This window comes from Lutra lutra, chromosome 5, assembly GCF_902655055.1.
Source record: "Lutra lutra chromosome 5, mLutLut1.2, whole genome shotgun sequence".
In the NCBI taxonomy this organism is placed as follows: Eukaryota; Metazoa; Chordata; class Mammalia; order Carnivora; family Mustelidae; genus Lutra; species Lutra lutra.
Window position 1 is genome coordinate 150,729,094 of NC_062282.1, and position 288,358 is coordinate 151,017,451.

Consider the following 288,358-nt stretch of genomic DNA (forward strand, 5'->3'; position numbering starts at 1 on the left):
AACTTATGGATGAAATTAGAAAATATTTGGAGTGAATGAAAATGGAAATACAATGTGTCAGCTATTTTATGGAATGCAGCTAAAATAGCACATGAGGGCAAATATATAGCTGTAAAAGCCTATATTAGAAAACAAGAAGGATCTCAAGTCAATAACCTAAGCTTTCATGTTGAGACACAGGAGGGGGGATCACTGCTTTGGGTTACTGGATGACCTTGAGCTCTTAGGAGTAAGGTGGTGTTTCTCTGGGGTCTGCGTGTCTTCTGTGATGCCCACAGAGGCAGAGCTCTGTTCTATCTAAACCCAGTGGTCAGACCTGCTCATGTCTCAGCATCTCTCCAGGACTGACTGACCCCAGGATGGTGTGGAGTGCAGCACATTCACCTATCACACAGTCATCATCCTGGATCCAAGGACTTATCTTCCCTTTGGACTGGTGATGGGGTTGTCAGTATTTGCTCTTGAGCCTGCTTCTGAATCCTTGGACTATGATGGACAGCTCCCCAGATGCAGTCCTCAATCTCTGCAGTCACTGCGGCTTTGGACAAGTGGTGACCATGTGCATGGGGACACATTGTAGAAAATTAAAGAAATGAAGAAGTTATATTGTGCAACCACTAACTAAAAACTGACATAACTCACTAACATGAGGGGTGGGGGGAGTTTCAAGACAGAAATGAATGGTGGAAATACATCTCTAAATTCCTAAAGATGAGGGAAAATGTTACCAAGAAGAAATACAATTAAAAATTTGTATGCTCCCATTAATGTGGCCTCAAAATAGTAAAATGGCTTTTTCTTTTTTAAAAAAGGAGGGTAAAATCAATAAAGAAAAATCCGCAATTGGTGAGAGGTATTAAAATAAATTTCTATCACATTAATAGAACAAGAAAACAAAAAAATCAAGATATAAAATATTTGAATAACAAATTTGACACAATGGACATTTATAGAATACTGTATCCAACAACTTCCTGTTACAAATTCTTCTCCAGTACAGGTGCAATGCTTAGAAAAACCACATCCTAGGCATAAAGCCAACTTCAACAAATTTCAGAGGGTTGAAATCTTCTAGAAAACATTTTCTGACCACAAAAAAATAGCTGGAAATCTATAAAAATTCAAAACTAGAGTATCCCCTAAGTAGCATGTTTTAAAATAACTCTTAGGTCAGATAAGTCACAATGGAAGTTAGAAAATATTTGGAATGGAATGATAATAAATGTGTGAAATATCAAAACTTGTAGGGTATAGCTAATGCTGTGCTTAGAGGGAAATTGATAGCCATAAAATGCATAGAATTAAAAAGAAAAAGGTTGAAAGTCAGTGATCTAAGTGTTCACTTAAAGAACCTTAGTTGAACCAAGGCAGTGGTCCCTCCGATGCACTGAGGCAGGGTCTTTGTGTATCTTCTATGTCTATTTGAGGCTAGTCCCTTGGGGGAGCCCTCACAGAGAACATTGTGGAAATCTCATTCTGAAAGGCAAAGACTTGCTGGTCCCTGTCTGTCATCTTCACTTGCCATGAGTGGATGTTGAAAGCTTCTGTGTAGGAGAGTGGAGAGTATAAGATAAGACCCTTTAGGACGTCTGCATGACTTGGGGTAGGCATAGAAATATTTGGATATAAAATCATGGGAATATGGCTTAGGAGCATCTACACTCAAGACAGTGAAGAAACAGTGTGGGGTCATGAAGTGCAGGGCGACTGACCACATGGCCTCTTGATGGGAGTGTATTGTGTTCCCCTGGGCTAAGGATGCATAGTAGGGCATAAGCCATCGACTAAGGCCATGCATGGCTGCTCAGTGCCTGGGAGTCAAGGGCTGACATGGTGTGTGGAGAAGGGAGTGGTGGCCAATGTAATGTGATCATTTTCTCCTCCTAACCCATTAACCAGCATCCTTCAGAAAGCACAGATGGTCTGCCATTCCTTCTATACCTTTGCAAGTTCAGTCAGTTCTGCTCACACAACTGCACCATTCCCCCCTCCACACACTCCTAATACACACACTCACATCCATCCCAAGTTCCTCTCCTTCACTATAAAGGACTAACTGCACTATAACAATGGAGTCAACACAAGTTACAGTGAAAAACAGGATGAGAAATTCTACACATTCCAAAGCCACCTCCAACCTCAGGACAAATTCATAAGATTCCTCCCTGTCCCCAGTGCTGTGCACACATGGTCTGTCTGCCTCCTTTGAGGCTGGGGGCATTAGGAGAAATCTCCTTTTTCAACCTCCCTCCCCTCCGCCCTCCCCCCTAACACCTGCAAACATCAAAGAGGGCCAGAGAGAATGGGCTTGTCTTTAAAAGTGGAATACTGATCGGGGGTTGCGGTTTACCACATTTAGCAAATAAACACATAGGACTCTCAGTTAAATTTGAATTCCAAAGAAACAATAATTTTTTAGTATAAGTGTGTCCCCAGTATTTTTTAAGAGATACAGTGAGAGTGAGTGGTAGAGAGGAACAAAGGGAGAGGAAGAGAACCTCAAGCAGGCTCCACATCCAGCATAGAGCCCCATACAGGGCTCGATCCCACAACCTTGAGATCATGACTTGAGTTGAAATCAAGAGTTGGATGCTCAACCAGCAGAGGTGCCCCAAGTGTGTCCTAATTTTATACTAAAACGTTATTTGTTGTTTCTCTGAAATTCAAATTTAACTCAGCATCTAGCAATTTTTCTGGGAACTCTAATTCTAGGAGAGAAGAGCTTATAATCAGGGGTCGTATAGGAGAGAAGTCAGAGTCAGGGGATTCTTCATCTTCTCCCACAACTAAAGGTTTACTTGGAAGCTATGGACTTAGTGGTACCTCCTGGACAGGGGAGCTGGGGGAGGGACCTGTCCTTCTGGGCACCCCTGGCCTTTCCCAGGATCCTGACTTGAGCAGCCATGTCTCGGTGCCCCCTGATGCCACCCATGCCTACCCCTTGGCCTTGTGAAGGCAGCACATCCTTCTATCTGGCCCAGTTCAGGCTGTGGACAGGGGGTAGCGTACTCAATGTAGCACACAAACACAGGCATGATGTGCAAAAACACAGACATTTTGACTTTAATAAGTTATAAAATCAAGAAGCCAATTTTTTCTATACAGAAAACAAATGAGTCGATGGCTGTGATCAGTGAGATAAAATGCTGTGATTTGAGTTCAGCACCATGATGATTCCTGTGGCGGCTGCCTGGCATTTGGCGGAACAGAGTCCTCAGGCTTCATCTCATAGGAGTGTTACTGAGCACCATTTATAGACGCCAAACAAACAACCTTAAAATACAAACAGAAGGCTTATACGGGAAATTCCATGGGTTTTCCAAAAGGAGCAGATCAGAGAGCCAGGTCCCCAATCCCAGCAGAAGTCTCCCCACAGATGCAATTTTCTGGAGCCACAGACAGAGCTCTGAGTCTCTAAATGGTGCTCCAGAACATCAGCTAGAAAACTGCCTTGGCCTACAGTCTGTAGGGGCCTCCAGTCACGGACACCAGCTCTGGAAGTTGAGGACTGTTGCTAAGCTGACTCTCCCACCAGTTCCGAGCTCAGTGGGGATTAGGAATCTCTCAGAGTCTGGTAAACCCTGTGTTCCTTGGATAGAGAGACCTCAGAGGACTGTCCGGTTCTGGAGAACTGTGTGTGTATATGGTCCCAGGCACTAAGTATGACCTATGGGACAGTGGGCATGCTGGACTACAGCGCCCAGAGGGAATCTCTTTCCTTCCAGAAGAAGACAGGTAACCCTGGGTCCCAGCTGGGGCCTCTCCCTGAAGCCTTCCAGTCCCCAAGGCATGCAGCCCTGCTTCGCCGGAATCTGGGAATGGAGTGTTCCCATCCTGAGGCCACCAGGCTGGGTAAACTAAGTAATGCTCTCTGGGTAGGGTCAGCCACCCTGAGCTTTCTGCGTCCCAAGACAGACCCACGCAAGAACTGCCCAGTCCTTCAGCCCATGAATAGCACCAGCAGCCATAGCTTCAACCAGTCAGGGAAAGGCGAGGCATCCATTTCCCGATCAGAGAGAGACAGGATTGCAAAAGTGCTGTAGATCACATCTGTTACAGAAGTGATACTATGAGAGATAGACGAAAAATGTTTTCTCCAGTTCGCTACTTAGGAGCCAGCAAGCTCCCTTGAGACACCAGGACATGAGTGAGTGGGACACGGTGGCAGAGGGGAGGGAGGCCGCTGGGCCAGGCAGGGGTGACAGGCATCTAGTTATCACCCAGTGGGGAGGTTAAACATCATCCCAGATAGCGTTCTCACTGTTCTTACACCCTCACTTTGTCCCCCAGATCACACACAGACACACACCCACACGCACGCATGGATCAGACAAACATACTGAGCACCTCAGACTCAGTATAAAGTAGCCATCATGGTATTATCCTGAACCTCAGTGTTCCCATTCATAGAATGGGAACTAAACACAAAGAGTTCTCTAAAAACCTATGACTGGTGAGAATACAAAGGCTCTAGAACTTTCCTAGACATAGAAAACTTAAGAATCACATGTGAGGCCAGGCCCAGCTAAGCAGCTGAAGTGCCCCTGGGTCTTATAATTTGGGGAAGTTGAGGCTACATGTTCACAAAATATCCATGCAGGGAGGGGTGAAAATAGACCACCATCTTCCTGTCCACCCCCTCTCCCTTCCCATTTCTCTCTCATTCACATCTTGCTCACAAAACACCTTTCTGCCAAAAACAGAAGTTGTAAAAGTTTGGGAATGGCCGAAGATAAAGCAGGTTCTCCCCACCTCCCACCCTGCGCTTCTCATCAGAGGTCAGATTTCCACAGGGCCCTGCTGGGACTTCCAAGGCACAGAAGGGGGTTCCACGGGGCTAGACGGGGCAAGGCCACCCCCACAAGCAAAGCTGGTCTTCAGAAGCCAACCTGAGCCCATAGAGTCCCATCTCAGAACCCCGAGCATGGCCACCATGGTGGCAGCACCCCCTCCCCCCGACTGGGAGAGTCTTGGGCCTTGCACGTGGGCCAGGATTCACGGAGACAAGAGAGGCGTGGGAGTGCCTGGAGTGCACCCTGCTGTCTTCTCCTCGTGGAGGAAACGTGGCCCACTGTTTAGATCTATCAAGTCCCAATACCCTCCCGGGAAGGAGCGGACAGCTTCACAGCTCAGTGTGGGCTGAGTCGAACACCGGGCAAGAGCACCAAATGGGCCAGTTGGCTTTTCTGAAGTTCTTTCTCCGAGCGGCTGTATCCGGCCAGGCCCAGAGACCAGAGGCTTGCAGTCTGGGGGCTCTAGACACTAACAGACCTTCCAGATCCCCCTGACATATTCTGAGTTGGAGTGTAAGGATTGAGGATTTCGCAGGCAAAGCTAGACTACTACTGAATGCACATGAACTGGCATTGGGGGCCGGCTCCCCCAGAGGCAGCAAAGGCTGGAGCCCACAAGCAGCTCTAGCAGGGTATACTTCTCAGGTTGGTCGCAGTCCCCAGTGGGCCACCATGCTCATCCCCACCTCCTGCCTGGCCCTTGGACTCACTGGCATTCAAGTTCACGGCCTCCTCCCATTGTGCTCATCTTAATGATGGGTTGATCAGCAGATAAATCACTGTTCCTCCTAGGAGTACCCGTGGGGCTCGTGCCTCCGTCTGGGGATGGATAGGAAATGTCCCGCAGCTCCAGAAGTGTTGGTTACCGCCAAGGAAAGAAGATGCCCTATCACTGCTCAGGAACTCGGGGACACGTGTCTCCTCTCTCTGACTTAGCCTCTTGCCCCCACCCCCACTGATGGCGATCGTAGAACTGCTATATTCCTCTCCCTCCCACACCTGGTCCCAGCGCGGGACTTAGAACATGCCGGAGCTGGGGACACACACGTGCGAAGCTGGCTGCCACATGCTCACGACCATAGGCATAGATGTTTATGTCATTCTCCCTCTCTGTTTTCTCAAAACCCTTTTGGAATCAGAAATTTTGCCTTCAACTCCACGATTTGCCATCCCATGGAATATATCTATAAGCAAGGGGAAAAAATGCTATGGATGCTATCTTTCCATTTATTAGAACTTCCCGAGCATCTCTTTCTTCCTCATCTCATCAATGAGCTCTTGGATTCTCTGGTTTCTGGTCTTCTCGTACGGGCTCGGTCGTCGTGGGATCAGGTTGGGTGGCTGGACCTCCTCGTCCAGGCCGCTGATTTTGTAGGGCACGTCGACAGCATTGGTGTCTGGGTGGTCCTCGGTGCTGTTGGTGCTGGAGACATTGAGGGGTGCCCGTGGGGGTGTGCCTGGCACAGGGTGCGCCTCCATGACAAGGGTAGGCACCAGGAGGGTGGGCATGAGCTCTTCAATGTCGTTGAGCTTCCTGGGCGGTGGCTCGGCCCCGTTGTCCACCTCGGTGAGGTTGTCGTGCAGGTTACAAGACTGGCAGCACAGCTTTTGGTAGCCTGGGATGGAGCAATAGCGAGACAAGACTTCCATCCTACAGAACATTGACTTGTCACCTTGGCAGCGGCCCTCTGAAAGAGAAAAGTGGCACAAATAACCAAAGGACAGGGTAAGCGGGGGGACCTGGTTCCCCCCCAGGAAGCAGGAAGAGGCGTGTGGAAGAGCCCAGAGATGGCACAGCGGCAAAGCGAGCTCACGCAGAAAGTTTGTGTGGTTCTGACATCAGAGCAGCCCCGGAGCACAGTGCTGCCACACAAGCTGTGAGCAAGGCTCCCCACCTCAGGCAGGCCCCCGGGGTTTTCTGTCTCTCTCAAAGTCTGAGACATGAGGTGTGTCTGTTCTTACGGAGTGTTTCCAACTTGTCTTAAAGAATGGGACTTTGTCCGATTCCTATTTGATGTCCCAGTGGTAACCCCCATGAAATCCTGTGACGCAGTTCGGCCCTATAATAACCTATAAGCAGTATCGATAACAAAACAATCTGAGGGAACTGATTTCAAGAACCTGATAGAACACATCCCAGAGCTTTGGTGGTGGCCTCACCACGTTCCGCCATAGCATCTTCCCATCCTCACCCGAAATTCTCTGGGCTTGTTTCCCCTTGCCTCGACCTCTCACACGGGCTTGCCACACTGAACTCCTGGCCAGCCCCCCACAAACTGCTCCCCAACCTGCTGCCCTCCAGCAGGCTCCTCTCCCTCCCCTCTCCTTCTGGTCCAAGAGGCTGGACCCTTGCTGTATAGCCTGCATGGCTCCCTGGAGATGCTGGTGTCTGGCCGCACAGCTGCCTTCCTCCGGACCCAGCTCGAGCTCTGTTTGCGGCTGTATCAAAGCAGACCTTTGAACTCCAAGGGGTCGGGGGGGTACCAACCTCCTGCACAGTTGATCATATCTAACTTTTGACTCCTCCCAAACTTAACTACCAATAGTCTCCTTGGCCAGGAAGCCTTACCAATCGCATAAACCGTCAGTGAATGCAGATTTTGTATGGTATATGTATTATCCACTGTATTCTTATAATAAAGTGAGCTAGAGAAGAGAAAACGCTATTAAGAAGATTGTAAGGGAGTACCGCGCTGTATTTATTGAAAGAATCCCATGTGTATATGGGCCGGTGTAGTTCAGACCTGTGTGGTTCAAGGTCAACTACAGTCCCGCCCACCCAACCCCCTCTTGTTCTTACTCTCCTTCACTGTCCTCTTCTTGAGCTTGCTACCCTCCTCCCTGCACCCCCCACCTCATCCCACACACAACACAAAAACAGAGGACTTACAAGAATTCACTTGACAGGAGAGAATAAGTCACGAGCTAGCACAACAGGGGATGTCGGATCCCTGGTAAGTTCCCGATGGCCAGCATCACTGGGCATCCCCTGCCTACTGTGTCTCCGCTCAGCCACCTTCTGCTGTCCCAGCGAGGACCTCAAACCTTTCCCTCCCTCTCCCTCTGCGACCTCCACTCCTCCTGAAAGGAAGGATTAAGGTGGGAAGGAAGTGGCAGCCAGGGGTGGAAGCCACCTCTGATGCAGTTATGCTGTGCGTCAATGTGGGGTGTGGTCCACAGACTCGCCTGCAGCTCTGCGCACCCACAGAACTTCTCTCAGCAACAAGCAGTTCTCCTCCCATTCAGGAGGTTCTGATGGCGCCCACTGCCTTGCCCACCGCTTCAGGCTGCAATCTGCCTTCCCAGGCTGGTGGCCCCCTTGGTTAGACACTGACCCCAACCCCTGGAGCTTCAGCCTCTCGGAGACAGCTGCCTACTAGACAGACTCCTGAGCCCTGTGGCCCCCAATGTGCCTGAGACTCCACTTGTCTGGTGTAAGCCCAGGGTCTCTGTTGGACCACTTGTCTCAGAGAATGGGCTCTCCAGCACACAAGCAAATCCCAGGCACCCTCCAACCCCGTTTATTCACCCCTAAGTCCATCAGTATCTTCTGCTAGACACTCTTGGTATGTCTGTGTTTCCCTCTCTTGCCCTCCGTGGGGTCAAACTGCTTTGCTTCTTGTCTGCACCGTGCTAAGAGCCTCCTTTCCACCTGCCTTTCTCAATTCTTTCTCTTTCTTGTCCACTATCCTGCTCCAGTCAGAATGCTGTTTTTCAACTGAAGATATGACCATGTCACTGTCTTGACTGAAGTCCCTGTGTTGTATCTCGTTTTCTGGGTGAGGACCTATCCCCTTCAACTCCCTAGGTTCACTCAGGCCTTAGACCCCCCCCCACCTTATACTGTGTTCCCTCTAACCTCAGGACCTTTGCACATACCACACCTACTTCCTCTTTCTTTAGTTGCTCTCATCTCCTTCTCTAGGCTCACTGAACCCTGTCTTTAGGCAAGCATTGCCTACCCTCCTATGGGAGGCCCTCCCATTCCCAGCACTCTGTCCCAGCTGGCAAGTTCACACTTAATTGCCAGATAAGATTGCCTGACCTACAAACCAGGTGGAGTGGTCCTGTTTGAAGCTCGGGGGTGCTCAGAGCCCCACCTGCTCCCTTCCCCAGTTCCTGGCCCTTCTCCCCTTCTTGGAAGCCACCAGGTGAGCTGTGTGAAAACCACGGAGGCCTAGGTCTCAACAATACAAGTATGGAGCCTGGGCTGGCAGTGCTGCAGGGAATGGGACCACCCCTGCTACAACAGCGGCCTCCGATCACCTGTGCCTTCTCCTTCAGACAAACACCAAGACTGTTGGTAAACTTCTCTCCCCCAGGCCGGGACCCTGGGAACCAGGCAGCCTGTCAGCAGAGGGCAGGGGTTGGCTGATAGGGCAAGTCTGCACCTCCACCTGGTTTTGTAAAGAAGGTTTAACTGTTACCATCTGGCACTTTACAGAAAGCTTGCAGACCTGTGGTCAGGTGCCCGGTGGTATCCCAGTGCCCAGGCCAGAGACTGACACAGAGAGCACTTGACAAATGTCCCTGAATACATGGGCGAGTCAGGGCAAAGAGTCCACCTTCCTGCCACAGGTAGGTGACAGCTGGGGGTCCAGGCCCAGGTTCCTTTGATCAGTGGCTACATTGCTTTACATTCTTAAAAGTGAGAATGAATAAATGAATGAATGAATGAGTAATTAAGAAAGCTACGGGCCAAGAGCTTGGCTAAGCTATTATTGGTCTAGACCAATTTCAAAATCATTATTCCCAACCATTCTTAAGGACACCAACGGCTGGGTATTTTTAAGTCTTATCGCTGAGCAGAGAACTCTCAGAGCGGACAGGAATTCCACCACCAAGGGGCCCATGACATATCTGGAGGCAGCAGCTGGTGGAGGGTCCCTACACCCAGAGAAAAATCCCATTTTCCTGGTACCTGATCTTCAGCTGTTCCCAGTAGCAATGACATAGCAAGACCTACTGCCTTCCAGCAAACAAGCCACTGAGACCAAACCCATTCTCATAAATTGAAGCCATTCCTGAGCCCTTCCCACCATCTCGGCTCCAGCCAAATATCGCCCGTGTTCTGTTTTGCCCACTAACTTCCTCCTTTAAATGAATTCCTTTTTTCTTTTTAAGCTTAAAGTTTATTTTAGAAGAAAACTTTCCACTACCACAGTTCACGGGAAGGAAGCGGCGGTCAATGAAGACAACCCTAACCGGGAACGCAAAGACAAGTTTTAAGTCGCCATTTAATCCCTCCAACTCCAGGAAGACAGCCCTGCCTGCAAGGCTCTAAGCTGCAGAGAAGCAAGCTAGCATGAGGGAGATCACTGCATCCCTACCCCGGTGGGGCCTCCTCTCTAGGTGCTATGAAGGGGACAGGGAACTGGGGAACGGGGGGCTGCTCAGGGGAGCTCAGGTCATGTTTATTGCACCGCCTAAAACCACCCTGTGTCCCCCGCTTTGGGGAAGGCTGGGATGGGGAGAACCTGGTTCTCTGTTTCCTCAATCGAGCCTCACGCAGGATTTCACCACCCAAAGGCTGGGCGACAGGATAAGGAAGCGTGGGACCCCCACTGGCCGTGGCCTGGTGCACCCCAGCTGTCCCTGGGGTGTCAGGAGCCACTTCTGCAGGGGTTCCTTCTGATCCATCTGGGCAGGGACACTGCATGGGTGCAGATCTGTCAGGGGAAGCTGTTTGGGTCTCCTGCGTCTCCTTCCAATAACCAGAGTTCTGGACTGGGTTCTGTGACCCCATACTTCCAGGCTGGCAACTAGGGTCTGTCCCTGTGCCCTGAAGCCTGTCTCTGTGATGCTCCTCCCTGGCACAGGACCCCCTTCATAGGAAAGGCAGGAGGGAGAAGCCCACTGGCGGGAGGGCCCTGTTGGCCCCTGGCCCGCTGCCTGGTCCTGGTCAGTGAGGTGAGCAAACACACCAGGCTCCATGGCTTCTGAGATGAGGCCTCAGGAGACACAGGCAGGCACCACTGAGCACACGCTAATGCAAATGCATATGCCAGGTGCCCACAGCCACTGCTGCCGTGCCTTCGTCCTGACCTGGACCCTGGACCTGGACCAGGTGGGCACCTCTCCCCTCCAGAACAGATCATCTCAGGTTGACAGCTGTGCCAGCAGCCAGGGTGGTGGCCCGATGGTGGCTCACAGTGCAGTGACCTGGACCAGCACCGTCAGGCCTCTGACCCCACATTCCCACTCCACTGATCTCAGAGAGGGGGAGAGACTCACCCCTCAGGGCCTCTCCCTGATGGTGAAACCTCCATTTGTGAGAAGAGAACCCAGACGGTCCTGCGAGGGGCTCGTTCAGCAGGAACGATTCAGAAGTCAAAGTCACAGTGGAGTGTCTCCACAGGCTGCTGTCACGTTTTGAAAAATGCCCAGAGTGGGTGAGGGGCCTAGATATCCACGTTGGGCAGGGGTGGGGGGTGGCAGTCATTTGAAGCAGAAGCCCAGCCCCTAATGTGACAGAAGGGTCCCCGCAGCAGCTCGGCAGCGCTACCAGCCGCGAGGTGAAGAGAAGGAGCCAGCCCGGGCCAAACCCGAGCACCCAGTTTCACGGAACTTTTATTGACTTTATTTGTGGGATGCATGACAGGAAGTCTTTCCATCATTAGTGAGGAGAAAAGGTCATTTCCACAGTCACTTTGGCACACACTAATGTTGTCTCATAAAAAAACCAGAAAAGCGACAATGGAACCTAGGTATTACATCATTGGATACATACAAAACACTAATAAAATATCCCTGATAAACCAAAGTGCATATAGACAGACAGCACGATGCCCAGGACCGTACCGCACCTTCCCAGAGGCAGAGTCACTCCCGTGGCCTAGTCAAAGTTGGAAGTTAACAGTCGTGAGAATTAGTACGCGTTACACACCAAGTATGTACATAACAGTAGTCAGAGCCGGAGAGGAGGCGGCGGGGTGCGGTTAGCAGGTGGTGGGGCAGGGTGGGGATCGGGGTGCGACGCAGGGGCCCGGGGCACGCCGGGGGGGGGGGGGGGCGGTGCGCTGCCCTTTGTGTAAGGCAGCACCCGGGAGGGGGCTCAGCAAACAGTCAGCGCCAACTGGCTGCACGGCCTCAGAGGGGGTCTCCACTCAACAGGGCAGAGCCAGCTGGAGCCAGCACGCCCAGGGCTCCCCCTGCACAGGCCCCCAGCTGTGAGAAACCTTGGATGAGCTGGGCGGCCTCCACCTGGGCTGGTGCTGCCTGCCTCCTACCGGGATCACGACCCCGCTCTGAAGCTGGAGTTAGCAGCCAACTCTGTTACCTTTCAACTTTAAGGCATTTTCTACATAGTTTTATCTAAGCAAAAAAATCAATAAAAATTGAGGTAATTCTGTAGTTGTTCACACTGGTAGGTGGCCGCATCCACATCAGACAGTCTCTCTCTCTCTCTCTCAATCTCTCACTCTCTCACCTCCATGGATGGGGTCATGTGCACACGATGAGAAAAGGCCATTGGAGCTAATGGACAGAGAGTGAAGTGGCGGTGTGTCCCCATGTCCCACTGGAGGGACATGTCCTCTGCCACCTCCATGTGACCCAAACCCCCCGAGGGGACGGGGCACGGGGGCCAAGGGCTGTGGAAGTTGGATGCAAAGGCCACAGGAAGCAGGCCACAGTTGCACGAGTCAGGAGGACACACTGAGCACAGGGTCAGCAGCAGCAGCAACAGCAGGGACCGCCGGGGAGCCCCGACGTACCCATGGAATCTCGGGGCTGGGCCACCCGGCGTGGTGGCACAACACTGTGCGCCCCAGACCCCCTCTGGCCTCACGCCTCGCTGGTGGGCAGTGTCTGAAAGGGGACCGGTGGGTTTCCCCCTTGACTTCCAACCTGCAGCTCCAGCTTGGAGGGGTGTGGCCCCAAGAGGTGGTCACCAAGCGGTCACATGTGCACTCTGGCCTCCAGCCCCTCCAGCACCAAGACAGATCTTTGCCCCTTTACACGCCATCACCAACCAGGTCCCCGCCCCCTACAGGAGGCCAGTGCCCTGGGGCCATGCCTCTGCGAGGCGAGCCCTCCCAGCCAGGCAGCCAGGGTGGCTCCAAAGGAGATGGCCTAGCACAGAGGCCCAGGAGAAATCAGATTGAACCGAGAGAGCGCTCAGGAAGAGTCAGGGAAGTTTTCCATAGAAGGAGAGGAGGGGAGCCCACGGCAAGCTCCACAGGGCGCAGGGCATGCACTGGAGGGCAGAGGCAGAGTTATAAACGGGCCGGTTACTTGACGAGGTCTTCTGGACTGGTGAGTCGGGGTCTGGGCGAGACAGCCACTGAACCACGTAGCTCTTCTTGGAAGGATCGGAGATGTTTCCTAGAGGGGAAAGGAGGGGCTGTGGCTCCTGAGGCCCCACACTGGGCCGGCACCCACCACCCCAGGCATGCAGGATCAGCAGGAGGGCTTTGACTCCCCCGTGTGGCGTTTGAGGACCCTTGGGAGAGAGATGCCCTGGTGGTCCAGGCCAAGCCCAACTCCTGCCTCTCTCCCACCTCCCACCAGGTCTCCTGGGGCTCAGCTGTTCACTACCCAGCACCCCACCCTGCCTGCTTCCCAGCAACATGGGGAGAAAGTGAATCCCGGCTCTAGCCCCTGCCTGGCTGGGTGGGCACATCTGACCTCCCTGAATTCCCTCCTTTGTAGATGGGATTCACAGTGGGGTCCACATCTTGAGCTTTTTCCAGGACCAAAAGTGTCTGCATGCAGACGGTGCTCTGGTTGCTCTTCTCAGAGGGCACTAGGCACCCCCTCCTTGCATGGGTACCCCCAACTCACACAAGCACCCCCTTCTTGCATGGACCTGGGTGCCCCATCTGGCCGAGCCCTACTGGGTCAGGAGGTGGTGGTCACGTGGTCACCATGAATCTGCTTCTGTCTCTCAAACCACTGAGGAGTGGCCAGGAAGGCAGTCAGGGCTGAGTTCTTCCCATTTCTGACTAGTGCCTCCCTCCAGGTCACAGATGCTGAGTCCAGACCAGTCCTTCTCACCCAGGCCCACTGCACACTGAGGTCTGGGACTGGGGGCAGCAGGAGGCTTACGGGGACAGGGGCCCAGCCTGCAGATTCTGGCTGTCTCAGGCCGCTCCTCCCGGCAGATCCCGAAGCTGTCATCTGCAGTTCGGCATAGCACGGGCCGCTCCTGGGTGCCATTGCCACAGGTCACTGAGCACTGCAGGTAGAGAGTCACAAGTCATGGCCTGCCTCCCTGGTCAGCCGGGCCCAAAAGGGCTCCCCACACATGTGACCTGATAACACATGGAAGGTGGTGGGGGGCAGAAGGTAGAGTATGAGCTAGAGGCCAGTGTTGCCTTGCCCAGCCTTGAGTGGCTGCCCCAACCTCCTAAGTCTCTGAAGTCGGGGACACATGGGCCTATCTCTGTGAGTTACTATGAGTTAGAGCAAATGTACAGAGCCTGACACTTCCAGGTTCTCAACAGGCATCTCCCTTCTCTGGCTGAAGGAAGCCCACCCAGGACACGAAGAGCCTGTTGTGCACTAGGGGCTACTGGGAATGCTCTGATGGAGACCAGGAGATTGTGGCAGAGGACCCCTGGACACAAGGGCCTGTGCCACCAGCCCCCTCATTGGCCCCTCCAGCCTGGCACCCCCTCCACCTCACTGCATGGGTACAGGCCCAAAGCCATCACACCCATGCTCTTGGCTCGGGTCCCGGCTCAGACCAGGCCCACTGGGAGAATGCCCCAGTCCTCACCTTACATGGTGCAGGAAATGGTGGACTCAGCAGTCCCAGGCTTCTCAAACTTTACAGAGCCCCAAAGAAGGCCTGCTTTCAGGACCAGGATTTGGGAAGCTCCTGGGGACCACGCTCGTAGGATGTTCTGTTTGGGGAGAGTGTTTCTGCATACCAAGGCCCCGAGTCACATCGCACCAGTCTGTCCAGTTAGTTTGTACCAACAGTGTGTTTGACGGTGAGCACTTGCTCCCTGACCCGGGGGGCCTAGAGCTTGGATAACCAGAGTCAGGCACACACGGAAGCCCCTGGACACCTAGGCTCATGGGGCTCCCTGGCTGGCAGCATTTCATGCACGCCATCCCACGCTGCTGCTGAGAGAACCGAGTGTGCCCTGGGAGCCCACCTGAAGGGGACACCTGGAAGCTTGTGCCTGGCTTCCTCCAGGCTTGGCCACGCACCTTCCCCTCTTGCTGATTCTACCCCGCGCTTTCGCTGGAATGCACTATAACTATGGGTATGATGACGTCTGAGTCCTGTGAGTCCTTCCGGTGAATCACTGAGCCCAAGGCTAGTCTTGAGGACCCTGACCCACCAGGCCTATGAGCTGGGTGTCAGTACTCATGTCAGCTTAGCCCTGGCCCTGGACTGCTGCTCCAGCCCCTGAGACCAGCCTCACTATCCTTTCCAGCCCCAGTCCAAGTCCTCCCTGCCCCATGTTCCCTCCTACCAGCTTGGCTGGTCTTCCAGACCACCCCTCTGCGCCCGTTCTCCCAGGACTCTGGGCTCCTGTAGCACATGGCAGCCTCTGCCCTACAGTGCAAAGACCCATTCCAGTCAGTTTCTCAACAGAGCATGGACTGTGTGGCCTCCACCATGCCCTGTGACCCACAGGATGTGGTCTGGGCCAAGAACTGCATCCAGACCCAGGTGGAGCGCTCTGACCCCCTTGGTCCTGCCCAAGCTGGGTTTGGGGGCTGAGGATGCGAGGCCAGGGGGCCCTCTCACCTGGGACCAGGGTCCAGCCCGCCATCGCCCGGGGCAGAGCTCACGGTTGCAGGCCCGACGGCCCTCGGGCCGGGCGTCGTTGCAATGTTTGGTGTGCACGGAGCGGGTGGTGTTGTTGTGCAGGGGCTGTACGCAGCGCACAGAGCGAGCCTGCGTGCCCATCCGCCCGCAGCTCTGACTGCAAGGCTCCCATTCACCTGTGACCCACCTGTGGGGGCAGAGCAATAGGTCAGTCCCCTTGGAAAGCTGGCTGGGCTGTGGCCAGGGGTGCAGAGAGAAGGCAGCCTGCCTCCCCGGGGCATCTTCCCCTTTCTCAGGAAGACAGCCTAGAGCCTGACGGGGGCTCTGACTGCGATCTAGCAGGTGACACTGCTGTGGGCCTTGCTGGGGCCAGGTGGGGGCATGGAGAGCCCTGGTTATCTGTCCCTTCTCAGGCTCCTGGCTCTGCCTTCTGCCCTCTGTGGTTGCTGACATCACAGACCCTTCAGGGCAGCAGGGTGGACTCCCATAGCACCTATCCCCACTCAGCCCCCATAGGCCTAAGTACCAACCACCCTCTCCCCTCAGGGCCCTGCGAAAGGAACCTGGGCCCGGAAATGCAGCCCTGCCAAAGCCCTGGGCTAGAGGATCAAGGCTGCGGCTGCCTCAATGAGCAGCTTGGGTAATATCTACCATAGGACCTGAAGCAGGCCAGTCCCCACTGAGCCTCAGTTTCCCCATCTGGGCATTAGCACATGTCATCATCTCTAAGACACACATGACTGTCTCCAGTGCAGCATGTGCAAAGCAGGGGTACACCGCACAGCCTGAGGGTCTTAGACCCAATGACACGTGCTGAGGGAGAAAGAACCCACCAACGTGGCAGGGGATGTGATGGCCAGCACCGCTCAGGGCCTAGAGCCCGCACCTGCCTCCCCAGGAGCCCTGGGGGTCTGCCTTCTCCAATCTCATGGGACCCCAGGCTGGGGTCTCTGAAGAAGGGATGCACAGGCCTGTCTCTCTGAGTTACTGGGGCTGGAGGAGCCAGGCGGCCCCGGGCACTCACACTGGCTGGGAGCACTCCTGTGGGTTGCAAGCCCGGCGGATGGCTTTGGGCTTCGTGAGGGCGTCGCAGAAGCCTCGGTGTACCATCTTGTGGTCCAGCCTCCGGCGGCAGCCATACTTGGTGAACTGGGAGCCTGAAGACAAGAGCTTGAGGGGGCTCATGGGGCAGTGTGGCCCCTCCAGGGGGCATAGAGAAGCAGCTCCATGAGCAGCTTCAGCCCCTTTTTCCCCAGCCCTCTAATGGGGTGGGAGGGGGGAATGTGCCAGGGCTGGGCCTTGGAGATGTCCAGCCTCATGTCCACCCAGCACCCCAGGCTCAGCGAGTGGGAGGCCAGGGGAGAATGGCCACCTTGTTCCCTGGTCTCTAAACTGGCTTCCTGGGGCAGGAGGGAGGGCTCTATTTCCTCTCCATTGCTCAGCCACGTATTCCACCTTGAATTAACTCACGTGGAGGCCCTGCGATGAGCCTGGAGATGGCTTAACACAGAAACATGGCCTGCAAGACTCCTCTCACCACAGTCTAGGAAAGCTCTTCTCAATGGGGCGATTTTGATATCGGGCAGTATCTGGGACACTTAGGTGTCACAACTTGGGGTTGGGGGGTGTCACTTGCAATCTAGCACATAGAAGCCGGGGATGCTGCTCAACATCCTACAATGCATGGGACAGACCCCACAAGAATTATAAAGCCCAGTGTGTCAATAACTCCAAGGTCTCTACACCCCAGGCTACCAGGTGAGACGCAAGACAATGTGGCTGGACAGCTGGATCTAAGCTGGGTATCTGGAGAGGTCCTAGAAAGCAGAGAATGGAGGGATGCTGGTTTAGTGGTAAGGCAGCAGAGTGGCTTCCAGGGAAGAGACAGCCTGTGCAAAGGCCCTGAGGCAGGAACATGGCATGTCCAGGAAAAGCAGCTAGGGCCAGTGTGGCCAGGGCCTGGTGGGCAAGGGGTAGGGGTACTGATACAGTGGAAGACGTCAGCAAGCTGCCCAGACCCACAGGCCATGAGGAAAATCTCATCTTTATCTGAAGAGTGGAGGGAGCTGCTAAAACTATGGCACTAGGAAGGGACGCCAAGAAGGGACCCATAAGAGGTCACACTAGGGGTGACAGTAGACACACAAGGGCCAATTGGGGAGCAAGGATGGTGCCAGCACTGGGCAGATGGAACAGCAGATAGGTCCATGAGATACAGAGGAGGGAGAGTCAGCAGGACATGCTCAAGGGAGGGTTGGGGGTGCCATCTGCACAGGTGGGAGCCCTGCAGAAGGAGCTGTCCACCTGCCTGGGCCATGGGAGCAGTCTCCTCTTCTTTGGCAAAATTCTCTCAGTCCTCTAGGTGTGGGACCCTGACAGAGCCTGTCCTGGCCACCTGCTCTTGCCTCTTAGCTCGTCCAGCCCCTCAGGAGCAGTGAGCACGTGTGGGAGACCAGAAATCTCCTGTACGTCCCACCCAGCTGTGGACTGTTTGAGGTCCAGGGCAGGTGGGACACCTCTGCAGGAAGCCCTGCCCCTCCCAGGACAGTTGGGAGGCCCTTCTGAATGAGCATGGGGAGTGACCTCCACAGAGGGGGCCCCTTTCCTGGTCTCCAGCACGACCTGAGTCCTTCCTGGGCCTGCCTCATGAGGCATAATCCACCCACGCCACCCTCACACCAGCCTCACACCAGCCTCCTGCCAGGCCAGCCCCTCTCTTCTCGATGCAGCTCCATGCTGTAACACCGTCGCCCCACACGCCCTTCTGGCTGTCTTCGGCCCGCTGCCCCGAGCACCCCCTGCCTGCCCACCCTCTGCCCCCCCACCAAGTGGGTTGTTGCCTTGGCCTCCTGCCCCTGGGGCCAGTCATCTCATGTTGAGCACATCCCTCAGGCCAGGCAGTCAGCAGGGCACCGTGGGCTCAGGAACCCCTTTTCCCAGGAGCCTCCCCACCACCAGCTCTGAGAAGACCCTTCACCTCCACCACAGGGCTTGGAGCAGGGAGTCCACTTCTTGAGAGCCCACTCATAGCCCACGGAGTCGTCCTCCAGGACGTTGTTGCCGTCCACGTTGAGTGAGTCCTCGTGGATCATGTACTTGTATGTCAGCGAGATCCGGGCATCTCCCTGTGGGATGACCTGCGCCCGGAGATGGCCATGAATGCGTCCGCTGTGCTATCCACCTGCCCTCGCTGGCCAGTTTAGAAACACACGCCCCGGCCCATGTATGGCTGGTTCTCTTTATGGGCCATGGTTATCTTCTAGAAAGTGTCTGAAAGCTCGGATACACTGATCCTGCACCATAGCTTGGGGGGGGGGGAGGAGCATGGGGCCAGGGTCCTGCCAGCCTCCAGTCAGGGTACTTTCACCCACTGTCATTACATAACCAAATTTTATGTGTGTTTCTGTTCGAGTTCACCTTAATTTATGCGGCTGACTTGTTCACACCACAGGCAGGTTGCTGAAAGCACTTCCGGGGGTGAAGTCCCCACAAGTGAGGTGAGCTGAGCAGAGGGGCACACACGTGGACACACACGGATCCTGGGCTCAGTTGCCCAAACCCAACCACGGGGCACTCACCCTCACAGAGGAGCTAAAGGCCCGTGAGCCTTATCCAGAGTCTTACATTTTTCCCAAATAAAACATCTTATTTCTGTGATGGAAATTAACTTCCAAAAAGCGATTAGAAAATCAAGTCCCCAGGGTGCTGGCTGGCTTCATTAGCGGGATGGGTGTCTCTTGATCTTGGGGCTATGAGTTTAAGCCCCACATTGGGTATAGAGATTACTTAAAAATAAAATCTTGGGGGAAAAAAAAGAAAAGAAAAGAAAAGAAAATCAAGCCCCCTCTGGATTCTCATCACCAGAAGTGGGTCTTGGACACAGAAGAGTTGGGGCTTAGCCCTGCTTAGGGACAAAGGCTGATATGAGCCGGGTTTGGGAGGCTAACCTCCTGAACCCCGTCAGTCACTCCTGGGGCATTGCAAGGTTTGGATGGGATGGCAGACATGAGCAGACATGATAAAAGGTGGCCAGAAATGTCATTTGGAGGAGGAAACTGAAGCCCTTCAAGGGGAGGGTTGGATTGCTATACCCCAGGGCCCAATGCAGAGCCCAGAGTCTCATATCTCAGGGCTCCAAGTCTGACAGATGGAGACCCTTGGTCCAAAGGGCAGGCCAGGGGTGATTTCCAAGAGGGGTCCAAAGGATGCAGGGAGGTCCAGGGTCCCCAGGAAGCCCCTCCATCTCCATCCCAGGCGGGCCTGGCCCCTGCCTCTACTTACCAGCACGGTGATGGTGCCGTGAAGGGGACCCATGGTTTGCAGCGTCTCCCGGCCGTCCTCATCCCGGTACTCCCACTCCACGCCCATAGCAATGAAGGATTTGGAATTGGGATCCACGTCATTTTCTTCATTTAAAATGAACTTGCCCGTCTCCAGGTTCTTGACGGCTGAGAATGGCAGAAGACAGCCCCCACCCCCAGCCATGATCACTCAGGGGCAGAAGCTGGGCACACTGGAGAGAGAGGCCAGCAGGGTCCACAGATCTGGACTGGTGAGGGGAATGATGGGGAGCAGATCCTTGTTTGCCCCAGCTGTCCTCTGCTAGGGGCCTGTGCCAGTGGAAGCCCAGATAGCCATGGGAGCCAGCCTCGGCCTCGAAGCTATCCTGCCCAGGGCCCTTTCCTGGATCTGCCCCACAGTCCCTGGGGGTGTGGGGGTTTCATGCAACCACTGTAGGATCACCTCCTTCCAGTCGACTCAGAGCTACTGTCCCCCGCACCCTGCACCCGCCTCCTGGGTACAGCGCATCTGCTGGACACTGGGGCACAGGGCTGGGTGAAGCTTCCTGCCATGGGGTGAGCATAGGTCCAGCTGAAAGGCAGAGTCTCCTCACCCCAACCCGGTGCCTCATGAGGTCCCCATACATCCTCAGAGACCTGGCTTGACCAGGGGGTGGCACGGGACACATGGAATACCTCAGGATCAGCAGGTGTCTGGGAGCCAATAACTGGCTGGTCAGGAAGCCCCATGCATCCCACAGAGTGGAAGGCAGCTACTGGGGGCCCCAGACAGGGATCCGAGAAGGAGGAAATCATTCCCTGCACCAGTGTCCTGTAGTTCTCTGTGCACCCCACAAAGACACCCTCAGCAGGGGCCTACAGACACTCAACTGGCCACCAACCCTGGCTCCTCTCATGCAGAGATCAGGCCTCAGACCTGGAGCCTGCAGCAGGAATGTGTTTAGATAAAAGTGTCTGTCTCTCCCTTCAGGAACCAACTTTTAGATTTTTCCTTCCACTTAAGGCAAGTGGTTTTGCATTTTGGGTAGCAATATAAAGTTTCCTCTTAAAACAGGGAAGAAAGAACAATGTGCATTAAACAGAGTGGGGTGTTCGCTGTGTTGGTGGGGGTGCCAGACAGTGGCACTTGGGGAGCCCCTGACCCGGTCCGGTCTCCAGGGCACAAGGAGGAAGGTGGGGCCCAAACTGGGAGAATGGACTTGTCTGGATTTCCCCCGTGACTTCCAGAATCACTTGGGACTTCAGCCCATGACCACCCAAGAGGGAGGGCCCAGGTGCCTTCAGCGGGTGGGGGTGAGGACGGGTGAAGGCCTGTGAGGGATCCCAGCAGTCTCGGAGGGCACGGTCCCGCAGGCAGGCAGGTCACTCAGAATAGTACGAGCAACCACATTTGTAAGAAATGCCAGAAAGCCCTATTCCAGGTAGCATCTCTTGAGTTTAAAATTAAACTAATTGGAAATACGCAAATACAGGTCATAACCCCATCTGCAGGCCAGCCCGGATGCTTTCTTGTTGGTGTGGGGCCTGCTGCCCAGACACTGCTTGCAGACTCTGCCTGCCTTCCAGTGGGTAGGGGGAGCCTCCCCGCTTCGCCTTAAGATGGAAGAGGAGGTAGGCAGTCACCACTCTGTGGGCTAGGAGTACGGCATGCTTTAGACACATGTCCCTCCCTAGCTGTTGCTAGGAGCCCTTGGATCCCAGCCCCCGGCCTCTCCACCTGGAGAAGACCCCAGGAAAGATCCCCCAGGTGGGCTGAGCCAGGAACAGGGGAGGTGGAGCTGCGGCTGGGCCTCCCAGCCTGACCTCTGCCCCGGGGCTCTCTAGCCACGCCCAGAACTGCCAGGCTTCAGAGACTCACACAGGTGGTGGCTGGTGCTGTCTGCCTCCTGGATAAGCAGGTGTCTGGCTCCTGCAGGGATTTCAAACATCTTGATGTAACCTTTGTTGGGATGTGGGAAGACAAAGCCAAGTGAGTCAGAAGAGGCCACCGGAATGCGGACAATGCACAGAGGGGTCTCACCCTCAAAGGCCATTCCAGATGGCCCCATGGTTCATGGGCTTGACCACCTGCCTGGACAAGGGCTGATGGGACAGGTACTGTGTCCCAGCTGGCCAAAGCCCTTTTGCTCCTCAGGTGCTCCCTGGGCCTTTTCCACGGGGCACTTCGAGGGAATCCTCAGGGTGAGCCCGGAGCCACACCTGGGCTTGAAGCTAAGATGCCATATCTGGGAGGTAGACCCTCAGCAAACCGCTTGGCCTCCTAGACCTCAGCCATTTAATCTGCAAACTGAAGACCCCTGGGCTCTCATGGGACCATGGAAAATCACTCTGCACTCTGGTGCCGGCTCTGAGTCAAGGCCATGGCCTTTTTCTAAGAGGCAAACCGAAGTGGCTTCTCCCCATTTTGGACAGTGGTATAGTGATTGCAAGCCCACCCACAGGGCTGTTCTCCCAGAGCTCAGGAGAATGGACTAGTCTGGGACCCCCAGTTCCCCAGCCCCATTGTGTGGCTCTGCGGCCTGCCCAGGGCAGTCCTGCTGACAGCCAGCTGGAGGCAGGAGGCAGGAGGCAGGGAGCAAAGGACCCAGAGTCCAGCTGGGCAGCTTTGGAAGGCAGGGGGGGGGTGCCCTATGCAGGCCCCAGCCCTCAAATAAAGACTGAGATCTGCCCTGTGCACTTGTATGTTGGCATTCTCTGCCCTGACCCCCGAGACCCAGGTTCCTGTTCCCCAACCAGCCTGGAGCCTGGCTCAGGCTGTACCTGACTTAGGCTCTTCCCGTCCCCTCTCGTGCCCCCCTCCCCCTGCCATCCTGCCAGGTACAGCAGAAAATCAGGCACCAGGGGGTGGAGGGAGGGGCTCACTCACCAAGCTTTTTGGGGGAGCGTGTGAATGTGCCCTTGACCACTTTGCAGTGGGTGTTGTCCCCTCCACACACGCCGCACTTGTCTTCCTGCTTGCTGGAGCCGATCACTCCGTCGCAGCCCACCTTCTGCAGGAGGATGGTGTGCGGTGTGTACTCAACAGCCTTGCCTATTTGAGCCCCCAACCTGATCTGTGCCCCCAGGACCCTGCCATCTGTTCCCCTTGCAGCTCAGGCCTGTATGCCCCTTAGAGGTTTCTGATGCAGAGGAAGGAGACTGGGCTTTGGAGCAAGACAGACCCTGTGTGCCTACCCACAGGCCACCAATGCTGCTTCCTGCCCCTCCTCTGCTCATCTGGACAGTGTGACCTCAGAGGGCTCTGCACAGCTTGACTGGGGCCACCTGCCGAGCCTGGCCTGGCCTGGTGAGCTAGCCTCTGCATGGATGTCTCTGTCCCAGTGGCTGTGAATCAGACCTAGCCTCTGCCCTTCTCCCAGGGGCCACACAGTGCAGCCCGGCTGGGGCTCCCACCCAAAGCTTGGGCCTGCAGGACCCAAGAACGCAATGCCCCCTTGAGTCTGTCTCTGGGGTGTCTGTGCGGGAGTTGACGAGAATTGGTGAGAACAACTGGCCCTCCATTCATTCAAGAAATCCTCTCAATATCACCTACTCCAGTGTCAGAATTATTCCACACTAAGCAGGGTTGTTCCCTTGACCTGGGCCACCCAGCCAAGGTAGTAACAAGTTTAGGTTCTACTCTCCACAGCTATGGCAGCATACCATTCCCAGGGCCAGGGAAACTCCACAGAAGGAGCTCCTGCAGGATGGGCCTGAGCATGTTGCCTGAGGCCACTCTCTCCTAGCTCAGCCAAGGAAGACAGCCCATCCTCTGAGCTGGTCAGCTCCCTCTGCCTGTCCTAGAGTGCATCAGAGCGTGACAGGTTTTCCTTTTTGCCAAGGCTGCCAGGAAGCTCAGAGCTAATTTTCCCTTCAAGGTCATCCCTGCTACCTTCCTCTGGAAAAACCCACTTCTCCCTCTGCTCTTTGATTTCTGACTTTTGTCTCATGAGGGTCTTGCAGGGCAGGGGCTCTGCACCATGAAAAGGCTACAGAGGAGTGGTTTGTGAATCATGTTTGAAGGTATGGACAGATGTTGATGGTGTTTGGTCTTACCCATTCTGGTGTAATCATAAGCCCTTTGAATCATTTTTGAAAGTGAGCGGGGTGAAAAACAATCACTGAAATGAACACGCTCATGTTTATTTTAATGATTCCTGAGGGGGGGGGGAATTAGCCAAGGAAGACAACGTGATCTACCAGGGAAAAAAGAAGACCAAATGAAAACATTGGTCTTTAAAGGTGCAGAAGCCTGAGCCGAATGTGCCCACTTGCCATTTCTAGATGGAGATCTCAGGGGGCACGCTGCTCTCACTCCGAGTTGGTTTCCATGTTCATGACACGGTGTCAGAGCAGCCCAGCCTGCGGGGGCTCTTGCTAGGGGGGAGGAGATGGAAACAGTCACAGGCTCCCTTCCTCAGGGAAGGCTGGAGTTGGTGTGGGGGGCGGGGAGAACCCGCTTTTAGGCCAGGACAGTTACACTCCCTGCGAGAAGGGTTGCTTCAGTCTCTCACCGGAGGGGGACTCATGCTCTCTTTCAGACAGATTAAACCAGAAGCAAAAAGCCTCTGAGTTGTAGAGGCAGGTGGGAGGTGGTGCCAGGGAGCAAAGCAGCATCCGGAAGGTGCTCTCCCAGACTCCGGACTCCGAAGCCCATGTCATTTCGTGAACCTTACCAGAGGACCAACTCTGTTCTAGAAGCTCTTCACTGGTTCATGTGCTCTTTCTAAAAAGACTTGCAGCCCATGTACAACCCAAAACACTAGTTAGAAATTCAGCTGGCTGGAACAGAAGGAGGGCATCTGGACAGAGGGAAAACAAAGCAACAGGCTACATTTTAAGACACTTGTTCCAATGGAGACTTTTCCCCAAGAATCACAAGAGGTGAGCAAAAGGGAAAGCAGAATAAATAAAGTACTTGATCTGTCAGAACTCCAGAGATATTAACATGGCCTGTCACCCTTTTTCCTTACTTCTCAGGCATTTTTTTAATCACCTTTTGTTTTTTCTGGAATCAAGGTATGTCTAATAATCACAGCAGACAGGAGCTGGCCTGCCCTAGAGAGGAGCGGTTTTGTCTGAGCAGCTGCTGGTCAGCTCATCAGGAGGCCTGACCCCCTAGAGCAAGCAAGCACTGTCCCCGGCGGGGGGGAGACTGCATCCCTGGCAAGTGTCTACAGACCTTCAGGAGATGCCATTCTAACATTCAGCGCCTGAATAAGGGGGAACATGCGGTAAGACATTAACTGAGTAGAAGAGGCTAATGAAAACCAGGGTCACTGTGTGGGTCTGAAATCTCACTTGTGGTCCTACTGGGGTTGACACCTCAGGTTGGGGAGGGCCCGTGTCCCCAAGAGGCTTTGCGTTGATGCTGCCCATTGAGGCAATGGCCAGAGAGGGCTGGCAGCTGGACTCTGCTGCAGTCCAAGCCGGGCTGGAAGACACTGGCAGAGATGGCGGGCTCCCTGTCCCACGGGGAAGGGCCCACAGCTCATGAGGTGCTGCTTCCCTCCCCTCCCATCTGTTACGAAATCCTGCAGGTGAGTCCTCAGATCTTTCAATCTCTGCCTTTCTCAATGCCATTTTCTGATGATATATTTGATAACTCACTATTACTTTCTCAGGGCAGTGGACTGTGCCCTTTATTCTGTTGGCCTCATTTAATTCTTGATACTCTTTTCATTCCTTTCTCTGTGTGAACATGTGTACGCGCACATGGATCTCTGTTCTCCCGAAGTATCTTCTGCTGTCATTTCACTCTTAACCTTCTTGAGTCGTGTTTTGATATTCCCTAATTGACAGCGTCCACTCGGGCATGATTTTTGACCCAGCACGAGATACTTTCACAAGAAGGGCTGCACGTCCCCAGGCATTGTGAGGACTCGGTACCTCATCTTAACTACTGCTCACATCTTCAGTGTGGTCCCAACCCGTCTCCTTTGCTTTAGAACTTCTGCTATATGATCACATTAAACATAAATATTTCTGTTTTCCAATGATGCAAGAAATTGCTCATCCTGCTGTCGTTCCTTCAAAATCACTGTTAATGAAATGCTTCATCTCCTCTTCTTTGACTGTCAACGATGCAGTGAAGCTCTAGCTCCTGAGACGGTGAATGGGTGCTCTGGCTTCTCCATTATGTTTGCGGCCATATCGCAGTTGCTGCTTAAAGCCACTTCTATTACTAAATGTAATACAGCTGGTGTTGGTCATGGTTCTAAATTTTTTCTGTGTCTTACGATGTTCTTCTTTTTTTTTTTTTTTTAAGACTTTATTTTATTTTAGACAGACACGGAAAGAGCATGCACGCACGAGCAAGGGGAAGGGAAGAAGGAGAGAGAGAATCCCAAGCTGACTCCTGGCAGAATGAGAGCCTGACACGGGGCGCAATCCCACCATCCTGAGACAATGACCTGACCTGAAACCAAGTGAGGCGCTCAACCGACGACTCCACCCAGCTCTACCCACTCCATGTCTTATAATGTTTTGAGATCTTGAACTTGCTGGCTAGGGACAGGCTGCCCCTCCCTCATGCCTGCTTTTATGGGTAGCAAAGGGCTGATCTGGGAGCATGTTTCGTATGTAAAACAACAATCCCCCATAACCACCTTGATCTGCCTCTCACGCACAAGCTGATACTTCCCCTGCCAGGAATCATCCCCAGGCCAGGTGACAGGAAGCCGGGGCCTCCCCTCCAGCCCAGATCCTGCCCATCCTCAACTGTTTCCTGGGTCCGGCCTGCCTTTCCTGAGGAGACCCCCATAAAACTCTGCCCCCCAACCCCTTTCTTACCTCCCCACCCCCGACCAAACCTGGTGCTTCCCCACGGGGCCCTGCATAGTGAGGTGAGCCCTTCTCTCAGGAAACCTAAGTAACTCGTTCTTCCTTCAATGGCACTGGCCTCTCTGGGTTGTCACTAGGTCACCTCCATAAATTAAAACCCTGCAGGAACAAAGGCGATGCTGCTGTCTCTGTTCCTCCATATGTGGTCTCCCCACCTGAGCGGACTGTGCAGCGTGGCCTCCATGCCGGACTCAAGCAGGGTGGCTCCCCTCCGGTCCCTGGCCACTGTGTCTGGAGGAGCCTCCTTTGCTGCAGGCTACCATCCTCCATGAGCGGACAGAAGTTCTGAGCACAAGTCTGGCCGCCCCACACCCTACCTCCTCACTCTCCTGGCCTCGCCCTCTTTCTCTGGGGTGCCTCCGGCAATCTGCCAGGCTTTCTGCCTGAGGCCTCCTGAAGATCCTCTCAGGAAAATGAGACAGAAGTCAGCTTCTATGATCCTACAATTGGCCCTGCCTCATCAGACTCCAGGGAGGCCTCCAGCTATTTCTAGGGAGCCTGGCAGAGGGCAGGCCTCTGCTCACGCCATGATGGTAATGCAAGGTTATTGCACTGTTGTTTCTTGTGACAGCCGGAGATTGAAGCCAAAGACGCAATAATGGAAAACCCAGCAGGGCATTTCTACAAAGGGCCGAACCAGCAAGTCCCATGATGGGCCGCCCTGAGCTGTCTGGGCCCAGCAGAGTGCAAGAAGGTGGCAGCACTCTGCAACGGGTCGCCTGTGAACCACATGCAGCAGAACCACCAGGGAAGCATGTAAAATTCATGCACCTAGGCCTGGCCTTGAGCTACAGAGTCAGAACCTCTGAGGTGGGGGCCTCAAGCTCCCCGGGAGCCCACAGACACACTCAAGTCTGAGGGCCCTTGGCACAGGGAAGAGATCATGCCTTCCCTATTCCAGGCACTGGTTCTGACACTTTGCATTAGCCTCCATGAGGCTGCCCCATAACCCCAGGAAGCCGACATCCTGAGCTGTGGCCCCCACACCCCTACACCCCCATCCCCACGGCACTTACCCTGCACTCCCCACGCACACACAGGCTGAAGGCATCCTTGTAAGAGCAGCGTGTCCCGTCATGCACCATGCGCTTCATGGACACCACCTCCCCAGTCTCCCTGGACTCGCAGTACAGGTGGCATCTCTCCTTGGCTGGAAGGGAAGTGGCAGGGTGCTGGCGAGGAGGCCCAGCTGCACAGCTGCTAGCTCCCCAAGTTTGCTCAAGAGAAGCACCATACAAGGGAGAAGCTCTCCCGAGACTTTTCTTGGGAAATACCTGGCCTTCACAGGCCTGCCCTGGGCCTGGGACAGAAAGTGAACAGGGACAGGTGACTACAACCCCCTTGGTGAGTCTGCCTTGGGGCCTTTGGCCCCAGGCTATTGGATTTAGGAAGAGCTTTTCCCAACAGAGCCAGGCTGATGTTGGCACTGATCCCTGAGGCTCTGACGGCCTTTCCCTCCAGACTGTAGCTCCTCTCCAGGATGGGGACCCTGTCTGCCCTGGCACCCACTCCCACGGTATGTTTAAAAATTCTAGGACTGGGCCCCCGTGGGCTCTGCTGATAGCCGCAGCCTGTCCACAACCTGGGGCACCACTGCCGAGCACCTGCTCTACTCTGTCCCTGGGGGCTCACCGTCCCGGTGCTCGTGGGGCAGCCAGTGGTGCTGGGCATCGCCGTGCTCGAAGTACAGGTCCCACTGCCGGCACTGCTCCTCACGGAAGTCAGCCAGGGCATCAGGGCAGTCCTGGGAGTTGCAGAGCTGGAAATCGTAGGCAAGGCCTGAACAGGTGCGGCCCCCGTTGGCTGGGCTGGAGGAGAAAGTGGAAGGCCTTGTAGCTCCGGGCCACCAGGAAGAGGCCAGCACAAGGCGTGCCACTTGTCCTGAATTTCAGGTGTGGGAGGCAGCTGTGCAGAGTGAAGGGACCCAGCCCTGCCCTGTCCTAGCTGCAGGCCCTTATCCATGAAGCATAAAGGGACTGGTAATCCCTCCCTCTGGGACCCCCACAGGAAGGCAGCATCAGCTGGGCCCCCTTGCACCCCCACCCCCAGCTCCCGTCTCTGTGACTGAACCAACAGTGGGCTGTGGCTGGCTGTTACGGCTCTGCCTTTCCTGGGACATGAATCCCAAGATGGAGGAGGTGAGGGAGTCTCCTCCACATCTGGGCTTAGGACTGTGCCTGACCCATGGTGGGAACTCAAAGAACAATTCCAAACCAGCAGAATACTGCTGCATAAGTTCCCGACAAGGGTCGGGAATGCAGCAGACACTGTTCTCTGGCTTCCCCCCACCTCAGAGACCCAGGGCTGCGTTTCCCTAATCCCCTCACTTCTCTGAGAACAGCACTCACCCACAAAGCACTAGCCCCATGGCAAAGGCCAGAAAAGGTGCCGGCCGTGGGATGCACCCCAGGAGGAGCTGGGGACTTCAGCGCCGTCATCTGCCAGGCATGGCAGTGCAGAGCAGGACCTGAGGCCCCACCGGAGACTTGGGGAAGGGTTACACCCTGCCTACATAACAGGGTGGTCAGTGCGGCTGTGCATGGCACAGCAGAGTGGACAAGGAATGAGGCTGGCGTCCTCAAGGCCCCTCCCCAGGGCCACGTTCTTGAGGGAAGGTGGTGGGGAAAAGTGATATAAGACATCTGTGGAGAAAGCAGCAGGAGACACCCAAGATGGGGTGGATGAAAAGAAGGAGCAGCTCTGAGATTTACATCACGGCCACTACCCATGGGGTCACCGACAAGGGCATCCCCTCGATAGGTGTAGGAAGCAGCAGGAAGGAGGTGTATTGGTTCCAATGGAGAGCCATGCAAACTCCAAACTAGAAAGTGAGCTGGAGAATTCAGGGAAGATGGGCGAGGAAGACCAAGTGCAGAGCCGGGGACTAGACCACCTGTGGTTCTGCGGTCACAGAGTGGGGAGCATGAAGGACACACGGGGAGCCCGGGCCAGCAAGCAGGGGCAGCTGGGAACTGTGCAGCGCTGCCACGCTGGCTTCTGTGCTGCAGGGAAGGCTGCAGACAGACAAGCACGGAGCCGCAGCTATAGTTGGGACAGTGTGCAGTCTCATGGTCACCCCCGTCACCCCCAGGGAGGATGCACGAAAAGGGAGGCAAGTGGGGCCTGCCTGGGCTGCTGACACAGAGGCTTCGTGGAGCCCAGGAGCTCTGAAATGCTCTGGGCCCTGCAGCTGCCTGATGATGGTGGGAACAGTTGTCACTGCGCCCTGACAGTGCTGTCTGACAGTCACTATTGTGGAGGGAGCACTGGCACTAGGCCTGACGGCTGACACAAACAGACAGCTCCTGTCACAGCTGTGCTGGTCTCTTGCTGCCACCAAGGAGGCTGGGGCAGCTGGAGGAGTAGAAACTCCCTAGAGAACATAGGTTCAGAAGGACAGAAGAACATGGAGCCCACCTCCCTAACCTCAAGACTGGTCTGGTGATGAGTCTTCTGGAGCCAAAGCACCCAGAGTCAGGCACCAGTCTTCAGGGCCTGGATGCTGGGGCACTGGGCCAGATCTGCCCTCTCAGCTGTGCAGCCTGGACCTGAGTCACTCCATCAGCACATTGAAGGGGCAGGAGAGACCCATCGCAGGTCCTGAGCCTTGCTGCATGCCAGGCACTGTGCTGTGGGTTGGGAACCCTGGTGGTCCTCACCCAGCACCCCAGAGCCTCCGGGGTCCTAACATCCTGTCTTATCAATTTCCTTTGTCATCCCGAGGCAGGCATAATAGCCCCAGGACTGCTTGAAAGGAGGAAGGTGGGGTACTTTGCACCTTACCAGGATGGGGCCTAGAGCCCTCGGGTAGGAATTGGTCAGAAGCAGGCAGAGAGTTCTCCAGGCACGAGCTGGTGCCCCTGGGGTTTGGGCTTTCCCACTGCTGGACCCCAGGGCACATCCCTTCCAGACCAATGTGGACTCGACCTCTCTGCCCAGAGCCGAGAGTGCTGAGCCCCTCTGGCTCCCTGGGGGCTGGTTTGGGGCCTGGCCAAGCAGGGTGTGGGAACTGCTGCAGAGGCTGGAACCAAGCCTATCTGGAAGGGCCTGAGGGCCTGTGTACCTGAGGGCTTAAATTTTGGGGTCACGGGCTCCTTTGAGAAGTTGATATGAAACGAGAGCCCTGCTTTCCGAGAAAAACACACACGAACATAAAGTCATACCCAATCCTGCAAGGCTGTGGTAGGATCCAAGGCAGGGTGATGAACCTAGTACTCAGGCTTAGGGCTTAGGACCCCAACCCAAATATCGAGGGGCTCCAGGTGGATGGAGGAGGTGAATGAAGATGGCTGGGTCGGGCTGCCCCATGAAGGGGCTGGTCTGAGTCGTTCATCGCCCATCAGCCTGTATTTGGGCCTGGTGTTGCAGGGATGCTCAATCTGGAAGCTGGAAATAAGATTCTCTCTCTTTTTTTTGTCATGTGAAATTCCAGATATTTTTGTATTTTCCTGTAAACCAGGATCTCTAAAACACCAAACAAGCCAAAGAAAGACAAAGCCACATGTCTTCTGGCAGCTGTGGGGCCTCCCTAGAGTAGGTGGAAGACCAGAGTGAGTGGTCATCTGTGGGGGGTCCCGTTTACATGACTGTACGTGCACCCACAATCAATCCATGAAGTAGGCTGCCTGAGGCCCGTGGGGCTCACTGAGGCATCCTGCATCACAAAGCGCTGCAGGGGCCCAGGAGACACACACAGACCTGTGTGCCCTCCTTGTGCACTCTCCCTTTCCCCGGGCAGTGCACTGGGAGAGGCACGGTGCAGGACTGGCGGGGCCCAGACCTGAGAGATATTCACAGAGTGTGCTGCCATGGAGGGACATTAAAGGAACCTAAGGGAGGACAATAGAGCACAGAATTTGGGTTTTGCATAGGAGGCAGGAGGAGGAGCACAGCTGGGGGTGGGAGTCTGGCAGGCATGGGGGCACCCTTCCTAGGCAAACCCTATCACACATGCCCAGGATGGCATGTTGCTGACCCTTCTTCTTGCCTGGCATCTGGGAGCCCAAGAGAGCCCTCTGCCTTATCCCCATTGCTGCTACAACTTCTGTCTTCCATGTCCTTGACTAAGAAGGGCTGAGTAAGTCAGTATCTAGAGCAGGGTGTGGCCAGGTTGGGGGGAATGGCCCCAGGCTAGCGGCCTAGGAGACAAGGTTGCAGGCATCCAGGGCTGGCTCTGCCCCAGCAGGCTGTGTGATCTGAGGCAAGATCCTCCCCTCTCTGAGTCTCTGCTTGCTCCCAGGGATGGTGATGAGAAGCCTGAGCTGCCTGCCTTCACACCTTCTCCAGAAGTCGTGGACAGGCATGGTGGCCTTGCAGGATAGGGCCGGCTGGCAAGGGGCCTCAGGGACCTCAGCTACCACACAGGAGGATAGGAAACAGTGGGGCGGACTCACTGTGGGTTGTCACACTGGCGGGTCCTGAACTTCACGCCTGTGCCGCAGGTGCGCGAGCAGGATCCAAATGGACTCCAGGCGCCCCAGTTGCCATCCCGTTTGAGGATGTCAGGGGTCAGCCAGATGCAGTGTCCTTTAAAGCAGTGCTGCAAGACAGAAGGTCATTCCTATGACCCACTGTTTCAGGGCCACTTGGATGCCCCATACTCTTCAGTCTGCTATCCCCTTGATGTCTGCTTGGCCCTGGAGGCACTGGAAGAGCGAACCCCACACCCTCTAGAAGTTCAGAGCCCTGTCAGGAGTCCTGGCAAGATGCTGGCCTGCCCTGCTCCCCTCCCCCAACTGCCACCCCGGCCGCCCACAGTCCTCCATGTCTTGTCGAGCCCACTCTGTCCTCTCAGCCCGAGCCTGTCCCACACCCCACACCGTGTCTCTGGGTGAAGCCAAAGGCATGCCCACAGAGGGCAATTCACAAAGAAACAACCAGCAGATCAGGCCAGTGACTCCAGAGACGTAAAGAACTTACCTGCTTACGTTTAAAGGACGTACAATGGAAATGAAGGTCAGGTGACAAGCTGACACAGTAAACATTCATGAATGCAGTGAGCAGAACACCGGCACTCAGGGAACACAGACCTACAGCTCGAATATGGTCACACTGCTCCCCGGCCTCCGACAGGGAGGACACTTACACAACTTGGGGCCACTTTAGGAAGATGATTACAACATGTAAAAATACTGCATCAGATCTAAAATGGAATACTGATATAGAACAAGAAAAGATATCACAGAAAGTTAAAAATTTAACAATGGACCAATACGACACACAACCAAAAGCAGATAACAAGGATGTTTTTCAAATGAGCCGACTGCCACAACTTCTCCTGCAGTTCCAACGGTATACTACTTGTCCATCCCTTCTTCATCTGACCCCCGAGCCACGGGTATGAGCGCAGGAGGCGGATGGACTCCAGGTGCCCTGGCTGCTGTCTGGTTTCAGGATTTCATTTTGCAGGTCTGTCTTCCACACAGAAAATAGAAAAATAATGCCGCCATTTCTCGGCAAAATATCTCTGTAAGGACTGGTGGCTATTTTGGCTATGTGATCTCAGTTGTAACTCTCAGCTCTGCCCCCGGGGCATGAACTCAGCTATGGACAACACATCAGTGAATGGACAGGACTGTGTCCCAATAAAACCTGATTTATGGGGGCACCTGAGTGGCTCAGTGGGTTAAAGCCTCTGACTTCTGCTCAGGTCATGATCCCAGGGTCCTGGGATTGAGTCCCGCATCAGGCTCTTTGCTCAGCAGGGAGCCTGCTTCCTCCTTTCTCTCTGCCTGCCTCTCTGCCTACTTGCGATCTCTGTCTGTCAAATAAATAAATAAAAAATTTTAAAAAATAAAAACAACCTGATTTATAAAAACAGGCAGCAAGTGGAAACGTCTACAGGGGACCTATAAGGAGGTCAATGAACTCCCTCCTCAGTAAGATAATTGTTTAACTGGTGAGCATTATTTTTTTTTTAAGATTTTATTTATTTATTTGACAGAGAGAAATCACAAGTAAGCAGAGAGGCAGGCAGAGAGAGAGGAGGAAGCAGGCTCCCTGCTGAGCAGAAAGCCCGATGCGGGGCTCGAACCCAGGACCTGGGATCATGACCTGAACTGAAGGCAGCGGCTTAACCCACTGAGCCACCCAGGCGCCCCTGGTGAGCATTATTTTTAAAAATAACAACCACTTAAAGTATCTGGAAGTTGTCCTGAAGTCCATACAACAAAGGGAGAAACATGTATTCAAGAACATCTATGAAATCTTGGTAAGAACAGTGGAAGTCTGTGGCATTTGGCCACAACTGCTGCCCATACCTTCCCCAGCTAATGGGTCCAGAAGCTTTACGGCCCAGACGATGGAACTATCTATCCTTCCTGCTGCCAGTCTGGGGCTATAGTTTGACCCTGGGAAAGGCATGCCAACTGGCACCTCCCAATACATAATTCTGTGTTGCAGAAAGTCAACTCCAGGAAGTAGAGGTCAAGAGGACTGGGGCTCCCACTGCTGGCTGAAGACTCTACCCCAGAGATGTCAGGCCAAGAATACTGGACCCTGACAACCCCTTTCCCAGCTTGCTTCTAGGGCAGAGGCCTCATTCTAAAAAGAAAAAGCCAAGATGAGTAGGGGCTGCCATCCACATCCAGTGATGCACTCATAAGCCAAGCTGTCACTCTGGGAGAAGTGGGCCACTTTGCCCATCATTCAAGTGCAGTGGTCTTCTCAGAGGGAGAGGCAGAATGGCCAGTTCCACAGTTCTCCCTAAAAGGACCGAACTTATTTGGAGCAGAGCATGTGCAAGCTCATACCTACAGCCATTGTCTAAAACAACAGAAATCTTAGTAGTGAGTTGAGCAACTAAGAGGAGGCCAGAAGTCCCAAGATGCTAGCAGCAGTCAGTAAAATGGTAAAACAACCAAAAGCGTAATAGAAAGAACCAAGGAAAGAGAGCTAAGGGGGTCTGAGCAAGGCTCAAAGACTGGCAACATCCTGCTTCTGTGAAAGGCTCAGAATTTCACTGGGTCATACTGTGGACAAGTTGTACTGGAGAGCATGCTCAAAACCACATGGAAACCAGTTGGCTGCTAGTGAAAGCTAACTGGGTGACACCCGTAGAGACGGAACAGCCAGAGGCTTACCAGGAAAATCAGAGAAGGTGACAGAGAGAACCTGGCGAAAACCACTGTCCTGTGGTGGGAGTGGGGGGCTGTCTGGTCAGGGAGACGACGCATAGGCTCAAGGCTGTGGCCACTGGGTTGGGGGCAGTATCAGTGGCTGCACACTTCAGGGCAAACAAAGTTTATGGAAACAGTACAGCCGAGTCGCTAGACAAATAAACAAGCAAACAACAGCACGACAAGGTCCTAGGCATCATCAACATCCAGAGTCTCTTCAATATATTATCTACAATGTCCAGTTCCACCAAAATTTCTGAGACATGAAAAGAAACAGGAGAGTGTGAGCCACACATGGGAAAGTAAGCAGGTGACAGAAACTACCTTTGAGGAGGTCCAGATGTTGGACTTGGCAGGCAGATTTCAAAACAGCTCCAAGAACAAAAGGGAACCATGTCTAAAAAACTGAAGGTGAGGAAGGGACGATGTCTCACCAAAGAGAGAACATCAGGAAAGAGGCAGAAACTACTACAAAAAATGTAAACAGAAATTCTGGAGTTGAAAGGTCAAAAACTGAAGTGGTAAATACACCAAGGGCTCAGAAGTAGATCTGAGCTGAGAGAAGACAGAGCCCATGAACTTGAATACAGATCAGTAGCAATTCTGCAGTCTGAAGAGTGGGGAGAAAAAGGAACAAATAAAAATAAACAGACCTCTGAGAAATATGGTTGGGGGGGGGTCACTGAGGTGTTAGAAGGAAAGGAGACAAAAAGGAGCAGAAAATATTCAGAGACATGATGGCTGAAAATTTCTAAAATTTGATGGGGTAAAAAAATTAACCCATACACCCAAGAAATTTAACAAACTCCAAGTAGAATAAATGCAAAAAGAGCTATACCCCAACACATGATATTCAAGTTGGTGAAAGACAAAGAAAATGCCAAAAGCAGCAAGAGGAAAATGGCTCATCATATATAAGGAAAGCCCAATAAAATCAAGAGCTGACATTTACTCAGAAATAATGGAGGTCAGGGCGGTGACGTTAACCAAGGATAACCAATAAAACTATCACTCAACAATGAAGGTGAAATAAAAATATTCCCACACAAACAAAAACAGGAGAATTCATGGCTAGTAGACTGCCCTGTAGGAAAATACTAAAGGAAATTATTAGGCTGAAAGCAAGTGATGCCAAAAAATAATTCAAATTCACATGAAAAAAACAGAGTGCTGGAAATGGACAATTTTCTAGAAAAACACGGACTACCAAAACTGATTTAATAAGATACAGAAAACTGGAATAGACATATAATAAGAGATTAAATGAGTGATTTAAAACTTCCCCCAAATAATAGCCCAATCCTAGATGGCTTTGATGGTGAATTCTACCAAATGTTTAAAGAAAAATTAACACCACTCCTTCATGAACTCTTCCAAGATACAGAAGAAAAAAGAAATTCCCCAGTTCATTCTATGATGCTAGCATTACTCTGACACAAAAACCAGACAAAGGCACCACAAAAAAACCCTGTAGATCAATATCTTTTATGAAAACAGACACAAAAATCCTCAACAAAATCCTATCAAACCAAATCTAACAGCATATTAAAAGTTTATACACCACAACCAAGTGAAGTTTATCCAGGGTTTAATATCTGAAAATCAATCAACATAATAAGCCATATTAACAGAATAAGGAACACACTGTATGACTGCCTCAAGACTCAAAAAAAGATATCGGGCAATAGCCAACATACTTTCCTGAAAACACACACACACACCCCCCTCAGACAAGGAACAGAAGAGAATTTCCTCAATCTAATAAAGAACATCGAGGAACTATCCATAGTTCACATCATGCTTAATGAAGAAGGAATGAACGATTTCCCCCCTGTGATCAGGACCAAGACTTCTAGTTAGCATTGTACTGGAAATTCTAGCCAGGACAAGCAGCCCAAGAAAAAGAAATAAAAGGCATCCAGATTAGCAAAGAAGTAAAACTATCTCTATTTGTAAATGACATAATCTCACATATAGAAACTTCTAAGAATCCACTAAAAAACTATTAGATCTAATAAAGATATTCAGTGAGATTGCAGGGCACAAGATCAGTATAGAAAAATCAATTGTATGTCTATGAACAGTTAATCTCTGTGAATGAACTGGAAGTTGAAAATCTATCTACAATAGCATCAAAAGAAAAAGAAAAAGCCTTAGTAATAAATTGAACAAAAGAAGTATAAAACGTGCACAATGAAAGCTACAAAACACTGTTAAAATAAAGATACAAATAGACAGAAAGACATCCCATGTTTATGGATCAGACTGTTAATATATCAGTACTCTAGAATCAATGCAATCCTATCAAAATTCTTGCTGCAGTTTTGCAGAAATTGAAAAACTCCTCCTAAAATTGATATGGACATCCTCACCAATACTTGTTATTTCTTGTCTTTTGGGTTCTAGCCATTCTGACAGGTCAAAGGACAGGAAACACGCAAAATAATCTTGCAAAAGAATAAAGTGGGACAACTTGCATTTCCCTACTTCAAAGTTTAATACAAAACTATAGTAATCAAGAGAGTGTGCCTCTGCCATTAGGATAGACAAACCTACCGAGGGAACAGAATGCAGAGTCCGGAAATGAACACTTAAAAGTGGTCAGTTGGTTTCCAACAAGGGTAACAAGATGATTCAACAGAAAGGGAACAGTCTCTTCACCAATGATGCTGAGATGACTGGATCTCCACATGCAGAAGGATGAAGCTGGACCCCTACCTCACACCTTGCACGAAAGTCAACTGAAAATGGATCACAAACCTAAAGGTAAGGGCTATCCTCAGAATGCAACACAGGAATAGATCTTCCTGACCTAATGGTTTCTTAGATATAACAGCAAAAGCACAGGCAACAAAAGAAAAAAAAGATAGATAAATTGGATCTCACCAAAATTAAAACATTTTGTGCATCAAATGATAGTGTCATGAAATTGACAAGACTACTCACAAAACAGGGGGAGGGGGAAGTATATGTAAACCATATATCTGATAACCCCGATAAGTGACTTGTATTCAGTATATATAAAGAACTCCCATAACTCAAAAATAAAAAATAGATAAGTCAATTAAAAAATTAACAGAGGATATAAATAGACATTGACTTCCCAAGACATATCTATATGAGTCACCACTAAGCACATGGTGAAGAGATGCTCAGCACCATAGGTCACTAGGGAAATGCACATCAAAACCACGATGAGATGATACTTCACATCCCCAGAGATGGTTACAATAAAAACACAGATGATCACAAGTTTGGGCGAGGATGTGGAAAAATCAGAACTGTCACACAGTGCTAGTTGGAATGTAAAAAAGGTGCAGCTGCTTTGGGAACCAGTCTGGCAGTTTCTCAAAATGTGCAACAGAGCTACCATAAGATTTAGCAATGCCACTCCTAGGTACATATCCAAGGAAAGTGACACATTCCGCCCATAACTTGCATGGGAATGTTCACAGCAGCATTTCAAATAATAGCTTTAAAGTAGGAACAATTCAGATGTCTATCAACTGATAAATGGATGAACAAAACAGCACATATCAATACGATGGATGAAAATTCAGCCACTAAAAGAAATGGAGTACTGACCCATGCTACAACACAGATGAATCTTGAAAACATTATGCTAATTAAGTAAAGCCAGACACAAAGGACACATGTTATTCGATTCCATTGATAAAAATGTCCAGAAGAGGAAAATCTACAGAGACAGAAACAGATTATTGATTGCTCAGGACTGGGGTGGGGCTGAGGGGAGAGGATGAACCACAGAGACTGCTAATGGGGATGGCACTTCTTTTTGGAGTGACAACAATGTTCTAAAATTTGATAGTTGTGATAGTTGCACAACTCTGTGCATATCCATTTATTTATTTATTTATTTATTTATTTATTTAATTTGAGATAGAGCATGCACAAGAGGGGGTAGAATCAAAGGGAGAAGCAGACTCCCCAACTGAGCAGACCCCAAGAGACTCTGCCGAGGGCAGTCACTTAACCAAATGAGGCACCCAGGTGCCCCCCTGTGCATATTCTGAAAGCTACCAAATTTTACACTTCAAAATGGGCAATTTCATTTTATTTTTTTAGAAGTGATTTATTTATTTGAGAGAGAGAAAGAGAGAGAGAGAGAGAACAAGCAAAGGGAGCGGCTGGCAGAGGGAGAAGCAGGATCCCCACCAAGTGAGGACCCCAACTCGGGACTCAATCCCAGGACCCTGAGATCATGACCTGAGATGAAGTCAAATGCTTACCTGACTGAGCCACCCAGGCACCCGTACATGGGCAATTTTGAATGTGAATTGCATCTTAATAAAACTGGTGTGTGGGGGGAGGACCAGGTGGCAGATGGCATCGGTCTATGTGTGACAGCTTGCCAACTCTGGCTCTAGCATGTTGAGGGACATACTCTCTTTTTAAAATTATTGATAATTTAGAGAAGTTATTGGTGGTGTCATGGGAACATTTAGAGGAAGGAATCTAGAGACTCTGCGCTCCAGTTTGTTTCTGGATGTGGCTTTCAGGGCATTTGGAGTTTTCTGGGTCAGAGCCTGATTTTAAAGGTAGCACTCAGTAACTGTTGCTGTTGACCTTGTTACTCTCAACATTGTCAACATTTCGTGTCAAGTCAGAAAGAAGTTTAAATGCTTCTCCCATGTGTTCATCATATTTACTCCCCTTCATTAACTGGATTGTCAAATGTTTCAAGAACCTGTCGGTTACTTCCCTATGGTATTTATCTCTTCCGCCTAATGACCGGCTGCTTTGGGTTTGATCTGAAACCTTTTCTTGTAACAATTAAATTTCTGACATCGGAGTTACCTCTCCTGATTTCTTTACTCTCTTTCCCCTTTTGTTTTCTATTAATTTTTATCTGAATTTTTAAAATACATAAATTTGAAAATGACAAAAGAAAGTACTTTTATCCACCTATCCAAATCAGAAGGCTGGCACTTCTCCCTTATTTTATTGGAGCGTTCCAGAACAACTTTTCAAAACTGCAGGGCAACTGGCATATTCAGGCTTCATCAACATTTCGAATAAACTTTTTGCATCCCATTTGCACTCAGATTTCTTTCCTGGTCTTTGAGATTTTATTTTAGCACCCCTTACACTTTGTAATACATATGTTTGTGAGGCGTGGACAGCTTTTCCACAAGCAGACCATCTGGTTACACTTAGCCTTTTTAAAGACACATCCAAGTTGGATCTGTGTTTCAGGGCGCCCATCTGCAAGACAGACCCCAAGCAAACATAAACTCTTGTCAATATGGAAGCCACCGTGACCTCAAGCCCAGCTGAGGCTCCTTCTGTCCAGTGATCTGAGGAGGATGAGTCACACACACCGCACATGTTCCACAGGGACCCTGAGTAAGTTGGCAACGTGGTGGGAGGAGTGTCTCTGGATGTTATCCTGCACCTCAACAGCTGCAGTAACTTAACTGTACGAGAAAGATTCTGAGGCCACGTAAATGAGCCAATAACCAGACCTCAAATGCAATTTCTCCTTAGCCAAAGCCACAAAACACCCATTGCCACTTTAAAGCCAGGGACAGAAACATAACTGGAAGGAAATGGGGAGGGAAAAGAAAAGTGAACTTAATCGATTATGGTTAAAATATCTTACTTTTGCAAAATTTATGAAAACACATGACCATGTGAACACATGGTGAGGCCCCTCCTGGGGCCTAAGGGAGCCAGTGAAAGTGAGAGGCCCCGGAGCTTAGGCATCCTAAGTTTCACAGTAAATTCACCTCTGCTCCTTTCTCAAAACGTTCCCAGGCTACAGGATACAGACCAGCTCTTCAGCCTGGCATCAAAGGCCCTGCATGACTGGCTCCTACTCACCCCTCCTCCTTTATATCCTGCCACCATGCTAGGTACCTGGAGCTGACTGCTCTCTGAGAAGACCACACTGTCTCTCCTTCAAGCCTCTGGGAATGCCTCTGCTCAGGAGGCCCATCACCACTCCAATTCCTTCGCCCACATCCCATGCAGCAGACGCCAGAAGAGATAACCTCTTCCAGGCTCATGCTCACACTTGAGTCCCTCTTCAGGAAATGCCCACAGCCAACGTGTGCTGCCTCACCCAGAGTCATGCCTCTTTCCTGGGGCCAGCCACAGCCAACCCCTGGTTAAGCCAACTCTGAAGTTGTGCCAACCCAGAGCTTTGGGTGGGGTCTACTGAGCGCCATACTGTGGCAGTATTGCTGTTTGATGCCTCATTCTCCCCAGAGATGGTGATCCTGCCAGTGCTCCCCAGAAAGATGGCTGCGGCTGTCATCTCCATGCCCAAGTCACTGCCAGGCATCCCTCCTGGATCTCATCTCTCAGACGGGCCTTTCTCTGCCTCCACTACCTCTGTGCACATCTCTGTTTGGGAGGCTACCTCATCCCTTCTTTCCTTCCTCCCTTCCTCCCTCCCTCCCTCCCTCCCTCCCTCCCTCCCTTCCTGACACAGGCCTCTCACCCTCCCTAACCCACCGAAAGGAGTCCCAAACCTGCCTTCACATTGGTGTGAGCCCTTGTGAAGTGTGACAGACACTGTTGCCCTCTGGATTCCCCTTCCTGGGTTCTGGGCAAGTGGTCAATGGCTCCACCGTTATAAAGCTGGCATAGGGTTGGACAGCCTGGGTCAGGCAGGCCTGGCTGCAGGCCACTGCTGATGCTGGTCATGTCCTTCTGGGCCATAGTTACCCCATCTCTCACCCCAAAGTGCCCCTCACTCAACCATGGAAGGGAAGGGAAGAGCACACAGAAATGCTGGCTGGTGCACCCTAGCTGGTGGTGCAAGTTGTGGGAGGGTGGTTGGCAGACAAGGAAGAGGGCCCAGGTAAGGAGATGCTGTGGAATGAATGTTTGTGTCCTCCATATCCATATGTGAATTCCTATGTGAGATTCATATGCATATGTGAAAGCCTAAGGCACAATGTGATGATATTAGAAGGTGGCCGCCTTTGGGAGGTGACTAGGTCACAAGAGTAAAGCCCCTTCTAAGACTGGTGCCTTTATAAGAAGACATGAGAAAGAAGATTCTGCAACCTTCACTAGAACCCAACCATGCTGGCACCCTGACCTTGAACTCCAACCTCCAGAACTGTGAGAAATATGTACTGCTGTTTAAGCCCCCAGTCTATGGCATTTTTGTGACAGCAGCCCGAGCGGACTAGGACACAGAGGGAGTGAGTTCTGGCATCCCTGAAGGGTGGGACTGGGACCCAACCTCTAAGCCACTGATGGTGGAGGGAACCAAGGACCTGGAGGATGGAGGAAGCCAGAGAGTGGCCTCCTTGTCCCTGTTGGACAAATCGGTCCCAAGTCTGGAAATAGGGAGCTGGGCCCAGGACAACTCAGAACATCCCACAGGCCCGCAGTGTGAGGGACAACCTCCTCCACAGACTCAGCTGCAAACGCACGGAGGCAATACTCATGCCTTGTAGAAAATATGAAGCAAGACAGAAAGGGAAAATCACCCTTCATTCCACAGCTCGGAAGCCATCCTTCCAATATTTTGGTTTATTTCCTCCTGGATGACTGTGAGCATTTAACATTACCCAAACGAACAATTTCGTACTCTGATACCTCAGCACTATTATTTTAAACAAACACCTTTAACATTCTTAAAACGCTCTATAAACATATGTTTAAATGCCTACAAATATTTCATGGAATGGAATGAGAGGCTTAAACATTTAAAAGCACAAAATTGCTTGTCCTGAGTGAATTCTGAGCCCAGGACAAGCTGACGGGGCTGCCTCTTGGGCTAAGTACCATGGAGAGCGCTTGGAAGGGGCCGAGAATTCTACTGGGTTGCTCCCAAAGCCTGCCTGGCAGGACTGCTCAGTTTCAAGGAAGTGCCTGTTTAAACAGTGTGTCCCAAGCAGGGACCACAGGCCAGAAGCCTGAGCTGTGAGGGCCAGTGAGCTGGACGCTTAGGTGACTTGCTGGAGGCAGAAAAGATGGCTCAAGGTCCCACCTGAGGAAGGAGACCCAGGGCTCCAACTTCTAGGCCGAGATCCTGGGCTATCCCTGTCACTATGCCTGCCTGCCCCTTCTCAATTCTGCAGGGAAACTGGAAGCTTGACACAGGAGCATCTCAGGGCCTTTCCACTGGGCCTGTGTCTCTGAAACAGAATGTCACTTCCCCAAGATGCCACATGCTAATGTGAGAGCACATGGAGGACTCTTTCCTGCCCACAGACACACTGAGGCAGGAGCCATCTTTGACCCCCCCCTCCTTGGGCCAGCATGTCACCCTCTGCCCTGACCCTGGCTCATGCAGGGAGGGCAAGGTGAGCCCACCAGCCTGGCCTGCAGGGCAGAGGCACCTGGAAGCACCATCTGTGCTGGGCCTGACCCTGCTCTAACCTCTCCAGGGCATGCCTGTTGCTAGCACCCTGAACAGGTGGGACAGGAGCGGACTATCACCAGGGCCTCTAGGGAGCCATGTGGAGTCACCGTGTTTTTTGTTTTCTGGATTTGGACCCTAAAGGGACTGCCCCTCCCAGGATTAGCCAATTTCTAGAGACAGTAAACAACTCATGCAATTGTGTGACTTTTAAATGCAAACCAACCAACCCAGGGGTTACAATCCAAACACATCCTCTCGTCACCCCAAGGGCAGGTACCAGATGACTAAGGGCTCGAGCCCAGAAACCACTGACATCATTCACACTGGCCAAACCGAAGCCTGCTTACCCGGCCTCACCCCTCCCTTTCTACAGAAACCAGTTACTCCCCCATCCTTTGCCTCCTGACCCACCCCAGTGCTCCCATGCACGGCTCCCTGCAGTCTGTCCTTCTGGGATCTGTGAGATACAAACTCTTCCACTGGTAATCATCTTCCAGTCTATTGGCCTCACCCCGCCATTTATTAGTATTTTAAAACACCACCCTTCCCCATGTCATCTGCCCTCCCGGGCCTTCCTCACCAGGTTCCCTCTCTGTATGACCTTCCACCTGGACTGCTTGGCTCATTTTCCCCTACTGCTGGCCTTCAGTGGCAGTCGGTGACAGGGAAGCCTCTCTGAGCTTCCTGACGGGCCGCTCCTGGGCCCTGTTCTCACTACCTGTCACAGCCACCTCTTCCAGCTCATGGCCGACTCCCATGGATGGTGAGGTCTGAAGGAGGCAGAGGGGGCTGACACATGCAATGGATGTGAATGAATGAATGAATGTGGACCTGAGGTGACCAGGCAGCCAGATGCGCAGGCCCAATACCCGTTTCTTTGCCCAAGGGCAACATGCTCACCTCTCCCCTCTCGGCCAAGCCCACCTCTTGACTCTGTGGGAGAGCTGTGCACCACTGGCTCTTGCTCCTTACCACCCTAATCCCCTCTGCTTCATCTCTCTGAGGCTGGGGTCCCTGAATCCCAAGAGTGCTGCCGACACCCCCCGCCACCTACCTGGCCCCCACAGTGTCCAAACCCAGGGCAGACTGTGAATGAGCTGTGAAACCAAAAGTTGGAAGGTGGGTGGCTCTTTGTTACGCTCTCTCCAAGTCATCCCTATGTGTGGAATATAGATCCAGATTGTTCTATCTCTGGGAAACAGCGGGTATGGCAACCTGAGTAAGCAGGGGCACAGTCTGGCCGTGGAGGCCAAGGGGGAACAATGTGCTTGGGAGGAGCTGCTGGACAGTGTGCACAGTGATGATCACGGGCAGCCACACTGCGTCCCGAGCCTGAGGTCTGGCACCCCCTGCCCGGGGCTGGAGCCCCCTGAGGGACTGCTGAACTCTTCATCGCCCTCAACCCTGAGATGTCCTGCTATTTCTCCAACCAGCCAACCTCCCCCTGCTCCCTCCTCACTCCCTTCTCTTCTTGCCCCCGTAGCTTTTCTCGCAGGGAAGGGAAAGGTAAGGGAGGGCTGCCTTCCAAACAGCATGTAGTAAACTGCATGTAGTAATGAGTAACATATTGAAAAATACAAACACACACAGGCAGAGGAGCCTGACAGGCCCCCCAGGAGGCAACCGTGCCTCTCCCTCTGCGCCTCCACCTACAGCCTCACACATCAAGAATTCCTGATCTGGGTCAGTTTGCGCCCAGTGCTCTGGTGAACCGAGGCAGGCTGAGCCCAGCCCCAGCTCTGCCCCCAACACACCCAGCACAGCTCTTTTTTTTTAAACAAATAAAATGTAATTGTCTGTACTGGGCTAAATGAACAAAGGATCCCACCCCTAAAATGAATGAAGGGCAATGGCCAGGTCAGTGGTTTCTGTGAGGAGAAGCACTTTGGCCACCTCTGTGCATCTTCTTCACCAAACCCTCCCCTTGCCCCACAAGAGAAGGGGAGCCAAACGGCCAGACGCGCAAGCATTCCGTGGCCCAGCTTCTCCCAGCGGCTGGGCCTCCTGTGGGGAAAAGCCAGCCCTGCAAACCTGGGTGGGTATGCCTGTGTAGGGCCAGCACCCACTCCATCCTCGTTCTCTCTGTGCAGGGTGGGATGGAAGAAAGTGAGGATGAGGGAGGGGTGGGAAGCCCTGCTGAGCTGGACTCAGCCCCCAGCCCAGTGTTTACTGAGCTCATCACGGGGGTTGTGGCAAATGCGTCCAGGCCCCCACTCCCTCCACGGAGCTCCTGTGGGGAGGAGGGCTACATGGTCAGTTCTGGCTTCGTGAGGTCCCTGGCATATTGTTAAAACAACGTCCCACCTCCAACTTCTAACAGTTCATGGCGGGGTGGGGGGGCACAGCTCAATCACCTGGGCGCACCCTTACAAATACCTGTTCCCAGATCTTCAAACATTAGTCCGTACACCAGTGTGCACAGCAGCACTATTCACAATACTCAAAGGGGGAAATGATCCAAATGTCCGACAGATGAGTGGGTAAACAAAGTATGGTCTAGTCCTGGAGCGGAGAGCTACGGTACGGATGAACCTTAAAAGCAGCCAGGTGTACATGTATGATTCTGCTTCTATGGGATTCCAGAATGGGCAAATCCACAGGGATGGAAGGCCGACCAGCAGTTGCCCGGGGCTGGAGACAGGAGGGAAATGGGGAGTGACGGCTTAATGGGGTCTCCTTTTGGGGTGATGAAGAAGTTCTGCAACTATAGAGTAACAGCTGCAGGGCACCGCAAATGTACTAAAAAGCCACTTACTTGTATACCGTGGTTAAAATGGCATTTTGCCATAATTTATAAAAAAAAAAAAAAAAACAAAAAAAAAACCAGCACAATCCCCGATCCTTACCTCAAACCAAAACCTGCAGAGGTGAGTCTGGGTATCTGTATCTTTAAGAAGGTGTACCAGGAACTAAAATTACCCAGAATTTAAGACCTACATAGAAGCAGCTCAGGCTCAGGTGACTGGGGGCCTTTGCAGGCCTGATGTTGGGGCCTGTGAGCTGGAGCAAACACCCCATTTCTCACCCTGCCAGGTGCACGGGGCTGCCCATGACCCAGCTTAGGCTCATCGGCATAAGCCAGTCCACAGTGGGTGATTAGCTAATGAACAGGCACGTGCTCTCATCTGAGCCTATGAGAATCAAGCCCAGAGTTTTGGCCAAAGGACACCATGAGAAAAGCCCATCTCTTCTCAAATCGCTGGACAGTGGGAAGTGGGCCTGGGGGGCTGGCAGGTGCTGGGAGCAGCCACAGAGCTGCCTCTAGGGGGCACACATGGAGGCCCCAAGAATGGACAGGCTAAGCCTGATGCTGAGCCTCGGAACCCAGTGGCCAACAGCCCCCAGTGCTGGCCTTAAAGTAAGGTGACCCAGACACTCACAGTGTCCACTGGGGGACGGAAGGCTGCTCCTCAGAGGAGGGGATTCCCAAGTTGCAGGGGGAGGGCAGTGCTTGAAGCATGGAGACATCAGGTCTTTGGAACATCAGGTTTGGTCCAATAGAGAACTAGTGCATTGGAAGTAGAGGGCACAGAAACTCTGGAATGTTGCGTGAGGAGAGTTACTAGAAAGGAGGCAGGGGTCCCCTGAGAAGGCCTCAGACTCCTCCCCACCCATGCAGCACTGCCCATCCCATGATCTGTGCATATCACACTGCCTGCCCTCTGCTCTGACTCACCTTGCCAGGTGCACACATGGTCCCATCCAGGGGGGGTCCCTTCTTGGTCTTGCAAAAGTAGGGGTTGTCAGGGTGGCTACACCACAGCTGCTTGCAGGGGTCGAAGGTCCGGAACTGGAAGAGAGCACTGCAGCTCGCCCAGTTGCCTCCCACTGCAGGGGCCCCCCCGGGACCCACCCTTGTCCCCCAGGGTCCTCTTGGACACAGGCACAGCTTGACTGCCCCCACACAGGCTTGTGTGGTGCCCTGATCCCCATGTGACTCTGAGGCCGTGAGGATCTCCAGAACGCAGTGGCTGTTCTCCCCACCTCAGCCTCCAGGCTTTGGCCTGCCTGGAGAGATAGCAGGAAGGCTGGGTGGGCATCCCTCTGGGCCAGGTAGGAGTGGCTGGGAGGGGCTGTCACTGCAGGGCCCCACGGGCACCTACTGTACCCCTGCTGAGGACTTTACCTCCTGAAGCCCTCCCCTCTGCTCTTCTTTTGCTTCAGCCTTGGCCTCTGCTCCCTGTACCCCACAGTCACCTCTACTCTGGCCTTTCTGCCTGCTGTCCCCATACCCTTTCCTCCAGGAAGTCCCTGGGGGATCCAGCTGAAACTCAGACCTGGCCATGCCATTCCCCACTTGAAACATTTCTAGAGCTCCCTGTTGCAATGAGAATCAAGCCCACCAAGCTCTTTAGGTAGCCATGCAGGAGCTTAGACCACCTGCATTAGTGGTTGCTTGCTCTGTGGTCTTAGGCATGTTACTGAAGTGTTCAGTCCCCTCATCTCTAAAATGGGAATACTTCGCTTCCTTCCTTCCTATGGCTGAGAGGAGCATTAGGTCAGATGCTAACAGACACGAATGCTCTTGCCACACTGCATTGGACAGGGTGGGCCCCATCAGCAGATACAGTCCATTCTGATGAGTGGGGTTCCTGCTGCTGGTTCTGCCCTGGCGCCAGACCCCAGTAACAACCGGTTGCTCCTCTGTCTGCTATGTGCCCACACCTCTAGGCCTCTGCACATGATTCCTGCCTTCTGGAATGTCCTCTCCTCCCACATAGCCTTTACACCTCACTTCTTTCTCAGGGAAGCCCTCTGAACACTGCAGGCAACACAGGGCCAGCTTCCCTACCCCCATCCCTTGCAGATCCCCTGGCCAGTCACCAGGACCATGTCTGGCCTGGCCGGGTAGGCACTGGGTGCCGAGCAGGTGAGGGCCTGTGTGTGCAGAGGGAGAGGCTGCCGTTCTGGAAGCTAGCTCTGCCCTGCCCTCAGGAGCCACCCCAACACCAGTCACCTCCCAAGAAGCCAGCCCAGATGGGGCAGGAGCACCCGGGGGTGCTCGGACACTCACCGCCGTGCACATCATGTAGCCCAGGCCGAAGTCGAAGCGGCACTGTTCATTCATGGAGTAGTGCAGCCCTGGAAGCTGAGGCAGCGCCGGCCAATCATGGGCAAAGGGGTCATCCCGCAGGCAATCATAGGAGCTGTGAGGGGACACGTGGCCGCCACAAGCAGCCTTCAGCAGGGAGTGGCCAACTGCGAGGCAGCTGCAGCCCCTTCTGAAGCCATGGTGGGGGGCCTGTCTGCACCTCCAGCCCTCAGCTGAGCTGCCTCAGTGTCCCCGCTGTATCTCTTCCCCTTGATGTAAGTTCCCTGGGCATCCCATTAAAGGTACAGCTGGTGTGCCCACCTTCCATTCAAGGCTGCGGCCCCAGACAGTAGGACCTCCTCCACCATGCACACACTGACCTGCGCTGCTCTCCCTTCCCTCCCCTGCACCTCGGGCTGCAGGACTGAAGTCTGAGGCCTAGGCCTGGGCCCAGGCCCATGGCGGGGCTTGGGGCATCCATCCTCCTAGAGCTGAGCCCAGGGCTTCGGGTCGTGCTGCTGGCACTGAGGGGTGGGGGGTAGGGGTACTCACTGCAGGTAGCGGCTCAGCTCCTGCTGGCTGCAGCGGGACCAGTGGAAGCGGTGGAAGGCGGCCTGCACCAGGGGCGCCATGATGCTGCCCAGCCGCACCTCGTCGCCGCAGCGGTTGCCCTGCCCGTCGTGCTCCATGCCCAGCCTGTGCAGGGAGGCAAGGCCACCTCACTGGACCCTCCCTGGGCTGCACTGACCGGACAGCTGGGGGTGGGGTGCCCCAGACCTTCCCAGCGGCTTCCCAGGGCTTTTGGTTGCCTGCCCCCAAGCCAGGTTTTCCACCAGCTGGATTCTTAAAGCCAGAGGCACCTGGGAAACTGGGTCCAGAGGCCGCCCCTCGGCACCCTGCCCGCCAGGGGTTGCTGTTTCACGAGCAGGCAGCAGAGGCGGGGGCATCCGCAGCTGGAACCTCCACACACTCAAGCAGTGTGGGCTGACATCTCTGCATGGACCCCGCGGCCCTGCCCTGCGAAGTTTCCCCAAATTCAGAGGGTGCCTGGGGGCTGCACACCTGGGTGGAGTCGTGGCTTCCCCGCCTCTGGCTCTAATTCTGGGCAGGGCTCCCTCAGAACCCCAGTCATTGGTGTGTAAAATGGGGTAAAGAGGCACCCTGCCCAGGGGCTTGCATGGCATGATGCCTGGAAGGCCCTCAGCACCCGCTTGGCCCTTTGATTTGTTCCCTCAGCAGAACATGGGCCTCAGGCCTGGCCTGTGCCGTGCTGGGGTCGGGACTTTACTCCCCAGGTGCTTTGCACACAGGGCATCCCCTGCCTCCACCCCAGGGCACAGAGGGTCCCGATTTTCCCCACATAACAAGGACAGCGAAGCCACTTACACGTGGCCGGTCTCGTGGGCCACCACGAATGCGGAGGAGAAGCCATCCTCGTGGTTCAGAGTGCAGCTGCGGACGGGGTGGCACATCCCAGTGACAGGAGCATAGCCTGGGAGGAGACAAAGGGCGGCTCTAGCTCCGGGCCTGAATCAGAGGGGCTCTGGCCCCAATGCCCCCCACCATCCCCAGAGCAAATGAGCCAAACCAATTGCACCCCGCTGACACAGTTCAGGTGACATTCACCCCAGGCAGCCGGCCTCAGCCCTGCCCGTCCATGTCCACACTGCAGCCGGGGTCAGTTTCCCGGGTACGGGTCTCAGGTGCTAGAACTCCCTGCCACCTTGGCAGCTTCTTGCTTGCTGCTCTCTTTCCTGCCCTCTCCCATCTTCCAACCTTGCTGAGTGACCTTCTGGCCCCCCAGAAACATATGCCTTCCATACACCCTCCCACTGCTGTAGGAACACTGCTCTCTGAGCCCACTACCCCTCTAGAGGGTCGTCCCTGGGCTCCCTGTGGCTTCCCCGGATCCTGTGAGACCACAGCTAGACCCATTTCCATAGCACACACAGGGAGCAGTGAGGGCAAACCCCTGAAGCTGCTCAAGGGCAGAGACCGGGGCCGAGAGCCAGCAGGTCACCCTGCCCTGCTGTCATGCAGCCAGGACCAGCCGAGAGGACAGAGGAGTAGACCAGCTGCAGACAAGGCCCTCCGAGCTCTCAGTCAGAGAACCTGCACTCTGGCTGAGGAAAGTATGAGCCATATTCCTTCTGAAGGGTTCCCCTCTTCCAGGGGTCTGTGGGGAAGGAGCCAGATGCAGCAAGGTGCCCCCAGAGGTGGAGGGTGGGGAGCAGGACTGGGGAGGGCTGGCTGAGGTAGGCCACATCCCCCGACACAGATGCCCAAGGACCCCCCCCCCCTCAGCCAGGCCAGCCTCATCCCCATTCATGTGGCTTAGAAAGAGCCACTGAATTCATAGGTAATAGTGAGGGGACCAAGGAGAGGACTGAGGATTGAGCTAGAACAGCCCAAGCAGTGGGGGAGAAGGCCTGGAGGTGGTCGGCCTATGGAACAGGTGAATCCCCTGGGTGAGCTGAATCTGATCTGAGGGTGGGTTGTTCTTCAGATATCTCCAGGGAAGCCTTAGAGGACAGCATTCCCATGGATGATGAGGGGGAGGGTGCAGGGGGGCATGATCCTCAGACCGCACCTACCACTGGGGAAAACCACGGAATAGGGGCCTAGCCACTTGCCCCTGAACAAGACAGAGAAGTGCGTACAGAGATGTGTATGCACAGTGCATGCTGAGACACGACCTTGAGGCCCACCAAGCAAGGAGCCTCCGCCCTTGGAACTCTGACCTAGCCTCACTTCTCACAGACCCCTTGGGGAGATCCCAAGGCAATTTGTTAAAGAGTCGAGAAGAAAGGAAGGAGGGCCTGGTGACCCGGGGTGTGCTGCTGGCATTATACTTGTCTGTAAAAGCACCGTAATGGAACCACTGTCCTTTCTCCTTGTCATAAACAGGAAAATCTGTATCTTAAAATATTTTTTGCTCTGCAGATTTTAAGATGATTACTCTGGAATCAGTGTCCCAGAGCCAAACTTTGAGATCTTCTCTTTGTTATGTGCAAAGCCTGCATGTGCTTATTCACACTACCGAGCATATTACACGGGTCTTTACAATCTGAAGGTTTGCAAAAGTGTCTCTATGTTTTTCTTCATACCTTTCCTGCTTATTTTATTTTGCTATTGCTCTTTTTTTTCTGGAAATCTTACTAGATAGATATTGTACCTCTTGGTTTGAGCCTCTTTGTCTTCGTTCTATTTTAATCTTTTTGGATGCCCTTGACTTTTTTTTTTAAAGATTATTTATTTATTTATTTATTTAGAGAGCATGCACAAGCCAGGGAGGAGCAAAAGGAGAGGGAGAGAGAGAGTCTCAAGCAGACTCCATGCTGAACGCAGTGCTTGATCTCACAACCCTGAGATCAGGACTTGAGCCGAAATCAAGAGTTGGACGCTTAACCAACTGAGCCACCCAGGCGCCCCTGCCCTTGACTTTTTATTTCAGCTTCTGAATTTTCAACTTTACCCACTATATCTTTAGTTTCATAAAAATTATTTGCTGCTCTCTAATTCTTCCTAGCAACCTGTGCTGGGTTTATGGAATGTATATTCTCAACTATTCTGGGAACTATTACTTTTTCAAAAAAAATTCTTCCTCAGATTCCAAATCATCTCTCTCTCCTCCAGAGTCAGTTCTCCAATTCTGTTTCACATCTTGGTCGACTTTTTCATGGTGTAAGTTTAAATTAAAAAAAAAAAAAAAAAAAAAAAAAGGTCTGGCCATCCTTAGGTGTGCTTTCACATTTTGAAACAGAGGAGGAGCTCACCTGCTATAGAGGTTATGATGGTTTCTCTCCCCGTGGAACAGTTCTGCTCCCCTTAGAGCTCTCACCTGGACAAAAGTGCTGACAGAGTGCACTATTTGTCACTGGGCTTCCTTCTGTGACAGGGAACTAGCAGCCCCTCCGAAGGAAGAGGCATCAATACCAACAAGGAGCCTCACTCTGAGCTCGGTGGGATCTGGAGTCCCACTCCATGTTCCCACCTGAATGCTATTCTGGCACCAATGTGTGTGGCAAAAGGGGCAGCTATAGTGCCAGAGAGATGTGTTGTTAACAAACTCATCTGGGCTCTGGTCAGGGTCACTTGGAAGTCTCCCTATTTATGCAGATATGAGCAAGAGGGCAGCAGAAGGAAGCTAAAGGCCAAAAGAGTGGAAAAAGATGCAGTGCAGGAAGTATCGGAATTCATGGAAGGAAGTGGTGGATGTAATGAGCATGTACATTATATAAGTATACTTATTTTTATAAAAAGGATCACCAGAATGATGAACCAGAGACTAATAAATATGGCTATCTATAGAAAATGGGAATGGGGTAAAACGAGTCCACTCTTCTGAATGTATATTTTATATGGCTTTTCAGAGTTCTTTCTTTTGAAGCGTGATATACATCCATAAAAATGCACAAGTCCTAGGATACAATAAATGAACCATCACAAAAGGATCACACCTGTGCGACTGTATCGGCACTGCAGAAGCCCCTTGTTGTCTCCAACCATGACATCCTCTCTCAAAATAGGCGAAAATATTTGCAAACTGTCTATCTGATAAGAGGTTAATATCCAAAATATATAAGGAACTCCAACAACTCAATACCAAAAACAACCAGCCCAAAATAAAAATGGGTAGAAGACCTAAATAGACATTCTTTCAAAGAAGACATCCAGATGGCCAAGAGATAGAGGAAAAGATGTTCAACATCACTCACCATCAGGGAAATGCAAGTCAAAAACACAATGAGGTATCACTTCACACATGTTAGAATGGCTAGTATCAAAAAGACTAAGAGATCACAAGTGTTAGTGCAGATGTGGAAGAAATGGAACCCTTGCACATTGTTGGTGGAAAACAGTATGGAGCTTCCTTGAAAAATTTAAAAATAGAACTATCTACGATCCAGCAATTTTCCTTCAGGTTATTTATCTGAAGAAAACACCAACACTAACTCGAAAAGCTATCTACAGCCCCCACGTTCACTGCAGCACTATTTACAATAGCCAAGACATGGAAACAACATAAGCGTCCATCAGTGGATGACTGGATAAAGAAGATGTGGAGTATACACACACTGGAATATCATTCAGCCATAAAAAGGAAATTCTGCCATTCACAGCAACATGGATGGACCCTGAGGGCATTATGCTAATTGAAATAAGTCAGGCAGAGAACGACAAACACACTGTGATCTCACTTATATGTGGAATCCAAAATATAAATCAATCAATCAATAAAAGCCAAACTCATAGATACAGAGGCAGTGGGTAGGAGGTGAAGGGGGTCAAAAGGTACAAACCTCTGGTTATAAGATTTGAGGATGTAATATACAGTATGGAAACAAGAGCTCATAATACTGTATTGTGTGTTTGAAAGTTGCTAGGAGAGTAGGTCTTAAAAGTTCTCATCACAAGAAAGAATCTTATAACAATGTGTGGTGATGGATATTAACTAGGACTATTGTGATCATTTCACAATATATACATTTATCTGATCATTATGTTTACATCCTAAACTAATATAATGACATGTCAATTATATCTCAATAAAAAAATTAAATTAAAAAAAGAAGGGGTGTCAAGCTTCACTTCTTCCCCCCAGTTTGGATATTTGCTGGGACCTGACACCATTTGTTGAAAAGACCATCTTTCCCCTCCACCTCACAATAAATCAAGTATCCATCCACAGGTGAGTTCAAGTCTGGACTCTGAGTTCTGTCCTCATGATTCATTTGTCAACCCTTGCATCAAAATATAAGCAACGAATACTATAGAAAATGGGAATGGGGTAAAATGGGAGCAATGAATACTTTGCTCATCTTCTCCAGTCGTTCGTGACTGCTCTTGGCCCACTGCATTTCTGGAAGAACATTAGAATCAACTTGTCAATATCTCCAACTATTCTGCTGGGTCTGAACTTGCTCTGGAGTGCACTTGCATTCTCTTACAGGTCGGTTTGGAGAAAATCGATTTCTTTACAATAGCGAGTCTCCCTATCCATTAGCATGGCACACCCCTTCCTTGATGTCATCTTTTACAACGTCTGTACGTGTATTTTACAGCTTTGGGGTCTAGATCTTGGACATCTTTTGTTAAATTTATTCTAGGTGTTTGTATTTTTTATTCTTTTATTATTCTAAGTGGTGGTCGTTTTCAAATTTTAATTTTTTGCTGTTAGAATACAGAAATTCAATTGATTTTTATATATTGACGTTATATCCAGGAAATTGCTCAATAATGCTACTGACTTATTGGTAGATTCTTTTGAGTTTTCTACGTACATTTTCTATGTACGTTTTCTATATACACAGCATATTATTTTCAAATAAGAGTTTGATTTCTTCCTTTCTGACCCTTATATTTTTATTTTTATTTTTTTGCCTATTTCACCGGCTGGGACCTCTGCTACAATGTCGAATCCAAGGGGTGATAGCAAGTATTCTTGACCCATTCTCAGGTCTAGAGGAAATCCTTCAACATTTCACCATTACATATGATGTTTGCTAGAGCTTTTTTTTTTTTTTTCTGCTACGTATCCTTTATTACATTTAGAACATTTTCTTCTATTCCTAGTTTAATAAAATATTTGATCATAAAAGGCTTTTGATTTTTGTCAAATAATTTTCCTTCATCAATTGAGATGATTTCATAAGCTTTTATCCTTTGTTCTATTAATTTGGTGAATTACAATGATTGATTTTCATATGTTAAACCTTGCATTCCTAGGATAAGCCCAAATTCATTGTCACATGGTGCTTTTTACATGTAGCACTGGATGTGATTTCCTATTTTGTTTGGGATTTTGTATATATACTCATGGGAGAGATTGGCCTATAACTTGTTTTTTTCAAGTCAATCTCAGATTTTGGTATTAATGTTAGCAGGTCTCATAAAATCAGTTGGAAAAATGTTCCTCTCTTTTCTTTCTGTGAGAAATTGTGTATGATTGGTATTATTCTTTGTTAAAAATTAGGAAAAATTCTCTGGTGAAACCATCAAGTCCTGGAGCTTACTTTGAAGGGAGGCTTTTAATCATAAAGTCAATATCTTTAGTTGATATGAGCCTATTTGGATTTTCCTTTTTTTCTCAGATTTTATGTTTGTCAAAGAATTTATACCTTTCATCTAAATTAACAAATTTATCAGCATAATGATGTTCAAAATATCTTCTCATTATCTTATTACCTTTTTTAAAGTCAGATTTGTAATCAGATCCCTTTTATATTCCTAATCTTAGTAAATCTGTATTTTCTTCCTTTCTTTTTTAAACTAGCATGGCTGGGGGCATTCCGGTTCTAACTGATATCTTTCAAAGAACCAAATTTTGATTTTATTGATTTTCTTTATAACCGTTTCCCATTTCAACAATCCTGCTCTTACATTTATAATCTCCTCCCTTCCACTCTTGTTGAGTTTAGTTAGCTGTTCTTTTTTGAATCTCTTGAGATAGATGTTTCTATGACTAACTCTTTAGCCGGTTTGGTTGATTGACTGATTTGGTTTAGCCATTTTCGTTGAGCGGTAAACTGTTAAGTTTATAAATACAATTTAATCATTATGTTAGCTACATCCACAATTTTTGATATGCCGTACTGAAGTGACAAAGTTACTTCTTTGACCTACAGATTACTGATGAGCATACTGTTTAATTTTCAAGCATTCATAATTTTTCGAGTTATCTTTCTTTTCCAGTGTGTGATTTCGATCTTCTGTCTTTTGTTGAAGTTTCCCTATGGCACCTTGTAGTCTGCTTTGGTATGGTTTCATGCTGCAGTCATCAAGAGTGTGTATCCCTCAGCTGTCTGGTGTAGTATTCTATAATTCATTAGGTCGTTTCTTCATTCAAGTCTTCTGTATCCTTACCAACATTCTTATCTGTTGTTCTATCAGTTACTAAGAATATGTTAAAATCTTCAATTATAATTGTAGGCCTTGTCAATTTCTCCTTTTAGATCTGTCAGTTTTATATAGCTTGAATTTTTAAGTGAAATCCTTTAACTTCTAAAGATGGAAAACTTATTCAAATTTGTTTTTTAAAAATGGGGGGAAGCAAACAACTCTGCCTTGGATCCTATCTGGTCTTTGGGCTGCCAGCCCCAGGCTTGAGCCATTTCACCACCTTTGACCATTGCTGTGCCCCTGAGGGATGCAGTTTCCTGGGAGAAATGGCAGAGGCCACAGTGGTTTTCGATGAGCCAAGAGGTCACGAAAGCTTACACAGCCCTCACTGGTTAAGGTGGCCACAGCCTCTCTCTGCCCTAACACCCTTCCCAGCCTGGACCAACGCTGCCAGGGACCCTCGCAAGGGCCAGTGGTTCATGCCCAGCCTCCCTCCTTTCTGGGTCCCTGCAGAGCTGAGGCTTACCTTGCATGCCCGAAGGTCCGAAGTCCTGCCGCGTGAGGAAGATGGCGTGATCGTGGTACTCATCGTGACCTGTGTCCGGCTTCTGCTGGAGGTAAGCCCAACGGCAGACGTTCTCCAGGCTCTGGGAGGGGTTCCCAATCTCAATGAGGCTCATGGACTGCAGGGGTGGGCAGGAGAGATGGAAGCGAGGGGTTAACGTGTTGGGTAGACGGGATGGGAGCTGAGCAGGCAGTAGTGCTCACGGACCCCCCTCTGCTGGGGCCCTTGGCCATGTGGAGCTGAGTCCGGTCACCCTCGGGATCCACCTCCCACTTGGCTCCACTCTTCTGAGTGGAGGAAAGGCTCTGCAGTCACACATGCCTGCGTGAGTTTCCACATGAAACCACAGCCCACTTCTCAAGTGAGACATGGAAGCCAAGTTCTGAGGCCATCTGAGGCCTCACACAGTCCATCCCGCCTCACCCACTTCCAGGGGCCTCTGTGGCAGTCTATCAGGCTCCTGTTCTGTGCAGGTCCTGAGCAGGAGGCCAGTGCAACATGGACCTCATGTTGAAGAGCTCACAGTTCTGGCAGGGTCCCAGGCAGGGTAGATGGAACTCCCAACATGGTATGGAAGCCCAGAGAAGGGGACGGGATGCCCTATGTTGCCCCCTTGTTTGAATGTCTTACAGAAAACAGCATAAACACCGTAGAGGAGAGAAACTGCAGCAGATCTAGCAAAGGAGCCACATACAGAACAGGAGCATAGTGATAATTCCCTCAGGAACGACGGACAGGAAGCCCCACATCCCACTGGTATCATGACCCAGGGTGGGCTGCGGGACAGGCAGCACGGCAGCCACTCTGCACTATGGCATTGGCATTCTCTCTCTTATTCAGTCCTCACAACTACCCTGAGAGGCAGGAAAGTGAGGCTTAGAGAAGTCAAGTAACTTGCCATTAGCCACACAGCTGGGAAGCCTAAAACCCATGTCTAGATTCAACGCCCTGCCCTAAACTCCCTCACCAAACAAAACATACACCATATTGTCCCCAAAGCAAGGCTCCCCTGTGTGGCATGCTTCCCTTTGCTCTCTGCTGTCCTCATGCCAGGCAGCATGTCTGCTCCTCTTACTATGAACTCCCACCACCGAATAGTTCCCTCCAGGCAAAGAGTCCTGATGAACAGGATCCATCTGTCCATAAAGCAGAGCTATGCATTCCCTAGTAGACATGTCTGCAGGTGTTTTGTTTCTTCCCTGGCATAAATACATCCATCAAGCATAGCCAGATGCTCCTTTTCATGTACAGAAGGAGCGAAGAGTAGATATAGGTACTGCTGGGAACCCAGGCTGTTCTAGAAGAAGGAAGAATGATTCAAGGCCGGGGAGGACTGCTCACTGCCAGAGTTCTCTTGTATCATCTGAGTCAGTGACTTACAAGATGGCGCACCAGTTCCCAACTCCCAAACACAGAACACCTGGGAGGTAAGAGTGCTTGTTATAACGAGACCTAGTGAGTCCCAGTGAAGGAAGTCACAGACTGGAATCTGAGCTGTGGTGACCAGGACCCACTGGACACAGGCACAGAGATGGACAGCCCAGAGGAAGCTGCAGTAGGGAAAGGGACATATGGGACTGCCCCAATCATGACCGGAAAGAGAGTGTGATTACCTCTGGCCAGTGAGCTGTGAGCAGAAGTGACCTGTACCTCTGCCCACAGGAGACCCTGCAGCGATCTCTCCTCACTGGCTTGTCAACCATCGGTATTGAGATGGTGCCTGCTCTGTCACCCAGACCCCAAGTGACAGAGTCATGGAACACGTAACAGGAGCAGGAAATAAGTATCTGTTGTCATAAGGCCGTAGCACAAACTTGCCCACACTGACTGACACAGGAGGGGCGGAGGGAGTGTGGCATCTGTGTCCCATCTAAGTCAGACGCCTGCAGGTCAGCCCGAGTCCCCGCCAGGTGGTAGCTGCCTCCAGAAAACCTTACGAGGTCGCAGCTCTGAAGAAGGAATCAGGTGGGAGGATCTCCTTTCTAAGGAATGAGCTCTGGGTGGAAGAATAAGGAAAAGACTGTTGTGGGTGGATGTGAGTTGGTGCTAGAAATCGGGGCCTGTGCTTGTCCCCAGTGAGCTGAAGATTGCCAGCCTGAGTCCAGATCTGAGGGATATCACCAGGCTGCCAATGAGAACTCGATCTAGGATGGCCACAGAGCCCCCACTGGTGTGTGACCTCCCCACTCACGAAGCCCACAGAGCAGCTGAGCAGCCTTGCTGGGCCACCTCCCATGAAGCAGCTCTGGTTCCTCCAGGGCCATGTCTGCCAGCCCACATATCAGGAGGTTATTGCCCATGATGGGCTGGCTGGCCCTTAGGGTCCTTAGGGTTCCACTGTTGAGCTAATTCTAGTCTGGTTCCCTCCAAAGCCCTGGTGGGCTGCAGTTACTCGTGCCTAGACTTGTCTGACAACAGCAGCCCAGGCCCCCTTCAGTAAAACTTCCCCTCTGTTCATCTGGGTGTGACCCCAGGCTCAATGGCGGGAGGGTTCAAGGCCTGGCTAATCCCAGCACCACATCTTCCTGGCACCATGCTGGCTTGGAGTGAGCACATAACCAAAGTGGGCCAAGGAGATGGAAAGGTGTGAGACCATGAGTCAGGAGCTGCTGGTGCCCCTGTCCCCACGGGAGGAGACCCCACTTGAGGAAAAAGCCAACAGAGAGAGAGCTGGGCCTGGGCTGGAGAAGAGTCAACTCCTGGTGTTCTCACATGACTACCTGGCTCACCCAGGCCTGAGGCCACCCTGCTGGATCTCTTAGGTCACTATGTACCAGGTGATTCCAAAAATGTATGGCCTGAAAACCTCCAAACATTTATCATCTATTTCTGCAGGGCAGGAATCCAAAAGCAACTTAGCTGGATACTTTGGCTCAGGGTCTCTCCTGAGACTGCTGGCAAGCAGAGGTGGGGACTGTGGTCTCATCTGAAGGCTCCACAGGGGGAGGACCAGCTCCCATGCTTGCTCGCTTGACTGCTGGCAGGACTCAGCTCTTCGTGGGCTACTGGACCAAGGTTTCCAGCCACACCCCAGAACAATAACCTACCACAGCCTGCTTCCTCTAGCTTGAGCGACCTGAGAGACAGCAACACAGTGCACACACACCCAAGACAGGAACCACAGGCTACTTAGAAGGGAATCTTGGTCCCACCCACACTCAAGGGGAGGGGACTATTCCAGGGTGTGAATACCAAGAGGTGGAGTCACAGGGGCCCTCCTAGAGGCTGCCTGTCGCAGAGATGCGTCTCATTCATGTGTCCGGTAACCTCTCCCTTGAAAGTCAGTGTGAGTTGTGTTATCGTCACTTGCTATGAGAGTCTTGAGCAATGTACTTTTTCATTGGGGGAACCATGGAAACTCCAGTCAAGGGCAGTGGCTGGTCTCCAGGGTACAGCTGGTGCGCCCCACACCAGTGGGAGAAGAGCTCTGGCCACATCTTTGAGGAGGAGTCCAAAGTCCAGCCAGAAAGATACACCCGTTTCAGGGCCAGAGAGCAGGAAAAGGACCACATGGTCGGGGACAGAACCAAGGGCAGGAACCAGGCTGAAAGAGCCTCATAGCAGGTTGGGGGTAAGGGGAGAGGCCAGAGTGCTCAGGAGGTAGACTTGTGGGAAGTGCTGGGAGGGTGTTGAACTCCCAAATGCCAACAGGGCTGAGACAGGTGATGTCACTCAGTGAGGCAGGTGGGTTGTATGAAAAACAAAACTATCTTTTGTGTTGCCCACTGAGAAGGGCTAAGAGTACACAGAAATATTTCCTCGGCATGATAAAGAAGGTGAGGGTCGATCAGTACTAAGTGAGGACAGTAGCAAAGCCAGGGTGAGAGCACTCAGCGCCCCACTACTGTGGGTATGCAGAAATGCGGGGACCCCGAGCTGCCAGACTGGATTTTTCAGGCCAATGTTTGAATCTGGATCTTCCAAAGTAAGCCGACCTCCTAGTAAATGTTGGCTCCACTTAAAGTCGGTTACGTGGACAAAACAAAACACATCCCCCGGGTCACCAGGTTGACAACCGCAGAATAAAGGTCCTCAGGCAAACAGCCCCCATAAACAGTCCCCTCTTCTCCACTGGCCCCAACAGTGGCAAGCGCCTCCTTCCTCGCAGATATTCCTATGGTCCAGCCCAGCCGCCCAGCCCCTCTGGCAGCCGGCATGATTCTGCCACTGCGGCAGGATAATTTATTGAAATATTGATTTGCGTTTTGTTCTCGCCTTGTCTTTGCCCATTTGGCGAATACGTACTGCCGCGTGCGTTCTCAGGTCCCAGGGGGGCCTGGGCTGCAGGGTCCAGAGCAGAGGTTGTCTGGGACCCCCTCCCAGCTTTTGGGTTCTGAGGGCACTCCCGGAGGGAGCGGGGAGAGGGGCAGAGAGAGGGGCTGGGAAAAGGCTGCACCAGGAGGGAGTGGTCCTAGAGAAGCAGATCTCAGAAAACGTGGGCTATGTGCTGGGCTCTGGGAGTGAGCAGCCCAGATGGGACTCTGAGAGATGGAGGAGGAAGGTGATGTCAGCTTTTAGGCACCCAAGAGGCAGAGCTGCTTGTATGTCCTATCGCTCTGCCCATGTCCCAACTTTCTGAGGGCTCTGGCCCATCTAAGATGTGCACGAAAGAACCGAGGACGGGGATCCTCATCCTTGCTGGGTCTGGAGCATTCAGGAGGGTGTAGGTATGCGGGGGCCAGACCGAGTCCTGACAGTGACCTGTGCCCTGCAGCAGGTACCCGGCCTCTGGATCACGGAGAAGGCAGGGGATGTAGGAGGGGGACAGTGTGGAATGGGAGCGTTGCTGGTGCCCTACCAGCAGAATCAAGATCACGGCATGGCAGGAGATGAGCAGGAAAGGTGTGTGGGCTGGCAAGCGGGGGAGGAGGAGGCCTCTGGCTTTGGTGGAAGGTGGCAAGGGGGCCAACACAGGATGCAAGAGGAGAGGACCTCGAGCTTACAGGGGGCATGTGAGGTCCACAGCGTCTGGGGACACCATCAAGGGATTGTCTTCTCCTGACCAGCTTGCTTGCTTGGTAAGAGCTGACAGTTTTGCTTTGGGGTACTCTCCCGTTTATCTGGGTGCAGCCCCTGAGAGATCAGTCCAGGTGCTCTGTCCACCTCTGAGCACGGCTGGGCCCAAGACCAGAGTTAGGACAGAGGAGTAGAGGCTCAAAAGGAGTGAACAGGTTGAAGCAGGTTTTTCCTGGAAAATCCCCCCAAGAACACGTCTCCAGCACCCCAGATTTAGCTTTTCCTCCCCCTCTCTTCCCACGTCCTGAGAGCTACCTGGCCTTCCCACAGGTTCCTGGAGCTTCGGAGGACTCCTGGCAGACAGAGATATCCAAGCAGAGGAGAGGGGAGACCCCAGGAGAGTGGTCTGAGCTAGCCCGTGTGGCTCACTTGGATTCTGATGGTTCCTCTTGCCGCAACCTGGCTGCCTTCTCCGCCATCCAGCCACATCCACACAGCCCTCTGATGGGCCCCACTCTCTGGGCCCCCACGGACCCTGCCCTGTCTTTGCCATGGACCACAGCTGGTGACCTGACTCTCCTCCCAGCGAGGAGAGGAAACATCTATTTCTCCCAACCAGATCTTCTTCCAAAGTGCCAAAGAGAGTTACCTGTTTCAGTTAAGAAAGACAGATTCTCACACTGGGCTGGCTTAGAGCACCTGTGTTCCTCCCAGCCCTCAAGGCACCTGTATCTTGGCTGCCTGCTTGCCTCTGCATGGGTTTCTCTAGGAGAACCTGTTTGTACAGCTTGCCATTCCCACCTGTGCAGGGATGGGGACCATGTGTGAGCCCAGCAAGTGGGTGGCCGCAGCACTGGTCAAGGACCTCGCAGATGGGAGCTCCTCCCCCGGGAGAAGTTGTGGGTGCACAGAGCGAACTGCAGTGGAGTGGTGGTCATGCCGTGCTCCCCGTGGAAGGGGCATTTCTGCATCCTGCAGGGGGCTGGGTGGTTGGTCCAGATTTATAGGTGGCACCTAAGTTAAGCTGTAAAATTGCCCTAAGATACAGGTGCTATTATTAACTGCAGGAGGAACTGCATCAAGGCCAACTGAAGTAAACAGCCCAAGTCTCCCTGCTACACCGAGGTGGAGGTGGGTCTGGAAGCCACGCTGCAATCCGAAATGTTCTATTTCCCAGGCGGAGGAAACCAGAGGGTCAGGAAAGGAAGGGCGGGGCCCCAAGGTGGACACCAGGTGGCGCTGCTGCCACAGGAACGGTAGAGCCGGGTGACTGGCTGCTGGCATGCCAGGCTGCACCTCTGAATGCAGGCAGGCAAAGGGGACTTTGAAGGCCAGAGACAACGTCTGGGGTCCCACCCTACATACGCCAATTAAGACCTGGTCAGAAGTTCTGTTCCAATCATTGCTCTCTGACATTTCAGTTTGCCCTTGAACGAACTGAATGATTTATGTTCTTCCCTCCTTCCGTCAAGGACCGGCAGCCTGGAGGCCGGTCCAGCAGCCTGGAATAGAACCCAGCCATGGGGTGGCTATCCTGGTGCAGCCACATCTCAGGAGTCCCCACAGACCCCAAAGCTGTCCAGCAGCTCGCCAGGGCACATGCAGGTGACAGGTGGGGCTCACCTAGGCGGTGAGAGTCCTGGGGTTGGAGACCTGCTCATCTCTCTTCTACGTGTGTTCTCAGACAAGTTACCTCACTGTGCTGAGCTCCCTATCTGCAGAATGGGTACAACCACAGGGCAGAGCCAAAAGCACAGGGGCTCTGTCAGTGATGGTCAGCACCGATAAATGTTCCTTGTCCCTGTCGCTGTGGTGGCAATGACGATAAAGATGCAGGCTTGATGCCAGTCCCCTGGAGAGCCAGCCCACCTTTAGGGGATGCCTGTAGCTCATGTTCCAGGGGATCGGGCTTCAACCCACCAAAGCCTTCTCATCTGCCCCAGACAGTGGGCCCAGAGCCCAGACCTGCAAAAGGGCAGGGTCCACTGGGCTCAGGTGAGCAGAGCATGCTTCTTGACCTTGGCATTGTGAACACTGGGGGTCAGGTACTTCTGTTGTGGAGGCTGTCATGTGCACTGCAGGATGTTCAGCAGCATCCCAATCTGTACTGTTCGATGCCACTGGCATCCCATGGCAGGAATGGCAAAATCACCCTCTGTGGGGAAGCACCTGAGGGGAGCAAGGGGCAAGGAGCCTGAGGCTTGTACACCCCAGCCAGTGGAATAAGAGCACTGCAGCTCCCCACAGTGTAACGTCTGTAGGCCACCCGGCCCCTGGAGCCAGCAACCCCACTGTCAGGTGGGGGTGGCCATGCGCCTGACCCGTGGATGCTCTGTGTGGGTGAAGTGAGCTCAGAGCTCACCAGGACGGGCATCTCGGACAGGCAACAGGCCAGACAGGCAAGCCCCTTCTTTCTGTGCCTGGGACTCCCATACCATGAAGGCCTGCTATTTCCAGAGAAAAGCCAAGCTGCCTGCATGGGATTCTCAGCATGAACCTTCCCAAGCTTAGCCATGGAAGGCCTCTGAGGGACAGGGCCCAACCCCTGCGAATCCTCGTGCTTCTCTGGAGCCTGGGATGACTGGCTCGGGAGGTAGACCGGGACGATAGGGGCCAACCACCATTAGGTTGGGGCATGGGACCCAGACTCTGGGGAGACTGGGGACTGTCCCTGAAGTGCTCCAAACCCCCTCATACCAACAGGGCAACCAAGGTCAAGCACGGGTAAGCAATGGCCAAGGACACACAGTAAGAAGGACAGTGGCACTAGGCCCTGGGACACAGACCCCTTGGCCCCAGCACTCTCTTCTCTCGTCTCCCACTAAGGGATCCACAGCCTGAATTTCTTTCCCTCCAACGCTGAAAAATCCCCGCAAGCGCTCTGTACTTGGTCTTCACTTGGGTCTTTCATGACCAGATACCTTATGTTCTTCTCTGATTATCCCCAAGTCTCTGATTTCCCTTTGCTTTGATTTCCATCATCCTAGGAAATATTTAAAATGAGAATAGTTCGGTAGCTTTGGTGCCTTCTCAAAAAAATCAATTGAAAAGCCAGTTGCTATGCAACCCTCAAGTGTTGCTGATGGTCTGCTCCCTAGCTGATGGCATGTTGTATAAAATAAGATAATCTCTTTTCTTCTGTCTCTCTCTCTTTTTTTTTTTTTTTTTTAAGAAATGGAGAAGAATGTTGTTTTAGGAAAAACTTGAGATAACTCGGAGGCTTCTCATAAGCTGGAAGACAAACAACATGTCACTCATGTAAATGCTACCGATTTTATGCCCTCTGGAGTCTTGTGGGGTCTGGGGACAGGCTTGGGGGAGCTGGTCTATACCCATCATAATTTAGAATGAATAATGGGATCTGAATACAGGGGCCGCTTTCTGCACCGAGTCTGCCTTAGCCCATAGCCCTGGCTGAGAACCCCCAGTTCCTGGGGGGCACTGCTCCATCCCCTCTCCTCACAGGGGTCCTGGCTACAGTCATCGTGGCTTGCCTGATGCTTAAACCCACCCAGGGATGGGGTTCTCCCTCCTTGCCAGGAACAGGAGTTCCCTGAGGAGCAGCTCACCAAAACACACCTGCAGATGAGCCAAACCCCATCTCTAGACCCCCAGTCTAGAAGCCCTGCCTGGTTTCTCCCTGAACGAGGAGAACCCATTCCCCCCGACACAAATGCTGGGCCTCTTGTTCCTCAGACCCCTGCTGGGAGGTCGTGGGCCCGGCCACTCCATCCAGGGCCACCCACTGTTCGACTTCCCTCAAGACTCTGAAACGATACTCTCTTGTTGGTGACTTCACGAGGAGCTCACGCTACACTCCTGGAGAGCACGCGGGGCCCAGATCGACCTACTCCTTCAGCTCCCATGACGCCCCACAGAGACCTCTGAACAGGGACTCGTCCCTGGGTGGCTGTGCAGAACAGGGCCTGCGACCGGTGGACACACCCTGTTAACGGTCACCAACAAGATAAGTGCTGAAACAAGAACTCTTGTAACAATCTCATGGTGTGATTTTATGTGAACGGAATTTAATAATAAAAAGTCTGGGCTGGGTCTTTTTGTAAATCTTGGTTTTGTCACATTTTGCTTTTCTAATAATTCCTTTGAAATATACTTTCCAGGAGTATTGGTCAGTGATGGACCTTCGGGGCTGGGGTGTTCTGTGTCTAGCTCAGCAACCTCGGCCCTGGATGGTCACTTTTTTTTTTCCTGAGTTGGCCGATGGCTCCAGGTCAGTGAGATGGGCCCTGTTTTCCTGGCCACTGCTATGAGTCCTGTGGCCCACGACTGTGCTCACTTCAATAGACCAGAGCCAGTAGCCAGGCACGTTGCACGGTCCCTAGGTTCCTAATACTCTGTGTCCGGGTCGAACATCCTGTTCCAGCAACACTGGACCAGAAGGTGGGGCCTCCCCCGAGTTCCCTCACATCAGGGTACCTGTGCAGCGCCAGCCCCCCATCCTTGGCCAGCTGTGTCCTCCTAACTCTATCTCCCTGCCTGCCCTGCTGCAGGGTGTCCTCCCTCGGGAAACCAAGAGCCACATTATGGAAGCTGAAGGAGGACTGAGCATCAGTCAGGTCCCGTAACTTTCTGGAATCCCCCAGGATACACAATGGGCACCAGCCTCTCCCAGAGACCTCCACCACAGCCTCATGGGCCTGACCTGGGCCCAAGGGCTTTCGGGGGACAGGCAGGGTAGGGCAGGACAAGGTAAGCAGAGCGTGGGATGAGCTTGGCTTATAGGAGACTGGTCAGCCCAGCTGGATCCCCAGGGGCCTGGAGAGGGCCCGGCTGAGAAGACTGCGGATGGTTCTGCTACGTTCTCTATCCTGACTCCTCCAATATCATAGGCAAGGGTCTGAGGCCAGTTTGTTGAGCCTGTGGCTGGGGCACAGTGGGCTCTCTGGATATTGCTCTGAAAGTATGCATCCCACTCCAGATTCTCCCTTCTAATTCCTAAACTCCTTCCCACATGAAGTCGGGGGGCTGGGAGGGACACTGGTCCCTCTGTGCCCCTCTTGGTTTCCACTGTACTAGTCCTGGTCTCACTGAGGCTGCCCTATTGCCCAGGTGAGGTCCAGTCACCCCTCTTGCCAGCTGCGGCCTGCCCACCTCCCCATATGTCCCTGGGAAGAGCAGGCTGCAGCCTGACACTGGGGTCCGTGCCCACTCCCCTTACTCCCCACTCTGCCTATGGAAGACTTGGCTGGGGGCGGGAGGTACACACATGGCCCTGGCAAGGAAGAACCCCTTCCCGTGAGGCAGCATGTAAGGGGCAGGGCCAGACTGGCCTTGGCCATAAGGTGATTTGGCCTCACCTGCAGGTAAGGCCGCGCACCTGCGGCAGCCTGCATTCCAGCCCAGATGGCTTGCTCAGAGGTCCCCTAAGCATGCAGGTGGCAGAGTCCCTGGGCCCAACCACGGGAAAGGGAAGATAGTGACCCTGAGGGCAGAAGGACACAGACCCCTCCCCACCTGTCCCCAAGCCACCATAGAGAGGAGGTGCCAAGTGAAAGCAGAAGTCCCTTCTATGTTCTCCTTCAAATCAGGAGTAAAATGTTGGACATGTCAGAGCCCTGAGGCATACCACTAGAGACCCTAACTAATCAGGTGCATTCAGTTCAACGGGATTACTTGGACTCTACCAGTTTTAAATGCTTTAAAAAAAAAATGTAAACCATCTTTTCATAATTAAAAGTGCACTATTTTAAAAGAAACATGCTTATCATGATATATCAAGAAAATTCAGTAAAGTGCAAAGGGGAAAAGAAAAATCCATGGCCAACCACCCAGAGAGAAGTAATAGTTACATTTGATATACTCCTTCCAGTCCCTTCTGTATAGATTCTTGTACACAAAACTAAGACCTTACTCTAAGTTACAGGCTCCTTTTTTTTCAAAGCAAACAATGTTAACTTTAGGCTGTAACCACTTCCCAGGGCTCTTTAGGAGGCTTTGGAAATGGGATTTCCTGGCGGCCCCATATTCTGCCGCAGAGACATATTAGCGTGCATTTCATCAGGCCCCTAGGAGTGGATAGTTCAGATTTCCTCCTATGGTTTATGCCCAGAACTAAGGCCATGGCCTTTGTCTTCTTCCTAAACATTTGTCCACAGCTCTGACAACTGCTCTGGGATAGAGTCATAGAAAGGAATGAATGGGGGCAGACACGAAGAACTTTCTAAGGGCAGTGGTGAGTACTGTCACATTTCCTTCTAGAAATATGTACACATTTATACTCACATCAGAAAAGTGTATTGCTTCATCCACCCAAACCAGCATTTAAATCCCTCTTTCTAATCTTCACACATTGATGCTTTAAAATTGGTAAACAGATTTATTTAATTCATAGCACAATTAAACATTTTCTCCCTTAATTTTTGGCCATTTGTATTTTTCTTCTGCGTACTGTGATACCCACTGCCAACTCTGTTTCTCCTATGATCTGCAGGAGCTCTTCACGTACTAGAATATCTTTGCCATATTGCAAGTGTTTTTCATGCCTGGGCTTTGTCTTTTAATTGTTTCTTGACAGAAGCTTTATGTTTTCAGTATTCAAATGTATCTGTCTTCCCCTTTATAGTTCCTTCTCTTACACTTATGCTTAGGGAGCCCTTGGCAACCAATGTTTGCTTCTTGATCTTTGCGGTTTAAGTCGTGGAATGTGTTATTGGCCTATATTTATCACATATTTAATTTACTATAGATGAAATGTGTATCAGTCCTACACTGATTTAGGACACTTAATAACCACTTCGCTTACATTTATCCCATGGTGTCTACAGGAAGTGTGTTTTCAGACCTAAGGAGCTCATTTGATTGATCTGCTCGTGCTTATGCAGATACAGTATGATTTTAATTTTTTTTCACCTCACAAGATGTCTGGAGTAAATCTCCCTCTGTTTGCTTAGCTTTCAAGGTTTTCCCAGCCAGTCTTGACCGGCTTCTTGCTTCCAGATGAATCTTGGAATCATTTTATCCAAGTTCCAATTATTAATTTGGGAAAAATCGATACCTCTACTGTCCCCAGTCTCCTTTCAGGGAGCCCTCATTTCCATTTTTTTCCTTCCAGTAACAATGTGCAATTTTCTTCCAATAGGTCCTATATGGATCTTGTTAGGACCAAGCCAGGTATTTTATATTTTTGGTTACTTTTGTCAAGGGAATTTTTCTTTCCCTATTATACCTACTATTTGGAGCCTTGTGGGTTCATGCAAAAATTAGTGATTTTTATAGAATTATGTTTTATTTGACCAATTCACTAAGCTTCTTTATTACCTCTAAGAGCTTCACAGCGGATCCTTCTGGGTTTTCTAGGTACACAATCATCAGCAAACAATCTTTATGGTTTTATCTGTTCTTTTCCCATGTTGGCTCCATGTCATAAAGACACTCCCAGGAAGAACCCCTGGAAATTCTAGAATTTCCAGAACCACAGTAACAAAGTCACCTTCTTGTTGCCGACATTACTGTGACTGCCTCAGGACGGGTGGCATTTCCCAAAGTGGGTTCCTCAGAACACTGACTGAAAAAGAGGTTTGAGAAACTGTGTCTTGATGCATCTCTTGAGATTCACTGGGCATGCTTCTGTCCTAAAGCCTCTGAGAAATTCTGCTGTCAAGAATACTTGTTCTACGTTCTTTTATCTTCTTTTTAAATTGCTATTATTATTTTTTAAGATTTTATTTATTCGTTTGACAGGCAGAGGCAGAGGGAGAAGCAGGCTCCCCACTGAGCAGGGAGCCCTACAGGGGGCTCTATCCCAGGATCCTGGGATCATGACCTGAGCCAAAGGCAGAAGCTTAACCGAATGAGCCACCCAGACGCCCATTTTATGTTCTTTTAGAAGCCTTTCCGAGACTCTATCTTCCTATGTGAACATCTATGAACATCTGAAGAATTAGCCAGGCAGAGTGCTTTTGGGGACATGTGCTTCTTTCTCCACCTTTAAATAAAATGTTGGTTGTCATGTCACCATCTGTTTGCACAGATTTCTGAATACCAGGAGATCCTCTCCCAGCTCCTATGCAGATCACGCCCCTTGCCCCAGCAATGCCTCAGTGTCAGGGGCTCCTGGGGCTCTTTCCTAGCTGCCCCCCGACTCAGCATACGTCCTTGTACCCCCCGCCCCACTGGTGCCTTTGTGAGCCATGCTCAGCTCTTCTCTCGAAGCTCCAGACCCCTACACCAGCCTCTCCCTGGCTGTCTCCACTGGGATGGCAAGAGGCACCTCAAACTCAACACATCTCAACTGAACTCATTGCCTTTCTCCCCACCACCCTCTTCTCCTGTGTTCTCCATCTCAGGGCTTGACATCATGATGCACCTGGCTGCCCAAGACCTGGGCCCAGTGTCTCTGCACCTTCATCCAACCACTCAGCACCCATGCCCTCCAGACTTGGCCTCCTACCAAAGTTCTCTTTCTTTTCTTTTCTATTTTATTTTGTTTTAAAGATTTTATTTATCTGACAGAGAGACAGCACAGGTAGGCAGAACAGCAGGCAGAGTGGGGGAGAGAAGCAGGCTCCCCGCTGAGCAGGGAACCCTATGCAGGACTTGATCCCAGGACCCTGCAATCATGACTTGAACAGAAAGCAGATGCTTAACCGACTGAGTCACCCAGACACCCCCGAAAGTTCTCTTTCGTCTGTCTTCCTTACTCCAGCTAATGGTTATGGTCTCAGTACAATCCACAGTTGACCTACCTTCAATGGTGCCTCACCTTCCCCAGCCAGGCTCCTGCCCCGCATTCTGCACATAGGAGTCCAGGGTTTTCTTGGAAATGCACATCGGGTCCTGGAAACATCCCTGCGCTGGTTCTTCTCCCTTTTACTCCCTTCCAGTAGCTTGGCCTGACCCCATGAGGCCTGCCTGCCCCACCTTTCCCCCCAGGAGTCTCTGACCCCCTGTTATAATCATTTCCCTGTCTACACCTCTGCTCTAGAAGCAGGCCTGGAGGTCGGAGACCACCTCAGTAGCCCAGCACAGAACTTGGCACACAGAAACCCTTTGTGAAGTATGTGGTAGGTGAGGAAATTTTGTCATGTGGCAAACTGATGTGATGAATTATATGAACAGACTTCCTGATAAGTCAACGATTGTCTTATTCCCAGGATAAGCCCTATTTTATCATGGTGGGAGTTTCGTTTTATGCGTTATTGAATTAAGCTCTTAAAGCCTTGGGATTTTTTTACATCTATTTTCAGAAGGAAGACAGGTCTGTACATTGTCTTGGACATGCTACCTTTGGCAGCTTTGAGTATAGGAATCACACTGGCTATAAAAGCAAATTGGGTGGATGTCAGAGTATATCTATGTATGTGCTCTGAGAGGATTTCTATGGAGTTCTATTAGCCTTGCTTAATAATTCCTAAAAGTGAATAAGAACGCACTGGCAAAAATAGACAATCTGACTCTTGATTTAGAGGTAATTTTCGGGAACTCGGAAAATGCTGGAGAACTTGAGCTCCCACTATGGTTATGGGACTTATCATGGTTTATACATATTTTGGAGGGCTTTGAAATATTCTCATTTCCCAAGAAATCCACGACTTGCCAGCATCTCTGTCTACCTTCAAGTTCTGACTCTTCTGCAAATGGTGGACTGGGGTCATGAATATCTACTGCCCCACAGCAGTGAAGAGGAGAAGAAGAACCACAAGAAAAAACGGTTTTGGGTGCAGACAGTTTAGCACAGAGCCCGACAGGGTGTAGTTAAAATAAACCAGGGTTTGCTTCCTTGGGAAATCAACACCTTTTAGGCTAAATGAGACCCGAGGCTTTGCCAGCACGAGCAAGCAATTAACTGTGCACGATTTCCAAATCTTTCTTTTGAACCAATATGGGGGCAACCGGGGGCAGAGGCATGTAAGCTGCCACCTGGTGCCCAGATAATCAGTGCAGTCCTCTTTTTACCTCCAGGGCCAACCTGAAGTTTCCCATTTCCCCCCTCCAGCAGTAAAGGGAAAGAGTGGGGGATATAATTGCACCCACACCTCCCCAAACCCTCCTATAGCTGGTGGAGGGTGTGCATGTGGCCTCCTCCACTGATGGGAATGGGCCCGAGTGGAGGTCTAGCAGCTGCCTAGTGTGGCAACTTCCACATATGCCACAATGGCAACTTGCTCTTCTGCCCAGGTAAGCACCCTGGTGTAGGTTCTATTAGCAGACCCTTTCTAATCTTTTAGTTTGTGCTCTCCCCCACCTTTTCTAGATTCATATGCCAGAGGTTTGCTTTGGCCAAAGCTCTGTTGATTATTATGATTATTTCTATGTCCTAATTTCTTCATTTCTGTCTTTCTGAAACTTATTTCCTTATTTTTGTTCTCCCTAGGTTTTTTTTTTTTTTTTTTTTTTTTTTTTTTTTTTTTTTGTGGTTCTTGTTGACATTTGTGTAAACCTTACTGAGTCAATGCAGTAGGTTAGTGTGTATTCATTCTCTGTTGTGCAATCTGGGAAACACTTGCAAGTTTGCCTCTGAATACAGCTTTGGCCACACCTCATAGGTTCTGATCTCTAGTACTATCATTTTCATTAGTGTTCCAAGTAACTGCAGCTTTCATAGTCTCCCTCCAGGCTGGTCATTTTTCAAATGTTTAAAGACATTGGATTTGGGGTGCCTGGGTGGCTCAATTGGTTAAGGGTCTGCCCTCAGCTCAGGTCATATCTGAGGGTCTTGGAATCAAGCCCAGAATTTGGCGGGGGGTGGGGGGGGTTGCTTCTGTTCAGCAGGGAGTCTGCTTTTCCCTCTCTCTCTGCCTCTCCCCCCTGCTCATGCTCTCTCAGTCTCAAATAAACAAAATCTTTAAAAAAAAAAAAAAAAAGACTGGCGGGGCGCCTGGGTGGCTCAGTGGGTTAAAGCCTCTGCCTTCGGCTCAGGTTATGATCCCAGGGTCCTGGGATCAAGCCTCACACTGGGCTCTCTGCTCAGCGGAGGGCCTGCTTCCTTCCCTCTCTCTCTCTCTGCCTACTTGTGATCTCTGTCTGTCAAATAAGTAAATAAAAGCTTAAAAAAAAAAAAAGAAAAAGAAAGACTGGATTTTTTTCCCAGTTAATATATCCTTTCCCTCCACCCTATTTTTAGGGTACTGAGTTAGAGAATACAGCCCAAACAGTTTTAACTGTATAAAACTCACTGCAATTTTCTTTACAACCTAAAGCACTTTTGTAATTTTCAAGTGTTCTATGATTCCTCAAAAAGAAGGCACATACTTCGATAGGGCAAAGAAAAAAATGATAAAACTGCTAATTTAACTTCATACATTATTATTATTTGAAACTTCTATGCCTTTCAAAATATAATCTGTTAAAGGTCTTAAAAAGAGTATAAAAGATTCCTGCAGTTAGGTTTTCATCAATTTCTCCCTAGTCCTCACAGTCTGCTTTGATATATTTTATGTTCTCTGTGGGGAGCACAAAGGACCATGACTGGTGCCCTAACTGTGGCTGCTTCTACTCTGGAATGATAGGCTTTCTGGGTAAAGACAGTGGGCTCAAGGTCCACTATTCCTGGAATTCACCCAGTTGTATGGGCCCTTCATTGTCATTTTTTTCTGCCATGGGCCTTGTAAGTTGTGGGCAGTTGGATTTTATTTTTGGAGACTGAGACCCTCTGTCTTTGAGCAGAGGAGTTTAACCCTGCACCTGATTACCATCTCTGATGACTGATTTTTGTACATATTGAGTGAAGTCAGACCATGGATTCTGGAATTTGGCTGTGAGCGTGAGAAGCCCAACTCCCAAGGAGCCAAATGACACTCTCCACTCACCCAGAATACCAGCAAGCCACTTTAAGCCTCAGTGTTCTTATCTGTGAAATAGGGATCATCCTAGCTCCAGCTCCCCATCTGCCCTTGGACTCAGTGAGTTAACATGGGTAAGATCCTTCTGAGCTGCCCGGCACGGAGCTCCTTCCTTCCTCCCCAACTCTCATTTCTCTGTACACCCTTACCTTTCCGTGTCAGGTCATGTCTCTAGGGTCTTTCTCCCCGTGCTGCACAGACCCCACATGCTGCTAGGAAAGACGGTTCCAAGTTTGACAGCAAGTGGGGTTAGGAAGGGCAAGAGAGTCTAGTTATGGCAGATGCTATGCAGAGGAGGACAGAGAAGCTAGGAAGGGGAGAAGGACACGGGGAGAAGAGGTGGGCGGGAGGTGAGGGGTCAAGTATCCTCATGTTTCTGATGCTTTGAAGTCTGGGGCCATGCTGACCCTGGAGGGACTGACCCTCCTGGGGTCAGCCAATTCCTACAGATACTAAGCAACTGGCTCTGGAGAACGCTTTCCAAATGCAAACCAACGAATTCAGAGTCCGCACCCCCAGTCACCTCCCTCAAGGGACTCTCACACTCCCATCACCCCCAGGGATGTACTATAGTTGTTACATAGTTGTTACATACCTACATAGTTGGCTAAACTATGGCACAGAGCCCACTGGAATTATTCATACCGGCCAGTCCTATGCCCACTCACCCTGTCATCCTGCCCATATAGCCCTGTGTAGGTGACAAACCATCTTTTCCATGGCAGTCATCTCTCGATAGGTTGGCCTCCCCACAGCCGAATAATAACAAAATCTACATTTTAAAACAAGGAATTCAAAGGGGTCAGGAATATGGGGGTGGCACACATGTTTCTTGTTTCTTTCAGGAGTACAGGGCAGCTGGGGACAGGACCTGGGGTTTGGGACTCCAGAGGAGGCCCGTGCCTCCTGGAGGGCCCCCTCATCCCACACTGAACAGGGGCTCTGCAGTATCAGGAAGACACCAGGGAAGGTGGCTCAGTGGGTTAAAGCCTCTGCCTTCAGCTCAGGTCATGATCCCAGGGCCCAGGGATTGAGCCCCACATTGGGCTGTCTGCTCCGCAGGGAGCCTGCTTCCTCTTCTCTCTCTCTCTGTCTGCCTCTCTGCCTACTTGTGATCTGTCTGTCAAATAAATAAATAAAATCTTAAAAAAAAAAAAAAAAAAGGAAGACACCAGGGGCTCACTCACCTTCCCATAGCTCAGCAGGATTATCCGCACCAGGACAACATTGATGTGGGCCCCCAAAGACTCATCATGATAGATTTCGTTGACCTGAAAGACAACGGGGAGATGTCAGCAGGAACCACAGGCCCAAGGACCACCTGCCACTGACAGGGGAGGGCCCAGGGGAGGTCCTGCCGACTCATCCACACTGTGCCGTGCCCTCCATGAAACAGGCTTAACAGTCCCTGTCTTACAAAGCTTTGAGCACTGAATTTCCCTTGTGTGCAAAGGAATGGTGCTGGTGAAAACAGAAAGACACCATACTTGTCACCACGCTAAATCATAGCCATCTATGAAGTCACGGGAAGTGGCCAGGGTGCATACCCCTACACACAGACACCCTTGCCCAGCTTTGAGGGTCAAACTTGATTTTTTTTGTCCACAATAAGACAACAACCCTGAAACCCAGTTTTTCTTAAGAGAAAGGGTTTCTCTGTCAAATAAATTTTTTAAAAAATCTTTTTAAAAAGTGGGGGGCACCCGGTAGCTCAGTCAGTTAAGCATCTGCCTTCAGCTCAGGTTATGATCTCAGGCTCTCCTGGGATCGAGAGCCCAGTGTGTGACTCCCCGCTCAGCAGGGAGCCTGCTTCTCCCTCTCCCTCCGCTGCTCCTCTTGCTCGTGCTCTCTCTCAAATAAATAAAATCTTTTAAAAAGAGAGAAAGGGGGGTTTTTTTTATTCTCCCAAGTGTTGCTTTATCTCTCACGGGCAAGCCCAGCCAGTTTGGCTTATGGCTTTTGACCAAAAGTCATGGTGTAAAAGCAAAGAAGGCAGTGACACTGGGAGGTCCTGCTGCAGCTGGAGGGGGCAGAAGGGAGGAGGGGGCAGAGAAAGGCTGGGCAGAATGACTAGGTTTCACTGTACTCCTTCCAGCCCTGACCCCCAGCCTATGTTTAGAGTTAGGGGGACAGGGCAGGGAGGGTAAAAACAGCACCGATATTTGGGAAGAAGCCAAAAGTAGAGAGAGCTTGGTTCTGCTATCTGGGACCCGGGAGGGGATGGGTTCATATCTAGAAGGGGCGGTTTTGGAGGGCCCAAATGGAATGTAACTCCCAGATACATTTAGGGGATCCAGGGACAGTGGACAGGATAGTTGGGGGCTGGCTCATAGGTTGGTCTGGGGCTGGGGTGGAGGCAGCGCTGGCCTGGAGGAGAGGAGGGCAGATGTTGCTTGGCTACAGAAAAGAGAATACACCTGGACTGACCCTAACTGCAGGCCCTCAGCCTGGAGGGTCACAGCCCAGGGCCAAGCATGCTGGGACAGACGTGTGCAGATGCAGGGTGGCTACCCCAGGGTAGGAGGGACAGGAGATAAACAGCCCTGCCATGGACTGAATCGTGTCCTCCCCGCCCCAACTCATCACTCCCAGTGCAATTCAGAGGTGGGGCATTTGAGAGGCAAATAGGGTTACATGATGTCAAGAAGGTGGAGGTCCCCATGATGAGATCAGTACTCCTAGAGGAAGAGATACCAGAGAGCTCCCTTGTGCACTCTCTCACTACCATGTGAGGACACAGCAAGGAGGAGGATGTCTGCAAGCCAGGAAGAGAGTCCTCACTAGGAACCAAACTGTCTGACACCTTGATCATGGACTTCCAGCCTCCAGAACTGGGAGACATTAATGTGTGCTGCTTAAGCGACCCAGCCTGCGGTATTTTGTTAGAGCAGCCTGAGCTCTAAGACAAGCCTGGAGTCAGGGCTTACCCTCTGACCTGACTATTCCCCCTAAAGACTTCTGAATGGGAAAAGCCTGAGCCACATCTCATGGGCTGGGCCACATTTTCCCTTCTATCCTGGAGCAAGGGTGGCATCAAATATAAGAACAAAAGAAAGCTGCCTTTTCCCCCACGTTTGAGCTCTGGTGCGATGTCCACCCTGCCAGCAATAAGGCCCTTACAGATTCACAATAGGACTTCTCCAACTGAGCCACCCTGGCCTTTCACAGAGCCTACCACCCCCTGGGGGCCAGAATCGCCTGGCCTGGCCTCTCCTTCTCTACAGACTTTGGCAGGTACCCAGCAGACCCAGGAGAAAGCTATTGGCCCCACAGCATGTCCAGCAACTATGCTAGCATTTGGGATTTGGCAGTGAACCAGCCCAGAGCTGGCCCTCTGTCAGGAGGTAGAGACTTCAGAAGTCACAAAAACAGCTTCAAGATCATGACGATGCTGAAGAGGACCCTTGGTGAGGATTGGTGAGCCCCCAAAGGATGTGGCATTTCATCTCAGAGATAAGAAATGAGAAGGAGTTAGCTCAGCAAAGCCAGGATAGTGCTCCTGGCAAAGAAAGTAGCATGTGCAAACATCCTGGGGTCAGAGGCAGTGGCGTGTGTTTCAAGGTCTGAGCAGGGGGAGAGGGCCCCTGAGGCCAGACCACATAGCTATTCAGTAGTAATAAGAAGGATTCCAGTTCTAATCAAAGAGCAGTGGAGGATATGGAGTCATGATTGAAAGATAATGACACTGCATTTTACAAAGATGACTCGGGCTCCTTTATGGAAAGCAGAGCCTACTATAGCAGTCACAGTGTCAAGGGTGGGGCTAAGATTTGGGGGTAAGTGGAGACAAGTGAGCAGTGATAGGAACTGGAATGGGGGAGCACCTCCTACACAGCTCTGGGACACTCTGGGCTGGCTCAGCTCCATCCCCTTGTTGGCAGAGGGAAGCAGTACAACTTTGCTCTGCACAGGGTAGGGGAAAGAAAAATGTCTCGGGGTCATCCCTCAGAGCCTCTCCAGAAAAGAGGGGCTCAAGGCTCTCTTAATACCCTGACCATGCCTCTCCAGGGCCCACACTCTAACGGCACTTCTCAGAGCTGGTCTGGGGTGCACCCTGAGGGGACCTACCCCCATGCAGGCCCGGTGAGGCTCTAAGTCCACAGTGTGACAAGGTTTAGGAAGACAGGTAACCTGCCTTGATATTTGGAAGGGATTTAGGACTGAGTTCAGAGAATTAGCTCATTTTATGCTACCAACAGCCCTTGGAGGTCAGAATGACTGACCACCTGAGCAATGGGGAAGCTGAGGCTCTGAGTGAGGGGGTGCTTGCTGGTCCCCTCAGGGAGGAAGAAGATGCAGGACTGGTCCCCTTCCCACTTCCTGGCCCAGACCTTGCCCACCAGGGCCTAGGATCCTCCTGTTCCCTGAACCCTGCTACTGTGCCCATAGTCACTTTCATCTCAAGTAAGGGGTCCTGGGTCCTTGGATACTGAGCAGCTCTGACCCTGATTCCTGATTTGGGACTGGTGATGACCAGAACCCCAGGAACCCCACCACTCAGTGCTAAGCTCTATGAGGTAGAGGCCATCTAGGATGTCAGGCCACTGAGTGGAGAGGCCAGGAGGGGAGGCCCTGCCTTCAGAGTTGCCCGTCAGCTGCCAGCTCACATGTGCTGGGCTGGGCTGCAGAGGAGCATGCCCAGCGGAGGGCCAGCAAGGAGGCCGGGCTGTGGGTCAGGCTGGCAGCCAGGCCTACTCCAGAGACTCCCCGAGCCCTACCTCCCTGGTCACTTCCAACTGTGGTGGGCCTTTCATGGCTCTGTCCCCAAGGAAGCTTCTGTCCCTTCCAGAGGGGCCATGGCTCCCCACAGCCACTCCTCTCAGGGCATCGGCGGGTTGTGCCCTGGCCTCCCTCTGTGACGCCTTTCTGCGAATGTAGGGCAGTGCTGACAATAGGGGCCCCTACTGCCCTTTGCCTCTGCCAGCCTTAGGAGGGGGCCGTGCCCTGCCCCCAAGGGAATATGAGCCTTTCAGGGACCTGTATGACTGCCACCACCATTAAGCCCACGGGATGCTGCTCAAATACCACTCGGCTGCTAGAAGCCAGCGGGGCCTACCTGGCACAGAGACCACTGGGAACGATGAGTACAATTTCCAGTGAAACACTTGCATCCTTAATAGGAACACAGCTATAATGCTTCTGCCGAGCAGAGAGCCAACAGACGTAGCAGAGTCACTGAAGATGGGAGGCAGCCTCCAAACATCTCCCTCATGTCTCCCCTGTCCTCCCTTGACCCTGACCCCATCTCCCAGACAAGCAGGCAGGGGCGGGGGCTCCTCAGTACCTTTCTGACTCTCGTCCTGCCCACACTGCCGCCTTCTTCACCACAGTCACCACTCAGCAGATTCTTCCTCTGCCTGTAGCCCTCAGTGCCCCCCATTCCCCTGCCTCATGACTTCAGGAGCAGCTCCTGCCCCTCAGGATGGCAGTCGGGGCCTTCTCGAAGCTGGTCCTGGCTGGCTTCCCTGTGCTCTGCTTAGCTTCTGCTACTTTGTACTGGAAGGCCACCCCCCCTCCCTCCCCGTCTCGACAGCTCCACCTTCTGCAAAGCCTGGCTGCCCTCTCCAGCTGCTTGTGCAGTGGCTCATCCCTGGAATTCCCTCTCCTCCCTCCAGCCCCAGAATTCTTGAAATGTCTGAAGAGCATCTGTAAGAACAAAGCCATGGTAATAAACATGTTTCAAAGAGGGGGGGCAGTTACACTTCAGCTTAATTCCCATCCATTCCAAGGCATTCCCACTGTGACTAGAATAAAATCCAAGTCCTGCTGCCTCTTTTCAGGCTGCCCTGGCCTTGCTCACTGTGGTCCATCCAGCCGCTGGCCTCCGTGCACCTTGTAGTGAGAATCCATCCCAACCTCAGGGCCTTTGCACTGGCTGTGCCCTCTTGTCTTCCCATGCTTTCCCCCAAACATGACCGTCCCTGCTCACCCCAAAAGTACTCCCTAAGTAGTTGCTCCCAAACTGGACCATACACTTGCTATGAGAAGCACCCTTCCTCCTTGATCACTACTGTGTCCCTAGCAGTGTCTAGCACCTAGTAAAGGCATAGTAAAGAGTTTTGAACGAATGAATGAATGAGTAACTTTGGAGAATGTGAAATGATAGGAAATGGGTACACTGTGTGTGTGACAGCGGTGGTGTCAGTACCCTGCAACGACAGAGACCCCAGCTAAGTGCCCAAGTGTGTTCCCCACCCCAACCCCACCTCCCCCAAGACCAGTGTGCTGGGGAGAAGCTACTCTCCTCTGCTCTAGACTACAGGAGGAGGGGAAGCCAGGACAACGTCCTTGAACCCTGTCTTGAGAAATTGATCCTGGAATCTTTAAACCTTGGGGGAAAATGTTCAAAGCCGCAGCCCTTCTCCGTGCAGAGAGAGGCCAAGGTCTCTCTTGTTTGGGGAAATACATTGTAATGCACCTTTTGCTTATGCAAAGATGCGGCCAAGTTTCTGTTCTGGAATTGACAATAAGGAAGGACACAGGCTCTGCATGATAATGTAAAAGTTCGCCTTTTTTGTGGCAGAGCTCCACCCGGGGCCACCAGTGAGCCCTGGCAGGTGGCCGAAGGCTGCTGGGCAGAGGTGACTTTCTTCTCTGCCGGGAGGATCGGGGCATGGGTGGCTGAAGGGAGGACTGGGCCAGGGCCAGGGCTCCCCACGTGGGCAGGCAGTGGCAGAGCTGCCAGCTGGGTTCCCACCCTTTATTCCCAACCTTCAGGAAACTTACCACCTCTTCCCCAGATCTGAACTTCAGCAACTAAGAGGCAGTGCAAGCTGCACTCGCCACCACACCAGGGAACAGGCCAGGACCGGAAAAGTCTGCCGTGAGGCCTCAGGAAGCCAGGCTCATAAGGTGCTCTGTGGCTTCTCTGGGAACCCCTGAAATAACTGGGAAGAAGTCCAGTCTCTCTGAGGACCCTCAGGAGAAGGCATGGAGTGTCACGGAGAAAGTGCTGTGGGCAGCCGGGGAGGAAGATGTTCATCAGGGCATGTCTCTGACCCACGACGGGGAAGCAGAAGCTTGGTCTTAGTGCGAGAACAAACGTGCATTTTGCAAATCTTCCCTCAGCCGATGCTTCACAGGCAACACAGGTACAAACACAGCCTGAGCCTCTCTGCTCAAAATACCAAACGGCCACGAAATGCAAATGGGCAGGACTGGTTGTCCCATACAACAAACATGGGGGGGCGGGGCAGAGCCCTCCTTCAACCTCCAAGCACAGGGCCCCAAGACCCCAACCATTTCTGTCCCTCATGCCATACCAGGCCACGCTCTGCTGGGACTGAGGACATCTCTGCAAGTCCCCAGGGTGGAGACAGGGCTCCTCCACCTCCAGGCCAGCAGCTCGATGCCCAGAACCCAGTAGAAGCTCGACAAATGTTAACCAGGCAAACAAAAAGCAAAGCTGCTTTAGGAAACAGTTCCTGTAGGTAATGATTACTGCTGGAGCTGCCCCTTCCCTGTCTCTCTGTCAGGGCACACAGTTTCCAGGCTGGGCTCAGCCACCCTCCCACCCCTGTGACCTGGGCCTGACACGTGGCCTGCTTGCGGCTCAGTGTCCTGGCCTATGAAATGGTGGTGATGCTGGACCTCACCCCTCAGGCTGGCACCAGGACCAGCCTCAATACTGTATTTAAAGCATCTAGCAAAACCCCAGGCATATAGTACACTCCCAGGCTTCACTCCCAGGTCCACCAGGGGCTCTCCTCGGGACCACCCAGAAGAGCCCTGTCAGAGAACAGCCTATGCTGTTGCCCACCAGGTGTGTGTGTGTGTGTGTGTGTGTGTGTGTGACCCGCACTGGGGGTTGTGGGTAATGAAGAGCCACCCCACCACGTGGGACTGGATGTTCCCACTCACTGACCAACAACTCATCTGAAAGGGGGTCATGCTACAGAACAGGGAAGGACAGACTCTGCTGAGGCTGCAGGCCAGGGCCTAGTGTCTCCCTGAGGCCACTGGCAGGGAAGGAACAGAGGGAAGGCAAGGATCTTGATTCTTTCTGGCAGCAACCCCAGCCCCAGAGAGCCCAGGGGCATCGTCTCTCTGTCTGATGTTCCCCGGAGCTCCTTGGCACTATCTGACCACAGAGTCCCTGGGGACCCAACATGGCGTCTCCTCCAGAAGCAGCTTTTGGGGGAGGAGACCCTTGTGGCAACACCTTGTGGCATCCTCACCTCCCCCCAACCACCTCCCCACAACCCCCAGATGAACATGACCTTCATCTGTGCTGTGATCTCTGTCACCTGTGTTCAACTGGGCACTATTGTTGTCCTTTGAAAACAATGCTTTTTCCTTCCTTCTATGATTCATGTTTTTTGCTGCCCTATCACCATTCTGAGCCAAAGAAAGAAAGAGGGAAGATGCCATCATGAAGAGTTGAGTCCATCGTACCCAGGAAATCCCTGGGGACAGCAACAGGGGAGGACAAAGTGTCCTGGTTGATGAAGGAGGTCAGGGGAGGGTCCTGAGGAGAAGTACGATGTCAGACCCAGGGTCAGGGGGCCCCATCCCTGCCACTGCCCCTAACACACTGCCAGGGTCAAACAGATAGATTCCAAGGGCCATGGACCCTGCTTCCTGCCTGGACTCTGAGGGGAGAGTCTGCTCCCAATGCGACACTAAGTGCCAGGTGAGAATGGGGGCGGCTGGTGTGAGTGATCCAGTTTGAGCAGCAGCCTGGCTCCCCGCAGCCCCAGAGGGGTGTGCGTGGGGTCCAGATGCTCCTGTCTTATGCTGGCTGTGGACTGGGAGAGGATGCAGAGGGGATAAGGCATCACAGCACCTGATCTGGACAGGTGGGGCCCAGCACACCTGGGCAGTCCAGGTAAAGGGTCCCGGAGCCAGACCTGACCCCCCGTCACTGCAAAAGTGGCCAGGGCTCAGGCCAGCATCCCCACTGCTGCCGGGGCCCCCAGAGGTCTCCACATGATAACGGGAAAGGGAGGGACCCTGCCAAACAGGCGTTGACCCAGAAAAGCCTGAGAAAACCAGGACACTTTAGACTGTCATCTGTGTCCCCAGCACAGGCAGGGCTCACGAAGAATTCAGAGCTCCCAGCAAAATTCAGAAGCTTTGCTCCAAGCCTCCTCCTCGCATTCGACTCCCTGCCAGGCTCCTGTGCCGCGAACACAGTTCTCCCTCAGTGACTCCCTAGCCTTTAGTGCCCTTCCTAACATCCAGGGCATAAGGAACCTCCCTGAATGCAGTAGGAAGCAGTTTTGTCCTTGCGTGCGACACATGACCCTTCCCACCCCCAGAGTCTGAGTCACAGAGCTCCCCCATCAGCCCTCCCTTAACTCACCTAGGGTTAGACCAAATTCCCCAGAGTGTGCAGCAAGGGAACCACCTGTCAGAGAAGGCAAAGTTTGCCCTCTGCCACACAGAGAACCCGGGTGTCCCAGGGGGACACTTCTTGGAGGCACAAGTTTTCGTTGCTAGACTCAGGCAGGGAGGGGGTGCGTGCACCACCCTGCCCCCACACCAAGCTATCTCCTGCTCCCCGGGCCTGCTCTGCTAACTTGGATGCTATTTTCCCTGCCACCATCACCATCTCAAATACTCTCACGAGTCTATTAGATTGTTAGCCCTCTCCCTCCACTGGACCTGTGCCCCAAGAACCAGGGGGCTCTGGAACCTGCATCTCTCAAAGCTTTAAGATGACCTTCATCTGGCCAGCTCCATGCCCCTGAGGCCTCCTGGCCTGAACCCTCAAGCCTGCCGCACCCCACCAGTCCCACTCCTGGGACGTGCCAAGGATGTGGCTCCCTCTCCAGGGAATGGAACCAACTCCAGGCTCCCCTCCACTGGGACCTTCTCCCCAGCCAGGCAGAGGGTGCTAGCTGGGCCCCTGCCCACCTTACTGACCTAAAGCAGGTGAGTGTCCCTACGAGAGCCAGGCTTCTTGAGGACCTGAGCTGGGCTGGTTTGGCAGATGTCACAGGCAAAGGAACGACCATGGCACCTCATTGGTAAGCTGTGACCTTCTAAGACCTGTACCGCATGGTCCTCGTGTCATCACTTAATCTCCTACACCTTGCACAGTGGGCTATACTACTCCTGTTTTACCAGTGGGAAAGCTCAGAGACACTGAGAAACTCACCCACTGAAACACAAGTGGGAACTGAGGCAAAGGCTTTCGAGAGCGCAATTTGGCAAATCTGAAATTAAAGCCACTCGTCCCTATGAGGTGATGATTCAAGCTTCTAGCATCTGTGGTGGAGAAAAAGCTTTGGCCATAAGGACATAAGGGACAAGGACACTTAGCCTACTGGGACATCTCTTCCATGGACAGTAAGAGTCTATTTTTTTTAATGGGGATCTGTGGGTCCATAGTCACTTTATGAGAATTCTCTCACTTGCTTGTTTATTCAAAAGGTGTTTACTCGGGGCACCTGAGTGGCTCAGTGGGTTAAGCCTCTGCTTTCAGCTCAGGTCATGATCTCAGGGTTCTGGGATCGAGCCCCGAATCGGGCTTTCTGCTCAGCAGGGAGCCTGCTTCCTCCTCTCTCTCTGCCTGCCTCTCTGCCTACTCGTGATCTCTGTCTGTCAAATAAATAAAATCTTAAAAAAAAAAAAAAAGGTGTTTACTCGACACCTACTATGTGCTGGGGCCTTTACTAGGTGCTAAACATGCAAATCAGGTAAGCAGACCCCTGAATTTGACTTTAAACGTGTGACACACCTTTCTATGAACTCCTAATCCTCCCAAGACCCATCACCAAGCGTCCCTCCAGCAGGGAAGCCAGACCCCCCCCGGGATCACTCCATGGGAACCTGGCACTGAGGGAGCAGGCTGGCAGCGACAGCCCAGGCTGGCCTGGACCAGGAGCCCAGTGTGGTGCCCCACCCTCTGCTTTTCCAGCTCAGCTGTCACCTCTTTGCTGGAGTCTGCAGAGACAAGGTCCGAAGCTGCCTCTAGCTGTCACTGAGGAGTGACGCTGCCTGGCCCTCCTTGTCCATGGGGACTCTAACTCCCGCGTTGACAAACACCAGCTCCCCCAGGGAGGCCAAGGGCAAGCTGCTCCCAGATTTCCACATCAGCTGTCAGGCAGCCTCCTGAAGAGGGGCGGGAGACGGGGGTGGGGGGGAGAACCCTGGGGGTGGGGGTGGGGTGCCACATGCTTCAGGGAAAAAGAGGTACCATGGTACACTCCCCCACTAGAACTTTCTCCACCTATGTCATCATCATTGCAAGGGGATGGGGTGGGATGAAGGAGGTGTCTACTGTCCTACTGTCCACCCCGCTCCCACCCTGGAATGTGAGCTCAGTGCAGACAGCCCCCCGCTCCCCAGGGCTTCCTCAGTGGCACATTCCAGCACTACTGCATCTGGCATAGGCAGGTGCTCTGTAAACACGCACTGGATAGGTGGATGAGTGAGTGTGCAAATCTTAGAAAGAACAGGAAGGCACAATAAATGGGAAAGCCAGGGGAAAAACCAGGAAAGTCATAGAAGTTGATGGAAAACAGTCTGGAGCAGGGGCAAGTGATGTCTAACACTGTTGGCTGATCTAGAGATCCAAGGCGAGAATGTACCGAGGCTCTTCCTTGAAGATTCAGGAGCACTCGCTCTTCAGGCCACAACAGCAGGGAGGGGACAGGCGCCTGGGCCAGGTTCCCAGGGAGGGCCCGTCTTCCCCAATGCACGTAAATGCCACCTGTCATGCCCTGGCTGTGCCACCCAAACTCTCTGAGACTCTGAGCGGGAACTCGTGGGGCCACTGGGACGATGTGGAGACATCAGCGCCTCCTCATACGTGGCTGCCAGGCATAAAGCCTCCGTCTTCTCAGGCTGCAGAGGGAGGCGCTTCTGAAAACAGAAGGCATAAGCCCCATGCTCTCAAAGAGAGAAGTTTCTCTTTTTAGACCCCAAACCAGCCTCATCACTCCCCTGTCACAGTATAGCTGGGGATCCCAGGCATCAACCCCCTTTGGTGCCCCTCAGCCTGATACAAAAGGCTTTGCCAACCTCATGTCCTGCCTCACTCCAGCACCCTAAACCCCAGCGAGGCCCAACCTCATACTGTGATGTGGTGATGCCACTGGGCCTTTGCAGATGCTGCTCTAGCGCCTGCAGCAACACCTGCACGCATCAGACTCCTCCCTGCATTAACCCCTGCCTCTGCTCTGGGGCAACTCAAGTGGCTCTCATCTGAGGCGCTCTTCCCTGTGACCCCAGAATACCCTCTATTTGCACAATCAGCACTTGCATTAACCAGGCTGTTGTTATTCTTCCTGTCCTTGCTGCCCACCCCTCCCATGTTCCAAACTCTCTGAGCACAGGGTCATGACAGCTCACTTCTGTACCCCAGTGCCCAGAACGGGGCCCAACTTAGGCCAGGGATTCAGAGAGTGCCCAATGCACAAACACATAGCCAGGAGTGGCTCAAGTCTGCGGGATGCTCTCAGCAGGCCCGCCCGGCACGCTGAGAAGCACTTTTCTGGTGTTTAACTGGAGTCACGCTCACGCCAGCCCTGGGAGGTGGCATTAATTATCCCTGATCATAGGACACAGCAGGGCAGGCAGTCACCTCCTTTCTTCTAGGCCAGAAGGAACCATCCACCAGCTGACCAGCCAGACTTGTCCTGCGGTCGTGTTCTGATTCACTTGTGCAATGTGAGGTCTTAATTTCAATTTGTTGCTGACATTGAAAAATAATTAGATTTCCCAAAAAGTGGATTTCCAGCTTCTCATGAAAAAAAAAAAAAAAAAAAAAAAAAGAGCTGGCAACACTGGGTCCGCTTTTTCCTCCATGGTCACAAGTAAGCGGGACCCAGGAGGGGATCTCTGAGGTTGAGGCCTCTCCACGCCCCAGTCCCCACCGCTCCCTACTGCCCACAGCCTCCTTCACCTGGGCCTACCCCTCCCACCTGGCTCCCGTCAGCATAGGAGAGTGGGGCCCTGTCTCAAGCATTCTATCAGCCTCACACACACCCTACCGGCCCAGATGGCTGTATCTCCTGGCAGCGCACATGGCCGTGTTCTCAGACCAGTGGGATGCCCCACTACAGCCCATGGTGCCAGCATGGCCCGGGGTCTGGGGGAGCTGCTATGCCATTGGGGACTTCTGCTCTCCGTTCTCCTACCCTGTGCTCCGGCCAATCCCAAACATGCCCCCCGCTCCCTGCCTTGCCAGAGAGCCCTGCTCACTTCCCTTCAACTGATGGGAAGCCAGTTTCAGCATCCGGTTCCAGAGACAGTTTTCTCTTTCCCAGGAACCAGAGCCAGAGACACGTGAACGGGGACTGGGGGCACCGCCTTTGCCCTGGTGAGTCTGCAATTCCAGGGCCAGTTCACAAGATGATACTGCCCCCCTCCCCCTGTGCCCTGGGGGACCAACAGAAAACATTCCTGTCCTGCCACTGCCTTCCCCACCATCATCATGTGGCCCCAACATTCTTGGAAGTTGGTGAGAAATGAGCCTGTATGCCTCTGATTATTTGCAAACCCTGGCAGGGCTTTGGTAAACCCAGGCCAATTTCTGGATTAAATTAGAAAAGAAAAGAGGAAAAATATTGGAATCCTGGCAGAGAGAGAAATCATTCATTCAACAAAACTTGTTTAAGAACATACTGTACAGAGGCCTGTCCCCATGCTGGAGGAGAGGGGAGGTCAAAGGGTATGGTCTCTACTCGGAAAGCACAGAAGCCTCCGCAGAGCACAATTCTCTGTAGGCCTAAGGAGTATGTCTGCCCTCCACAGAAGAGATGATCTGGGGGTTCAGGGGTGCTTCCGGAACACAGGCAGTTAACACAGCTGGGAGAGACAGCCCTGTCTGCCCGGAAATCTGCTCTTCCTTCTCTGCTGTTTTAAAATGATTATTAGGGGGTGCCTGGGTGGCTCAGTGGGTTAAAGCCTCTGCCTTCGGCTCAGGTCATGATCCCAGGGTCCTGGGATCGAGCCCCGCATCGGGCTCTCTCCTCAGCGGGAAGCCTGCTTCTCCCTCTCTCTCTCTGCCTGCCTCTCTGCCTACTTGTGATTTCTGTCTGTCAAATAAATAAATAAAATCTTTAAAAAAAAAATGATTATTAGGATCAGCTCATTTAATTGCTTTTGAAAGAATCCCCAAAGTGGCCTCACAGGTCCACTGAGTTGGCAAGGCTATGGTAGGGGTGGCGATGGATGGAGGTCTGAGCTGGGAGAGGGTGGAGCTCAGCTCGAGGGTGAGGTTCCTGACAGCGGCCTGCAGGAAAGGGCTGCTCCAGCTGCAGAGGACTGGTGGTCTGTAAAGGGTGATGGGCACCTCATCTCCTGGGGACTGTGCAAGTGTTTATGGGTTCTCGGAGTGTGTGGGAAGTGTAAAGATGAAGAAACTTTGCCGGACAGATAAAAGTCAGGATTAGGATGTAGCCACTTCTGACTCCAAAGTTGGTCCCCTCCAAAGCTGGCTGTATGGAGAGTCAGTGCACTGATGCAGTGGGATGGGAATGCAAACTCTAAAGCACTGGGGCCACAACTCAAGGTGAACTCAAAGCATGGGGAGATTTCTTTAGAGCCGGATAACAAATATTTCGTGAGCACCAGGGAGTGACTATGTTCAGCGCTGTGGACTGCATATCTCTGTCCCAGCCACTCTGTGTGATAACACAAAATCAGCCACAGACAATTCACAAATGAGTGGGTATGGCTGTGTCCCAAAGCTTTATTTAAAAAAAAAAAAAAAAGGATGATGGGTCAGATTTGGCCCTTGGGCTGTAGTTTTGGCAACCTTGCTTGAGAATCTGTTTATCTTTCAAAGTTCAGTGCATTTTGCTTTAACTCAGTAATATGCTCAAGGCTGGTTTCATATCAAATTGATGTTTTAAAATGTTTGGCATCCACAAAGAGTGGCACTTCTGGGGCAGACTGTGGTGGCCTCAGTGGTCTCTATGGCCTCTGGTGGATGTTCCCAGAGGCAAAGAGAGAATTGTAGGTCACATTCCAGGGCAGGACATCACCCACTGTGATAGTCTGCCTCACACCTACAAGAAGGGCAAAGGGACCAAGGCAGTTCTAGTCCTTGTGGATGCTGAGATCCCAAACAACACACCAAGGCCTCTGGTTTCTCAGGGAAGAGCAGGATTAGCCTTTCAGCTAAAGGCTATAAGCCACATAAGCAGCACTGGTTTTAGGCCCAGGTTGTAGATTGCTTGAAGTCTTGGCACACACTGTACTTTTCAAAATGCACGTGTGAACATGTTCCATTAATCAGGGCTCTAATCCTCCCCTAAGATATCCATCACCTGAGCCAGGAGAATAGCCGCCATCTGTGCCTGCAAGGGAACTGGAGGGGTCATAAACACAGAGGTGGCATCCTACCATGGCTCCTGGGGCCGCCGAGCACACATAGCCACAGCAACAAGTTTGGAAGCAGAGACTAGTTCAGGGGCTATCAGAGCAGGTCTGTGAAAATGTGGTGATGCCCCAATATACCCAGCAGGTGTGTTCAGGCATGTTGACTGCAGCACAGCCTGGGAGCACCAGACAGAGCAGGGAGCCCATTTTAAGGAGAAAGGGTCAAATGGAACAGCAGGTCTCAGTGCACTGAGACAGCCCGTGGAACAGAGGAGTCCGAGCAGAGGGAGGCCCCTCACTCCTAGGGCTGGGTCCAGTGGAGCCCACAGCATGAGTCGGGGTTGAAGGCAGGGAGAAGCAGGAGCAGGAATAGGATGGCCGCAGAGGGAGGCCAGCTGTGGAGAGCCACAGCGAAGCAGGGAGCCCAGGTGGGGCCCAGCAGCGGTGCGGGAATGGGGCCTAGAGGAGCCAGCGTGGCTAGATAGGCCACACAGCTCCGCCCTCACAGCCTTCCCAGGACTGGGAGGGAGATCCTTCTTCCCTCCAGCAGTGGATAGAGGCTCTCAGATGTGCTTCCCAGACTCTCTGACTAGGTTAAGGACCGGTGGGGCAAGGGGACAGGGCCTCAACCTGGGTTTGCCAGCAACCTTTGAGATTCTGGTGTTTGAGAGCTAAAAAAACAGTGTGAGGGCCCCAGAGGATGAGGCCAGTGCCCACAGCCTGGTCCCAGTGCTCAGAAGACCCCAGCACCCTCTTAGACACAGTCATTTGCTCCATGGAATGTGAATAGATGAAACCTAACAGAGAACGTTCTGGCATAGAAAGCTCTAGAAGGCACATACCTGTTGACCAGGCACTGCATTTTTAGGGACACACTTTAAGGAACAGTAGTAAAGGATGAGTGATAGATTGAGCTGTAAGGATGTTCAATACAGCTTAGTGGCTGATCTGACCTCTGATAGAGAAATTAATTTTGCTATATGAATATGTCATATCAATAATCAGTTACATAAAAAGTACTCTATGTGATTTGATACGATGCCACCATTAAAATGAGGTAGTAGGAGTAAATATTCACATACCTACAGGAATATATTCTAATTTTCCATCATAAATAGTATATTGTCTGTGTTAGATATAGTATATTTTACTAAACGAAGAATGTTATTTTCTAGATTTAGGGAGGAAAAGAAGGAAATGGGACCTGACAGGAGGTGTTGGAATAGATTGATGCGGGTGGGGAATCTGAATGCCGTGAGACTTTTTCTGCACCCAGGTGGCTCTTATGATGCTCAGCAAACATTTCCAACTATTCTCGCCTTCCAAAGAGTCCGAGATGGAAAGAGGGACAGACTGATTAACTCCCATTTTCCTGTGAAAAAAAAAAAAGGGAATAACATGCCTTGCCCATTAATGCAGGAAGGAAATGGCACCTCTAGCGATTTCCCACTGTCCTTAAGGTCACATCAAGTCCCTCTCCACATCCAGTGACTGGCCCCGCTCACCTGCAACTTCCATTCCTACCTGGGCCCATTGTTCCCCACAGGAGCGCTTTCTCACTTTCAAATGTGCTGACCTCATTCCTGAGGACCTTTGCACCACCTGTTTCCTCCGAACATTCTCTTCTGACCCTTGCACAGTCATCCACTATCAGTCAAGTCTTAGCTCCAGTGTTACTTTCTGTGCATGTCCTTGCTGACCACCTGTATAAAGTGACCCACCTTTCCCAGCCCTTCTCCACCTATTTTATTATTTCTTTCATTGTCTTTATCTGCAATGATCTCTTTTAATTTTCACTTGAATATTGTCTGTGTCCCCCACCAGAATGAAAGCTACAGCTATGTCCTGTCTTGCTTATGGCTATACCCCTTGCCTTACATATAGAAGATGCCCAATGAACATTTGTTGACTGAATGGTCAGGGTCCAGGTGTACTAGTCAGTCCAGGATGAGCTACAATGCATAACAAAGTCTCCACCCCATCAGGAGCTCAACACAATAGAGCTGGTATGTGTTTCCTTATACACATCATATCCAGTACAGGCTGAATGGTCCTGCCCCATTTGGCACCTGCGCCTACTGGGACGTACGGCTCCAAAGATCACCATGTTAGGGAAACAAAGGAGGGAGGGGACACACTGGGTCTTAATTGCCTTGGCTAAGAGGTGACACACATTACTTCCTTACACAGAGGCCATTAGATAAAACTAGCCACACAGCCCCAGATTAGGTGCAAGGGAAGGGAGCACATGGATAACCGAGGAACCTGAAATGTCTATGTAATACCAGGACCCACATATCCCAGCCCAGACTCTGTCACAGAGACCCTGAAGGGAGCCCTATGGGCAGAATCACCCTGAACGATGAGGGGAAACCAGCCCAGCTGTGAGCTGCTAGGGTCCAACCACACCTGCCTCCCACCCACCTTGGCCTCTGCTCCTCCTCAGAGGCCGCATTCCCTCGGTTCCTGCCATCAGAACCCCCACCAGACCCTCCTCCCACAGCCTTTATGGTCTTTCTCAGGGGATAGGCTGTGTCCATCCCAGGATTGATCTCCAAGCCTCAGATGCTAGAAGTGTTTCCACCCTATCCCTGGATGACCTCACAGCTGACAAAATGCCTCACTTGGAGCACAGTCCGGGCCAGCTGCCTCCACATCTGTCCTCCACGTTGATGGCTTGGCTCTGGGCTGGGAAGCCCCATAACCAGCTGTGTACTTCCAGAGGCCAAGGCCAGGCCTTCCAGGGCCACTCAGGGCTCTGGCTGCAACTCCAAGTGAACCAGCACTCTAAGGTCTCAAGGCCACAAGAAGGGAGCCATTGGCCACAATGGTGATCTAAATCCAAATGTGAATTAATTACAAAGAAATGTAATCACCCATTGAATGGCTACCATCCAAAACAACAAGTGTTGGTGAGGATGTGGAGAAGCTGGAACCTTGGGCCCCATTGGGAGGGAATGAAAAATGCTGCAGCTGCTGTGGAAAACAGTATGGAGGTTCCTCAAAAAATAAAAAATAGAACTACCCTATAATCCTGAAGTTCCACTCCTGGGGATATTCCCAAAAGAACTGAGGGCAGGGGCATGAAGAGATATTTATACACCCATGTGCACAGCCACATCATTCCATAATAACCAAGAAGTGGGAGCAACTCCAGTGGCTCTTGACAGGGGAATGAAGAAATACAACATGGTAGAGACACACAATGGGCTATTATTCAGCTCTAAAAAGATGGACATTCTGACACATGTCACAACAGGGATGAACCTTAAGGACATTCTGCTAAGTGAAATAAGCCGGTCACAAAAGGACAAGTAGTCCTCTTACATGGGGTACCTAGAGTAGTCAATATCACAGAGACAGAAAGTAGAATGGTGCTTGCCGGGCACTGGAGGAGGGGACAGTGGGGGTTAGTGTTTAATGGGAACAGTTTCCACTCTGCAAGGTGAAAGACTTCGGGGATGGATGGTGGTGATGGTTGCATGGCTGTGGGAACATGTTCACACCACTGAACTGTATGCTTGAAAATGGGGAAGGTGGTCAATTTTACATGTATTTTACCACAGTCAAAAAATTGTTTAAAATTTTAAAATTGTATTGAGACTAAAATGACATAAAAATTCAGTTCTCCTACCACCTCACACCAGTCAGAATGGTTAAAATTAGCGAGTCAGGAAATGACAGGTGTTGGTGAGGATGCGGAGAAAGGGGAACCCTCCTACACTGTTGGTGGGAATGCAAGCTGAAGCAGCCACTTTGGAAAATAGCATGGAGGCTCCTCAAAAAGTTGAAAATAGAGCTACCCCATGACCCAGAAATTGCACTACTGGATATTTACCCTAAAGATACAAATGTAGTGATCCAAAGGGGCATGTGCACCCAAATGTTTATAGCAGCAATGTCCACAACAGCCAAACTATGGAAAGAACATAGATATCCATCAACAGACGAATGGATAAAGAAGACGTGGTATAGATATACAATGGAATACTATGCAGCCATCAAAAAGGAAATCTTGCCATTTGCAACAATGTGGATGGAACTAGACAGTATTAAGCTGAGCGAAATAAGTCAATCAGAGAAAGACAATTATCATATGATCTTACTGATATGAGGAATTTGAGAAAAAAGACAGAGGATCATAGGAGAAGAGAGGGGAAAATGAAACAAGATGAAACCAGAGAGGGAGACAAACCATAAGAGATTCTTAATCTCAGGAAACAAACTGAGGGGAAGGGGTAGGGATAGGGTGGCTGGGTGATGGACACTGGGGAGGGTATGTGCTATGGTGAGTGCTGGGAATTGTGTAAGACTGATGATTCACAGACCTGTACCCCTGGGGAAAATAAAAACTCTATGTTAATAAAAAATTACTAAAAAAAAAAAGGAATATATACATGAGTATCTGTCTACCTATTTATCCATCTCTAAATATGTACTTACAAAACTGGGGTTAAACACATACTGTGTATTTACAAAAACCAATTAAGACCAATTTTGTTGAATAAAGCTCTTCCATCTTTCCAACTCAAGAAAAAAAAATCAGTTCTCCCATCACATCAGCCACATTTGAAGTGCTTGAGGGCTGGCTGGTGGCTGCTGCATTGGAAAGGGCAGAATTTTGAGCATTTCCAGTCCTGAAGAAGGTTCTGTTGGATATCCTTTCTTACAAACTCATGATTCCTCAATCTCCCTCCTCCCCAAGACCACCAACAGGGATGTGACTTCCATCAGCCCCCGGGGACTCGCTCCCATGAGTACACAGCCCTGAATGAGGACACAGAGCCTCACAGGGTATTAGCTGTCAGGAGGATGCACATTGAGGCAGGGCGCCTCATCTCCCCCACCACACTGCGAGGCAGAGCTCAGGTTAGAGTGGCAGACATCCCCCTTCCCTTCTCCCTGAGCCCCTGGCTGGCTGCCTTGCCCTGGGACAAGCACACGTCCAATAAATGCTTGCTGGATGCCACAGGGAAAAGAGAATTGACCCAACTTCTTTTCCTCAGTTCCTCCAATTTATCTCCTAAAATCTTTTTTTTTTTTTTTGCTTTGATAAAATATGTTTCAATTTAAGAATGTTTGCATTTCTCAGGTTTTTCAAGAAACTAACCAAACTAATCAAAACATCCTATTATCCAAAGTTGGGGTATAGTTGGAGCCTGAGGGTATACATGAAAAAACTGAAGTTGACTGGCAAAAACCAAGAGAAAATTCGAGACTTCGACCTTCTGGCTCATGCAGCACGAGGCATGTGCGACAGAGGGACCCTCCATGCCAGGTAATGGTGGGACCAGGAGTCAAGCCATGTGTGATTTAATAATACATACTGGTCTCTGCCCCTCAAACCCCCCATTCCTGACACAGATCTCCTAAACCCTGTAATGTCCGAGGGACAGGGGTGACAGGAGCAGCCCTTTCAACTGTACCTGAGTTCATGCTGATGAGGACTCTTGCTGGGCTCTAGATAGCTTCAGGATGGTCATCCAAGGAGCCAACCATCCCAGAGGGGATCAGAAGGCTGGAACTTCTAGCACTTCCCCCTCCCCCCACCCTGGGGTCTCTAGGGAGAAAGAGGAGCTGGGGATTGCATTCAATCACCCACGGCCAATCAAACCTCCAGAAAACCCTTAAACCATGGAGTTCTGCAAGCTTCCAGCTAGGGAGCACACCTAGGTGCTGGGCGTCTGGGGCGTCCGGAGAGGGCACAGAAGCTCTCAGCCCCTTCCCACCTGCCTTGACCTAGGCATCTCTGACATTTGACTATTCCAGAGATGCATCCTTTAGAATATACCAGTGGTAGTAAGGAGGGTTTTCCTGAGTTCTGTGAACTGTGCTGGCAAATATGTGAACCTGAGGGGAGCATGGGAACCCTTGATTTATGGCTGGTTGGGTGTTCCGATCAGGTCATATGGGTGACAATGCAGGACTTGTGAGGCATGTCAGAAGTGGGGCCAATCTGGCAGGACTAAGCCCTTGGCCCATGGAGTCCGTGCCAACCCTGGGTAGTTAATGTTGGAAGTACTTGGTGTGGAAAACCCACACATAGTCACTAATAGTCACTAATGACAGCAGGCACTGTGGCTGTTTCATTATTATAACATTAAAGGTACTTTTCAAAAAATGAGATGAGATTAAGTGTAACAACACTCTCCAAAATAGAACATGGTCTGCAAACCTATCGGACTACGGCCCCACTCTATGGATGAGAGCGCAGAGTTCTAGAAGGTCGACGACTCACCTAAGGCTGGTGGAGAGGAAGGTGGGCAGGCAGGGAGGGGTCTTTCGGCCCAGCCACTGGATCATTCGCATCCTCTTGCCCCTGCCCTACCTCTCCAGTGGGGCCCTGGGCAGCAGAGGGGTTCTTGCCCATGGATTTGGTTACCTTTCCGTCAGTCCCACTGCTCCAGCCCCACCACCAGCCCCCACTTACAATGTTCATGAGTGTGAGCAGGTACTTCTGCACGTGCTCCTTCCCATGGAACTGGACCACAGAATCGTCCACGCCCAGCAGGACCTCGATGTTGTAGTCACCATCGGTGGCATGCCTTCGCGCCCTGTGCCTCGAGCCATTGACACGCTCCTCCAGGACACCCAGGGCGCGGCTGAGGTTATCCAGGCTGCCTGGCGGAGCTCCTGGAAGGACAGAGGACACAGTCTGCAGTAGCCCAGGCTCACCAGGGACATCTGAATGAGGCAAAACCCCATGTGGGTACAACTCGGAACCAGCCTGGCCATCACCTTGGTGAAAACTCACACAGTACCCAAACAATCCCCATTTTACAGAATGAACTGAGGTTCTGGGGGAACAGAGTACATGCTAACTGGGCTCAGTACCAAGTCCATGGCCATCACAGAGCCCAGGTCTGGCACCCAGAGATGAATGGAGAGGCTGTGAAAGCACCGCTGGGAGTGGGCCTGGCCAGTGCGAGCTCTTTTCACCCATTCACACATTCAAATGCCTGAGAACAGATGCCCAGGTGCCAAAGGGCTGGTCTTCCCAATGTGGCCACCACATTATAACCAGGAAGACCAAGGCCCAGCCCTGGTGGTGGGTGTTCCATTGTGTCTCCCTAGGCAGCTCTTCTTCTGGAACTTTTCCTCCACTGAAGCAAGGCCCCTCATCTGTTGGCCAGGCCCACCTGCCCCCCTCCAGGGTCAAGACCTCGCATGGGGACATCTCCCCAGGTGAACTGTGCCTACCCCTATCCACAAGCCAGAGAGATGGGTGGTTACTTGACTGAATTGTGCAGAGGACCAGGGTCCTCTACTGACAGCTTCCTCATAGTCTGCCTGGGTGGGGGAAGGGGCCCAAGGGGCCTCAGTGAAGGGTCCCAGAAGGTCATCTCGCTGTCTGCCTCAGCTCTCTTCTTGCCCTCCACGCACCAGGCCTGGAGCCTACCCTGGACCAGAGCTCAGGCTCCCAGCCCTTCCCTGCCCCCACCTCTCAGGGTGGCAGCTGAACTGACCAGGCTGACCTTTGTCACTGCTGACAGTCCCAGACCACACCGCCTGCTAAGTCCCAGGGCGAAAGCCTTCTGGAAGCCCCCCACGTCCCTGTATTGGACTCCATGTCTGTACTGGGGCCCTGACCCCAGGGTCCTGCTTTTCCTTGGTATTCCCAGACACCTGCCCTGGGGAAGGGCCTAGGACCTCAGTTCTTCATGCCATCACCCACCCAGGGTGTGGTATCTGGTCCCTGTGGCCCCTGCATCTGGAGGTGGGGTTAATGCCCCCTGCAGCACCACTTCTCTACAAAGAGTCTTCCAGAATAATTCTCACTTGTCCTAGAAGCCTCTCATCTGCTGCCTCCTCCAGATGGGAGCAGGAACTCTCTCTGCATCCCAGTGGCACACGGCAGATGCTGGAGGCAGAACAGGGCCTCTGAAGGCAGCGTGGCAGCTCAAAGTCAGGCGAGGCAGCCTGCCCTCTGATCCTGCCCCACCACTCAGCCCTGTGCATGGGTCTCCGCAGCCAGGCCTGACAAACGGGCCTCTGTGGTGTGCACAACTGTGCCCACTTTACGGACAGAAAGACTAATGGCACTCCAGCCCAGCTGACTCAGCCAGGAGCTCTTGCCTCTGCACCTGCTGTCTGTTAGGTTTGAGGCCCAGAGCTGCCACCTGGCCACAGGACAGGCACCAAGGAGGGAAAGTGGGGGTGAAGGTTAAGGAGATGAAACAGAAGCAGAGGGGGAGGGCTCTGACAGAACTAAGCTGGGCCAGGGCTGAGTGGCTGCTTGCATCCCGGTACTTCCTGGGGGGTCCTCATGCACCCAGCCCCAGGCCTGCCGCCTCCTGGGGCCCGCTGACGTGCAAATGCCAGGGAGCCCTGCAGGGGCGGGGATGGGGGCTGGGATGGCAGGCGGGCAGGCAGCGCCCGTGCAGAGCTGCTCATTCTGCCGGCTGCCTGGCGATGATTCAGGACCGTCCATGCTGCTCCCAGAGGAGACACCAGCTACTTAAACCTGACAGGGGGTTTGAGGAATTGCTACTCTATTTTTACACATTTATTTCTTTGCATTTCCAACAAGCGGGACAGCTCACCTTCAGAACCACCTTGGGAGGCAGAAAAATGGTAATTTCTATTAATAAAAAACAAACTCTTCCCTTAGGGAGAGGCTAGATGTTCCCCTCTGCCCCTGTCAAGCTAGGGGTCACTGATGGGTGGTCCCCAGGACAAAATCAGACCACAGAGGCATGTATTAGGACCATGCAGTATCTTAAAAATACCTTATTTGGTTGACAGTATTTCAAAATCGGGAGAGTTCATGTTGAACAAAATCTGGAATAGCCATCTTCTGTTAAGGACATGGGGTCATGGGGTTGAGAGGAAGTGATGGGCAGGTAGCACTGGGCTGTGGATTGGCACGACACACGGGGCCCGTGTCCCCAGGCCACCTGGCCTGCTGCCCTCCTGGCCCCCGAAGGTGTCAGAGTGTGCCCCAGACCCTAACCCTGGGAGCTGCCATGTGGTGCCCCCCATTCCACTGTTCCATGTGCGGGGGTGGTGGGGGGCAGGGTGGAGGGGTAAAGGGGCTGCCACAGAGCCAGAGCTGGCTGGGACATATCCTGTAGCTGTTTCTGCCAAGCAAGCACAGTGTTTGGCTAAATTTATGTTACGGGTCCATTAAAAACAGCAATGTGTCCTAAAGATGCAACAGAAATGACAATTTCACCCCAAGCATAATTATTACTATTCTAGTTATTACTTTAATCATGATGATTTAGGGGCGTGACTTGGACATGATGCTCTAGAACACCTTCCCCCAAGACCCAAGCCTTGTAGAGATGCCCCAAAGCCCAAGTTCAAAGTGTAGTTGAGGAGAAAGGCATGTGCCCTGCCCTGCAGTGCAGCCCCTGGAAGCCTCAGCCCTGCTCAGGCCTGACAGGACATGGGAGTGGCTCCATGATCAGCAGGGTCCTCCAAGTCTCCAGGCCCAGGGCCACACAAGCAGCCAGGCTAACATTCCTTCTACCCTGTCAATCTTCCATTTCCCTACAACGGGCTTAGTCCTGGAGCCCAGGTCAGGCAGAGACTCCAACCACACGCTGGTCCTAGGCAGGCCTGTCCCCCACACCAAGTCCCACTGCAGGGAGCTCCAGCTCCTATCTGGTCCCAGGTCAGCTGCCTAGGAATTCCCTGACACCAACACTGCTCACCTGGCCTGAAGGCCTCTGCTCCTCTCAGTCCCTCAGTGTCCGCAGGCGGGGTATTGTGCTCTTTGCCACTCTCCCCTCTGTTCCCTGGAGCTCCTGCATGCCTACAGCCTGAGTGCTAAGCCACAGTGACAGAGCTCACCCCGCCCTCTGCTCCATCCCTCACTACTGGTGGCCAGGATAACAAGCTGCCAGCACCGCCCATCTCCTGCGGTAGCAGGATGCCAGCCCTACCCTAGCCCCTGTTGCCCTCTACACTGCCTCCCCAACGAGAAGCTGCTGGTCCCCATGGGTGGCTGCTCCATGAGAGACAGAAGACAGGATCCCTGCAGGCCGAGGCTCCCCCTTGACTGGAGGCACCTGTGGCAGGGCCCCATCTTTCCAGTGGAGCCAACAGGGATTTTAGGTGCCAGGGGACCCTTCTGCCTGGCAGCTGGGGCTTTTGATGCTCATGTTGCAGGTGCAGGATGACAAGGCAGGAAACTTCCAAGAACTGTCCCCAGTTTTCGAGTCTCCAGAGGGGATCAAGCAGGATGCCTCAGAGAATCAAGGAAAGGACAGGATAAGGGAAATAGAATTGGATCCAAGGAATCCCAAAGCACCTGTCCTCCATGCGAATCAGTGGGTCACAGCGGCCAAGCTCATCCAAGGGCTTTGGAGCACAAGCCCTGCATCAGGGGGTGGCCTCAGGCACAAACCTCTGCTGCCCCAGCAGCCCTCTGATCCCCACTGCAAGGAGAAGGCTCCTCACTGTCCTCCTTTCTGTCCTCCTTTTAGCATCTAGGAACCCCAGGAGCAGAAAGAGTTAGTGACTGAGACAAGCCACACAGCCAAGGAGAAGCTGGGGCCCAGCTTGGACCATGGGATCCCATGTAATTAACAGGTCCCGGAACCATCCCCACACTTCACCAGCCCTGAGGGATGGCTTGGGGAAACCGAAACTGGTAGAAACAGAAATGTTTAGCCTGGAGAAGAGAGCCCCTTGGGGCCTGCAAAGGCCTCAGGAGTATTGTTGGGGAGATGCTGATTCTATAGGTTCAAGGGGTTTTTGTGTGTTCACAAATCCCACAGCCACACTGTGCCACACTGACCTATTCACCTGAGCCGTGCTTCCCTGGCTGTGGCTGCTCCCCAAACTGAGCACTCCCCACCAGGCCCAGCAGGAGCCCCTCAAAAGGCCCAGAGGGAAGGAGGTCCGTGGCCCTCCTGCGCTGGCCTTGGGGACACGTGTGGTCCTCATCTGCCTCCCCCAGCTCACATATCTCTGGGGGGATGGGGTGCACAGAGCCCTCAGATGACACTTCTCAGTGACAAGAGAAGACTGCTGTCCCCTACTTGTGGAATCATTGTCCCCTCAATTCTCACTGGACCTGCTCCCTCTCATCTTTCAGGTATCAACTGAAATGTCACCTCCTCAGGGGAACAAGGCATATTTCATCCTAATTAAACTAGGCTCTCCCCTCCCCCAATGTCTCCCTGATAGCATCTTGTTTTTTCCTTCATAGAACACCCCACCATTTGCAGTTCTAATCTCATTTGTGAATCTGCTTGGGTGTTAAGGGCCTCTCCCACCTCAGAGAGAGGCCCCCAGACAGGGGCCATGGGGTCATGTGTGTCTGTTTCCCGAGTGCCTGTCAAGTCGAGGCAGGGCTGGGAGGGAAAGGAGCCAGGGCAGAGAGGCAATGGGAGGGAAGCCAGCACCCCGCAGCAGGGTTCAAAGGAGAGGCAGGAGCAGCAGGGCCAGGGAGGCCAGACAGGGTGGGGGCAGCAGGAGCAAAGGTGAGGTGACAGGCAGAGGGGCAGGAGCTGGAACAAAATCCAGCCGTAAATTACTCACACTTGGCAAAGCTAAGATAAAACAGCCCAGGGGGAGTTAAGATGAAGGGGGCAATGAGAGGGGTACCATGTAATTGCCAACAATAACAATAACAAAAAAGCAGGCCTAATGACATTTATGAGAGAAAATATAATCCGAGGCATTAACAGGACAAACCTATCAAAAACGCATTGAAAAGATATAAAAGGTAGGAAACTTTATGCACCTAACAAAGCTTCAACCTGTTTCCTAAGGAAAAAGAGACAAACCGCCGTTCTGGGTGCACTTTTATACATTTATTCCAGAAAACAATAGATGAATTAGATTAAACATCAGGTGGCTGTCAGGAATCTGCATGACTGAGACGGCCTTGTGCTTAAGCCCAGCAACCTGAAAACGTGCCCTTCCCAAGCACACTCGGGACAAGTCCAAATGTGACTATGTATTAGGACAGCAAGAAAACTCAAAAATCAAGTCCACAGTCACCACCACAAGGTAAAATCGGAGAGAAAAAAAGAGGAAATGGCCTCAAACCCCAAACACCAGAAATTAAAGATACAGTTTTAATAAGCCTAGAGTACACAAAGGATAGAAATTCTAATCGCCGGCTCAGTTTAGGAAACCAGAATAAATCTTAGAAAAAAATTGAGAAAGTAGTCGAAGAAAAGCCCAGAAGGCTTTACAGGAGTTTTTACCAAGCCTACAGGGAAGAGATGCTTCTCATCTGATGTGCAATAGGTATGTGAAGGCCCAATACCTTTCTTTCTAGCTAGGAAACAGAATGGGGGTAAGGGCTTACCAACAATAGCAACAAACCCCATGAAATACCTAGAAATAAACAAAAAGAACAAATGTATAAAGACCACACAAAGAGTAGCATGACATAGTCTACAACTCTCTAAAAGGACAAAGGAAGACCTCAATAAATGGAGACACAACAATGCAATCCTGGATGGCAAGTTGATTCTCCAAATCTGTGTACAAATTTAATATAATCTCCATCAAAGAATTATGAAAACCCATCAAAATAACCAAGGTGATTCTCCTCCAAATCAATCTACAAATTCAACACGATCTCCACCAAGGAATTATGAAAACCCAACAACATTACTCTCAAGATGTAACTGGAAGATTATATGAGAGAAGAGCCAGAAAAATCTTGAAGATCTTGAAAAATAATAATAATGGGGACATACTTCCTTTTCAAATTAACTGAACACATTACAAAGTATGTTCACACTATTTGTATGTTTAATATATTAACATGTTTAATCTCACAAAACATTAGTTAGTACATAGTGAGACTGGTGTCAGGAGAGATAGATCAATGGTACTAAATGCATGGGATGCATGGGATGCCTGGGTGGCTCAGTTGGTTAAGCATCTGCCTTTGGCTCAGGAGCCATGTCAGAGCCCCACATCAGGCTCCCTGTTTAGCCTGCTTCTCCCTCTCCCTCTAGCCCTCCTCCCCACTTGTGCTTACTCTCTCTCTGCCAAATAAAAATCTTTCAAAAAATGTTACGGAATCCAAAGTCCCAACACAGATCCAAGCATAGGAGGGACTTCTGGGTAATATGAGAGACTGAAAATATGCATCCAATTTAGCTCCTTTCTAGAACCCCATTACAATTTTGTTAAAGTGATTTTTTTTTTTTTTTAAAATCACAAGGCTACAAGGACAAGGAGAGCAGCTGAGGAAAAACTAACAGAACTGTTGGAGGCTGGAAGGCAGATGGTCTCGTAGTAATGGACTTTGTATATCTGAGAAAGTTGAATCCCAAGCTGGCAATGAGGAGAATTAAGAGACTCTCCAGTCTGTGTCATAAAATTCACCACAGGCACCAAGCACTTCCGGATGTGGGAGTGAAGGGCAGATTGAAATAAATAGGACTAGTTGGTGGCTGAGGCCAAATCCCTTGCCCATACACCGTGCCCAAGGAACAACCCCGATAACTAACACTGGCATCAGTCTGGGAGCTCCTTCTCTCGGAAAGGTGGAAAAGAAGTTGTCTCTGGGCTGCAGGCACCAGGTGTGGTTGAGAGCAGAGGCACCAAATGAAAACCAGGAGGACCAAATCAATGTTGAGGCACTAGTCCCCTTCCACAATTCACCCCCAGAATGCCGGAGGTCAGGCCTTTCCTGTCCAAGCAGGACACTGCAAGGGGTCTTCTCTAGGCAATCTAGTCAATCAAAAACTGAAAGGCAGTATGGTGGTCCATGGTTCACTGCGCCTACATGCATCAAGCTCCCACTCACTTCCTTTGTTGCCCAACTTTACATGTGAATGGATGGCCAGGGATCACCGGGTCTCCTGGGGGAAGCCCCAGATGTGGCAGATGGAGGCCAAGGTGAAGCAAACAACTCACAGGAGGAAAGTGGAGGGGAAAGAGACCTACAGGAAGGTGGGGGGAAACCTACCATCGGTAACCTCTGAGAAGAGAGCTAGGAGAAGATGTTACTTACATCCATTAAACAAGGACAGGATGGGAACAATAAAAAGGGTCCTTTGAGATTAAAACCATTTCAGCAGAAATGATAAATTCAGTAGAAGGACTGGAAGGTAAAGTTGAGAAATCCCCTGGCTGGTAAAACAATGAGACAGAGAGTAGAATAATCAAGGAAGAAAGTCCAAAAAAATAGAGGACCAGATTGGAGGTAGATCATCCATACAAAAGAAGCTTCATAAAGACAGAAAAGGGAAAACAGAGAGGGGAAAGAAGTCATGAAATAATTCAAGAAATCTCACAATAGGGACGTGTAAGGGCCCAGCTAGTACCCAATACCATAGATCAAAGTAGACCCGCACTGTGGCTCAGAGTCATGGTATTCCAGAACACAGAGAAGATTCTGCATACCATCACAGAGAATGGGAAGTAACTGGGGGAGGCAGTTACAGGGGGCACACAGAGCACTGGGATCAGAATGGGTTCAGACTTCCCCAAATTCAAAGAGGAACACAATAGCACAAAGCCTTCGAAAGTCTGAAGCAAGACTATTTCCCAACTAGGATCCTATACTCACACAAATTCTCCATCAAGAAAGTAGAATAAACACACTTCCAGACACGTGAGTTCTCTAAAGTGTTATCTGTCCAGCACCCTTTCTCAGGAAGCTACTGAAATATGTCCTCCTTTAAGGAAATGGAAGATGGGAAACAGAAGACCCAACACAGGAGATAAGGAGGGAATCCCTTGGAAGATGAGGGAGTGCTCCCAGGATGGCAGCACTGCAACAGATGTGGAGAGAGCTGAGCCATCCCGCAGCAGTGTGACCCCAGAGACAGCCAGGTATCACGAAGAGCCCCCCCCCGACACCCCCACTTCCATCAAGCCATCTTCTTCTTTTTTTTTTAAGATTTTATTTATTTGTTTGACAGAGAGAGAGAGAGATCACAAGTACACAGAGAGGCAGGCAGAGAGAGAGGGGAAAGCAGGCTCCCTGCTGAGCAGAGCGCCCGCCATGGGGCTCAATCCCAGGACCCTGAGATCATGACCTGAGCTGAAGGCAGAGGCTTTAACCCACTGAGCCACCCAGGCGCCCCCAGGCCGCCATCTTAAACCAAGGACAGAACGCCCAGGAAGGCTTGGCCCAGATTCTCATGAGGACTTGGCTTGTCTTGACCATGTGCTCCTAAGGATCTCTCCCCTGATGCTCTGCTGAGCGCATGCGTGTCCCTCACAGAAGTTCTCAGCTTTTCTCTGAGAGCGGGAGGCAGCCCCCTCCCTCTGGCTGTACTTCTGCCACATGTCCAGTGCCTGGTCCACACCTCATTCTTGCTAAGCACCCCAGTGTGAAGAGCCCCATGTTGCCCAAGCCTCACTGGTGACCTTGCTTGCAACTTCCCCAGAAGGGGACCTGTCAAGTCCTAGGGAAGGGGAAGTCAGACCATGACCCAGAGACCATTCTCACTTCCTCTTAGAGCCTCCATCGGCGGGGGGGGGGGGGGGGGGGGGGGGGGCCAGTGCTGCCCTGTCCTTGCACAGCCGGCGTGTCCTTGCCCTCCTTTGTAATATTAATCACTCTTGATATTCATTTATATGCAAACTATAAGCAGCCAATCAAAAAAATAAAAGAGTAAACAAAACTAGTAAATAACAGGGTAGCAGTTTGAAAGCCAGGGTTGGTAATTGGTGGGAGTGGAGCAAGGCGTGGACATTCTGAATTGAAATTCAGTCAATTATGTGTAAGAGGCCCTGGCGGCCAGTAACTTCACTTTTGTCTATGACATAAAGACACAGGATAGCTATAGGATATCCCAGGCCCCTCCTTGGAGCAATCGTTGCCCTGTGGGCCATTTTTTTACTGCCCTGGACAAGGCGTGCAGATGGGCATGCCTCTTGAAGTCCTTAAGGAAGAAATGCTTGGGCAGGTTTTGAGGAGTTTGAGGCAACCTCGCTGTCATCAGAGGGCAAGAGAAGGGACAGAATGTGGCAGGTGCATGCCACGCAGTGCTATGCAGAGATCAGAAGTTTGGCATCCACAGACACGACAGAGGGATCTTGGAAAGAGAGTACCAAGTGCAGAAAGTAAGTTAGACACATCCATACTCAAGCAAGGATTTTGCAAAAATACACAATGACCGAAGGATACTCTATGACCACCTTAGAATGGTCACTCCCCGCAAGTGGGGGAGGAGAGAGGAACAAGCCTATTGTGCATGCAGAGAGGTGGTTTCTTTTTTTTAATGATGTTGGGACAACTGGTCATAGTTGAAGGAAAAGATCAAATCTTGGCCTCAGATAGTAAGCAAAAACAAATTCTAGGTGGACTGATGGCCCGGGAGAGTGAAAATGAAGTCCCAGAATTGCCAGAAGAAAATACAGCTAAATGCCTTTTTTATGATCTCCGTGCTGGGCAGCTTCTGGACTCCAAGGCCAAGGCCAGTGTGCGGTCCAGATCCCACCCCCATAATTGCCCCGGCCTCTGCTGGGCAAGCACACAGGCAGGTGGACAAGCTCACTGGGGGACCTGCTGCTGCCCATTCATTAGGCACATGGATGAGAACCAGAAACTCTCCCTTCCCAGTGCTCAGGAGCTCCCAAAGCCCAAATCCCGATGAGGAGGACTGTAGGCAGTGTTCTGAATAAGCGGAGAGTGACACTTGCAGAGCTAGACCAAGGCCCTCCTGCTGCAAGCACCAGACCCTAACATGAGTGGCAGGGGACCAGAGTCCTGGGTACCTGCAGCCTGGAGCCCCAAGGAGCATGCTGGAGCCCCTACGGAGGGGAGGTCATCGGGAGGAAAGTCATCCCCCCCCATTTGTTAACAACCTCAAGACAAGCCCTCCGTGACTGCAAATTCCCCTAAAGATGATCATTAAGATAAAATATGTTTATGTGGACGCATAATCAGGACACGGCAAAAGGCCTGCTTGGAAGCAGGCAGGTTCTTTGGAGGCTCTGGGAAGCAGAAAGCAGGCTCAGCCCCGAGGGGACCATCAGCACAGGGCCCCACTGGTGAGCTTTATTAAAAGAGGCTCATTAGGATTATTTCATCCCAGCCCTTTATAACTTTATGACCAAATCAGAATTAATTTTTTGCAATGCCAGCAGGCACAGCTCATCCAGTGTCTTTTTTATGACTCGAGGTGGAGGGGAGGCATGGGAGGGGCCCTGGGGGCTGGGCCAGCCCCTCAGTGCTCCTTCATCAGGGCTGCATCTGTAACAGCTGCTTAGGACTCTCAGAGACAAGAGCTGGAAGGTCCATAAGTTGCCTCAAGTCCCTGGCCTGCTTACTTTTGTGGAGTTTCAGGTCAGAAATGGGAGCTCCAGAGAAGGGAAAAGAAATTTCTCTTGGCTTCTCCATTGGGGACTATCCCCAGAATGTGCCCTCCCAGGGTATGGGGCAGCAGAGGCTCCTCAGTGGTGGACAAGGAATATCCGGGCTTGCCTGGCACCCAGCTGCCCGGCTGGAGATTATGGAGATGCCTGCATTGAACCACACAATAATCTGCTTCTCCTTTAGGTACTGCTCCTTGATTTCCCTTTGATGAACCACCCTTGCCACTCCCAGGTCACATGGCTCAGGGGGAGCCAAACCCAAGGAGCCCCTACCCCAGAAATACCCACATGGCCCAGGCAAGCCAGTGAATCCTGATGCCAAGGAGAAATGAAGAGAACAGATGACACCATTTAGTTCCTGAATCCAGCCATGCCTGAAGCTGTCACATTCCTAGGCTTTCTAGCTCTGAGACAGTTCATTTGGAGTTCTGTCTCTTGTAACCACAAAAATCCTAAAAGGTACTGCCCTACACACACGTGTAATCACATGCACCGTCAAAAGTAAGCCAGACACCACTGATTTTGTAGTCATACGGCTTCAGACAATTAGCATCAAATGGTGCCACTCTGTTGCACCTCCTCCGTTTGGAGAGAGCCCAGTGCAGACAGAGTAGGAACAGGGAAAGTCCACTGTGGATTTAAGGTATGTAGCCAGGGGAAAGCCAGGTCAAGCTCTGGTTTGGCCCCCATAGATATGTGTCCTTGGGAAGTGAGAGGACCTGCCAGATGTATGGGGCTCTGGCAGAGGTATTGAGATCACTGAGGTCGGGCCCAAGCCAACAGGGCCATGCTGAATGATCAGGAGCTCTAAGGCCCTCCCAGGATTCCTGTAGCAGCACCAGGACCAAAACAAGAGCACTAGTCCAGCTCTCCTGCCACAAACACCTGCAGGCCCCAGCTCGAGGGGCCCACTGTCTGCAGCCTTCATACGGAGGGCCCCAAACGCCCCCATCCCAGCTCTGTATCCCAGTCACAAGGCCTCAGCTCCTCCATACCTACCCGCTCAACCCACACTACCCTCCTGTCAGCCCCAGAAGTCCATAGACCCCTCAGGGGTGTACGAGGGCTCCTTCAGCAATCAGGTCCCTGGGGTCCAGGAACCGAAAGCCTACTGCCCTGGCGAGCTCCCGTACACAGCCACTGCAGGGCAGGTCCATGGGACCAGCTGGAGTGTCCAGGGCACCAAACATCCTCTCTGTGGGCACTCAGCCAAGGGAAGGGGAGCTAGCCCTAAGTTCCCTCCTCACCGCCACTACCCAGCACACAGTGGCCAGATGGCAGGATACAATGGAGAGACTGGCAGATCGCTTAATGAAAATATTTACTGTGAACTTCAGAACAAAACACAGACACCCACAGGTCCCAACAGAAGGGAGGATTCCCCGGGATTTCATTTTCAATGTGGGAGAAGTGGGAGAGTGGGAGGCTGGCGAGTGGGATGCTGATGGTCAATGAGGGGGCCACGGGCCTGGCGCCTCTACCCCCACCCCCATGCACCTCTTGTATAAGCACATCAGAAGCAAGGAAATCCCATCACCAGCTCCCTTCACGCTCCTGAGCCCTGGATTTGGATATCCGGCAGCCTTCTGGGCATCACTCCCAGGAAGGTCCTCAGCCACCACCGCCCCCACAGAATTCCAGGCACCTCCACCACTCACACCTCCCGCGGCACCCCCCACCTCAGGTCATGACACTGCATGCACCCAGGCCCCAGACAAGGGGAGGGCCTGCTTCTCTCCGACCCACAAAGTCCGCTCCCTCCTCACCCTCAGGGTCCCTGGCACCTGCCCCCACCCCCTCTGCTTTGGCCCTAACTCATGCCTCCCCAGGAACCAGCTCCTCATTGGTCTTCAGAGTCTCCAAAACCAAGTTCCAAGGCATTTCTCTTCAGCAGCCAACCTCAGATCCCTGTGTGGAGCCCCATGTCACGTGGAGTGGGTGAGAATGAAGCAGGGAGGGGACCTAGTGCTTTAGGGGGGGCTTGGTGCCAACACACATGCAGGAGGGGTGCGATGCTGGCCAGCCCTGCCAGAGGCCCTCTCCGGCCAGACCATGATCGAGATGCAGGAAATTACAGCTGCCTCCCTCAGCCCCGGGATGGTCCCCTGCTCCCCCACCACTCCCTGCACCACCCCTTGCTCCCCCTCCAGGGCCAATCACATGGAGGGGATGGGGCCAAGATCTGTGGTTCCTCCCAGCTGACCCCAGAACTCAGGGTGGCAGTGGACGGTGGGCCACGCAGTACCACCCAGCCACCCTCTTAAGAGAAAGACTTCTCCAGACACCCTCATCAGCGGCTGGATGGAGAAAGTCCCCCACTGCTGACAACCAAGAAGACATCAGCAACAGGGAGCGCCAGGGTTTTATGGACATCCCTGTTTATTCTCCGCAGCAGCTCTGTGGGTCAGGAAGGGACTCTTTCTGATGCAGATGGAGGAGCAGGTTTGAGAGGGTCACACTCAAACCCATGGCCTCACGGTAGCATGGGGCCGTGGGGAATAAGTCTGACTCCAGCATCCAGTTCAGCCCACCGCACAGGCCTCAGATGGATCCACTCCAAGCCAGCTGCACTGGGGACCAGTAGCTAACAGGCTGCTCTAAGGGTCAGGGGACCCCCACCAAGCTGGGGACCTCATCACAGATCCACAGCACCATGAGCCTGCAGACCCCTGTTCTGTCTCATCCTGTCCACTTTCAGCCCCAAGGTGTTGGGCTCTAACAAGGACCCGGAGAAGCAAGAGTGTCTCAGCTGGCTCAGCACCCCACAGGACTCAAGCCTTGTGTTGCTGGTGTCTTGCTATGAGCTGGAACTGTAGATGCTCTACGTGACATGCTGACAGTAAGAAGGAGACACGGAGGGTCCATTTTCAGGGCCACTGTGCACATCGGTGGCCTGCAAGGCTCCAGGGGCTGGGGGTGCCCTTCACCTTCACATAGAACTCTGCTCACAAGCATGTGCCCTGGGAGGTGCACACACACAGGTGCACACACACTTGCACTTATTAACACCTGGCAGTGGACACACAGGAACACAGACTGGAAGATCCCAAAGACACCTCATGGGGCAAATTGAAGGGGGAAGGATTTCTACCAGGAGAGATGGCCCACTGACCACTGTTCCTCATGTCTGTCCCTGTCCGGAGCCTGCTGAAGGAGGAGAAGTGAGTGACCAGGGACTGTCCCTGGCCCTCTCCACTGATGCGGGGGCGCAAGGGGGTGCAGTAGGTCAGCCTTGAGGGAACTGCATCTTGATTGATGGTCCATGGAGTGGGCAGGGGACACTGGCAGGGTGGACACCGTGGAGCAGCCCAAGAGCTCCATGGGGGAGGAATTCCTCTTCCAGAGTCCTCTGCCAAGGCCTGCTGGGTCTGGGAGCCCGGAACACCCCCATCCCCCCTGCCCTGTCTCCAAGGGAATGTCAGGCAGGCCCTGCCTCCCTCACGTTTTTCTGGCCTTTCTCTGTTTTCCACAGGGAGGAGGCATGGGAGGAGCCTACTTGTGAACCTCCCTTTTTGGACCCAAGGCACAGACGAGATGGCTGGCACATAGAGGCACCTGCCCCCCACCCCACCCCGGGACATCATCCAGGCCCGCAGATAATGGGGTTTCATCCTGTTTGTCTTCTTATGTGAGCTCTGTGGGCTCAGAAGCCTGGGGGCTGGTGTCCTGGGGGGACACCGACTAGCCCTGGTGGACCCCACATGTCCCTCTCCCTTGATCCTTCCTGCCTTGAAAGGCCACAGCCTGCAGACACTGAGGAGGGAAGGGGGTCCCCTGCTCCTCAGAGGTGTGGAGCTGCCATGCTTCTACAGCGGCCACCAAGGCACGCTCACTACGTTCACCACACAGCACCAGCCTCCTGTCAGCCCTCGGTGTTGACAGGACTTAATTTGATCAGCCCCATTTAGAGAGGGGAGGAAATGAGAAATCAGAGCAAGTGCTGAGCACTGTAAATTTAATCCGTGACACAGCCTCACATGGGTCTTTCCTAACAAACTGGAGGGGGTGGGGGGTATACTCCAAGCATGGACCCCATGGCCACCGGAGGGCTGCCCTTGCTGCAGACAGGATGGCACAGAGCCAGCTCACCAGACCCCAGGCCGTTCTGGACAGCCCAAAGGCTCCAGAGGACAGACCAGGCAGCTAGGCAGGCAGGGACAACAAAAATCATCACGTTCTGCTTTAAAAGGTCTGGGGTTTTCTTTCCTGGGTTTGAAGCAGATGGGACTCAGCCAGGTGTGCACTGAGACACAGAGTGGATGAGTCGCTGCTCTGGGTCTGGGCTTGACAGCTCATGGACTGCAGAGCTCCTCCCTGGCCCAGTGAGGGCGCTGGGGCTGCCACCACTGCTATGCACACAGGACACCCGGACACCCAAGTACTCATGCGGTTGGGGCTTGCTGCTCCCATCTCCTGCACCACCAAGTCAGACACTAAGACCCTGCGTGACCCAGACCCGGTCCCTGCTGCCTGCCTCGCCTGCTGGCTTCTCTCCCAGCTGAGGCCTCTGCACACTGCTCTGTGGGGCAGGACCAGCCTCCATGCCCCCGCCTGCCAACCAACCACTGTCTGCCTGGCGAGCCCTGCCCCTTCAAAGTCCAGCCCCAACCTTCCTCCTGTTTGGGACTATTCTTGATCACCTGCCCCCTCCACCAGGCCAAGTCAGTCATTCCTTCCCTGCCCCCAAACCCTTTGTTTCCATCCAACCATTCACTCATTCATTCGCTCATGAAGTATGTCAGTACCAACCATCTGCAAGGCCCCACACCGCATGACCCCCATGACAGCAATCTGTGCAATGTCACTATCACAAACTTGCTGACTTACTCATGCACACACTCAAACTCGCACGCACAGATGCACACTTAAACCCACGCTCATGGTCACGCTCACACATCCATGCTCACAAACTCACACCCTCTACCATGAATTCCTGGAAGACCGAGGACACCTTTGACTCTGCTCCAGGTCCCCAGTCACCCACATGGGGCTTGACAAAACGAATCAGTAAATGGGGGCCCAAACTACCTGTTGGTGAGCAGAAAGCAGCTGTTATCCTTGTGCAGACTGAGGCTGGGAGGGTAGGGGGAGGCTGCAGGCATGGAAGCAGCCACGGCTAGCACTTTCCTGGCAGGAGCAGTTGCAGGCAGACACTCAAGAAGGCACAGTGGCTGCTTTCCCGGCCATTGCTTACAGGGGCGGTGCACTAAGGCAGCCAGGGGGTCTGGCTGCTGCTACTCTCCTCTCCCTCTCCCACTGGGAGGGCTTTTGCTGTGGCTGCCGGCACCCACCCAGGACCCACAGGTGTCACGTGACACTGTGCCTTGGTGTCTGAGCCCAGGCCTAGTGTGCTGCCAAAGCAACCCTCCCTGGGGCCTCCGTGGCCCTCGGGGTGCCTATGGTACCAAGTGCACAGACTCGTGGCCGCAGGGACAGGTGGCGAGGCTGGGTGTGTTTCGTGATGTCCTCCCCTTTCTCTCTCTGACCTGGTTTACTGTGAAACACTGGGAAATGGGCTGCCTTTCCAGAAAAAAAATATGTTCTCCCCCATTTTTTCTTGAAACATGAGGACCTCTTGGATTACCTTTTATTTTTCTGTTCTTCATTTCCATAAGAAAAGGCCATGTGGGAATGTGGCCTCAGGCCAGGGCCACCACGCCATAGTAGGCCCTGGGCATGCTGGAGAGTTCAGGTGGGTGGCATTGCCTAGGAGGGTATGGGTCCATGTTGTTGGGACTTATCTTTGTAAAGAAGTCCAAACTCTGGATTTGCATGTGAAGTCTCTGATCTTTAGATAGTGGGAAGCAATTCTGTAATAATGGAAGTGCTGGGCTGACTGGTAAAACCAGGCCAAGGGTTTTCCAGGTCAGTCTACAACCTTGACACCCTGCTCGGCACTCCCATTACCCAAACACTGTCCTCCTACCTTCCTGGGGAGCCTGTGGGACCAAACTAGTGCAAGTCCCCTGTCTGCAGCCCCACAACAGCTGAAACTTCTCAGCCGCTGCTCATACCCACTGTTTACCTGTGTCCCTTTCTTCTAGAAGCCAGCTGCCAGTGGGTATGATTTATTGTGGGATCCTCATATGGAGACCCAATGAACACAGCAACAAACAGTCAGTGTACCCCAGGCTCCTCCTATCTCGAGGGTCTTGTCCCAGTCCTACATACAGCCACAGGCCCTCCAAACATTATGTGCACACAGAGGACATGTCCTTAATATGTAAAGTGTTCCTTCAAGTCAACAAGAAACAGCCTAGCAATTTCAAAGGAAAATGGGCAATGGTATAAGTGGACAGTCCTCAAAAAAGAAAACCAAGTAGATTTTATAGGTATGAAAAGATTCCCAATAAAAGATTCCCTTTTATTATTTAATAAAAGAAATACTTGTGTCAGATTGTCAAAATACAAATGTGCGAATCAGGGGCACATGTTGACAGAAATGAGCAAGGGAGCCACAAGTGGGGTGTGGCACAGAGGGGAGATGAGGTCAGGGGCAGAGGCCACTGGAGCCCATACCATGTGGAAGATCCTCATACTGAGGACAGTGTGAGAGAAGCGGCTCAGTCTATTCTTCAGGCCAGCCCCCATTTCTGTGGGGAAGGGGTTAGGTGGCAGAAGGGGGTGGGAGGGACAGATGCAGCAAAACAAGTACACAGAGGGCTGAGGGGCAGTGTCACCAGCACTATGGCGATGTAGGAAGTTGGGGGGCTGAGCCAGGCACCCCATCACCCTGGGAAGCCCCTTGCCTCAAGAGAGAACCCATGGGGGAGGGGAGGTCTACTGGGGCATGTTGGGTCTGATGCTGCTGTAGGGAGCCCAAAGACAGATGTCCCTGAGGCACTCAGGTACTAGGTATCTGGGGCATAGAGGGTAGTCTAGGGGTCCTGGGTGTATGAGATTAGTGGGAGCCTTGGGGTTTGCCTTCTGGGATGCATAAGGGGAAGGACATCAAAGCAACTGCAAACAGGTGAACAGAAAGTTATGAGCATCATTCTTGACACCTGCCCACTCCCTGGAATCTTTGCTGTTCTGTTCTGTCCTGTCCTGTCCAGCCAGGGAGGCTGGATGGGGGCCACCTCACCACAGCCCAAGGCCTCCAGCAGCTTGGGCTAGGGGTCCCTCCAGCTTCCCACTGTAAGGTCAGCCTACGTGTGGGATGGGAGAAGTCCCTGCCCAGGACCTGGCTCTCGACCCAGGGTGGCCACTGCCTTGCATGTGTCTGTCTGATGCCTCCCAGAGCAGCAAACATGCGCACAGCTGGAGCACCTCCCAGACATGTCTGGGTCTGCCAGCCCTGCCCTTGGCACCAGCATGATCCCAAACAGCCAAACCTAGTTGGCATTCACCACCCTGCCAGTCCGATTCTGAGCACCCAAAGGAGCACCCCAGGGGCGGTGCCTTCACCCCATCACCTTGTTCACTGTTTTCAACCATCCAACCAGAAATCCTCATACCCCTTCCAAGATGAGTGCTAAGACTCAGTCTGGACGGAAATCTCAGTGGTGAGTGCTGACCCTGGATAAGCTTGGCCAGTCCAGCAAAATCTCCTGCTCCCCATGGGCACCTGAGAGGCACTCTGGGTTCTGATTCCAGCAAGGCCACTTCTCAGGTGAGACATGGCCAAGCCACTCTCCCTCGCTGGGCCTCAGTTTCTCTGTCTGCAAAATAGGCACAGGGACCCACAGGATATATGTTTAGTGCACATAAAAGAGAGGAAGCTCAGGAAAAACGAGGGCGCCTTCAGGGCCTAGCCAGAAACTCAAGGGAAAGGAGTCGATGGTCAAAGATTCATAGGCCACAAACACCAGACCCCTGTTTCTTGCCCCGTTGCCTGGGCCTCCAGCTGCTCCGAGCAAGAACTCTTTTGAGAGGTCTTGCCTTTGCCTGCAGCTCAGGGACACATCCCCCAAGGCCCAGCCCTCTAAGAAACGCCTGTCCCTGGCTGCTCTTGAAATCACCTCCAAGAAGAAAGAATCACTTCTGCTTCCAAAGACATCCCCAGGCAGGAAATGGTCCATAGGCACCATGAATGTTTAACTACGTTAATTGTTCAAGTTCAGAGTGCACCCTCGCTCCCTAAGTACTTTATGGGAAATTGTAATTAAGCAAGAAATGGCTCACTTGTACAACTCCCCTTTCTCACCCTCTCCAGGTTGCTGGGATCTTCCCACAGCCACCCAGCCTCACTAACTAAGGCTCAGCTTCGTTCTTCCTTACTTAGTTTTCTGACTTTTTCTCTTGACATCCCTATCCCGTACATTCCTGTACTGTGGCACACAACACTGAGCACTGCAATTACTTAACTATAAACCCCCCATGGAAATTTGCTTTTGACTTTGTTAGAAAGCACTGTAATCAAACCTCTGAGAGTCCCGATCGATGGCCTGGGCCATCGGAGGAAATACATTGCAGGATTAAGTGGCTTAGCAGAAGGAGGTCCCTGTGGGCGGGCCAGTGGTAGAGTAGGCAGGCAGGTGGGCAGGTAGAATGACTAGAAAGTCTAGCCTGGCCCTCGCCAAGCCAGCAGGTACGGCAAGTGCTCACCTAGCCCTGGGTGCTCAAGGGGTGTTGGCCCCGAAATGTTCCCCTGGGTCCAGCTGTGACAAGTATGTGCAGGTCTGGAGGGGGTCATCCCATGTACATATTTCACGGCCTGCCCCTGCAGAGGCCAGAAGGAGATCTGGTCTTCAATCTATATCAGGGACGTACTTTTGACATTATGCTCCAGGAGGCTGTGCATACAGGTGAACAGAGCAGGCAAGGTGTGGAGCGGGAAGTCGGGTCCATCTTGGGAACCCCCACCTATTGGAGACTGTGGACGCGGCAGGTGCAGATGCCGCATGTGTCTGTCTGGTGTGAGACTACCTTTATCTCACATGTATACATGAAATGTACCGTGACTCGCATACCTGTGCAGCACCCCTGCATTTTTAAATACAGTGAGGCTCTCCAAAAATTAAAGTAAGCCAGGCCTCTCTTGCACAGCTAAGTGTGTGGGTTAGTCTGCTCAGGCACCCACATGTGCACACACATATGTATATACACACATGTCTCGTCCAGAGTGCACTGGGGCTGAGCAGGGGATGAAAATCTGGCACTAAGGTAGAGGGCGAATACCCAGTGCCCAGGGTCCCCCTTACTAGAGCAGCTCCCCGACTCTGTTCCCAGCAATCCCTGTCCCTCATGTGCACAGAGCCCTCTTCTAACCAATCAGCCCCTCCCTCGATGGGTGGGGGCCCTGAGCCGGGCGAGGCAGGAGAAAAGCTGCGGATCATTAATGCCCACTCACAGCTGTCCAGCCCCTCTTGCCGCTGGGACTCTTCCAGGCCCTTCCCCAGCCCAGCTTCTGCCTCCCCACTGACGCTGTCCTCCTAGTAATTCTGCTCTGGCTCAGGGCGGCCAGACTGCACTCACGTTGTCTGCCACAGAGGCATCCCCAGCAGGCATCCTACACACAGCCCTGGCACCATGGGGCTTGACTCCTGCTCTTCCGGGAATTCGGAACACACTGCATCACGTCACCCAGGTGGGAAGTCCCAGGGGGAAATCTGCCAGTTCTGCATGGAGATGCTCAGAAAGTGAGCAAGGCCAGATCCCTACAGGAGACAGAGCCCAACATACTCCAGCTCACCCACGCCCCAGTCTGTCTGCTCACCACAGAGGGCTGGGCATCCTTGGGGCTTCACACTCACTCCTCCCTCCTCCTTCCACACCTGCTGCCTGGCCTCCGGGACCATGCGTGGGCTGGCAGACACCTGCCCCTCTGTAGCCTGCATCATCCTCCAGGCTCCAGACCACCACCACCCCCAGCGGCCCACAACTCTCCTTGGGGCGTCATGGGACACTTCTGTGCCTACAGCCCCAGAAAAACTCCTCACTTTTCCCTTCCCCAATCCTGGAAAATGTCAACGACCCGCCCATTTCCCCCCACATCCTGGGAGTTATCAAATATTGGCACTTCCTACCCTGTTCCCTGAAATCCAACCCCCTTCCATGGTCCGTGGAGGGGTCAAACCTCATCACCTCCAAGCAGTCTCCTCAGGGACCTCAGCATGTCAGACCCTGAAGCAGAGCCCAAACTAACCCAGGCCTCCCCTGAAGTGTGATCCTCACCAGCCAGGACCCGCTGAGAGGCCTATCACCCCACACATTTGTGTCCTATCCAGGAGACCCGCCAATGTCCCTGCACTGCAACTGCAGCTGCGGGTCCCAGAAAATGCTTTTTGCTTTGCTCCTACTTGCTCTTTCTGGCACAGTCCCAAACTCAGCTCCATACCCCAGCTCCTCACTCCTGCACACAGAGCAAGTCACTCTAATCACTCTCTTTTCTAGATTCTCACAGCAGCCTGTACTTTGTTAAAACATGCACACAGGGATTATAAAGTCATGAGCTCCTGAAGGAAAAGCATGTTCTGGATTCATCCTTGGGCCATCGATCTGGCTCAGGGTGAAGGGCTGTGTGTGCTGGAATGAGGGAATAACCAAAGAGCCAAAAAAACAAGCCTACCCCATATCACAGGACACCATGAGACATTCAGGTTGCGCAAAATTGAGACATCCTTTGTGCCCACAGGACCAAGTGCCCACTTATGTGTGTCTGAGTTTTCCCAAGTGTGCCAGGCCCAGGCCCAGGCCTAGTAGAAATCAGATGGACACCAAAGAGAACTGGCTGGTGGGCCTTAAAGACACCTACCTGGCCCCTTGGTCTCAGGTTCTAGGACTGGCACTGCAGATGGTTCTAGGTCACAGAGGAAAGTCCTTGTTCCCTGGGAGCCAGTGAAAGGGTTCCTGTGTTGGGCCTTGCCTTGGAAAAGGAAGGGAGTGGGGAGGAAGGCAGAAGGAGAGTGGACCACTTCTTCCCGGACTAAAGTTAGAATCCAGTACTAACACCAACCAATCTGCTCCTCTCTATTGCAAGGCCCCCACCTGAACTGCTGAGCCCCCTGCAGAGCTCCTAGCAGGCCCCATCGCCCCCCCTGCATGAGGATTGCTCCAACAGCCCTCATCACCCGAGGAGTATGGGTCATCCCTTCACCTGGCTCAGCCCCTTCTCAGAACTCTTCAAGCCTCAGGCCTGTTCCTGTCACCGCCATATCCACCCGGCCCCAGTTCTGGTCCCGGCTGTCTTCCTGTTGCAGCTGCACTGAGCAGTGCCCCCAGCCACTTCCTAGCATCCCCTCTCTGATTAGGTTCCAGGTTATCCCTCCTCCACCAAGCTGTAGACTCTGGACCCAGGGGCCACATTCCCTCCCTCCTCTGTGGGCACAGAAAGAGGAAACACTTTCCCCAGGTGCTTGGGGAAGATGGACACCAATCCCAATGGTCCTGGTGATTCCCACAAGGACAGAAAGGGAATCTAAAGACCAAATCTGCCAGAAAATCCCCCCCTCTAGACCATGACTGAGTTCCTAAGATGCCAACGAAAAATATGGAGACAAAGCCATAGACCTTAAGCCAGGGACATGCATAGGCCATCAGGACCTCTGATACAGGGCTTTTCGCAAAGACTTTTCCCTCTCTGAAATCCCTTTAGTTCCTTTGAACCCAATCACATCAATTAAGTGGTGCTTCCCAATGGCAGGCAGTGGGGCCGCAGCTGTCTGAGCTCAGTCGATAGACGATTATTGGAGCCACTGTGTGATAGCGCCTGGAAGAGCTTCCTGCTCTGGGGCCTCTTCTAGAACTCTGTGTTCTGGGGCGGCGGGCGGGGGGGGGGGGGCGGTTGTGGGGAGGTGCTGGCTTCAACTGAAAAATTTCAAGGCAAGAAGAAAGCATATCCCCTGGTCTTACCCTCATCCCTGAAATCACCCAGGGCTTCCCATCACACAAGGTACCGACGAGGAAGCACAAAACTACAAAGCTAAAGAAGCTGCCACCTCTCTCTCTTCTGAAACGAGGTGGAGCACGGGCTGCTCTTGTGGATGTCCATGTGGAAGGAGCACTGGTGAGTTACCCAGAGCAGGAGTGCCTCCTACGAAAGCCGTGGCCATCCTTCAACACTATACATGCTGAGCCCTGTTCTTAGACCTTGGCAAAGGCACGGGCTCTGGAAGAGCAGGGCTGCCCCATGGCCTGGAAGCAGCTGAGAGAGTTTCATCCACACGGCAGTGGGGGGGGGGGGTGCATGGATGTGTCTCCTAAGCCCTGAAGGAGTCCATGGAGGAGTTGTGGGGGGCAGCTCTAGTTCCCCGGAATGTGCCTACACCTCTCCACGGAGCAGGGTTCCAGCTGTCGCCTGCTGGTGCGCATGGATCATCCCCCTGCCACTGACTGAGGGCCTCCTATGGGCCCCAGACTACTCCTGGGACACACCCGCCAGCTTCGTGCCACTCCCTGCCTAGGGGAGAAGTAACGCACAGAGTGCCCAGGTGACCACCAGTGCCATGGGGAGCAAGAAAGACACGGAAACAGGGAGTGCTGCGGCCACCGCAAAATATTCCAGTGGTTGGGGTACATCTCACTGAAAGGGGCCATGTGAGCAAAGCCTTGAAAGAGGTGAGGGAGGAGCCATGGGAGCATGGGGGCCAGAGGCCAGGAGAGCAGAGTGGCGGATCAGCGGATAAAGAGCAAGCAGCAGGTACAAGGCGGCAAAGGGCCAGATGGTGCAGAGCCTTGGAGACCGCAAAGATGCCATTTCCTAAGATGATTGACGTGGGGCCGCTGTGGGGTGTTGAGCAGAGGACAAACATGATTTGAGTGAAGACATCGAAGAATCACTGATGGAGAACCACATAGTGCAGGATTCCATCTCTCTGAGATGTCAAGGAAATAGACAAATCCAGGGACAGGAAGGAGGTTCATGGTTGCCTAGGGCTGGGGGAGGAAGGAACAGAGGGTGAAACCAAAGAAGTGAGGGGTCTTCTGGGGGTGATGAAAATGTCCTGTGCAGACTGTGGTAATGGTTGCACAACTCTGAGAATATATTAAAAGCCACTGACTGTACATGTTAAGTGGGTGACTTGTATGATATGTGAGTTATATGCCAACAAAGGGGTTTGAGAGGAAAATCCCCACGGCTACACTGGGGACAGACCAGGGGCACTGGGGGTGCAGCCTGCAGCCACACTGGGGACATTGGGAGAGCACAGAGACCCAAGAGGAGACCACTGCAGCCATCAGGCAGAGGAAGGCGGCTTGGCCTGAGGTGGGTACGCAGTGGTCGGTTCTAGTGGATTTTTAAAGGGAAGCCCCAGATCTCCTGACAGGTTGCCCATGGCATGTGAGAGGGAGAGAGGAATCAGTGAGAACTCGAGACCTCTGCTGTGCCAAGGTTCACCATCCACAGAGATGGTAGGTGCAGCAGTGGCGGGGGTAAGATGAGGAGTTCGCTTTGGGGCACGCTGAGTTCAATATTTGTGTTAGGCATCCCAGGGTCAAGGAGGCAAAGGGATGAGGAATCGGTGGAGGAAAGGAGAAAAGTCTGGGCTGGAAGTTCAAATCTGGGAGCCGCCAGCATTTTGATGGTGCCTAAAGCAACAAGATGGATGAGATCACCAAGGTGGGGTGTGGAGGGAGAAAGAAGAGCTCCAAGGATGACGGAGCCCTGGGGGATGCCAAAACTCAGGGTGGGGAGAGAAGGGAGAGGAGCAGCAAACACTAGTAAGGGGGTCAGAGCCCAGGAAAACAAGGTATCCTGCAAACCATGTCAGGAACAGGAGGGACCCATCCTGACACAGGCCACCAAGGGGAACTGAGCACTAGCCAGTAGATGTGGCAACACGGAAGTCACCAGTGACCTCGAGGAGGGCAGGTTTGGAGGACTGATGAGGGCAGAAGCCTGATTAAGGGGGGTAAGAGAGAATCTCCCACTCTCCTAAGAGAAACTGGAGATGCTGATTCCTCTTGGGGGCATTTTTTCTGTAAAAGGAGCCAAGAAGGGGACAAGAGCTGGTGGGAGAGGAGAGGAGCCAGGTGTGCATGAGGATGGGCACTAGGGGTGTGCTCCACTCCGGCAGACACAGCCATGACAGACACTCACACAAGTCCTGGTCACTGCTGTGGCCCCATAAATATTCTCAGATTCAGAGCTGGAGTTCCCCCTCTCTTGAGAGTTTTGTCCCAAAAGGGAAGTGGAACGTGGAGTTGGGACTCTCTTGGCAGAACTTGATGGACCTCATGGAGGGCAACCTTGATGAGCCTGTCCCAGTCCAGGAGGGGTTGTCAGGCTTAGGGAAGGAAGGCAAACCCAAATCTCGGGAGAACTTCAGGAGAGGAGCTGGCCTGAGCCTTGGTTTTGCTGGCAGACGGGCGTAGCTACATGAATGAGGTAAATCCAAGTCCTTCGTGGAAGCTGCTGAACAACAGTGGAAGTCTTTGGCCAGGAAGACACTGGAATGTGGAATGAGGAAGAGAGGAGAGAACCTTCCAGAGCTGGAGGCCAGTCCGCTGCGGGGTCGGGACACCATGTCCATCAGGATTGTGTGCGAACACCTAGAGACCCGCAAGACAGTGTCAGCACTTCCCTCGTCCCCTGGTCTGTGTGACCCTGGATCAGTGGCTAGTGCTTGCTGCCCCAGACAACCTCCAGGAGGCACACACTGCCAGAGATGACCTCACGCTGGTGGAAAACCAACCCAGCGAGGCCTCCCTCATCCAGCAAAGCTAGGCAAGATCAGTTTGTTATCCTTACTTCCGTGAGTCAGAGTTTTCAGCCTCATTGCCATCGAAACAGAGTCAAAATCAATTTGATGTTCAAAATGATGTGAAAATTGCCATGTCAAAGGCCATTCTGTAATTTCAATTTATTAAAACCAAGCAACCGCAGCCCTCTTGGAGAAGTCTACCTCTGGGTGGGATTCAAGTTTGCTCTTTGTTTCACTTGCGCAACTTGAATTCATTTCAGCGTTTCAGGAACTGGCTGGCCATTCGTTTTTGCTGGAAGAGTGCAGTTAAAAGAGTTGCAACTCTCACAAAGTCTTTTTTTTTTTTTTTTAAGTTCTGAACACATGAAAGAGACTTACAGCTTGGGAAAAATCGGTTGTATGCAAAATTGTGTGTGTCTGTAAGCACATTTTAAAAGAGGCAAGTAGAAGCCATTGGTTAACTTCCCAAACCAGCACCCCTCTTTCTGCTGGGAAGAGCCCTGCCTCACCCTCTGTGGCTCCGGGTGTGTGATCACACCCTACCCACCTTGGCTGGGTCTTAACCCACACCCGGTGCTTGGCTGCAGTGACTTGTACAGGAGGAGGTAGGCAAGTGCCCTCTGTGAGATCTGGACACTGGGAGAAAGAAACCTTCCCTCCCGGGATTGGTGAGCTCACAGGACGAGCCTGGGGCTGCTTATGCAGACAGCTGATAGGAGGAAGTCTCTGCAGAAGAGGCCAAGTTAAAAAAGAGGGAGAGACAGAGCCTTGGCAGCTTCTCGTAGGCCAGTTGCGCCTCTAACCACAAGTGCATTTCCTTTTATGGAATAATTAGATTTGTGTTCCCATCACTTACACTGACAGATACAGAGTCCTCCCCCTTTCTCACTGCTCTGGTCCCAAGCTAGGTGAAGAATAACCTGTCTCAAGAGTTCCACTTCTGGAACAGTGGCATGACAAGCCCCATGGACCTGTTTCCCAGCACAACAGCCATAACTAATGAAAACAACTAAAAGGAAAACCAACAATAACAACTTCAAGTCTCTGGAAATTGTCCTAAGGACATACAGTAAATGAAGAAGTATCATTTATTCAAGAACACCCACTTAATCTTGGGGGTGAACCAACTCAGTAAGAACAATCAGAGTCTATGGCACTTGAACCATAAATTACTCCCTCCTTCCCCCCACAACTCACCAGTTCAATCTAGGGGAAGCTCTACACTGGGTGGGTGTGCCCAAGAAGATGGGGTTCCCTCTGCCCTTGGCTCCCAATTAAGGGATACAGTATCTCAGTAGGGATAGGCTACCTGCCAGCATGTCTCATCCCTTCCAACTCTGAGTTGCAGGGGTAAAATTCCTGGTGAGTGTAGCTGAGAGGTCAGTGGCTCTCTTCCTCCACCCAGCTCCCACCCATCAGGAAGAGGCTCCACCCCAGGTGCAACAAGGTTAGAATATTGGGGTCCTGTCACCTTTGCCTTTGAAGGAAAGCAGTTCCACGCTAGAAAAGGCCAGCCAAGAAGACCAAAGGCTCCCTCCCCTGCCCAGAGCCCTGTGCAGTGGCTCAGAGATTTTTGCCTGTGGAGAGTGGCAGTCCAGAACAGATTGCTCCAGAATTCTCCCCCCCAAAAAACTGACTTTATTTAAATCAGGACAAGTTCAAGCCTGAGCATCCTCTTGAAAACAATAGAGATTTTTGTGGATGCATTTAAGAGAAGGCTGGTAGCTCTATGAGAGCAACAGGCTAAGCCTAGGCCAGCTAGTTTACTAGAGAGAACCAAGAAAATACCCAGTTATGAGGACCCCTTTGAGGAGTAAAACAAATCTCAAAGACTGGCCTTAAAAACTAGCCTACCCAAGATCAGTTGGGATGGACTATGTAGCAACTTATGCTCCAGGGCATTGCTGAAAATAATAGAGCCCTTAGCCATCAATTAGTGGAGCCTAAAAGCTGGGTGCGATGCCAAATGAGGCAGACAGCTTAACAGAGAGATCAGGGAGACTTAAAGAACCCCCACTAAAGCCACTGTTGTCCCAGGGTGACTGTGCACCTGCCCAGGGCTGTGTCTGCCCTCTGAGGACCAAGATGAGAGGCCTCACACTGCTGGGGACACAGACTTCACGACAATAGTCAAGCCAGGCCAAGAAACAAATAAATAAGCAAACAAGCAAACAAAATCAAGCCCCAGAGTAGGGAAGGGGAATCTCTATCCAGAGTTGCTACATTACCTAAAATGTACAGTTTCCAATAATAAGAAAGTGAAACAGGCAAAGAAAGAAGAAAGTGTAACTTATACATAGGGTGGGAGCAGGCAATATAAATGCCATGAGGAAGCCCAGATGTCATATTTAACAAAGACTTCAGAGGAGTCATTTTAAATTCAATCAATGAATGACAGGAACCCATGTCTGAAGAAGTAAAGGAGCTATGATGACAATGTCTCATCAAATAAAGAATGTCAATAAAGACATTGAAATTATATATATAAAAAGAACCAAATGGAAATTCTGGAGTTGAAAAATACAATAAGCAGGGGGCACAACAGTGGATTTAAAATGGCAGAAGAAAGAATCTTCAAACAGATCAATAGATATTATGTGATTTGAGGGACAGAAAGCAAGAGAATGAAAAAAAAAATGAACAGAGCCCAAGAGAAAGAAGGAACACCCTTAAGGGCATGCATATATATACATAACAGAAGTACCAGAAGGAATAGAAAGGAGCAGAAGAAAATAGAAGGGTGGCTGAAAAGTTCTAGAATTTAATGAAAAACATTAAGTCTCTGTACCCAGAATTGTGACAAACTCCAAGTAGGATAAACACAAGAGATCGACATCCAGAGACATCACAGCCAAAAACAATGAGAAAATTTTGAAAGCAGCACCTGAAATGGCCTGCCATATATAAGGGAACCCCACTGGGACTCACAAGTGACCTCTCATAAGAACCACTGGAAATCAGAAGGCAGCATAATGGCATATTCAAAGTGCTGAGAGAAAAACATCTGTCGATCAAGAATCTTATACCTAACAAAACTATCTTTCAAAAATGAAGGTGAAATATAGGCAGCCCCAGACAAATAAAAACTGAGATAATTTGTTGTAAGCATTTTACAAGACATCCTAAAGAACATTCTTCAGGTTGAGAGCAAGTGAACCCAGATGTTAATTCAAATTCTCTCTCTCTCTCTCTCTCTCTCTCTCTCTCTCTCACACACACACACACACACACACACACACAAACCACCACCACCAGTAAAATTAACTACATAACTATAAAAAAGCAAAATGCATGTCTCTTCTCCTTTCTTTCTTTAACTGACTTAAAAAGCAATGCTATAAAAGGCATATGTATATAATTGTATTGTTGGGCCTGTATCATATAAGAATGTAACACATTTGCCAGTAACAGCACAAAGCTGTGCTGGCACAAGGGAATGATACCTGATGGTAAAACCTGAATCCACAGGAAAAGGAAGAGAACAAGAAATGGTAAATAAGATGGTTAATATAGCTGTAAATATATACTTGTTCTTTCTTTTCTCAGTTTCTTCAAACATAAAGTTATATAAAATAACAATAACAACAACATGTTGCTGGGTTTATAAAATACACAGATGTATGATACACAAAAAATCATAGCCCTTGAAAGAAGTCCACGTCTTAATCCAGATCCTATGAATATGTAAATTACATCATAAAGAGAAATTAAGGCTGCAAAGTATCAGATGATTTTATGATAACAAAATTATCCTAGGTTAGCTAGGTGGGCCCAATGTAATCCCAAGGATCCTTAAAAGTAGAAGACGGCAGCAGCAGAGAAAGAACCGAGAGAGAGAGTAGATGAGAAGTACTTGTCCTGATGTTACTGGCTTTGAAGTTGGAAGAAAGGGACCATGAGCCAAGGGATGAAGGTGGCTTCCAGAAGCTGGAAAGTACAAGTGAACAGATACTCCCCTAGAGCCTCCAGAAAAAACAAAGCCATGCCAATAGCTTGATTTTAGCCCAGTGAAAACCATTTCAGACCTCTGACTTTTATAACTGTAAGATAATAAAATTGTTTTATTTAAGCCACTAAATTTGTGGTAATGTGCCACAGCGTCAGTAAAGAACCAAGGTAAGATGTAAAGCAATAATAAGTCGAAGAGGGAGGGGAGAAGAAAGTTACAGAGAACTAACAATTCTATAGTTTACTAGAATTAAGTCTGCACAAATGTGAAGTAGATTCTGATTAAATTAACGTATAATGGTAAGAAAGAGGACATCACCAAAACAGTACAATAATAATTTAAAAAAACCTCCAAAACTCTGTCCCTTCACCAAAGCAACAAACAAGCTGGTAAAATGTGTCAGAATCTGCTTCCTTGGAGCTCCATAATTTAATTTCAAAAAACTTACAATAACCAGGGAAATGCCTAATGAAGAAAGAAGTGCTGTGGCATTTTAATTGACCTGCTTAGCCTCCTCCATCCCCAGCTCAAAGGCAGCCATGAAGGCAGCCAGGACAAGTGGGAGCAATATGAACCTTAGGCCCAAAGAATTGTGGTTTGTGTTTTGATCTACCTCATGGATCCCTGAAGGACCAGCTCTAGGGTTTATCTTTGTTTCACCTTCCTTAGAACTTCCCCAGGGATGAAGTGGGGCAGTTTGTTGAAAGGGTTTAAAGGCAAATGTATTCACTACAGTCACCCGGGGCAAGAGATGACAGTTGGGACAATACAAGCCATACACAAATCAAAAAGCCTGGGAAGGAATAGTCTGGGGAAGGAGATAACTTGGAAAGTCAGGTCTTTGTGAAAATCTCACATACACCAGGGAATCTGGAAGGCCATACACACCCAGTGTGGGGTACATGCTCAGAAAAGACCTGAGAAGACCCAAAGCTTTCATCTTTGGCTGACATTTATGCTCTAAGCAAATAGGACATGAACAACAACAAAGAGTTGGAGACCGTCTGGCTAAACATTGGAGGAGTGCCCTAACACAGAGTCAGTCTGCAAAGACTGGGAAAGTATTTTTTTCCTGGGGCCCCAAACATTTAGGGAAATCTCTGTCAAAACACTAGCTGACCACTAAGCTAACAAAAAGTCTGAAATTGCCCTACACGACAAAGAATACAGATTTTACTGAAGGAGTTTTAATAAGTCACCAAACAAACAACAACCCACAACAAGGAGTAGCAACAAACCCTGAAGAGAAGGAACCATCTGATTTCCAGAGTTGCCACATTATAATATTCAAAATGTCCAGTTTCTAGCAAAAAAATTATGAGGCATGCAAAGACACAAGACAGTATGGTCTATTCACAAGGGGAAAAAGAAATTCAAAATACTTTCCCTGGAGAAGTTCAGACATTGGATATAGTAAACAAAGACTGAATTGACTGTCTTAAATATGCTCAAACAGCTAAAAGAATCCATGAACAAAGACCTAAAGCAAAATAGGAGGATGACATCTCACCAAATAGAGAATGTTAATAAAAAGATACTATTAAAAAGTACCAAAAGAAATTTTGAAGCTGAAAAGTATAACTGAAATGGAAAAATTCACTGGATGGGTTCATTAGTAGATGTGAGCTACTCAGCAAACATGAAGACAGTTCAATTATCTAGTGTGCAGAGAAGGAAAAAGAATGAAGAAAATGAACAGAGTCTAGGAGACCTTTGGGAAACCATCATATGCACCAACACACACATTTTGGCAGTCCCAGAAAAAGGGGAGAGAGAGAAAGGGCAGAAAGAATGACCAAAGAATTCCCAAATTTGATAAAATGTGAATCTACACATCAAGAAACTTTAAGTTGGATAAACTCAAAGAGCTACAAACTAAGATACTTTATAATCAAATTGTCAAAAAATAATTATCAAAAAGACAAAGAGAGAATCTTGAGAGCTTCAGTAGAGAAATAACTCCACACTTACAAGGGAGCTTCAATAAGATTAACAGCCAATTTCTCATCTGAACTATGGAGATTTCTACATAGTGGGATGACACAGTTAAGGTACTGAAAGAAAAATATTGTCAAGCAAGAATTCTATATCCAGCAAATCTCTTCCTCAAAAATGAAGGAAATATTAAGATATTCCCAGAAAAACAAAAACAGAGAGAGTTTGATGCTAGTAACCTATCATTCAAGAAATGTTCAAGGAAGTCCTTTAGGTTGAAATGAAAGGACACTAGACAGTAACTCAAATTCATGTGAAGAAATAAAGAACACACAAGTATAGGTAACTACATGTCCTTGGATTGTAAATCCTCTTTTTCCCTATATAATTTAATAGACAAGTGCATATAACAATAATTATTAATCTTTGTTAATGGGCATGCAATGTACTAAGACATAATTTGTGATAGTATAAAGGTGAGGAAGACTGAGCTGTACAGGACATAGTTTCCATGTACCATTAAAACTAAGTTGACATTAATTTAAATTAGGTTGCCATACATTTAAGAAAATATTTATAATCTCCTATGTAGTCATTGATAAAATGACTTTAAAAATATACAAAGATATAAGAATCAAAATAATACACAAAAACTGAACACAAAAGAAGTCAATAATGGAGAAATAGAGGAACAAAAAAGATACGACATGTGGAAAATAAACAGAAAGTGGCAGATGTAAATCCTTGTCAGTAACTGCTTTAAATGTAAATGGATTAAATAGTTCAATTAAAACATACAGATTGGCAGAATGGATTTTTTTTTTAAACCATGGTCCAACTATATGCTGTCTCTAAGAGTTCCAATTTAGATCCCAAAACACAAATGGGTTGAAAGGGAAAGAATGAAAACAGAGATTTCATTCAAATAGTAAACAAAATAATATTGTACTATAATGACTATAATATTGTACTATAATGACATGATATGATAAATATTGCTTCAGTGGCTATCATATTACCATATTACCAATTTTCCAAAGTAACATACTCCACACCTTAAATCTACAAAATTGTAACATGCCAAATTTATCAAATAAAAAAAATTGTTTAATAGTAAGAAAACCATTAAAACAAACTGTGGTGGCTATACTAATATCAGACAAAACAGACCTTAAGTAAAAATATTTGATAAAATGGGTGCCTGGGTGGCTCAGTCAGTTAAGCATCTGCTTAACTTGATCCTAGAGCCCCAGAATTGAGCCCTGCATCAGGATCCCTGCTCAGTGGGTAGTCTGATTTTCCCTCTCCCTCTGAGCTCTCTCTCTCTCAAATAAATAAATAAAATCTTTTTTAAAAATATTTTATAATGAAGAAGAACACTATATATTGATGAAAGGGCCAGTCCATCAAGAAAATGTAATAATTATAAATAAATATGCATCTAACAACATAATCCCAAAATTCATGAAACAAATCCTGACAGAACTGAAGGGAGAAATAGCTGGAGACTTCAATACTTCACTTTCAATAATAAATAGAATAACCAGCCAGAAAGTCAATAAAGAAACAGAGGATTTGAACAACACTACAACCCAACTAAACCTATCAGACATACATAGAACACCCCAGCCAAAAACAGCTGAATACACATTCTTCTGATATACAGTGGAACATTCTCTAGGAGGCCATGTGTTAAGCCATGAAACAAGTCTCAATAAAGGTTGGAAAACTGAAATTAAATGAAGTATCTTCTCTTACCATAGTGAGATAAAACTAGAAATCAACAAGAGCAGAAAAAACAGAAAATTCATAAGAATGTAAAAATTAAACAACAAACTCTGAAACAATCAATGGGTCAAAGAAGAAATTATAAATGGAACTAGAAAATGTCTTGAAAGAAATGAAAATTAAAACAGGAAATATACAAAACTCAAGGAATACAACAAAAGCAGTACTCATAGGGAAATTTACAGCTATAAACCTCAATGTTAAAAAAGATCTCAAATCAATAACCTGATTTATACCTTAAGGAATAATAAGAAAACTAAACCTAACATTAGCAGAAGAAAGGAAATAATAAATATTAGAACACAAATAAAATAGAAGAAAATAGGAGGACCGATGATACCGATGGTTCTTTGTGAAGATTAACAAAATTAACAAACATTTAGCCAGACTGACCAAGATAAAAAGACAGAATTCTCAAGTTACTAAAATTGTGGGGGGGCGGGGAATGGGGACATTATTACTGACCTTATGGAAATTTTTAAAAAGGATTATAAAAGAATACTGTGAACAACTTTACACTAAAACATTAGATAAACTAGATGAAATGAAAAAGTTCCTGGAAACATACAAACTTCCAAAACTGGATCAAGGACTCATAGAAAATTTGAACAGACCTATGACAAGTAAAGAGGCTGAATCAGTACTCAGAAACCCCCAACAAAGGAAAGCTCAGGACCAGATGGCTTCACAAGTGAATTTTACCAAACATTTAAAGAATTAACACCAATCTTTCTCAAGTTCTTCCAATAAAACTGAAGAGGAAAGAGCACTTCCTAGCTTATTTTATGAGGCCAGCATTACCCTAAAATGAAAACCAGACACAGACATCATAAGAAGACTTCAGACCGATATTCCTTATGAAGGTAAAGGCAAACATCCTCAAGAGTACACTAGCAAACCGAATTCGGCAGTGCTTTAGAAGAATTATACATGTGACCAAGTGAGATTTGTTCCAGGAATGCAAAGGTAGTTTAACATAGGATAATCAATCGATATAATACCACGTTAACAGAACAGAGGAAAATAAACCACATGATCATATCAAGTGATGCAGAAAACGCACACGGCAAAATCCAACACCCCTCCTGACAAACCACTCAATAAACTAGGAGTGGGCAGGAACTTCCTCAACGTGATCAAGGGCATTTAGGAATAGCCCACAGCTGACATCTTGCTCAATGATCCACAACAAGACAAGGGAGCCTACTTTTGCCACTGCTATTCAATACAGTACAGGAAGTTCTGGCCAGAGCAATTAGATAAGAAAAAGAAATAAAAGGCATCCAAACTGGAAAGGAAGCACTCCACTTCTTGAGGATAAATGGAAAATGGATGATAATGAGTATGATGAAAATGTTCAGAAGTTGATTGTGGTGATGGCTGCACAACTCTGGGACTGTATTTACAAAACCACAGAACTGTGCACTCTGAATGGGTGGGATGAATTACAGCATATGAATTCTATCTCAATGAACATATTATAAAGAAAAAAAAAAATAAAAGAATGACCTGCCAATAGGACCTCTGAATTCTCAGAAACATCCCTTTCAGGTCCATACCCCACGTGACATTTGGTGGTGACTGGTCACACATTAGGCACCAGCAAACGGGGCCTCTCAGTGCTGCTCTGTGGCTGTCCAGTGTTGTGTGTGCAAGGTCCTGAAAGGATACTGGGTTAGCTGTGTTCTCACCAGGAAGGAGAACGTGAATTGCTGATGAAACAAGTGTGCTCTTCCTCACCACACGAACTCCCTCACGGAGATAGCCTCTGCTCGTATTGGGACAGCTGTAGGTCTGGCGCCCAGGCATCTTCCATTCTGCCTCCCTCCCGAGTGGCTTCTGCCAGTGTGGCCCTAGCTGACTGGACAGGAGAGCCCTGGAGTCATCCAGGGATCCCAAGGGAAGAAGCAAAGACCTCATCTGCTTGTCCTCTTGTTCATCCCTCAGAGAGGCTCAGGAAGTATCTGGGGCTAGTGTAGCAGAAAGAGTCCACGTTCTGCCTCACACCAGCGTGGGTTCAAGTCCCAGCTCCTCCAGCTTCTCATTGTGCCATCTCTGAACCTTCTGTTTTCCCACCCATAAATGCCGTTCGTCTCTCTGTGTCCTTGAGAGATAGCATATGTGAAAATGACAGCCACGTGATACTGGAAGAAAAGTTTGAAGAAGCTTGCCAACCAGGGAGGGTTTGAGCTTCTTATCACCCAAAAGCCTCAGGAATTATATTTCTGCCACTGAGGGATCCACTCCAGCACAGAACCAATGTGGAAATTATTCTCCAGCCAAAAGAAGCAGAGCTCAAACCCCCACCCCTGCCCCCCTAATTTCTGGATCAAATATACAGGCTAGGGTTTGAGAACATCTAGTCCTGAGCTGGGAAAGAAACTAGGAGACAGAAAGGCTGGTCTTTGCTGACAGGGAACAAGCAGAAAGGCCTTCTCGGGTGTCTTCACTGGAGCCATGGGGATGCAGTTTGAGAACTCACAGCGAGCTGACCACAATACATATGCAGATGTCAGACTGCTCTGTGGATGGTAACCAGCCCTGACCCTCCAGGGTGGTTGGTGGGGAGAGGAGGGGTGCATCATGCCCAGGACACTTTGTAAAACAGACGGGCACTTCCTCAAGAGGTTAAACAGAGCTACCATAGGATTCAGCAATTCTCTTTGGTTTGTAGCCAGTAATGGAAACAGCTGTCCACACATAAGCAGGAACACAAGTGTTCATAGGGGAGAAGACAGCCCAGGGACAGACAGCATGTGCAGAGGTGGCCCTGGGTCCCATGAGCCGGGCCTGGGACTGAGACTCAGTTCCCACCCAGAGCCAGAGCGGTCCTTCCCACTGAGTCACCTCTGCCACCCCATTAAACTGAGGGGAACTGAGAGGTTTTCCACTTCATTGATTTCAGATCTCATTCTGTATTACTTTTTTCCCTTCTACTTTCCTTTGGGTAAATTTGCCTTTTTCTCTCCTCTTACACTGGAGATTTATTTCTTTAATTTGCAGCCTTTCTCTTTTTGAATATAAATTTCCACCCAAGTTTTGACACTTAGGGCTTTTTTTAATCACTCAGATTTAAGTGTTTTTATAGTTTCATTATTATTTCTTATTGGGTCCACAAACTGCTTCAGAGTTTTATTTTTTAAAAATTTCCCAGTGATGGAGGTTTTTTTCAGGAAGGTTGCTAAATTCCAGCTGAAAGGTATGACAGTGAGGGAATGGGACCTACATTAGAACTACTCTTTTAACATTTGTGAGACTTGTACTTACCAATCAATATCTGTGTTGGAAATGTGCTCGGGAAGAATAAGGTCCCTCTACTTTTCAGACACAGAACTTATTTATGTCCCTCAAATCAGGCTCATTGGCTGTTATTCAGAAACTTGTCTTTGCTGAGTTTTGTCTACTTAATCCAACACTAGTTGGAAAAACTGGCTGAAATCCACAAAATGATGATACATTTGTCGGTTTCTCTATTTCTAACAAAGTTTACACCAAATACGTTGAGGTTGTTACACTGAATGAATGAGTGACCCTTTAGAGGTGCTCTGTCATCCAGGGGAAATGAAGCCATTCTCATTAGATGGTGACCTGACACCTTGAGTCTGCGGGGTCTGAGAATGATGTCCCAGTGATGGTTTGCCTTTGGCTGTCTGCTCGGTATTTCTGCTTTCCATACTTTTCCTGTCTACCTTTTCTTCCATTTACACTTTCGTTGTACCTCTGGTGACAGTACATGGCTGGCTTGTGCTTTTGGGTCTGGTTTGGCTGATCTACTATGCCAACATCTGTCTTTGAACTGGGGAATTCAATCTATTCACATTTGCTCTGATTATTGATAAAATTTGGACTTGATTCTATCTTAATCTATATTTCAATTTTTCTCTCTCTCCTATTTTTTGTTTCCCTATACTCCTTTTTAATTTTTCTTATAAAAATGGCATCCCTGTTCTCTAACCCGTGCTCTCATGGCTGTGCTGGCTAGCCCAGCACTGGCTGCAGCCTGTGGACACATGCACACGGATGAACACACACAGGCATACACACATACGTGCACACACACACGCATGCACGAAAGCCAATACCAGTTCCAAACCTGAACATGAGCTCCAGTTCAGTCTCCGAAAGAGGTTCCCATGTTTTGTTTTGTTATTTTCTCTCCTGGGGTGAGGGGCTGTGTTGTTATTTCTCAGATTCTAACATTTCCCCATTTAGAGCTTCTCTGGAGAGAAGCTAGCACACCATCTTGGAGGGAAACCAGAGTAACACTTCAGTGTCAAGTCCACTGAGCCCCCTTCAGGAGCATGGGGGAGGCCACCTGTCATTGGAAGCTTGTGCTGAAATTGTAAACTTTATGGCCAACTTTATTTTCTTTTATTAATTTTATTTTTTTCATCATGCTATGTGTACTCCTTAATCCCCATCACCTATTCCACCCATTCCCCCATCCTCTTCCCTTCTAGTAACCATCACTTCGTTCTCTACAGTTAAGAGTCCGTGTCTCGGTTTGTCTCTCTCTCCCTCATTTTTTTTCCTTTGCTCATTTGTTTTGTTTGCTACATTCCACACATTAGTGAAATCATATGGTAGTTGTCTTCTGACTTATTTCACTTAGCATAATACTCTCTAGCTCCATCCTTGTTGCCAATGGCAAAACCCCATTCTTTTTTTTTTTTTAAGATTTTATTTATTTGAGATAGAACAAGAGTGAGAGAGAGAGAGCGAGAGCAAGTACGTGCATGCACACAAGCACGGGAGGCAGCATGCAGAGAGAGAAGCAGATTCCCTGCCGAGCAGGGAGCCTGATGAGGGGCTCAATCCCAGGACTCCGAGATCATGACCTGAGCCAAAGGCAGACGCTTAACTGACTGAGCCACTCAGGCGCCCCAAGACTCCATTCTTTTTGATGGCTAATATTCCATTATATACATATACCCCTTCTTCCTTATTCATTCATCAGTTGATGGACACTTGGGCTGACTTCCATAATTTTGCTATCATAAATAATGCTGCTATGAACATAGGGGTGCCCATATCCCTTTGAATGAGTACTTTTGTATTTTTTTTAAAGATTTTATTTATTTATTTGACAGACAGAGATCACAAGCAGGCAGAGAGGCAGGCAGAGAGACAGGAGGAAGCAGGCTCCCTGCTGAGCAGAGAGCCCGATGCGGGGCCTTGATCCCTGAGCCGAAGGCCGTGGCCCAACCCACTGAGCCACCCAGGCGCCCCGAGTACTTTTGTATTTTTGCATCTCACATTTTCATATTCTGTATTTTGTATTTTGTAGTGCAATTACTGGATTGTAGGGGTAGTTCTGTTTTTATGTACTAGATATTTTTTTTTTTTAACCATAGTCCCCACTGCTCCCTATTGTGTTATGACCCTGGGCTTCACAAAAGCACACTGCTGCCCCCTCTGTATCTGGTGATGGCAGCAGGCAGAGGAGATGCAGCTGCCTCGGAACTTGGCCAGCCCCAGCAAGGCCCTCCCTCTGCCACTGAGGGCTACTTCACAGACTTGTAGCAGTCACAGCACTTGTACCATTCAGGAATAGTAGTAGAATTTTATATTCATTTCTCCAGGCACATTCCACTCTTACACACACAGACACTGCACACCCTCCCTGACGCCCTTCGGAGGGACAGGCCAAGGGAGCACGTGTGACAGAACCTCAAACTAAATGTTTTCTAAAGAAATGAATAAAGCCCCTTCACCTCTGCTTCTAGAAGGGACCTGGAACCAAGAGAGAAGTGGTTGTGGCCACAGACAAGTCAGCAGGAGGAGGCAAGAGGCCGGAGCCAGTAGTCTGAAAAGTGCAGTCAGGGGAACAGGTGTGTGGCACAGGTTCTAGAATATGCGGCATGGCCCCGCAGAGCTGGGGGCCGGGTAAGAGCCTCAGAGACCTGATGAGGGGTCAGGCCTGCCAACAGGGAAGGAGAGAACCACTCAACATGGCCACGTGGGTGAACCATGAGCCTGCATGCCAGCAAGACAGCTTATTTTAAAAGACTAGGGGTAAAGCCAGACCCCGAAGGCCACAAACTATGTGATTTCATTTATACGTAGTGTCCAAAATAGGCAGATCCACAGAGACAGGAAGTGGATTTGTGGCTGCCAGGGGCTGAGGAAGGGTGAATGGGGAGTGACTGATACAGCGAGTACAGACTGGGTTTCTGTATTGAGGGTTGGGGTGGGGGGGGATGAAAACGTTCTGGAACTAAATCATGCTAATGGTTATACCACATTGTAAATATTCTAAAAACCACTGGATTATAGGTTTTAGAGAGGTTTAAATGGTGAATCTTATATTATGTGAATTATATGTCAGAAAAATAATAAAAGGCCAAGGGCAGCACCTCACATGCTTATAGGAACCCAGGGGAAACGGAAATGAGTGAAGCCAGCTTGGGGGGTGCAAACGAAGAATACACTCTAGGCCACCGGGTCGCACAAACTCTGTTACAGACCCTCTCTGCCTGGCTGTCCTAGACCACCTGCCATAGCACTAAGAACGCAGAGAAATGGATTTTGGCTCAAAGAAAGAAAGCAGGGCACGATAATGAAGGATCCCGAGCCCCAGGCTTCAGGCTGAGGAGTCAGTTGAGATGGTGGGGATTGGGAGAGAAGCACATGTCCTCCAACCCAGAGCCCCTCCACACACTGGGGCCACAAGGGAGAACAGCATGGGATGGGTGCTGCCAAGGGTTCGGCCTGACCTCTCAGGGCAAGGTGAATATCCACACTTGCGTACAAATCCTCTCAAATATTAGCACACAATGGTGTCTGACAATGTGTGGGGCAGCCAGTTCTCACCGTCCAGCCAGCTCTAGAAGGCCCTGGGTGCACAGAACCAGCTCTAAGGAGAGGTCCTATAGCCGTCTCAGGACCACCCCATACCACCTCTTCCAGGATGGCTGCCCCAATGCAGCAGGCAGAATTGATGACCATCCCCAAGACCTCACTGGCCCCCTCCACTTCAAGACCACTGCCTCACGTTGCGTCTGCTTCCCACACCTGACCTGGCGAGGCAAGAGGGCAAAGTGGTCTGGTCCCGGGCTGCCCCACCCAGAGCCCAGGGCACCGGAAAGCAGCCCAGCTGAATAAATGTGGTGTGAGCAGCAACCACTGGGAAGGAGCCGGAGGTGCACACACCCTGAGGATTCTCTCAGGAAGCCTTCACTTCCACATTATGTGGCCCAGCAGCAATCAGGAGACTGAAGAGCCGGTGCAGTGTCTCTAGGCTGTGGCCCCTGGGGGTTACCACGGGGGAGCCGCTGGGATGGAAGCAGTCATGGGGAGACCCAAGGCGGGACTTCCCCATCCACTCACGACAGTACCTCATTACTGAGCACATGCTAGGCTCTTCCCAGTTTTGACGGGGTCTAATCCTCCCCAGAACCCTACCAGGTGGAAAACCCTTATCTCTGCTTTTCTGTTAAGGACATGGGCACAAAGAGGCAGAGGCAGAAGCCAGGATATATCCAGGTAGTGGGACCTCAGAGTCTGTGCTCTGAACCAGCATGCCCTGCCTTTGTCCCTGGAGCCCCAGAGCAGCTACTGGGCCTTCGGGCCTGGCTAGAGCAGTCCTACTCTTAGCAGCACTTGTCATGGTTCGTCCTCTTGTCTGCCTCTCCCCATAGTAGGGACTCCTCAGGGGAAGAGACCAAATTGAGCATGCTCAATGCCCAGCACAGGGCTGGCAACAGGGCACTGGCAAACACTTGTTGGTTCTATGTATGGATAGATGGATGCATGGATGGACGAATAGATGCATGGATGCATGGATGGATGGATGGACGGAGGATGGAGGATGGATGGACAGACAGGGATGGGTGGATGGATAGATGGACAGACGGATGGACGGACAGATAGATGGATGGGTGAATGAGTGAATGAATCAACTCTGACACGGGAAAGTGAATCCTCGCATCCATGGCAACTGAGCTAGCAAGTAGGTCAGGGGTGGGGGTGGTGGCAGTGCCATTTCTAGGCATTTTAAGGGTAGAATTAGATGAGCTTGTCCTCAGATCAGCTCTAGGTGGGGGAGGGGAAGCTTAAGATAATAGCCCAGTACACCCTCCTTCAGGGAACAGTGATGCCAAGGCCAGTTACTGAAGTGGGGCAGGAGCGGGAACCTAGGAGGTTCAAACTTGAATTGGGCTGGTGTGCACCCAGTCTCTGCCAGGCCTGCAGTGCACCCCCCGCCCCCACCCCGGTGGATCTAGAATCTGCAGTAACTCAGAGAGATGAGGCAGGCCACCACAAGGGATCTGTTTGCTGGCTCAGAGCTGGGGCCTGGATTTGGGCCTGGGGGTATCTAACCCAAGACCTGAGCACCACAGCCACCTGTTCCTCTAGAGGGCAGTTCAGGGTGTAGGTCTGAAGCTGAGGAGAGGGAACAGGGCTGATGCAGCTGATGTGGCCTCTGCCTGTTAGCAGACTGGATTTAGATCAACATTATCCTCCATCTTCCTTGTGTCCCTCCACTGATGAGCTCAGACCCTTCTGCCATTCAGCCTGAGAATCCCCCTTTTGTCCCCTCTTCTGCAATCAAGCTGGGGGCTTGGCTCAGAAGGAGGTCAGCAAAGCCCTAAGGCCATCCCCTAAGACTATGGAAGTAGGGCCCACCCACCTCCTTTTAAGGGGCAACAGTTAAGCCCATTCAGGTGGGAGCACAGGTACCTCGTACCCAGATTAAAGGTCCAAGCAGCCACATTGGCCCTGAGCACAGCGAACCCCAAGGTCCCATGTTGTTTGGTCTTGTGATTCCTCTCTTGGACCATAGGTACCCAAAGGGTCCTGGGACCCACCGAAAAGGGCCACAGCATCAGAGTGATCCATGGAGCTCTATAAGCCTGAGGCCACCTCCCAGGCCCAGGAGAGTAGGACTTGTTCAGCCCCCAACCCAAATAACCTCAATTGAACTTCGCTCAACTCAAAGACAAGCCAGACACTGGTGTCCTGACACCCAACCCAGGGAAACTCTTTAATGTCCTCTGGCTCATTCCATGAAGACACAGATGTATCTGTTCCGTGTTCATGTGCATACATATGTGTGTGTGCAGTGTGCAGTGTGTGTGTGTGTGTGTGTGTGTGTGTGTGTGTGTGAAAGAGAGAGAAACAAAAAGAGTCTGTACAGGTATAACCACCCACCAGACCTGGAACCTCACCCCATTGCCAACCAGGCCAGGCAGGGCAAGAATGAGTACATGGGCCAGGCAAGAAACAGTGGGGAGAAGGGACTGTGTGCCCCACCCACCCACTAAATACTGGCTGTAAGGAACAGGTCCAAGGTGTCCATTCCTCCTGATTTTTCTGAGAAACTGGAAACTAAGATTTTAATGTGAAAACTCCTGACTTCTAAGCACGGAGTCACAGTTTTTGAAGACACCCTGTGAGTGAAATACAGCAGAGGGTGAGGGGTAGGAACACAGCCCAGGAGCCTCTGGATGAGGCCTGACTTTAGTCTAATGCCCTTGATTTTACAAATAAGGAAACTGAGGCTGGGCCAGAGCAGGGACCAGCAAACCAGGGCCATACTGAGTCCCCTGGCTCCCTTGACTCCCTGGGCAGCCACAGCCCTTACAGAGCACCCAAATGTTCTAGGCAAGAGACACCAAGAAAGAGGGGCTCAGGCCTTCCTCATCATGGTTCAAACTGAGTTTTCTGAGGTGACTCAAAGAGGGTCCTGCAGTGCTGACCTCTTCTGGGCATGAAGACCACGAGCCCCTCTCAGTCTAAGGCCCTGAGACAAATCCAGGTCCTGTTTTGTCCTACTGGTGATGAAAGCCAAGAATATAAGTAGCTTTGGGGATATCGCCCAGAACAAAGGAACACGGTCATCTGACCACAAGCCTCTTGAACCTACAAGTGATCACTTGCTCTCCAAGCTACAAGGGCCTTAAGGATGGACCATCACACCAGGGAAGCAGAACCTCAGGGCCCTGGAATGCAGGGCCAGACATGACAACCACAGGGTCTATCCACCCAGCCCTGACCAGTGGGTCAGGCTGCCCTAGTGCTTGGTGGGGAGGGAGGCCATTTCTGGGAGTTTGGGGGCTGATCCCAACCAAACAGCCACCCCGCCCACGTTCTGTCTAGAGGGAGGCCTAGATGGAGCCTGCCCCTGCCACACCCCCCTAATGCTCTGCAGATGGGCTCCCCCAAAGGCCTCCAAGAAAAACACGACAACCACAGATCTCTCCTCACAGAAACGGAACCACTGGAATGGTCTCATGTGACGTTCCCGAAATGAAAATAAAAATTCCTCTGAAGTATATTTCAACTCTGAGGCAGAACTGGCTGCATTGGGAGCTCGGTCCCAGTCACCATGGGAACACTATGGGCTTGGGTTCCTGCGTACTGAAGCCACCCCATTACCCTCTCACACCAACTGCCACCAGGGACCTGCTTGGCCCATACAGTCTTTGAAAATTTTGACTTCACTGCCAACACTGGAAAAATTAAGAGGTTTTACATAAAATCAGTTTCTGCCTTCTCCTGAGAAATCAGAAGTCCTCCTACAGCTGACCCCCAAATTGGCCTGTGCCCCCACGCCAGCCTACCCATCCAGCCCCATCCTGTAGAGATGCACCCCTCATTGCATTCAGTGGACACCTGAGCCCCAGGATCTGGGCAAGGTTGCAGGGACATGAGCTCCTGTCCTAGGGGGCTAAGACCTATCTAGGGGTCCAAGCCTCTGTACCTCCTGAGCCTAGGCCCTGGGTGCAGATTCCTACACCCCATGCACAAGCTCCAGCCTATGGCTCCGAGCTGCACAGGTGGGGTCTAGCAGGCCACCACTCCCCTTGTCTACAACCTGAGCCCCTTTCAGCCCCAAACCCAAATAACCTCAACTGAACTTCACTCAACTCAAACCCCTGCATCCCAATGGAGACTCAGGCTTGTGCTCTGGGGTCTTAGGGTGACCCTTGGTCCTTTGCTCCCCCAGACTGGCCTAGTGTTCCAGCTCTTTGTTCTCCCAATTCCTTCAGTGGCCCAGAGCACCGTCCTCTCACACCTGGCTGGTGCTGCCCCATCCTCTGAACTGTCGAAGCACTAAGGATTGGGGGGAACACCAGCTCCCATGGCACATGCTAGAGTCCCCGAAGTCACCAAAGAAACTTCCAGCTAGAAATCTGCAGATGGTGTTTTAACCCGTCCGAAACATGAGTCCAGAGAGCTCTGGATAGAAGCCTTAAAATAAAAAGCTCAAACACACAGATACCTCCCAGGCCTGGGCCCCAGCGAAGAGATGATTCTGGCAAGCACCAGCTGGCTGAGTGTGCAGGCCAGGGTGGGGACCGGCTAGAAGCAGCTTGCTGGCTCCTCCCTGACCTGGGGGCAAGCCTGGATGGGAATGCATTTCTTTCCAGCGGGCAGCGTTCCACTCTGGCCACCACAGTGATGACATGCCAGGACCCTCAGCATCCTTGCAGTTCTAGGACTCCACGCTGCATGCTCTCCATTCCCCTGCCACCTGGGTCCAGGCCACGGTCTCCCCTGGGCCAAACCGGTGGCCTCCTCCAAAGAGCCAGGCCACACTGTTTCTCCACTTAGAGCAGGGCACCAGCCCCACTCTAAGACTAAGCCACAAGACCCACCTCCATCTACCACTCAGGCCTTTCCTGCCCCCCCCCCACCGCCGAACAGGCCACGTCCACTCCCCTCAGGACACTCAGCCCTGTTGCCTCTACCCTATTCTTTCCCAGTGAACTGTAACCCACGCTTTCAGATGTGGCTCCAACCCCCAGTTACCGTGGTCAGTTCACAGCATTTCCCAACATTTCTAACTGTGCAGGCCTTTGGGGACTGACCAGGTCACCACAAGTTGTAGGAGGGCGGAGGCAGGGGTTGGGAGGGGGCTAGGTCTGTCCGGTTCCTAGCATCATCCAGCCTGGCCCAGTGCCGGGCCCTGTGTGGGCCATCTGTAGAGATCTGGTGAATGAATTGAATGAATAAGTGAAGAAGGGATATGGTTTCCACAGGGCACTTGATGTACAAGGACAATGGCACAGGGATGGCAGCCAGAGCTTGCTGAGGGCAGCAAGGCCTGGGGCCACTGTTGCCCCCCAGCGAGTCTCCCCAGGATAGCAGGAAAGGCCCATCCCAGGTGGCCCTCAGCCCCAGCAACGTTCCAGTTCCACCGGCACAACACCAAGAACCCACCGCCAGGAGTGTAAGTTCCGTGGCAAGCCGTCAGACACCAACCAGGTGCAACTGCTTCCCCAGGAATGAGGACCGTGCAGCCAGGCTTCCAAGACAGTATTCCTTCCTTCTTTTCATGGACATGTAAGCACTGACCGTGAGCCAGGCACTCCTCCTGATGATGGGAATTCCGCAGCAAGCCAAAGATTCTCTCTACAGCTAGTGTGCATAGTGACCCGAGATACTGCTGCACACCCTCACTGAGGCCTCCGTTGTTGCATATGCGTCCCCAGAAGGGCCAGCCTGCAGGTGGGAAGCTCCTGGGGGGTGCAGAGGAGATGCTGTTCGGGGAACCAGGCAGCCCTGGTGACCGGCCTGCTCCTCCAGCCACACATGGGGCTCTGCAATTTACCAGCGTGGCAGCCACTGCCTCAGTTCCTCCTCTCTAATAGGTACAACGGGGTCATTACGTGGATCCCTGAGATGCTGTGCCTGCAGTGCTCTGGGGAACGCCTGCACGGGTGAGCCCATCCTCCCGGAGGCCCTCGAGAAATGTGTGTCCCTGAGCCACAGCACAGCTCCAGGGGCAGGAGAAGAATCACTCCCAGACTTGGGCTCTGGGATGGCTGGCCTTTGTGCAACGGACACCCGGACACCCGTAACACTGAATAGAAAGTGGGAACTGGAGCCTGGGAAAAAGCCTTGTATCAAACAATGACAGAAAGTCGATAAGGAGATAAAGGGCTTATCTCAGTATGTAAGACCCCAGGAGGTGAACAGGCCAAGGACTTAAACAGGAAGAGGAGACATACCAGGTAATCAAACGTAGGGCGATCACTCATCCTCGCTTTGTGCTTCCTCTTCAGAGAAGTACAAAGTAAGACCCAAAATAAGGCTTCCCTGCTGGATCAGTGAAATATCAGTGGGCAAAGCCCCCTGTACTGGTGAGGAACTGGAGACCCTGGGGGGCTGCCGTGGGAAACCAGCCTAGCTCTGCCCCAACAGCCGTGAGACTGTCGTGTGCTTGGATTCTATGATTATTTCAGCCACTCGGCAAGTTCTCAGAGCCAGGGCTCCGGGCATCTGGGATGGTTCAAGCTGTGGCCTGCAGGGTCAGTGACAGGAGAGGACACCGAGGCCCCCTGCCAGGAGGTTCCTAAACCCAAATAACAAGAGAGGTTGCACTAAGGGCATGCACATATGTTACGGCCACCTTAAAGTGCTGCTGGGTGCTCAGCCTGCCCCACACACCCTCACAAGCTCCCACCCACCCCAGCAGGTCCACGACCCCTCCCCACAGTGGCAGAGTGGGAAAGAGAAGCCTGGCCTGTCAGAGGGGCAAGGACACATGAACGAACATCCACAGGGATCCTGGGCCGCACGCCATGTCCCGCAGTCCTGTCCCACAGAGCAGGGCCTCTGCATCTGGGAGAGGAGCTCCCAGGGCAACCCGAAGCCTGCCCACCTGTGAGGCTGTGTCTGGGATCCCTGCCCCAACCCCTAGAGTCTGGAAGCCAAATGGGCTTGGCCTGTGGCTGGCACCATCTGTTTCGGGAAACCCCCTTGTGCTGAGGAGCGGGGCTCAGGAGTCAGAAGAATGGCCCCTATTCTGGCTTCTGTACTGGCCGGGCCTCCTCAGCTGCTTCTCCTCCCCCCGGGATCCACGCCTCAGCTGTGTCCCCACCATCCCCCACCATCCTGCTGGGAGAATATGGCCCACCTCGCACCACAACTCCCCTGACCTGGCCCTCCCCACCTCCCCGGGCCCAGCATCAAGTGCTTCTGTACCCGCTGCCCCACTATCTGGAACCGTCTTCCCAAGGGCAGTCAGGTCAGCCTTGCTTCCCACCTGGAGTAGCTCCCACCCTCACCTGCCCTCTCTCACATCACTCTGGCCCCAGATTTTACCTTGTGCACAGATTTACCCCTCTGCTCACTGTGTGTCCTCCCCTGGCTGGCAAGCTCATTCCCTGATGTATATCCCTAGCACCCAACCCAGCCCCAGACACAAGGTGGGTGCACATAAGAATGGGAATGAATGAATGAATGAATGAATGAGAAAACAAAGGTACCCCTTATATGCCTCAGTGTCCCATCTCAGGAGTACTGCTGTCATTCCTTTTGTTCCCCCCATGACCGGGGAGCATCACCGGGTGCCTGGTCCATCCCCAGCCCAAGCCATTGCACTACCTCCCTGTGCCAGCCTTGCTCCGGGGCCATCTCCTCCACCCAGTCCCGGCCCCAGACTCCTCCAAACCCTGTGCAGCCTCTCGCCTGGGCCCTGACCTTGTAGCAAACATGCAGCTCACCCTGCCTGGATGTCCCCAGGAGGTAGTTTAGCCACACAGCTCCAGAGGAAGCCCATATCCCAGCACTGAGCCCAGACCCCAGAAGGCAGCCCACATTTCAGACACAGGTGAGGATGTGTGCATGTGCAAGGGAGAGGGGGAGCCTGAGCTTGGGAGGGAGAGAGACAGACACCAACATTTCCCCCTAATTGGGTGACCTTTTCCCAGCTCTGAGTTCCTTCAGGGCCAAGTGCACAGCACTGCTTGGTATAATTTCAAAGAGAAATGGGTCAAGGAAAATTGGATATTTTTCTAGAAAACACTTCAGGCATGGAGCTGACTGAAGTGTCTGCTGCCCTATGGAGATTTCTGAGAGGACACAGGGCCTGTGATCAAGGGTCTCTAGCTGGTGCAAAGCAGCAGAGTTCAGACCCCAGGCCCAGACCCAGTTTCTGCTTCTGGGGCAGGGCCTTCTGTCCCCTTCGGACATTGCTAGAGCTATCTCTGCAGCCCTATCTCCCCTAAGGCTGGGAGCCAGCACTTCTCACTGGCCATGGGGCCCCTCAGCATCCTCAAGAGGCCTGTGTCCTAGGACCCTGTCCCTCTGCCCCTCATTGCCTGGACACAGAACACAGGAATGTCTTCTTCATAATCGTCCCGGGGGGTACCTGAGGTATAGACAGAGCCCCATCAGGGTCCTCAGGGATACTCAGGCCCAGCTGCTCCCACCCCTGGCAGGCTGGCTGGTACATCAGAAGCACAAACGCCATGGACATGTTAAGTTGCCCCTGGAGACATCACGTCTCTTCCAGAAACATCCCAGTCTGCTGTGCTGAGGACCTGCAGAGAGCAGGCCATGCAGAGCCCACAGTGGAGGGGACAACCAGACACACTGCTCTCACTAATTAAACTCCAGACGCAGCCAGAGCAGACACAGCTTCACTCCCCAGCCGCATGTTATCTGGAAAGCAGGCATGGTTACCACATCCCAAGGAAAAGCTCTTTGGGGGCATTGGCAACACAAACATAAGGGAAGGAAAGGAACATCAGTTGATTGTGTCTGTGGAAGAGAGATCCACAGAGCAGGGGCAATGAGGGCAGAGGACCTCAGAGTCCGAATCACACGGATGGCTAAATGGGTGACAGCAAGCACGGACCAGGCACCACGCAGGGGACGAGATGAGGATAGGTTTGTCCAACTCCCACCGCCCCTTCTCCCTGTGCCATTACACCTGTTTTACAGATGAATAAACTGAGGCACCACGGGGTTGAGCACAATGCCCGGGGAGGTACACTTGACCTCTACACTAAGCCATCTGGCTCTTCTGAGAACCATCCCTTGCATCTGAGTGAGGGTCACACCCAGGCCAGAGTCAAGCCGGTGACCCCACGTAGCACTCATCATCTGTTCAGGATGCCCCAGCGAAGATCAGGTCTCTCCTGGGCCAAATTTGCTTTGCCAGCTCCACCCCTGAACAAGATCCCACAGCAATTCAGGAGGAGACAGCAAGGGAGGAGGGCAGGCCAGAGACACAGAGACAGCTAAATTTATGTCTGAGGAGAGCAGCTGAGCATGTGGGCTTTCCTTGGGGGCAGGGGTGGGAGGGGTGGGGGGGTGGGGAGCACCTCTGGCAAGTCTTCACCATGGTCGTGCCTCCCCTCATAACCCACTGGACAGGGCCCCCATCTGCAGACCCCAGGCAGAAAGTGCCCCTGCTCGCTGACAGCTCCGGGCACCCTCCCAAGTCTGACCCCAGACAACTCCAGGCCTCGGAGAATGTGCAGCCTTGGCTGTCCCCAGCGCCAGCCCCCGCCCACCCCTCCGGCATGAGGCCACGTCACCACGCTGGCATCTCCTCCAGCCGTCCAGGGGGCCGGCCACAGAGCAGCGGGAGCGCTGAGGCCTCTGCCAAGGGTGCTCTCAGCTCTGAAACACGCCTCCCAGAGCACAGAGCCGGGCCAGCTGCCCTGGGTTTCACAACCAAGCGCTTGTCCTTGGGTTTCCTATGGTCCCTGAGCTGTAGGCACAGCCCAGGGGTGGATTGAGGAGGAACTGACAGGGCCCCAGGAATGGAGCACCAAGGCACCCAGACTTTTGTTGCACCTCTGAGCTGGCTGGGTGGGGCATGGAGCCAAATCCGGTGTGAGAGCCCCCAGGTCACCACCTGAGAGGGCCAGGCCCAGCTACAGGGCTCCAGCAAGCCGTTCAGGAACACAGAAAGAAACTCCCAGACACAAGCCAGGCCGGGGCTCAACGTGCAAAGCCAAATGAGGGCCTCTCTCCCCACTCGGACAGAACCCCGGCTTCAACACTTAGATACCGTGAAGACTGAATCATGGCCCCCAGATGTCCACAGCCTCAACCCCAGACCCTGTGAGTGTTGCCTTTATGGTTCAAGGGACTCAACCTGTCCTTAACTTAATCACATTAAAGATCCTGAAATGGGTAGATTCCCCCGGATTACCCCAGTGGGCCAAGAATAATCACAAGTGTCCTCGTAAGAGGGACACAGAGAGAGACTGGACTACAGAAGAGGAAACTGTGGCCGCAGGAACAGAGACCAGAGTGATACGGTCACCAGCCAAGGGATGTCAGTGACCACCAGAAGCTGGGAGAGGCCAGAAAGAGATCTTCCCTCCCACTGAGCCTCCAGAGGGAACCAGCCTTGCTGACACCTTGATTTTAGCCCCTTTAGGTCTGTCTCAGATTTCTGGCCTCCAGAACTGTAAGAGAATAAACCTGTGTTGTTTTAAGCCCTATGTTTGTGGTAATGTGTCTTGGCTGTCACAGGAAACTGAGGTGGACATCAACAGCTATGGAGAGGAAAGCCTCCCCAAGCTGGCCTCCAGCCAGTTAGCACCCCCTCCACACCCTCTGCAGGCCTCAGCCTCTCCCCTATACCTCACACCTACTGTGTCTCTGAGGTAGACCTGGTGAGGTACCTGCCTTTAAGTGGTGCCTTGCCCACCTCCCATCCGTGGCCTGTCCTGATAGTACTCCACTCTCTCTCCGGCCCCCCGGACTCCCTGCCTCCAGCTTGGACCACCGTGGGCTGGCTGTGACACAGAACTCCCTCTCAGGCCCCCTTCTGACCAGGGCTGCCCACTGCCTGCTGGACACCATCCACCCTCTGGAACATTCCAGGCTGCAGATCTCAGCATCAGCTCTGGCACCCTGGCTCCTGGCACTGCATGCCTACCTCCAGCGTCACTCCTGGGACAGCTCCTTCCCGACTCCTCAGAAGCCTGGAAAACTCCTACCTGGCTCAAGCCAGTGTCACAGGATGGACAGAAATGTGCAGTGGGTCAGCAGAGGAAAGACTGTGGGCCACCGGATATAGAGACTGCGGGCCGGCCACGTGGAGGAGCTACACAGAGCAGCACACACTGCCAGCACCCCATCGGCTCTCTCTCACCGGCCTCCCTTGGCAGAGGCAGGGCAGAGCACTCCCGGGGATGGCATGCCTCCTCTGCCTGACAGGGAGGATGCCGCAGCCTGACAACAGCAGGCAGAGGCTTGGCACAGTCTGATTCCGAGGAGGAGGCAGCCAAGGTCATGGGTACTGAGTTGCCTGACTTCTCTTCCTTCACCCATGCCCCAGTGCAAGGCAGGGTGGGAGGGCACAGTGGCCCATAGGGCAGTTCTGTGAGAAAGGAAATACCCCCCTAGCAGGAGCACAGAGCCCCACCCCCCATGGCCATGCCCCGGGGCTTCGGGGGGCCTAGAAGAGCAGCTCCACTACAGCACTTCCGCTTCTGCCTCTCACAAGCACAGGTGGCCAATGGGGCCATGTTTTATTTGGCTCATATGGTGCTTTTTAGAATTGTAAAGCAACATTTCAAAATCATGAGGGTTCCCATAAAAGTTCTGATGTCTGGATGCTCTTGACCATGAGAGGATCACTACCCCAGCCCCATACTCCCACCAAGTCATGGTCAGGGGAGCCGAGGAGGGGCTGCCCCCTGGACAAGGCTTCTGGCCGGCCCTGTGCCCACCACGCTCCCGCTGTTTTCCTTTCAGTAGAGGCACATTCTCTACTCCCATTGTTTATGTCAAAAGGAGGGAGGTAAAAGTCAGGCCAAGCACTTAGCCCTGCCACCGTCCTTGCCAGAATGGCCAGCTGCATCCTGCCAGCCTTGGAGTTTGTGGCTCTTGGGATGGCACGACTGTCTGGCAGTGGCACCATGTATCTAGCAGGGAGACCACGTGCCCAGCTTATCGTGGGGACCTGTAGGCTCCTGCACACAGCCAGGCCCTTTGTGTCTGCAGCCAGGCCAGCTCTGTGCATGCCGTCTTGGGCCCAGCCCAACCATACCATGGTCCAGCCTCTCCAGGCCCCACAGTCTGGCTGAAACTGATGAGGGCCCAGCAGAGGCAGAGGGAAGGGGCCCTGCCTGAGCTGCACCTGAGCCCTGTCCCGGGAGAAGGAGCAAGGGGCGCCCACGCCTCCACAGATGCGCATCCCGTTCACAGCACAGCCAGCTGCGCATGGGTGGGCTGGGTCACTTCCGAGTTGAGCTGATTGGTGGCCCCCAAAGGTGTCAGGTCCTTCCTGGGACCTGAGAATGTTACCTTATGGGACCAAAAAAGGGCTCTTCAGATGTGATTAGATCACAGGTCTTGAGATCGGGGGAGATGGTTCTGGATTATCTGGATGGGCCCTGGATACAATCACATGCATTCTTGTGAGCAAGAGGCTGAGGGAGGGTCACACACACGGAAGATGCAGTGTGACCAAGAGGCAGAGACTGGAGTGATGTGGCCACAAGCAGCCACCAGAAGCTGGGAGAGGCCAGAACAGATTCCCCTACAGCCTCCAGAAGGAGCACGACCCTGCCCACACTTGACCTCTGCCCAGTGATACTCATTTCAGACTTCTGCCTTCCAGAACTGTGACAGAATAATACACCGCAGCTGTCTTCAGTGAGCCAGCTGGTGGTAAGACGTCGCAATAGCCAAGAGAGTAGGAGGCTGTGACATGCCAGGGTCCCTGGTGCAAGTACGAGGCAGGGCTTCCGGCCCAGACTGGGGCTCCTCTCCCCACACCGGCCGGCCCTGGCTCCCCCTCAACCACCTCAGACAGGGTTGACAGATGGCAGCCAGGCCAGGGCTCAGGCACAGGCCCAGCACTCCAAGTGGGGCCCTGTTCATGTATGTGTGCAAGTGAAAACACACACCTGCACACACACCTGCACACACACACACACACACACACACACACCAGGAAGGCTGGTGGTACTTGGTCCCCTGGCACCATATTGCCCTAGATATAGGGCTAACTCCGAGTGGGGACAGACAATGGGACCCGGTGTAACCTGAGAGAGGCCTGGCATGGAGGAGGTCTGAAAATGCCTCAACCACCTGTCCCCAAAAGGCCACCCTGGTCCCCTTGCCTCAGCTCTGCCCTCCTGTCCCGGCTGGGCTCCTGGGTCCAGCAGAGTGGAGCAGAGACACTTCTGCCACATCTGCAGGGCCAAGAGGAGAGAAAAGGTGCCCCCTCCTCTCCCTCAACCCTTTGCCCACCCTGAAACCCTAACCTGTGGCCCAAGAACAACACTGTTATACACTACACTGCTCTGTGCACACATTGGGCCCAGGCCTGAGTCTGTGAAGACATGTGAACACGTTTGTTTCCCATACACCTCCCCGGGGCAGTCTGCAACCCAGAAACTAACCTTATGATGGAGACTATGAGTGATAACAATTCTTTGAGGCTAGGTGGGCCCCCAAGATCATTCCAGGAAGGCTGTTGGTTGCTCAAGGAAAATAGGACAATGTGTCTTGGACCTTGGAGGAGCCATGTGGGACACACCCACCAACCCCCACCAGGCACCCCTACCCACAACCCCACACCCAGCCAGAAGCCCACCTCCCAGCCCAGAAGGTCCAGAACAGATGTTTCCCCTTCCCCAGAGGACCCATCCTACACACTGCCCATCACAGGGGTTTCAAACCCGCTTCCAGGAGTTGCCTTTGGGGAGGGAGGAAAAAGCTTCAAGCCCATGCCTCCTGCTCATTTCAGCCACAGCCGCAGTGATCTATCAGGGTCCGCATCAGAATTCACTAAAGAAAAGGACTTTCTGGCACACACACACGCACACACACACATCCCAGGGTTCTGTGCCCAGCACGGAGCAAACAGGCCCAGCCTAGGACACTGCTTCTACATATCTCCTGGCTTCACTCTGGCTGCCCAGGCTAACGGAAGGCTGGACCCATCTGAGGTCACCATGGGCCCTCAGCCCAGCCCCAGCATAACATGTTTGGACCCCCTCCAACCAGTGAGTAGGCCTCAGCCCAGAGCTGGGTGGGAAGGGACATCAAGGGAGAAATGTACTCTTGGGTGACCAAGTCACCTACACAGGGTCATGCTGACACTGGGCACAGACATCACGGAAAGGGGCCTTGGCCCCAGACCCTGGGCCTGCGGCCTGATCCTACCACTCACAGCCCACAGCCTGGAGCCTACACACCCACGGTTCAGAGCCCAACCCCGAATACTTTCACTGCACCCCACCACCTTCCAGCGCCTCAGTCTCCAACCTGTGCGCCATCTACTTTTTTTTATTCAAAGTAGGCTCCACACTCAGCATGGAGCACAACATGGGGCTTAAACCCACGACCCTGAGAGATCAAGACCTGAGCAGAGATCAAGAGTCAGACACTTAACTGACTGAGCCACCCAGGCACCACTCCCCAACATCCTTTAAGGCCACTTGTTTCTGAGGTTATTCTGAGTCTGAAACTCCTTTCCTGCATTCTGAGTTCCAAACTCTCACCAGCAATAGGTGGATGGCAGGGGGAGGGGAGGATGGATTTAACAGAAGGTCCCAAAAGACCAACAAAATCCCAGGTAATAAGGCAAGGCCAGCACAGCCATGGGGGATGGCTGCCATGTTTAGGAGACGGCACCACATGGAATTTGGGATCAGAGACAGCTGCGGGCACCTAGCAGCCCCTGGTGGCAGATGCCACCTCACCTAGCCTAAGTGGGACCCAGAAGCACCAAGCCCAAGGCCCAAGATGGCAAGCCTTCAGCTCTCTGAGACACAGGCCTTTCTAATCCCACTGGACAGAGAAGGCAGAAGCCAGAGGCCCAAATGTGCCCGAGGGCAGCCAGCCAGTGTCAGCCTGACCCCTGGTCTGGAGCACCTCCACTGCCCCATTTTCACCCCTACCCTCACCCTACTTGGTGACTCTCCATTCCTCCCCCTGCGGAGAAGCCCAAGGGTAAGAAAGAGGCAGGAAGGCTGAGACTGAGGAAGGCCTGGCAGATGGGCAATTCATCACCTGGGAAAAAGGGTCTGCCCAAAGTATTGATTGGCTCTAGACAGCGCTGGGCTTCCTGATGGAACAATTTCTGTGCAAAAGTATCTGACACCACTCCTTGAAATTAGAATGATGCCCTGCCGGCCTGCACCCAATTTATCTGTCAAGCTGGGAAGTCAGACCGAGAGACCTAAAATAAATAAGCCAGGGCTGTTTGGGGTGATGGGAGTGCCCCAACAAATCACAGCATGGCTGGGCTGGTCTGAGGGGATCTCTGGGGTTCTCAGCCAACATGCAGGTGAGCCTGACCCAAGACCCAGGCCTCCAGGACCTGCTGCTATCACCTGCCCTGGCCACCTGCAGCTAGGGGGCCAGCACCAGAGGCTGAGGGCTGAGCCCAGCCCTTAATGACTGGGCATAGGCAAGGCAGCCTCATCTGGTCCCTGGGGCCCGAGGACCATGAGGTCGGCTAGGAACATGGTCTGACCCCAACCTGGCCTCCCTGCAGCCTGGAACCCAAGATCCCAAGAATGCGGGGGAGGTTTGGGCTTGAGATCTGAGAGGCTTGCAGCCAGGGGCTATCACCATGCCCACCCAGAAGCTCCTTCCATGCTCCTGGGCCCAGACTGCACTTTGGTTCTAAGTCTCAAAAGGAAAAAAAAAAAAGCCAAAAAAACATTTGAGACTGTGCACAGGCTGCAGAGGCCATGGGGGCAACTCTGGGGTCTTTGTCATGCACTTCCTTCCCCTTCCTCCCTTTGACACATGTCTCTAAGAGGAAGCAGGGTCTGAATAGGGCCAGAGGACAGCTTGGGGCCTTTCTCTGTGAGCAGCTAGGGAGGGGTGGTCAGTCGTGATTGCAGGGAAGGTGGTCTGCACAGAGGAAGAGGGAGGCCATGTGAGACCAACAGACATCTTCTTTACAGGCACAGGATCAGAGACATGGGCATGGGACACGGGCCCAGGTGCCGGCCTGCTCTGTGCTTCCCCTGCTCCCCGACACTGGGACCTCAAGCAGCAGAATGGGGCCCCTGGTCAGCCTCCACTGCCAGCTATGGAGGTCCCAGACCTGCCAGCTTGCGGCCCATGTGCAGTGACAGCAGAGCCCCCCCATCCCCCCCGGCTCTGCAGCACCCCCACCGTTCCTCGTGGTCAATGAGAGCAGGGCTCAAGCTCGGCCTAAGACCAGGCCTCCAAAAGGGGTGCCTGGGGTCCCCAAGGGGACAACTGGGGCTGGGCTCACCAAGCAGCCTTACCTGTGTCCAGGGCCTGTGGTCCCCCCAGAGGAGGGGGCCTCGGGGTGGGTGGCCGGCGATACACCACATGCACACGGCCCTGCTCAGCCTCCTTGGCCGCCAACCCCTTCTCCAGGGGCTCGATGAAGAACTCCTCCTCCTCCATACGGATCAGGCCAGCCTGCAGGGCAAAAACGAAATGGTTCAAATTCCCAGAGCACAGCAGACCAAGGATGGGCAGCAGCAAGGAGGGTCCTGGGGGACCTCCCACCAGACGGACAAGGATCTTTCCCAGCACCCCTGTTAGGCAGGCTTGAACTGGGCCAGCGAGGGCACAGACGGGTGATCCCAGAGTCCCTTCTGCAGAGCTCTTCTAGTCTCTGAGCCCTGGATGGTGGTGAGCCCCATCAGGGAAGAAGCTCTATCTGAGCCATCCCCAACCCCACCACCCAGAAGCCCAAAATCCAAGACAAAGGCCCAAACTGCCAACTGGGGACTGAATCTGCCACAGACATGTTCAGGTTGACCCACACAGTATTTTCAAAGTTCTAAACCCAACACTCAAAATGATGACATTTCATGTTTCAAAACTGGAATTCCAGTTTGCCTTGCAAAATACAGGCTGACTGGGATGCCTGGATGGCTCAGATGGTTAAGCATCTGCCTTTGGCCCAGGTCATGATCCCAGAGTCCTGGGATCAAGCCCTGCGTCGGGCTCCTTGCTCAGCCAGGAGCCTGTTTCTTCCTCTGCCTGTTGCTCCCGCTGCTTGTACTCTCTCTCTGACAAATAAATAAAATCTTAAAAAAGAAAAAAAAAAACATTTAAATAGCAATAAAAATAACTACATAGAGGTCACAAAACATTAAAAAACAAAAAACAAAAAACACAGGCTAACCATAGTGCATGCTGCTGAGCAGTGGACGCCCCCAATGGAGCATGCACCCCTGCAGCTGACAAGAGTCCCTGTGCCCCCAGCATCTATCCCTTCCTCCACACTGGGCACCAGCCCAGACTCTACAGCAACTGACCTGCTGCCTCCCCAAGACAGGCTGTAGCCTTTCCCTGCTGGACAGCCCTCACTGGACCCCTGTCCCCGCTGGCTGTTCTGTATGTACTCTGGCTGCCAAGGCCCTCAGTCTGCCACTGCCCTCCCAGCCTCTGGCTCACACAACTTACCGCCGTGGTTGGGACAGTCTCATCCTGCCAATACAGCCCTCACGGCTGGCCCTCCTCACCTTGGCCATCTGGTAAACTCCCATTCTCTCTTCAACACCTGGCTCAGATCCCCTCAACTGCCACTGCCCCCAATCACAGGCGCACAGCCCTACCCTCCCTTGGGCCCGCCAGCCATCACTGCCCTGTCTAGCTCCCATGTTTTTGATTTTCCATCTATTATCCATAAACTGATGGTCTCACATTGGGGGCCACCACTATGTCAACCTATAGGTGTATTTCCTTGAGATCACACATTTATGACCCACTTGGGTTTTGGGGTTTTTTTTTTTTTTTACCCATTTTATTGGGATATAATTGACATGTAACAAGATGTGTATAGTTAATGTATACAACTTGATGAGTCTGGGAATGAGCACACACTCATGAAACCACCACCACTGTCAAGGGCATAAACATATCCACCTCTCAAAGTATCCTCTTACCCGCTTTACCACCATATTTTTCCTGGTCAGGACACTTCATATAGTATTGACCTCTGAGAAAATTTTAAATATGTGATAGAACATTGTTAGCTATAGGCACTGTGCTATATAACAGATTTCTGAAACTTTCCTGGTATAACTGAAATTCTGTACCCTTTGACCATTACTTCCCATTCTTTCCCTCCCCCCAACCCCCGGCAACCACGATTCTATTCTCCACCTGCTAGGAGTTTGAGTGCTTATTTAAAGATTCATTTAGGGGCGCCTAGGTGGCTCAATGGGTTGAAGCCTCTGCCTTTGGCATGGGTCATGATCCCAGGGTCCTGGGATCGGGCCCCGAGTCAGGCTGTCTGCTAGGCAGGGAGCCTACTCCCCACCCCCACGCCCCCGCCTGCCTCTTTGCCTACTTGTGATCTGTCAAATAAATAAATAAAATCTTTTTAAAAAATATAAAGATTTTATTTATTTATTTGAGAGAGAGAGACAGAGAGAACGTGGTGGGGGGAGGGGCAGAAGGAGAGGGAGAGAGAGAATCCCAAGCAGACTCCTCACTGAGTGGGGAGCCCTACAAGGGGCACGATCCTACAACAAGCAGATCATAACCTGAGCTGAAATCAAGAGTCAAAGGCTTAACCAACTGAGCCACCCAGGTGCCCTGAGTTTGAGTATTTTTGATTCTATGTTTGTCTTTCTGTGGCTAGCTTCTCTCACTTCGTATTACATCCTCCAGTTTCATCCATGTTGTCCCAAATGGCAGGATCTCCTTCTTTATGAAGGTATATACAGACCACATTTATCAACTTGTCATCTACAGATGGACATTTAGGTTGCTCTCATGCCTACTATGAATAATGCTGTAATGAGTACAGAAGTGCAGATAGCTTCTCAATATTCTGTTTGCATTTGTTGCAAACAGTTGTTTATTTGAGATCTTTCTTTCTTATCATAGGTATTTATCACTATACACTTTCTTCTTAGAACTGCTTCTGCAGTATTATAGAAGTTCTGGTATGCTGTGTTTCCATTTTTGTTTGTTTCAAGATATTTTCTCAATTTCCCTTTTGATTTCTTCTTTGACCCACTGGTTGTTCAAGAATGTGTTGTTTAATTTCCACATATTTGTGAATTTTCCAGTTTTCCTCCTGTTGTTGATTTCTAGTTTCATACCACTGTAATTAGAAAAGTTACTCGGTATGATTTCAGTCTTTGGAGAGAGAGCAAAAGAATGAGAGAGTGAAAGCACACTCACAGAGGGAGGTAGAAGCAGACCCCTTGCTGAGAAGAGAGCCTAATGTGGGACTTGATCCCAGGACTCAGATCATGACCTGAGCCAAAGGCAAACGCTTAACTAAGCCATCCAGGTGCCCCTTCACATGATCTTATGCTACTAATTAGCACACTCTTGTTTCAGCTTGAAGAACTCTCAGCATTTCTTATAAGGTGGGTCTAGTGGGATGAGCTCTCCTCAGCTTTTGCTTGGCTGGCAAAGTATCGTGCCTTCATTTCTGAAGGACAACTTTGCAAGATAAAGTATTCTTTGTTGGTAGTTTGTGTTTTTTTGTTTGTTTGTTTTTCCTTTCCACACTCTGAATATATCCTCCCAGTTTCTTTTGGCCAGCAAAATGTTTGCTGAGAAATCCACTGAGAGCTTTATGGCGGCTATCTTGTAGGAGAGAAATTTTTTCTCTTGCTGCTTTTGAAAATATCTCTTTGTCTTTGATTTTAAACAGTTTTATTATAATGTGTCTCGAAGAAGATCTTTTTAGATTGAAATTTCGGGGTGATCTTCATGAACTTGGATGTCCAAATCTCTCCCCAGGTTTAGGAACTTCTCAGCCATTATTTCTTTAAACTCTCTGCCCCTTTCTCTTCTCTTCTCTTTCTGGGACTCCAATAATATGTAGACTGTTTCTCTTAATGGTGTCTCCTAAGCCCCACAGGCTTTCCTCATTCCTCTTCACTCTCTGGCTCCTCTGACGGGATAATTTAAAATTATCTGCCTTCTAGTTCACTGACTGTTTCTTCTACATGGTCCAGTCTTCTATTGACACTCTCTACTGAATTCTTCACTTCCATCATTGTATTTTTAAGCTCCAAGTTTCTGTTTGGTTCTTTTTCATGTTTTCTATCTCTTTGTTCAACTTTTCATTTTGTTATTATATTGTTTTCTTGGTTTTTGTTAAACTGTGCTCTCTTTAAAGCTCTCCGAGCAACTTTGGAACACTTATTTTGAATTATTAGGTAATTCATGCATCCCCATCCCTTTTCGATCAGTTACTGGGAGTCACTGTGTTCCTTTGTTGGTGTCACATTTTTCTGATTCTTGCAAAGGTTTCTGTGCACTTTCAGACTTTGTGAACTGACTTCAGGAAGGAAAGACCTTCCCCTGCAGGTGGGAGCATGCTGGGACCTCAGATCTAGTGGGCAAAAGCAGGGCATCAACAGCAGGAGGTGTGTGGTGGCTCTGAGTTGAGGGGAAGGCAGGGTGGGTAGGGAGGACATGATGTCCCCTTGGTTTAGGCTACTAGGATCCAAGACATCGACAACCGCATAGTCTTTGGTGAGCATTGCAGGGGTCTGCAATGGCTACAGGCACTCCTGGGGTGGCACCTCCGAGGTCCAGTGGCTAGGGACCAGGGCAGGCAGTGTTGGTGGCCAGAGTTGGTAGTATGCACACACTCAGATGTGGGGACCAGCTGCAGGTGTCTGTGTAGTGGCGAGGCCTGGTTGCAGATACACATGTGACAAGCACCAGGACTAGCAGCAAGAACCAGAGGCAACTACAGTCACACCAGCAGTTACCAACAACCTGGCTGTCCATGTGCATGCCCATGGCTGCAGGGTCTTACCACAGGTCCACACATGGCAGTGGAGGTTGACACCACGTGTCAGGTCAGTGGAATGCCTATGCACAGCTGGAGGGGCTAGCCCTGTGTTTACCTAGCCGTGGGGGGTCAGCCATAAGGTCTAGGCTGGTGTTTTGCACTTATGCAACCACAGAGGCCCGGGACGGCTGCTGATGCAGATATCATGTTCAAGGGGATGGGAGGAGGGAACCAGAGGAATTCAAGCAGCTAATTTCTATGAACATGAAAGCCTGTGGGGTGAAAACTCAGCAGGAAAATCTGCAGGGGTCCGCAGCAGCTGTGCTGGCCATCGGTTTTCTCTGCAGCAAAAACTACTGGTGTCCCTTGCGCAGCAGACAACCGGGAACCGTGGTCACCTCTCATGCTGGTAACCCCTGCCCTTCTTGTTACTAGCTGTCTCTATACATCTCAGCTTCACTGGTTTCTGGATGGGGTGACATGGTTTCTAGTCCTTTGTTCATCACCCAGTCAGAGGCTGGGGAAGCTGCTTGCTCACCCCACTCTCCCTTTCCTGGTATGGGAAACTTTTCCGTGCTGTGGAGTTCCCTCTTGGCACTGAGCAGTGCTGGCCTGGGGGACGAGATGACGTAAACAACATGAAGCTGCCTTCCTTCTTGTCTTGCACTCTTTTTCTCAGGGTTTTTGTTCTACTGTGTTGCTGAAATTTCTTAAGTGGACTCCAGGGCTCTCCCAGAGATGTTGTTTGTGGACAGCTGCCTAATTATTCATCTTTGTTGGGGGATGGAGCCTGAATCCCCTCCTCTGCCAACTTGGTGACCTCACACAGAGCTTTTTAAAAGCTTAAATTAGTTGCTCCAACTTAAGAATCAGAGGATTTCACATAAACGACCAGATTTTCAAATTCTCTCAAAACACTTGAAAAGCTGGCAGTTCCTGTTGCCCATCTGACACACCAGCTGAGCTGGTACTGGCCAGGAGTTCCCTCAGGTTCTCCTCTCAAGCCTCCAGAGAGAGCACAACCCTGCCAATACCTTGATTTTGGCCCCCAGACCTGTGAGAGAATAAGTTTCTCTTGTTTTCAGTAATGTGTTATATCAGCTGCAGGAAACTAATACAGAGTCCCAGTGAGCAGTGGGAGGAAGGAGGTAGCCATTCTCTAAGGGGCACAAGATGAGAGAAGCAGGAGTGGCAGCCCCGCTGAAGACATGGGTTTTCAGCATCTTGGGCTTCCAGGGAAGGGGTCCAAGATGCAGAGGAAGTGTAGGAGCCAGAACTAGGGGCGCCAAGACTGGGGTGCCAAAGTCACCAGTCCGTGGGAGGAGAGAGAGGAGGTCAGGCCCAAGGGAACTCTGCAGGCCCCCACACTCTGATTCATGCCTAGATCACAGGGTCCTGCCAGGCCACATGGGGAGTGAGCATGTGCTTGCAGATGAGTGAATAAATAACCCCATAACAATGGGACATGTCCTCTGAGACACAGACAGGAAGGGCTGGGACACCATGGGCCATCCCCTTCTACCGTCATGTGGGTGAGGTGGACAAGAGCATCAGTTACTTCCTCTCTAGTGCCACTGACATCTCCTGTGTTTGTGGTTTGGGGGCAGATTAGTGTCTCAAACCATCTTATTAACAGAACCCATTCAAGTACAAGTGGGAATGGACTGCGGTGTTCCGGGATCCCAGCACCATTGCTCTCTGGCCAGGTGACTTCAGCCAAGACAAAAAGGCCTCCTGGGCCTATAAACAGAGTTGGTCACCCCTGCCCCTCCCATGGCTGCTGCAGGAGCACATGCAGCCTGGGCCGCAGAACAAGGGCATAGGTGCTCTGCAATCCACGTGATGACATCTATCTGCTTGCTCTCCAAATGAAAGAACTGGGACCAAGGGGTGCCGGGGACATACAGGGTCTAGGAATCAGACCCCAGCCCCAGGTGGAAGGAGCATCTCCTGAGTGGGCTCCTGGGCCAGACCAGGCCTACTATGGCAATTAGGGCAGGACAACAGGACATCAGCAAACAGCAAGGCAACCCCCCTCATCTAGAGGGACCCTTGCATCCCAGGCTGGGGGCCGTCTATGCCACAGGCCTACAGCGCTGGGGTTTATTCTGGAGGGACCCAATGTGGCAATAACACAAAATTCAATCTGGTGAGGAACAGCCCTCTCTGGCCTTGGAGATCCCAGGACAGCTAGAGGTCTCCCTCCATGCCAGGGCTCAGGATCTCCTCCCTAGCTGGCCTCCAGGCAGACTGACCCAAGAGCATTGAATCTATTGGATGCTGTCTTGGGCCTTGCCAGCGTCAGGAAACCAGGGCCCTAACTGGCCCAGCTGCCTGGCAGGGACCTTCCCAAATGCCCATCTGAAGGGCACTAAAGCTCACTGAGATCAATATGAAGTATGATGCCAGGTTACCCAGATTTCCTCATGAAACCAGAGACCTCTAACTGACAGGACTCACGAACGGACAAGTCAGACATTCCTCACTGGCATCAACCCATCCCTTTCAGGTATGGTGGGATGCAAACACAGATGTCAGAGTGATAAGCATGGGTGGCCCCTGCCCCAAGACCAGTGGCTGACTGCACTGAGTCCAGAGGCTGACCATCTGAGACTGCACAGCCTGCCCACCTCGAAACCAGCACTGCTGGCCCAGGACCAGTGTATGACTACCTAAGACCAGCATTGGGTCACCCATCCAGACCATTGGCCAGAATAAGCCCAGTGAGGGGCTCTTCAGAAAGCAAGTGGGGCTGATTTCCTTGCCTGATTTTCAAGAATCTTAATTATGCATCTGTCTCAAAATCTGCAAAAGACAACTGACAAGAGAGCAAGGTATGGAATGTGGGCTCTGTTTTACGGAGTTTTTTCCAGGACTCTTGACTTCCCTGCTGCTAGTAGCGAGTGTATCTGTTTCTACATGAAATTTTTATTAATAAGAATCTGTTTCTTCTCCCCATTTAATAAATATGAAAGAAGTCCCTGAAGCACACTGGTCTGAAGGGCACTCAGTCAGGAGCCACATGTGTCTGTCCAGCCTGGTGTCCCCTGGCAGCGCTGACACCCTGATGTTGGCTCTTACCCCAAATCCACTCTGCTCTTAAATTCTGTGACTGTCTACCCACCCCATCCAGGAGGGAGGTTCACAGGGAGGACTCAGGTGCTACTGCAGGGGCCCGGAACCTGGCTCTTTAGTCATCAGATCAACTCACTAGTTCTCTGAGCCAGGTGGATTATCAGATGGCTGCCTTATTCCTTCCTTCTAGGCCCTAAGCTCTGTTCCTTTGCTGTTTGGTTTATGACAAAGTAGTCACTAGGAAGGAAAACCAAGAGTTAAAAAAATTTATAAGAATCTAGAGGCTTAACAGATTTCCTGTTACTTTGAATTTTAAAGTGTTCACAACACTGACATTCTGAGAGCCAGGGTCTCACTGGGAAGCAAGCGTGCCTCCTGTTCCCCTCCGCAGGGCAGCCAGGTCACTGTCCTCACCGGCTCCTTCAGTGGGAGCCACAGGCTGGGTCATGCAGCAGGATCCCACGTGGGTGTGACGGGGACCAAGGCTGTCGCTCAATCTTGTCATTCTTGTAACCTCCCGTACCAAGACTGTCGGGTGCCTGTCAAGGTTGCAGCAGTGACAATTAAGAATAGAAAAAAAAGAAAGAAGCTGGTCCAAACACAGAAGGATCCAGACTCTGACAGAGAACGAGGCAGCACATGTCTGCATCAGCTTGCTGTCACCCAAAGCTTGACTTTGGGTGAACACACACACATACACATAAATACACACGTGTACTTGCCACAGGAATCCCCCCAAATGCTGGCATGTGGTAAGGTTTCCATTCCTGGAGCTGTTTTAGCTCTGACACAACCAAATCCCTTCCTCTCCCCTCCCTTTTTATAATGATGGTCTAGTAGGTGATCTGCCAAAATGGGATCCATCATCTCTAGGGCATCCTTCCCCTCCCAGCCACCTAGGGAAGACAAGGGTGGTCCTGAAGCTTTATGGGGGTGGGGGCACTAGACCCCAACCACCACACACAAGCGTAGAACTAAAGCCCCATGGGGTTCGAGCCACTCTGTCCCAACCAGCTGGGGCTCCTTTACAGTTCAGCCCCATAGAGTATGTTCTACACACTCATTTTTCTACTTTTCCAAAAGGAGCACCAGCCATCTGTGGGGGGCACTGGCCACCAGCAAGCAAGAGCAAGCCCACAGAAACATTTGTCTTCTCCCCTGCACCTCCATCCACTATGCTCTGCACCTTCCAGAACAACCCCTTCTGGAAGACTCCGTCTGTGGACGCCCTTGGGGCAGAGTCCCTGCCTCCCCTGCTCTCTGCCTCATTTGGCAGCCACCTGTCAGGCCCTTGCCATATGCTATCCAACCCTCCTTCCTCATGGGGAGCCTTCCCTACCAGAGTGTGCAGGCTAGAGTTTGTCCCCACCAAGTTGGAGGGGAGGCTGTCGCCAGAGCCAGGCCTTGTAGTGTTTTCCCCAGTCAAGTGACTGCAGACAGGTCACTGAGTACCCCAGTCCTGAGCCTGTGTACCATAGAGCCTTGATAACTTCACCCAGCAGGCCCTGCCCTTTCTTGGGCCTGGTTTCAGGCTCCTCAAGATAACTTTGCTCCAGGAAAATCCCTCTTTTGTCCAAAACTGCTCAAGTTTGGTTTCCGATGCTCAAAATCATGAAGTCCCAACAGACATGTGCCAATCTCCCCAATGCCAATCTCCATACCCAGCTGGGTGCTAAGGAAAGCTGAACCCCACCTTGAAGGACAGGAAGGAGGGAGAGACAAGCCCTCTCTTTGGGATCAAAGACCAGCCCAGTCTTTGCTGGAGCAAACACCGGATACACAGCCAGAAGAGCTAGCTTCAAATCCTGGTCTGAGGCCAGTCCTGTGCCCTCTGCAACCTAGTTCCCTCATCAGCAAAGTGAGGAGCTGGGCCAGGTGACTTGTGAATTAGGCCCTGGTCATCTTTCCGTAATTCTAACAGGATCTACGAGAGCTCCAGTACAAAGATGCCAAACAAACAGCTAAGAGCAGAAAACCCTCTCCTCCCCTAGACCACTATCTCTGCCTACAAAAGAAAGGCCATGGCCTCCCTGGGGGCCACAGCAGCTCACTATCCATCCTTGAGCAGACCTTCACGTGCCCCACTCCTTGCCTGGGATCCCCACTCTGTGCCTCAATGTGGCAAGTCTTGGCCCTTCATTCCTAAGGGGTGTGCTGGTATCTGAGTGACACCTGGGCTTGAGTCCCCACTGTACACCAGGTGTTCTACAAAGGTCAAATATGATGCCATTTCAAACCTCCCTAAAATTCCATAAGGTGGGTCACTCCATTTCTAAGAGACTCTAAGGCCTAAGGCTCAAGGAAGTTAAACTACTAGATCAGATCTCCCAGTGGGGCAGAGTAGGCTTGGGAACACAGGCCTGCCCCCCAACACCAGCCCACAGGAGATCCAGTGGTGGGGGACACCAAGCTCCCACATTCTCTTCACCACCATCACAACTCTCACCTTAACCAGTTTTGTTAAATGCTAGCTGTAGGCTAAGACTCTGAGCCTGAATCCTGATCTTTCTCTGTTCCAGAAAAATTAAAGAGGCATTAAAGACCTGTTAGCATCAAACTGAACCTCTCTTTGACTCAATCTGAAAGTTTAAAATAGAATTGAGAGAGTAATAACTTTCTCACTGTGAGACTTGTGCTTTTTAAATACATAACAGCTTTACTGAGCTATAATTCACATATCATACAATTCACCCACTTACACAGCATATAATTCAACCATCACCACAATCAATTTTAGAACATTTTTATCACCCCCCCCCAATACATTAGCAGTCACTCCCATAATCCCCCAATGTCTCCCCCCACATATGCACAAATGTGTGGAAACCACTGATCTATTTTCTGTCTCTACAGATTTGCTTATTCTGGACATGTCCTATAAACAGAATCATATAGTATGTGATCTTTTGTGGCTAGCTTCATTCACCTAACATCATATTTTCAAGATTCCCATGATGTAAAATATGTCAAGACTTAAATTCCTGTCTTATTATCAACTAATATTCTGTTGTACAGATATGCCACATTTTATTTATCCATTCGCTGGTTGATAGACCTTTGTGTTGTCTCAACTCTTTGGCTCCTGTGAATCATGCTCCTTTGAACATTCACGCACAAGTTTTGTGTGTGGACAGAGGTTCTCATTTCTCGTGGGAATATACCTAGAAGTGGAATTGCTAGGTCACAGGGTAACCCTATGCCACACTGTTTCCTGAAATCAGCCACACAATTTTACATTCCCACCAGCAGGGAGTGAGGAAGCAGCACTTCTGATTTCTCCACAGCCAACACTTGTTCTCACTTATCTTGTTTCTTCTAGCCAACCTCGTGTGGAGTGGCATCCCACTGGGGTTCTGATGCAACTTTCCCTGGTGACGGAAGATGTGATGAATCTGCTTATTGGCCATGTTTCTTTTCTCTGGAAAAATGACTACTCTGAGCAGACCCACTGCTCATTTTGCAATCAGATTATTTTCATCTTTTCATTGACTAGTAAAAGTTTTTCACATATGCTAGATACAAGACCCTACTGGATTTGCAAACATTTCCTCTCATTTTGTAAGTTGTCTTTTCACTTCCTTGACGATAGTATTCTTTTAAGTTATAAAGGGTGTTTCTTACATCCAAGTTATTTATTTTTCTTTTGTTGTTTGTGATTTGGTGTCCTATCTAAGGATTTGCCTAATCCAAAAGAATGAAGACCTACTCCTCTATTCGTTAAGAGGTTTAGCTCTTACCTTTAGATCTATAATCCATTTTGAGTTAATTTTTTATAGGGTATGAGGCAGGAGTCCAGATTCATTCTTTTGCATGTGGATGTCCAATGGTCTCAGCACCATTTGTTGATGAGACAATTTTGTCCTCCATTGAATCGTCTTGGCATCCTTGTCAAAAACCAATGTGAGGATTTATTTCTGGATCCTCAGTTCTGCTTCGTTGATCTGTACATCTATCCCTCTGCCAGTACTACACAGTCTTGATTACTGTAGTTTTGTAGTAAGTATGAAAATTAGAAAGGGTTGAGTCCTCTCTGTTCATTTTCAATGTTGTTTTGACTATTCTGGTCTCTTATATTTCCATATAAACTTTAGGGAGCACCTTGTCAGTTTCTGCCAAGAAGCCAGCTGGTATTTTGATAGGATCCAGCGTTTTTTTTTTTTTTTAATGTCTTGTTTTGGGCCACATTTATCCATCTCGCCTAATGCTTAGGGAACAATGGCCTTGAGAGAACACTGCCTTAAACAGCAAGAGATTGGGATGGGAACCAGAAGTCTGCAAACTAACTAGGTGCATGACCTTGAGCAAGTCAAGAGACTCCAGGAGCAGGGGACGAGGAGGCACTCTGCCCCACTTCTGCTAATGGACAGAGTCCTCTCCATGGCATCTGTCTCAGCTGTGCTTTATACCCCTCCCCCATCATTCCTCTCTTGCTACTTTATGCAACCCAGGCTTGATTTCAAAATCAAGTTTCCACAAACAGGGAAATCACAGATTGAAAGTATCAGAACTGGCCTCTGCATCCATTTCACTGTGATAATTATGATTACAAACCAGATATTTTACCGTACATTCTGGAAAGGAAAGCTATACAACATCAAAAATAATTCCTAATTCAACTTAAATAAGTTGGGGCAAAACTGTCAAAACAAGTCAATAAAAATGAAAGAGAGGGCCCAGGAGGGATAAAAGAAGTAGCTTAATTGCAATAAATTTCTTAATCTTCCATAGAAAGATCAACAGTTACTGATAAGCTGCTATAGTTGATCATTACTAGTTTAAGAATCTCATTTGAAATTAGAAAAACCACAACCTATAAAATTAATATATACCCTCCAAATTCCTGGAAATGAAGGAGATTTGATTATATAGTAAATGTGTAAGACTAGAAAAACAACATAAGAACAGAAAAACAAAAAAAGTAAATAAGATGATCGAAGTAACAACAAACACATTTGTTTTAACAATAAATGTAAATGGTCACTCTCTGCCTGCCTCTCTGCCTACCTGTGATCTCTATCTGTCAAATAAATAAATAAAATCTTTTAAAAAAAATGTAAATGGTCAGATTGCTTTCAAAAATCTCTTTGACTCGCAAAAAAGTTCCAGATTTTACAAATTTATGCTAGGTCTGAAGAGTTTTGCAGACGAGACTTTCTACCACTTAAGGAACAAATACATCCATGATGTACTGTTGACTAAGAAAGGCTGGCCCAGTGCCAGTATGATGCTCTTAGGTAAAATCACATATATCTCTGTGCCAAATGTTAGCTGAGCCTAACAAATAAAGGCATGACCACCAAGTCACTTTCCTTCAATTCCGATGCTGACCTCGGCGCTGGCTGTGTGGACTCTCAGCCTCAGTGCTGCAAAATGAGGGTAATGGTATTTGCACAACTGATATGAGGGTTAAATGAGATATAACACTCAGCACAGTGCCTAGCACACTAGCTGGTTATTATCATTATCATTTACATGAAATGAAAAGGGCCTGGAAATGTGTGACAGAATTAACAGTGTTAAGGTTTGCGGTGGGTTCTGCTTTTTTATTGGTATTTTTTGTATTTTTTGAGATGTTTACGAAGGACTTGTATCAACAGGTTCAAAGAAAGGAGGAGGGGGCAGGAAGAGAAAGCTAAGGGAGTAAAATAGGATAGACAAGATGCCGGCAAAAGTGCCTCCCGGAACCAGTGCAGGGGCTGGCTTGACAGTCTTCCCACTAAACAAGGCAGCACCAGGATGGCTCCCATGGGAGCTGGCCTGTCCAGCCTGTGAGTCCAGACTGTCCCATACTTAGCCTCTGAGCACATCAGCGCCACAGACGGCCTCCAGGAAATGGAACTGGCTTCCCAGCCTGGCGAAGGCAGAAAGGTCAGTGGGTCAGGCTCAGACCCTGGGACCACGACAGGCCTGCCCATCTATCACAAGAACTGATACCCATCCCTGACAGATGCTCCAGCTGACATTTCCCAGGTCTCGCTCAGCACGAAGACCACATCAGGGAATGTCCCCAGTCACAAATTAACATTCACATAAATAACAAGGCACTCTCCACTAAAAAAGAAAAATGACTCTTGCTGCAGGAACATTTGCCAAAATATCAAAAAGTGGAATTTTTCTTTCTGAGCTCCCATATCTCACCAGCTGGGACCCAGCAGACTGTGGCCTTGAGACATGAAGGGGAGGAGAGCTCACAAAATAAGATCCCAGCTCTTGTTCAAGGTTCTGCTGACAGCCCCTTCCTTCGACAGTATCTTCCCTGGGCAGCCCAGTCCCCACAACACACATACCAGCTGGAATCCAACATCCTTGCCCATTAGGCCTCCCTACCTCCTTGAAGGCTATGCACACCTACCCTTCTACCAGTCCTGACTTGGCTGGGAGCCAGCACTTCTGAGCTCCTCCACCCCAGCTTAGTCCCGACAGAACGTGCAGGGGTGGGTCAAGGTGCTAGGGGGCAGGGGCACTGGTCTAGCAGTACCAATGTAAGCTTTCTTTCTAAATATGTGTTATTTGGGGTACTAAGGATCATTGTGAGGGGGCTAACACCCCCATAAATGATGTTAACTGGTGACAGGGACCTGGGGCCAAGGTGTCACCAGCCATGTGCACCCAGAGAACCCCGGGACCCACAGACATGGCCACCCAGCCATCCCAAACCCCCAGAAGACTCACCCGGTAAGCAAAACCCACAAAGTCCTATTGGAGGGCCCACAGGCCTGAGGACCCCAGGATCATTCCTCAGAATTCACCTAGGCTCGCTCTGCATCTGCCAACTACACTGCTCTGAGAAAACTGCCAACATATCTTCCCTCAAGACAGCAGGGCCAATGCCCCCTCCAGCACCTCTATCTTAGTCTGCTCAGGCTGCCACAACTAAGTACCACAGTCTGGGCCACTTTAGCAACAGAAATGTACTTCTCACCATCCTGGAGGCTAGAAGCCCAAGATCAAGGTGTTTCTTCTGAGGCCTCCTCTCCTTGGCCACCTTTTCCTTGTGTCCTCACATGGTCACTACTTTGTGCGTGTCTGTGCCCAAACTTCCTCTTCTTATAAGGACACCAGTCATATTGAGCCCAGTGTGACCTCATTTTAACTTAATTAATCTCTGTGAAAACCCTATCTCCAAATGAAGTCTCATTCTGAGGTGTCCAGGGCTAGGACTTTGATACAGGAATATGGGGTGGGGACACAATTCAGCCTGGAACAGCTGTGCTCCAATGTCACCTGAATGCAGTGCTGGCTGCTGGCAGGGGTGTTGGGTGGCCCCTGGGTCCTGAAATGACAGAGCTGAGCGGGGCTGCTGTTCAAGGAGCACTCCAGACAGCAGGAAGGCGGGGACCACCTGGGAAGGTCACCCCCTGAATCAGGTAAGGAGAAAGATTTGACTCCAATGAAGTTGGAGCATGCCCAAGGCTGGCCATGTGCAGCTCCCAACATTCCCCCTCCTGGAGTGGACATTCCAGCCCCTGTGACACAGAGCAGAGGGTGCAGGCCCAGGGGCATAGGAATATGGCACAGTCAATGCAAGAGGAGCGGGGGGAGGACCCCACCTTCCAAGCACCCTCTCTAGGAACCAGCAGGAGCTCTGCTCCAGAGCCCCACTGAGGGCAGCTCCAGGCAGGCATCTCTCCTCCATTCCTGCGGAGATGCTGGTTTGACCCCCAGAGGTTAGCTAGGGCTCCTGCCACCAGCTCTTCACATGGTCCCCACACCCCAGGGTCTCCTGGGAATCCCAAGGCTGAGCCTACATAACTGTTGGAAGGGAATGCAATTCTAGATGCGCAGCATTATACAAGAGGAAGTCCCAAGTCTCAGGGGTCCAGGAGGCCATGTGCTGCTCCTCCAGGAGGGTCCACCTGGCCAGAGGGAAGACATGGGTTCACCAAGGGTCCAGTGGCCTGGTTGGTGGCCAAAGACTCATTTGGTGGGCAGGGCTTCTCCACAGGGAGCTATTGGGCAGCTGGCCCCCACAGGAACAGCCCTTCACACAGGTGGTCGGGGTAGGGACAGGGGAAGTCAGTTAAGGCCACAGCAGGAAGCAGGGACCTTAGGCCACGCTCAGAATGGTGAGGGAGAGATGTACTGCCTGGCGGCTATGCCTCACAGAGGTAGAGCAGACACAGAAGCCCTGATGGGGAAAATGCAGGCCTCGCTGGGCAATGCTTCCTCATTCCTCCTCTCCCTAAGCTTGTTTCTACCATAGGTCAAAGGAAGGATTGAGAGGGTGAGACTGGGAATGGAGCAGACCTGTCCTCTGTGCATGTGCCGGGTCCCCAGGTCTGGAATTTTTTCAGCAAAAGAGCCTGGCTTATGCTTTTCACTACAGGCCGCCCCTTCCCTGGGTCCATGGGCTGCCAGCCCCTTTCTGGACATCTCCTGTCCTCACAGGCACAGAGAGCCTGGCTGGTTTCCTTCAATCCCGGCTTCTGTTCCTGCTCAGATCTCTGGGGCCTGCCGCGGTATCCAGGGCAGGCTGACCGCCGACCGTCCTCTGCCCGCCTGCCCAGCTGCCGCTCCCAGGGCCGGCAGCCCTCCCAGGGCCTGAGGCTCTCTGCTGCCCCTTCGAGTCCAGATTTCCCAAAACAAAAATCAGGCCATGCCATCTGACGAGGGATCTTGTCTGGTTTATTTCTGGGAAGAGCCAGGGCTATAAGGGCCAGGATCGCTGGGCCGTGGCCAGGATGCTCTGCGGGCCTTCAGACGCTCCCCATGCTCTGTCCTCACTTGCCGAGTGTTGTCCAGAGTGAAGTGCTGGGCTCCAGCACCAGCAACCTTGGGATGCTCACTAATTCCAGAGCCAGGATGGCAGCCCACGTGGCCTGGGGCCACTCTGTGGGCTGCAGGAGCCTAGACACGGAGCCAGAGCAGCAAGGCCAGCAATGACCAAAAGCACCACATCCAGGATAAAGGCAGGCTCAGTGAGCCCAACCATCACCGGACATGGCTGCAGGACACTCAGGGGAGGAGGACACGTAGGATCAGGTGCCCTGTGGGATCCTACTCCCCACAGGGGACCACGCCACCAGGCCTCACACCAGGAGATGAGGGCAGAGTCTCAGGGCTAGAAAGGTGACAGCAGGCAAATGTCCAGTACCCCTCCCTCCTCCAAATTCCTGCCCCACAGACACCCCTGGCACTGCCTGGCATCCATGCAGGACAGCAGAGCCCGCCCACCGGCAATGACGCGCCTGGGCTCTCAGGACCTCCGCTGGAGGCTGGGCAGGTAAGCTGGTGGCAGCTCTAGACCCGGGGGCTTCAGAGTACATGCACCCCAGGCTGTCCCCTCCTGTCCCCAGGCTGCTGCCCCTCCTCCTCCAGGGCTCCACCTGCAGCAGTGCACCCTCCTCAGGGCTAGCTTGCCTCACTGCCCAGGTGACATGGAACAGCTGCTGTGGAAAACAGTATGGCAGTCCCTCGAACAGGTAAAAATAAAATTATCATATGGCCCAGCAATTCTGCTTCCAGGTATATGCCCAAAAGAATGGGAAGCGGGCTGTCCAAGATATATCTATATACCCATGTTCTCAGCAGCAGTATTCACAAAATAGCAGAGATGTGAAAGCAATCCAAGTGTCTATCAATGAATGAAGAAACAAACAGAATGTAGTATGTACACTCTGCAATGAAGTACTATTCACCCTGCAAAATAAAAGAAATTCTACAGTACGCCACGACACAGATGATCCTAGGGGGGCACTGTGCTAAGGGAAGAAGCCCGTCACAGAGGCCGTGTGATTCCACTCATGTGAGGTACTCTGAGTCGTCAAACGTCTAGAGACAGAAAGGGGAGTGGCAGTTGCCAACATATGGGGAGGGGGGATGAGGAGTTAGTGTTTCAGAGGGACAGAGTTTCAGTTTCAGAAGATGGAAAGAGTTCTGGGGATGGACAGGGGTGGTGGTTGCACAACAGTGTGAACATGCTTAACACCACTAAACTGCATGCATAAAAAGGGTTAAGATGATAGATGTTATGTTAAGTGTAATTTACCACAATGAAAAAAAAATTTTTTTAAATCACACCCAAGTGTGGCTAAAGGCCAGAGGATCCAATCTCACTTGCCAAATCTGAGATAATTTAAACAAAACAATAAATAATGATAGGAATGGGTTATAACCCACAGAATAAAATAAACATCCATGAGTCCACACTGGTATAAATAAATAATGGACCAATACATGGAGCAGGAGGAGCAGCTCGTCCTCACAGTGGGTTCAGTTAACTGACATAGAAGGAATGATGGAAATACAAGATCACTAGGGTGAACATCACAGTAAGGATTGCCACAGATAAGGACCATGCACGGATGCTAAGAATTAGTGTGAGAAAGTATGCTGATAAACAAACATTTGCATAATCTCAAAGTATCTTCCCAGGAGATATTTATGAATTAGGAAGGGAAAAACAGCACATTTACAGAGGAGAATCCCTTGCAGTTTGAGGATGACAGCAGGGGTCCTCAAAGAGATGAGGGCCACTTCTGCCAGCAGCAGAACAAGTCCCCATCACATACCCCAACGTGACACACTGCAGAGCGCACATGCCTTCCGGGACGTTCCTGCCCCAAATGCATAAAGTCAGTCTGACCTGAGGATACACTGGACAAATCCACATGGAGGCCCACTCCACAAAAATAACTGACCCGTTCCCTTCAAAAGTGCCCAACAGAGCAACGATCTCACACTGGAGAACGCGAAGGAGACACAACAATCAAACACCACATGGAATCCTGCATGGGCTCCTGAGCCAGAAAAAAAGCAGGAGCTGGAAGATGGGTAGGAGTCAGATGCAGTCCAGAGTCCCAGTGATGGTAGAACATCATATCCATGAGAATTGCCTGGTTTCCAACACTGTTCGGTTCGATGGTAATGCTAGGGGAAACGGGGTGAAGGGACTACAGGCAATCTCCATGTTGTCTCTGTGACTTTGCTCTAGGTCTGAAGTTATTTTTATTTTTTTATTTTTTTAAAATTTAGATTCAATTAGCCAGCATATAGTATGTCACTAGTCTCAGATGTAGTGTTCGATAATTTATCAGTCACGTATAATACCCAGTGCTCAACACATCATGTGCCCTCCAAAGGCCCATCACCCAAACTTTAAACATGTAAATGTAAGATTGCACCTGAGGCCACTCTCAGCACCCTCTGGCCAATACACTCTTCATCATTCACTGGTTGCCTGTTGGGCACATGCTGGCCACCTCCCCCTGGAACAGAGGCACCAGACGTGGCTGCTATATCCCCACGTCCAGGGGTAGGCCCTGCAGAAGCAATGACTTCCAGGGCATGAAGCAGCAAGTGCAAAGGCCCTTAGGAGGAAATGAGCCCAGGGCATTCCAGGAACACCAAGAAAGAAAGTGTGGCCAAAGCTGTGCCCTTGGGCAGAGGCCCATGCCTGATTCCTACCCACATGTGCCCTGCTACTCCCCTGGGGATACTCTCCAGCCCTCCAAATGGTGCATGAGGCCCCCTGGATGCCCCAAGAGCTCCAGGATTCATGCCTGCTAGATTGTCCCAGGGTCTTAGGTGAACAAGCCATTCCCACCAGCCAAAAGGGTATTTCCTTCATGGACAGGTATGGGACTGAGCCACCAGAGCAGTGCTGACACCATTGTTTTGGTGACTCTCACTCACATCAGACACAGAATGAGTTCCGGGCTCTGGACTCCTGTTATCGGAGTGCAGCCAAAGGACCGCAGGGAGGATGTGACTGGAAGATGTGTGGTCCATTCAATTGACGCTAGAGATTTCCAAACGGCAAATGGGACATGACCAGAAACAAAAACCGGTTCACACTTCCTGCATCCTCTGGACCAGATCTGCAGCAGTGGTCATCATCAATAAAACACAATAACAGCCTTCGACAGAGCCAAAGACCAGCATTCCCAGGCAAATGGATGAAGCCCAGTCAGGAGACACACGATCGGCAGCACAAACTGAATACACTAACTGAATACTTGGCAATGCTGGGGCAAGAGAACCACAGTGTCTCTAGACAGGCAGGTTCCAGAGAGCCATGAGTTGTGAATAACAACTGTATTGCTACCCTTTTTGCCTGCTGTGGGAAATACAAATATGAAATTAGCCAGGAGCAGCATACTTGACAATAAAGAACTCAGAGTGATGGTTTCTGGACCTGACAGAAGAGACAGTGTGTGTGCACGGAGGATTTCTGCAGGCACTGATGGAGACAGGAGACAGAAGGGTTAGCACCCCTTCTCCCCTGCTCCTCTAAACCTGCGTCAATATCTCACGATATTCCACCCAGGCTCAAGGAGCTTGTAATACATTTTTAATCATATTGTTATATATAGACAAGGGCCCTGCAAAAAAATATTTGCCTGGAACTCCTGCACACCCTAGGGACAGCCATGCCTCTGGGAACAGTCTAGAAGAACTGTTAATAAGGAGTCTGGGTGGGGAGGATGGGGATCAGCTCACCCAAAGTGATGCACTTCTGGAATGTACAGGACCACAGTGCAGCCAACCTAAGCCCCCACCCGATCCCAGAACCCTGAACACTGCCCACAAAGCTTCCTAAGGCTCTGGCTGGGGTCCTCCAAGGCACCCCATTTCCAAACTCCGTCCCTATCCCCCTATGGCTTGCCTTTAATTCTCTTCTGCTTATAAGAGTTGGGGTCAGTTTCTATGGGTCAGTTATCAAAAGAGAAGCTGGGTCACCATCAAAGAGAATGCCCAGGATGCTGCCTAACCTCTGTCCCTGTCTTTCTAGAGGTGGTCAGGAGCTTTGTGTGCCAGCTCCGTCCACAAGGCCCCTGAGCCATCCTTCCCACCGTCCTCAGAACCATGACCCACCTGTGAGGGCTCCTGGCTTCTCGCCCACCTGCTCGGAGTGAGTGCTAACCTGCAGTTTCCCTCCTTGTTTACATGGGGGGTAGATGTGGGAAGGCAGCCTGGCCCAGCATCCCTCTGTTCTCCCCAAATCAGGGGCACAACTCTGTGTTGCTTTGTCCTGACAGACTTGCACTTCCTCAAAAAGTGCTAATCTTCACGAAGGAGGCTGGGGTGCTATGCATTCCTCTAAGTCAGTCAGATTAATTAGCCGGTTCACACATGAGGGGCCTCTTATTTTGCAGGCTTTGTTTACAGGTCAGAAATGAGACCAGCTAGAAGCTCCCTCTGAGATCTGAACACCATCCTAGCAGGACCACGCCTGGGAGTGCCAGACCCAGCTCAGCCCAGAGAAACCAGGCAGACCCAATGGCTCCAACCCTGGCACACCACTCCTGCAGAACTCCAGGCTCTGGGAGGCAGCAGCACTGGCAAGGGCTCCACTATACCCGCAAGGTGGCCTCAACACAGAGCTCTTGGCTTCCAAGGAGTGCTTGCTGGCCAAGTGGAGAGGCTTCTAAGAGTGGGCAGGAAATGTCAAGATTATCCCCCCAAATCCCTCAATTCCTGTAAAGTTGAGGAAAATGGGTTTTGTAGACATCCAATACGAGAACTCTTTCCCACACCAAATGGGCCGAGCAAGTCTAAAGAAGGAAGGTAAGAAAGTTCATGTGCAAACATCCGGCATTGATACCCTTTCTATAGGCCTGTGACTACCACCTCCCAGAGGAATGGTACAGGGGCGAGGCCTAGAGAGCTCCTGCTGCAGTCTGTTGGTTTCTGCTCCAAAACCAGGCTTCTACCTCCCTCCTAGAGTTTGCTGGTTTGTTCGTTTGCCGTCCTCATGATGGGATGGCATCCAGTGCAAGACCAGGCACTTACACGTGTTGAAGAAACAGGTTCTGGACTGGGAAGGAAAGCTGGCTTTGAAAAGACACAAAGGGACACCTCGGTGGCTCAGTTGGTTAAGCGGCTGCCTTCAGCTCAGGTCATGATCCCAGTTTCCTGGGATAGAGTTCTGCATCAGACTTCTGGCTCAGTGGGGAGCCTACTTCTCTCTCTCCCTCTGCCTGCTTGTGCTCTCTCTCTCTCTCTTTCTGTCAAATAAATAAAATCTTAAAAAAGAAAGGAAGAAAGAAAGAAAGAAAGAAAGAAAGAAAGAAAGAAAGAAAGAAAGAAAAGACACAAAGATGAAATGTGGCCTTCACTCTCTCTGTGTCTCTCTGGGCCACCTGGACCCCTGCAGCTCTGTCCTGCCCTGCCCTGTACTGGAACTGACCAGGTGGGCAGACTCCCCCTGGCTCTCTGAGCAAGGGAAGATACCAGCAGGAAGTCAGAGGCTGGACAGAGAGGCTTCTCTCTCTCCTTGCTTGACCCTGCAGGTTGGGGCAGCCTCGGCTTGCCCTCTTGGTGGTCCCCAAATTCCACCCACCCCTGTGAGTTCCATGAGGCATGCCTTCATTCCCCTCTCTGCTGGTGGGGCATCTGAGGGGATCCTCTGTGATGCTGACTACTGGGCATTGCACACCGAGCAGCACTCAGTCTCACAGCCCGCCCAAAGTGCTGGCCCCAACTCCCAGGGTTGGGATAGGATTTCCACAGCTGGCCCAATTCCTTCCCCTGAAGCATACAGGGTTAGCTTGCTCCCTGCAACCATGACACGCAGGCAACCAGAATCCAAGGCTTGCCCAGAACATTCTGAGTGAAGCACGCAAGCCCCGCCCACCAGGAGGAGAGTCAGGGTAGGATAGTTAGAAGCTCTGCAAGGAATTTAGGAACAGCCCATCAAGGTCATCCTCTGCACACACACCCTGAATGTCTCGTCCAACTTAAACAACTCAAAGGATCTGCACTGGGAACGAGGGGGTAAGCAGGCCACAGACCTTGGAAGGAGGCTGTCACATGAAAAGGAAAAGACCCTCCAACCCAGGGCACCCCATCCCGGGAAGAAACAGTCTTCTAGGTCATGGTCTGGAAGACCATACACACAGCCCACAGGCCTGCCAAGCTCCCTCATGCTGAGAAGGTAGTCTCACCACCACAAGGGCCCCTGCCAGCTGGGGAAGGAACAAGAATACAGAACATGCAGATAGGGGTGCCGGTGGCTGAGTCGGTTCAGCATCAGCCTTCAGCTCAGGTCATAATCCTGGGGTTTTCGAATCGAGCCCCACATCCAGCTTCCTGCTCAGTGGGAAGCCTGCTTCTCCCTCTCCCTCTGCCTGCTGCTCCCCACTGCTTGTGTTCTCTCACTCTTTCTCTTGAATAAATAAAGAAAATTAGAAAGAAAAGAAAGGGAAAGGAAAGAAAGAGAGAGAGGGAGGGAGGGAGGGAGGGAGGGAGGAAGAAAGAAGAAAGAAAGAGAGGAGAAGAGAAGAGAGAAAAAGAACATGCAGACAGGGAAGGCTCAAGCCAGAAGGAAAAATGGCAAACAACAGCCTGGGACCAGTTAGGTCTAAATCATCCTGAATATGGTTATGAAACATAATATAAAAATCAAAGACAACTCTTTAAAAAGAAGATACATTATTTTAAAAAAGCAAACAGTATTTCTAACTATAAGCCCAAATCTATTAAAAAAAAATCTATAGGGGCGCCTGGGTGGCTCAGTGGGTTAAGCCGCTGCCTTCGGCTCAGGTCATGATCTCGGAGTCCTGGGATCGAGCCCCGCATCGGGCTCTCTGCTCTCTCGGGGAGCCTGCTTCCTCCTCTCTCTCTGCCTGCCTCTCTGCCTGCTTGTGATCTCTCTGTCAAATTAAAAAAAAAAAAAAATCTATAAAATCAGTTTGGTTAGTACATGACTGGGGGTGAGATGTTCCTGTCCTCCTGAATGGAAAGAGTCCACCGGTGCTGTTTAGTTTCTGGTGATGAGGTTTAAGGAAACTTGAGTTTATGAAGGTTTTTAAGAATTGAGAGTTAATGGCTAGCAGGATAAAAACAGGATATGTATCTTCTAAGTCACTGCAAAAAGAAAAAAATGTAGAAAACATAGTCTAGACAGCAAAAGACAAGAAAAAAATTTTAATCGCTAATTAAGCAAATCTTTGCTGAGCCATGAACGATGGGAAGACGCAGGCTGAGGCCCAAGGCAGGGGCACTGAGACAAAGGCCAAGCTCCCCCACGAAGCCCAGGCATTGTGGGTGGTCTTGACCAAGATGGGGAGAGCTCAGGGGTGGAAGCAGGGCGGAGGCCTTTCTCTTCTGCTTTGGGGGCTAAAGATGGAGAGCCTGGGACTGAGGAGCCAAGACTTCTGTTTTGGAGTCGTTTCCCTTGAGACGGCCGTGAGTGGTCTGAGCAGACACATGGACAGACAAGACCGGATTCAGAGAAAGGCCAGCCAAGCCATCAAACGATGGAGGCTGGTAACGATAACCCAGAGGAGGTGAAGCAAGAGGAGAATGGGGTCAAGCCCTAGCACTCCGCCACGCGCTGGTGGGGAGAACAGGAATGCCAGGAGCCACAGATGCCACACATGACGGCGTAGGGGGAGCATGGGAAGCCTGGGACATTGGACAAATGACTGCATCCCAGTTGGGGGGACTCAGAGGCAAGGGTTCTGAGAGAGCTGAGAACAGGCCAGTACCTCCAGGGACGGACAGAGCCACCATTGAGGAGCAGTAACTACCAGGGCCTGGCCACACCAAAGTAGGGAATGGTCTCAGAGGGAGCTACAGGAGAGGCAGAAGCAGCACTGGGCAGGTGGGCTGACGGGGCCCACCTGGAGCATGGAGGGGGTCTGTCATGCCAGAAGGGGCCACTGCCAGCCTGAGGCCTGCGGTTAGGAGTTTAAAGGTAGATTCTTTGGCTAGGTTGGGAACTTCTCTTTAGAAGCTGAAAAGTGAGGTGGAGGGATGGGGTTTGGCTCCACAATTCATCAAAAAAGCCAGGAGTTGGGGTGGCATGAGCATAAAGACAGGCTATGACATCCAAGCTGAATGAAGATGGACAAGAAGGCAGGGCGGATAGACATGGGGCTGGGAGGCAGGGTCCTTGGGGGGGATCCTAAGTGAGGGAGCGGGTGCGGGGCCTGCTGAGCCCAGCTCCCCCATGTGCCCCTGAGGGTGGCCCACTGTGGGATGAGAGAGGACGAGTCACACATAGAGACCCAGGCCAAGAAATGATGGCAACATCACAACCAGCAGCATCACTAATAACTGGCAATGGGGTAAACTTGCGGCTAAAGAATGATCAGTTTGAGGCGTTTTCCTACATTTTATTAAGATATAATTGACATTCAGCACTGGATACATTTAACATATGCAGCATAATAACCTGACTTCCCTATATTGTGAAATAATCACCATGATAAGTTTAGTTAACATCCATTGCCTCATGTAGTTACCAAAAAAAAGTGTTTTTCCTTTGTGATGAGATTCAGTTTGACTTTAAAAAAACAAGCAGTGTGCTGTTTAAAAAACTGGCAGAAACACCAAGTGACAGGTAAAGTAAAAAGCGCTCCCAGAAAGCAGGGTGTCTTTAACATCATAAAAAGAGAATTCTAGATCAAGAACCAGGAAATTACTCTCAGAGACCCCTGTTTTACTCACAATGCCTGGTGAAAAGATGGCAGTCACAAAGTTTGCAAACCAAGTGACTGTAGTGGCCTCTCTGGGCTGATGGCACATCTCCTGACAGGAGCAGAGGGACCTCAGTCATTTTAGTCATGAAGCGAGTAAGGTTGACTTACAGAGGACAGGACAACCTATAGTTGACAGAACATGGCAACATTTCTAGTAACTGATCCTGGCCTCTCCGGCCAGCCCAGCCTGAATGCCCTGATCTGTCACCCTCAGTCTCCCACCCTTGGCCCTGCAGAGCCACAGCCTAGATCCCCACCTGCTTCTCTGGAGGCCAGGGATAGGGGAAGGGGAGTCTCCCTACCTTCTCCTCCCCAGGCCACACACTCTCTGGCCGGGAGCCCCCAGAAGAGCCGGCCATGGTCTTGGCTGTGCCCTCCTCACACCCCTGCCCCAACATTCAGAGACGGGACTGTCTCCTAGGGTGCCCCTGAGGACCCCCTGTTCCACCACTTGGGTCCTGGCATCATAGGGGCCTAATGCCCAAATGTCCACCTGTCAACTGATGAAGATGCTGCTGGCGAGATGCCCCTCAGTCTCAGAGGAGGAGCTCTCCTTAGGGCCAAAACAACCTACACTACAGCACTAGCCTGACTCGCTCAAGAATCTCACATCCGAACTATCCATTTTACTTGATTTAATCAAACCTCAAAACAAAACAAAACAAAAGAATCTCACATCCAAGCGAAAATGAACTTTTGGGACTTCATCAAGATCAAAAGCTTCTGCAGAGCAAAGGAAACAGTCAACAAAACAAAGAGGCAACCCATGGAATGGGAGAAGATGCTCGCAAATGACAATACAGACAAAAAAATCTATGATGAACTCCTCAAACTTAACACACACAAAACAGATAATCTTTTCAAAAAAAGGGACAGAAGACATGAAAAGACACTTCTCCAAAGAAGACATACAAATGGCTAACAGACACATGAAAAAATGTTCATCACTAGCCATCAGGGAGATTCAAATCAAAACCACATTGAGATGCCACCTTACACCAGTTAGAATGGCCAAAATCAACAAGATAGTAAACAACATGCATTGGAGAGGATGTGGAGAAAGGGGAACCCTCTTACACTGTTGGTGGGAATGCAAGTTGGTGCAGCCACTTTGGAAAACAGTGTGGAGATTCCTTAAGAAATTAAAAATAGAGCTACCCTATGACCCTGCAATTGCACTACAGGTATTTACCCCAAAGATACAGATGTAGTGAAAAGAAGGGCCATCTGTACCCCAATGTTCATAGCAGCAATGGCCAGTCACCAAACTGTGTAAAGAACCAAATGCCTGGGCGCCTGGGTGGCTCAGTGGATTAAAGCCTCTGCCTTCAGCTCAGGTCATGATCCCAGGATCCTGAGATTGAGTCCCACATCAGGCTCTCTGCTCAGAAGGGAGCCTGCTTCCCTCTCTCTCTCTGCCTGACTCTCTGCCTACTTGTGATCTGTCTCTCTGTCAAATAAATAAATAAAATTAAAAAAAAAAAAAAAAACACAAATGCCCTTCAACAGATGAATGGATAAGGAAGATGTGGTCCATATACACGATGGAGTATTATGCCTCCATCAGAAAGGATGAATACCCAACTTTTGTATCAACATGGACGGGACTGGAAGAGATTATGCTGAGTGAAATAAGTCAAGCAGAGAGAGTCAAGTATCATATGGTTTAGCTTATTTGGGCAGCATAAGAAATAACACGGAGGACATGGGGAGATGGAGAGGAAAAGGGAGTTGGGGGGAAGTTGGAAGGGGAGATGAACCATGCGAGGCGGTGGACTCTGAAAAACAATCTGAGGGTTTTGGAGGGGTAGGGGGTGAGAGGTTGGGTGAGCCTGGTGGTGGGTATTATGGAGGGCACGTATTGCATGGAGCATTGGGTGTGGTGCATAAACAATGAATTCTGGAACACTGAAAAGAAATTTTAAAAATAAATAAAAATTAAAAAAAAAAAAAAAAAGCATCTCATGTCTCTTATCCCTTCCTCCCAGGGCGTCTTCAGCCACCTCCTCTCCGGTGCCAGCAACACACCTGGGTCTGTCTCTCCAATTCTGAGCAAGAAGACCCGTCTCTCCCTCCAGTTACCACTAGAACTTCCCCTCCCCTTCATAGTCATCCTTCCCATCAGGCTGGCCCCCTGACCTACACCTCCTGTCCCACACACTCAGCACCCATGGCCTCTGCCTCATCTCTTCCAGGTCACTAAGGACCTTCACACTATCCTCTGGCCCCCTCTGGTTTCCATGGCACCACAAGCCACGGTTCCCTCATACTGCACTGGCCTTGTAACACAGAATAGTCATTCCCTTCAAAAGCCCCTAACATTCACAACACTGAGCAAACAACCAGAGACAAAGGCAACTGCAGAAACTCCCCAAAGCTCAGAGCCACCCAGGTCGTCCACCATGCTCATAACTCCGAATGGCTGGCCTAGACCGGGGCATCCCTACCTAGTCTCCATGGAGACCGGCTCTCCTCCTTCCTCCAGAGTCTGGCAATTATGGACGGTGCCCACAGCTCTGTGGAGCCCAGGGTGCTGGCTGGGAGACTGGATACCCAGATGCCCGGCAGGAGGGTGCAGACAAGCTCCCTGGAACTGAAAAAGAACTCAGAGGCACCCAGAAGTGTGTGAGGGGGTGGGGGTGGAGGTAGGGGAAATAGGCCCTTGCAGGAAACTGGGTTTGGGTTCAGTAGAGGTGGATGTCACTGAATGGGTAAAGGAAACTTGATTTAAACCCACAGGTATTGAAATCTGGAAACACACACGTTGTGCGTGTGTTGTGCTAGGAATTAATATCAAAGGAACAACCCAACTACACGCAACCACTCAAAAACTTTTAAACTTTCCCCTAAATGACACAGGTTATTGGAACCAAAAGCACAAATACTTTTTTTAAATGACAAGAAAATTCAGTCCAAAATCTGAGGTGAGACCAAAGTTGCCACCAGGAGTAAATTCACATCCTCAAGTGCCCCAGAATTACAGAACAGGATGAAATATACTAAGTAAGCACCCAAGAAGGTAGAAGAGGACAAAAAATGACCCTAAAGCAAATAATAAAAACAGCATGTATGACAGGATCCCATTTCTGTAAAAATACATATATGTAAAAAGATGGAAAATGGTCCCCCAAATATCAGTGGTGGCCATATTCATTTCTATGACTCCCATAATAAACTACCACAAACACATATTCATTGTTTTCCAGTTCGAGACCTCAGAAGTTCAATATGAGTCTCACTGGACTAAAATCAAGGTGATAGTGGGGCTAAGTTCCTTCCAGAATCTCTAAGAGACAATCTGCTTTCTGGCCTTATCCAGCTTCTAGAGGCCACCACATCCCTTGGCCTGTGGCCCCTGCCACCGTCTTCAAAGACAGCAGTGTAGCATTTTCAAACCTCTCACTCTGATGTCCTCCCTCTGCCTCCCCTCTTCCACATTTGAGATGCCTGGAATTACACTGGGGTACTAGAGCATCCTGGATAGTTTCCTTATCATAAACTCAGCTAGTTCAGCCTTAACTTCTCTTTCTCATGGAGCATGGCAGGTCCACAGGTCCCAGATCTGGACGTGGAGTCTCTGGGAAGCCATTATTCTGCTTCCCATGCTGGTTATGACAAAATGGTAGGATTTCAGGTTTTTCATTTTCTTTCTTATACTTTTCTACATGGTTTGATGTTTTGAGCTTACTACAAGCCTATATTTTATATGCACAAAAAATAATTTTCAGGTGTGAACATAATAAAAAACCAATAATAATAATAATAATAGAAAGAAGAAGAAGAAAAGAATTGGGGCTTTTGCAAGTGACATTTTTGACCTATCTTTCGTCCTCTTTCCTTGAGCCTGCTTGAGGACAGGATAGGTCTTTCCTTTCTGTGTCCCTAGCACTAAGCACAGGCTTTCCCCCTCCCCCAATACAGCAGCCTTAAGCAAATGTTTCTTGAACTTAGGATAAATCCCTTTTAAAGGAGGCCCTGATTCTGGGGGGAATGATGTGCACACTCAAAAATGCACTTCAAAGCTGAGATCCAAATAAACATAAGGATATTACTGAAAAGTCCTCATACATAAAACTTAATTCAGAAACAGTCTGGGAAAGGCAAGCCAGCAGACAGATAAAGTGGTACTGCTTGGGCTCTGGAGAAAACCCTTCCTCTGCACAGAGCCAGAACAGAGATGTTAAAAGCCAGAGAGGCTCCCCACAGAGCAGAAGTCCTGAACACCATCCCACCCCACCCCACCCCACCCCGACACCAGCTGGGTAAGACCTCCTCGCCACAGCAAACCCCACTTCCCATCCTGGCCAAAAAGGACAGACTGGTCCCCATTGCAAAAATGCCCCACTGTGACATGGGCCCAGGCTCTAGGGGTCTCACCTGGCCCTGCTGCCCCAGGAAGAAACCCCAGAAAGCAGGGGGTATTACTCCAGGGCCCAACCTGGCTTTGCCACCCGTAAATCCACCAGGCTGAGGGAAAGAGAGCATCAGGCCCAGCTGAGACCTGTGTGGGGCTTCTAGATCAAATTCCTACCTTGTCACTTCTAGGCTAGTTGGCCTGTTTCCAACAGTTCTTTCATCTTTAAAAAGGCACAATATTACCTACTTTACAGAGTCATCAAGGGATAAAAATAAGATGATGAAGGCAAAGTAGGCTCAGTTATAATTATTCCCATTTTACAGATTGGGAAACTGAAGCTCAAAGAGATTACATGACCATTTCAGGGTCAGAAAGTTTCATGACTGGCTGACTCAGGTCTGGTGGTCCCAAAGCTGGGCTCTTCCTGTACCCCACACTGGGATGGGGAGCCCCCAGGGGCCTGCCCTATGGCTCATGGACACCAGTCACCCTGACACAAAGCTCAGCAGAGACCTTCCGCCCCAGGCAGTGCCTGAGTAACTGAGGGACAGAAGTGGATTTAAAGTGTCTCCCTTCAGGCGTCTGGGTGGCTCAGCAGGTTAAGCCTCTGCCTTCAGCTCAGGTCATGACCTGCTGGTCACCAGTCTGACACAAAGCAGGGTCCTGGCATCAAGCCCCAAACTGGGCTCTCTGCTCAGCAGGGAGCCTGCTTCCCTTCCCCTCTCTGCCTGCCTCTCTGTCTACTTGTGATCTCTGTCTGTCAAATAAATAAATAAAATCTTTAAAAAATAAATAAATAAAGTGTCTCCCTTGTGGGTTCGTTGGGATTGAGCATGCTGAATTCTGGATTTAATGCAGAATAGGGAACCAACCCACCCTCTGGGAAAAGAATACAAATTAAGATAAACCCCATCTGCCCTGCAGACCCCAGAAGTGCCCTCTCACCCAGAAGGGGCTTTAAGAGGGAGAGGCATCAGAGAGCACGGTGGGAATGGGGTTTGCTGGGGAGAGGAGAAACCTCTTCCCACAGCTCCAAAGAAGTTGGGTCTACCCACGGAGCCTGAGAGCACCTGTCCAAGGCAGCCCGGGCCCCCAGCTTAGGGACTCCTGGGAGGACCCTAGGAAGACAGGCCTGGCCCAACATGGCCTTCCAGCCAGCCTCTAACCAGTTTCAGGAAGTGAGGCCCATGCAGGTGCCCCTTAGAGCAAAGCCCTCAGCAGGCACTCAGCTGCCAGGATGTCTGTCTCTCATGTCACTGTATTTATGAAAATAAATGGGGTGGCCATGCCGGACCACCACAAGCTGAGATTACCAAGATTCTCAACAGAGGCAGCGGTGCCTCCTACTGGGGTCCTCTTGGACCATGAAGGATCTCTGAGGGCCTAAGGTCCAGGGGGTCCAGACCCCCAAACCCATCCTGCCAGCAACACCATATAGATATGTCCATACACATGTCTGCACATGGCCAACATCTGTGATTTGGGGCTGGATGCAGACCATAGGGACCACCTCCTACTGGCACAAATGAGCACCAAACAAGCAAGCAGGATATAAAGAAGGAAATACATGACAGAGATAGGACCATGGAGACAACAGAAGGGTGATGTTACAGGAACGCAGGAAGGAAGAGCTTCTCAGAGAAGGTGATGTTGGAGCTGAGGCCTGAATGACAAGAAGGAGCCAGCTATTTAGAGACCTAGGGAAGCAGGTACTAGGCAGAGGGAACAGCAGATACAAAGGCCCTGGGACCCAAACAAACCTGCCATGTTTGAGGAAGGAAAAGAAGGTCACTGTGATTGCACTGTGGAAAACAAATGGTGGGCAGGTTGGGGCCTGTGAAGTCAGGGAGGTGGGTGAGACAGATCATGGAGAGCCTCATCAGCTATGGTTGGAAGTGCACATTTTCTGTTCTCTGTAGTAGGAAGCCCATAGAGGTCTTAGGCAGAGGCTGATGACATCTGGCTCCTACCTCATTTGCTCTGCACATGCTGCAAGAATTCTAAGGGCAGCAAGCATGAAAGCAGGGGCCAGAGAGGAGGTGACATTAAATCCTCCCTCCCCACTCCATACGAAATGCCATTGTTCAGGTGGGACGTGGCTATGGCTGAGTCCCTGTGGATGAAAGTCCATCCCCAGACCACCAACTGCCTGACACACAGTGAGGCTCCAGTTCCAGCTCCAAGTGAGATGGAGTGAGTATGCTTCACCTCACCTCTCCCATGGAATGCAGCTATACAATATGGACCAAATGCACGGAGCAGCAACTGGAGAATTCTGGAAGGTAAACAATAATGGGCAGATTGAAATTATACATGCGGAACTGGGAGCACCACCAAATCAGCAGTGTGTTTACTACTTTTTTATCTCCTGGTATCTCCTTAGTCTCAGGCAATTCCAACTCCAGAAGTAGGCACTGGGGCCCAGACAGAATTTGGGAGAAACCCTCTAGTTAAAGCTCCAGGTGCACACTCAGAGGGTGGAGGAGCTCTCCCATTTTTTATTTTTTTCTTTTCTCCATTCTGAGGGAGGGGAGACTTACTCTCCAGTCAGAGGAGCTGTGGTCCCAGGAAGGTGAAGCAAACAGCAAACTTCTGTTGCTCTTTTCCCTCATTGTCCTCTCAGTAGTTGCAGCAAGTGTGCCAGACAGCATGGCCCAGAGAACCCCAACTTTTGTCCAGAGAGCCTGAGGGAGCCTTGGGAAACTGGAAAATACTAGGGAGACAGTGGACACAGCAGAGCTGGAGGAAGTGCCTGAAGTTGTGTGTCATCTCCTGGGCTCATCCCCCAAGCTGTGCATCTGGCCCTAAACAATATAGCACAGCCTCTGGGAACTAAATTATGAGACAAACCAATGCCCAGGTCCCAGAGAGCACTGCAAAGGCTTGGGGAACAGACCCAACATTGAAGAGAAGGCACCATCAATTATCTGATCAACAAAAAGATCAGTATCCTCCAGGGAATTTAAATAAGACTATGGCAAGACTATAACATTTAAACAAGGCCTCAAGTCTCATAGCATAGTATCAAGATGTCTAGGATATAGCCTAAAATTACTTGGCATCTGAAGAGCCAGGAAAATCTCAATTTGTGTGGGAAAAGACAATCAATAGGTGTCTACACCGAGATAACATCTATGTCAGGATTATCTGAGAAAGATTTTAAAGCAGCTATTATACAAAGACTCCATAAAGGAAGGGCAAAAACTCTTGCAGCAGACAGAAAGATAGTTTCAGCCAGAAACAGGAGATATGAAAAAAAAAGAAGAACAAAATAGAAATTATAGAACTTAAAAATACAATAACCAATACAATAACCTGCATAGACTCCATAGCAGAATGGAGATGACAGAGGAAATGAATCAGTAAACTTGAAGATAGAGCCATAGAAATTATCCAATGAACAGCAGAGAGAAAAAATATTTTTATAATGAAAAGAGCCTTAGGGACCTGTGGGAAAATACATAAAGATATAACATTGATGTCACTGGTGTTCCTGAAGGAGAGGGGAAAGAATGCAGTGATGAAAAAAATAACTGAAGAGATCATGGCTGAAAATGTCCCTAATTTGGTGAAAAATACAAATCTACAACAAAGATTCAACATCACAGTGAACCTCAAACAGGACGAATCCAAAGAAATACACTTGCTATAATACACCATGCTATAATCAAACTGTTGGAAACTACAGACAAAGGGAGAGTCTTTAAAAGATACAAAGAAGGGACGCCTGGGTGGCTCAGTTGGTTGGATGACTGTCTTTGGCTCAGGTCATGATCCCGGGGTTCCAGGATCGAGTCCCACATCGGGCTCCCAGCTCCATGGGGAGTCTGCTTCTCCCTCTGACCTTCTCCTCGCTCATGCTCTCTCTCACTGTCTCTCTCTCAAATAAATAAATAAAATCTTTAAAAAAAAAAAGATACAAAGAAAAACAGTGCATTATTTATAGGGGGGAAATGATTCAAATTTTCATCAAAACCATGGAGTCCAAAGGCAGTGAGAAAATATTTTTAACATGCTGAATAAAAAGAACTACCAATCCAGAATTCTATTTCCAGAAAAAAAATATCCTTCAAGAATTATGGAGACACAAAGATATTCTCAGATGAAGGAAAACTAAGTGAATTTGTTGACAGCAGACCTAAAATAGTTGCTAAGGGAGGTTCTTCAGACAGAAGGAGAATGATACTAGAAAGAAACTTTGTACATCAGGAATAAAGGAAGAACAACAGAAATAGTAAATCTGAAAAATAAAATAGACTGTTCTCTTAAGTAGGAAATTGTAACATTGCAGAATGAGGTTTTCACTGTATATAGCTGTATAAAACAAAACTACACAGGAAGAGGATGAAGTAAATGACCCTATATGATACTACAGTTTCGTCAATCAACTTGAAGTTGTAAAGATATTGGTTCTCAGTAGATAGTAAAAAGTTAAGTGTGTTTATTGTAACTCTTCAATCAACCACTAAAACAGCCATACAAAGAGTTATAGTGAAACACGCAGATAAATTAAAATGGAATACTAAAAAACATGTTCAATGGTTAGAAATACAAGAGCAAAATAAATCCAAAGCAAGCAGAAGGAAGGAAATAAAAATAAGGGTAAAAATCAACAGAGAAAAATCAATGAAACCAAGACCTTCTTCTTTGTAAAAGTCAATAAAATTGATAAATCTCTATCAAGACTGACATTTTTTCAAAAGGAAAGAATTCTTTTTTAAAGAATATCACTAAAGATTTCACAGGCATTAAAAAGATAAAGGAACACTACGAACAACTCTATGTCCATAAATTCAACTTCTATTGAAATGCATGATTTCCTCAAAAACCACGAACTACTAAACTCACCATAAGATGAAGCAGATAGCATGAAAAGTCCTGTAACTATCAAAGAAATTAAATTCATAGCTTGAAAGCTTCCAAAAAAGAAGTCTTCAGGCTCATATGATTTTACTGGCAAATTCTACCAAACATTAAAGGAAGAAATGACATTAATTCTACAAATCTCTTTTAGGAAAAAGAAGAGAAGGAAATATTCCCAATTCATTTTAGAAAACCAATATTACATACCTTGATACTAAAACCAGACAAAGATAGTTCCAGAGTAAAAGAATTATAGACATATATCCCTCAAGAACATAGATTTTAAAAAGACATATTCAACAAAATGTTGGCGAAGCTAATCCAGCAATGCATAGAAAGTATAATATACTACAAACAAGTAGAATTTATCCTGGAATGCAGGCTGGCACAATATACAAAAGTCAATGTAATCTATCATATTAACAGGCTAAAGAAGAAAAAGTACAAGATCATATCAAAAAATGCAAAAAAAAAGCATTCAATAAAATTCAACATGCAGAGAAGTCAAGATGGCGGAGAAGTAGCAGGCCGAGACTACTTCAGGTAGCGGGAGATCAGCTAAATAGCTTATCTAAAGATTGCAAACACCTACAAATCCAACAGGAGATTGAAGAGAAGAAGAACAGCAATTCTAGAAACAGAAAATCAACCACTATCTGAAAGAACTCTACGGAAACTGCTCAGGGAACAAAAGCTCCCGAAAGCAAACCCAGCAAACCCCAGCGGATTACTCAGCCCGCCCCGGGTAAGGGCGGTGCAACTCCGCCTGGGGCAAAGACGCTTGAGAATCACTACAACAGGCCCCTCCCCCAGAAGATCAACAAGAAACCCAGCCAGGACCAAGTTCACCTACCAAGGAGTGCAGTTTCAATACCAAGGAGAGCGGCGGAATTCCAGAGGAGAAGAAAGCAAAGCATGTAACTCATGGCTTTCTCCCCATGATTTTTTAGCCTTGCAGTTAATTTAATTTTTATTTCTTTTTCAATTTTTTTTCTCTTCTTCTCCTAAATTTTTTTAACTTTTACCGTTTTCTTTTTTAACGTTTTTTAAATAGTTTATCTAATATATATATATATATTTTTCCTTCTTATATTTTTTATCGGCTTTCTTTTTTTAATACTTTCTTTTTTTTTCTTTTTTCTTTCTGAACCCCTTTTTATCCCATTTCTCCCCCCTCACGATTTGGGATCTCTTCTGATTTGGCTAAAGCATATTTTCCTGGGGTTGTTGCCACCCTTTTAGTATTTTACTTGCTCCTTCATATACTCTTATCTGGACAAAATGACAAGGCGGAAAATTTCAGAACAAAAAAAAGAACAAGAAGCAGTACCAAAGGCTAGGGACCTAATCAATACAGACACTGTTAATATGTCAGATATAGAGTTCAGAATGATGATTCTCAAGGTTCTAGCCGGGCTTGAAAAAGGCATGGAAGATATTAAAGCAACCCTCTCGGGAGATATAAAAGCCCTTTCTGGAGAAATAAAAGAACTAAAATCTAACCAAGTTGAAATCAAAAAAGCTATTAATGAGGTGCAATCAAAAATGGAGGCTCTCACTGCTAGGATAAATGAGGCAGAAGAAAGAATTAGCGATATAGAAGACCAAATGACAGAGAATAAAGAAGCTGAGCAAAAGAGGGACAAACAGCTACTGGACCACGAGGGGAGAATTCGAGAGATAAGTGACACCATAAGACGAAACAACACTAGAATAATTGGGATTCCAGAAGAAGAGGAAACAGAGAGGGGAGCAGAAGGTATGTTGGAGAGAATTATTGGAGAGAATTTCCCCAATATGGCAAAGGGAACAAGCATCAAAATCCAGGAGGTTCAGAGAACCCCCCTCAAAATCAATAAGAATAGGTCCACACCCCGTCACCTAATAGTAAAATTTACAAGTCTTAGTGACAAAGAAAAGATCCTGAAAGCAGCCTGGGAAAAGAAGTCTGTAACATACAATGGTAAAAATATTAGATTGGCAGCAGACTTATCCACAGAGACCTGGCAGGCCAGAAAGAGCTGGCATGATATATTCAGAGCACTAAATGAGAAAAACATGCAGCCAAGAATACTATATCTAGCTAGGCTATCATTGAAAATAGAAGGAGAGATTAAAAGCTTCCAGGACAAACAAAAACTGAAAGCATTTGCAAATACCAAACCACCTCTACAGGAAATATTGAAAGGGGTCTTCAAAACAAAGAGAGACCCTAAAAGTAATAGATCAGAAAGAAACAGAGACAATATACAATAACAGTCACCTTACAGGCAATACAATGGCACTAAATTCATATCTCTCAATACTTACCCTGAATGTTAATGGGCTAAATGCCCCAATCAAAAGACACAGGGTATCAGAATGGATCAAAAAACAAAACCCATCTATATATTGCCTACGAGAAACTCATCTTAAACCCAAAGACACCTCCAGGTTTAAAGTGAGGGGGTGGAAAAGAATTTACCATGCTAATGGACATCAGAAGAAAGCAGGAGTGGCAATCCTTATATCAGATCAATTAGATTTTAAGCCAAAGACTATAATAAGAGATGAGGAAGGACACTATATCATACTCAAAGGAACTGTCCAACAAGAAGATCTAACAATTTTAAATATCTATGCCCCTAACGTGGGAGCAGCCAACTATATAAACCAATTAATAATAAAATCAAAAAAACACATCGACAATAATACAATAATAGTAGGGGATTTTAACACTCCCCTCACTGAAATGGACAGATCATCCAAGCAAAAGATCAACAAGGAAATCAAGGCCTTAAATGACACACTGGACCAGATGGACATCACGGATATATTCAGAACATTTCATCCCAAAGCAACAGAATACACATTCTTCTCTAGTGCACATGGAACATTCTCCAGAATAGATCACATTCTTGGTCCTAAATCAAGTCTCAACCGGTATCAAAAGATTGGGATCATTCCCTGCATATTTTCAGACCACAATGCTCTAAAGCTAGAACTCAATAACAAGAGGAAATTTGGAAAGAACCCAAATACATGGAGACTAAACAGCATCCTTCTAAAGAATGAATGGGTCAACCAGGAAATTAAAGAAGAATTGAAAAAATTTATGGAAACAAATGATAATGAAAACACAACGGTTCAGAATCTGTGGGACACAACAAAGGCAGTCCTGAGAGGAAAATATATAGCGGTACAAGCCTTTCTCAAGAAACAAGAAAGGTCTCAGGTACACAACCTAACCCTACACCTAAAGGACCTGGAGAAAGAACAAGAAAGAAACCCTAAACCCAGCAGGAGAAGAGAAATCATAAAGATCAGAGCAGAAATCAATGAAATAGAAACCAAAAAAAAACAATAGAACAAATCAACGAAACTAGGAGCTGGTTCTTTGAAAGAATTAATAAGATCGATAAACCCCTGGCCAGACTTATCAAAAAGAAAAGAGAAAGGACCCAAATAAATAAAATCATGAATGAAAGAGGAGAGATCACAACGAACACCAAAGAAATACAGACAATTATAAGAACATACTATGAGCAACTCTACGCCAACAAATTTGACAATCTGGAAGAAATGGATGCATCCCTAGAGACATATAAACTACCACAACTGAACCAGGAAGAAATGGAAAGCCTGAACAGACCCATAACCAGTAAGGAGATTGAAACAGTCATCAAAAATCTCCAAACAAACAAAAGCCCAGGGCCAGATGGCTTCCCGGGGGAATTCTACCAAACATTTAAAGAAGAACTAATTCCTATTCTCCTGAAACTGTTCCAAAAAATAGAAATAGAAGGAAAACTTCCAAACTCATTTTATGAGGCCAGCATTACCTTGATCCCAAAACCAGACAAGGATCCCATCAAAAAAGAGAACTACAGACCAATATCCTTGATGAACACAGATGCAAAAATTCTCGCCAAAATACTAGCCAATAGGATTCAACAGTACATTAAAAGGATTATTCACCACGACCAAGTGGGATTTATTCCAGGGCTGCAAGGTTGGTTCAACATCCGCAAATCAATCAACGTGATACAACACATTAATAAAAGAAAGAACAAGAATCATATGATACTCTCCATAGATGCTGAAAAAGCATTTGACAAAGTACAGCATCCCTTCCTGATCAAAACTCTTCAAAGTGTAGGGATAGACGGCACTTACCTCAATATTATCAAAGCCATCTTTGAAAAACCCACTGCAAATATCATTCTCAATGAGGAAAACTGAAAGCTTTTCTGCTAAGGTCAGGAACACGGCAGGGATGTCCGTTATCACCACTGCTATTCAACATAGTACTAGAAGTCCTAGCCTCAGCAATCAGACAACAAAAGGAAATTAAAGGCATCCAAATCGGCAAAGAAGAAGTTAAACTATCACTCTTTGCAGATGATATGATACTCTATGTGGAAAACCCAAAAGACTCCATTCCAAAACTGCTAGTAACTTGTACAGGAATTCAGTAAAGTGTCAGGATATAAAATCAATGCACAGAAATCAGTTGCATTTCTCTACACCAACCACAAGACAGAAGAAAGAGAAATTAAGGAGTCCATCCCATTTACAATTGCACCCAAAACTATAAGATACCTAGGAATAAACCTAACCAAAGAGACTAAGAATCTATACACAGAAAACTATAAAGTACTCATGAAAGAAATTGAGGAAGACACAAAGAAATGGAAAAATGTTCCATGCTCCTGGATTGGAAGAATAAATATTGTGAAAATGTCTATGCTACCTAAAGCAATCTACACATTTAGTGCAATTCCTATCAAAGTACCATCCATTTTTTTCAAAGAAATGGAACAAACAATCCTAAAATTTATATGGAACCAGAAAAGACCTCGAATAGCCAAAGGAATATTGAAAAGAAAGCCAAAGTTGGTGGCATCACAATTCCGCACTTCAAGCTCTATTACAAAGCTGTCATCATCAAGACAGCATGGTACTGGCACAAAAACAGACACATAGATCAATGGAACAGAATAGAGAGCCAAGAAATAGACCCTCAACTCTATGGTCAACTCATCTTCGACAAAGCAGGAAAGAATGTCCAATGGAAAAAAGACAGCCTCTTCAATAAATGGTGATGGGAAAATTGGACAGCCACATGCAGAAAAATGAAATTGGATCATTTCCTTACACCACACATGAAAATAGACTCAAAATGGATGAAGGATCTCAATGTGAGAAAGGAATCCATCAAAATCCTTGAGGAGAACACAGGCAGCAACCTCTTCGACCTCAGCCGCAGCAACATCTTCCTAGGAACATCACCAAAGGCAAGGGAAGCAAGGGCAAAAATGAACTATTGGGATTTTATCAAGATCGAAAGCTTTTGCACAGCAAAGGAAACAGTGAACAAAACCAAAAGACAACTGACAGAATGGGAGAAGATATTTGCAAACGACATATCAGATAAAGGGCTAGTGTCCAAAATCTATAAAGAACTTAGCAAACTCAACACCCAAAGGACAAATAATCCAATCAAGAAATGGGCAGAGGACATGAACAGACATTTCTGCAAAGAAGACATCCAGATGGCCAACAGACACATGAAAAAGTGCTCCATATCACTCAGCATCAGGGAAATACAAATCAAAACCACCATGAGATATCACCTCACACCAGTCAGAATGGCTAAAATTAACAAGTCAGGAAATGACAGATGCTAGCGAGGATGCGGAGAAAGGGGAACCCTCCTACACTGTTGGTGGGAATGCAAGCTGGTGCAACCACTCTGGAAAACAACATGGAGGTTCCTCAAAATGTTGAAAATAGAACTACCCTATGACCCAGCAATTGCACTGCTGGGTATTTACCCTAAAGATACAAACGTAGTGATCCGAAGGGGCACGTGCACCCGAATGTTTATAGCAGCAATGTCTACAATAGCCAAACTATGGAAAGAACCTAGATGTCCATCTACAGACGAATGGATAAAGAAGAGGTGGTATATATACACAATGGAATACTATGCAGCCATCAAAAGAAATGAAATCTTGCCATTTGCGATGACGTGGATGGAACTAGAGGGTATCATGCTTAGCGAAATAAGTCAATCGGAGAAAGACAACTATCATATGATCTCCCTGATATAAGGGAGAGGAGATGCAACATGGGGGGTTAAGGGGGTAGGAGAAGAATAAATGAAACAAGATGGGATTGGGAGGGAGACAAACCATAAGTGACTCTTAATCTCACAAAACAAACTGAGGGTTGATGGGGGGAGGGGGGTTGGGAGAGGGGGGTGGCGTTATGGATATTGGGGAGGGCATGTGCTATGGTGAGTGCTGTGAAGTGTGTAAACCTGGCGATTCGCAGACCTGTACCCCTGGGGATAAAAATATATGTTTATAAAAAATAAAATTTATAAAATTCAACATGCACTTATGAGTAATAATTTAAAACTCTCAACTAAAAATTTTGAAAAGAATTTCCTCAACCTGATAAAGACATTTACAAAAAACCTAAAGCTATTATGATACTCAAACATGATAGCCTGAATGTTTTTCATCCTAAGATAGGGAACATTCTCACTACTCCTATTCAACATTGTACTGGAAGTCAGAGAGAATGCAAAGAAAAGAAATTTTAAATAAATAAATAAATGGAGAGATATACTATGTTCATGAATTGAAAAACTCAACACAGTAAAGAAGTCAATTCTCCATAAATTTGTCTGTAGATTTAAGACAATTCCAATTAAAGTATGAGCAGGGTTTTTTATAGATATAGAAAATGTTATTCTAAAATGTATATGGAAAGGCAAAAGAACTAAAATTAGCTGTGACATTTTTAAAAAGCAAGGACAAAATGGGAGCAACCATTCTGTCCAATATCAAAACCTAATGTAGTTATATTAATCAAGACTGTGAAGTTGGCGAAAGGATAGACGCATAGATCATGGGGTTCAGGTTGACAGTGACTCTGAAAACAAGAAATAAGCCAGGGCCCAAGTGTGTGTCCTTAGAGAATCCCAACCACCTACCTCAGCTGTGGGCCACAACCTCCAAAGTGGCACAGCTGGCAGTGAGAGATGTGTGTGGCATGAGGAGGGCTGTACTGACTCTGATCTGGAAGAAGCCAGACCAGAAAGATTCCAGGATGTTCCTGGGATCCTAGCACCCTCAACTCATTGACTTTCTCTGAAGCTGTTCTGAGTAAGGCCAGAATACAGCTCATGCCCACAAATGACCATGAGTGGACCTTGTCTTCCAGTGTCCTAGGGAGGGACAGGAGGTGGAGAACCATAGGATGGCAAAGCAAAGTCTCCCCTCAGCCTGGCCTGTGTGCCCATTCTCTGCCTCTTGAGCCCCATAGCACTCTGCATCCCTCCACACTTGCGGTCCAGAAAACTAAAATTCTGGCTGCCCCTATACAGCTTCTAGAATACCCTGAACCTCTTCCCCACTCAGCAAACCCCTACTCAACCTTCAGCACCTGATTCCAATGCCTCTCCTCCTTCTACAGACACAAACTTGGGCCTATACAGAAGGTGGGAGGAAGACTGGGCAGGGGCTAGTAATGAGAAAGTAATTAGTAAAGAACGTGTTCTGGAAGAGGCTCAGTGTCCTCACTTCCCATGAGCAGGGAAGCCAGACCAGTGGAAACCAGCTCACCACACCTCCTCCACGAATCTCTGATCATTAAAAATGCCCAGAGATTCCAGCTGTTCTGCTCATAATATCTACCCTACAAACACCACCCCCACTTCAGAGCACCAGGAAATGGATTCCCTGAGGTTTGCTTTTAATGGTAAAAAGCTGGAAATGACCCCAGAACCCAAAGCTTGTGTTCCTAGAGGAAGACAGATGCTCAGGGAGGAGTGTCTGGCCCCAGCAGGCTACAGGGAGGACAGGAGGCCCCTGTTTTGTCCACCAGCCTTGCTGAACTTCTCATCTCTACTGCTAGGCCCTGTGCCAGCAGAAAGTCAGACAGATAAACCTGACCTTGGAACTGATACCCCAGAGGGAAGCAAAGCCACAAAATCATTTTCTGCAGCACCAAGTGCTCTGGCAGGCACGAGGACAGTATTAGTCTGAACTATCAGGAAAGGTCCCTCTGGGGACAGCCTCTGTCCTACAACAAGGCCCAACAGGAGCTAGGGCCTGAGAGGCTGGGGAAGCACACCTAGGCAATAGGCTTTGAAGGGGATGGGTGTCAAGCATGTAGCTCTTTGGGGGATGAGCAGAGGGGTCCACCCGATGGGGCCAGTCCTGCCCCTCTTAGGACCCCCAGAAACTTCAACCTGGGACCTGAGCCCTTAGGGACCAGCTCAGCACCCTCAGTAGAGAGTGAGCACTCACCAGGGGCCAACCTGAGTCCAGCCCAGACCTCCACCTTGCCAGTGCGGGGTAAACACTTGTGCCCACACTGCGTCCCTGTCCCCAGGTTGCCTGTCCCTGCTGTGCACTGCCATCCATCCCAGGAGATGCATGAGGACATCCCTACCCTCCACAAAGCACAATGGCCATCCTGGGGCTCCAGCACCCGGCTGACCCCTGGGGGGGCCGTTGTGTATCACACAAGGACAGCTCTGTGGGATCACAGAAGCTCTGCCCACAAAGGTTCAGCAGTTTAAGGAGCCTGCGCCTGGGAGTCCACCATTCTGTAGGGGCTTCCGTGACAGGCTGCACCATCTGCTGACAGTGTCATACAGCACTCCAGGCTGGAAGCCAGGGAAAACTGAATGTGTATGACCTCCATTCTCTGCACAGGTACCCAGCGGAATCTCTGAAACACAAAATCAGACCTGTCACCCACCTGCCCCAAACGCTCGAGCGCTTCTCACAGCATGACTGTCCCACCATCTGACTTCTCCTTCACTCAAAGTTCCTGTCACAGAGATCTTCTTTCTGTCCTTGGCACATTTCAACTTAGTTCCTGCTCCAGGGTCTTTGCAACTGCTGTTGCTTCCACCTGGAAGTCCAGGTCTCAACTCAAAGGTCTCCTCCCCAGAAGGACTTTGGCTAAAAGTGCCCCTTCCTCATCATGCTCGACTGCTATTCTGTTCTATTTTTTATAACACCATTTTCCAATCATTGATGTGTGGGCTTGATAGTGGGTCACTGTCTGCCCTCCAACCAGAAGATCTCAGGAGAGACGAATTTTCCTTGCTGGACCATCAGCCCCCAGACCAGCGTATGGCACATCATAGGCACTGAAATACGGGAAGTCACTTCACCTTCAGAGCCTTCATTCCCTTCTCAAGGTCACTGTCTCACACAGTGGGTCAAGTTTACTTCCTCCAGGAGTAAGCAGGGTATATACAAGAACAAGTGTAAAGGAAGTGTTTAGATTGAGAATTCTAGCTCTCTGGTTTATAAAACACTGGGCTTGCTTGCTTGCAAATGGGAAGACAGGCACTGGGAGTTGTCTGACACGGACTGTCTTAGCAGCAGGAGAATCTGAAGGGATGTGGGGAGGCTCCGGGACCATCTGACAAATGACTGCCTCGGGGATCCACAGAACTCAGCAGCACCAGGAGAGAACACTTGAAATACCAGCTGGAAAGGTCACACACGCCAGCTGGAAGAGGAGCTGCATAGTCCCGCAGGCAGGCAGAAGGGGGGCATGCAGTGGCCACCACTGCTCCCAGAGCAAAGGTGCAGGTGGGCAGGGGGCCATAAGGATTCCCTTCAGTGTGGCAACCACCCATGTGGGCTTCATTTTCTTTTCCTAGAGATGTATTTTGAGAGGAATTCTTTTTAACTGTATGCACCGAATAAATTCTCCCCAAATGACATCTCTGCATGGGGGCTGACAGAAGATGACACCTCAAGCCCTCCCAGAGAAGTGCCTCCTTCTTGAGGTGTGTCTGGTGCCCTCCCTCACTGGCTTTCTGGTGTCACCCAGAAGCTTTTTAGAAATATGGGATCCCAGCCTCCACCCCAGTCCTGCTGAACCAGAACCTGCGTTTTTATAAGTTCCTGGATGATCTGATGCTTATTAAAGTCTGGGAGTAGTTTCCGGTGTGTGAGTCTGTGTGAGTGTATCTGTGTGCGTGTATGTGTGTGTGGTGAGAGCACCTGAAAACCACTCTCTCAGCTCGTTGTCATTACCCAATACAGTATTGTTAACTATAATGTGCATCATGCCCATTATATCTTGCCCTACATAACTGGAACATTGTACATCTGACCAACATCTCCCCCTCTCTCCTATCACCACAGCCGCTGGCAACCACTATTCTCTGCTTCTCTGTATTTGGCCTTTTTAGACTCAACATATCAATGAGATCATGCAGTATTTGTCTTTCTGTGTCTGGCTTATTTCACTTAGCATAAAGTCCCCCAGGTTCATCCATGTTGTCACAAATGCCAGGATCTCATCCTTTTTTTTTTTTTTTTAAATTTTTTTTAGAGAGAAAGAGCATGCACACGCTCACAAGCGAAGGTGGGGAGGGGCAGAGGGAAAGAGAGAATCTTAAGCAGGATCTATGCTCGGCACAGAGCCCAACTCGGGGCTCTATCTCATTACCCTGAAATCACAACCCAAGCCGAAATCAAGAGTTGGACAAGGGGCACCTGTGTGGCTCAGTTGGTTGAGCATCTGTCTTGGGCTCGGGTCATGATCCCAAAGTCCTGGGTTTGGGTCCTGCATCGGGCTCCCTGCTCAGCGGGAAGCCTGTTTCTCCTTCTCCCTCTGCTCCCCACTGCTGGTGCACTCACTCTAGCTCTCCCTCAAATAAATGAATAAAATATTTTAAAAAAAGAGTCTGGCATTTAAGCAACTAAGCCACCCAGGCACCTCTCTTCCTTTTTTTAAGATTGAATAATATTCTGTTTTATATATATATATATATATATATACACACACACACACACACACACACACACACACACACCCAGATACACATACATACATGTTGTGTATTCGTCATCTGTAAAGGACACCACAGTAATCATTTCACTAGACACTGGCTGATCAGATTATTACACTATACTCCTTTTTTTTGTACAGCTTTTGGTTTTTTCAAAAAATTAATTTAAAATAAGTCTGAGACGCCCTGCTCTAGACCCACTTCAGGGCACTCTGAAGGTCAGTGGAGGGCCCAAGAAGCGTCTGGGTTGCTGAACTAAGCCCTGCCTTGTCAGCTGTATGGCCTGGGTAGTGAAACTCATCCTGCTCACTATAAAATGGGAGGAACATCTTGACCTGGCAAAGGGTTCGGGAAAACCAAGGAAAGGGGGCTGGGAAGCCCTGGAGAAGTGAGGCTCTACACCACAGCCACACTGTGGAGTCAGGGGACCTCTGTCCAGGTCAGGCTGTTCACCCCCTGTGCACAGCCTACCTCCACCTGCTGCCACCCACCTGCTGGCTAGCTCCCAGCTCAGGGCCTTCACCCCCTCTCTTCCACCTTGGGGTGGGGCATGGGGTGGGGCCAAGGAATCCCTGAAGGCAGAACCAGGGCCTTCCCTCGACCATCTCAACAACAACAGGAAACCATCTTTCCAAACCACTCTCCAAACCAGATTATATAAGGGAAAGATGCATATGTTCAACAGATGTTTGTTCAGATGCGGATCCTCTCTACTCCCTCCAAGCAGGAAAGCCATGTCCCCTCTCCACCCAGGGCCCAGCCATCCTGCCCCAGGAGGAGCTGGCCTCTGACCGACACTCCTCTGGAAGGGCCTGGCTCTGAGCCGCCACAGCCCAGCGCAAGCCCAGCCCCTCCTGAGGGCTCTCTCCCTGCTCTCAGCTCCCCACAGGGCAGGCGCCAGTAAGGCCCAGCAATTGGCCAAGGTCAGCCAGCTGTGAGCAGCACACAGAGAACCAGAGAAACATAAACCTGTTGGCAGCAGCCCTGCCACAACGAAGAATGTGACTCATGGACACCTTGTGGTGCAGGGCGGAAGGTAAAAATGAGGGATGCGGGCAGTGAAGAAAGGGGGTGCGCCACTGGGAGCCCCAGCACACTAAGGAAGGTCTCTAGATCCTACTGCCCTGCGCTGACGGAAGAGGCAGCCAAGGTGCAAATATATTAAAGGTCTATGGAGTGCTGGCTAAAAAATGGCCTCCAAAGATACCACCCCCCACCCCCCACCCCCGCTCCAGTCCTAATCTCTGGAACCTGTGAATGTCACTGCATATGACAGGAAAAAAAAGACTAAGTAGATGTGATTAAGCTAAGGGTCTTGAAATGGGAGGCAATCCTGAATTGCCATAGGGGCCCTAGTGCAATCACATGGCCACTTCCTGACAGAGGGAGGCAAGCAGAGATCAGCCAGATGCACAGAGAAGGCCACATGACTGGCAAAGGCAGATAGAAGGGGCTGACCTCTGACCTCAAGACAGTCGCAAGGCAGGCGGCCACAAGCCAAGGGTGTCAGGAGCCACCAGAAGCTCCCCTCGAATCTCGTGAGGGAGTGCAGTCCTGTAGACACCTTGACTTCTATCCCTGGAAGTGGGAGAAAATACACTTCTGTGGGTGAAGACAGTAAATTTGGGGTGATCTGTTCCATCCGCCATGGGAAACAGACAAAACAGGGAACCATGATGTGGGCTAAAGTGGTGACAGAACACCCGGGGGAGAATGGGGGCAGAGCGCAGCTGGCCTGCCCGTGAGCTAGATCCTCATCTAGCAGGAAGTCAACAGACAACATGGAAACGTTGGATACACAAAGAAACAGCACTACAATCGTACTTACACATGGAACAGTAACTGTCAGAGCTCCCTTCTCAGGAGTGGCCTGTGAAGAAGGCATACATAGGCACACACATATTCATATCCACACACTCACACACGCACACCCATGTACCATAAGCATGCACTCATTCATACACTCTCACACCCACACATGCACTCACACACACTCACCTACACACACGCTGCTGCATACACAAATACACACTTGTACATACATACACTCACATTCACACTCACATGCTTGTGTGCACGGCATCGACACACCCACACATGCACTCACACACAGGCATGCACATGCTTGCACGGTCTCGCACACTCACAATGCATTCTCACATTTGCATGTATCCTCACAACCATTCATACTCACACATGCACATGCACACTCATACCCATGTACACACACACACACACACAGAGCCAGAGGGGTGTCAGAGGGGAGCCTGGCCAGAGCCAGGGTTTCAAGTCAGGGCTCAGAGGTTCCTGATCTGAACCTGATTGGGGCTCCCTGCACCCTCCCACACACAAGGCAACCCGTGGCTCCGGCTCTAAGCACTGTGCTACTGCATCCGCTTGGAAGCTTCTGAGAAGGTGCAGCCTCAGAGCAGGCAGGGCTGTGCCGGGGCCAGGGCTGGCACCTCCCGGGCTCCCGGCCCCTTCCTGTCCCCTCCCCACCAGGTCGGCCCCTGTCCTCGTCTCGCTCGGCTCTCGGGAAGCACCTCTCGCCAGCCATCTGGGGCTTGGCTGGGCCTCAGCCTCCTGGCTGCCACGTCTCACTCAGAGCTGGGCAGGCGCCAACTCTGAGCTAAGTGAGTGTGGCAGGGTGGAAGGGGGGTGCAGGGAGCTGGGCAGGGACAGGCCTCCTCCCCCTCTCCCATCGGGGCTGGAGCAAACACTGTTTTCCCCTTTCCTTTTGCAACAAGAGTAGTAAACGCAGCAGGCTCTACCCAGATCCCCCAGGAGCAGCCCTACTGCCTGCTGACACCTCTGCAGCAGCCCCACTGCCCAGCCACATGCCTCCTCCCATCTGCACACGCACTACCATGTCCCTGCTGGACTGTGCCCCCATTTTATAGATGAGGGAAATTAGGTGTGCAGAGGCCACTGTGACTGCCTATCACAGCGCCCATCGGGGCTGACCTCTGCCAGAATCCAGCCTCCTGGCTCTGGAGAGCGGCCCTCTTTCACCCAGCCCTCAGGGCCTCCATGCACCCAGTCAGCCTCCTGCCTCAGCCTCCATGCCAGTACTCTCTCTACCTGACGGGCAGGGGTCCCCACACCTCCAGCACCTGGGCCATCCAAGAGCCACAGGGACACAGGGACACCCCCTCGTTATGGGAGGAGTCTCAAACCCAGCCCCTCCTGACCCTGCCAGGATCTCTCCTCTTCCTCTCCACCCTGCCGCTCCCCCTCCCTGGGAGCCTAATCACAGTCAGCCACATGCAGTGCCCGCCTCCCAGTCATTCAAGCCAGAGAGCCTGCTGGAGGTTGTCCCGGATTCCTCCTCCCTCCCACTCACGTCCCCAAGCCTCAGCCTTTCCACTTCCCAGTTATCTCTTGCCATCCTTCCCCCCACTGCCTCTCTTGCAGAACAGGCCTCACACATCTCTCTCTCCGGTTGCCCCTGCTCAGGCCCTCCCTGTCTAGCACGGCCTCTACTCCACCCCTCCTGAGACACTCACCACCAGGCAACCATGGACAAGACTAAATCCTCCATATCACTGGCCACAGTCACTCAGCTCCCTGGGGAATAAGAGCCCACATGGAAGCAGTGCCTGCCCTGTGAAAGAAAGCCCAAACCCTGAACGGCCCATCACAGATGAGGGAGAACTGAAATAAAAATGTTAGCTAGTATCAGAGAGATGAGGAGCAACATTAGCGAGGCAGAGCAGGAGGGAGTGGCAAAGGAGAACTCGTTAGGACACAAGTTTGTGACTAGAAAAAGAACCCACTTGCTGAACTGAATGGCAGAACAGACCAAGAAACCCACCCAGAAGCTGCGATCTGGTCGGAGCTCTCGCTCAGGAGGCTTAGGCACCAAGAGAGCAAAGGTGTGACAGAATGGTCCAGTGATATGGATGGGGGTAAAAAGAAATATTTGAAGAAATAATGGCCATGAATTTGCCAAAATCAGAGGGAAGATTTCATTGTAAATGGATTCACAGAGAGCTGATGAAGACATAGCTAAGAAAAAAAACTCCACACCTAGACACATTACAGTGAAGCCCAAGAACATCAGAGACAAAGAGAAAGGTCTGACAGCTCCCAGAGAAAAGGAGCAGATCACTGCAGAGGAATGCCCTACACAGACATCCAACTCCAGAATCGGGAGCATGCACCAAGGGAGGCAGACAAGAGAGAAGTGCACAAGAAATAATATTTGCAAAGAACTTAAGAAAAAGATCTCACCTGGGGGAAGAGAATGTGCATTCCCTGAGGCCAAGCAGTGCAGAGCAGGTGAGTCCCCTGGGTCAGGGGGTGCACCAGCTGAGACCACACCAGAGCAAAGGAGATCCAGCCACCCAGTGGGGCAGCACCTTGGGGAGGGAGTGCTTAAATAGCTGGGGTGTCCCAGCCACAGCATTGGGTGGAGTGGGGGGGGGGTGGCTCACACCACTGTGGGCATGTCAGGCTCCTACTTAGCTCCCTTGGGAGCTCCCCACCCCCACAGAACATCTCCTCACTCCCCGGGATGGCATTTCAGACCCTCCTGGTGCATCTTTCCAGAAAACCATGTGCTCCAGGAGAACAGGGCTGGGCTCAGGCTTGCCTGCCTCGTCTGTGTGTCCACAGGGCCTTCGCAGAGGCAGGACGGAGGAATGTGAGTGGATGAAAGAGTGGGGAGAAAGGAAGGAAAGACAGAGGAAGGAAGAGTTGGGGGAAGGAGGAAAGGATGGCGAGAAAGAAAGATGGAGGACACACCAAGCCAGGAGGAAAGAAATTCCAACAGAGGATGCAGGAATGCAAGGGCAAAGACAGAGCACTGGCCCTGTGGCTTCTGGGATCCTGCCGGCTCTGTCCTCTTGATGGCAATGTGCAGAGGCCACCTGTGGGCCCCTGGAGCCTATCTGCAGCCGACAGCAGCAGGGCCAGCTCCTCCTGGCAGCCCCTTCCCCCAGCACTTTGGTTTCTTTCCTCCTGATGGTTTCTGGCAATTCCTCATCAACTGGGGCTCAGGCTCTGATGAGAGCCATCCTCGTCCCCAAACACTGGCTCAGCTGGCAGAACAGGTGATATCACAGTGCAGTATCACACTGAATGGCCAGCCTGCTTGGTGGTGCACCCCTGATCCCAATTTCTGTCATCAACACAACAGGGAAAAAGCAGGAAGGCCCCAGAAGCCCAGAGCAGAGCTATGCACAGAGGGATTCGCAAGCATGTCCAGGGAGGCCAAGACACCAGTCAGTAGTGAACCTTCTGCACAAAAGGGTGCTAAGCATGCATCCCTCCCCACTGTTCTCATGTCGCCCTGCTGACAACCAGAGGAGAGGCCACAGGAATTCCTTCAGCCCAACTGAAGAAAGGGAACTGGATCTCCTGCCCTGGACCTAAGCCAAGAGCTCTGCCACCATCAAAGACCACTGGGCACGCAGACTGGACGCACACACTGGGGACTTACCAGGAACGCTGTTGGCGTTCAACACCATGTCCCAAGAATCACAGGGAAGGTTCATGTACTTTCTTGCCTGAATTACATATTATATAAATACATTCCCCTCAAAAAAATATAAACAGGACACCCCCAAGACCCAAAATGGCCTCCCCTGAAAACCATGGGGCAGGGGGGTGCATTGTGCCCTGCCCTGTCCCCACCTTGCACACGCATAGATGCAGATGCCAGGCACCTTCATGCCACCCTTCCAGCCGCTCTTCCCTCCCACCTCTCCCCACCTCCCGGCCCACCCACATGTCCACACCCCCACCTCACTTTGAAAAGCTGCTCAACTCAACCCAGGGCAGACAGCTCATTTAGCCTTTCTCCTCTGAACCCACAGGAAGCTGCTTTCAGATGTCTTTATCTTGAAGGACGTCCCCTGTGCAACCAGTTGGGACCAGTACCCTGGCCAGGGAAGTAGGGTAGTGCAGGCATTTAGGGTAGAGATGGGGCTGGGCCACAGAGTAGGGAGGCAGGTGCAGACTGGGCCCAGGGAAGGTTCTGGAATGCACATGGAGGCTCTCTGAGGACCTGGAGGGCTTGCCCAGGGCTGGCACAGAACTGGGACCCAAAGAATGAGCAACGGTCCACATCCTGCCCACCTGCAAGCCCTCCCCAGGTCAGGAGTGGGCTTATCCTGGGCCAGATGGCTGCCCTGGCCACAAGCAAAAGAGCCCTCCCTGGACCAGACAGGTGGGGCAGGCCAGCGGTCTGCCCTTCCAGCACAGCGCCCACCCCAGGGCTCACAGTGCCTGGCCCAGCACAGCCGCTCTGACGGAGATCCTGAGCAGAAAGGCGATTCATCTCAGAGCTTAACTAGCCTCTTCCAATTAGTGAGGAATAAAATGGCAGCGTTTACTCGGAAGAACTGCAATGTGAGATTATTAATTAAATGCACTACTGCTGAGCCGCCACACACAGGAGGCCAAGCCCTCATTAAAACAGCATGAGACTGAAGCCGGAGAGGGAGCAGAGGCAGAGGGGGAGCCACACACGAGACAGGGAGAAGAGCTGAGCGGGCGGCAGACGACGGGCCAGAGGCAGACGGGGCCTGTGCAGCCCTGCAGACCCTTTGTGGAGAACATGCCTGCCACAGCGGCATCGAGCCCTTTCTCAGCAAGGCTGGGAGGTGGGAATAAAGCAAGCATGTGCAGTAGGTGCTCCAGCAAACACTGGGTCTCCTCCTTTTGCAATCTTGATGGTTGAGTTCCCAGTGGCCAGCAATGATCCCCAAGAGGCAGAGGAGAGCTCCTGCCCACGAACCAGGTCATCAGGGGTGAGTCCCCCTGGCTCACGGTGGGGCTGAGCCTCCCAGGGCAAGTTCCCAAGGTGGGCACTGATGCTACTGTCTTAGGCCCTGAGACTTTGAGCTCTGGTCTCTCATGGGGGAAGAGGCCTGAAAGGCCAGACAACAACCCAAAGCAGCAGGCCTGGGTCATGGACTGAGACCGCCACTGCACAGGAAAGGCCATGCACTTGGGGGAGGGGGGGCTCACTCGCCACACTGACTCTGCTTACCCCATGCATGTTATTACTTCTGTTTTCCTCCAGCCATGAGGGAGGTCTTCTGAAAGATTATAGGTCATTCTGTCATGACTGTGTGTGGCCAGCAGCTATGCCCTCAACATACACACACACACGCATCATACATGCATCCACATGTACATGTGTGCATGTGCACCACGTGTATCACATATATACTGCACGTGTGTGTATCACATGCGCCTGTGTGTGGCTCACATGTGAATTCACATGCATTCCGTGGGCACATTTCAATCGCACATGTATACACAAGGGCATACATAGGCATCATTCATACCCACACATCGCACAAGGATGCACAGGCACACACATGCACTCACTCACCCTGTTAGCTGCTCTTGGCCCCGTCATCTGCTTACTTATTCTCGCAGTTCCTACCACCAACCGAAAGATGTTTATTTCTGTGCCCCCACCCCACCCTGCCTACATCCATCCAGTCTAAAGGGACAGCCCACCGTCTGCTGAGGGAGGGCTGTGACCCCATTCTCACCCAGAGGCCACACAAAACATGTCTGCAGGCTGCCCCCAGGAGCTGCTCCTGGGCAGAGTGGTCGTCATGCCTGGCTCCCCAGAATCTCCCCTGGGTCCCCGCTGGCCTGCTCGTTCCCACCCAGCATGCCGTACCTCTAATAGCCCTGATAACGCCTGCCCTCTGGCTTCCGAGGTAGGACTGCTCTGCCTGGCCCCAGCACCACCTTTTCTGCATTCAGGCCACTCCTGCTACTGGGCCTGAGGGTTCCTGGGGCAGCCAGCAGGTCATCGGTCAACCTCCTGCAGACTAACGCTCTCCTTCCAGACCTCGCCAGACTCCTGAGAGAGGAGAAAAAACTCTCTTCTGCTCCATGTCTGCCTCCACATCCTTCTGTCTCCTATCCTGTGTAGCAGCAGCACACTCCTCCAGCCACCCAGGGCTCCCAATCCTGCTTCTTCCTCAGAGACCTCGGGCCTTCCTTCTGATAACACAGCCCCTGCATTCCTCAAAAGCTGCCCCTCCTACCCTCAGATCGGATGAGAGGAAAGGGGGACACATGGCTCAGGCCAGGCCAACCCAACCACATGAATACAACTGGGTGACTTAACACAAGTTAGTGCAGCAGATTAAATCCAGAAACCACTGATGGAACTATGAGGCAAGAAAAGTTGTCTCCCCTGGGGGTGTTCAACTATGAGAATGAGAGATGGCAGCTGCCTAGTCATTTTTCTTCTTCATGTGAAGAGCATGAATGAAATCAACACAGAGGACAGTAGAGCTTAAGGAAATGAAAGAGAGACTGAAAATCTATTTAGACACCTGGATCCAGCCATACATGAAGCTAATAGCCCTGGATATTGCGGCGGGGGGGGGGGGGGGTCAGATTTATTAACCAATTAATTCCTCTTTTCTCAAGCCAGTTTCATGTGGATTCCTGACACTTGCAGAACAACTCCTAATAATTCTTTCTCTTCCATATCTTCAAACTTTCCTTTCTCTTACCTCCTTTGTCCTCAGTGTGTGAACACACTCAAGCCACCTAAAACCCTCTGTACAAAGAGGCAATGTCCAAACACAGATATACATATGTGCACATGTAAATACTGCACGGGCACATGTACAGCTGACTGTGGAACAACGTGGGATTGAACGCATGGGTCCACCTATATGCGGATTTTTTCTCTTATTAATTTTTACTTTTTTTAAGATTTTTATTTGTTTATTTGACGGAGAGAGAGCATGTGCGTGCACAAGTAGGGGAAACAGCAGGCGGAGGGAGAAGTAGACTCCCCACTGAGCAAGGAGCCCACAGTTCTGGGATCATGACCTGAGCCAAAGGCATACGCTTAACTGACCTGACCGAGCCACCCAGGGGCCCTCCTATTAATTTCCTTAGTAACATTTTTTCTCTAGCTATCTTTATTGTAAGAATACAGCATATAACACATATAAAAAATATGTGTTAATGGATTGTTTATGTTATCAGTAAGGCTTCCAGTCAACAGTGCACTCTTAGTAGTTATGTTTTCGGGGAGTCAAAGTTATAAATGGAATTTTGGCTGTGCAGGGCATTGGTGCCTCTCCCTACTACCACACCGTCCAAGAGCTCGCTATATACTCAAGTCTTCCCAAGAAGAAAAAAATCTTCTTCTGCTGGACACCTCCCCCTAGTAGAGCACTTGTCCCCACAATGCACACCAACTCTCTCATTTCTCAGAGACCAGCCACCCACTCTCCAGACCCCTGGCCCTCACGTCTGCATATCCCCACCCTCATGTAGGACCCCACGCAGCCTCCCACTTTAATAAGCCTCTTGAATCTCTCTTGCTGCCACCTCCTCCACATGTCCCCTATATGGTGGGGGACCAAGGAGCACTGTTCTCTGCTCCAGCCACCCTCTTCCTTTGGTGCCACCCTCCCTGGGCACATGGCACCTACAGCCCTTGGCACAGAGAGCCCTCCCGACTTGAGCTCCACCTAGACCCTGCTCCTGTACACACAACCTGCACTCCCAAATGCCTCGGGCCTCCTCCTAGGGAAATTGCCCCAGCGAAGGTTTCCCAGCCAGCATGCCTGCATCCTCCCTCCTACCCACCAACCCTGAGTCAGAGGCCTGAGGGTGCTCCTCCTCAGCTTCTCCCTTACCCCCGAGGCCCACAGACTCCCAAGCTTCCATGTTGGCCTCTTCACATTTCCTGAGTAGAATATGCTGCCTCTGGTCTGAGACATTAAAGACAGAATATTAAATGACCCATAAAAATGTCTGTTTTATATAAATAATAAACAAAAACAGGACAGAGAACATACAATACAGCTCCCCTTCGTAAGTATGCTGGTCCCCATGTGCACATATGTGAAGGACACACCCTAAGATGTTGATGAGATTACAGGGGATTTCAATTTTCTCCCTTTGGTTTATTTATGCATTCTGTTTTATTCAATTCTTCGGCACTCTCGGATTAAAGACAGAACAAAACATCATAAACTGTTGTAAACCATCCCAGGCCTGCTGGCGCCAGGCATTCCAGGATCTAAGGGACCCAGCATGGGCAGAGAGAGGATCTGAGAAGGCCCCTACCCATTCCTTCCTCAGATTGGTCCTCTCACAACCACATGGCCCAGGCCCAGGAGGCTCCGAGAAGTGAAGAAAACTGCCTAAGGTCTCGCAAGAGTGACCCCAAGGCCCCGTTCTCCTTCCGTCACTCAGGTCCTCACCACAGGCTGTGATTCCCCACCTCAATTCAGGGCAACCCCTGAAGCAATTCCGGGTGCTCCCGTAGGCCTGAAAATAGAGCTGTGTTGCCACAGAAGACACCCAGGAGACACAAGGAGGCCAGGAGCCAATTCTAGATGGCTCGGCAAGGCCGCTGCCAGCCACGGACGGAGTCAGGCAAGCCTCTAGCTGCCTCAGAAACACAAGCAGGCCAGGAGGCCCCTCTGCGAGGGCACCGGACGAGGACCTTGACAGCTCCACAGGCAGGTGGGGCCTGGCCAGGAGGTGCAGTGACCCAAGTGTGCCAGACAGGAGGGCCACAGAGGCCACAGCTCCATCTGCTGAGGGCCTGAGGAGGAGTACCAGGGAGATGACAGGCCTCTCACATGCAAGTTGGAGCCCGATCCTCAACTGCAGGTGTCCCCAAGGAAGGGCACCTGGCAAGGCATATCCCAGGACCTGGTCCTGTCCATAGACAGGGAAAGGAAGGAGAAAGAGCCTCCCAGGCTCAGCCCACCCTGGAGCCAGGACCCACAGCCTCCACACAGCCAAGGAACCCTCCCCAACCCCGCAGCTGGCAGGGGCTGCACAGGGAGTGACAGGGGCCCAGTGCCCTCCAGTGGGAGCCGGCCATGTGTGTCTGACCCACAGTCCCCTACTGACAGGTCTTTGGCTCTGTTCCCCCCTCCCCTCCCCTCCCCCCCCAAGTAGCTGTGAAGGAAAACAGCCTGGCAGAAGGGAAGACGATGGGACAGGATGGGTTTCCTACCAGACCCTGCTCCCCACCATCAGCTATAGGACTCCCAAGCTAGAGACACAGAGAACACTCTGGGGAGGAAGGGGCAGTGAGACATCACCCCTCACAGGAGGCCAAGAGCAGACCAGGACCGCCACCACCTTGATCTGGATACCTCATCCCACCACGGGCCATGGCACTCACCAGGGTCTCTTAGGACCACCACAGTGGGTGCCATATACAGGGCAGCTGCAGCGGGGACCTGTCACTGCCCTCGGGGGGCTCCCCCGGAGGGCTCTTCAGCCCCGCTCCATCAGCTGACAGACATCACTCCATTCTCTCCCATGGCTGCGAGCAGGAATTCCCTGTCACTCGGGATGGAGGCAGCAAGCCCACCAGCATTAGTAGCACCTGTGCCCGTCACAACAGATGTGCTGAGGATCTGCATCTCTCACTACCACTGGCAAAGTACACTCAGCACGACCCACATGACAGAGGCTGTGACATGTGCTGCTAGGTCTTATTACTTCACACATTAATTGAAAAGCCCATGAAACACTCATGCACAAATGTTCACAGTGTAAGAGCCAAAAGGTGGAAACAACCCAAATGTCCATCAACTTATGAATGAATTTTTTAAAAACTGTGACATAACCACAGGTGCCTGGGTGGTTCAGTCAGTTAAGCGTCCGACTCTTGATTCAGCTAGGCCATGATCTCAGGGTGGTGAGATTGGGCCCTGCATAAGGCTCTGCATTTGGCAGGGAATCTGCTTGAGATTCCCTCCCTCTGCCACTCCCCTAACTCATGCTCACTCCAGCTCTCTCTCTCTCTCTCTCTCAAATAAATAATCTTAAAAACAAAACGACAACAACAACAACAAAAACTGTGGAGGGGCGCCCAGGTGGCTCAGTTGGTTAAGCATCTGCCTTCAGCTCAGGTCATGATCCCAGGGTCCTGGGATAGAGTCCTGCATCGGGCTCCCTGCTCTGTGGGAAGCCTGCTTCTCCCTCTCCCTCTGCTGCTCCCTGTGCTTGTGCTCTCTCTGTGTCAAATAAATAAGTAAAATCTTAAAAAAAATTTTAAAAACCCAGTGGCCTATCCATATAATGGACTATTTTTTGTCCATAAAAAGGAATGAAGTTCTAACCCAGCATGCCAACAAACAGGGGCCTGGAAGCAGCTGTGTCACCTGCCATGATAGGAGGGCAGGGAGTCAGTCAGGCATGTGGGGCTCTCCACACTTCAGACAAAGGCCCAGAGGTCATCAGCTCTGCTGCTCTGCTAATACAACCCCAGGTGAACCCACAGGACCGAAGCCTCCTTGCACAATCACACCCAACTCGTCCCTCACACCCTTGGATGATATTTTAGATTCATTGACAGCCAAAATAACTGGTCCCTTCTTGTCCTGCAACAAGGGCTCTTTTCAACATGGGTACAGCTAACTACTTGATGGGAATGCATGATCTTTGAGAGCTCCTGTCCCAAGCCCACAGGATGGAAGGGAGGGAAATAAGGTGGACAGAATAATCTGAAGTGCTGACTGGTCATGACAGCTCTTGAATGCTGGTCTCTCTGGGCCCATGCTTTACCCAGTAGGTGAGGGAGAGCCACTGGAAGCACTCAGGAGCAGAACATGGCCAGGCTAACCCAAATGGGGAAAAACAGAAGGCAAGAGCAGAGAAGAGGTGGGCAGAGGTCCAGGACACAGAGAAGAGGCAGTGGTCACCCACCGCTCCCCCAACAACAGCGGCCTGGTGTCCCCCTGGCACCCAGATCTCAGGTCCTCATACTATGGACTCTCCCCGATCTGGAACCACTAGACATGTGACCAGGCCTGGCCAACTGAAGCCAGCTCCCTGTGCCCAGCCTGGGCCACAGCAATTTGCCCACAGCACACGACCCAGCTCGAGCAGATAAGAACCAGCCTCAGGACGCTTGCTACAAGTCCAGGGCAAAGGAAGATCTTTCTGCTGGGCTGGCAGGTAGTGCCGGTGAACCTACATCCACCCACTGAGGAGAACCTGCTGAGGGCAGGCCAAGGAGGGGGGAAGCAGAGCTGAGACAGGCCTGAGCATCCCCTTTCAGCCTGAGCTGGTTTGCACTGCTTTTTTTTTTTCTTTTTTTTTTTTTTAAGATTTATTTATTTATTTATTTGGCAGCGAGAGAGATCACAAGTAGGCAGAGAGGCAGGAAGAGAGAGAGAGAGAGCAAAGCAGGCTCCCTGCCGAGCAGAGAGCCTGATGCGGGGCTAGATCCCAGGACCCTGAGATCATGACCTGAGCCAAAGGTAGAGGCTTAACCCACTGAGCCACCCAGGCGCCCCATGCACTGGTTTTTCTATCACTGGCAGTGGCAGGAGTCTGGGTCTGGAGATGGCCTTCTGAGAGGGCAGGCACCATGTGCACCGGTGTTCACAAAAGGAACAAGGTCCCAGCAGCCTCTTGGTCACAACCTCCAGATTCATGGCCCAAGAAGAACTTAAGAAACAGGCACTCCACCTCTGGGGATGTTGGGAGGAAGGGACATGCATTCCTCCTTCCTGGCTAGCAGCTCTACCCCCAAAAGCTGTTCCTCCATCCTGCAGAGTCCACTCACCATCGAGGCCTGCCTGCCAACTAGATTCTCTTCTCTCCTTCCAGGCTGGAAATCTTTTCCACATCCTGGCTAATTGTGTTCAGGTGGAAAGGATTTGGTGGAAGAAACCACAAGTGTGTGTGTGTGTGTGTGTGTGTGTGTGCGCGCGCGCGCGGGGGTGGGGGGTGTCCACACTCCAGCCCTGGCAGCTGCCCCAGGAACACTGCATTGACAGGAAGGGATAGAGGACCCTCAGCTTCGGCCTGTGTCCTGATAGGCTCTGGGTGATGTCAGCGGCTCTTGGCCTCGTCCCGTAAACATCTGTTCTCCTTATTCTGACCCAGGAATTCCATTTCTGAACAGTCATGTCCTCATCTGGCAAAATGTCCCAGGCAGGTTATGGTACATGGGACCCTGCCTACCCCCAGGGCCTGCTTCCCCACTCCTCACACCAGTGCTAGCCCAGCCCACAGAATACTCCAAGCTGATTAATATCTGTGCTGCACTTCCCGTGTCTCCAAATATTTCACACTTTGGTTCCCCGTAGCAGCGCCAGGAGGAGAATATGACCCCGTAGCAACAAGGGCTACTGGCTACTAAGCGGGCCACAGCCATGGCCTTACTTCCTGGAATCCTCCTAATCACCACCACAGTGGTTACTGCCGTCAATGTTCACCTCTCACAGATGAGGGACAAGAGTTGCAGTGAGTGAGAGAAGGAGCCAGAAACACACTCTCTGGAGCAGGACCATGTCTGATTTCAGTGCACAGTGCCTTGTCAGAGAGGATGATAAACTGAAATCCTGGGAAGGAAGGAAGGATGAGGGAGAAACGACGGGTTCCGGAGCCCCTGTGGCATCCACCTCAATGTAAAAGGTCTCTGCTGTCAACACAGGAACCATGCAGGACATGAAAGCCAGGAAGGAGGGCCAGGGGTGACCACAAGGGGCAACCAGGGCGCCCAAAGCTGTGGCATCCCTCTGGGGGCTCTGTCCTGCTCATCCCCAGCCAGCACAGTACAGGCCTAGGCGCTCTCCCGGGTTCTTGAGAGAAACTGGAAATCTGGAGCTTTGGGAGAGATTTGTCAAACACCGGGAAGACCAACAAAACTCATCTGTGGGTGGACATGGCACAAAGCCCACCGTTTGCAAACTCCGCCCTGCAGAGTAAGAACACTGAAGTACAGAAATATTTCTGTATATTTAATATAAGGGGCAAGGCGGGGACTCAAATGGGGCTTTGAAGTCCAAATTCACGTGGAGTTTCAGGTTGGATCTACCCACCAGCCTACCCCTGAGAGTGCCGTACTGAACTACATCCCTAGCTGAAACCCAGGAAGTCTTTCAAAGACAGACATTTTCCTGCCAACCCTACAAACAATCCTGCCTCAGGTACACTGCTCCCCCTGTACACCACAGCTCCCCGGGGTACACGGCAATAACAGGCCACAGGGCTGAGAGAAGCTCCCTGATCTAACAGGGTGGTGGGAGGGGGCACCAGTCACAGCCATTCATCCCCCACAAACCAGCACACATACATGTCCTATGCTCATGTGACACACCAACCAGGAAAAGAAAAGCTGCCCCACCACAGTAACTGAAGATACAAGGTCCACTTATGCCAAGACATGTCCACCAGCAGCATTCACAGAACAGAAAGGAGGACCTAGTTCTTGTCTCCCTTAGACAGCAGCCAGCCAGCCTCCCTGAAAACACAGTTTAGTTCCCATGCAAAATTACTAAAATTCAATTTTTACACTATCACCAACATAAGAAGACATAAAATGAAAAAATATTGAAAAAGAAGGCACAAAAATATGAATTACAGGAGGTAATTGTACACTTCCTAGAAAATCCTCCTCCCCCCAAAGAAATCCACAAAAAAAAGGGAAAAATAATACGGAAGTTCATTAAAACGCCTAGATGCGAAATAAGTATAGAAATTTGCATATCTGGAATGCAAACCTGGGAAACATCCCATTGAGAGACTTTACAAGGATTTTTTTAATGATAATCCGTGTTTTGTTCCCGTGCCACTGTGATAAGAGAAGACTGAGACTGCAGATGCCCATGAGGAAGACGGGATCATTGAATGCAAATGAGGAGGAACAGGTGGGGCCTCCGTGGGTCTTGGGTTCTATGGATCAACTGTAGTTGTCAAGTGTTTAGCTGTAGTTGTGCAAATGCGCATTTAATTTGTGCCAACATGCTGACTGTGGCTCTGGTTGCTCTTTGGGAATGAAAGCGTCTCAACTCGGAGAATATCATTAATCTGGAACAAGTATGTCCCAGGTACCCAGAGTAAAAATGGTCATCCAGTATTCTAGGTTTTAAAATATTCCTAGTTATCCATAATAACTGACTATGAAATAGGATCTAAAAGATCCCATTCACAATGGTGATAAAATTCTAAGACTTGTAATAATAAACCTACAGGGAATAGATTTTAAAAGATGTGAATCAATGTCCTTCTTACTTCCCTGAGAAAATGAAACATCATGAAGATGACATTCACTTGTTCCAAAGATTTACTGAGGCCCTGTTGTGTGCTGGACACTACTGTAAGCACGAGATATCATCCAAAATAAAGATCCTCTTGGGATACTGATTAAGATCATAACCAAACTGGGGCGCCTGGGTGGCTCAGTGGGTTAAGCCGCTGCCTTCGGCTCAGGTCATGATCCCAGGTCCTAGGTTCGAGCCCCACATCGGGCTTTCTGCTCAGCAGGGAGCCTGCTTCCTCCTCTCTCTCTGCCTGCCTCTCTGCCTACTTGTGATTTCTCTCTGTCAAATAAATAAATAAAATCTCTAAAAAAAAAAAAAAAAAAAGATCATAACCAAACAAACCCAAAATCCATTTGGAAAATGGACAAAAATAGTTAAAACATTTTTTTTTAATTTGACAGACAGATCACCAGTAGGCAGAGAGGCAGGCAGAGAGAGAGAGGAGGAGGAGGCAGGCTCCCTGCTGAGCAGAGAGCCCGATGCGGGACTCGATCTCAGGACCCTGAGACCATGACCCGAGCCGAAGGCAGAGGCTTTAACCACTGAGCCACCCAGGCGCCCCTTAAAACATTTTTTTTAAAGCCATGATGGTGATAACCTGCCCTATCAGATACTAGAACATAGCATAGACAAAGGGCTTTGAGCAGGTATAAATAAAACAGACCAGAAATAAGCCAGAGCACCTCCACGAGTTTCACAGATGAGGGAGTGCACATCCCAAAGGTAAACGCCTGCCACTGAGACACAGAGTGGCAATTTAGAAAAAATAAGTATCTAAAACCCACACCTCACGCAGTCCAGGAAACATACTTCACTTGAATTAAAGGAGTTAAATATTTAAAAATCAAAATCCATGCCAAGAGCACTTCTTTGAAAGGCTGATTATTTTCTACGATCTAAATACACAGAAGAGGGGCGGCTGGGTGGCTCAGTGGGTTAAAGCCTCTGCTTTCGGCTCAGGTCATGATCCCAGGGTCCTGGGATCGAGCCCCGCATCGGGCTGTCTGCTCAGCAGGGAGCCTGCTTCCTCCTCTCTCTCTGCCTGCTTCTCTGCCTACTTGTGATCTCTGTCTGTCAAATAAATAAATAAAATAAAATAATAAAATTTAAAAAATTTAAAAATAAAAATAAATAAAAAATAAATAAATACACAGAAGAAATTAACAGCAAAGGCCTGGCAGAACTGGCCAGAAGAACTAAAAAGTCGACATGGTAAAAATAAGAAAGGAAACGCTGTGGCTATCATTCTGCCTAAGCTCATAAAGGGTGAATGAAAGCAGGGAGGAAAGGGAGATTAATGAATACACGGACTCAGTGGCCTTGATGATGGGGCAGATGCCTGGCTTCGCCTTCCCCCGCTCCAGTGGCTGCTGTCCTCCACACAGCTTTGGCTACCCTCCACCCTCCACCCCATCCACTCCCAGACTCTGAGCAGAAGTTGGCCTCCTGCACCCCCGTGCCCAGGAGCCCTCGTGCAGGACACCACCTACACAACCTTCCACGGCAGCCCAGGTCAGGACACAGACTGGGCCGACCAGCCTCCCCATTAAGGACACAGCCCACAAGGGCCTGGGCACCCCAATAGGAAAAATGCCACTCAAAGGCCAGGCCAGCCTATCTGAGGTGGGGGTTGCTCTGACAGGGCAGGGGCTCGGCCTTAACCTTGTTTGCTGAAATGCACCAAGAGCTCAGTGGCCAAGGAGAGGAGGGACTCCCCTGCCTAAGGTAGTAATTAACCCTGCTGTATGGGTTGGGGGTGGGGTGATGTGTACCTCAGGACAACAGAGGTTTCCAGCTGCAGCAGAGTTCCACATGCAGCAGCAGGAGCACAGGTCATGGGCTCCATGTGACCTGGAGTGGGTCACTCCCCCTGTCTGACCCCTACTTTCCTTCCGGATGAGATCCCATTCCCAATGTCACAGGAGGTGATGTATGAATAGGAATGTGCAGGCACAGCATGGGTCAGAGTGTGTGGCCAGTAATGAAGAGCCCACCACCAAGAAAGGGTCACCCAAGAGTCCCAGTTGCCCAAGTGGGGGGTTCACTTTGGGAAAGAGAGGGGATGGGAAAGGAAGGGAAGGGAGGAAGAAAAAGGAAGGGGTAGAATGGAGGGAGGAGAGAAGAGGGCATGACAGGGCAGGGAGGGAGGGAAGAGATACAAGAGAAAGAGGGCATGCCTGAGAAAGAAGGATGGAAGGGCTTCCAGCATCTGAGCCACGACCCCGCTCTACTTCCCGGGGGCTGCTCAGAAAATAGGCCTTCCCTCTGTCAGCTGAGCTGAGCCAAGCCTGGGACCTCTCCTCACTCTGTATGCAGGTCTCAGACCAGCCACTGGTGGCTATGACACACCCAACCACCCAGGAAGCTCACACCTCAGCTCAAGGCTAGTGAGCTCACACCAGGGGCCAGTGGTCAGCCAGTGGAGATGAGGAGCTGAGGGCGGAATGGAGGCAAGAGGGATGGAAGCTTCACAGGGCCCAGGGTCTGGCTGGGGGACACTGAGGGACACCATGGCAGAGAGTGCCCCTGCCCCACCCTGCCCAACAGGGCCTGCAGGATCAGTACCCAGTGCCAAGTGAGTTCTACCCACCCACTGTGCGGACAGGCAGCCTCAGCCTTCCCTCCGTCTGCCACGCTCTGAATTTCCAGGTAAAAGACTGGAGGGCATAAAGGGTCAGGAGCTAATACCTCAGTAGCAGCTCCCATGGTCCTGGGCCACCTGGAGGCCTAGCTGTCCCTCTAGGATATGATCTCCTTCCACCCCAACCTCCCAAAGAGTTTGGATCCCAAACCTTTTGGACCGAGGCCAACCAGCTTGTTCCCCCTCACCCCCTCACCCCCAAGGCAGGTGGGTGGCCGCTGGGGAAACTGAGAGTCACAGGCCAGCCAAGTGGAGAGTCAGCCCTGAACCTGGCTCTGTCCAGCCTCATACGTCCTGACTCTCAGTGCATGCCCAATGGCTAGGCATTAGACTCTCCCATGTAGCTCTTGAAAAACACAGACCCCCAAGTCCTACCCACATCTGGTAAATCAGAATCTCTCAGGCTGGAACCCCCGCACAGATATTGTTCAAAGTTGCCCAAATCCCATGCCCATCTGTGGGGAGACAGACCGACAACACAATGGAAAACAATTTTATTCTCTACACAACAGCCCACAGATTCCCTCTATGGGAACCAGAGTCTTTCAGAAAAGACCTTCTAGAAACATGTGGGAATAAAGGTATCAGTGGGACCCCAAGGGGGTAGGGGTGTATGGGCAGGAATCAACCACTGAGCAAGGGGGTAAAGCCTTCTGTAAGACTCGGGGAAAACTGAAGGTTGGGAGACATACCACTGAAAGAGGGAGAACCCAGCATGTCAAGTTGGCAATTTGTCCCCACATGGGCTTTCTAAGAATTGGTTCCAGCTCTCCTGGAAGCCACCTGCTCAGCTGGGCAGTTCAGCCTCCACCACCTTCCTCAGCAGCATGCCCCAGCCTCTTCCTGGGAGGGGCCCTGACAGCTGGAAATGGAGCTGGCTTGCATTTCAGGGCCAGCAAGTAGGCAACTCAGGGGACCTGCCAGCAGCACAGAGTCCCAGGTCCTTGGGAAACACAGTCCCTGGGAATTGTCTAACGCCTCCGGCTTTGGGGGTCGGGGGCAGGGAGGGAGGCAGTGCTGTGTGAGGTGTTAGACAAATTTAATCTAGATTTCAGTTCCTGTGCTGATAAAAATAGGACCTCAGAAAACTAGAATTCAGAGGATATTGCCTTCTCACGAAATCCATCTTAGTCCAGGAGCAAGCACTATATTTTATTAAGCAGAGAAATGCCAGGGGTGTTCCCATCAGAGCCAGGCGCAGACGCGGATGCACAAAGCCGCTGCTGTTACTTAACAATACTCTGAAGGTTCTAGATGGTGCTGATTGGAAACGAGACTCCGAAATTATCATCGTTTATAGACAGTATAACTATATACCTAGAAAACCCAGGGGAATGCACAAAGATATATTAGAATTAATGAGTTCTATCAAGCAGCTTGATAAAAGATAATTATATAAAAATCAATAGCCTTCCTGTACACCAATGATAGATTGAAGTGATTCCATAAACAATAGCAAAAAGGAAAAACAGAATCCTTGAAATGACCCTGATTTAAAATAATGAGTGACCCATATAAAAAATGTATAATACTTTACCGAATAACATCAAAGCAAAATGAAATCAATTGAAAAATACACCATGTTCCTGGTAAATACTATAAATTATGTCAATTCCTCCTTTAATTGGTTTCTAAGTTTAATTTAATGTCAATCAAACTTGCAAGGGATGTTTTTAACCTGACAAAATAATTCTAAAATTCAATTGAAAGAAATAAACAGAGGTGACCAGCCAAGGAAATTTTGCAAAACAATAACAGTGAAACGGGAAGTATCCAGCCAGATGTCTCAAAGCAGCACTGTCCAACAGAAATGTAATGAGAACTTCACATGGAGCCGCGTTTAAGGAAAAAAAAAAAAAAAAAAAAAAAAAAACAACAACAGGTGAAATCAATTTCAGCAATATATCTTACTTTATCCACTACATCCAAAATATTATTTCAATCTATACTCGATACTTTTAGATTATCAATGAGATGTTTATACACACACACACATATATACATTTTATACTAAGACTTTTAATACTTAATATTTTACACTCGGGCACCTCTCACTTAGGACCAGCCACCTTTCAAGTAGTGATAGCATCACCTGGTTCATGGCTACTGTGGTGGACAATGTAACTATAAAGCAGCAAATTCTTTAGCTATCACAGCTTTAAGGCTCTAGTAATAAATATAGTTTAGTGCTGGTAGGGATTTGATCTGTGATATTGGTTAACCCAACATTTCATTTGCAACTGATAGGAGATGGCATCATCCATTAAAAATACATATATGTTCATATTCACAGCTCTTGAGCTACTTTTTCTCATATCTTCAGAAGCTGTGTCCCAATCAGACTGGCCACTTGGACAAGTCTTGCGTGATATAGAAATACACCTTATTTGCCATGTAGTCCCAAATCCCTGCTTTCAAAAGAGAAATATCCAGGTTCAGAGACAAATCCTTGAATATGCCACTCACAGAGCTAGCAAGGGCTGGTCCCTCTGGGGTGAACAGCCCAGTCTCTGTTGCTGCTCTACTTCCCAGCATGAGAACTGCCTACCAGCTCAGACATGGCCTTAAAATCACTTGTAACAGAATAACAACAACAACAACAACAATTTAAAAAAAAAAAAAATATGCCTGTCCAGGACTCTAGACCCACATTTTTCACATTTACCACCTCTGAAGTCAGAATGAAATCACTGGGTTTTAATCACCACCAGCAGCCAGCAGCAACCATGTGGTGGCTGGCATTGCCTCGCACATGCCAACCCAACAATGGCATGTGGCTCATATGCTATCCCTTACCTGAACTGTGTGTAGGATCAGCACTTCCTATGTTGAGATCCCTACTATCCAAAATGTCTTCAAAAAGTCACACCGTTATGGCAAAAAAAATGATGATGTGCACACAAAAGCACAGAGACAACGGAGTGGATAGCTTTGGCATCAGTGAGGAAGGACTCACTGGAGGAAGGACTGCAACTCCATGCTTTACCAAAGAGAGGAAGACACCCAGAAAAGAAGAAGGCAGTCACACACTAAGTAAGACAAGCAAGTGAAAAGGGAGGAATGGCCCACTGTTTGAAGCAACTGGGGGCAGGGCTGCTGGTGTCTATGCCTCTTAGGACTGTAGTTAAGGTGCCATGGTACAGTGTAATTGGGAGTGTGTGCCCTATAACTGATGGCATCTCAGATCTGATGAAATGCATAAACGGCCATCATCTCCCAAACCCCAGGCCTGGGCTAAGTACTTGTTGCACACATGCCCTTTCAATGCCCAGCAAGCGTGGATGGGTTCCTCTCCCCTCAACTCTGCAAGCAAGGAAAACAAGTTTTGTGCATTTCAGCCCTCGTCCAGGCTGCCCAGCTACGCAGGGCAGAATGGACTGTGTGACACAGCAGCCTCCATCCACACCAAGTCCGTGCTCTCGTGAAACCTGCAGGGCAAGGAGGAGAGGTGCAGGGCCCGCCTAGCCCCTCCGCACTGCCTGGGCTGGGGTTCTGGATGCCTCCAAGCAGAAGCTGTGAGCCCCACTCCACAGGCCTAGAGTAGACGTGCAAGGTAATTGAAATTCATGGATGAGCCCAAGGAGCCAGCTCCAGGCTCTGTAATAACTTCTCCATATTAATGGCAGCACCGCAGACCCGGTGGACAGTTGACATTTAATATGAAACATAAGCAGCAGAGCAAGAGGCTCCCACCTGGGCCCTCCCATTTCAGAGCGCGTGCCAGTGCGGGAGGAGGGGGCCCGAGGTGGTGCCAAGATTCAGAGGGCTAGGGTCTTCCTCTCCCCTGGGTACCTCTCCCCCGTCTCAGTCCCCTCCCCAGCAGGAAGCCCTTGGCAAGAACACACACAACCATGCTTACACACTCACACTTGAATGCACGTGCTCACCCTACAAACACATGCACACTCACACACATGCTCACTCCAATGCATAAACTCACAAGCATAGACACACATTCACACGTAGGTACATATTCATGTCACACTCATACAGATAGGCATGAACACACATACCCAAGCACACCTTTCCACATACATACACACACCCATCCCCACACAAAGGTGCACAAACACACACGTATGTTCCCCCAGGCTGCCCAAGCAGGGGAGGGCAGGAAGGGTAATGAAGAATGTGTCTGTCCACTGGTATAGACCGAGGGTCCCAGGAAGGGATCCATACGCATTTGCCGGTATGGATTTCAGCCACCAGACTGCGGAGGCCCAGGCCACAGCTCAGGCTGCCACACAGCAAAACCAGCCTGGATGCTAGGCGGGCACACCAGGCCCCTGGAGGGTGTCCCCATGGCTCGGGGCAAATGAGTCCCTCCAGACTGCTCCCCTTGGCTGTGGCGCTCATGGTCCCCACAGCAGGCCTGGGCGACGCTCTGGCCTGCCCTACCTCCCCGCTGACCCCTGGCATCACTCCACACTCCCCAAGTGCTGGGGGCACAGGGGGACTGGCAGCCACGGCTGGCCATGGGGCGGGAAGAGCCTGAAGCCAATACGGGAATGAGCGGCGCCGTTACGCGCCACAACCAGCGCCAGACACACACGACCACGCAGTGAAGTCACCGCAGGGTCACAAGGGATGACTCGGGAAGAGCCGGCCTCCCGGGCTCAGGTTCAGAGATCAGTGACCCACTGTGCTGGCCTTTCCTGAGGGGCCGAGCTGGGCTCTGCTCTGCCCGTCCCTAGAGGATTCCGCGCACTGAGGCGACCCCACACCCGGAGAGCCCACAGATCCCAGGAACTCACCGACCCTCGGTTTCCTCATCTGTGAAAGGGGCACCGCAATGGCTAGTTCACAGGATGAATGCAGGGACTGGGCACATGCCACAGCAGAGGCAGCGGGCATAGACACTGATTCTCTGGCCGTCTTTTCTTGAGGGGCAGCGCGGTTGGCAGGGCCCTCAGTGTGTAGAGCAGTGACGCGGCCATGACTGACGGTTGCGACCCCGAAGCGCGCTCTCTTGACAATTCTAAGCAGCCGCTGGAGCATGTGACTCGGGCCAGAGCCAATCAGCGCACAGCATTCCTGGGCCACAGTGATTGGCTATGGAAAAGTCCCGTGATCCAATCCCGCCCAGTCAGAGTGAAGCTCAAGACCATGGCGGGAACCTCCAAAAAATGGCTTTCTTTTCCCACCAAGCTGTTTCTGGGGGTGAGAGGAGGGTGGGGACAGCAGCAACCACTAGTCCCCCAGGGAATAGAGTCCCACTGAAGAGGAAAACTGGACGAGCGGGGCTCAAGGGGCACCACTGCGCCCCTGAACTACCTACCGAATCCCACGAGTCCTCAGATGCCCTTTTTCACCGTCTTAACCACTTTTGGTGTCGTTCGGTGCTCTTAAATGCATTCCTAATGTTGTGCAACCATCATCAGACCTCTTGTTTTCTTGTAAAACTGAAACTCTGTAACCATTAACAATAACGCCACATTCCCGTCTTCCCCCTCAGCCCCTGGCAATCAGCTACTGGCTGCCTGTGATTTTTAACAAGTCCAGGTGGAAGACAGATAAATGAGTCTGGCTTTCAGATCATGGATGCAACCTACACCAAACTGAGGGGCCACCAAAAGGCAAATGGGGTGGTGGGTCAGGGTCACAGGCTGCTACTCGCCCCCTATAGCACGAACCCTTGACAAGTCCACCTCCATCATGGCAGCCACAGGTCAGTGCACGTCCCTACCCCGCCCAGGCAGGGAAGAGCCTCTGAGATGCTCCTTCCCTTCCATCAAGTCATTCCCAGTAAGACATGGTGGGGTGGCCAGCCAGAAGGTTGTAGACGCTCTGGAAGCGGGGGCATGGGGTGACAGTGATGAAGTCAGGCTGGGTTCAAGCAAGTTCCCAGCCCCCACCAGCAGGGACCCCTGGCCCATCTCAGATCCTGCTGCCAGCACACCTCCCAACACTTCCAAACCTGCCTCTGGAGGCCCTTTCAGGGGACCTCAGGGCCCATACAGGGTCTTCACGCTGGACTTGTTTGCCCAAATGATAGTAACACACTCAGAAACACAGTTTCTCTGAAGAAACAATGGGGGGCTCAGCAACAAGGAGTCCACACTCCTGAGGGGCAACACTCTCTCAAGGGAGGTGGGGCTTGGGCTCTCCAGGGTCCCTACATCTCCCTCCTCCAACCCTGTCCCCTCACTTGTGTTTGAACCCCATCTGGTCCCTAAGGCACCTGGAGTTGCCCTGGAAGGGTCCCAGAAATGGTTAACTCCAGCCCCCAGTTTCCACCTGGACAAACTGAGGCCAGTGGTGAGAGGATTTACCCAGGGTCCACAAGATGACTTGCCAGAGCCCCGCCCAACGTCTCCTCACCCCCATCCAACACTTCCCCATACAGGAATGGGGAGGCGGTGCGGAGTGGGGGGAATCTTCCCTCTCTTACTCGGATTGATTTAGACCAAGGGTTTTGAACTCAAGTTTCATGAACCCCAAAGTAGGAGCAGGAAAACCATAAAACCACATGTTGTGCACAAGTGCTTTCCTATGGGAAAGGAGTCAGAGTTTTCAGCCATTCTCCAAGGGGGTCTCCCCCAGGGAGTGTGGGCATTTTGGGATTGGCAAGAGAGCAGATGAGGAAAGATGGGCCAGCTCTGGGCACGGGGTGGGGGGGGGGACACAGGGTCTCGGGAGCAAGTCCCCAACCATTTCCTACATAGGCTTCTGGCCCCCTCTCCCTGGGAACTCTCATTTCACAGCTCCCAGGTGAGGTCTGCTCAGTCAGAGCGGGGCCCTGTGAACACAGCTGGGTGGGTACACATTACGCATGGTACACGTTACCAAGAAGCACAGGGTGCAACCTGGCATGACAATGCCTAGGATTGCTTCCTGGATGAAAGGCCATTTAGCTGAGACCTACAGAGTGAGCCAGGTAAAGATGACGGTAAAAGAGTGGTCTAGGCAAGGACACAACCTATGCAAAGGTCCTGAGCTGGGGGGTGTCCTGTGTTGGGGGAACTAAAAGCTTAGTGTGATGGGGCACAGGCATGATAGGGACACTGTGACAGATGAAACTGGAGGCCACTGGGCCAGGTCATAGTTGGTCCTGAATGAAGGATGGTAGATTTGGATGTTTTTCCAGGTTTGGATTTTTTTTTTTTTGAGGGCAATAAGAATCACTGAAAGATCTTGAGCAAGGAGTGACCTGACTTACTATATGGTTTCTGAAAATCAGTGTGGCTGCTGTAAGGAGAAAGAGTTTCTGGGGACAGACCAATTAGCAGCAGATCTTCATACAGGGCAAAAGACAGGGCTTGGGATTAGGCATTGTGGAGGGATGGGAACAGGGATAAAGCCCAGAGACATCTAGGACAGTGGCAGACTGGATATACGGGTCATGGAGAGGGAGGAGAGGGTGATCCTGGGATTCCCACCCAAGAAAGGGTGGAGTCTAGGAAAGTGGAGACCACTTTCCATTTCAGAAATACGGGGTCACCACGGAGGGAGCCCTGGAGGCAGCTGGGCAGGCAAGTCTGGAGCCCATGAAGAGATCTGGACATGGGGACCCAGAGTCCAGATGGAGTGCAGTGGTAACTGTTTTCATCTGCTCAGCACATTCACCTTCCTCTTGCTTTCATATAAAACATCCATCCATTCCAGGGTTTGGGGATCTGACCCTCACTTTTAATCCTAAACGTGAGCAAGAGACTCAGGCCAGGCTTACATCACAACAACTGGTTCAAAGAGGGGCCTGTAACCTAAGTGGGGCCCATCAAAGCCCTCTCCAGGATGCTAGCAGGAACCATCCAGAAAGGAGTGCTCTCCATTTCTGATTGCTACCATGGCAGCAAGTTAAGCCAGGAGTTGCCAGTGGCCCCCACATGGGGAAGACCATATTGAGACAGAGAGTAATAGAGCTGAAAGGTAGGGAACATATGATGAAACAAGCCCTGAACCCCTGGATGCAGCCATGCCTGAACTCATTAGGACCCCAAGAGTCATTGAGCTCATGATATCCCTTGTTTATTTCATTTACTGTAAGCCAGCTTTCAGTCACTTAAACTGAATGAGTCTTAAACAACAAGGAGAAGGGGCAGGAGGAAGGAAGACTGGCTGCAAGTCCCAGGCATCCTCACCCTCAACCCCACAGCCTGAGCCTGCCACACCTGCCCACCCCACCCTAGCACCTGAGCCAGCTGGAGCCCAATGTATGGCCTCAAAAGCAGGATACTTGTGAAGAAAAATGAAACTCATCATGGTCCCTTAGGCCAGCAGATGATTTCTCTCTGTAGACCTCAGTGATTCTTAATGACTAAAGACTGGACACAAGCTCCTGGGTGGCTCAGTTGGTTAAGCTTCCAACTCTTTTTTTTTTTTTTTTTTAAGATTTTACTTTTTTATTTGACAGAGATCACAAGTAGGCAGAGAAGCAGGTGGCAGGGGCGGGGGAAGCAGGCTCCCTCCTTAGCAGAGAACCTGATGTGGGGCTCAATCCCAGGACCCTGAGCTGAAGGCAAAGGCTTAACTCACTGAGCCACCCAGGTACCCAAGCTCCTCACTCTTAATTTCAGCTCAGGTCGTGATCTCAGCATGCTGGGATTGAGCCCCACACTGATTCTGCACTCAGTGTAGAGTCTGCTTGGGATTCTCTCTCTCTCTTTTTCCCTCTGCCCCTCCCCACCCCCACTCAAGCTCGCTCACTCTCTCTAATAAATAAATGAAATATTAAAAAAAAATACTGGACAGCATAGGTGCCTAGTGGAGGGGCCCCAGCCCACAAGGCAGAAGCCCTTGGGTCTCTCTGCACCTCAGCCACACCGTGGGAGTTCTGCTTCACAGAATCATGGGGACTCACATTGAGCCCCCTGGGAAGGGTATACACTGCCCCACCCCTCAGACCTCAGGACGGGACTAGACCTCAGAGCTCAGACCCTTCCCACTCCCCATCCCATGATGACTTCTACCCACTAGCCTAGTCATGTTCTATCAGGCAGGAGAGGTCCCCAGAGCTGCCCTGAGGTGGGAGGCAGAGAGAGGGCTGGGTGCTTCAGCCCTACGGGAGTCCCCACTACCATCACCCAGCTACGAAGACTCAGGCAATCGGCCAAGAACTGTAGGCTAGAGTAGGTCAGCAGTGTATCAGCAAGCCACTCAGCCACCAGGCCTGCTCCCAGACTCAGAAGGTCTCCAGGAGTCGAAATAGGGAAGGTAAAAAATGTTTTACAGAAGTGCATTTCTTCATTTTTATTCTTTCTGTCGGCATGCCAAAAAACAAAACAAAACCAACAATAAAATGTAGTGAGCATGATCTTGGAATCATGCATTGGGTAGAAGACATGCATTCAAATACCAACAGCAAAGCTTGAAGCAAGGTCTCAGCATTTAGAGACTCAGTTGATTCATCTGTAGAATGGGGATAATATCAAGCACAGGCCATAGGACTTTGTGGGGACTGAACAAGGAGATAAAGGCATAAGGCACTCAGTAGGGAGCCTGGCACATAATAGGGGTAGCAAACTATGACTTACTATTTACTATTATTACAATAGGCTTCTGCTTGGGTTATAAAAAATAAGCATTTATTTATTTGAGAGTGAGAGAGAGAGAGTACATGAGTGGGGGAAGGGGCAGAGGCAGAGGGAGAAGCAGACTCCCCACTAAGCAGGGAGCCCAACACGGGGCTGGATCCCAGGACCCTGAGATCATGACCTGAGCCGAAGGCAGACTCTTACTGACTGAGCCACCCAGGTGCCCCCCTCATGGGTTTTTAATGAGCATATATGAATAATATGAAATTAACACATGCAAGAACCCTTCATTAAGCATAATTTTCTCATGCATCATGAAAAACGAACCTTAACTTTTCCTCATGAATGTTATGAATGACTTCTGTCTAGTGGCTATAAAAAAACAAACAAACAAACAAACAAAAAACCTGGAAACTCTGCGTTTGCCAGACTCTGGGAATAAAGTACACAGCATGTCTTACAAAGCATGTCTTCAAGTGGAATTTCTTAAGTCTGCACCTCTACCTGACTCCAGAAGAATCTACATCTTGGCAGATTCAGAATCCCCATCTCATATTAACTGAGGGGACAGCACCTCTTCCGCTCTCCATTTCTGGGGCTGCAAATACCATGTCCTGCTCCTCACAGGAGCACCAGAGCCCAGGCTGGCCAGAGTGATACCCAGGTCTCAGCGGAATTATTCAGAAAAAGACACTGCTGGGGCCCCTAGACTCAGAATAGAAGGACCACACTTGAGAACAAAGCCAACGCAAAGGAAGACAGAGGCAGGAGATGGCATGTGTCCTAATGACCTAAAGGGAGCACCTGGAATCAGCCATGCCTGAAGACTCACCATTAGGAGAGCTATTGTTTAAACTGATTTAAGCAGTCTGTCACTTGTAACTGAAAGGATCCTGACAGATACTAAGAAACAAGATTCCCCTTGACTAGAAGACTGCTGTCCAAAGATTTTATTTATTTATTTTTAGAGAGAGAGTGCACGCACAAGCTCCTGGGACCCTGTTCCATGGTTTTTCTACACATCTTCCAGGAAGACACATTCCGCAAAGAAGGGGTTCCACAGTCCCCTCTGTGTGGGAAATGACGGATTACTCAGATTGCGAGAGCTTTCTTTATTACGGAACTTCCCAGAGACTGTGATGGGCCCCCTAATCGCCCAAGCTGAGTGCAAAGTGCAGCATCCCCCACACCTGTTGTCCACTGAAACCCGTCTGCAAGGAACAACTAGTGGAGGAATGTGCAGAACTCTCTTGCAGAAATGGGGCTGTTGATGGTGCACCTGGGTGGCTCAGTGCATTAGCGTCTGCCTTCAGCTCGGGTCATGACCCCAGGGTCCTGGGGTTAAGCCCTGCATCAGGCTCCCTGCTCAGCAGGGAGTCTGCTTCTCTCTCTCCCTCTGCCTGCCACTCCCCCTGCTCATATACTCTCTCTCTCTCACTCTCTGTCAAATAAATAAATAAATAAAATCTTTAGAAATGGGGCTGTTGAGCCTTCCTTCTCAAAGGGCGGCCTGAGGACCAGGAAGCTCATTAGAAATGCAGAACTTGCATTTCTGGGTGGCTCAGTAGGTTAAGCATCCAACTCTTGATTTCAGCTCAGGTCATGATCTCAGGGTCTTGAGTGTTACAAGCCCCAGATCTTGAGATCCACACCCAGTGAGGAATCTGCTTAAGAGTGTCTCTCTCTCTCTCTTTCTCCCTCTGCCACTCCCTGCCTTCACTCATGCTCTTTCAGAGAGAAAGACAGACAGAAAGAGAAAGAGAGAAGGAAAGAGGAAAGGAAAGGAAGGAAAAGAAAAGGAAGGAAGGAAGGAAGGAAGGAAGGCAGGCAGGCAGGCAAGCAGAACTTTAGGCCCCACCCCAGATGTGCTGAACCAGAACTTGCATTTTAACAAGATCCCTGGGGATTTGCACACACACAACAGCATGACATACCTGCTTTGGTGAGTTTTGCTATATCTGAAGGAAGAACAAATGCTACAGAGGCAGGGGGCCTGTGTGGCATGATGGTTAAGGGCCTGGGTTGCTAGGAGAATGAGATGCATTTATTCACGTAAGGCCTATTGGGAGGAGTGCACAGATTTTGCACATCTCAGTGCCTTCTACCCAGCCCAACTTGGGAGCCCTGTGGCGCACAGGGCTGGAGGAAACCAGGCCAGATCCCAGCCAGCATGGGCTAGGTGGTCTTGGGCAAGTCGCTTGACCTCCCGGAGCCTCATCTGAGCATGTGCAAACCAGGGATGAGGATCCCTCCCCTGCATGATAGCTGTGGGGACCACAGCTCTGCACCATGTATAGAGCCCCAGATCTATCAGTGATATACAGAAAGACTCAAAAGGTTAAGGAATTAATTAGTATAAAATGAGAAGAGACACACCAAAACAAAAGGAAGGAAGGAGGGACAGAAGAGAGAAAGGAGGGAAGGAAGGAAGGAAGAGGGAGGAAGAGTACAGAATTAATATTGATGCCCCAATGTCTCCAGGCCATTTTTCCTTGACAGTATTCAAGGCCCCTCAGGCAAGCCCCAGCACATCTTCCAACTCCCGTCTTCTTTCCAGCTGCCTTGACCCTGTGCAGGTGTGTGGCCAGTCCTCATGACATCTCACCATGCCTATCCCAACCAGGCCAACACATACCCAGTACCTGCACACGTGTTCTTCCCTCCGCTAAGGTTGCTAACCTGCCCCTTTACCTGCTGCCAACTCATTCTCCAAATAGCCCCCAGGAGCCTGCGGTCAAAGCCCAAGCCAGAGCTGCCCCTCAGCCCATCAGTGGTCCCCAGCCCCAGGTGGGCACTGGGCCAGCCACACCCCTGACCTGCACAGTGGACAGACGGCACTAGGAGGTTCTGGCTAAACAAATGAATCACCAAATGACAGATGAAGGAATGATACAGAGACAAAGCAGCCCATAAAATTCATTCCATCAGGAATCTCTCAGTCCACAGGAGCTGACCCACCTACAGACTGCATCTGAGTCAGCTCCCCCAAACCCTGGAGTCCCCAGCACCAATTTATTTAGGAAATTCACCTACAGCATGAAATGAGACATACCTATGAGGCCCCGGATGGCCTCAGAGACAATGGACATATAAAAGGCTGCACCACAATAACCCAACTCCTCCAAGGACATTTATAGCTGTTTGCAGTACGCCTGGGTTCTAACTCAATCCAGCCAAAGGCAGTGATTTTCCGAAGCAACAAGTGACATTTCCTGTGTCTCCATAAAAAGAACACCAGTGGTTGTGGGGCTCTGGTGGGACTGCAGACTCTGCAGGCAGCAGCAGGACCAGCCCGAGGACAGGGGCCTCGGGGGCCAGCAGGGTCTGGAGAGCGGCCACTCGCCCGCACAGCAGTGCTCTGAACAGCAATTAGAGCAGAACCCACGGTGGGTGGCTTCAGATGTCTGGCCAGGCCCGGCCAGCCTGACCACCGCACCCCCAATCCAAAATAGAAGACTGCAGTGGTTTCTGCCACGTGCCAGGCCCCGGGGCGGCCGGACAAAGCACCGCCAATGTCAGCCGCCTCCCTGAGCATCGATCCAGGCTTCCTCTGAGACCGCCCTCATGCCAAGCTGTGGTCCCTCTGGGCCCCTGGAAACAAGAAAACGTCCCAGGGCTCAAGGCACACTGGGTGGCCCAACCAGTCCCAGGAGGGGACTCAGCCTCTCTCCTTGTCCTTCAGAGGCTGCCCGTGGGCACCAGAGCCTGCATTTCCAAATGCTCCCCTTGGCTCAAAATAGAGAGAGAAAACCGACTTTTCAAATTACCAGCTGGAGTTCAACAGGAAACCACAGCAGAAAAATCAGTGGCTCCCGGTCAGCCAGGGGGCAGAGGGATAACTGGGCATTTCAGCACCACTGCCTGCCGGCTCCCTGGACTGCCACCACCTGCACACACAGAAACAAGAAGATAGACTTCCAGCACGTGTGCTCCCCCCCACATATCACACATGTTAAGATGCCCATGGACACACACTGAACAGATACCCGGATACCCAAAGGAGCAGAAACCCACAGATACACACATGTACAAGACACACAATAGCACATCCACATATCTGCATGGGTTCCCAGATCCGAGCACACACCAACATTCCAGAACACGCATGCAGATGCATACACTCCTGGAGTCGTACACACTGGTGACCACAGGAAGACCTGTGCCCCGCAGGCATCAGGGAGACGGCACTCTGCTACTTGGCAGAGCTTTGGAGAACACCACCCGCTGCCTAAGTCACTCCTCTGGGGTCAGTTGAAATAACTTGGCTTCGTGCCAACCCCTTCCTTCTGTGTCCGGTGCTCCCTGCACGCTGGGGGGCAAAGGAGATCCTCAGTCCAGGCCTTGGAGTCACGGGAAACCAGCTCCCAAGTGCCAGGCAAGGGCAGTGGGCAGAAAGGAGCGAGAGAGAAGTGAGTACTCACCAGTCCGTCGCAGTTGCTGAGCGCCACGGAGGAGGCTTCAGCCAGGCCCGCCACGTCTCCAACGTAGAGACAGGTCCCAAGCAGGGGCTCCACGCGGGTGGCACCCGACTCGCTTTGCCACTCCACGGTGGCGCCGGGCGCCACGAGGCGGGCGTTGGGCCGCAGCCGCAGGTGCAGGTCTCGACCGAAGACCGTGACGTTGTAGAAGAGACGGCCGCCGGGGTCCTCCTCGTTGTCTCCAGGTAAGCCCGGGGTCTGGACAGGGGCTGCCCTGCGGGCCCGTACCCCAGCCTGGGCCGACGCCGCTGACACCACGTGGGACACCAAGCGGCCCTGGGCGTCAGTGCGCACCGGCACCGCCAGGATGCGCTCCGCTCCGTGCCCCAGGGGCCCGCCTGCAACGGGAAGGGGCGTTAGACCCGTCTAGATCTCGGAGCCCCGGAGACCCGCCGCCAAGCCCCGCAGCCAAGCTCCGCAGACCCCCAGCCCTCCCCCACCCACCACCACTGCGAAGGAAAGGGCATTCTGCCAGGCAAACCCCAGAAACTAGCCTGCACCTCCCCGGCCTTCTTCCGACTGGGAAGGGGCGTTAACGGGGCCACCATTCCTGAACCCCGCCGTTCCCAGGCGGTCCCCCTCTGGGACCCAGTCAGCCAGGCGCTCTGCCCCCTGTCCCGTTCCATTTTGAAGCTCGAGAGCTCCTCACAGTTCCCCTGGGGACAGCCCCATCAGAGCGCCCCCGCCCCTTGAACCTACCGTCCTTGGCAGGACGTGGGGCTGCTCCGAAACCATTGCCGGTTGGCCCCTTACCGTGCGCCTCGCCTCTACCCCTTCGCGGCCCCCGCCGCTCGGGCGCCCTCACCGCTAGCCTCCGGAGCGGCGAGGACTCGGCTCCCCCGGGCACGCGCGGCCTGTCCTCCGTGTCCAGCTCTCGGTTGGACCGATGCCGGCCCCCTCCCCGCGCGCCCGAGGACAGGGAGGGGTGGAGCAGGGTCCCTCGGGTGCTAAGGGATTCCCCCCACCCCGGGCGCCGCATCAGTCCCCAGGGCCCAAGGCGGCGCGCTCAGCACCCGGCTCCTCCCGAGCGTCCCCGGACTCGAGCCCCGGCGCCGCCTCGCCCTGGCTCCCCAGGACCCGCTGGGGCTAGCGCTGCGCTCTCGGCCGCGGGGCTTTCCCGGCCCTCCATCTCCTTGCTCCGCGTCCCGGGAGCCGCGAACGCTCCGAGGTTCCCCTCCGGCCGGAGGCGCTCCGGTGCGCCGCGGGGCGCCCCCTGCGCGACCAACCCGGCCCCGAAGTTGGCCAACTTGGCCCCGGGCGGGGCGCGCGGAGTTTGCCCAAGTCGGGCTGGACGACGCCTGGGGAGGGGGCGGCGGAGCACGCGGGGCGGGGTCCGGCTGGCGGAGGTCGTGGGGCGTGAGGACCCGGCTGCACCTACCTGGGGGGTCGGCGGCGGCGGCGAGCCGGGCGTCCGCGGGCGGCGGCGGCAGCAGCAGCAGCAGCAGCAGCAGCAGCGCGGGGCAAAGCAGGCGGCAAGCGGCTCCCGCCGGCGGATCCATGGCAGCCGGACCGCAGCCGGGGCCCCGCACTCGCTGCCGGCGCGAAAGTTCCCCGCGCGCCGCCCAGCCCACATCTGGGGGCAGCTGGAGCCGCCCGCAGCTGCAGCACCGCAGGGCGCGGGGCGGAGGAGGCGAGGCGCGGAGGGGAGGGCGGGGGAGCGCGGAGGGGAGGCGGGGAGAGGGAAGGAGCGAGCGAGCGAGCGAGGCGGGAGGGAGGAGAAGGAGAGCGAGGGGGAGGGCGGGGACGGCGGGCGCCTCAGCCTGCGGTGACCCGGCGCTTCTTGGCGCGGCGGCCGCCGCCGCCTGCTCCCCTCCTCGCGCCGCCGCCGCCGCGGTTCCGGCTCGCAGCGAAGCAGAGACACCCCGAGGCGGCGGCAGAGTAGCGCCGTGGGCCGGACTGGGGGTGCCCCGCCGCCGGCCACCATCGGGCGCGCCACGCGCCCTGGCGGCGCACAATCTCGAAAGAGCGGCGCCCGCCTAAGCATCCCCACCCAGAGAGTCCGTGGGGCGCCCGGGTTCCACCCGTCAGCCTATGGGCGCAAAGAGCTGCCTCACCCTCTCTTGGGCGCCCTGGGGCAGAACGGGGCAGGAGAATGGGACCGGGTTGCGGAGGCCTGAGATGGAAATTCCAGAGGCTGAAAGACGCTTTTATGGGAGGAAGCATGCACTGCAGGGACTATCCCAAATATCAACTTTTACCCTTCCAGAGAGATGCAAGCTTCCTTAGTCCCCAACTCCTCTCTGCTTGAAGTTCCTGTCCCCTCCAACTGCCTCCCCATCCCTCTGTTACAGCCTCTGAATACAGGATCCTCCACCTGGAGGAGAGCCCTCCCTCCCAGAGCTCAGTCAGGTTGCTGCCCTCACCTGCCCCACGGCCCAGCCCCGGGAGCCTCTGGGCCTTTGCACTCCTAGGCCTGCCTAAAATAGCCTCTCTGCACTCCACCCACCTTTTCCGACTCTGCATCCAAGGCTTTCCTCTCCATCCTGGAGCAAGTTTGCTGTCAAAGCCCATCCAGGGCTGGAATCCCTCCTCTCCAGCACAGTCTTACCACTGCCAGGAGTCACAGTCCTACCAGACCTGCTGTACCCCAGCACAGTGACCTTCCCTCCCCAGGTCCCACTTGGAAACCCCCTCCTAGGCATTTGTCTGTCCAGAACATCTCTGCTGTGTGTTTTCAGACTTCCCTGGATGGTGGACACCTGTCCTTTTGGATGTTCTCATTCACCCTGCCCCAGGCCTGTGTGGCCAAGGGCTTTGGGGTTGGCCTTGGTCAGGCAGGGTCTGATGACTCAGGCATCTCCCTCCCTGCCGGCCAGGAGGGCCCAGTCTTATGGGGAAACACATGACTTGTACAACCCGCTCTAGCTGTGGTTTTGCATCCCCGGTTCCATCATCTTTAGGACCCGGGTGTGAGGGCTCTCAGCTTGATGGCCATCTTCACCTGGAACCTTCCTTCTGTGTCACCTGAGGGTGCCCGATACAGGATCCAGCCCCCGGGGCCTAATGAGTGTTTCTTGTCAACGCTAAAAATAGTGAAATTTCACATAAGAATTTAGATTTCGGGTTTTTCCTGAGAAATCGGAAAGTGTGGCCACCCTCGGCCTGCATTTCTGCTTGTCTACCATGAAATGGGGCCCATGCCTTTCAGTTCCCTATAGGTCTTCTTCCCCCACCCCCAAGCAAGCATCCACTTTCACGACCTCCAACAATATAGCTGGTTCCAGAGAAAGTGGACAGTGATCAGCATATGGGAAGAGAGATGACTTCAGAGCCAGGCATCCCAGAGGACTTCCTGTAAGAAGTGGCACAGGTTGAATCCTGAAGGGTGCATAAGCCAGGTAGTCCAGAGCTGGGTCTAAGGAGGTGCTGTCTTGTAACCCATGACACTCAGCCACTCATTCCTCCTGTGGTTGTCGTTGTTTTCATCCTCCTCTAAAGATGAGTAAGACCCAACCAGCAGCCTCGCCTACATCAAGGGTCATGTTCTACCGTCTCACTAGCCTTTCTGCCAGCTTTATGATCATTACCATAATGCTCCTACCACCATTGCTGTTCTTTGTACAGTACTTAATCACAACCTTACGTTTTTAAAGGATACTTCAAATCACCACCGTAAATGGAAAGGCCAACATCTTACCATAATTCAAAGACACTGTCAAAAATAAATAAAATGAAAACAACAACGAAAAAAATGTTGCATATTTGACATATTACTGCCTGCAAAAAGGCACCGAGGCTGAGGCTGATGGGCAAGTGCTGGGAAAGTGTGAGGCAGACTGACAGAAGCAGAGACCTTTCCTCTGATGCCAGCAGAAAGAGGAGAGCAGAGTTGGGAAGGGCTGGCTCTCTCACTTTGCCAATTGGCCCTTTCAGACAGGGCCACATAACTAAATTATCTTGCACACCCTGGCATTCCAGCTGTAGGATACTTCTTGGAAAGAGGGTTTATCTCCCTGGTGTTCTCTGGAATAAGACCAGGGAAGCTGTTGCTTCCCACATCACCCCCAGCCTCCTGGGGCTCCCCTCCAGGCATGAGTGGAAGACAGATCACAATCTTTGACCCACCCGTCCTTGAATCCCCACCATGAGATCCCAGAAGACCAAGCAGAAGAATCAGGCACACATGCATTTCGATTTACTGTTGAGTCCTTCATGTGAGGGGCCCTTGTTGACTTGTCCCAGATCCCTGATCACCTGTCCTCAGCTCAAAAAAGAAAAAGTTGGGGGGCACCTCCTACATCTTCAAATTCCCATGGTTTCAGATCTCTCCTCTTCTTCTTCTATCCCTGGTGCTTGCGTCTCTCTCTGGTGCTCTCTCCTCCTCCTTCAGGTGAGAAGTAGGACACAGAAATCCTTCATGGTTCTCTGCTCAAATACTCCGTCCAGATTGCAAAGGCACAAACTAACGACCACAGGGTCAACTCCACCCTGGATTAGTACATGTCTCGTGTGTCTATTTTTAGTTGGTTTGCTTGACACCGTCCCCAACCGCTCCCACTGTCCTACACCTCCTCATGGCTCGCGACTGTTACCAGCCTGGTCCCTGAAGGGCTGGGGTGGCAACCATGACCTAGAGCAGCCCCGTGTTGTGGGAGAGGGGCAAGATCAATTCAGGGTGATGTCGGGCCCTCCAACCCCTGAAAATCTTCCCAAGGATGTGAGATACAGAAAGAGAGGAGGACCTTTCCTGGTCACCTCGGGGGTCACAAGTCATTGCCCGTGTCCCAGGACAGGGACATTAAAAAAGGAGAAGTTCTTCCTGTCTGCCTGGCCCACCTCTGGATGAGAGGGGGTGCCCTGCCTTCTTCTGAAGATCTGGGCGCAGGGCTCTAAGCCATACAGACTTCATCAGAACCATTTCTGTCCCCTGGTGGCCACACAGAAACCAGAAATTCTTCTGCCCTTTGACGAGGTCACCATCCTTGGCAGGCCTTGGCCGCGCTCCGGGCAACAAACAGATGGAGGTAATAAGGAGATGGAGTTTTCACTGTCCTTCTTCCCAAAGAGCAAGCTCCCAGGGGGTGGGGGCAGGGACCTAGACTCTTCTGGTCTCTGGTGCAGGGGGACCCGCGTGCAGTGCATAACAAGCCAGGAGGTCTTCGTGACCTTGTCAAGGGGCCTCTGAAGACTGCCACTCTGTCCCCCTCCACTCTGGCCCCGTCCGATGCACGGGCAGAATTCCGACTACGAGTGGCCTGGGTAAGCAGTATGTCAGGGGAATGCTGATGGAACAGAACGTGGAGGCTGGGTGGCCTTTGGGGACTGTGCTTCTTGTTTCTTGAGCATGCGCACGTGCACACACGCGCACACACTCACACGCACACACCCTGATGGGGAGCCATGTCAGGCAAATGAGGAAACAAGGGCAACAATGTTTTTCATTGTCACATCCCACCCAGAGGTGTCCCACCACCACTGGGATCTGTTCTGCCTGTAAGGGAAAGAAAAAGTGCTTACAGTGCGAAGGCTCTGGGATCCAGGCTCAATCAACACTTCTAAATGGAGACACAGCTGGAGACTCAGACTCAATCTAAAGCAATAATGACCTAGGGAAAAAGAAGAGCTTGGTGCCTTCTTGTGAGTGCCAACTTGCATGTATGCTCCACTGGCAGAGAGGCAGCGAGGACCAAGAATTTTCAAAGCAGTGTCTGGGTGGGGCAGGCGATGATGTCCTCAGCCCACTGGGATCAGAGTCTAGACCGTTGGGTCCTGCTCTCCCAACTGAGAAAGGCTTCTGGGTCCCTTAAGATGCCCCGGGCTAGAGGTAACACTGCCTACTTCAAATGTAAGGAAATGCATGATCTCGGGCCACATGCAGGAGTCCTGTCCTCTCCCAGAAGATGGCTAAGTCTCCTCGGGTCTTTGGGCCAAGGCCAAGGCTGGATGTCCAGCCACATGCTGTGGCTGAACCAGCTGCCGATGGGGGTCAGAAGGTATTCCTAGGACAAGCCTGGATCAGCCATCTGGGGCAGTATGCGTGTTAGAGGTCAGCCCCAATGCCCCCCTCCCCTGCACCTTGCTTGCCTCTATTTCCAAATGAAGGCACGGCACAGTCCCAGGCTCACCCCTGCATAGCAAAAGAAGTTATTCTTCGTGTGACTTTATGTCCCATTCCCAGACGACACCATCTGTAGAGCATAGAGAATTAATGTCTTCACATATAAATCCTGCCCATAACTTGTAAAGGGCACAATCCTATGGGGTTTTGTGTTCCGATGCTTTGTGATACTAACTGGGCATTTCCTCCCTTACAATCCAGGAAGTATCAGCCAGTGGCCCTAGCCAATTGCTGGACCCCAGGATCCCCGGCCTCCTAGGTTGATAGGTCACACTCCCCTTGGGTCAAATTTCTTCTATCCTGTTTGCCCGAACCTGCCCCGTTCCCTGCATCTAGAATGTGAGCATCAAAAAGGCCAAAGCTTCCGGCTTGGGCTGGCAGTGGGGCTAACCATGGGATTCTAAGTCCGGGCCCTCCATGGGAAGAAATTCTAGATGCAGGACTGAAGACCTTTGCAACCACTGCAGACTTCCTGGGGACGCCTCTGCTCCTCCAGAAGGTCCCAGGAGGCCTGGCTTCCACCCAAGACCCCATCCCTGGTAGGAAGGTCCTTCTTGGCTGTCTCCCTCCCAGCAGTTCCAGATGGTCCCTCCACCTTGGCAGAAACACTGAGATCAGACCCAAAGTCCCCAGGCCACCTGAAATGGGGCTCAAGGAGGCTCCCTATGAAATAGCGTCCCCTTCTTCTGACGGTCCTGCTAAAAGAGAACAAAGCCATACATATTGCCTGTATCTTTGGGATGGTATTTGAAAGTGTTTGGTTTTGGTGAGATAATCATCCCTGAGCCCAGCTGCTCCCACAGGCTCTGTGGGTCTGGCTCAAGGCAGCCCCTCGGGAGAAGTCTTCACACTGTCCCTGACCCCTCTGGCTGGTCCCCAGGGCCGGTCCTGATGGATGCCACCCAGCCTCCGCACACATGACCCTTGCTCAGCTACGTCTCCAGCCCCTTCCCACCCGGGCAGTCTCACTCTTTCCTGCCGGTTTAAGAGTGGGTGCACCAAACTCCCCAGCCAGGTTCATTCGGCCCTATCGATGCGGTAACCCCCAGCGTCTTCATCAGTGTGCCTCAGATCCCCCGCTACTCACAGCCCCATCTCCCCCCCCCTCCCCGCCCCTGCTCTGGTCATCATTGGCTCACATCTAGCATCTCCACTCCCACCAGGGCCCCCACATCAAAAGGGTCACCAGCTCCTTCTACCCTCTCATTAGCTCTGGGATCTGCCCCCTCCCAGGGCCGTACAGAACTCGAAGCCTGGCACCTCCTCATTTTCTATGCAGAGTCAACAATAAGGCTGAAATGTTCCTTAGAATAATGAGGCAAACCTCCTAATTAGGGAGATCCCCTTCTCCACCCTGTCACTATTGCTGTCTGGGTATCCCAAGTCACCAACATCAAAGATTTCAACTCCTTGAGATAGCCCTGAGGACTGTCAGCCACTTTCTGATCTTGTGACCTTAGGAAATTTATGTGACTTCCCCATGCCTCAGTTTCCTAAACTAATCCAAAGCAGAGTGAACCCTCCATACCTCAGCTGCATTGCTTTCTATCCTTCCCTGCACCCAGCTGAACACAGGGTACAGTATTGAACTCTAGACACAAAACTGTGCTCGTGGGAAACTTTCCAGAGTATTCCGACCACATGCTTTTTTTCATGTCCTTGCTGACTTCAGAACAAAATCCTGGCTTTTGTACGGCAAGACATAGGGAGCTGGGATGCCAGAGTTGCTTTTGGCCTAGTAAAAAACCTTGCCAAAGACTTGCAAGGACATACCATGATTGACAAAACACAGCTTGGCACGTAGTAGGTGCTCAGTAAATATTTGTGAATGCATCAACAAAGTAAGATAATTTACAAAGCTCAGTGCAATGAAGAAAATAAAGAGGCACGTGATATAAAACACATGGGACAGGGAAGGGGAAGGTGGGAGAAGGTTTTGGTTAACAGCTGATCAGAGAGGAGTTACAGGGAATGGGCAATCTAAGCAATGAGCATCCGAAGCAGAGAGACCAGCACATGCAAAGGCCCTGAGGCAGGAAGGAGATTCCTCTGCTCCAGGGAAAGCAAAGCAGCAAAGCCCAGGGTGATAAAAGAAGAAAGAGAAGGAAGGGAGGAAGTGAGAAAGGGAACATGGGAATGAGAGATGAGGCAGAGCCTTGTAGGTCTCAGGCAGGAGGTGACATTTTGTTCTAAGTAGACGATTTAAACAAGAAAACGAAGAAAAATCATGTTCATCTCAAAACACTCTGGGAACTGGGAGCACTCACCAGGACAGTGGGCAGGGGCTTCCCAGCCCCCTTATCAGGAAAAGGATCACACATGTCCAAGCCCCATGACTAACCCCATACGCCCCGGTCAGAGAAGACTGGCTGGGCTGGGCGCCACCGTTTTTTCTTCCCACTGGAGTGGACAGATGACGATACAGGGGTCAGTGTGACACCAGGGCTTCTCTGCTGGTGAATTAGCAAAGCTTTGTCTCCCTCAATCATCCTGACATCCTACAAGGTGCTAAAGCTCCAGGATGGTATATTCCCCAGTGGAACGGAGCTGGTGGGACCTCACGGACTCCCACCAGACCCAGACTCACTTCCCACAACGGTACTCCTCTGAGCCCCCTGGCCTCCTGCAGATTGGACCTGAGCACGCTTCCTACAAATTCCACTCTTTGCCTCAAGTAGCCATCTTTAGCTGTGGCTTATAAACTCAAGAACCCTATGGGGCGCCTGGGTGGCTCAGTGGGTTAAAGCCGCTGCCTTCGGCTCAGGTCATGATCCCAGGGTCCTGGGATTGAGCCCCACATCGGGCTCTCTGCTCAGCGGGGAGCCTGCTTCCCTTCCTTTCTCTCTGCCTGCCTCTCTGCCTACTTGTGATCTGTCTGTCAAATAAATAAATAAAATCTTTAAAAAAAAAAAAAACTCAAGAACCCTAAAGTATGAGGCATACAGGACTGCTCACAGGTAGCCAATAGAATTTTGTGTTTTAACTGGAAGTATTTGTTAAGATTTTTAAAAATCAAAAGATTTCCCATGAAAATAGACATCTATGGCTTCTCGTAGGCGGGCGTGTGGGTGGGAGGGGGGAGGAGCACATCTGGCCACGCTGGGCCCACTGGGCCATGGGGCAGTCACAAGTAGGAGCAGAGTGGGGCACAGCCTTCAGATGCTTTCCCTACCCTCACTGTCCCCAGCTTCAAAGAGCTCACCTCTGTGGCCTTCAGATGGGGAGAGTTGTCCCCGATGATGTGTGAGGCCCTGGAAGCCGGGATGAGAGGACCAGCTCTCCAGCACAGCCAGCCTCTATCCCCACTGCTCCCCTGCTTCTCTACTATCTCACAATGGGTCCTCCACCACAGTGTCCTATTGCTGGAACTTTCCAAGATGCTCCTTTTCTTTGCCCCCCCCACCATGGTACCAGCAGCCCCCTTGCTGCTCTCACGGAGATCACCCCTGCCCCCTGCTGAGGATGCACAGGACCCTCCAGGTGGGAGTCTGAAAGCAGAGGCTGCTGGGAGGGGGTGAGAGGTGGAGGGGATGTGGGCGTGCAGGGCTGGGGTGTTGCCATGGAGGACTGCCATGTCTGGGGCCTTGCCAACAAGTTTATGAGTGGAAAGCACGAAGCGAATTCAGGGCACCTGACAGGCAACTGTCCCAGAAGCTGAGAGGCGAGACCGTTCGCTTGCACACACGTGTGTGAGTGCGCACACATGCGTGTGCTGGCCCCTGTGCACTGACAGGCATGCAGACGCACACTGTCCCCCAGCCCACAAGTGCCCACAGACCCAGTTTCGCGCTCCAGAGCCCAGGCCCCGCCCTGGCCTCCCTAATAGCATTTCTGAAAATGAGAAAGAAGAAATCTAATGACTCTCAGGCAGCAGCTGCTCCCCCACGGCGATTTCCCTTCTCCTTCCTGAGCGACCACAGCAACAGGCCAGCCCGAGTTCTCAGGCGAGCGCCAGACTCCTTAGCAACCTCGGTGGCAGGTCAGCTCAAAGATAGTCCCTGACCTTGGCCAGCCTGTGGCCTCCGAATGTCCTTGCCTGCTCTGGCCACAAAGGCTGTGGACAGAAGTTGCCGGCTCTCCCGAGTGTTGTGATGGTGGGAGCCCCTGGGCTGCTTGCTGGGGCCACTGAGGCCCCCAATGGGCTTTCTGTTCTCAAGGTCCTGCACAGAGCACGGGACCTCAGGCTTTCCTTATCATTACTGAACCCAGGGCCCTGCCCCATGCCTCTGAGCATCCTCAAACCCAGTGCCCAGGGCTGGGCAGAGAATGCCTTCCCTGTAAATCTGTGCTATGGTGTCTGTCCTCCTGACCTGTTCTGCAGTCCCTCTGACAGCAAGCCCCTCCTCCAGCACACTCCAGACACCCACCACCCTTATTCCACACAGCATCCCAGATCCCAGACAGAAGGTCACTGTTGGCCATAATGCTGTTTTCATTTTCAAGCAGCCAAATTGTATTATCAGCCACCCTATTAAACCTGAGGTCCACTGAGACCCTCTGATCTTTTTTATACAAACACAGTAAAGCCTTCCCCTCATCCCTGGATGCTGGCGATGGGCATTTTGAACCCCATCACAGGTGTCTTTGGTTTCCTTTTACTGGCTCTCCCCTGTAAGACAATGTGGTGCAGACCTGAGCAACAGCACGGTCGCAGGGCTGGGTGGCTCTAAGGATGACTGAGCCCCAGTCTGAGGGACTGAGGCCCTACTTTCCTGAATCCTCCCAGGGCAGGAGACTGACCTGAGAATTGCAGAGCCAGGGGTGTCATGGGCAATCCTTGAGCCCTCGGAGTGGCAAGCAATGAAGGGCAATGTGGCACAAGGTGCAGCTAAGACCCTCAGAGCACCAGAATTTCCTGTCATGTGGCACCAGGCAAATAGATGCCTCCAAAAAGCCAGACCTCCTCTCGCCAGACATGGATCTGGGCCTCACTCGACCCTGGGCCTCCACCTTGCTGGACCCTGGACCTTGGCCTCACTAGAGACCCCCAGCCTTGGCCCCATGGGCCACCTGCAGCCCTTCAGCAACCTGCCCCCCCCCCCCGTGGGCGGGGACTTCTGTGTTACTAGCCAGCTCAAGCCTCTCCCTCCCCTCTGGAGGAGGCTGAGGCTCCTAAGGAGTGCGTTCTCCAGAAGCCCTACTCCACCAACAAGCTGTCACCCTGGAGGAAAAAATAAAACCCTCCCAGCCTCACTTATAACAAACTCGGTCTGTTGTGCAACTTTGCAGTACAGAATGTGCGTGTGCCCAATCTCCCGGCTGTTGCATAATTTTCCAGCTGTTTTCAGGACTATTTCATTCTTCGTCTGGCGTATTTCACAAGCCGTATATAAAAAATTAGATACATGTAAATATAAAGTTAAGCATATGTGTGCAACAGAGCGACAAGTGTAAAGGAGGGGAAGGAGGTGGGGGCCAGGACTTAGGAAAAAGGCAGATGAAACAAGTGTAAACATTTTGAATGCCACCTTCTCGAAGTCTGGGAGAGTAGGAGAACTTGGACTCAATTTAAATTTAAAGCAAGACATTTGTCCAGTAAAATCTATTTCAACATGGTAGCGTTTGATTTCCCTCTTCGCTGGTGGTTATTTTGTTTTATTTTGGGGAGGTTTAGGCTTGTTGTTTTTTTGTTTGTTTTTTTTTTTTAATAATAATAAGATCCCTAAAGCCCCACTGTTTTTGTAAGAGAAGTTCTGTGGGCATCTTCTCGCCAACTATTTCTTAACACCATAACCCGAGATGGCCTCATAAGGGGTAGAAAGGCATCAAGATGACAAATCCCCTCCAGGACCTCGTCCTCAGTGCAGGACCATTCACAGAGACAAGTCTATACTTCCTTCTCATGGCAATCCTCGGTTGTCCCTAGTGCACCACCCCCCCGGGGGTCTGTGGGTTCCAGGTCACATAGGAGGACTCTCTCCTCCTGGAACCAGCATCTGCCCAGAATGGCACCTGTGACAACTGAGCAGAGGGACCCACGGGGCTGCTGGTCCACAGCCGAGGCCACAAGTGAGAGGCTTGTAGGCAGAATCCTGCCCACAGGCACATTTGGCTGGGACAGCACAGTGACTTTCCTTTAAAACTGAATTGGGTATATAGCTACAAAAGTTGAGACTTCTGGTTAGAAATGTAGATTCTGGGGACGCCTGGGTGGCTCCATCGTTTAAGCGTCTGCCTTCGGCTCGGGTCTTGATACCGGGGTTCTGGATTGAACCCCACATCAGGCTCCCTGCTCAGTGGGGGGCCTGCTTCTCCCCCTCCCTCTCTGTCTGTCCCTCCCACTGCTCGTGCTCTCTCTCTCTGTCAAATAAATAAAATCTCTAATAAGAAAGAAAGAAAGAAAGAAAGAAAGAAAGAAAGAAAGAAAGAAAGAAAGAAAAAAGGAAGGAAGGAAGGAAGGAAGGAAGGAAGAAAAGAAATGTAGATTCTGGTCTCCTTTGGATCAAATAAAATACTCTGGGGGCACTGGCAAGGCAGTGCCTAGCAAGGCAGCTGCTAGAGGAAGCCTACCTCATGGAGGAGGCCAGAAGTTTCTAGAATGGTAAGGATGAATACACACACAATGTTTCTGAGACCTGGGATCCAAGCCAGCACACCATCCCTTCCACCCATGTTCCCTGGGCTAAGCAAGACACATAGCCCAGCTTACAAGAATGGGGCAAACGTCCTCTCCATCCTGGGGAGGGAAGCCACAGAGGTACCCAGCAGAACATATGGGTACAGGGGCCTGTCCTGAGTTGTATGATATTCCCTCCTAAAATGCACATCTGCCCAGAACCTTGGAAAGGGACCTTATTTGGGAATCGGGTCTTCGCAGATGTGATTAATTAAGATGAGGTCATACTGACTTAGAGTGGGTCTCTAATCCAATGTGAATGGTGTCCTCGTAAGAAGGGAAGTGGAGACACAGAGACAGAAAGGCATGGAGAGCGTCATGTGATGACAGGCAGATACCACAGTGATGTCTACAAGCCAGGAAACTGAGAAACCCCTGGGGTGTCTGACACCTGCCATGAAGCCAGGAGAGAGACATGAAATAGATTCTCAGAAAAGACACTAACCTAGCAGACACCTTGATTTTAGATTTCTGGCCTGAAGAACTACAAGACAGTATAGTATGGTTCTCTTGTTTTGTGCCATCCAAATTTGTGGTAATTTATCATGGAGGCCCTAGGAAACAACCACAGGTTGGGTGGGAAATTGGGAACAATGCTATAATATAACAGACTCCCCTCATGGACACAATTTTTCAAGGCTCTCCCACTTGCAAAATACACTCTCTCCCAAACAAGACAAAACTCGGTCTTGACCTCAAGCTTGAAGTCTTGGTCTCAAGCTTGAAGTCCAGAATCCCATGTTCTAAGTCAGACCTGGAGGTGAGCAACTCTCCCTCCAGAGACCTATGGGACAAAACGAGAAGCCATCTCTGCTCCTCCCCACCTCCACCCCCTGTTACATGCAGAGTAGGGACAGGATCACCCAACAAACACTCCCATTCAAAAAGGACAAGAGGCCCCAAACAATCACTGACCCAGAGCAGCTCTGAAGACCTATTGGAAAAACATTACCAGGAACTCTACCCTGGGTTAAGCAATGTGCTGTAATTAGGCTCCAGGTCCTCTCCTTGGGGCTGGATCCCCTGTCCTTTTTCATCAGTGGCTCTTGCCTCTCTTCTCTGGGAAATCCTTCCTTCTCTGTCATTCTCTTTGGTAACTTCTGAGAAGGACACTGGAAAATATGCCTTTTGTGGCAGCTGGAGATTTTCTCATCCAGTGTCTTGCTCATAAAAAATTAGTAGCCCAAGATTTTTTTTTTTTAACCTTCTTGAATAGTCTTTGTCTTTTTTCCTCCAGATTGGTGGGCTTTTGCCAATGCAGTTCTCTCAAAACAGTTGTCGGCTTCCTACATATTTCATTTCATGGGCTAAAAGCCATATTCACAATTTAATTCAAGACATGTCCCTCTCTGTACTTAATGACAGGTTTTGTGAGTAGCTCTGACTGCTGCAGAACCATTTCATTGATCTTTCTAATAACTACTAGGCACCACTTAATTCTTCCACATGCCTTCACAGGGGTAGAAAGCTATGTGTCTGCTTCACTCTCTACCCCCAAGCTATATCTTAACAGTAATGCTCTTGATTTGACTTTTCTCCGAGGCTGTCTCTTACTTTTAGACTTTTATTGAATGGAGGCACTGGAGACTAGAAATAGGTTAATTTGTCAATCCAGCAAGTCCCAGATTTTCCAGACTCTTCCTTCTCTCTCAGTTCTTTCTGAGATCTGTCCAAGTTGTTCCTGGGCTATCTCTTCTTTATAGTTGTCTACAAATGCTGGAAATGGGAACCTATTCGTGACTGTGACACTCTCCCTGGACACTGCCAGCCCATGGCCAGGAGGGTCTTAGGTACGCTTTCCAACCTCCAACTCACTGCAAGTTTTAACAAACGTTCCACTTCTCCATTAGACAGGTTGTCATTTTTCTAGCCTCCTATGACAGTTTCTGGTTTCCAAACCACCACCAATGTGTTCCAGATACCTGCTGCCATCCTAACACTACACCCAAGAACCTGGCAATTTAAAGCAACAATAACATACACTCACGCTCACAGCTCTACTCCCCATGTGCACATCTTGTGCACCTCCCAGAGGAAACACAGCCCATGGAGGAGGCCAGAAGCTTCTAGAAGGATGAGCATACAAGCTCATCCTCCAAACCAGCCCAGTCACCTCCCACCATGAGGTGAGAACTGCATGAAAGAGGTGGGACATCCACGCAACTCTAGAGGAAGAAGCTGCAAAGTCACCAGGTATGAGCTGTGGACACGGGGATACATGAGGAGGCGCACATAATGATAGGACCCAACACACCTGAGACTGAGTTTTCCTTATTGGACATTTTTTCATACCCCAAAAGTACTAGTCCGTAACAAGTAGAACAATCCCAAAAGCAAGTATGTGGCTCCCACACATTTCTCCCTGTGGAGAGAAAAGAAAAAGATCACACGATGCATGAAGCAAGACGGATGTAGAGAAAGGCCTGTGATCTCGCTGGCTCTGGTCCTGCTTCCGGCCCACAGCAGACTGGAATGTTCTTTCCACTCAGGGTTTTGGGAATCACCTCCACCCTGCACCCTCAGCACAAAGTCCCTAGTTCGCTCAGGATAGTTCAGATGGTTTTCCCTTCAGTATTGGTAGTCTGTGGCTGTTAAAACAAATCACCACCAAACAGGTGGCTTACAACAACGGAAATGCACTCTCTCCCAGTTCTGGAGGACAAAATCAAGGTGTTAACAGGACTACGCTCCCTTCGGAGGCTCCAGGGAGAAATCTGTTCTTTGTCTCTCCCAGCTTCTGGTGGCCACATCTCCCCTCTCTGCCTCCTGGTCACATCACTTCCTTCCTTCCCATGTGTGTTTGTGTCATGGCTCCCTCTGCCTCCCTCATAGAAAGACATGTGTGATTGCATTTAGGGCCCATTCCTATAATTCAGGATGATTTCCCATCTCAGAGTCTTCAATTTATTTGCCAAATAAGGTGACATCTACACTTTCTTTGCAACCAGTTGTCCCTGGCAAAGATATCGGAGTTGTCCAAGACCACACCCAGAAGAGGGAGAGGCAACTCCATGAGAGTGGGGTCTTGCCTGCCAATAACAGAGGAAGGGCATCCAGGAAGAGGCGGCAATGTGGGCAAAGTCCCAAGTCATTGAATGTGCATAGTGTGTTCAAGAAATTACCCCAGATTTCAGCTCCGTTGCCTCCTCGGGGACCACAAGAGATCACCAAAGGGCACAGGCATTTCCTCTCTGTTCTCAGAGCCTACAATTAAGTCCAAGCCAGGCACTGCTTTTCCCTAATGAAAATGTCTTTTATCAGCAAAGCTGACCCTGTAAAGGAAAGCCCTGCTTTGATGAAACCAGTCCTTTAAAATGAAACATTTTATCAAAAGCCATAACATGATCCCCATGAAATTAAACCGGGAAGACAGACATTCTAAATGCCCCAGATGCTGGTTTTGATTTTTTAAATTGTCAGTTAAATTAAAGTTGGGCCATGGAGACTCAATGCTCAGCTTGCCTTCCAAATGGAGGAAAATGCTCTGGTACACCTCCCCCAACGTGTCCCCCTCCTCCTTGAGCAAAGCTCTCAGGAAGCTGGAGGCAGTCCTCTGCTGCAGGTTTGTTTCCATCTAGGCCTGGAAGCCAGGGAGACAGCCCAGGGGAACAAAACTCTTCACTAGATAAGTGGGGAGCCCACTTTGTGTCAGACCATGTCCCAGGACAGCAGAGAGGTCCTGCCCAGCTACGTAAAGGGTCAGAGCTTGGCAAGAACTCGTGGATCATTCACGGTAATATAGAGAGGGACAGAACCTGGGCTGACTTTGCAACCAAACCAATGAGAGTTCGCTCCTTGGTAAGTCACAAAGTACATGGAGTTGAGCTGTTGCGCAGAGAAAACTTTATTTGCAGCAGATTAGGAGATCATTAGGAATGGCTTCCAAAGCCATGACTCCGGGAGCAAGGGCAGATGGGTTCCTATTGTTTAGGGTCAGGATGAATAGATGGGGAAGCCTGGTCACCCTATGTAGAGCCGGGAATGAGGTTGCACGTGTGCCTTAAGGAAACAAGCCTATACGTACATTGCATGTTATGTAAATGAGCTCCTCCTCCTCCTTGGGTAGGGATTATAGTATTTTAATGAGGTAGAGGTAATTGTCAGTCATTCTAGAGGTCACTCCATGGTCCCTCTGCACAGGAGTCAGGGCTCTAGCTCAAACTGATCTGGGTGGTCTGGGCGGGCTGGAGATCTTATGGGGGCAATTGCTATAGCTGGAGGGGTGATTTTGCTTCCCATTGGCCTGAGTTAAGGGATAAGCTGGAAAGAAGAGCTTAAGGAAAAATGTGTGACAAAGGTTGGTGAGTACAAGCAGGTGGGCAGTAAAAGGCAGGTCTTGGTCTCTAGCTGGTGATACCTTAAGCAAAAAAGGAATTTACTGTTTTCACAAAATTGAAAATCGAGGGGGTAGTTTGGCCTTGGCCATCTGAAATAACGTCCCCAGAAACCCAGTTTCTGTCCTTCCAAATTTCTTCCTGCCTTCCTTCAGGTCTCTCTCCCTTGGGTCACCACACGGGAAGTCTTCTCATGGTGCCAGGAGGGCTGCTGTAGATCCGGCTTCACATTCCTAGAAACTCAAGCTCCGAAGGAAAACAGACCACTTCCCTAAGAGCTCGGACTGAGTCCCAGGTCTCTGATGGGCCCGAAGAGGGTCGAGTGGCCATCCCTGAACCCATCCCATAGTCAAGATAATGAAATTTACTGAGGGGCTGGGCTGAGCCATGTGATCCACCCCTGAAGCCAGGGCTGGATCAGCTTCACCCCAACGAATGGCCCACAAGGAAGGGGTATAGTGGTTAGAAATCCAAAAGTGTCCCCTAACAGTTCCAACTCAGAGCATACCTGCTAAGCCACAAAAGAAGTTAATTCCTATAACCTGGTATGTCCAGTTTGGTCACCTCGGGCTGCCCCACCAAAATACCACAGGCGGGGGCTCACATGACACTAGCTTATTTTCTTACAGGTCTGGAGGCTGGAAGTCTGAGATCAAGGGGCCAGCATTTGTCAGGTCCTGGTGAGGCACAACTTCCCTTTGTGCCCTCATGTGCCTCACATGGCCTCTTTTCCATGCACACAGTGAGAGAATGAGAGAGATGGAGTCCTATCTCTGGTGTCTCTTCCTCTTTTATAAGGATACCATTTCGATCAGGGTTCACCCTTATAAACTCATATAACCTTAATCATTTCTTTAAGGCCCTGTCTCCAAATACACTCACACTGGGGGTTAGGGCTTCAACATACGAATGGGACGAAGGGGGTAAAATGCATCCAGAATAATGGCTGAACTACCCAGATGATTGTATGTCTTTAGGGGTTCTTTGCAAGCGTGGCAGGAAATCCCATAAAATACCGGTTTAAGAAGCAAGTGAGGAACTGTCTGAAATCAAATGGGAGCTGAAGGTCAAGGTTACAACCACATTCCACCATCAGCCAGCCCAGCCCTCCTCCAGGACCACCAGTGCCCTGTGGGGAGAGGGGAGCTCCGGGAGCTCTGGCCCTAACATTTCAGAGCATAGACTAAGACGCCTAACTGGGGGGTCTCTTGGCCACTCCTCCAAGCCATTCGTCTCTTTGTCTCTTTCCGTACCCTACCCTCACCCCTTATGACCCCAGGCTCTGACCCAGCCCCACCCTCTCAGACAAGGGGAGGGTTTTGGCGGGTTTGCCAAAGATAGAATCATAACACACATATCGGCAAAGAACAGTTCTCACTTGCTAAGGCATCAGGGACATCCCTCCAGGACAGCAGCTAGAGGTACCTCCGGCTTTCTTGTAATAATTGCTTCAAAGCCCAGAGCTGCAATTTGTTCAACTCCTGTGTTTATTGACATCTTTAGATTGTTTGCTGGCCCGTGTGTGTGCACACGCGTGCGCGCACCTGTTACCACCAGCAACCCTGTAATAAACATCCCCTATTCCTTGTATATTGGTACTTTGAGCTCTCTAGGGTAAAATCCCCACAGTGGGATTGCCAGGTTAAAGTTAATGTGGATTTTTAGCTTGACTGATATCCCCAGATTTTCCCTAAAGGATTAACCCATCAGCAGGGTGCACAGTGACCCTTCACCCATATCCTGGCTGCGAGGAGTGTCACTGCTCTTTCGGATTTTGCTAATCTGGTATGTGACCAGGGCACCTCGTTGTCTTAATTTGCACCTCTTGACCACGAGAGGGAAAGCTGAGCCTGGTCGTGTACGTTTATAGACCTCTGTGGTGCCTGAAGGAGACTGAAGGGTCAGAGGAGGCTTGCCTGAGGCCATGGACTCTGCGTTTGCAGAAACAGAATTAGGCAGGAGAAGAGGAAGAGGAGAGGAAGGGGAGAGGAAGGGAGGGGAGGGGAGGGAAGAGCAGGGAGAGGACTCAGCAAGAAAGTTCAAGCTGGTTCCAGAAGAGCAGTGTGGACAGAGTTGTGGACAGAGCTGGGGCCAGGGGCTGCGGATAGAACCAAGGGGGTGACACGGACCTTCCATTTAAATGCCTTTAAAGTGATCTCTGGGCTGGAATAAGGAACTTAGCAGAGATTTCCATTCCAACCCAGGTCTGTCGTCAACTAACCCTCACCATAAGCATCCCCTTTCCCCTCTGGGCCTCTGTTTCCCTATCTGTAAATTCAGAGAACTGGTCCAGCTGATCTCCTGAGTGCTTTTGGATCTAAAATCATCTGAGCAGTCCAGTAAAAGCCTGAACATTGAGCACCCCGGCTATAGAAACATTAATTCGAAAACGTTTTTAAAGTCAATGGGTGCTCTAAGCTTCAAATTTCAAAGGGAATTCCCAAGAACCAGTCTGGTGACCCTGGGAGCCCTCACTCTCTTCCAGGGTGTGGTTGGACCCCAAGAAGGGAGTCCTGCCCCAGAGGGGTGGCGGGACAGTCAGAGCAAGGTCAGGAGCACCTGGCAGGAGGCTTCCTGCCTGCATAGAGGGATGCAGGGGCCCTGGCGCTTGAGGGAGAGGCTCCAAGCCATGTCTCACCAGTGACCCCCACCTGTGAACCACCCCATAGACCTGTTTCCACACTTGTGCCACCCCAACTTCTCCCCGCTGGGGGGTGGGAGGAAGTGAGATACAGAGACGGGGACACCCCACACCTTCTCTAGGCCAACAGCCCCCCAGGGGGAGAGGAAGGTGCCCTGTTATTGAACAAGATCGAAATAGTGACGAGTTTATGCTGCATGGGACAGCTAAAGGTATTGAAGTGACACAACATTTAAGGTGTAGAGAAGACTATTTACCTCGGAAGGGCCAGCCTGGGTGAGGACATGGAGGAAGTCAGCAGACTGGACAGGTCAGCAGTGTGGGGCTCTCGAGGGCCCCCAGGGCTCGACTGAGAAGCCAGGTTCTCCCAAGAGGAGACCTTTCAGCTCCCCATGCCCTTGAACATCCACCCTGCACCCTGAAGCCTTGGCACCAGTGGGGAGATGCTCAGAACGGCCTCTGGGGGGCTAGTCCAGGCTCGGATGAAGATGTCCTCCGCCGCCTGGACAATTAGTAGAAAGGTTAATGGGCCCCCCAGCGGACCCACAGCCTGGAGACCTCAGGGCTCCCGCTCACCTCTGTTCCCATCGCCCAGCCCCCCAGGCTTGGGAGATGTAGACCCAGGCCCCCACAGAGACAACCCGAGGTGCCCCCTGCAATGTGTGCAGAGTGTGGAGGGCCAGGCAGGAAGAGCACCATCAGCATCGTCTCAGGGCCTGGGGGAACTCGCTGGAAGTTCGTTGCTCCCTGCAGTGTCCAGCACATTCCGCCTTTGCCTTTCAGAAGCAGACAGCGAGATGAGACGGATTAGGGAACAGGTTCTCTTCAGTCTGGAGATTCCACTGGAGTAGTGATTAGGAAACCCACCTTCCCACCCCCTAGAGCACTGCTTAGTGGGCCAGCTCCCACGGACTGTCAGTCAGGCTCAGGACTCTGGGGGGAGAGAGATCAGAGCCTATACAAGCCCCATGAGCAGGGCAGGCCTGGCTGTGCCACTCCCCAGCCACTCTCTCTAAGGGCATGGCCGCTCCCTCCAACCCTCTCACCTCCAGCCCCATCCCAGGAGACCTGCTGGCTGTAAACCCCCCTGCTCCCTCCTCTGACCTCACTCCTGCTGCCCTCAGGGTGGAGCCCAAGCCCTTCCCTGGACTTCCAGCCCTGCAGCCTCCCTCTGCATGCCTCTCCCGGGCCTCCCCTTCCAGCCCTCTGCACCGTACCTATTCCCAAAGACACCTCTGTGCCTGGACTGGTCTTCTTCCACCTAGAATCCCCATGTCCAGCCTCTCCCCCGATCCTACCTATTCAAAAGGAGGCTGACAGCCACAAGCTTGGGCACAGACTTAGGGCAAAGCCAAGAGCCAGGGATGTGCCGACACCCCACCAGCCAGTGGGTGTCTCTCCCCAGACAGGAAGGGCAGTGCCATGTCCTCTCCCAAGCTGCTGGGGGAAGAGGCTCAGGAGCAAACAGAACTATTAAATGTACTTGGAGTCTTCAGTCCTTCCCAGGGCCTGGGAGAACCTGCTATGGACCCACTTTGGCCTCCCTGTCATGGAGAGCAAGGAGATGGAGGGCGGCCCCCTGTCACGGTCAAGTTTGAGAGTCGCGATTTCACTGCCTTGGGATCTAGGTCTCCTATGTGTTGGCAACTGAGAGAGAAGACAGCAGGCCCTGCCCTGGGTTGCACATGACCAAAGAGGTGATTTTCAATGTGGTACCACCTAGAAAGTAGAAGTGGGGGCTTGGACGTGGGGCTTCCCTCCCCCAAGGCCCCAGCTGTAGATCGGGGATATGCTGGAAGGGATGGTCTCCCGCCTCCCTGACCCCACTGAGACTCTAGGAAGAAATGGGGGAGGGAGTCATGGCCCCCTCAGAGGGCCTTCTGCCAGTGACTCTCCTGGGGGGATGTTGGGGCCCCTCCTCCACCACAACCGTGGAACCCAGAGGTCCTGCTCACCCACTACTCTGAGTTTTAGGGTGTCATAAAAAAGATGAATCTAAAAGAAAAATGTATTAAAATTAACATTAAAAATCCACATGCCCCACAAGCCGGCAGTTCTTCATTCTCACCTTGGCGAGAAAGAGCTTGCCAGCAAGCCCCAGGGGGCCTGTGCAAGATTGCTCTCTTCGGTGCTGTGTGTACCGCCAAATAGCGGGAACGATTAAAATGTCCAACCCACAGCCGCCCCGCTGAATATGCTGCCCCCCAACCCTGCACAGAGCGGGGGTTTCGGACCGCTGGCACAGACTTGCACGCACACTGTCATGTGAAGGGCGCGGGTGGCGGAGCTCGGCACGTGCGATGCCATTTACAGATGGCAACACCAGAGACCTGCTTGTCTCCGTCCTCCCCTCCTCCCCACTCCTCCCTCTCCTCTCTTCCCCTCCTCCTCCTCCTCCTCTCCCTCTTCTTACCCCCTCCGCTTACCCCCTCCTCTTCTCCCTCATCCCATTCCCCATCCCCCCTTCTCCTCCTCCCCCTCCTCACCATCCTCTTCCTCCTTCCCCTCCTCTTCCTCCACATTTTCCTCCTCCAGGCCAGCTACTCCCACAACCCAGAGGGCCCCTGGCTCACCAGCTGGGGTGCCCTTCACTCTTTCTGCAGCTTGCCACTCTGTAGGGTCACCTACTCCCAAGGGTTCCATCCACAAACTCCCCACTCCTGTGTCTCTGGGGCATGGGAATAACAACAACAGTTCACACGGGTATTAGTTCCTAGAGCTGCCAGAACAAAGTGCTAGAACAACAGAAATCTCTTTCCTCACAGTTCTGGGGGCTGGAATTCAAAGATGAAGGTGTCAGCAGGCAGCCTTGGTTCCCCCTGAGGCCTCTCTCCTGGGCTTGTGGATGCCCGACTCCTCCCATGTCCTCACATAACCTTGCCTTTCGGCCTGTCTGTCCTCATCCCCTCTTGTGAAGCAGACACCAGTCCTACTGGATTAGGGCCCACCTCAATACCCTCACCTTTAACTTCACTAACTCTTTACGGATCTCTCCAAATATCATGGTGCTCTGAGGTGCTCGGGGTTAGGACTTTAGTATATGAAATATGAGGGGGGGAGACACAGTTGAGCCCATAACACTTGTTGAGTGTTTATTACGTGTAAGGTGATATTCTAAGTGCCCGATCCTTCATCTCGTGTCATCCTCTCAACAACCCTCTGCGGCGCGCACTGTTTCTGTCATGCTCATGTTACAGATGGGGACTTAGCAGCTCAGAGAGGTTAGGGCAGTTGTCCAAGGTCATCCAGCCAGTGTACTGTGGGCCTGCCTTCGCTTCCCACTGCTCCTTCCCCACACGGCGTGTGCACTGTCTGTCCCCCTGCTGGGGGGGGGGTGGGTGGGCAGGAGTGGATTGTTCCCTCAATGATGCTTCGAACAGAGAAGGTGCTGGATGAGGGAGTGAGGACCAGAGAGGGGCATGTTTGGGCTAACACAGTCCCTGCGCTTCAAGGACTGCAACGCCCACCTCCAAGGGGTTTCTCTTTGAAAGCCCGGCTCAGAACTGAGACCCCTGGCAGCCAGCCCTCGGGCCCCCAGGCCCCTGCCCAGACACAGAAGCCTGTAGAGCCCTTTGGTAAAAAATCAATGCGGTGGCCGGCAAGCAGCTGGGCCTTGCTTCCCAGGGCTGCACCGTATCCCAGCAACAACACACACATCCCCTTGTCTGCAAGCTTCTGAGACGATGCTGTTTTCAGACACCAGAGCCCAGCCAGTCCCAGCTTGCAGCCTCCACGAAGGACTCCGTGGGCTCAGCCCCTGGGCGACAGCCTGACCCCCACTCCCAACCCCAGGGCTCAGGGCTGAGCAAGGTGCCCAGGTCAAAGACCCCACCAGGCGAGGCCCCTAGGTTCCACTGCCCTCCCAGCAGCCAGTTAATCCTCTTAGATCAGGGCAAACTACAGGGAGGCTGGTGTGAAAGGGGAGCAGCTCAGATCCCACAGCATCTGTAAATAAATGCATGTCTGGGCTGTTTAATGGGGAATCGGGAATGTATTATCCGTCAGCATGGAGGGCCGCTATAGAAATAGGCGTTAACTCAGGCCCAATGGAGATTGGGGGCGGGGGTGGGGGGCCCATCCCTGTCTGGTCAGAGCTGCTGCCAGGCATCAGCTTGTGTGTGGTCAGGGTACCCAGTTCCAGAGCACGGGGAGCCTGGCTGTCAGGGAGACCTTCCTCTGGCACTCTGGCAGTGGGGGACGGGGGGAGGGAAGCTGCCGATCCGTGGCCTCTGGGGAAGGCAGCAGGAGGCAGGAGCCCACCCCAGCCCTTCCAGCCCTTCCCCTCCAGATCCACATACTTCTAAGGCCCCTGTTGTATTATTTCTTCCACCTTATTTGTTCCATTAGCTAAGGCTATTTACTCTTGTACTTTAAACTTTTTAAAAATCTTCATAGTTCTTGTCCTGTTTTGTGGTCACAGCTTTCTGGAAGCTGCCAAGCCACTTCATCTGGCTTATTTATCTGCCTTTTTTATTTACAATTTGTTGTTTGATTTCCAAGAAACTTCTTTTTTCCATTTGGCCTGGACCGTGAGCAGGAGCATTTTTGGAGAAAAAAGCCCAGGTTTGGGAACCTGGAAGACCCCAACCCAGACAGGACTCTGGATAGGTCGGTGACCTGGCCTCTTAGAGTCACATGAGGTCTCTGGGCCTCAGTGTCCTCATACAAAAAAAAAAAAAAAAAAAAAAAAGAAGCAGTCATACCTACCGGAAGATTCTTATCTATGCAGGCTTGTCACCACAATGACAAGTAACTAATTTAAAGACCCCAGTCCATGCGGGTACATGGTCATTGCTGGTGGGTGTTAATACTGATGCCAGAACTCTCGGGTTCCCGTGTGTCCTTTGCAATTAGGCATGGGTGGTTTTCTTTGTCTTTCCTGGTTAGCTGGAAGGAGGGTCCTGTCCTCCTTGAGGAACCTTGATGCAAAAGACTGTTTATGTGTAATCCTACCCCGCCCAACTCACGCTTTGCCCTCTGGGGAAATGCCCAGCTCTGGCTGGGAGAGGACACTGTCCATCAAACACAGTGCCTGCCCCCGGCTGCAGGACTGCACATGCACACCGAGCTGGACCAATCAGCATCCTTCCCCGGTGCTTTTTTTTTTTTTTTTTTCTTAACAGGACCTACTGCTGAAGGCCATTTTTTCCAGGTGGAAAGGTCACAAAACAGGTGTCTGCAAGTGTTGGGACCTTAAACCAGAAGCTGGCCTCAGGGAGGCCCCAAAAGCAGACAGGGGAGGGTTGTGGCATGGCAATACTACTGGCCAAGTTCCTGTTTGATTCTTAGAGCCTTTGAACTGGTTTTATCCAGCTTCTGACACTCGTAGCCAAGAATCCTAATTCAAACATCCTATGGCTCTACCAGGCCTTCAAAGGGCCAGCACCCCTCTGACATGGCCATGCTCTTCTCTGTCCTGAAACGGGCCGATGGATGGGCCCTTGGCTGCAGGGAGAAGGGATGGAAACGGACTGCAGCAGGGCCAGTGCTGGTCCATGCCAGCTTCCAGAGGGCGGCTGAGAATCATGGCCCACCCCTCTCTGCACATGTTCTGATCTGGTCTCCACCGCCCCACAGGCAGCCCACTCCCAGCTGGGATTCATCGGGTGGTTTCCAGAATGCAGCATATCCTCACAGGTGCTTTTCCTCCACCCACAGCAAACTCACCAGCTGGACGCTTCCCAGGTGTGACAGTAAGTGGCAGGGAGAATCCCTGAAGTCATTCTCTCTCACACCCACATCCAGTCCACCAGCAAATCCTGTTGGCCCTGCCTTGAAAATAGATCCAGAATCCAGGCACAACTCATATCCCACTTCTCCACCCTGGTGCAAGCCCCCACCATCACTCACTCATGGAAAGAACGACCTCCCCCCTGCCATCCCACTGTGGGTTACCATGCAGAACCAGAACCAGAAGAAACCCTCAAAAATGTGGGTCTGATCTTGTCTCTCTTCTGCTCAAGACCTTCCATCTCACTCTGAGCAAAAGCCAAAACCCTCCCCGTAATCTAAAGCTTTACACGATCCAGCAGCTACCCCTGGCTCCCTGCTCTGGTTTCTCTGGTCTTCCTTAAACAGGTCATGCCCATTCCCACCTCTTCTGCCTGAAACCCACTCCCGCCAGATAGTCATAGGACTAAGTCCTCATTTTCTTCAGGTGTCAGCTCAGCTGTTCCCTTACCAGTGAGAACTTCCCTGGCCACCCCATACAAAACAGCCTTTTCCTTACCCTGTCATAACTACAGCACTACCTCCCTCCCTCACTAACTTCACTTTCTTGTCAGATTAATCCGCTGACATTCTATGCATTTATCTGTTTTCTGTCTGCACCCACCAGAATGTACACTCTCTGTGGGTGGGGACTACATTTTATTTTTTTTTTCACTGCTGTATGCTCAGTATCTAGGACTAGAAGGGACTCAATATTTATTTGTTGAATGAACGAGGAAGTTGCCTCCGGGAAAAGGCATTTTGACCTGAGACCTGAATGGTGACAAGCAGCCAGCATTTGAAGATCTGGAGGGAGTTCTTCCAGGAGAGAAAACAGCCAAGACCCTCAGGTGGCAGGAGACTGAAAGGGTCTCTATGTGGCTGGTACACAGTGAGTGAGGGAGAGTGGAGCCAGGAGTTAAGGACAGAACCACAGTCTAGGGCATTGTAGGTCATGGTGAGAAGTATGGGGTTTATTTTGAGGGTCCTGGGAAGCCTTTGGAGGGTTTTCATTAGAAGAGCTAGCTAACCTGATTCATGTTTTTAAAATATGATTCCCACTCCCATATAGGCAGTGCAGCTCAAGGTGGCCAGAACCAAAGTGAGAAATTAATGAAAAGGCCATGCAGTCTGCCACACCAGACACCTAGCCTGGTAAGCTAGGCAAGTTGTGACCCAGCCTAGGATGAGGGCAGAACAACTGGGTGGATCCCCAGCAGGAAGTGGGGTCAGAGGCTGCTGAGAAGGCAAAGAGGGAGGGCAAAGGTCCACACTCAGGGTTATGCTCTCAAGAACTGGCCGCTGCTCCCGCTGGCTATCTTATCGGGCAGCACCTTCCCAATGTGAAAGTGCTGAGAGAAGCTTCTGGGTGTTCTGAAGATGGCTGGAGTTCGGGGGGACTTCACTGAGGAGGGACCATCTTTAGCTGTGAAATGATTTTTCTACACAATACTCGCACAATATTCTACACAATATTCCTCCACTGAGAAAAACGTTCGGATAAGGCCCCAGGTGGCAGCACCAGAGCGATGCTCCTGGACTAAGGTGGAAAGTCCAGAAATCCAGGCCTCTCCTCCAAGACTTTAAGCCACTCGTGGTATTGTGAGTGTCCATAGCAGAAGGAGCCCAGTTGGAGGGTCCTGAAGGGTAGGAGAGCACAGAGTAGAATCCAAACAGAGAGAAACGCAACTGGGGGAGGGGCCAGAAGGGGAGGACTCCAGCTGGGAGAGGGTCCAGAGGAAGAGACGCCCACTGGGGAGGGTCCTAAGCGTGGGGAGCCCCGCTGGGGCAGGGTAGGAGAGGAAGAACCTCAGCCTGGTGCTGGGCTGGCTGCCAAGCCCAGGAGCAGGCTGTGCTTACAGACAGATGCCCTCTCTGGCTGTGTTGGACAATGATGGCCACCCGCCCCACCAGCCAGGTCTACCCTGTCTGGTGCCACCCAAAAGTGCCGGCAGAGACAGGTGGCAGCAGACCTGAGCCACACTCCCCAGCCAGTGATCAGGATTGCTGACCACTCAGTGGGTGCCAGGAGGCAGATGCTGCGCATACAGGCAAAACCAACCCTTCGGACCAGGGCCAGAGCTCCTTGGTAAGCAGGGGCCTCCTCAGAGGCCGCAGAGGAATCTTCTAGAAGCAGGCTCCTTGGAAAGTGGAAGATTCCCATGATCTTTCTCATTTAACCCAGCACACCCCCTTCATTTTCAGAGACCAACTCTAATCCACAAGGGATGAGGCAGTTTTTAAAGCCACTCAGAAAAAAGCCACTCAGGCTTCATACTCCTGTCCCAGAGCCACGAAAATGTCTCGCCTCCCGTTTACATAACCGGGGGAGACCCTATCACAGAGCAAGAGCTGTGCCCAGAGGAGCCTGAGGCTCATTAAACAGCCTGCAACTTCTGAAGAGAACAAACACACATTTGGTCCCTGCAGGGTCCCTCTCTGGTGGGGGACCTGTGCCAAGGCGGGCAGGTGTCAAAGCATGTGACCTGGTAAGGGAAGGGGAGCAGAGTTTTGAATGCCTTGGATGTGGAACTCCATGGAAAAAGGGGGTGGGGTGACTCAGCCAGTCTGAGGGGTTTGGATATCACCCTGGGAGGATTTTTGTCAGGAATTCAGGAGAGGGATCGAATGTCCTAAATTTGACCACAATGTCTCCGTTGTTCCAGGAACCAACACACTAGACCCCACATGATTGTTCGGGGAAAAATATTCTCATCCTAGGAGGCTGGGGAGCCGCATGCAGAGATTGACAGAACAGGACACTGGACCAGGACATAAGACCTGAGATGGCCACAGGATGCCTCCCCATCAGTAACAGGGAACATGCATCCCTTGCAGCATCTGTAGTATGTCAACTGTCAAAGACTGGGTGGCGTATATTCCTACCCCCCACCCCCACCCCAGAGCTCTGCCTTGAGTCCAACTGGGCAAAGGCTCTGCCTTCAGAATGAGCTCCAGGGAGCTGGAGGCACTGGCTGTGGATGGAAAGAACCAGGAGCTGCCAGGGCAGAAATTCTGGAACGTCCTCCCATGTGCCACCATAGCACTCCCATGTGGCACCTTGAGTACACACCCTGCCTCCTCGCCATCCACCCATGACCCGGGTGCTCCCTCCAAAACCTAGAAGTGATTCCTTCACTCCCTTGCCGAAAAGCTGTCCGTTGCTCCCCATGTCCTACAAGATGAAGGGCAGCTACGGTAGTTTGACCTTCAAGGTTTATCAACCAGCCTAGATTCCCTTAACCAACCGCCAACCCCACCTCACCGCCAGCCCCCGGCTCCACCTGCCCTCCCATTCTCCAAGCCTAGACTCTTCATGCCATGGTCTGCAGATACTGTGTGCCTGATCCAACCAGTAGGGCCTCGGGTACCCATTAGGAGGCAGTAGAGTGGCAAGAGCTTGGGCTTTCAGGTCTTCAAACATGGGATCAGATCCACTAGCTCCAGATAGGGCCTCAGGCAAAGCAGGTACTTGACTTTAAGATGGGGAGGTCACATAATGATGTAGAAAGTCATGTTTCTGCAGCATGGGTTGGGAGGGAGCATTCCTATCACCTTCTCTGCCCTTCACTTCACTGGCCACCTTCCCTCCACTTCCCTTGACAGGGACGAATTAGAGAACCGGGACCTAAGACAGTACACTGCACGGGCTTGGCCCCAGGAGTTGTCCAGACAACCTTAGTGGGTCTGATCAGAGTGAGCCTCGGTTTCCTGAGATAGAAAGTCCCCTATCCCATGGGTCCTTGGCAACAGAGAACAAAGGTGGGTGGTCGGGAACGGCTATCGCTGCTTCCTTCCATGTGGGAGCCAGGCTAAGGATGAATTCAGCATCTGGAGATGGCAGAACCAAGAGAATCCCAGAAGGCCGGAGCCGGTTCTTCGTGACGTCATTGGAATGACTAGATCAAGCCCCACCTGCAGCCAATGTTCTCTGGACTTGTCAGTAACATGAGCCAATGATAAGCCACTTTAAGTGGGGTTTTCCGTCGCTTCCAGTTCAGACTCAGTGGACCTTACTGCCCAACTTTGGGTGTGAGCCTGGTATGCCAGCCATCAATAGGGACCTACTCCACAACTCTTGCCCTGGGGTCATCAGGCAGATGCCTACTTTGCCTCCTCCTCCTGCCATCCCATCTGCTTTCTTGAATGCTCAAAACAGAGACCATAATATCAGGGGCATATTTGAATACTCAGAACCCACTCCTGGCGTGCCCCACACACACTAGCGCTCAAATGTATAAGCCAAATTAATGGTCACTCCCAGATGGAATTGAAGCAGAATTCGAAAGTACATGGGCACCGCCAGAATTCAGCCTGTGGACCAGTTTCTACCAAACCTCTTCTCCAACTAGGAGAATATGAAAGTGTTGAGAGAGGATTTTGAAGAAGGACTTGGGGGACATTTATTTGAAAAGAGTCACTGCCATGCTATGAATGGTCCCCCCTCACCCCAGGGTGTGGCTGTGGGATGCTGCCTCCTTCACCTCTAGTCTAGCGAGGGTGCTTCCACGGGGACACTTTCCAAGTGGAAGTCACGGACTGGGGTCTGACCCCCACATGGGAGCCAGTGCCAGCTGAGTCATTGTCATGGGAGCACGTTCAGGAGGGGGCTACCCAGTTGGAAACAGCCTACCTCCCCAACTAAGGATTCAGGATGCCCCAGATGTACTGGCCCCACAGTCTGAGAGGACGAGGGACTTGGGAGGGGGTGGGAGGGTCTGCATGCAGAGAGCCAGAAGCTGGAGACGCCTGGAGGGGCTGGCGGAGGAAGGCATGGTTGTTCACCCGCTCAACAGCAGCAGCCACTCCCACGGCCCCCATTCTGAGGCTTCCTCAGACAGAGGCATTTTCCGAGGAGCCCCGAGGTCACAGAGGCTGCGAAGAGTCCAGCAGGGAACCTTCCAGCAACCATCACATGTTACATATGAGAGAAACAGCCCAACATTCAGGCCAAGAGCAGAAAGCCAACCCACCTTAGCAGGCAAGATGAGGCTGGGGGTTGGGGAAAGCTGTAGATAAGAATTGGAGAAGACAACCCCACCAAGTCCTTGTGGCAGGACCCCATCCGGAAGTAGGTGCGAGGTGGGACATCCCGCCACATGTAGAGTTTAGTCATGACCTGGAACAGGATATGCTAACTTCTGATGGAGTCTGTGAGAAGCTTGAGACCTGCCCACTTTTCCTCCTGAGAGGGCAGACTTCTCCCCATTGGATACATTTTAAAGGGACAGTAGCGGAAAAAAATCCTGAAGCATCATTCCGGTTCCCATGTGAGGGCTCTTTGCTCCCCATACCAGCTGGATACACATTTGCCTTCCACCAGCTTGGCCTGAGTGCGCCTATCCCTGACGGTCCCACCAGCATCAAGTGTATGGCATGCATTTTTTAAAAACAGCAGAATAATGTGTAAGGTGATAAGGTCCTCTGGCTTGGAATTTCCTTAATGACTTGCAAAGGGAAACGCTCCTTGAGACATTGGTTTACTGCTTGGTTTCCTTTTTAAGTACATTCCTTTTTCACTTCTTTGGACACTTTGTCCTGGAAGATTAGAGTTGTAACGAGCCTTTATATTTATATTCATTTTCCCCATCATCTTTCGGACTTGTTATTTCCCATCTGTTGCTGCTGTTAGTCTTGGTCGCATCCCATCCCATCTTACAGAGCTGCCTGGGTTTGGCTGTCATCCCAAGCCTCGTCGCTGGGTCAAGTCACAGGCTCTGAGGCCCACGTCCTGAGTTCTAAGCCAGTCGACTCTTTGCCTCATGATCCCAAGCAAGGTTCCTACCTCCCTCTACAAAAATCAAGATCATCACCTTTAAGATGCAACTAGCAGGCTAGCAGGGCACCTGGGTGGCTCAATTGGGAAAGTGACTGCCTTTGGCTCAGGCTCTGATCCTGGAGTCCTGGGATTGAGTCCCACATCAGGTTCCCTGCTTGGCAGGGAGTCTGCTTCTCCTGCTGACCTCTCTCTCTCTCTCTCTCTCAAATAAACAAATAAAATATTTTTAAAAAAATAATAACAAGGTGTAAGTAGCAGCTGGTGGCCAGGAGCAATTTTAAAAAAATAAATAACAAAAAATAACAACAAAATACAAAACAAACAAAAAAACCTATGTAAAATGTATCACCTAGTCCCTAATGCCTATAATAAGCATTTTTAAATTTTTTATTTATTTTGTAAATTTCTTTTCAGTGTTCCAGAATTCATTGTTTATGCACTACACCCAGTGCTCCATGCAATACATGCCCTCCATAATACTCACCACCAGGCTCGCCCAGCCTCCCACCGCCCTCCTCTCCAAAACCCTTAGTTTGTTTCTCAGTATAATAAACATTTTTTAAAAATCTATACTCTCCTGTGATCACCACTGTCCCGTACCACTTTTTCCTTCCAAGGCTAAAACAACATGCAACTCCTTTTCATTTTTATTTTTATTTTTTTGGAATCACCTTCTAAATCACGAGGACTGCATCACGATGTCTGGGATCAGATTGGATGAAGGCGTCTTTTACCCTAGATGAAGATCCAGTTCCCCCACTTACATTTATTTCATGGTTCCTCCATATAGGAACAAGTAACTTTTGTCCATTTGTTTTTAAAACCTGGAATTCGTTCGACTATTTATTTATCTGTGGTTATGTGTATTTATTTAGACCTCAACTGCAGATTTGTGCTAAGACCATACACCTCCAATCACAGCTTTGTTAACACACATGCATGCAAGCCTCTGGCTCACTTTCTTCCGCCTGATTTTACCCCTTCTTTCCATTTCTCCATTCCCAAGGCCATTGCCCCCCTGGCACATTCTTGCTATTGTTTCTGATCAACCTTAAAGCTCCGTGCAGGGTTGGACTGTGCATGTGTTGTTGCCTTACAAAACAATAGTAGGCTACAGCAACTCCCTTCTCCCATTTTCCTGCCTCAACACCGTTTTTGAGGTCTGCGCAGGGAACTGGATGAACAACACCTTCAGTGTTTCTTCCTGCCGCAGGTACTCCACCCTGGGACCTGCCACCTTGAATCTGTAACATTCCTATGGCAGTGAACCCAAAGCCTGACTCCTGCATTCTGCTATCAGAAGCCGAACCACAATCAGGTAGCCATGCAGGTCCCCTCAGGCATGCTTCTCTTGCATTTCTGGGTCCAAGGGCATGTGCACTAAATGGCTGCATAGTTGTTCCCAGAATGGCTGTCCTACCCACACTCCCACCAGCCATGCCTGGAAGTGCCAGCACACACAACCTTCCTGACATTTAGGATCATCCTCCTCTTCGATGTCACCGCTCTGCTGGAGCTTTCATTTGTGTTTCTTGGACCACGGCATGTTTAAATCTCTTGGGACACTTGCTGGCATTTCAGCAACATCCCCTTCTGAGAATCACCTCTTCTTCCTCTTTCCCAGTTTTCTATTGGGTTGCATGTCTGTCTCTTACCAATTGGCAGGAGGCCTTCCTTTATGCTAACTAGTAACTGCTTAGCAGTTAAAGGCACCACAATTATCTCCTCCTAGTCTGCCCTCTGTTGACTTGGGCTGTAGAGTTCTCCATTGAACAGATATCCTTAACTTTGATTTAGCAAAATCTACCTATTTTTCACATCTGTTTTGCAATGTGGGGAGTCAAAAGAAGTCCCTCCCTGGCCCTATATCACACAGATGCTGTCCTACCTATTTTTCTGCCAACTTCTCCCTTCCATCTGTCAGCCTTTAGGCCATCCCAAGATCATCTGGATAGTGGGGTGAAGTAAAAGTCCAATTTTAAAGTGAGTCAGTTTGACATTGGTCAGAGCAATGTCCCGCTAGATATGTCTCCTGAGGAAATAAAAACAAAAGCAAAAATTAACTATTGGGACTCCATCAAATTAAAAAGCTTCTGCATAGCATAGGAGACAATCAACAAAACTAAAAGGCAACCTACAGAATGGGAAAAGATATATGCAAATGACATATCAGATGAAGTATCCAAAATATATAAGGAACTTTTCAAACTCAATACCCCAAAACCAAATGATCCAGTTTAAAAATGGGCAGAAGACATAAAGACATCCATGGCCAACAGACATGTGAAAAGATGTTCATCATCACTCATGATCAGGAAATACAAATCAAAACTATGATGAGATACCACCTTACACCAGTTAAAATGGCTAAAATTAACAAGACAGGAAACAAGTGTTGGTGAGGATGTGGAGAAAGGGGAACCCTCTGACACCACTGGTGGGAAAGCAAACTGGTGTAGCCACTGTGGAAAACAGTGTGGAGGTTCCTCAAAAAGTTAAAAATAGAGCTACTTTATGATCCAGCAATCACACTACTGTGTATTTACCCAAAGAATACAAGAACACTAATTCAAAGGGCTATTTGCACCCTTGTGTTTACAGAAGGATTATTTACAATAGCCAAATTATGGAAGCAGCCCAAGTGTCCATCGATAGATGAATAGATAAAGAAGATATGGTCTATATACACAATGGAATATTATTCAGCCATAAAAAAACGACTTGCCATCTGCAAAGACATGGAAGGAAGTAAGAGAGTATTATGCTAAGCAAAATAAGTCAATGAGAGAAAGACAAATGCCATATGATTTCACTCATGTGAAATTCAAGAAACAAAACAAACAAGCAAAGGGAGAAAATAAGAGAGAGAGACAAATCAAGAAATAGACTCTTAATTATACAGCATAATCTGATGGTTACCAGAGGGGAGAGAGAAGGGGGGGAAATAGGTGATGGGGACTGTGGGGAGACAATTGTGTTGAGCACCAGGTGTTGTATATAACTTTTGAATCACTAAGTTGTGCACCTGAAACTAATAGAACACTATGTTAATCAACTGGAATTAAAATAAAAGCTTAAAAATTTAAAAACAAATAAAGTGAGCCCATTTTCCCAGCCTCATCTACAACCCACCCTTTTCCTTTTTCCTTATGGTGCCACCTGCATTGTATATCAAGTTCCCAGATACACCTATTGTATTTTGCACTCTCTATTCCATGCTACCAACATGCCAGGCTATCCCCTGACCAGGTCCAGAGCCTCTATGATATGACATGACATCTAGTCCAGAGCAGTTGTGAAAGACTGATTTACCTCCTCTTATACCTTGATTCTTCCATATAAATTTCAGAGTAAGTTTGCTGATTTCCTCCACAATTCCAGCTGAAAATTGATTAGATCACATTTTTTTTTAAAGATTTTATTCATTTCATTTGACAGACAGAGATCACAAGTAGGCAGAGAGGCAGGCAGAGAGAGAGAGGAGGAAGCAGGCTCCCTGCCGAGCAGAGAGCCCGATGCGGGGCTCGATCCCAGGACCCTGGGATCATGACCTGAGCCGAAAGCAGAGGCTTTAACCCACTGTGCCACCCAGGCGCCCCTGATTAGATCACATTTAATGCCTAGAAGAGTCTGGAAGACTCAAGGGCCTTATAGCATTAAAACATCTCATTCATGTACATGGTGATTTCTCCACTTGGTAATGTCTCCCTTTACATACTTTACTGGAAGTTTACATTTCTCTACAGAAAGGTCCTGCGTGTTCTTTGTTAGGTTGACTTCAAGATGCTTTCCTTTTCTAATTGTGTGTATTTATTTAAGAGAGAAAGCATGGGTGGAGGGGAGGGGACAGAGGAAGAGTGAGCCTGGCTTGAAGTTCAATCCTAGGACCCTGAGATCATGACCTGAGCCGAAGACAGACACTTAACTGACTGAACCACCCAAGAGCCCCTTAAGATGCTTTTTTTGCTGTTGCAAATGCTGACTTTTTTTCAATTTCTGGGTCACTTTTCATTAAGAATTTGTTTCTGTGAAGCATTTTATGGTATTCTTTTAATATTACCACTTCTACAGTACCTTTACTGAATATGTGATTTTTTCATTTCAATTTAGTAAAGATATTTTATTTGATTGTCAACATCTCATCATTTGATAAGACCAACAGAGGATTCAGAGAGTAGCCAGCTATTTTTTGGATTGTTCAGAGAGAACCCTATAAATTTGTAGTCCCAGAAATAATTCTGCTATTGCTTCAATACTTGGAATTTCAAAGGTCCTGTAAGTACCGATTCTCTTACAAAATCGTGTTTTAGCCAGAGTCTTCTGTGTTTTCCACTCTGAAATTGAATCAATAAAGAAAGAGCTTTTTTTTTTTTCAGAAAAGGCATTTAGAGGCTTTGCCTTCAGTCCATTTCCCAGATTATTTTAAAGGATAGAACTTGGAAACGCCAAATAGAAGAGTTGCAGAGGACAAGGTGTGGGGAAGGGACACAGAGCTTCCGTGCCCCATCTGGCCATGCCACCCTCCCAGCACCTCGATGTGGACACCAACCCGGAAGAAAAGTGACTGATTTTGCAGTTGGCTGTTAACGGCTGTAGAGGAAGGCTAATGGTGACAGTAAGGTGGTGATAGATCCATCTAGAAGCCTTGATTGAGCTCCTTGTCAGTTCTATTATTTTTGTCTGTTGAGTTAGTCATGTTTAATAAATATATAATGTTATCATCCACATAGAATGAGGACTTAATTTTTTTCCTTCTAATCCTGAAGTTCAGACTTTTGCCCTTTCCATTCCTTAGAGCATTCATGGAGACCCCAAATATGGTATTAATAGTGGGGGTGCCATGAGACTGGTCCTGCTCACAATGTAAAGATGTCCAAAACAAAACAAAACAAAACAAAACAAAACAAAACAAAAAAAGATGTCCAAAACATCGTCAACCAAGTAGCCTGTTTGCTGCAGGGTTTTGGAATATGGTAGTTATGAAGATCAGGGGATTTCTATTTTGTCTAGTTTTCTGATAGTTTAAAACAATTATACATAGATACTGCATGGTGTTCTTCTAAATCTAGTAAGATAATTAATATCAGCATTCCTGAAAATGTAATATTTAAAAAACAAGTGCATGCATTTTTCCCATGAACACCTAGAAAAAGGAACCAAATGCCTCCTCAGTGCCCTTGGGGACCTGTTTGCAGATGTGGAGTCGCCTCTGAATGGGAAGAACAAACAGGAGACTGCAGGAAAGAGGGCATTTCCTAATGCACTCGGGGAATCGGGGGGCACAGGCCCCGGGCTAGAGGAGGACTGTTTGCTGTGGTCAAAGAATGGAGTGGGGGTTTCAGGGTGACCACCTTTTATGGCTTCACAGGCTCAGGGGATCCATTGCCTGTTCCCATCCCTCCCTGTTCAGACCCAGAATTTCAGCATCCCATGTGTCTCACAACAGGGCAGGCTGGAGTCAGGCCCCCAAGGGTGAGACGTGGGGAAAGAGTCCATGCGGGATGAATGACCATATAGTGCCAGCCCCCTTCTCTCCCCTCCACAGCCCCTGCACTAGCTGAGCATCAGACATCTCCGAATCTCAGAAGAGTACAGCCCTAGGACCCCAGGATACAGAGAGTCCCAGAGGGGTCATGCTATGTGGCCAGAAGGCAGCTCAGGCCATCAAGCCCAGACCATGGTTCTCACTCTGAACCATGTTTTAAACTTCCAGAGAGAGATTGTCCAACCAGGAAATGTGTTCTCCAGTGGCCACAGACCCCATCACCACTCTCGTTAAACACCTAGCTTTTTAATATAAATATTTGAATTTTTGAGAATTTTAAAAAAATAAATATTCATTTATGTTGCATATCAGACCCCACTGAACAGTGGAGTGTGCAAACCTCCCTTAAGCACAGGTTAAGCCTCTCCCCGCCTTTACAAATCCAATGATGATTGGTCCAATTAAGTGCACAGGGTTTCCCTGGGGAATAAGCCACAGGATCTCCATTTAGGGTAGAGTTCAGAACCCCTAGACAGGGTGCAGAGAGCTGAATCAGATGGTGGCCCAGACATGTGTAAAGTCGGGTCCCTCTGCACTTCGGGTTTTCTCTCAGTAACTTGCTCCTGAAGGGTCTCCTGCCAGAGCCCTCAAGAAAATCAATTGCTTCTGATTGGGCTCAGACAATCACATCAGAGCCAACCCCTCAGGGAGTCTGTTTAATTAACTGCCTGGGGGTGCTTGGGTGGCTCAGTCAGTTAAGCCTCTGCCTTCCGCTCAGGTCATGACCTCAGGGTCCTGGGATCTAGGCCCAAGTAGGGCTTCCTGCTCAGCGGGAAGTCTGCTTGTCACTTTCTCTATGCCCCTCCCCCCACTCATTCGCATGCACATGCACGCTCTCCCCCTCTCTCACTCTCTTTCTCAAACAATCTTTTTTTTTAAATAAATAATCTTTTTTAAAAAAATTTCCTGGTGGTACCTATGTGGCTAAACCCAGCCCAGTGAATCCATAGGAGATGCACTGGCTCAAATCAGTCTCTAAGATTTGTTTATGGACAAGACAGATGACACCAGGATGCTTTCCTCTCTCTGGATCTCATCTGTCCCCCAGGCTCCTAAATTTCAAGGAGAAAGGTGACCAACTCAAACACAGATGACAAAAACAAGTGAAGTTGGACATGTACAAGGAAAAGCACACTGCCCCCTGAGTATCCTTTTCATTTGAGTAGGAGACATGAGTAGAGAGACTGGGATGTATAGAAATGAGGAAAACAACAGCATAAGTGTGAAGGTAAATGGCAACCATCAGTCTGGCCAAATGCTGCTATTTGTCAATGCCTTGTTGACGGATACGATTTTCCTTTTTTTTTTTCTTTTTTTTTAAAGATTTTATTTATTTATTTGTCAGGGACAGAGGGAGAGAGAGCGAACGAGCACAGGCAGACAGAGAGGCAGGCAGAGGCAGAGGGAGAAGCAGGCCCCCCGCCGAGCAAGGAGCACGATGTAGGACTCGATCCCAGGACGCCGGGATCATGACCTGAGCCGAAGGCAGCTGCTTAACCAACTGAGCCACCCAGGCGTCCCCGGATACGATTTTTCAAGGGCAGTGGAGAGATTTGTTTTTAAATGAAACTTTCTGATTTTTTTTTAATGCTGGTTCCTTTAAAAGAAAAAAAAAGCCTACTATGTCGGATATGTCTACATCCACCATGATGGACTAATTGGCATCACACTTGTTCTTCTGCTGTCAGTAGATATAATGAGACAAAACACTTAAAGCTAATGTTGTCAGGCACTGGACAATCACCAGCTCATGACTGCACCCCTGAGAGAAGGAAGCACATCAGGTGAGCCCCGTGTGCTCTGTGGCTCTTGACCGAGAACGATTTCCTGACCATGTGGAGCCCCAGCATGTCAAGTAGAGAGAGCACAAATGCTGCATTGAGGAAAAAGGCACCAGAGTTTGGGTTGCTGAAACACCTGAAATGTAAAAGCATTGGGTAATGTGTAGAGGGGCATCACAGATTTCTGGCTGAGACCCACACTTCATGGGTACAAAGAAAGAAAAATCCAGTGGAAATCAGTTGACACACAGTTGAAAGCAGAACTGAGATATTGAAAGTCACACAGTTGCTAGGAGCCATTGGTGTTCTGCCCTAATCCCATTAAGGGAAAGAAAGTGAATTAAGACATTCACCTGAGTTGCAATATATACCCCGCATCTCATGAGTAAGGAACATGTCCTGGAGAAGTGGTTCTCAGAAGAAAGGGGTGGTTTGGCTCCTCCCCCAACCTGATTCTGCCAAAGTCTGGAGACCTTTTCACAGTCATGGTGGGAAGTACTACCGCCATCTAGTGGGTAGGACGGAGGATGCTGCTACATATTCTACAGTACACAAGATGGTCCCCATAACAAAGAAGGTCCTAGCCCCAAATGTCAGAAGTGTCAAGATCTAGGAGTCCCACCCTAAAGTTAAGTGCTACCTTACACCCCTGCAGCAGCTGGTGGCCAACTTTCCAGACGGTCCCCAATGATTCTCACTTCTTATTATTCAGACCCTCATCTAGTCCCCCCATGGAGAAGCCCAAGGAAAGAGGGACAGAGGCCTCTGAGCAGATGTCCATCAACAAGCAGGTGAGTGAGCTCGAGAGCATATTTCGTAGCCACAGTAGAGCCTTACATGACCACAGCACCAAATGTCAACCTGACAGCAACCTTGTAAGAGACTTTGACCCAGAACAACCAAGCCAAGTCACTCCCAGATTCCTGATCCTTAAAAATGGAAGCATCTTAAATTTTGTTGTTTTGAAGTGCTAAGTTTTGCGATCATTTGTTACACAGCAATGGATTCATTGCTGCCCTGCCAAAGTCTCAAACCAAGCCTGGACAGGATCAAGAACTGCCAGTAAATTGTCTGCCAGAAAAAATAAACCTCCAAACCCTTTAATGGGAGTAAAGCTAAGCCAGATTCTTTAAAATGTATAATTGACAATGTCCACGATACAATAAAAATTGCTGGGCATGCAAAGAAACAGGAAAATGTGACTCGTGATCAAGAAAAAAAGCAGTTGACAGAAACAGATCCTCAGATGACCCAAATGTTAGAATCATAATCAGCATTACAAGGACTTTCAAGAGCTATTAGAAACATGTTTAAGAACTTAGAGAAAAATAGGGTAGTAATGAGTGAACAGATGAAAAAGGTAAGCAGAGAAAAAGAAATTATGAAAAAGAAAAATGGAAATCCTGCAACTGAAAAGAAAATATCAGTAATCAAAAATTTACTAGATTGGCTTAAAAGCATATTTAAAGTGTCAAGAGAAAGAGGCAATGAACCAGAGACAAATTCATGAAAATTTCCACTCTGCAGGAAAGAGATTAAAAATGTTTAAAAACATGAACAGAGTCTCAGTGACCTGTAGCACATTAGTCAAAAGAAGTCTAATTCAAGTCTCAAAGGAAAGCAGAGAGAAAAATGGGAAAGAAACAATTTTAAAAAATTGTTGAAATGTTCCCAAATGTAGTGAAAAGCATCAACTTGCCAATCCAAAAACTAAATGAGCCCCCAAGAAGGATTAAATAAAATTTAAAAATTGCAAGTAAGCACATGATAATCAAACTGCTAAAAACCAAAGATGAAGAGAAACTTTTATTTTTTTTTAAGATTTTATTTATTATTTATTTGAGAGAGAAACAGAGATAGTGAGAGAGAGCATGAGCGGGGAGGAGAGGGAGAAGCAGGCTCCCCATCAAGCAGGGAGCCCAAACGGGGCTTGATCCCAGGACCCTGGGATCATGACCTGAGCCGAAGGCAAATGCTTAGCCAACTGAGCTACCCAGGCGCCCAGAAAAGAAATGTTAAAAGCAACAAGAGCAAAATGACAAAATAAATACAGGGGAGCAATGACTTCAGTGACAACTATATACTCATCAGAAACAATGGAGGCTAGAAGATCATAGAATAACCTAGAAAAGAAGAAAGAAAGAAAACTGTAACTGATGAGTGTTTTATCCAACAAAAATATTCTTTCAAAATAAGGATGAAATGAAGACATTTCAGATTAACAAAAGTTGGAAGAACCATTTGCCAGCAGACCTGCACTATAAGAAATACAAAAAAGAAATACTAAAGAGAGTTCTTAGACTGAAGAGAAATGACACCAGATGGAAACACAGATCTACAGGAAGGAATGACAAGCGCTGAAAAGGATAAACATCTACACTTAAAACTCTAGTTTTTCCCTTCATTTCCTTCAAAGACAAATGTCCATTTAAAGCAAAAGTAATAAAATTATAAATTGAGGTTTATAGTGGTACGTGGGTGGTTTAGTGAGTTAAGCATCCCACTCTCAATTTTGGCTCAGATCATAGTCTCAGGGGTATGAGATCAAACCCTTCAACAGGTTCCCCACAGCATGGAACCTGCTTGGGATTCTCTCTCTCTCTCTGCTTAAGAGTCTCTCTCTCCCTCTCCCGATGCCCCTGCACCCCACTGGTGCACCCTCTCAGATAGGTAGATAGATAATAAATAAGTTGAGGTTTAATATATACAAAATTTAAATTATGGCAATAATACAAAGAATAGAGAGGAAAATGAGGTTATGCTCTTACTAATTTCTTTGTGAAATGTAAATAGTAATGTGTGAAATGAAGCAATATTAATTATAAGTAGACAGTGATAAGTTAAAAACACATATTGTAATCTCTAAAATTACTAAAAGTAAAAATGAAAAAGAGAAATAGTTAGACACCAGTAGAGGGGATTAAAAAATTTTAAAAATACTCAATTAATCCAAAAGAAGCCAACAAAAGAAGAATAGGAACCCAAAGCAGATGGGACAAATATAAAACAAATAACTAGATATTACACTTAAAACCCACAATATCAATAATTTTGTATAAATGAGCCAAACACTCTAATTAAAAAGAAATTATTGTCAGAATAGATTTTTTTTGAGAATAGATTTTTTAAAAGCAATGCCCAACTTTATGAATGTGAAATATAAATATACAGATAGGTTGAAATTAAAAGAATGGAAAAAAGATGAAAATGGTAAAAAGAAGAAAACTACTATCGTTATATTAAAATAAGACAAAGGGGGTGCCTGGTGGCTCAACTCTAAAGTGGCTGCCTTTGGCTCAGGTCGTAATTCCAGGGTCCTGGGATTGAGCCTCACAATGGGCTCCCTGCTCAGCGGGAAGCCTGCTTTTCCCTCTCCCACTCCCCCCCCCCCCCACCACTTGTGTTTCCTCTCTTGCTGTGTCTCTCTCTGTCAAATAAATAAATAAAATCTTGAAAAAAAAATAAAATAAGACAAAGGTGGGATGCCTGGATGGTTCAGTTGGTTAAGCACCTGCCTTCAGCTCAGGTCATGATCCCAGGGTCCTGGGAAATCACAAAAACTTAGCATTGTTTGCACCTAATAAGTGAGCTTCAAAATTCATAAAGCAAAATTGACTCAAGGGAAGGGAAAATTAGACAATTCATAACTGGAGATTTTAACACCACTACCTCAGTAAGTTACAGAATAAGGAAACAAAATCAGTTAGGATGTAAAAGATCTGAACAACACTATCAACAATATTTATCTAATTGACATTTTTGGAGTATCTCACTGAACAACTTCAAAATACAATTTTTTTTCAAGTGCACATGAATGTTCACCAAAATAGACCATATGCTGGGCAATAAAATAAGTCTCAGTAAATTGCAAAAGATTAAAATCTTCTGAGAGTACACTTCCTGAGCACAATGGAATTAGGTTAAAAAATCAAGAACAATAAAATGTCTAGAAAATCACCCCAAATATTTGGAAAGCAAACAGCATACTTCTAAAAAAAACTTATATGACACAGAGAAATTAGTAGCAAAATCAGAAAATACATCAGAATGATGATTTTAAAAAATAACAAATTTTATGGAATGTACCTAAAATAGTGCCTAGAAGAAAATTCAAACTTCTAAATATGTATAATAGAAAAAAAGCAAAGATTCAAAATCAATAGTTCAAATTTACATCTTAGCAACCTAAAAAGGAAGAACCTATTAATCCCACAGCAAGTAGAAGGAAAGAAATAATAAAGAGCCAAAATCAATTCAATATAAAATAAGAAAATAAACAGAGAAAACTAACAAAGCCAAAAATAGCTCTTTGAAGTGATTAATAAAACTGTAAAAACTCCAAACAATTTCTTGATCAGGAAGACTGATTGAGAAAAAGAGCATGAATTACAAAATACCTGAAATAGAAGAGCAGTTATCACTAGAGATCTGATAGATAATTTAAAAATAAGGAAATATTGGGGTGCTTGGGTGGCTCAGTTGGTTATTTGTCTGTCTTCGATTCAAGTCATGATCCCCAGGGCCTGGGATTGAACCAGCATCCAGCTCCCTGCACAGCAGGGGAGCCTGTTTCTCCCTCTCCCCCTCTTCATCTGCTCTCTCTCGCTCGCTCGCTCTCTCTTCTAATAAATAAGTAAAGTCTTTTTTAAAAAGGAAATATTATTTAAAACTTTATGAAGAATCCAACAATTTAGATGAAATGGACAAATTCCTTGAGACACAAAATATACCAAAAGTGACACAAGAAAAAAGAGAAAACATGAATAGCCCTTCTTTTCAGCTTCCTATTGCTTCATAGCCAATACCAAAACTTAGTAAATTAAAAAATAACAAAAGTAGCAATCTCTATGCTGTTGCTAAGTTAATTGACCTCAGCTGGGTGGTTCTTCTCCAAATGGTACTGGCTGGAATGACTCACTCCGTTGCTTTCAGCTGGCAGCTGGGCCAAAATGGAAGTTCCAAGAATGAATTACTCACATGTCTGGTACCTCAGTGTTCCTCCAAATGATCTCTCCTCTTGAGCTTCCTCTCAGCAATGTGGTCTCAGAGTAGTCAGATTTTTTACACAGTGGCTGGCTTTAAGAAAAAAACAGGAGCTGCCCAGGCTCATGAGGGATGGATCTAGAACTGAGAGAGCATCATTTTTTTGTATTCCATTTTTCAAAGCAAGTCTCAAGGCCACCCCCAGCAATGGGGAGAGAGACCCACATAGAAGCAAGCACGCAGAAAAGGAGGCGATAGATGGCATCCAGCTTTGCAGACCATCGCCCACAGCGTAACTCTATAAAAGAACCTATAACCAAAAGTTCCCACAAAGAAAACTCCACATCTAAATGATTTCACTGGCGAATTCTACCAAATACTTGAGGATGAAAAATTACCAATCTTACGCACATAGAGGCAAAAGTCCTCAGTATAGGACTAAATATAATCTAAAAAGAATCCTCCAATATGTAAAAAAATGACAATAAATCACGGCCAAGTGGATTCCAAGAGATGCAAACTCTCTATTCAAAAAACTAATTTATAATCCATACCACTAATGAAATTAATGGGAAAATCATACTGTCATTTTGTTACAGAAGCTGGACTGGATCCTGATGGAAGAACTGAGTGGCACTCGGGAGACTTTGTGGAGGACTGGAGGTTTATTTAACACCGGGGGTCAGAGGAGCGTGTTCTCTGAAGTCTGAGCCCTGAGCACAAACCAGGAAGGTAATTTATACCCTTCTACTTCCACATACTTGGTACTTTTGGCGCACACAGGAAACAGGGTAGGAAAGAAGAACCCAGAAGGGCTTTGAGATAGGGAATGGAATTCCCTTGCTGGTTTGGTCGGCCATCTTAGAATACAGTTTTTCCCTTATCATTCCCCCCTTTGATGCCCCTTTAGACACCTAGTTTAGAGGACACCATTATCATCTCCTCTGGGCTGACAGCCCTGCAAGGCTAGTATATGGGTGGCAGCTCACCTGGTAACAGTGTTTTCTATGAACTTAGCAATCCATCCTAAGGTTCCTAAGATTGCCCAATAATCAATAACAATAACAAGTTTCTAGGAGAAAGTACAGTCAGAAGGGGCAGCAGCATAGTAAAGTCAAACTCCATAGGTGAGGGATGCTGCGCCAATGATAGCCAGGGACCACGGCAGACAGATGTCCATCAGTCAGTAGAATCTCGTGAAGGTGGAAGCGGAGCGGGCCCATAGGTTTGGTTGGGCTTTCACTGGTGTGATTCGTCCGACTGGTGAGCCTTCTTTGCTCTAGAGTGGGGGGCCCATGGGGTGACATCTGACACCTTGAGGGCAGTAGGGGTGGTTAGAACAACAGTGTGGGGCCCTGCCCACTGTGGTTTGAGGAGGTCCTTTCTAAAGCTTCTCGGGAGATGTACCTTAGAGTTTTTCCTGGGGCTTGGAGGTGTTGGGACACTTCTAAGTCTCCAATTTGTTCGAGGTCTTCTCTGAGCCTTCTTATTATGGGGCGTGGCCTGCCATAGAGCCTCTGCGGTGAATTATAGCTATGGGAATCTTTCAAATCCAGCTGACTAGAATAAACAAGATCAATTACCTCCAACAGTCATGCTCTATAGAAGTATGATGTTCAGGCCCAGGCATAAGGGCAGCTGGGTTTGAAGTTTGACAGGTTTTAGGTATTATTTTAAGCATTACCTGGTATTTAGTAAGTCTGCCTCTCATCATGTACTGGGGGCCTTTGGTAAACATTTTTCAAAGACAATCAAAACTAGAATTTAACATCCACAAGGGCATGTTATTGAAACATAACTTTTCTCTATAATAACCCTCATTTCCCCCCCCCCACAAAAAAACCCTCATTTCCAGAAATAGCCAAATAAGACTAATTTGTTTGAAAAACAAGTCCAGTTTTAACAAACGGCATAATTATTTACAGAAGCTCAGCAAGATTGATCATGTAGATCTTTTAGAATCTGCTTTGCTGGAACTTTCATAAGGAATCTTTAGGTTGAACTTTTAGTCGCCTCTCCAGGCCAGAAGCCAGGCCAAGTACTTGCCATCAGACATGCCTGCAATACCTGTAGATTTGGATGGCTTCCTCTTCGTGAGGGACCCCCAATATATCTTGAGATTCCTTCACCTGCCAGCAAGTGACATTCTCTACTCACCTACCAGGAAGTGACATTCTTTACTTACCCAGGGAAGCTGCTGGAAACTGTAAGCAAGGTATCATGCCGACATTTCCAAGGGGCTTTATGGCTCTACATTTCATGAAGTCAACCTTAGTTCCTTAAAGCTATTTGGTCATATCTGAATCTACACATGTCTCTCAAATAAGACATTCCAGTCAAAGTCTTGGTAAAATAACCAATGTTTTCAATGGTGTCCTGTTATAAGGAGAACAGATTCTTATTGAACTTATGCAAATAACTATGATTGCCATGGAAGAAAGAATACTTACTGAAACCTTTTGAATCTCAGAGGGTTCAGGTAGACAGAAAAGTTAAAGGCTTCAATTTGTTCGCAAATTAATGCTTAAAGTTTCTGGAAAGTTTCTGGAAGAGTCAGCAATGCTTCAAATTTCAAACACTATAATCGTCCTTTTAGTTCATTTAGTCCCATGTTACTAATACTTGTTTAGTTTGAATGCAACTTATCATTAGTTCTGGAAATTCTTAGTCATTTCAGTTTTGATCTTAAAGATACTGAATACCTGTTTTTGTCCTAAAAGTCCTTTACAAGAACTTCCTTGAAGATGAACCTCATTTTGCAAGACAATAAGAACAGCTGTAAAGACACTGCCAATGGCCCAATATGAGAGTTCACCACGATATGGTTGACAAGGAAGCTTAGTTATTCTGTGACACACAACACTTCAATAATCAGAACATTGATGATCTTACATTAGTCCGTTTAAACTCTTGGAACTGCATAGAACCTCCAGAAAAGAAGTAGCACCGATCCAAATGTAACCCAAGGCTTATCATTTGTTTAAGAGTACTTCCGGAGTGACTTAGCATACCAAATAAAAGGCCTAATAAGTTAAGAAGACTTCATTTACAATTTAAATCCTAGGAAGTTTGTTAAAACCTTAGAAAGTTTTAAAGTACAAGCCTAAATAGGATTAGGGATGTTGAAGACCTGATCAAAGCAAGAGATGTCAGATGCCTCCCTGTCCGCCATCCCAGAGGACACTTGGGTGCCTCTCGGCCATAGCAAGTCTGTATGAAGCCCAGACTGGCTCCACGAAGGGCTCGCCTTAGACCTTATGAGGTCACCACGGAAACAAGTTAGGGCCCACTCGGACTCTACAGGCTTCTGGGGACCCTAAGGGTGCCCCCGTGGAGCCACAGAACCAGTCCGCCTAACAAGCCAGGTCAAACTGCACATTCACTTATGCATTCACTCCAAAGGTTATTACGTTTCGTCCCTCCCAGGAGGCCCTGACCTGTGGAAATCCTTTCGGAAATTCCTTCCTATCCCGCCTTTTGGGGGGACCTGAGGGACCTCTCCTGCCCCAGGAGGTCCTGACTGTGGACCTCTAAGAGGTCTCTAGGAAGTGATCAGCTTCCCCTATCCACCCTCACCAATGGGCCTGACGGGTCCTGGGGCTCCGGGCCTTACCGGAATCTGACGTGGTTGGGACCAGGTCCTCACCTGACAAATCTCCTTTGAGTCCAGCAGGAACAGCGGCCACAGGGCTGGTCTGAGGAGGTCAGGCACCGGGCGGGAGACTGCCCGCCAAAGATTAGGCAGGGTGCACCTTCTCCATTACTGGGCCATTACAGCTGGGCTTCCAAGTCAGGGAACCAAATGTTATGGAACCTGGACAGGATCCCAACGGAAGAACCAAGCAGCTCTGGGAGACCTTGGAGGATCCGAGGTTTATTTAACACCAGCGAGCTCAGAGGAGAGCGTTCTCCAGAGGTCTGAGCCCCCAGCAAAGTCAGGGAGGGTAATTTATACCCTTCTACTTCCGTATACTTGGTACTTTTGGCACACGCGGGAAGGTGGGTAGGGAAGAAGAACCCAGAAGGGCTTTGAGACAGGCACTGGAATTCCCTTATAGTTTTTCCCTCATCAATTTGAATAGAAGCAGGAAAGGAATTTGACAAAACTTGACATTGGTTCATGACAAAAATCTCCAGCAAACTAGGAAGAGAAATGAAATTCCTCAATTTGAAGAAAAAAAATTATGAAAAAAGTATTTGTACTATACTAAGTGGTGTTACACTGAATGCCATCCACTGTCACAACCCCCATTAACATCATGCTGGAGGTCCTGTACACTTTGGTACAGCATGAAAAATGAACAAAGGGCAAACACATTTGAAGGAAGTCAATAAAACTGCCTGCATTCATAGAAAATTTGATTGTCCATGTAGATGACCATAAGGAATTTACCCGAGGGGCACCTGGGTGGCTCAGTTGGTTAAGTGTCTGCCTTTGGCTCGGGTCATGATCCTGGGGTCCTGGGATCCAGTCCCACATCGGGCTCCCAGCTCAGTGGGGAGTCTGCTTGTCCCTCTCCCTCTGCCCCTCCTCCCTGCTCTGTTCTTGTTCTCTCATTCTCTCTCCCTCTCAAATAAATAAATAAAATCTTTAAAAAAAAATTTACCCCAAGTTACTGGAATTAATAAATGAAGTTAGCAAATTCACAGATACAAGGTTGAAACAAGAATTGCATTTCTATACACCGGCAGCAAAAAATTAGAATATAAACATTAAAAATACTTTATTTACAATGGCATGAAAAAACACTGCATACATACAAACACATTTAACAAATGATGCCTCCAAAATGATGATCTTCCAAATGAAGATTTCCACACTGAAAATTACAAAACACTGCTGAAATTCAAGGAGACTTAAACTGATGGAAATAAATATCATGTTCATGAATCGGAAGACTCAATGTTATTAATCTGTGTAATCTCCCCAAATCGATCTTCAGATTCAAAATTCCAGCAATTTTTTCGTAGATATGAAAAGCGGATTCTAAAACTTACGTGAAAATGCACAGAACCTAAAATAGCCAAGACAATTTTGAAAAAGAATAACAAATCTGGAAGCAGTGTCCAATTTTCAAAACTTACTATAAAGCTACAGTAATCCAAACGATAGTAGTTTAAAAAAAAAAAAAAGATAGACATATGGATCAATGGAAAAGAACAGAGTCCAGAGATAAGCCCAGACATATATGTTCAATTGATTTTCAACAAAGGTGCCAAGGCCATCCAAAGGGGAAATGCATTATTTTTCTATTGCTGTATCACAAATTAACACAAATTTAGCAGCTTAAAATAATACGGATTTAAGGGCACCTGGGTGGCTCAGTCAGTTAAGTCTGACTTTGGCTCACGTCATGATCTCAGGGTCCTGGGATCAAGCCTGGTGTGCAGCCCCACAACCAGTCCCGAGTAGGGCTCTGCACTCAGCAGGAAGTCTCTTGTCCCTCTGCCCCTCTTCCTAGTCATACTCTCTCTCTCTAATAAATAAATAAATAAATAAATCTTTTTCTAAAAATACGGATTTAGGGATGTCTGGGTGGCTCAGTCAGTTGAGCCTCTGCCTTCGGCTCATGTCATAATCCCAGGGTCTTGGGATCGAGTCCCGCATTGGGCTCCTTGCTCGGCAGGGAGCTTGTTTCTCTCTCTGCCTCTGCCTGCCACTCTGCCTGCTTGTATATGCTCTCTCTCTCTCTCTCTCTCTGACAAATAAATAAATAAATAAAATCTTTTATAAAAATACAGATTTATTGTTCCACATATAATTATATACTTCACACAGTTATGCAGGTCAGAAGCCCTGGCATGGTACACCTGGGTTCTCTGCTTGGGGTCTCAAAGTGCTCATAAAATCAAGTGTCCTCCTAGCTGCATTCTCATTTAGAACTTGGATTCCATTTTCAAGTTCATTCAGGGTGACAGAGGATTTCAGTTCCTTGCAGTGGTGAGGCTGAAGCCTTTAGTTCCTCAAGGCCACACCCTCTTCTTTGCCATGTGGTCCTTCAAGCCAATGAGAGAATCTCTTCCACTTTGGACCTCTTTCAAGGTCAGGCCAGTGAAGGATAATCTGCCTTTAGATTAACTCAAAGTCAATTGCTGAAAGCACTTAATTACTTCTGCAAAACTTTTCCTGCCGGGAGCCTGGGTGGCTCAGTGGGTTGAGCCGCTGCCTTCGGCTCAGGTCATGATCTCAAGATCCTGTGATCGAGTCCCACATCGGCCTCTCTGCTCAGCGGGGAGCCTGCTTCCCCCCCCCCACCCCTGCCTCTCTGCCTACTTGTGATCTCTGTCAAATAAATAAGTAAAATTTAAAAAAAAGAAAACCTTTTCTACCATATAACATTGTATAATCACAGCAGTGATGGCCCACTCACAGATATATCTATCTGTTATATGTCTACATATAATATAGAGTTTACATAGAACTTATATACTATCTGTAGATCTATAACTTACATAGATAATTTTTATATATTTACATTTACATTCCTATATACACGAATACAAGTAAAGTGCAAAATGAAGACCAAACTTGAAAATCCCCTGACCAGACAAAACCATTTAAGCCGCGTAAGTGAAACAATTTAGCTTATTCTACTAAATAAGTAAAACTTAACAGGCTACTTCTTGGAAATGTCTCTAAAAATCCTAAATGAAACTTAAGCTGTTAACCAAAGCTGGCATGAGTTAACTGTTTTAACCAATCCCCTCACACTGGGAAAACCCGCATGCTATTCCCAAGCATTGGGAAAAATAAACAGCCTCTGTATTTTCACTGCATAGACTGTCCTATAACAATATACCTCTGGGCCTCATTCCACTGTGGGTTTGAGGGCTTCCAGTCAGCAGACTCTTTTTTTTTTTTTTTAAGATTTTATTTATTTATTTGACAGAGAGATCACAAGTAGGCAGAGAGGCAGGCAGAGAGAGAGGAAGGGAAGCAGGCTCCCTGCTGTGCAGACAGCCCGATGCGGGGCTCGATCCCAGGACCCTGGGATCATGACCTGAGCCAAAGGCAGTGGCTTAACCCACTGAGCCACCCAGGCACCCCCCAGTCAGCAGACTCTTATATGCACCATAAACCCCTTGCTAAATACTATCATACTGATCTGGTGGTTCTGCATATATATGCTCATTGAACCCTATGATATTATATATATATATAATTTTTAAATACATTTGATATTTTTTTTATTTTTATATATTTATTTGACAGAGATCACAAGTAGGCAGAGAGGCAAGCAGAGAGAGAGGAGGAAGCAGGCTCCCCGATGAGTAGAGAGCCTGATGTGGGGCTCGATCTCAGGACCCTGAGATCATGACCCGGGCCGAAGGCAGAGGCTTAATCCACTGAGCCACCCAGGCACCCCAATACATTTGATTTTTAAAATGACACCACACAGGCCAAATAAAGTATGCTTGTTAAATGCGTGAGACTCACCTGCTACCAGTTTGCAAATTGAGCTAGAGGATCAAATGGGGCAGGGAGCGGACTTCCCCAACCCTCCTGACCCCTTACATGTGGGCCAATTACATTATAAGTTCTTAGGAACAGACGCTTTACTAGATGCAAAGGTAGAAGTGGCGGATGGTGGGGGGGGGGCACCTGGGCGGCACAGTCAGTTAAGCGTCTGCCTTTGGCTCAGGTCATGATCCCAGAGTCCTGGGATCAAGCCTACATTAGGCTTCCCGCTCAGTGGGGAGCCTGCTTCTCCCTCTGCCCCTCCCCCTGCTTGTGCTCACTCTCTCTCTCAAATAAAAAAATAAAATCTTTAAAAAAGAGAGAGAGGGATGGGAGGAAGGAAGGAAGGAAACAGTGATACCCATCACTATCTTTCCCAACTCTTCTTTTGGTCCAATAAAGGCCCTACTCAGGGCCCAGCATCCTATCTGGAAACTACCGTGGCTTGCAGTAGATGTAGTGGTGATAACCCCCTTTGCCCAACGCTTGACTCATCAGGCACCTAGGTCTGTGAGCCAGGCATCGGCTGAACAAAAAAGTGAGTGCTCCATCTTATACCTCAGAAATGACAGGAATGTCCCCAGCACTCCTTGAATCTACCACCTCTTCCGGGACACACAAGAAGACCACACTCCTAGTCTCCCTTGAGGTGGGATTGGGCATGTGATTCAATCCTGGCCAATAAGAGGTAGGTGAGAAGAATGTACACCACCTCTGGCATTGATCATAAAAAATAAAGTCTGTGTATTTCCCTTTTCTCTCTTCCTCTCCATAGCTCCTTCGGAGACCATGGGATCTAGCTGATAAGAGCTTTGGGATGGGAAGGACCCAGATTCCACAGTTACTGCTTGGCAAAAGCTACTGAAAAGAACCATGCAACACACTTCTGGCTTTGTGTCAGCAAGAAATACATGTTTACTGTTCTTAAGCTCTGAGAATTGACAGTTGTTTATTACAACAGCTAACCTAATTAATCCTTAATACAGGTACATTGCACAGACTTTTGGGTGTCTTATCAACTTATATTATTGTGAAAAACATCAAAAGAAAAAAAGAAATGTTTGTCAGTTCTTGTTATTATTAAAAAAAAAAAACAACAAAAATTCAAAAAAGACACACCCAAGTACAAAATGGGCAAAAGACATGAACAGATATCTCACCAAAGATAGAGATGGCAAATAAACTCATGGAAAAAAAACTGTTTAGCACCAATAGCCACTAGGAAATGCGAATGGAAACCAGAATGAGATATTACTATGCACCTATTAAAACAACTACAAGAAAAAAAAAATAGCGATAACACCAAATTATAGAAAGAAGGCAGAGATCTCTCATTCATCACTGGTGAGACTGCAAAGTGGTACTCTGGAAACTGTATCTACCAGTTTCTCACAAAAGTAAACATGCACTTAGCACACAACCCAGCTCTCACCCTGTTGGACTTTCATTCCTGAGAAATGAAAACTGATAGTCACACCAAAACCTGTACATGAATAATCACATAACCTCTACTCTTTAATGATGAAAAAACTCTGATCTATCCATATAATGGGACACTAGGCAGCAATAAAAAGGAATGAACTATTGATTTATGCAACAACCTGATGAATTTCAAGGGAATTATGCTAAATGGGAGGAAAAAAATCTCAAAGAGTATGGACTATATATTTTCATTTATATCACCTTCTCAAAAATGAAGGGACAGCTAAGTAGTTGCTTGGGGACAGAGACAGGAAGAGGGGAGAAGGGGTGTGAATACAAACTGCTGACACAGGGGAGTTCATTTGGGAAAGTGGATTTTTTTTTTTTTAAGCTTTTTTTGTTCCTGAGCACACCGTAAACATTACTAGGTATCTGCTATTACCATTTCTTTGATAGCGCATTTTCCCTCACGACAATTATATGGTGATTTTCCCATGTACTTTTTCCTCTTTCGTACACACATTCCAGATATGCATCAAGCCATGTAACTAAAGGAATAGAATATTATCTGAAAAACGACATGAAAAGGAGTATTTCATTCCCGGGCACACGTGGCCATTATTTTAATAAGGCATCTCTTCCATGGGAACCGGTCTTAATTTGCATGAACTCCATAGCTGGTAGTGTTTTCTTGGGAAGTGAACATGAAGCCGATTCTTCCTGGTGACTTGTTTGTATGCCCCAGGATACAGTTACCCGCGTCTCCAAGTCCCGCGTCTTTTTTTTTTTTTTTAAAGATTTTATTCATTTATTTGACAGAGAGAGAGAGAGATCACAAGCAGGCAGAGAGAGGGAGAAGCAGGCTCACTGCTGAGCAGAGAGCCTGATGCGGGGCTCGATCCCAGGACCCCGAGATCATGACCTGAGCTGAAGGCAGAGGCTCAACCCACTGAGCCACCCAGGTGCCCCCAAGTCCCGCGTCTTGATTGTGGTGGGGGTTACCGAATCTCCAGCTGGCGTGGAGTTGCACAGAACTACACGCGCACCCGCACACAGGCACATGCACACAGCCACACACACGACTGCAAGTTTCAGCTTCGCGGACAAAGCTGCTAGTCTAGTTAACGGTATTTACACCAGTGTCGCTTTCCTGGATTTTTATATTATACTGCAGTCCTGTAAGATGTCACCATTGGGGCAAGCCTAGGAGGGACTCTACGTACAGTGTTTGCAACATCCAGTAAATCATTTCAAAATTAAAAGTTAAAAAAAGGGGGCACCTGGGTGGCTCAGTGGGTTAAGCCTCTGCCTTGAGCTCAGGTCATGATCTCGGCGTCCTGGGATCGAGCCCTGCATTGGGCTCTCTGCTCAGCAGGGAGCCTGCTTCTCCCTCTCTCTCTCCCTTCCTCTCTACTTGTGATCTCTCTCTCTCTGTCAAATAAATAAATAATAAAATCAAGAAAGGAAGGAAGGAAGGAAAGAAAGAAACACGTGCAGAGATAATCCCAACCATCCCAAGCTCATACTTGCTGGGCCTGTGGGTGCCGCACTAAGTGTTCTTAGTGTGATTTCTGCCTGCACTGGCAAACCAGTGGCTCTCCTCTGGTTTCAATAACAGAGATGAGCTGTTATTTTTTTTTTCTTCCTAGTAAGCTAGAATAGCAGCAATAATCCCCACCATCCAGGCGTACCAAGCAAAGCTTTAGAAGCCAAGGTCTCCCATGGGGTCCTGCTAGAACACAGCAGTTTGGGTCCGTCCACAGCATAAATGCTAACTGAACCCCTACTAAGTGCCAGGGATTGTGCTCCATCCCAGGGCGCATCTCCTTTGAGTGACCCTATGCAGAGCCTCGAAACACTATAGGACTGAGCTGGGGGCTGGCAGGTGCAGGCCTGTCCCAGGTCTCTGGATGAACAGCTGGAGGATCTGCTCCTGGGGAAGACAGGAAGGGGATGGGATGGGACCGGGGACAGCAAGAGCCAGTGCGGGATCCGACAGGATGTCAAGTGGACAAGTCCAAAGCTCGAGGCTTAGAGATGCAAAGCTGAGGGCCATTCGTCTACATGTGGTCCAGAGTCAGGGCTGGAGAGCAGTACCTGGGATGGTTTGCAGTGAGAGGGAAGGGGGGCCAAGGAGTGAGGCTCAGTGTAAAGATTGTATCAGGGAGAAAGAGACAGAAAGCTAGGCTGAGAAGGAGCAGCCAGGAGAGCAGAAGGAAACATAGCAGAATATTGAATCAGGGATGCCGGGAGGATGGAGAGTGTCGAGAAAGAGGCAATCTCCACGGAGGGTCTGTAGCCTATGAGATCCCACGGAGGATCTATGAGACTAGAGAGAAGAGCAAAGATATGCCTGTGAATTGGAGACACGCCAGTCACCCTTATCACATGTACATATGGGGAGCACACGGCCTTGGGGCCTCTTGACCCATGATCACCTGATCATGCTGACCTGGGCCAGGGACATGCACCATTGCCCTGCCAAGCAGTGTGGAGGGGAGCATTTAGAAAGTGGCTGCCTGCCTGCCAGAAAGGTGATCCTCCCCTTGCATGCTTTGGTTACCTTGTAGGCCCCTTGGGCCCCCACCTACAGTATGTCTTTCCTGGGGGTACAGATATTCTGGAGGAAAGGGCCCCTGCTCAAGGATCACTTTGGGTTTGGTCTACCAGTACCCATGGTCCCTTGGCTTGCATCTGAGAGTCACCAGTCTGACTGACCCCAGCTCCCAGCTCAGGGAAGGCATGCCTAGCAGTTCCAGTTACAAGATGAGTCCTGCGGTTGGGACATTTGCTACAAGTTCTAGGCGAAAGGCCCTCTCCATCCACTGGGCTGAGTAAGCCAGGAGCAGGAGCCAGAGCTCCAGAAGTCCCATGTGAGGAGCATGTGCTAGGGAAGAAGTCTCAGAGAGGACAGGGGACTGAGAATGTCCAGGGGACCAAGCCCTGCTGCACCAGGCTTTCCCATCCCTGGTGAGTTTCCCCACTTAAGCCCATCAGGCACAGGTCTCTGAGAATAAACTGACCCAAGCCTTATGTCCTTCCATTCACGACCCCTCCCTGCTGGACTGGCCTCCCTGACCCAGGAGCTAGCCAGAGCCCCAGTCTAGCCAGCCAGGCTCCGTCTGGACTCCCAGTGGCCACCAGCCATGTCCCCACCCGAGAACCATAGATGTAACGCCTGAACACCCCACCTTGTTCTGAGGACCTGGTGGCCCCCCAGCCTGGCCCCCACCCCCACCCACTCCATCCCTTTTTCCCCAACCAAAAGTCTGGGAGACCCAGGAAAATGATGCCTCCCCCATGGGAGAATCTTGTCCCCAAGACTCTAATTTAGAGTCACGATAGGCAAGACACAGGTTGCTAGCCCCCTTCCACGCAATGCCTTGGCCTGTGGGCTCCCAAAGTAGGCAGTAAACTCTCCTCTGGCAATTCAAAGACACCCTTCCTGCTAATTCTTCAGGCCCTGAGTTGTTTTCACAGCTCATTAGAACCGCCAGGATGGACTTGGCCTTCCTAACGAGCCCTGTGCTTCCTCGGTCCGGGGAAGCACTCCAGCCCTAATGACTTTTCCTCGGCCATAAACACACCCGCTGAGGGTTAGGAGTGGGGAATTAGCATTTATGGAGCATCCCTGTTTTAATAAGGCCAAGCAGGCACTCGTCCAGCGGAGCAGAGAGCAATGCCACCTATAGGGGGTGAGGGCTGAGCCGGTCAGGACACCCCATCTCTGTCCTCTCCCACGAGAACAGCGCCTCTCTCTTCTGCTTCTGCCACCCCTGCTGCCCTGCATGGCCCCTGCTCCGAGCCCTGCTCCCAGGGCCACGTGGGCAGAAGTACCAACTGACCCTCCTTCCTAGAGCTGCATGGCCCATGGGCGCGGGCCCAAAGGCATCTCCAGGGAGCACCCACGGAGGGCCCAGAAAAGGCCCACTTCCAGATCAACACACCAGGCTTGCTGGCTGAGGCACCAGAACCTTCCATGAGCCAGGTCATGAGGATGGACCCTGCTGCGGGACCCAGGAAAGCTGTGTGGCCTCGTGTACCCCCATCCACATTGCATGTTAACAGAGTGGGCAGCCACCAGGCACTGCCCCTGCAGCTCAGAGCTCAAGCCTGGGAGGCCCCAGGGTAAGCCGTGAGGACCCAAGACACTCGGCCTGCTCTGGGAAAGCTGGGGACCTCGGGCTCATTTGTGGGGTGAGTCCTGGACCCAGAGCAGCCATTCGCAAGACCTCACCCTCGTAGGGGCCACCCTGTGGTCTGGTAGCGCCCTGTTTTTCTCCTGCTAGCCACCCCACCACCACCATTGGCCCCTGTTCCCTCTGGGCTGGCTGGGGAACCGTGCTCTGGAAAGCAAGCCATGTTCCCAATGTACGTTAAACCCACAGCCGGCAGCCGGAGTCTGTGTGCGCGTCTGTCACAGAGCAAACAGCTCTTACCTCTCGGGCCTTTTGCCAGCCTTTGATTCATGCAACTCAGAAAATAAGACCTATTTTCATGCAGTTTTGCCACATTTATTAAGGAGAAATGTGTTTAATTGACTGGCTCAAGCCTGCCTTCCCGCGAACCGGGCAGCGGCTCAGGCTCGGCCGATCTGTTCCTCCAAATTGATCTCAGTCTTTCCTGGGTCCAGGTCAAAAGCTCTAGACCCACTCAGACCAAAAAAAAAAAAAAAGTAACCAGAACACTCGGCCTCCAAGTGACCGCTTCTGGGAGAGCATTCCTTCCCAGTCTTGCTTTGGAGCCCTTCCCCCCACCATCTTGTTTCCATAATCCTGAGGCTCAGGCAATTAAAATAAAATATCCTTATAGTCTCTAGATGTTTACTAGACCAGCTGGTAATGAGCTAGGCAGGATCTTCTCTATTACATAAAGGAAAAGAACAAAGAATTAGGAATATGGAAGACATTCAAATGTCTTAATTAGTGCTTCCATCTGTAAAAAAGTTTCTCCATCACTAACAGCCGCCCTCAGAGGCCTATCTTGGGAAGACCATGGTCCCCAAAGGCCCAGTGTGGACGGCATCGGTATCCGAGAAGCCCCAGCTCTAGTTCCCAGCCCCATCGCAGATCCACCCACGGGAATCATGGGACCCTGGGGCAGCGGGGGCTGGCAGGGCCCCCTGGCTGGGCCGGAGCTCTGCGTGGCGGACTCTAGGGAGAGGAGAAGACCAGCAGGGCCCGAGAACGGATGTGGTCAGGGATGAGCGAGAGCCCAGGGCCCCGGACAGCTCCTCGATGGGTGGTCAGCTGCTGCTCTGCCACACCAGCAGAGTGTGCTGGCACCACACTCTGCGAGCACTAAACCTGCTTCCAGAAACTTCTCCAGCTCTGGACTTTGTCTCACCCTCCCCAAAGGCCTATTTGGATTTCCTCTCAACCTCCCCTGAAGATTGAGCATCGGAGAGGCCAAGGAATGGACTGCCATTGACCTTGGGGCCACCCTGGACCCCGCCAGGCTGGGTGGCCGGGCTGGGATTGTACATGGGCAGAAACGTGATGGTGAGAAGGAAAGATACTGAGCAAGGTAGCAGAGTCAGGCTGAGCATCTGGCCTTCGCGGTGATGTCATCCCAGACAGCTTCCTCATAAGCACAGCCCTGGGGCCTGAGTCTTGCCCTGTGTCAATACCCCACCACATTTGCCCTCTTTACAGGTGATGACAGCCAGGCACAGATCAACCAGCCTGAGGACAGAGGAGCCAGGATTTGAACCCTGGTCTCCCTGAGTCCTAGGAGCTCTGTGCCACGCACACACCCACACTGCCTCCTTCAGCCAGCAACCATCATCGGCCTCCTAGACCTGTGGCCCAGGCATGCTGCCTTTGCGGGGCTGCCCTGAACCCACCTCTGTGCTCACCCCTCCCCTCTGACCTCAGGCCCCATCTCTCCCACCCTGGGATCTGCAGCCCAGGAGCAGAAGTGGGCCTGCCTCACACACCTCCAAGCTCAGAACCCAGCACTGGCCGGACACAGAGCTCAGGCTCAGTCAGTCCGGGCTGAACTCAACTGCAGGCAGGTTGGAAACTATTTTAAACGAAACGACATCGGATGGCTCTTTTAAAAAGCCACGAATGAGAGAGGAAGAGAGCAAATGGGACGAATGTGGAGCTCCCAGCACGTCCAATTTAATGGTTCAAGAAGTTTCTACTATTGAAAAATAATTATTTCCTATCAAGCATCTCGGTCGAAGTTGGACAGAGCCCTCTGTACTGGGCCAAGCCACTTCCCTGCCTTTATGGGTCTTCTGTCTGAAAGCTTTCAAAGGAAACTTCCAATACACTGGGCCCCTGGGGGATAAGTCCCTCACTAGCCAAATTTCCCAAAGACCTGAGGCTTTCAGGATCCAAACTTCAGTTTGATTCAACCGACGTGCTGAGTGTCGACAAAGAGAATCAGACAGTGCCCTTGCCTCGGAGGAGCTCACTGGAGAAGGCTCAGCGTCAGACGGTTACAGGAGCTGTGGTCAGCACCCGGCTAGACGTTCTCGTGGGAGCTACTGCGGGCAGCAAAGGGAGTTAGCTCATGGCATGAGCACTGTAGGGAGGACAGGGCAGGGAGGGGGGATGGTTTCCAGAGAGGGCATTTGCCCTGTTGTTGAAGAAGGAGAATTTATAAGGTCAGCAAGATGGAATACTCCACGTTCAGGGAATGGCAGGAGCAAGGCCCAGGGCACAGGCGATGAGGGGCATAATGAGGGCAAAGGGAAGAAGGGAGCGTGTCTGGGAAGGAGCATGGAACAGGCAGGAGAGGAGCAGGAGCTGGAAGGAGACTCCAAACTAACATCAGTCCTACGGGCAGACGGACAGACGTGAAGGAGGCCGGCTCGGGGTCCTTCGAGCTCCTGCTCCCGCTCGCCCCACGACGCAATGCTTTTGTGTTTCTCTCATCTGCTCGTCTGGGTTGTTTGTTTGTTTTCCTTTTCTGTTCTCTCTTCCACATCATACAGCACAGAGGAATCGAAGTTTCCAGCACCCACCCCTTCATCCAAAACAAAGGAAATGGCAGAGGGCGGCAGAGGGCAGCCAGGACAGCTGAGGATGGAAACCATTAGAAATATATTGAATTAAAAAATCGCTGGTCAACGCTGCTCCCTCTCTTGGCTCTGCTGTCTGGGGTGGTCCCAGCCCCTACTGTTGTGGCCCCCAGGAGCCCCCTCCCCTGTGGATGCCGTCATTCACCTCCTTCTGTTCACTCTGACTGGAGGAACCCCACATCCTGCCAGGAGCCTGACGACTCTGAGCTCCCTCAGTGGAGGTGCAAGGGGTCAACAGGTGTGGAACATTCCAGGGCCCAAAGTGGCAGGCTCAGCGGCATCATCTGGTCCCTTGCAGATTCTCCCCAGGCTCTGGCCAGCCA

At 50.4% G+C, this 288,358-nt stretch overlaps 1 protein-coding gene across 2 annotated transcripts; it reads right to left on the reverse strand.

Annotated features, from left to right (window-relative positions):
* Nucleotides 1-3,039: 3,039 nt before the first annotated feature.
* Nucleotides 3,040-230,328, reverse strand: ADAMTS2 (ADAM metallopeptidase with thrombospondin type 1 motif 2). Of its 2 annotated transcripts, none has more exons than XM_047730543.1 (22): nucleotides 230,054-230,328; nucleotides 228,619-229,013; nucleotides 151,053-151,212; nucleotides 95,012-95,214; nucleotides 74,493-74,576; nucleotides 56,510-56,666; nucleotides 49,528-49,633; nucleotides 48,694-48,837; nucleotides 48,124-48,256; nucleotides 46,786-46,899; nucleotides 32,039-32,184; nucleotides 28,278-28,453; nucleotides 27,662-27,795; nucleotides 22,690-22,813; nucleotides 21,682-21,762; nucleotides 19,804-19,970; nucleotides 18,500-18,659; nucleotides 16,547-16,679; nucleotides 15,502-15,709; nucleotides 13,842-13,971; nucleotides 13,029-13,118; nucleotides 3,040-6,481 (listed from the first exon to the last, which is right to left on the reverse strand). In XM_047730543.1, the coding sequence occupies exons 1-22, from the start codon at nucleotides 230,172-230,174 to the stop codon at nucleotides 6,024-6,026; spliced, it is 3,624 nt and encodes a 1,207-aa protein (XP_047586499.1). In that variant the 5' UTR covers nucleotides 230,175-230,328; the 3' UTR covers nucleotides 3,040-6,023. The 2 variants fall into 2 exon arrangements, with proteins under 2 accessions (XP_047586499.1, XP_047586498.1); XM_047730542.1 differs by lacking the exon at nucleotides 230,054-230,328 and adding an exon at nucleotides 229,375-229,750.
* Nucleotides 230,329-288,358: the final 58,030 nt, after the last annotated feature.

What these genes read in the sequence shown, in the direction of transcription:
- ADAMTS2 (XM_047730542.1), bottom strand. Translation starts at nt 229,654, where the DNA reads ATGCGGCGCCCGGGGTGGGGGGAATCCCTTAGCACCCGAGGGACCCTG. An exon ending in ACGCTCCCCCAAAAAGCTTG is followed by an intron (nt 21,763 to 22,689) that starts GTGAGTGAGCCC and finishes ATCCCAACAAAG; the next exon opens with GTTACATCAAGATGTTTGAA. An exon ending in CAGGCTGGGCCCCTGTCCCC is followed by an intron (nt 13,119 to 13,841) that starts GTAAGCCTCCTG and finishes TTTCCCCTCTAG; the next exon opens with GAAACATCTCCGATCCTTCC.